General features: G+C 42.7%; 6 protein-coding genes across 14 annotated transcripts; 4 read left to right on the top strand and 2 right to left on the bottom strand.

The window, feature by feature from the left end:
- Window positions 1–63,571: 63,571 nt before the first annotated feature.
- UBE2Q2 (ubiquitin conjugating enzyme E2 Q2) lies at window positions 63,572–108,696 on the top strand. 4 transcript variants are annotated; one of them, XM_088172350.1, is made up of 14 exons: window positions 63,603–64,000; window positions 79,151–79,255; window positions 85,756–85,860; window positions 87,474–87,530; window positions 87,733–87,819; window positions 89,316–89,456; window positions 95,740–95,824; window positions 100,117–100,177; window positions 102,168–102,258; window positions 102,591–102,649; window positions 103,923–103,971; window positions 104,834–104,929; window positions 105,343–105,409; window positions 107,106–107,734. In XM_088172350.1, exons 1-14 carry the CDS (start codon window positions 63,815–63,817, stop codon window positions 107,135–107,137), a joined length of 1,221 nt encoding a protein of 406 aa, XP_088028476.1. In that variant the 5' UTR covers window positions 63,603–63,814; the 3' UTR covers window positions 107,138–107,734. The 4 variants fall into 4 exon arrangements, with proteins under 4 accessions (XP_014734677.1, XP_088028476.1, XP_088028477.1 ...); XM_014879191.2 differs by lacking the exon at window positions 87,733–87,819 and having other exon boundaries at window positions 63,572–64,000; window positions 107,106–108,696; XM_014879192.2 differs by lacking the exons at window positions 63,603–64,000; window positions 87,733–87,819 and adding an exon at window positions 64,524–64,562 and having other exon boundaries at window positions 107,106–108,696.
- Window positions 108,697–108,834: 138 nt separating this feature from the next.
- On the top strand, window positions 108,835–116,106 carry FBXO22 (F-box protein 22). The gene is made up of 7 exons (XM_014879144.2): window positions 108,835–108,978; window positions 109,068–109,200; window positions 109,979–110,066; window positions 110,476–110,571; window positions 111,447–111,611; window positions 111,942–112,107; window positions 113,163–116,106. The coding sequence occupies exons 1-7, from the start codon at window positions 108,875–108,877 to the stop codon at window positions 113,590–113,592; spliced, it is 1,182 nt and encodes a 393-aa protein (XP_014734630.2). The 5' UTR covers window positions 108,835–108,874; the 3' UTR covers window positions 113,593–116,106.
- A 5,678-nt stretch (window positions 116,107–121,784) lies between these two features.
- NRG4 (neuregulin 4) lies at window positions 121,785–142,862 on the bottom strand. Of its 3 annotated transcripts, none has more exons than XM_088172352.1 (8): window positions 142,617–142,862; window positions 141,194–141,267; window positions 138,713–138,886; window positions 137,678–137,732; window positions 133,643–133,736; window positions 125,901–126,050; window positions 122,115–122,194; window positions 121,785–122,018 (listed from the first exon to the last, which is right to left on the bottom strand). In XM_088172352.1, the coding sequence occupies exons 4-8, from the start codon at window positions 137,685–137,687 to the stop codon at window positions 122,002–122,004; spliced, it is 351 nt and encodes a 116-aa protein (XP_088028478.1). In that variant the 5' UTR covers window positions 137,688–137,732; window positions 138,713–138,886; window positions 141,194–141,267; window positions 142,617–142,862; the 3' UTR covers window positions 121,785–122,001. The 3 variants fall into 3 exon arrangements, with proteins under 3 accessions (XP_088028478.1, XP_088028479.1, XP_014734634.1); XM_088172353.1 differs by having other exon boundaries at window positions 141,194–141,286; window positions 142,617–142,815; XM_014879148.2 differs by lacking the exon at window positions 141,194–141,267 and having other exon boundaries at window positions 142,617–142,818.
- A 113-nt stretch (window positions 142,863–142,975) lies between these two features.
- On the top strand, window positions 142,976–224,724 carry TMEM266 (transmembrane protein 266). Of its 4 annotated transcripts, none has more exons than XM_088172347.1 (13): window positions 142,976–143,146; window positions 166,640–166,718; window positions 167,925–168,027; window positions 169,017–169,122; window positions 171,135–171,323; window positions 181,653–181,807; window positions 185,719–185,792; window positions 194,929–194,985; window positions 196,699–196,837; window positions 198,312–198,427; window positions 206,663–206,849; window positions 216,924–216,974; window positions 223,689–224,724. In XM_088172347.1, exons 4-13 carry the CDS (start codon window positions 169,109–169,111, stop codon window positions 224,279–224,281), a joined length of 1,575 nt encoding a protein of 524 aa, XP_088028473.1. In that variant the 5' UTR covers window positions 142,976–143,146; window positions 166,640–166,718; window positions 167,925–168,027; window positions 169,017–169,108; the 3' UTR covers window positions 224,282–224,724. The 4 variants fall into 4 exon arrangements, with proteins under 4 accessions (XP_088028473.1, XP_014734628.1, XP_014734627.1 ...); XM_014879142.2 differs by having other exon boundaries at window positions 143,026–143,146; window positions 166,640–166,821; XM_014879141.2 differs by lacking the exons at window positions 142,976–143,146; window positions 166,640–166,718; window positions 167,925–168,027 and adding an exon at window positions 166,780–166,821.
- A 167-nt stretch (window positions 224,725–224,891) lies between these two features.
- Window positions 224,892–253,928, bottom strand: ETFA (electron transfer flavoprotein subunit alpha). Its single transcript, XM_014879145.2, has 12 exons — window positions 253,831–253,928; window positions 247,914–248,063; window positions 246,116–246,197; window positions 245,932–246,014; window positions 244,373–244,472; window positions 243,059–243,169; window positions 241,850–241,951; window positions 240,997–241,065; window positions 239,915–239,997; window positions 229,103–229,168; window positions 225,799–225,879; window positions 224,892–224,989 (listed from the first exon to the last, which is right to left on the bottom strand). Exons 1-12 carry the CDS (start codon window positions 253,867–253,869, stop codon window positions 224,951–224,953), a joined length of 1,005 nt encoding a protein of 334 aa, XP_014734631.2. The 5' UTR covers window positions 253,870–253,928; the 3' UTR covers window positions 224,892–224,950.
- Window positions 253,929–263,114: 9,186 nt separating this feature from the next.
- ISL2 (ISL LIM homeobox 2) lies at window positions 263,115–266,407 on the top strand. The gene is made up of 6 exons (XM_014879161.2): window positions 263,115–263,172; window positions 264,180–264,369; window positions 264,543–264,802; window positions 264,913–265,196; window positions 265,296–265,466; window positions 265,598–266,407. The coding sequence occupies exons 1-6, from the start codon at window positions 263,115–263,117 to the stop codon at window positions 265,712–265,714; spliced, it is 1,080 nt and encodes a 359-aa protein (XP_014734647.1). The 3' UTR covers window positions 265,715–266,407.
- Window positions 266,408–267,508: the final 1,101 nt, after the last annotated feature.

Raw genomic sequence — 267,508 nt, 5'->3', positions numbered from 1 at the left:
CTGATAGGATTTTAAAAAGAAAGATAAGCAGTCTGTGGTGAAGTAGCAGTAGGGATAAAGACACTCCAGAGGAGCATTAGAGAAATTCTATGGAATTCATCTTTTAGAGCTGAAGGGTTTAGCAGACTGCAGAGTGTCCCGTGTTCTGGGACTTGCTGTGGGAGGATTTGTGTGGAAGGAAGGGGCAAGAAGATCTTGTGTCCCCTTTGCAAGCACTGTAGGACAGGCTGAAGTCCATGGATAGAAAAAAAACAAACGAACTTTGATCCCCTGTAGCTTCTAAGCTTTTCTATATATACATGTAATCGATTTTGTTTAGAGGTGCATTTATTGTATTTATGCCATTCAAATATCTCAGATGATAAAAAGTTCTGCGAACTGTGTAGTGAAATTGATGGTTGATAACTTCTGTGTACTCAAAAAATTTCTCAGCACATTGCTGCCTTGTTGTTAAACGTACCAACATTTGTGTGCTGGCTTTGCTGCAGATCTTAGTAAGTTGAGCCTGGTATCAGGGGTCATCTGTGCAAGTTCCTGCCTGTTATTTTCAGTCTTTTTTTCTGCTTCCATCACTTCCTTTTCTCTCTTATTCACTATCCATTAGCTAGAATTGATTTAAATTGAGACTGTTTAGTCTGGAGAAGAGACCTTAATGTGGCCTTTGAGTACTTAAAGGGGTTTATAAGAAAGATGAGAACATGTTTTAATAGAACACGGGGCGATGTTTTTAAACTAAGAGAAGCAGATTCAGCCTAGGTATAAGGAATTCATTTTTTACAATGGGGATGTTGAAACACTGGCATTGGTTGCCCAGAGAAGTGGTGGATGTAGAAATCCCATCCAAGGAGACAGAGTCAGATGGGACAAGGCTCTGAGCAGCTTGGTCTGGTTGAAGATGTCCCTGCTCATTGCAGGGTGGAGTTGGACTAGAAGACCTCTAAAGGTCCCTTCCAACTGAAATTATTCTGTGATTCTAAACAGTGTGGGACACGAAGGGGATTGTCAATGGCTTCAGTAAGACAAACAGAACAGAACGGTGGGAAAATCTACTTGACCTTAAAAAACCAGTGCACTCCCAGTGAGTACCTGTAAATAGACTCACTGCATGAAAATATAACAGAGTTTCTCTGTTTTTCTCATGTTTGATCAACAGCATGTAAAAAGAGACCTTAGAAAATTGTTCTCTTGCAACAGTCAAAAAACCTCGGAGGTGTATCCCAAGTCAAGTCCTTACCCTGAGCCTTTGTGTTTCTCACCTGTGCTTGTCATGTACCTTGTCAGAGGCTGGTACATCAGAGACCTGGCTACACTCCTGAGCCTGCTGGGCAAGACTGTCTCTCCTTGTGTACAGAGAATTGCTTTCACAGAGCTGAACCTTCAGTTAATAAGGGTGTGTTTGAGCAAAGTACCAGTGTGATGGGGGAGAAAGACTGCATCTGTTTCTCAGTTGTTACTTTCTGATATCTGACCCAAGGCAAATCTTCCAGCTGCCAGGTACCATCTTGGTGCCTGAGAGCTGAGTAGAAGTTCAGGGTGGAACAAAACAGGCTGGGATTTCTTCACCAAAGCAGTGAGCTCTCACAGAGCCAAAGGGTCACAGACCATGCACTGATTGCTCGGGTTATCCTGCTGAGCTGAGGTGGAAGGGAAGGATTCCCACAGCTGGTTTTCATGTCCCTTCCTTTGTCATCTTGCATTCATTCATTCATTCTGAGGAGCATTTACAAAGGCCACTCAAGGCCTTCCTTCATCACTCGTGGTCTGCAATTGTTCTCCCCACAGTGATGCTGCAGGATTCCATTTGTTCATTAAGCTGAGGTCCCGAAATGAAAAGCCTTTTTAGCAGACATTAGCATATGTGATATTGAGGATTTGCATGTTAATGCAGGGCAGGGAGCAGCCACTGATCTGGCTGGGCGTTGTTGCTGTGATGCTTTGCATGCCGCAGGGTATTAGAGCTCTTAGATGCATGAGGAATTCAAGATGTTCAAGTGTCCAGGGAAACTGGCAGTCCCTTCTGTGGATTTATCATGGTGATTTCCAGCTGCTGTTTGCATTAGGAAAGAACCAGTCAGAAATTCTGGAGCTTTCAAAGTGGAAGCAACCTAGGGTACAGCCAGCTTCCTTAGTGACACAAGTACAGGTACAGGGAGTTTGCTGCCAAATAAATGTTTCTGGGTGCCAGGGCAAAGTTATTTTTCAGTAGTTGTGATGCTGAAATGAAGTTTCAGAAAACTGGAACTGACTTAATGTTGCACTAGCAGATCGGCTGTCACTTTCTGACTGAAAATTGCTATAGAAAATGCCAACTAATGGCGATTTTTTTTCCTTGCCCCTTATAGGTGTGAAGTTAATGATACCTGCCAAAGTCCTGGCTCATGTCATCAGCAGCAAGGCTTATGTTGCTTCCTGTTGGGTTGAAAAATGGAACTTATTATAGGTAGTCTGCAAATACCCAGAGGGCTCTGCAGGTGAAATCCTGATTTTCCCTACTCACCACTACCTAGATGAGCTCGTCAGAACAGCTGTACTGGAGCTAACATTTTGCATTCCTGGAATTTATTTCTTTACAAGTTCACTTACAGTCTTGCTAGAGAAGTGGGATGCCTCAGAAATTCTGGTGCTAATGTTTTTGGGTTAAATTGTACTGCTGGGGCTTCATTTCACAGTGCTGTAGTGTAGCCTGACTTAAAATCTGCAAGGCAGAACAAAACCCTGGCACTGTAGTTCCAGTAACTGTCAGCTGGATGAGCTTAGCTACGTCCTCACAACTGCTAGCAGAAATTAGTGGGAAGGGCAAAGGTATGTGGAACATTTAGTCCACTGTAATCTAAAGCTTTGGAATTTAGTAAGCTTTTTTTGGATTAGTAGATGCTTTATACTGGAGGACTAGTTTTCATCCAGAGGCTTACTCTGCAGTGATGGACTGTGTGTATGTGGATAATCATGTCATAAAGTCTGTTTCCTACAGCATTTCTGTAGATGCATTTGCCTCCCAGATGGGTTCTAACCAATTTGTACAGGTATTTGTAATAAGCTGTCTTCAGGCAAGGCAGAACACCATCCAGCTTTTGCAAAGGGCAGTGCAAAACAGCTGTGGATGACACCAAATTATCAGGTAAATGACACTCTTTTGGGGTTTCAAAGGATGATACTGCATGTTATCCCATCAGAATCTGCTCCAAATCCCCAAAATGTTCCAGAGAATTGCCACTCATAGCACTGGGACGATTTTAATACCAGCAGTGACTCAGTAGCAATGGACTCTAGCTTTCATGCTTAAAATACAAATAATTATGGATAAATGAAAAGCCACCTTTCTGCTCTGGAATGTGCCTGTTGGCAGACAAAATCGCTCTTGGAGAAGCAGTGCTTTCCTTTTCTGGTTAATTTTGGAAGTTGTCACCATGTGCTCTGTGAGCTACAGGTGTGTTGGGTTTGTAGCATACTTAGGCAGTAATATTAAAGCCTCTAACACTCACTTACTGCCTTCAACACCTTGAACCTTCAAAGTGCACAGGTGTAAGGAGTCCAGACAGCTCTCTAAAGCAGTGCATAAGCACCAGCTGGAGGTGGTTATGCTATTTTGGAGCTGATATTCTTATTTTTATTCATCTTCTTCTGCTTCCTCCTACTTGCTTTGAGATTTATTGCATGAAAACCTATTGAGTGCCCAATATATGACTGGCAAACAGTCATGCATTCTTTGAAAACATTAGAAATTAAGCTGGAGCCTTTCTTGTAATGCCTGTATTTGGTATGAAGTTAATATAAAGGGCATATATTTAGATATGTGCACATCCTTGGCAATATCAGTGTGTCCTATATGCAGCATAAGCATTTGTGTGTGCTCTTACTTTCTGAAGTAAAAACTCTAAATGTAGATTCCAGGAGTAGGAAACAATTTCTTAAGTTTATCTATCTTGCTGCATTATTCTAACTAGGAAACTGTGCTTGTTTACCTGGCCAATCAGTGCAATTGCTGTGCAGTTTGCAGCTTTGGTGTAATGGCAGAGTTTATCAAATCTCTTGGTAAAGGTAAACACTTGCAAGTTTTTAGTATTCACAGTGTTTTCTAAATTCACTAGAATTGCCCCTTTTAATTCTTACCACTTTCTTTGTTATCAAAAAAAGCCTGAGAATCTGTTGCTAAGGATTTATTTCCAGCTTTTTTAGTATTTACACCTTTCTACTGAAATATGGGAAAAGCCCTATAGCAAAAAACTACAGCAAAAAACTATTTACCATGGGTGTCAAAAGTTATAATGCATATGACATTGCTGTGAAATAGAACAGCATTACCCCAAGAATAAGCAGCCTGTGCTAAGGCAAATGCACAGTCAACTATGCAGATTGAAATTTTAGTACCATTTACTGCTGTGTCTTCTGCAGTAATTGCTGAGCTATTGAGAAAAGCTCAACTGTCTACCCAAAGTAGATGCTATGAATAAATTAAACGTGATATTTTCAAGCTGTTGTGGAATTTAATGTTGCAGGGCCTGCAGATCTGCTTGGACTGCAGAGTGAGGTGAGTTTTATCCATGAGGTTGGCAAATTTTGTACTGGCCAGGCTTCCATTAGAAGGGTCACTTTTTTGGCAGTACAGTGATTTTCCTTCTCTATGCTGCAGGATGTTAATAGCAATAGATGAGTACATACCTGGTCATCGGGAAAAGCCAGCAGTGCTGTGGTGTAGAACACATTCACTGCAAAATTGTGAACTTTCACTTGAATTCTAACCACTGCTCTTCAGTGAGACAGACCTGCCCACTGCCACCTCCTTCCTTGCTTTCATGTTGGGCCCATGCCAGGGTAGTAATGGCTCTTTTGTGCACTGGGCTTTTAGGATGAGACATTGGCATTTGTGGATTAATCTCCTGTTACTGAGATCATTTTTGTGCCAGAAAAAAAACAACTCTCAGCTGTTTGTGGCCCAGTGCAAAGGTTTCTCTCTTGCACCCATGGTGGAGGGAATTGTAACTTCTGTATCTGCACATCCCTTCAAATGGAGAAGGAGAAAAGTGAAGGACAACTGTACTGTTTGAGCTTTTTTGTTTAGAACTGCTACATTTCAAAATGAGAAAATTGAAAAAGTGCACTAAAAGAGAGGGCTTTAGGATACAAGACTGAGAGCCAAAAGACATGGGCTTTGTTCTCAGCTTTACCATGAGTCTCTGGGGCTGTGTTTAGATAAGTACCATCCTTGCTCAGTGCTTCATTTTCTCCAGGTGTAAAGCAAAGATAAGGATTTTCAAAGAATTAACTAATGGTTGTGTAGGGCTTGGATGGCAAGGAGTGAAAAAGAATCATGAAAACACAGGGAAGCTGTGTAATACTGTGGCTTTCACACTTCTACTACCAAAGAGGCTTTTGCTTTCCTTAACAAGCAAATGAAATGGATACTGGACTTGTCTGTCATGAAGTGAATTTGGTCTCTCTAAACTGATTAATTAGACATGTTAAATGTAAAGAAATGTGGCCAGGACAGATTAGCAGGGAAAGTGGTTCTGTAAATATGGGAGGCCACTATGCATAAAATTTTCAATATGAGAGACTTCCCTCAAGGTCACTCAAATGTGTTTGGGTACAAGTCAGATTGTTCCTGCTGCTCTGCAGAGAAGGATGGAACTGAAAACACAGGTGGAAAAGGTCTCACAGATGGAGAGGCAGGTACAGCCTTAACTTTTGCCTAGAGAGAAGCTCCAAAAGGAATTCTTTAAATGTAGGGCTTTTGTACCTTCTCAGCTTGGGAAGCAGCAGGCACTGGGAGAATTGGAACCCAGAGGTCTGATAGAGGAAGATGGAGCTCTGTGTTGGATACAGGGGGTAATGGTGCCAGAGCTGAAATGGGAGTCCAGGCAGGATCGGGTTTAGTTCTGTCCACAGCCAGGTACAGGACAGGAGTGGGGAGTGGCTGCAGGGAGTGGCTGCAGGGAGTTGTAGGAATCTCTGCCTTGGGACGGTCGGGACAAACTCAGGTGCTCTCTTTATTCTGGTCTTAAAGTTTGCAGTTCATTTCGTAGGGCGTGGGTTTATATAAGGCCCTGCTGGGAACTGCAGCCACAGCTCAGAGCAGGAGGAGAGAGGGAGAGAGTGAGAGTAAAAGAAGAAGCTTAAGAGAGCTTAAGAAAGTAAGAACGAAGAGAGTAAGAGCATGAGAGAGCGATTTTCCCGTTTACAATACATTAAATCTTCTTCTATGTTGAATATTCTAATTTCCACTAACTAATCTAATACAAGATACAAATTCTTTAACATTTGCATGCAACCTATAGGAATCACTATATTACCATGCTTTACTGCTTTTCTTATGTCTAAATTTTATCTGGGACCCTTCCTGCCATGCCTAGGGAGGATGTCTGTTTGCTTCTTGGTATTTGCAGCATCTACCATTATCTAAATAAAGGGGCCTTCAGGCATTCAGTTGCTTTCAGCCACACAGTCGAAAATTGCTACCATTTCTATTTCGCTTATATTTTCCATATTCTTAAAGTCTTTTGCTAGGCACTCGTATTGATAAGGTTTTCCTAATTCATCCTTCCCCGCAGGGAGTGGCAGAGGGGAGTGGCTGCAGGGTGTGCTGCCAGTCACACGGATGGCGAGCACAGAGCTGGCCACAGAGAAGGCAGCCCTGGCAAGGGAGGCTTTGGTACCAATGCCGGGTCACCAAACGATCCACGGACAATCGGATGGATCTGCTGCTACCGGACCTAGAGTGTCCACTCGTGCTCTGCATTGGGGATTGCCAGGGCACTGATTCCTCGCCGTGGGACCGGCTGCAGCCCAGGCTGGCTGTGAAAGCAGCAGCTGCGCCTGTTCCTGGCCATTCTTGGAGACCCTCGCCGTGGTCTGGCCGTGCTGTCCCAAAGCGGTGACTCGCAGGAGCAGGAACGGCAGATGGCAACCAAGAGCTTGGCTGGTGCACGCAGCCCTAATGGAAGCACAATAAAGGGATATTATGCAGGATAATGAAGCAATTCCCAGGGCTTGGATGTGAAAATTCTGTATTTCTATCTCGAGTAACAAAAAATTTATAGTGTCATACGTCTGACAACTTGTTGGGTGGTTTTTTTTGTGATTCTTTCACTTGATTTAGTAAAAGATTCCATTAACTGCCTGCAAATTTTGCCATGAATAGAACTTGTGAACCTGTCACGTGGCCACTAGCGTTTCCTCTGCCCTTCCTTCAACGTTGGTATACTAAGAAAAATTAAAATAATAGAAAGCCATTTAGAAAAACACTAATTGCATATTCATTATTTTTCTAAGCTGAAAATAGAGCTCCTTAGTTTGCTAGATTATAACCCAATCTCTCAGTATTACACAGCAAAATACATTTAATGGAGAGACATGAGTATCTAAAGAGAGGCACTTCTATTTGGTGAGGTTTTGGGGTAATTTAGAGGAAGAATCCAAACTTGAATTTAGATTAAGTATGTGAAGCTTTTGAAGTTCCATCAATGTCCCAAATGAAAGGATTTTTCCTTTTGCCTTACTCATCTTACCCAAGCAGAATTTGTTATTTCCAAGTCAAAGGAAGCGGTTCCTCCTGTCCCTTCACATTTGACTTTTGTAAGTTCCTTTAATGCCTCTGGTTCTATCATCTGCACTATGTGGAAAGCAGTAATCTGTGCTGACATCATCTAACTGCCCTGAAGAAAAAATATGTTCCATATCACCAAGGAAAGGGAGAAATTAATCCATAATTTAGGGCAATAATGGGGTTTAATTCACAAAGTCTCATGGCATCTCACATACTGACAGATTCCACTATCATTAGTGACATCTTGGGATTCTGTTGTGTGAATTTAACCAGATATGACTGAAAGGAAATCGTTACGAGGGCCTCAGTTTTGTAACCACTTCTGGGGTTTATTATCCTTTGTGGCAGTTGTGCTTATGAGAACTCGGGAGAATTTCTTTTTCCAGGCAAGGAAACCCACACAAATTACAGCTATTTCAGGGAGTTGGTGGTGGTGAGGTGCTCATGCAGAATAAAAAGCTGGGTCCTCCTTCTCCCCACAGCAAACTCCTGTGACAGCCCAGATTGATGGATGGACATTTGCTGGTTATTTGTAGTTCTTAACCTGCCAGGGCTGTGCTGCTGGCCCTGCCTTTAGCACAGCAGCCTGCCAAGCAGGCAGCTGCAGTGCCCAAGGGGGACACATCTCCTCTCTATTTGCAGCCCTGCTGTCCCTGAGCCACCCTGAGCTCAGCGGGGCAGCTCTACCCAGCAGCATCTGGCACCTTACCTTGACCTTCCATGTGCACCTCGCTGCTGCTGTGGCTTTTCTCAGTGGGTGGAAAGCATTTTCTGTCACATACAAGGCAATGTATTGCCTCTGGTTTAAGGAGCTATGTTTCTGTTTGAAGAGATGAGGTATCTGATTGAGTAGTAAAACATTTGATTCTGCAGGTAATAGATCTGACTCACTGGGTCATTTATTTGTTTCCTAAGTAGTCATATAAAGTGATTAACAAAGCATCTGGCTTACTACATGTTCTGGTTTTCTTTTTTTTTCATCTTGTGTAATTAACTTATGTATGCCTGTGTGATTTCTCTCTAGCAGCCCACAAAATCTCTGTCAAATTTGGTTTGTGACATGTCTGTCCCAGTGTGTGGTCAAAAACAATAGTGGCCCTGTTGTCACATAAAACTCAACAGCAGTCACTCTGAATGTGGCCATGAGCTAAATATAAACATGGGATACATTTGCTTGTCAGTAAAGGTGGTGTATTTTTAGAATTCAACTGGAACCTTGCAATTTCTTACATGTTATTGAGAGGCTTCAGAGACGACTGTGTCTTCCATAGCCAAAAACCTATTTTGAGTTCTACCCAGTGCAATCTGTATTCCATCTGCTCCTTATTTATGGCAGTCTGAAGCATGCCAGCATGCAAGGGACAAAAGCCATCCTGTTTTGACTAGGCTAGAACCATGTCTGTGATATTCTTGCTACAGTCCCATTTGAGGCAGTGGGAGTAATTGATTTAGTGGGGCTGGCACAAAACCAGACAGATTAGGTCAGATCAACACTGAACTAATTTTGTGAGGGTTTTTCTTGCTGAAGATGTTTTAATAAATATTTTGTGTTGCCATCACCCCAGTCAAAATGCTCTGATTGTGGATAAGTTGTAAATATTGCAGGCACTGAACTGGAGATACCCTGAGGTGAAATGCTTCTAGTCTCTGATTGCCACTGATTTCCTTTCCCAGAGTTTTAAAAATACTCACACATTCCTCTTTTTTAATTTTATTGTTGTTGTTTAAATGGCTGCTTTCCACTGGGAGCAGGAAGAGGCTTGGTTGGAAGCATGTGCACTCATTTGAAATTCTGAGCTAGGTTGGGTATTTCTGCCTGCCCCTGCCTTGTGTCTGACAGGTGTGTCCTGACTTCTTATGATTTACATTTCTCTTTCCTGCCGAAATACCATTTTGTTGAGGCTTCAGTTAGTTCTATGGGCAATTAATTTTTGTAACAGCTGTCAGTGAGGAGTTACTTTTCACCTGAAGATAGCTGCTAAATGTGAGCACCTGAGAGAAAGGTGAGTCCTTTGTCACTGGAGCTGTGAGGTTTGTCCAAAGGAGGACACTCCTCCCAGCCCTCCCCCTGACCTGAGTTCCTTTATCCCTGCACTTTGAGAAGATGATGTCCCTGAGGCTGCTGGCATTGAAACACAGAGCTAAAGCAGCCTTTGAATTTGACACAAAGGGGTTGGAAATCAAGGTGTTGGAAAACAGCTTCTTCAGGGTTCAGTTACATTGCCTGAGAAAGGGGGACAAACTGCTCAGAGACCTTAAAATGCTTGATTTATTTATAAAGGCTAAATGTGTTGGGACAAAGAATTTTAAATTGCTGTTTGTTAAAGATTTATCATCATCCCTTAGTATATGGGAATGGCTAATGAAGAGGTCACAGGCCTTTCCTAGTGGCTTTAGCAACATCAAGGGAAGCTAACAGTGTATCATTCCAAGATTCAAAACTTTCTCTTTCAGGTGAATCCCTTGGGTTTTGCCTAATTCTCACAAGAAAAAGCTCTTTTTTAATGTGCAAAATTTGTGATCCACTTATAATCAAACTGTCTTGTGTTTCTCTGAGCCTAGTGGTTCTTTGTGGCTGTGGGCTACCAACACTGGGATCAGGGAGGCTGCAGAAAGTGAGTGATTGGCACGGGAGAGCAGAAATGTGTGGATTATGAAGATAGGAAGATCTGTGCTGGGAATGAAATTGGATTTTCAAGCAAGCAGAATTTCCCCACTGCTCTCAAAGCAGATCTGTAGGGGTTTGTTATCTGGAGCTGAGGAGGGAGAGAGGAAGGAGCTGTTCATTAGTGCACAAGGCTTTCAAGAGGTGGCTTTGGGAAACTCATGTTCTATGGAAAAGCTCTCTGCTTACAGAGGAATCAGAGGAATTATTCCAGACTTTCTGTGACCAGCTGGGTCTCTTGGTAAAACAGTTTCAGAGAAGGGTGGTCATGAGGGAGCACAGAATATTTGCATGTCATGTATTTTCCCCCCTCTCCATACATTCCTCTCTGTCAGCTGCTGTGTGGTGGGTAGGAGGAAATATCACATCCAAGTTCTGCCTCTGCCAGCTTGTGTTCAAAGGCCTCTCCTGCCTCATGTCTTCCTTTCCACTACCCCTGCCATGTCTGCGTGGGCTCCCTTGCTGGGGACACCTCCAAAGCTGCAGCAATAGAACTGATCTGAGCACACACACCATTAGTGGGAAGTGCTGCTTGCTTAAAAGCAAGAGCCGTGCTGTTCATATGCCAGTTACACTCTCCAAAGCACAGCTGTACTGGAAATGTCAGTGCAACCCCTTTGTCCTGGCCCCTGTATCGTGTTTGAGCAGAGGGTAGCATGGATGTGAGCCTGCAGGAAACTGCAGATCCCACAGGTCTTTTTCTTCCTTATGATTTGCCAAGCAATTATGGAGGTTTATGTTGGCTTCGATGCTTTTTTAAAAACATTGTCTTCAGGGTGTTTCATATTATCTTATTGTGTACACTTGGAAAATAGCTCCGTGAAAGCAGATTAGTATTTTATTAATATGATTTGTACAGACTGTTTTCAGGCAGATGCAATAAAAAGAGATGGAATCTCATAGAAGGTGGTACAGAGGATAAACGACTCCCAGCTGGAAAGGCTATGCCTGATATTTCACTTTGTATTGCAGCCTTCACAAAAGATAGCTTTGAACTAACTAGGAACCACACTCCAAAACTGGAGATACTCTGGAGTGAACCTGTGTAATGTGTGGTAAGTGCTGGAGAGCATGCAGTGCTTTTAAATCCATTTGAAGGGCTACTGTACCACCTGCTCATGGCTACACTGCCATCAGGAGCACTTTGAGAGACTTTGAGGGACCTAAAGCAGAAGCACAGAGGATTTGGAGTTTGTGCTTAGAGCCCTGCAATGGCACGAGTCAGTCAGGTGTGAGGGGACAGGTTCCACAGAGCTGCGGGCAGCCAGCCCGTCAAGGCAAGGACACTTGGAAGCGCTGACTGAATACCAGAATGCCTGGGGGGATGTCTGAGTGCACCCATGGGAGAATCCTTTGCCTGCTGTCTGTCAACTCTTCAAAGGATCTGATAACTTACACGCTGCTTTGCCTCAGGTCATGCAGAGAATTAAGGTTCTCGGCCTCCCTGAGAGCCGGTGGGTTTTCTATATAGAGTAAGCTAAGCATTTTATTTGGGATTAGTACCCAATTACATACAACGTTATACTGTGCCATAATTTCAGTGGATTCTACTGCCTAAAACCACCAAGAAACCCCAGAAATTCTGGTACCCAGCCTTATTCTCTTTAGTTGCTTGGGTCATTCAAGAATTGTTTGCAGTCATGTGTGGGTCAGACCCAGGAATTTCAGAACTGGCTGAAAATGGAGTCTGGTTTGCAAGGCTGTTTCTAACACAGGTCCCCTGATTAATCAAGATGAGCATATTGGGATTTTCTCTGCTGCTGGCTGCCTGTCTGCAGAGGTATTGAAGTGGTGGAAGCCTTGCTCTTCTGGTGAGCACAGCTTCAATCAGCTGTGAGTTCCAAAATGACCGGGGCCAACTGGGCAGGAATGTGATGGTGGGGATGGTAATAGAGACGGGGTCTGCAGCTTGATGCAAGTGTGAAGCCATTATTGATACACACAGCTGAGTTTATATACCTTTTCAGCTAGAGCTAAAGGTAGCACACCAATAATATTTGTGTAACTAGGGTAATTGTAACTAAGTAACCTTGCTTAATCAATCTTTGGTTCCAAGCAAACCAAGGTATGTAGAAGCATTAGTTTGCTTTGAAAGCCAATAACTGAGGTTATTTAGGGTTTTCAATGCATGTGCCCTTCCAATGGATGGGACAATTGAGGCAAATATTCGAGCTCCAATGTTCCAATCTTCCACATCGTCATCACAATTTTGGCTATAGGTGTGTGTGCTGTGCTTTGCTCATACTAAGTTGTGCAAAGCTGTTAAATTTTTTCATACAGAGTGAAACATGGACAGTCGGCCGAATTCGGGAAAATGAGTAACATCTGTTTGCCAAATCTGAAGGCTTTGGAGTCCTCTAGGGTTAACACCTCCTGCAAGGGAGGGAAATGAATGCCTTTGACAGTCTGGGCACACAACCACAATACTGGAGGCTTAGTGAGTGGTCAAATCAAAAGTGCTTGTGAGCTCAGCAGCATTTTGGTGAAAGAATGAATGGCTGAGTTTTGCCTGGGCAAAGCTGTCTGGTAATGCAGCCTGAACTGCTTGAACTGGTAAAGTAAATCTGCCTAGCAATTCCTTTCTGTAATAAAGCCAGGCAATGTGTGAGAACGAACATGCATCACACAACACGGTTGTTGTTTGGTATCTGACAGAAAAACAAGCTGTTTGTAACCATTGAAACAATTCTGCATTAGATACTTCTTTGAGAACAGCAGCTTCAGCTCTTTTGACAATTCCTGCAACATAAGCAGAGTCTGTTATAAAGTTGAAAGGGGTAGCAAATCGCTGAAAGGGCCTCACCACAGCTGCCAGTTCAGCAATCTGAGGAGAACCTGCACTAGTAGTAACATGTGAATTCCATTGGTTGAGGTCTGCATCCCACCAAAGCAATCCTGACTTGTGGGTGCAGCCAGACCGATCTGTAGACAGTTAAGGGCTGCAATGGGACCTTGCTCCTTTTGGGCTGTGTTAGGAGATTAAATAGTTGATTACTTTTGTCAGGCAAAAACCAAATAGCCCAGCTCCCAGTTGCTGAGCCCAGCCAGGTATGTATTCTTCTAGAGAGGGAGTGTGTGCCTTCTGGGGGAGGCATATAATGAGCTTCTCCTGTTTGGCATGTGAGTGTGCACATTAATTTGGGGTTTTTGTTTTTAATCTTGCAGCAATTAAAAAATCAAAGTAATCTACCATTTTAAAGGATGATGAACTGGCTAGTAATTTACTTAGTAAGTCATCTAATTAGCAGGAAGATGGTAGTGACCAAAATGTGAGATGATTCTTAATTATTTTTTTCTATATCTAGGAGTTTTGTCCTAGAAGCATAAAAATTCTTTAACTGAATGCAACAGATAATAGAGTTGGTTCAGATGGTTCCTTGGTCTTTCATTAAGAGCATTTGGAGTAAGCCTGAGCCTTGCTGGAATCACTGGGACAGGCAACCAGCAGTGAGGGAGGAGAGGCATGGAAAGAAATCTTGCTTTTGCCCAAGATGTAGGTTCTTGTGTGATGTTTCCTGCGGTTCCCCTCATGACTTTTCTTTCTGCATGGAGAGTTCAGCAGGTGGCTTGGCTCTGTGGCAGACTCTGCACACAGAGTTCTGTGCCTGGTTTGTCTAGGTTGGATCCATTCCTCATTCTTCTCCACAATTTCTGTGTGCTGGAACAAGTCCCTTAGCTTCTCTCTGCTTCCTCACTGGGATGTTGAGAGGATAAGTGACTTACAAGGCTGGAGGCTGTTAAATCCTAAGTTAACAGGGATCATATAGATGCATTACATAATGTCTTAATGTGAATTTTACCCATTCAGCTTGATTCATGTGCCAGCTTCACTTCACTAAAAATATTCAGTTGCTTTAGAATTGTTTCTAAAAATTGCTCTAGTGGTGTCTGCTTTAGGCTAGGTTTATGCAAACAACAGTTTTTAAGACCAAAAAGAGCTATTTGCAGCAGCTTGAATATCAAACCAATGGGGTAAAAATTAAGATGTTTTGTATTTGAGGAGAATAGAAATTCCAACTCCCAGTCCCACTGGGTTTATGGGCAGAAGGTTTTGTCATCCTTTTTTGAATCCGTTCTGTCAGGATGTGATTGTTTTTTAACAAAAAAAATCACAAATACAGGCAGAGGAATGGGGGGAAAAATGTCTGAATTCTGGACAGTATACCTTTCAATTATATTTTTGAATGCCTGCTTTGGTAAAGGCCAATTATTTTGCTCTATGAGATTGAGCTAAACTGACAGAAAAGAGAGATAATTAATTCTAGTAAGGCAAAAATACCCAGTAAGTTACAGCATACAGAGCATGAAAAGTGCATCTTTATGCACAGAAGCTCTTGAGCCTGAATCTTTGTGCAATCAACCTCTTAGTAGGTCAAGTAGCACCTTACTCTATTTGGGCCAGGATAATCCACTGGCCTCTACAGAAATTCGAAGTGACATTCACTGCATGTCCCCTGCAGACATTTATGAGTTCATTACCAGCATAATAAGGCAGCAGAGCTCACACTGAACATCATGACCTCTGAGTAATACCTAGATGCAAACATCTTGGCAAATAGTTATTGATTTCAGACTTAGGAAAAGAGGACATTTTAGACTCCACTCCTTTCCTCTATAGGCTTGTGTAGGTGGGTACAGCAGGGACAGATCCTGCTGAGACCTCCTCGGTCTGGCTGGGAGCATTCAGTGCCTGAAGCCCCAGGCTGCCTCCTTTGGAGGTAGAGCTTGGTAGGAAGTCTGGACAAGACCATCATTTTGCTTATCTGAGTCTCTGGAATGATGTTTTAAAGCCTCTCCTGTTGGGTTTGTCATCACACAGGGTCTTTATTTTAGGGTCTGAGAGAGGTGTATAATAAAAGAAACACTTTGGCTTTTTAGCAGCCAGTGAGGTTATCCCTGGGGAGTTTAGAGGAATACAAGATCTGCTGTGTACATAGGAGAGTGAGGTGTCTGGAGAAGTCACTTTGGTTTTACTTAGGCAGTTCTTGGCAAGCACTAGGTAAGCAGGAATTACAGCTGAAAGTGAGTCCAGCCAAGCTTCTAGGGAAGGGCTGGTTTGGTTTTTTCTTCAGTACTTTCCATGTTCTAACAGGACAAAGTCAGGGAAACCTTTCTGGGCTTGTACATGCTCCAAGCACCCCTCCTTGTTAGAGTCTTCTCTGTTTCTCCTGCCAGCTGGCACAGCCTTTTAAAGCCATCCATGCCACCCTTGGAGCAGAATTATCTCTTGTTATAGTCTCCCTGAGGTCAGTGAAAAGATGAGACTGAATTTCTGGAAATGGATTTTCTGTCCAATCTGTCTGTATTCATTTCTTCCTCTTGCCTTTGTCCATGAGCTCACTGAAAACCAGCGTGGTTATGTTGGGAGTATTCTGGGACACTGGATTTCTGCAGCAGGTGCCATGGAAGGCACTTAATGCTGGATAGATTGTTTTCTCTAGCCAGTGTGTACATTAAGTACTAGGCTAAATCCTTTTGGATTAGCTAAGTGAGAGGAAAAAAAGACTATTTCTAGAGGGAATTTTCCTTCCATGTCCCTGATTTTTGTGTATTTAAAACTTTGCTCTGAACTAGAATCAGTGTATTTGGCACACTTGATCTTTTCAATCTATTCCAATTATTAAGATTTGAAGTAGCATCCCAAAAAAGTGCTGATTCCTTCAGGATGCCACTGAGCAGCCAAGCCAGCACTTTGTCACAGCTCAGTTTGCCAGCATGCTAAATGCTATTTATATCTCAGGTGAGGCCTGGCTGGAGAAGAAATACAGCAGGCTGGAATCTGCAGGCAGACCTCACATGAGCCCTCACATATTGTGTGTCCTGTAATTGCAACAATGTCTTTGACACAAATGCTCAGACTTTCCCAAAAACAGCCTTCTGGAACGCTCATTCAGGGGTTTCTGCCTTTCCCCTTGGGAAAAAATCTTGTTCCTTTGCAAGAAGAGCTAAGGACACATCAAAGGTCCAAATGTGCACTGGGGCTTGAGGCCAGTCCTACCTTTGGAAAAAAAGAGTTTATTCTGAAATGTAGGTTTGGTGCCTGGCTAACAGAGAGTGAGGAGTGTCAGGCAAAGTCTCCTCTATTACCTTTTTCCACATCAGGAAAATACCAGGAGAACTACAACAATTGCTACACACTTCTTTTTTTAAACAGGAAGAAATCCTGCTGCTGAGTAATAAGATACAGGCTTGTGAGTTTACTTTGCTGAGAGTTTATTTAGCTCTCTTCTCTATTTCTCCTGCTTTTCTAGACAGTTCTGACATGGTTCAATGTGTACAACATCCTGCACTAGCTGCAGGATCAGGAGCCAGTCTGTCCTTTCAACTTCAGTGCAGCCGAGGCTGGAAGAGCATAAAAGCAACAAATTTACAGAGAGGAGGGAAGATCAGGCTCGTAGCACACCTGAGTGCCTGCTCTCAGCTGAGACACAGCTCACACTCATTTCACAGCTGCAGGGTGAGCACAGAAACAACAGCTCCTACACGAAGGAGCAGGGAAACATTAAATGTTAGGGCAAAAGCTGTTGTGTCCAGAGACATGGATTGAAATGTTCAGGGAATATCATCCATCTCTGGTCCTTGCTCTACACACTCCAATAGACACATATGTGCACGTGCACTCGCTGGGAGCCTTGATGCATGAATAAAAAGAACAAAAATCAATATGTTGCCCACATTAGGAAGATAATGATGGGTTATACCTCTGGTCCTGGGATCAGCTCTCTAGAGTGTAGTGAGCAGAGCTGTTTCTGATGCTTTAGAGCAGTAAAAGTTATTAATATTTCAATACATATGCCTTTTCTGTTCCACTTTTGCTGAAGGCCTGCTATGATAGATCATGCTATCCCAGAGACCAGTAAGAAAATAGACAGAGAGTGTCATATTGATGGGGTTTTTTTTTTGTTAATTCTGTTAACAATATAGTTGCTCTATACGTATTTGTACTGGTAAAATTTATTTTAAAAATCCAATTAGTGCTAGGAGAGCAATCACAAGTGAACCTCACAGGGTAAACTTGAAAATAGTTTTGAATTCTTTATGAATTGTAAAGAACAGAAAAGGCTTGTTTAAGTCATAAAGAAAGTGAAGTCTCCTCTCCATAAAGATGCAATAAAATGTGAGTAATAAAGCATTAATAATTCCTATTTCCTCATGGACTATCACCTTGAAATGGTTTCAGCAATTGCAGGGGTTGGAGGAAAAGGGCAAACTCTTTGAAGGATGAATGCCTTTAAAGAAAACTAAAGGCTCTTACAGGAGGAAATAACTGGTATAAAATCAAGAGAATTGGCTGCAAAGGTGCCCCTCGTGGTTTATAGGCACATGTAGGTGCTTGGTATGCTCAGAGTATCCTGGGATTGCCATCCATCAGCTCTTTGTTTCCCCTGGGGGCATGCACTGCTTCTACCCCAAAAGTACTTAGCTTTGCCTCCAGTGAACCTCCAGATGTTGAGCAGCTGCTGTTGGTAAAAACCTGCCTTGTTCTTCCCGGGGGGCTGTGTTTGAGGGCTGTGCCCACTGTAGCTCTGGGGCAGGGCTGGGTCATGGAGCATGACGTGAGTTTGTGTCCCTGTGTGAGTTGTCTGAAGCTGAAATTTGCATATATAATAGCTCTGGGCTTTCTTTTTGTATTGTAAGTGAGGTTGTGACCTGACCAAACCCAGGAAAGATTTCTTGAGACCATCAAGTCCTTTTTCACTTGATGTGAGAACAAATCCATTTTCTAGGCTATGAAGTTAATTCAGGGAATTAAGTCACTGTCTCTGCTTTGTCCTTTTCGATTACTTCATTTGAAAATCAGTGGCTATATTGAATAAACTCCTATTAAAGAGGTTTGGAATGTCTCCTTTCTAGTCCATCTCCAGGGAAAATTATTTGAGAAAAATAGAGAGAAGATGACTTGGCAACACTAATTCACCATTAGCTGCCAATTATATTTGTGGATGGTCAATATCATACCTGAAATAATGCAGGATGACTTAATTATCTGCTTCATGATGCTGGCCTGCTTCCCTTTCTGGTTAGCCCATCTAAGAGCATAAAACAAACAGAGAAGAGAGGAAGATATTAGCCAGCTCCTTTTGTGGTTTGGGGTTTTTTTAACACTGAATGCTTTACCTTAAGAAGTGGGACTTGATTTTGCCCTCGGGCCTGGTGCATGCAAACCACAGGCATTGCCTATCCAGAGACCTATAGACCCACGTGAGACAGGTGTGTTCTCCTTAGCCTGGTTTGGAGATGGTGCTTTTAGCAGTGATGGCAGAGGGTGCCAGTGAACCAAACTCATCACTGTTTATCCTCAGTACCTCACCTGAGCTGCTCCTGCCTGTGCAGGACTGCAAACAACCGAGCTTGACTGGAGAAAGCCATGGCATAGTAGTCAGTGTAAATATACAGGATTAAATAGCCATGGTATAGTAGTCAGTGTAAATATACAGGATTAAATTATCACTGTGACATGGCACTGGCCACAGTCCATTTTCAGGGCCAAGCCTCATGTCAGCTCGTTCTCAGGACTGCCATGCACTTGGCAGTGCAGTAAGTTGGAAGGGATGAAGCAGTTGTGACCCTTTGCACTGCCCCTCCCTGTGCCAGCAGCTCCATGGGCCACAAATCAGCAGCAGGCAGCCTGAAATATGAGTGGGAGTCAAAACTGAGCAGGATTTGCCTTGAAGTGCAAGACTGAGGAAGGTGCTGGTCTCTCTGGGGAATGTCAGTCCCCATGGGCAGGGCAGGCAGCAGGGAAAGAAAATGTCTCAAGAATGGCAGCTTGATCCACTGCCAATTGCATGTCATTTTAGATGGCAGGCCAGGGAGTTTCAGTAGGAAAATCAGAGGATATGGACTTCCATTGTGTATCTTAGTTAAGAATAAAAAAGGGTTTCTTTGTTTCTGTGGAAAAGAGTTGAGGATTTTCAGCTGGCTGTAGTTCAAGCACATTTAAGTCACAGAATCTTTTACAAAGGTAGTTACATGACTGCTCACCCTGGTATCTAGAGCTGTGCTTTATAGAGCTGATGCCCACAAGATTAAAATGAATGTTTTAGTGTTTTTAATTTTGCCCATAAATAGGAAAGAGCTGTCTTACTCAATTACTGCATTCATACTACAATGACTCTGTTAATTTTCCTTTTGGCAGATGTGAAAAGAGCAGACCACCCCTGTTTTTTACATGTGTAATAAGAGGCAGTGAGAAATGCACTAATGTTCCTTTTTGCATTACTAGTCTGAATATTGGCTGTTTACCCAGTAGCTCTTCGTGCAACTCCTTGTTTACTAGTCTGATTCAGCTGAAGTTTCTTTGTATGTACCATAAAGAGAATTACTTGAGACATGCAGAAGAGAGAATTTAAGTAATTTCAGGTAATTCAGCAGCTCTCTAATCCTGATAACTTTATCATTTCATGACTAGAGGATTTTAGCTTTTACTATTTTTTGTTTATACTGTATCTGTGTTGTAAAAAAAGTCATAGAAACAGTAGAGAAAATAAATAGGCATGCAAAAACTTAAAGCTTATTGAGCATAGAAAGATGTGTGTGATACATTTCCAGTGGTGAATTTTTACAGGAACAAATGCAAGTTTTCCAGGTACATTTTCCACGTATATATAGAAGACATTGGTTATAAGAAAAAAAAAGAAAAAAAAACAACAAAAAACCTAAACAGATTTTAATTCAGACATTGCATGTAAGGTGTTCAGTTTAACCCACAGGTGAGCAGCTGAAGGCAGATTATGCAGTGAGCCCTTCAGGACAGCCTGAGCAGAGTTAGGACACCAGCTGTAGAACTGGCTCAGGTTTGCAGCATGATTTTGGGAACACTGCCTCCACCCCATCAGCTTTCATTTCTCCTTTAACCTTGGCTATATCTTTTTTATTTAGGATGTAGATGCATGATGAGTCAGATTCCCTTTGATGAAGTGCTTTTGCTGTGCAGTCATGATCTCTGCTTCTGAAATAATATTTTATTAAATCTGCCTGGGTGAGAGGCCTCTCTCAGACTTCTAATTTAGGAGCCATTTGAGACAAGCAGATCCTTTTTTTTTTTTCCCCAGTGCCAATGATTTTTAATTGAAGCTGAATTTTCAATGCAATCAGAGAAATATTTCAATTTGCTTTGCAGTGCTGTCTCCTCCTTATGGTGTATTAATGCTGCTGAAGTAACTACTCTTCAAGCAGGTTCCCCAGCCAGGGGCTCTGAACACTCCTCTGCTGTGAGGACAAATACCAAGAACCCCTGAGCTTCAGGTACAGGGGGTGCTGCTGGTGGGGTTTGTTTTCCCCTGGGGAATTTAGGGTTACTGTTACCCAATGAGATCCTAAAGGGAAAGTGAAAAAGATGCCATTATCTGCCATGTGTTGTACTGGTTTGGTCAGGGGCTGTTGGAGGGGAAGTGAAGGGAGAAGCAAACAGAGGGTGCTCTCTCCATTCTTAAAACGAGGTCAGTCCTCATTAGGCAGCATTTTCATATGTCACATAACAGATAAACAGAGTGCAATACATCTCTGAATATAAATGGACTTGTGCTACTCCTGTGGATGTGAGAACCCACCCTGGACTGCACTCTTATTTTAGCACTGATGTGTGCCCAGCTCCTGCCAAATGCTCAACATTAACTTGTTGGAGAAGTTTATGACTTGTCTTCAATTTACTGTCTCAAGCACGCAATCCTGAGTAGGTTTTGCAACAAATATGTGCAAATTATGCTATGAGTGTTTCAAATGGCATTTCCATGCTTATAGCTCCTGGCTGCTAATCGACATGCAGAAATGCTCTAACATTTAGAAAGCTTTGGCCAGCTTCACCAGCAGGACTTGCTAAGAGCAAACTGCAACATTAAAACTTCATTTCACTGGGGCTGCAGGCCTTCATATGCCCATTCAGCTTTGGCATGACCCCTCCAGAGCTGCACCTGCTCCTGGGATGCAGATTTCTCATCGTGTGCTGGGTTTGTTCATGTAGTTCACTTGAGAGCAAACCCTGCAGTGATCTTGAGGAGTGAAATGTCAGCAAGGCTGAGATCTTTGTGCTTTTAAGCCAGTGGCAACAGAGCTAGCATCTAATGTGTTTGTCTTCCTTTGTATTTGTTTGTTTGGGGTTTTTTTTTAAACAATTAGTAAAAGTGAGGTTTGATTATGCTTGGGAGGCTTTGAATTTCATCTGCCAGCCCTTTTGGTCACATTTGGTCACTCAATAAAGAGAGAGCATGGTTTAAAAAAAACCTTCCCACTTAGAGGTTCAAGTATTTCTTTACTGTCAAAATACCAATTAAAAAACCTCAGACCCCAAATATATAGGCTTGATAAAACTTCCAGTTTCAAAACACCCTGCAGCTGTACATCAACTTCTCACAGCCCTATACAGAAAAGGCCACAAATAATTGAGTAGTAAATAAATCCGGATTGGCTACTGGCATTAAAATATTAGTCTGTAATTTACAACTTTCAGTGTGCAGTCAGTCCATAGTAATTTGAGACCATGAATTATAGTGCTGTGATTTGCTCCAGCTTTCCTTCTGGGGCCATGGTTGAGAGGCAACTGTGTACTAGCCTTAAGTTATTGTTCAGTCATTCATTCATTGCAATGTCCTACTGAAATATTTTATATTGTTGTATTTACCAAGGCACCATGTCTCAAAACAGCCACCCGAAAATAAGAAATTAAGAAGGGAAATATAGAAGGAGAAATGAATCTTCTCTCACTATCCCAAGGCTGAAAACATTTGAGCACTCGAAGGAGAGTTCTCTGCACAGCTGGTTGTTGCAGCAGCTCTTGGATGCCCTGGCTGAGAGCTGGACATGTCCGTGCTCACACATGTGCAAAGTGCTCTTCTCTCAGCTTTACCCTTAGAATCCTCAGCCTTTGGCTCACAGTTTGTGATGCTGCCTCAGGGCTCACCTCCCACCAGGTTCCGAGGCACAGGGAAGGCAGGAGGAGGCACAAAAGCCCAGGCAAGTCCCTACTGATGAAGTTGCTGCTGCCTTTGTTATTGCATTTATTTGTCAAGTGCCAGCAGATTTCTTGATGCTGTGCCAGAGGGAGGTGGATGTTTCCTGTTGTCTTGAGTTTAAAATCCAAGTGCCACCCCTGTGAGCAGCACAGCCTTTGTTGATGCTTTCAGCTGTTCTCTGCAGTCACAGCAATAACAGCAGAAACTATTGCAGCCTCTGATCCTTGCCATTGGTACATTGCAACACTGAGGAAAAGACAACTTACACGCATGATAGTAGTGTGCTTTTTTAACTTGGGGCTGATCTGAAAGCATTTTCCTGTGAGGTATTTGACATGGTGCATTTGAAAGAAGAGAGAGCAATGCTGGATTTGAGTAGAGGTGAGAGCTGGTACATGGAACATGGAAGAAGTGAATGATAAGAGGACAGCTTTGGAAGAAAGCTGGAGAGGAAAGGCTGGTTGGAGAAGAGGCTTGTTTTGCAGAAGAAAGAGAGTCATAATTAATATATGACCTATAGGCAGGCCCATGAAATAAAGGAAATAATGGAAAGTTAGAATTGTTAAAAGAGGGAGCTGAGCCTCTGCTGCTCCCTGTCTCCACAGCACGAGCTCTGCAGCAGCACTTCTCTTGCCTACAGTGTGTTCCTTTGGCTCTGGGCATTCCCAACAGCACTGTAAATAATGCATCAGGACTGCCCATCTTCATCACAGCAGACACACTGGAAAGATACTTGAGGAAACTGGAAACTTGCTTTTTTTTTCCTCTGGATCCTTCCAAATGTTTCTGAGACTCATGTGAATGTTTCTTCTCCTATGTGTACAAAGACATGAAGGTGTGGTGTCATATTCACCACTGCTTTTGAATATGGGGAATGGAGCTGATTATGTGTCAGCCTTCTTAGGAAAGGTCTCATCTGATTTTACTCACCAACTGCTGCTGTGTTGGGTCCTGTGCAGTTGTGTAAGGTGAAAACAGAGTAAGCAAAGGATGGCAATAAATCAATTGTAAAGACCTTTACTGGGCTTTCAAGAGCTTGGGAACAGATTTTCTGCAGTGTAATTCAGCCAAATTTTACACAATATGTTTGCAAATAATTTACTCCTTTGTGCTCCAGGACTTGGAAACCACATCCTAGGGTCCTGCTCCAGCACATATTGATCTACAGTTATTCCAGGCTGATATTGTATTGATATACAGTTATTGCATTTATACCTGCAGAAAGCTTCTCTGCATTAACTTCATTTAAAAAACCACAAACATTCAAACCAAAACAAAGGAACAAAAAACCCCTAATACTTTCCAAAAATTCAGAAAATGTAGAACTTTGTATTATCAGGTAGTATTCTTATTATTTTTCATAACAGCCTTCATTTGAATGCCTTCTGAATATGCTTTATTTGAGGACTACTATAAACCAAGGTGCAGAATCTGATGTTAATTATACATCTAGGGGAGAATCTGAAAAACTTAAGAATGTGGTCCTTGCCCTATGGCAGCTCAGGGTCTGTTCAGCTGTGGGTGTCAGAGGCTCTGGATGCAGTGTTCAGGGTAATCCTGGTTGTGCAGTGACCTCTAGAGCTGGAGCGATGACAGAGGCTGCTCTGAAGCTGCTGCTCTGACTGGCACCTGCAAGTGCAACCCACATGTCAAAAGCAATCTGCCTAACTGGTGCAGAGAAACCCAAGGGCCTCCAGAAAAAGTTAAACTTGTAACAACCTGTCCCCATTTTGTTATGAATGACAATCATTAGATAGCTTCCATGTGCCAGTGACATCAGTGCTGTAAAAATATCACGGAGACATTCTTAACAAAACCCAACAAAGGAAACCTAAAAATGTCCAGTGATGGCAAACTTCTGTATGTGCAACATAGAATTCCCAGCACAGTAATTGCCAGAAGTTTAGCTACAGGTTGCTTTACTTGAAATTATTTCTACTTATTGCTCAATTTTCTTTGTTATGACTTCTTTTATTTCCTATGCAAAGGTTCTAGCTCATGTCTTCTGGTGGGGATGAGTGCTGCTGATAAGCAGAGATTTTCCAAACAGAAAATCTCCCATTCTTAAGAACAAGCTCCTGTTTGTTCTGTTAATGTTCTGTTAACTGTGGAAAACACCCTGTTTTTATGTTAATTGTTGCTGTTGTTCTGTTCTGATCCCCACTCCCTGGAATTGTCTTGCCATTGTGCCCTTTCCCTCCCCACCGGTAACGCCTTTGCTGCTCCCAAAATGATGCCTAGCAAATGAGAAGACCGCAAGTACCTATGGGACACAAGTCAGTAATAAAAAAAACCCTAAAAACAACGAGCCAATAAAACATCGAAAACCAAAAATGGTACTCCCAAGTAAGAAAAGCAGTGAAGAAGATGAAATCGCCAACCAGGACCCTCCTGCCTTGTCACCATGACTTCAACAGCACCCGATCGACGTGACAGCCCTGGACTACGACCCAACCACTGCGTTTTGTGGGATTCTTAGAAGAATGGGAGGGTCAGCTCTGGGGGATTCTTGCTTCTGTGGCTCGTCCCTAGGGAGCAGTGGTAGTGCACGTAACCCATCGGGTTCCCATCTAGAGCTGATTTTTCAATAAAAGCATTGAGTAGGAGCTGGTCTCGTTGCCATTATTCATTTCACCAAGGGAGGTGGTTGTTGTTACATACACTCTGACATACTGTTAGGTTTAGAGGGTTTAAATCAGAGCCATGCTCCAAGGAGCACCCATTTGTAGTGTCCCACATGGGGACACCAACTAGTGAAGGAAGAGTATTCTCTCTCTGCAAGATGGGCAGGAAGTCTGGGGCAAATCCAGTTTTTAATCGAGCTGGTAAACTGCATTGGAGTTGGTAACCTCAGAATTGTCCTCTCTTTCAAACACTAAGTTTGGAATTCTCCAGAATTACAAAGTTGTTGTAAATTAAGCCAGGAAAGATTAACAAGATCCTCAAAGGTTTTAGCAGAATTTCCACTATATCCAAGTGAGGTGTAATTATGTTTGTGGAATAAGCTTCTCTATTCCAGGCTGACATAGTCACATAGTTCCTGGTTACTGTTAAAGGAGTGTTACAAGCAGTCTCTGCAGTCATGGTCTGACTTTCCTGTACCATTACTTCAAGCTATTCTGTCCTCTTGGCCCACACACAGACCCCTCTGTCAAAAGTGATGTTTGGCCACAAATATGCTTCTCCAAAGAGGTGTGTTGGCTAAAACTTAATTTTTGCTTCCTCCTTTCTGATTATGTGATCCATTTTGCATGGTGCTAGTGGCACTTTGGTGCTTTTCCATATTTCACCATACACAGAAATGCAGGCAAGCTTTCTGACAGTTCAGATGCAGCAGAAACTGGGATTGCAGCTGAGTGCAGGCAGTGTTCCCAGGGCAGCTTGGTGGCACGGGGACACAGCACAGCCATGGGGCAGGGCTCTGTGCTGGGGCTGCTGACACCTGGCTCAGACTGCTGTGCTTGGACACTTGTGCCTGTCACACATCAGCTCTGAGCAGCTGCTCCCAAACATCTTTTGGATCTCTTTGGAACAAAGCCTGCAAGTTCAGTAACAGGGAGACAAATGGCACTCAGAATGGCAATCCTGCTGTTGTGTGCTTCTCTCTGAATGAGCAAAAACCAATCGTGAGATGCTGCTAATTAGCACTAACAGAGGGACAAGGAGACTGCCCACCGTGGGACACTTACTCATCAAGTAAAAACGTGTTCCCTCATTTTGCAGATGAAGTGTCTGAGGTGTGTGACAGGGTGTGTGCTGTGGGGCTGGACACCCAGTGGGCACCACAGAATGCTGGGTGGGCTCTGCCAGAAGGCTCCAGACTGTGGGTGACTTCCCCAAGACACCCTGCAAGCTTTGTAACACACACACAGGTACACACGTGCTATGAAGTCAGCCCGGTTCTTGTCTTTCCAAAACCAGAATAATTACTGTTTTAACACAAACACTGTTTTTTTGCTTCCAACAAGATTTACTTAAAAACATGTTGCAAAGAACAAAAGAAGTAGCAAAATAGAAATCAGAGGTGTTATTTGACATGTATCAAATGTTATCTACTTCTGCAGGGCTCCAAGTGTGCTCAGCACCGCTCTCAATTTTTCATTCCCCAGAATGAAAACAGCGTATTTTTCACAGAGCAAATATAGCAAAAGTAAGCAAGAAGAGGGTCTGGTGAAGCAAATGCTTAATATAGTCAAGAGCTCAATTATGCATCAGTGGATTCAATTTGTAGAGTAGAGAGCATCAGTCTTGGGCAAAGTCAGTCTCCCACACAGAGCACTAAAGTACATGCTGACAGAATGAATTAAGTAGAGTGCTAGCCACAAGTCACTTCTTCCAAAAGGTAATTTGATTCGCTCCTACAGAAATTAGACTCCAGAAGTGGAATATTTACATCTCTTCCTTGAAATCACTTGGAACGTGCAGGAAAAAAACCCCCAAGCAAATATGTTTGTTACTGGGGGGCTTGTTTTGTGGTGAAAACTTTTCCTTGGATACAAGTGTATCTCCTCAGAAGTAACTGAGTGAGCAGACAACCCTGTACACTTGGTGTACAGAATCTAAGCATGCTGGGCCATGGCAGTGATAAATTTTTCCCCAGATGTGTTTTGATATAAGTGAGCAGTTTGTGTTCCATTGGGATGATGCAGGTGGTACATAGGACTAAAGAGCATCACAAGCCATCTTTATCTGCTTCTCTTCAGTACAGGGCCAAGAACATCTTATCTGTGAGAGTGATAGAGTTGGTCCTTGTGTTCTTGGTATTATGTGCACTGCTTTAATGCACAGCATCAAGCATCACAAATTATTAAAGAGCAGTCAGTTGTGTTTCTCTTTGCTTTTGTGTGACAAAAAAAGCTCTTGCATGACCATGGTCTGCCTACATGTGACCCTAGGAACCCAATACACCTTATCCTGTGTTGTTGCAGACAACCAAATTCTGGCTTTCAAGCATTCCTCTACTTGTGCATCTGGACTGGTTAGGTTTGTTCCCATTACTCCTGTTGGAAGGGGGATTATCTTCCAGAACTACCTGTCTGATTTGGAGATTTTTACTTTTTTACTGGAAAAACTTTTATAGAAGTAGAATACTAAAACTAGGAGACTTTTGCTTCAAATGCAGAGGACTAGAGAGGAGCAATCAAAGTGCATTAGCCCTTCAGTTTGACTGAGGCCTTGAAGTTCCCTCTCAGATCCTGGATAATGAAATACTGGTTTGCTGCCAAAAGAAGGGAAACTGCATTTCTCTCTGCTGTGTTCTGCTAGAAAAGCTTATCTCTGTTTCTATTAACTGCCACAGAGGTGAGCAGACACAGAGTGAGTTGTGGTGAAGGACTCTGTGTTCTGTGGCCTTTCACAAGCCTCCCCACCCATATATAAAAGGCTTGGAGATGGTTTGGATCTTCTCCAAAACACAGAGCCTCATTTTCTCCTTCCCCCAGCTTCCTTTACTAATGAGTTGGCAGCTCCAGCTGAGGTTGGTAGCTGTGTTGACATCAGACCTTGTTTTTCTGTGGCCTGGGCAATCTGCTTGGCACATGACTGAGGGTCAGGTTATTGCAGTGAGCTGTACAGTGTGTTTTGGAGATATTTTTCACTCAGTTGTTGGCAGGGCCCCAGGCTACTGCAGCTTACTCCATTGACTCTTTCACTTGCATTTCCAATTTTCTTTGCATGAAAGCTCAATCTATCACAGGCAGCCTTTGCACTGGCCATTAATTCTCACTGACTGCCTGATTGACTGGGCTCCCGTGCTCCATCACTCTGGAAGTTAATAGGTTTACTAGAAATGCAAGAAATAGCTCACATGGTGACTTAAAAAAAATACAAAAGGAAGGAAAGAGGTGATAGCCAATTTGTCAAGATTCATACAGTGAGTGAGTTCACCTCCTCTGACTTATCCAAAATTGCCTTTGACTGGTAGCAGCCTTAATGGACTGATTGTCATTTTGATTGACAGCACTACAGCAGAGTCTAATGAAGGTGCTATAAATTAAATGAAGCTGCAATGCCAATGGTGGCTCAGGGCTGTCAGCAGGTACATCCAAGCTGCAGAGCAGGAGTGGGCCCTGGCAGCAGCTCCTCCCTCTGTGCTGCCATGTGCCAGCCTGACCCACGGCACCCCGGGCTGAATGAACGCTGGGGTGTTCGTGTCCTTTCGGTCACAATGGCACTAAGGCCAAAGAGTAAAGCTGAAAGACAAAATTGCTCACAGCCTGAGAGGGATGTGGGTCTGCTGGGAAGTTCAAAGGGAGCAATTTGGGCAAGGAAAGCAGCATCTTGCTGTCTTCTGTTGGGAATAAACTGAGGAAGAATTGCCACTGCCTTCTTTTCCTCACCAAAACACTCAGCAGCTGAATTTTTGATGGAGAGGAGAGAAGATGGATTATTTCTTTCTCAGCCTTTACTGTCAAGTGAAGCATTCTCTCAAGTTAGCATTACTTTCCTTTCTGCACCTGCAGGACATGTTGCTATCACATTTTCATTTTATATCAGTAAGGCTGCTCTAATTCTTTCCTTCTGATTTTATGGAAACAGTTATGTGTGATCCCTGTGCTGTAATTTGTGCAATTCCAAAGGCAGCAGTATGTGTGAGATCTCCCTCAGCCACAGGAACAGAACTGTTTCTAGATCCAGCTATTCGTGTAACTCCGCATGCCAATCCCAGAGGGAGTGCAGGCTTCTGAAATTGTGTATCCTCACATGTAAGAAGAAAAGTGGTCATGAGGATGACAGGTGCAATTTGAATCTGTAGATAAGCAGAACTTTTAAGACTGATAGTGGTAGGGGATAATTTGGGAACTGAATAGATCATTCCTCTCAGAACAGCACTTTTAAACTTTCTGCATGCATAGGTTTTCATACCAGGAGCAAAGTCTGTAGGCAGAAAAAATACTGGTTTAAATTTTTACAAATACATTTGTGTGACAAATTGATAGTTGTGCAGTTCATAATTAGTCAAATTACAACCAGACTGCCTTTTATCAGCTTGGTTTCCTATGCAGGAATAAGCTTTTCTGATTTCATGCCGTGCATACACTCTTGGGACAGTTGCCTGTATATAAACAAGATAGCTAAAATGCCCCAGCTCCTGTGTGAGGAAAAGGCTCACACTCCATTTTGAGAGTTCTTCTTGTTTTAGTGGCAGTGCAGCCAGTCAGGCAGTTCTTGTGTAGATCCCCAGAGCCTTTCTTTTCCTCCTGGGTTTGTTATTTAAATGCACTGAGGTAAATACAAACAAACAACCTCATCTGCTGGAGTAGTAATAAGTCAGCAAACTGTCCTCTTTTACCATGCACAGCTCTCATAGGAACCCTATTCTTTTCATTTATGAATAGGCAGAAAAAATATGTCAGCTGAACAAAGTGAGAGAATCAAACACAGATGCTGAAACTGAGCTTCATTAATATTTTTGTTAGGCTAAAGAGGCTGCATGTAGAAGTTTATATAGTTTCAGGGCAAAATGAGGTTTATATGGTTTCCTTTTACACAGAGCAAAAGAGTAAGCTTTTAGTCTTGTTAAGTTAACAATAAAGAGGAAAGAAAAGCTGAATCTCCAGGGGGGCATATAATGTGTGCTGTCTGCAGATATGTGCATTGAGCTGAACAGCTTTCAGAGGTACAGTTCAAAGAAAAAAGGGCTACCACAGCTGTGCAGGTTGTGTGGGGTGATGCATTCCCTTTACACACTGATTTTTCACAACAGCATTTGAGGGGGGGCAAATTCAGGTGGGCAAACCTAACTTTGGAAGGAAAATAATGAGTGATCCTTCCAAAGTGAAGTAAGTCATACACTCAAAGCAATAGCTGCTAGTCCAAGGCAAGCATGGAAGTCACATGAGAGATTCAGAGACCGTCTGAAATTCACACCTGTCCTGTGGAGCAGACCACAGTGGGCAGTGTAGGTAGCACACTGTGCAGCCCCAGCTGTGTCTGCAGTGCAGCACAGACATCACAGCAGCTGGCACAGAGCAGAGCTGGTGATGCCAGAGCTTGGCACATCCACGTGCTCAGCTGCAGGAGCTGCTCTCTGGATACTCCCAAACAGCAGCTGCAACCTGAGCACTGCAATTGGCAGTCGGACAGCATTTTCTTCCACTGCTCCAAGTTTCATTTGTATTTAATTTATACTGTCTTTAAGGACTAATCTCATTGCCAAGGGAGTCTGTCTGAGGAGCCTTCTTCCAGAGACACATAAAGAAAACCCTCACAGAAAAGCAGGCATTTAACCAGTGTGTCTAACCACTGCACCAGTCTTGAATTGATAACATTTTGATTTCTGAACCATTTCTGCATCTAGAAAATGGATGGGGTTTTATTTGATGTTGTGGATTTTAACTTCCTTGGACTCTTACAATCCAGAAACCATTGGAGATTACTTTTTTTTTTTTCAGTAAGAGGAAGGAAGGAAGGAAGGGAGGGAGGGATAACTGTGTTTGCCTTCATTTCCTTATGGAGTGGGAAGCAGCTGCAGATCTGAGTACAGTGCTCTAACTTTGCTGCTGCTGATTGTATTATGTCTGGATATGCAAGTCTTGCAAATTTTGTATCTGCCGAGCTTCTGGCAATACTCTAATGACATTTTATGATTTTCTTTTTGCCTCATTGGCCTTGTGAAATAGATGTTAATAGTGTAAGAGGATTTTGAAAGGGTACATACTGCTTATTCAATATCTCCAAAGACTGGTAGAAAAACAATTCACTTTAGCAATGAAGGTTACTTCTACCAAGATAAATTTATTTGCTTTTAAAGCTGACAAAGTGATTCCTTGGTGTCTGATTTATGGTGATGACTTGTACTTTGAGCTGCTCTTTGTCTGTATACATGCATGGGGTTTTTTATAAGAATCTTGAAATTTTTCTGAAATGAGAGAAGAGTTATGTTGAGAAGGGAATTTGTGTGCTTTACGTCTTTGGGGGAAAAAATAACATGGGCAAATCTGCTTCCTGTCAAATACTGAGATTTTCCAAGAGCCCTCAAAAACTCTGCTCTCCTGAAAATAGAGCACCAGTGAAGAATTTCACATTTAGAAAATAGCACAGTAAAAGGAGTTTTCCAGCCGTGACACATGCTAATAATATCTTGTATGATTTTGAGCAATTCCTCATGAGGTCCTGAATCATGTTATAAAATCAGCCACTAGGAATAATAGTACTAGAGATCTAAAGAGTTTATGAGCCATCTAAAAATGTGTGTCCATTCTGTACCCAGTTTAACTGGGCCTCAGGGAGTTCTGGAAGGTTTTAGCTCAGTAGATGACAGGTCCTAGGAAGCTTTCCTAGCACATTTGGAGAAGAAACTATTGGAGACCAAAAAGCACTGAGGTCTCAGATGGGCCAGAAGTGGCTGGAATGGTTCCTGTTGGCTCAGCTAATGGAAATAGTTGTTCTCAGGCAGATTTTGCTCTTTCTGCCCCTGGTTTAAATCCAGAACTTCACTCAAATGGAAGGAGAGCAGGTGAGCAGAAAAGGAGGCCTCCTGGATTCCCCCTGTAGCAGATCCCTCTTTTCCTGCCAGAGCTGTGCAGCTCAGGGCACCGTGGCTGCCTGCAGGCTGCAGCTGTGCTGGGGACCTTCCCCAGCTGCTTGTCTGCACTGGGAGCTCTTCTTGTCCCCAGAGTCCTGAGTGCTGCACATCTGCTGCAGGGACTTCCCCCCACTGCATTCCTGCTCTTGGCTCACACCATGCAGGCCCTGGGGTGAGCTCAGTGGAATTGTGCTCAGCTCTGTCTCTGTGAGCAAGACCCAGACACTGCCCGTAGCTTCTTTTAGCTCAGCAAGCCTTGGGGAGCAGCTGCTCCTGGCAGAGGGGAAAGAGTCACAGAGCAGTTCTAGTCATTAAGAAATAAATAAACTGCTTCTCAAAAACTTCACAGTAGCAAGCAGCTGGATCCCCGACTCTTGGGAAATACAATTTCTGCTGTTCTTGTGTCACTGGGACAGGACAGGGAAGAATCTTATCACTTCACTTTACCTGTCATTGTTTCCATGTCCAGTACTTCTAAATCTGCCTTTTGTTCCCACAGTAGCTCAGATTAGCAGTGCTTTCCTTTAGGGAGCTTTTATATGCAAAAATAATTTTCTGGTTTGCTATTTTTGCTGCAGACATACTGTAAGCAGAAAATGATGGGGTTTGCATGCCTGGAGTGAGACTTAACTTAAAAATTTCATTCAATTACACAAAGAAAATCCCAAATTCCATTTTTGCCTGCCCAGCTAGGAAAGTGTTTTTGTTAATTCAAGTAATTATTACATCTTTTATTAGTCTATCAGTTTCATCTAATCTGGTCTTTCTTACTTTATTCCATAAACTCTATACTGGGTAGGAAAAGGGACATGGTTAAGTCTTGTGCTTGAGGGGAAATAATTTATATGTGCATGTTTTCCCTCCCACCTGATCCCCCACTTTTTCTTTATCTGAATTGCAGTGTGACTGATGATCTCACTTCTACCAAAGTCAAGAAAAATGCTGCTGTTGGCCTCCCTGTGCACACAGTGTAGGAATGGTCTGTGTAATCTCTTTCTCCCACAGAGAAGAAAGAGTTTTGTTCTGTTGTATCAAAATCTCCCTTTGGCCATGGTAAAAATGCACTAGCAGCATTTCTGGATGGGTGATGTGTGGCCACATCAGCTGAGTGTGTCCTGATAAAATTCTCCATGGCCCCAGTGACCCCTACAACTCTTTCCTCCTGGTTCCTCTTTCCCTCTCTTTCTCACTTCAAAGTGGGAGGTTTAAAGCACTTTAACTGTGCCTTCCATGCATTGAGAATAGGGTCAAGTTTTTTAAGGCCTGTTAGTGCAGGAGAAGGGAGTCCTGTGTGGGGGAGAGGAGTTTCCTGGGCCCCCTTTGGTGTGTGAGCTGAGCTGTGCTGGCAGTGAGGGAAGGGGCACTGCCAGCTCTGCCATACCAGGGAAAGGCTCTGCCTGCAGCTCAGGGAGTGATTCTTGTTCTCAGCTCTGACTGCCTGTGCAGTGCTCCCAGGCATGAGCTGAGGGCCATGTGGTGCCTAAAGTGAAGGCTTTGACTTGGACCAGGCTTCTGTGACACTTCCCTCCCAAGTTTCCATTCCTGACCATCCATTTGGTGTGCTCTGGGCTCTCCACTCTGCCATGCTGCAGTGTTTCCACTGACTTCACTGGAGCTCTTCATGACTGCTGTCACCTGAGGGGAGAGGGCTCAGTGGCACCAAAGTAGCTCAGTGGGGTCACCAGCTTTGCTCTGGGATTCTGAGAACAGGACAGCAAGAGCAGAACCCCTGCAGACTGTGAAAATGCTTCTCTGCCGCTTTGTGCAGCTGCCCTGGCAGCAGGCAGGCAGCCCTGCACTTGTGTCTCATATGCAGGCGTGGTCCTGAGGCCAGGCCTTGCTTCTCTCTGTTGCACAACCTCAGAAACATCCCGAGGCAGCTGCCATAACCTAAATGTCCTTAACTGGGAAATTACTTTGTCCCTGCATTGCTCCTCATCATATTCTGCAATTTCCTGTTCATTTCTGATCTGTGTTGCTGTCATCTTCTTTGTCTGATCTGTGTTGCTGTCACCTTCTCTACTTCTATTCCGAACAATCTGATAGAAGTTAAAGAAAGTGGTTTTTCATTCTTACATTTTTATGTAGCAGTTCCAGCTGGTGTGCAACCGAGCACTTGTGTATCAAAAATAGACAGGCAGGAATATGAACAATAAATAGCAATGCTCATTAATGCTATGTGTTTTTCTGCTGTGAGAATTCTCTGTCTCCTAATTATTTTTCTTTCTTCAAAGTCAATTAGTTTAATGTGGTAACAGGGGTTTATGATGGTGCTGCCAAACCATATGTGTCTCAGTCTCCATGGATTCCCAGCATGACTTTTTGTTATGCACTGGTGTGACAGATGTGTGACAGTGAAAACATTATTCAAACCTCTTCCACTTTTCTCTATCTTTGGGCCAGGATCAGTTTAAAAAAAATCATGGGCTAGCAATAACAGTACATTAACTTGTCCTTTCTTGGTCCTGCAAAGATTCCTGTGTGTTCTGATGTCCAGATGCTATTGAACATGTCTGGACTGAGCAGAGATAAGGAAAAACATGGGAGCAAATCCTGCAGGACCTTAACCTGAGCAGAACACAAGGACACAGCAGCTGTACAGCCCTGGGCAGTGTTCCTGAGTACAGGGTGCTTTATAGGAAATGATGACACACCCATGATGCTCCTCAGAGCTCCAAATCATCTGGAGGCATTTCTGTCGTGACAATTATTTTTCCTAATCTTCTTCCAGCCTGGGTTCTAATGATTGGGATCTAAGATTGAACATGAGCTTTTGAACAGACGTAGCACTTACTCTGCAGATTGCTAGACCTGTGATACTGATAGATGTTATTATTTTGGCTGAGCTGCACTGTCAGCACTTCCCATACCACAGATTTTTGTATTGTGACCAAGATGTGCAGTGCCAGCTGAAACTGTTGGCAGCTGAATGGGACACACTTGGGATTTTTGGCACTTGTTCATGATGATTTGGGGCTGGGTTTGAGCATTCCAGCTGTCCTTCTCAGTACAATATTCAGCTGGGACATGATTTGCAATTTTAAACTTTACATTCAACATTTTTTCTTTTTTTAAATGAAATAGTGACTACTCAGAAAGCTCAGAGCTGCTGTCTGAAGCTATCTGGGATGTCTGGAAAAGAGCACTGAATGTGGTGACTTGCAGGATTTGTGACAAGGACTGTGCTTGAGTAACCTTGTCAACCATGGAGGGCATTATTTACTTTTGCACACCTTCTTGGGTTATGTCTTGGCATATATATTGTATTCATATAGAAACTTCTCCCAGAAAGAGTTTGGAAGAGCAAACCTTAGTTCTGGAATAATCATTCAAGTTAAAATTTTGTTTTCTATTTATACACCTGCTGCAGATGTTTTATCTGAAAATACCCAGAGCATTTTCTTAGCAACATTCAGGATGCTGTCCTTTCAGACCTTTGCTGATGTTTTTTATCTTTATTGATAGTGCTGCATCTGGGCATAAGCCACATTTTATGGTTGGATGGAAGATTGCTATCTAGGCATTTATCATTTCACACAAATCTTCTCTCTCTGTAATCAGTGAAGTGAATGTAGCTTTTACAGGCACTGCTTTGTGTTAGCACCTCCACCCCTTTATAGCATTTCAAATAACAGCTGTCCCAGTTCTGCTCTATTTTGGGCCAGTGGAGGGTCCTGATACATTGATTGAAGGCTGGTCTGAGACCAGAAAAAGATATAAGAATTAGGTTTGTTCTGAGCTCTGTCCATCTCACCCTTCCTCAGCAGTGGCAGTATCTAGGCTTTAGAGTGGGTTTATCTTTGAAAAAAATAGAGAAACAGCTATAGAGTGTGTTTTGTCATATAATCATGTTAGAGGATCCTAGCAGTGAAGAGGAGAGTAGATTATTTCAGGGATTAGTCAGAGGGTGAATGTTACACTAATGGAAAACTAGGATGAATATTGGGGGGGGGAAATCTTGCTACTGCAGTCCAGTGGGACAGAGAGGAAATGGAAGGACTATTGATTGGCTTATTTTAAAATGGCTAAGAAATATATTACATCAACAACAATCTTTCTTTGGTTAAATCATTCAGACATTATTTGCCTACTCAGACTGAAGAAATATGTAAATACAGCATTTATTCCATCTGCATTAGGACCTGGCACAAATGGCCAGCCACTTTTGGGAAAGTACTGACATTGGAATGCACGCTTAGAACAAAACATCTGTTCAGAAGTTGTGCTGAAATTCAGGTGGCTCATGAGCAGTTGTAGATGTTGTCTTGCAGAGCATCCTTTGGCACCTTTGGGTGCTTTGCAGTGCCCAGCACCAGCTCTGCAGCATTTCTGTGCTGCCCTCCTGTCTGTGAGAACTGCAGTGCTGTGACTCAGGGAGTTCATGTCCAGCATGTGTTCACCTGACACAGATGAGATCTGCTGTGCTCAGCTGGCATCACCCACTGCACAGCAGACACTGAAATGGTAACACTTGGGCAGGCCCAGAACAGCCAGATGTAAAATCATGTGGCATTTAGTGCCTCTAATACAACATTCATTTAAATGACAGTCTTTAATTCTTTCTGTTCTTTGGAAAAGCTGTAGAAGCTGTATTAAAACTGTTCAATTTTCTTTGTGATTTCATCTTCAGAGGAAGCTTGTTATCATTTCATTCTGAAAGATCATCAGTGGGTCTCCACTGCATTGCACTACAGTTGTTTTTACATTGTAACCTTATATAATAATGGGATTGTAATGGCTTTGCTAATAGACATGCAAGATGCAAATTGTCTGTTTCTCAAATTTATAATATTTTTGGTAGAAGGAGCAGCATAATGGAGTCATCAAGAGGGTTTTGAAAAGTTCCTTCCCTGTTTTTCTCTGTCTGCGTGCTTGTATTTACAACATGAGATCACTGAGACAAGAATTAGGAAACGAGATTTAGTGTCACTTTACAAAAGCTGTGTATTTGATAGGTAGTGTAATTTGTGGAACAGTGGTCTCATCCTAAATGGAAATACAAATGGAATTATGAGCACTCTTGAACTTTCAAAATTGTACACTTAATGATGATGGAGATTCATTTTATTGTCTGTGCTTTGTGGCTGAAGCTGCAGGGTTGGAAGGCAGCATTAAAATTTGATGAAAGAGATTTTCCCATGGGGAAGGTCTGTTTCTGATACTGACCAATCATCCAGATTTGGCCCTAGATGGTTTTTTAGGGCAAGTACAAGGCTGATGGGTTGGAGGTAAGTAAAGAGAGTTATTAGAAAAAGAACAATGGCTAGAGACCACTAGGAATGACTTGTGCAAATGTGGTAGCATACAGGTTTTAGAATATCTGTGCTGGATGTTCCTGTACCTACAGTGTAGCTAAAGATTATGTTTTTCTGGCATATGTTGAGGCCAGTTGCTCCTGTCTAGTGTGAGATAGGTAATCCTCTAGTCTAGTTTATGCTTCCTCTAAATCATAATTTCTGTAAGGAGCTCTCACATATATCACATTTAATGTGATTAAAGAACCATATGACTTCAGTGCGTTAAAATCACATTAAGTGATTCTTTACCATGAATTTCATCAGAAATCCCTGTAGCCATTTCTGTGTGAAAGCTGTGCATTGGTTCTCCTTGGAAGTCCAGTGCTAATTGTAAAGTTTGGGACTTTTTCCCTCTCTTCTGCTTCTCCTTGTCAGTTTTGGCTCCCAGTGGCTGGGAATAGCAGCTGCCAATGCTCTCTGTCTTTGTACAGCTATTCAGGTGGAAAAGAAATTGTGCTTTCTTTAGTTCCAGGGTCATTTGACTTTCCCACAGTTACAAGGATTTCCAGGAGATTTGTTTCTTCCGCTTCTCCCTATGCCAAGGACTACAAAGGTGATATTTTTACCTTGGGTCTAATCTTTCTGTTTATTGTGTGCTTAAAACTTGCAAGAGAGTTGCTAAAATTTCCTTCTGTCTCCAGTGATACTGGTGCAATGCCTGAGGTGTGCTGAGGCCTGGCTAGTGAATATCCCAGACTTTGCTTGTTAAATGCACGTCCCTCAGTCTGGCAGCTCTTCAAGTCCCAGAGCCACTCTCTGGACACAGCTACAAAACTGTGGCTGCAGGTAGAAAGAAAAGCTGTAACACCATAATGAGTGAGGCTGAGCTTTTCAGTGTCTTTGTTTCTAGAGCTGCCAGAAAAGCTTGATCATTAAATGAACAAATTGTATTAAAAGGAGAGCTGGCTGGGAATGTTTTGATGGAAATTTTCTCATTGCAAAGTATTACAGCTGCACCTGACTAGAATTATTTGCTCAAAATCTGTCTGGAAATTTCTCAGTTACAAGACAGAAATGATGGTAAAAGCAAGCAATAATTAGAATTTAATTTTCAATCATGAAAAGTTCAGGCTCAAGATCTTTGTGTTTTAAGAGCAGATATTTAATCCTGCTCTCCCAGATTCCCAGTTTGAGCAACTACTTTTGCATGAGAAATGATGATTTGAGTGAGTGTAATAGATAAACTGCCTGCCTTGCTGTGGAGTGGTGCAGTTTATAATGGATTTATGCATTTCAGAACTGACTAAAAGGGAGAGATCTATCAGAAGAAATGTGTACAACATTCCAGGATCCATCAGAATCAAAGGATTCAGAATCTAAGGTCCAAGTTTCCCAGGTTTCACATGGCTTTTTCTTCAGAATTAGAATCAGTAGAATCCATTAGGACAAAATATCTTTACCTCCATGTGGCAATTACACATCAAATATATATGTAACATTCATGAGAAAAAGTGCCTAGTATTTAAGTTTCTGACTGGAAGAGTGACCATTAGGAAAATGTCTGTACCTGGGGATTGGAATAAGATTTTTTTCTTAAAAGAGTTAGTTTTTTCATTCTTTTGGTCATCATGAGATCCTCTTCCACTTATGGCAAACAAACATCCTTCTCAATCCTTTAGATAGATAGAGGCTTGAATAATACTTTAGCAAATATTTCTGAGGTGCATTTTATTAAAAACCCAAGCAAGCAAGCTAAGAAACAAAGCACAAAAAATCCAAACCACATCCACCCGTGCAGTGTGCCTTCCTGGCTGCATGCTGTCCTTATTTTAAACCTGGCTTATGAAAGAACAAATGCAGCTTGCTCAGCAAGAAGCCAAGAGAAGCTGTTTTACCTGTGACCTCTACTTCCACTTGTAGATGCAACAATTGAAATGACAATTGCTGCTAAATTGCAGTGACTCTGGCTATGCTGGGGTCTATAGGATATTTGTACTTGTGGCTTGACCTTTCCACAGAGGGCTGAACCTGAAAATCATTATCATCACAATCCATCCTGTATTAGCCTCCCAATAAACTTGAGAGGAAGTGTTTTGTCAGCTGCAGCACTCGATACTGAACCGTTTCACTGCTTGCAAATGTCAGCAGTTCCAGCTTATCTGTTACAATGCTTCACTGAATTCGAACTACTGTCATGAAATATGGAAATACTAATTTCTTCTCAATGTGAAGTAGACCATCTGTGAATTGTTCAACCTCTCACTCTTTAAAATGCTTGAATAGTGGCACAAATGAGTCATAAAAGTGTGTTGGTTCATGCACTCAGATTCTATAAAGTGTATTAGTATTCATGGTTTTCTTAACACTCCTGCACCCTAAAAATGGAGCTGCCTGAATTTCAGTCTAGCTGCCAGTCAAGCAAACACTCCCATGCTGATGTGATGATGAACTCAAGTAAGATATCAAAACTGGAATGATGTTTTAAAAAGTTTGCTGAGTTCACTTCATGCTCAGTGCCAGAGAAGCCGAGTGAGTGTCTGTGCATGAGATCCCTCGGAGACTGCAGATGCAGCCTGTTCCAGGGGCCTGCAGGAGGGCATGGACACAGAGAAGGGCTCACCTCGGGGGAAAGTTTCAGTGTGGGTACAGCCAAAGCTTCCTGTTCTAGTTCAGTTCTTTCCCACATTTGGGAATGGTGTGTCCTGGATGCCAAAGGAGTCCAATCCTACAGGCTCACCCCAAGGCTGGCTTCCATTTCTGTCCCATGGGTGGTGGTAGGACTGAGGTCTGGCAGCACAGAGCTCCTCAGGGACTTGGCAGCCTGTGTGAGGTTCTCTGCCCTGGGAATTGATCTGGGAAAGCTGCCCTGCCCATGGCTGCAGCACCAGCGTGCCCAGGGCAGCAGTGAGGGAGGATGCTGTGGCAGCTCAGACACTTCTGTGAGCTCTCCCAGCTGGCACAATGAACTGTGTGCTGATTTGTGGCAGTCCTGTGAGAGCAGGCAGGTGCATGTAAAGAGCTGTGAATAAGCACAGAGGTGAGGAGTATTGTCACTGCTGTTCCCTGAGGAAATGATGTGGAATGGAAGTGCAGCCTGAGTCGTGCTGGATTTGACATGCTGCTCACTCACCACATTGCAAATGCAGCTCAGTTTGAGCCATGTGGGGGGGGGTGTTTTCTTTTTGCATTCAAATCTTACATTTATCACAAGTATTTGATGCAATGAGATTCATTTCTTTCTTTCAATTACTTCAGTATTTTGCTCTTGCTCATTCTGTTTAATCTCCCCCCATCTTTTGTTGTGCAAAATATAAATACGTTACTATTTTCTACAGCATAGGGTCATAATTGAAATTTTTGCATGTGGAGCAAGGTGGTAGATTTTTGGATCTAAGACAATGAAGCTTTTCTTGTTCATGGTTTAAATAAAAAAAGCTGTACATGCCTCATTCCTGACATGTTCCAGGCCAGCTTGGATGGGTCTTGGAGCAGCCTGGCCTGGCCATGGCAGGATGTTGGATCTAGTGACCTATAAGGTCTCTTACAACCCAAACTATCCCCTGACTCTGTGAGTTTATACTCTGAATATTTAGAACTTAAAGTTGAATAAAATCATGAGAGATTTCACCTTGCTCAAGCTGGATTCCATTGGCTAGGTAGGTGTCATTCCCAGTTCACCCAGAGGAAAACAGAGCCACACAAGGTTTCATATACTCCAACTGCACACAGACTTTGTGTTCATTTAGCCTGAGAACCATTCAGGATTAATCTCTTACCATGTAAACTCAAAATAAAAATAAAAAGAACAGTTCTAAATAGCAGAGCTTCCTTTGCAAAGTCGCTGAGTGAAGAGCTGTCATGCCACATGAGGAGCATGGGCACTGCAGCTGATTGCTTCATACAGGGTATTTGCCAATCTGTCTCCTGTGTGATCATGAAGAATGCATTGACTCAAGAACAGCACATAAAGAAGTTGTGAGAAAGTCTGGGAGACAACTGAAAGTTCCTGTCACAATTGGTAGTGTGGAGAAATATTGCCAAAGATACCAGAAAAATAGTCTCTTTTCATGCTGTATTCCAGCAGATACAGAGCCACAACCCCAGAATTCTTTACAGTATTTGGATAGAGAATGGGCACACGTAGTAACTAACACTTGCTAGTGCTTCAGCTGGAGTTCATGGGCTCAGTCCAGGCAAACACCAATCCACTGAAGTGCATTGCTGTGTTTTGTTGCAGAAATGAGTTAAGGAAGAAGCTGTGGTTGTGAAATACTGAGTATTCCATGGGAGTAATCCATGAAAACTCTTCCAAAGTCATAATCTACAAATTGTGTATTCCCTGGTTTTCAGGCAGACTGAAGCACTTTGGCTTTGTCCAGAGCCCTGAAGAATAAATACCCTCACTGTCAGTGTGCTCTGCTCTGCCTGGGTAAGACCCAACCAATGAAGTTTTCAGTGAACTTGAGCAATTTGGAATTGCACCAGGAGAAGGAGCAGCAGCTTCTTTCCTTGTTCACATAAATCAATGCCAAGGTGCTCAAGCACAGAGCTGTCCCTTTGAAGCCCTGGGAGTGACACTGGATTTCCTATAGGATTCTACCTTAAAAAAAATCTTCCTGTTTCTTTCTCTCTTCCATAATTCATTTTCTATCTTCTTTTTAACTCATCAAGTCTTCTAAATTGCAAAAACTTCATTTTTGTTTCTCTCTCATCCCCTCTTGGCGTTTCCATTTGTTAAAGGTTTTTAAGAAGGGTTGTTTGAGTTGGTTTAGCAAAGATTAGTTTTATCAAAGATTTAGTAAACTTAAAGAAACAATCTTTCTATTGAGATTTCTATGCAGTCATATTTCTGTCAAAAATGGAGAGGGGAAACACTCTGAAATCTTGTATTTACAATTTTGCCTTAAGCAACTGTGGTTTGCAATGAAAACTCAAAACATTTCCCAGGAAACCTTGTTTGTGTTTGGCAAGCATGTAATAGACATTTTTCTCCAGATGTCTTTAATTTTGAATATTTCTAAATCCTTTCCAACTTGCACTGCTTTCTAAGTGGCCACTGCAAATATTCAGTGTACACCTTCCTTCCAGAAATGCTGGATGGGGGCACAAGAGGAGTTTTAGCTATTTCCTGAGGGGGGATGGTGGTGTCAGAGCACTCTTGCACTAGCAGTTACCCTGGGATCAATAGGGAGGATCAGAAAGGAGCTCCAGGTCTCCCTGGAAATGTGTGTTTAGTATTTACTCCAGATTAGTGCATTGCAAAACCTACCATTGAATGAGCTGGTGGTTTGGCCTTGTTGCCTGTCTGTTAGGCTATAACCAGAGGTCACCTCATGGCAAAAATGCACATTACAAGCCTCTTCATCCAGAGATGTCCTAGAAAAGCCTGCTTGTTTTAACTGCTGTTCTGACCCAGGTGAAGCAGAGTTCCAGAGACATTCTGTATTTCATCCTGCATTTTGGGGTAGGTCACTGCCAGATGAGGCAGCAATCATCACTGTCTCCTCTGGTGATGGGAACCTCATGTGCAAGGTCCACAACAGGGAAAAGAATATGAGGGTTATTGCAACAGGTGGATAAACTATGGAATTATTGCTGTAGGACTGCAGATGCCAAAGACTTCCATGAAAGAGTTTGTGGGAAAGACATTCACACTGTCTAGGCACCACTAAATACCTCAAAGCAGGAAGTCTCTGAGCTGCAGTCTGTAGAAGGGTATTTGGGGCTGGTACTTTCCCTCTTGCTTTCTTCCCTGAGCATCTAGCTTGGACACCAGGAGATCCAGAACAGTGGGGCCAGAGGGATATTTAGTCCCACTCTGTGTGGCTGGACCTTACATATTCTCAGCTAGAAGGTGAGAAATGAACTCGTTTGTAAATGTACCTAATTGACCTGCAAAGGCTGCACCTCATAAAAGGTCAGTGCCACACAGCACAAGCTCCCTGTACCTGCAGTGCCTCCTCTCTGGGACAACATCAGGCTGCAGTTTTGAGTGAGCACCAGATGAATTTTTAAAGTGAAAAAGAGCTGAACCATTGCCAGGAGGTTATAAGGCTGGTGAAGGAACATGAGGCCGGGGAGGAGGCTGCACTAAAAGAGCAGTAAGTGAGAGATTCTTCTGGACAAGATCTGTGCTCTGAGCTGTGTTAACTGCACTGAACTGGAATGTGTTCAATGATTGAGAGGAGATGGAGGCCATCTCCAAGCAGCACAGAGCCCCGGGGACTGGTTAATAATGAATACAATTCTGCTGCTGCTGCTGGAATGACTCATCCCTTGCTGGCTGTTTTAAACACCTGCTGCAGGGGTTGGAGGAGAACTGGGCCTTTTAAACCTGTATTGTAAGTTAAAAAACAGCTCTGAGCCCTGGCTGCTGCTGGGTCATTCCTTTATCCACCTGGGTATAAAAGATGCCAGCAGCAATCACTGATAGAGGGAGCCTGAACAACGAGGACAAATTGTCCTACTGTGTTGTTTGGCAATGGAGGCTCTTGACCCACAAGTTCTTGTTTTCCTTGGTGTTCCTTAAACCAGGGGAGCAGGAAGGTGGCAGCTGACACGAGGCTCTCCAGACCTGTCTTGGAGCTTCTGCACCGAGGGCTTCCCTGCACACCAAAGCCCAGCAGAGCTGTGGGACAGAGCCAAGGGAAAGCCCAGAGTCACTGACCCCAACACCAACTGCCAATGGCACCAGGAAAAACCTGGTACTGTGTCACATCACTTGTCCCTTTGACCAGGCCCACAACAGTCCAGTGTGAGATCTTCAGCTTCCTCAGCTCTGACATGGGGAAAACCAGGAGCCATTTCCAGCTGGTATTTCCACAGGTAATGGCACTGTCAAAGTTTGTGCCACTTCCACTGTGCAGGTTTAGGGGCAGCTCAGAACTTCTTAGCAGTGGCTATAAAACCAAATTTTATTGTAGTAACAGAATGGTGTTGCAGGATACCCAGACCAAAGAGCAGGTCACAGTGGTCCCTCTTTCATGCACCAGTGTCCTTGACTTGCCTGTTGCTGGGTGTCTGTCTTTGCTCACAAATGAGCAATATTGCAGAAAATGAGTGGAACTGACATTTTCTCTCAGATGTCTTTGGAGACCAGAAGAGGGTAGAAAAATGAAACCTGTCCCTCTGTGTGACATTTTCTCCCACAGGTATATCATGGAAATCCCACTGTAAATCATGGAAAATAGCTTAGCAGACTATACTTCAGCTTATTAGAAGTATGGGAAAACTAAGGCTGTATTTTGAAAACAATTTTACCTGTGTTTGGACTTCCAAAGACAGATATGAGCACACCCATTGATATACCTGGTTGTCACAGCTGTGTTTTCACCTGTGATTAATTTGATCCCCAGCTAATCACATATGCCTGAAAGCAGGATCTGACATATCACCTGAAATTCTTGAAAAGAGGTGGTAAGCAATGCCTGGTGGCATGCAGGGAGAACATAACTGTGCTGCTTCACATTGACTTGTAGGAGGGAAGTTTTCTTTCAAACAAAGGGATCAACCTCTATGTTAGAAACTTTCCATGTGAGAGTGCTCATTCAGGCATACAACCAGAAGTTGTTGTGGATTAACTGATCCTTTAGTGATGTGAGAGAAAAGTAAAGAATAATAATTCCTAATTCCTTAAAGTCCAAACCCAGTAACTGGCAGGTACAGCTGTAGCAGCTGATTCTTAATTGCTGAGATGCAGGAAATCCTCCTTTTGCTCATCAGACTACTCTAAACTTAGAGTACCTCCTCATCCTCCACTGGCTGTTTTACTGATGGAGAACCTGTCAGCTGAGAGTGAAAATTCAGAGTTTCAGAGTTTTTGATGTTGAGTCCAAGAATTCAATGAAACTATTGCCTTGGCCTGTCTTGGCCAGCCTGCTGCCCTTCTGTCTTCTCCAGCCCAGGGCCAGTCTTCTATTCAGGTCTAACTTCCTGTTCTGGGGACAGATTGGTACCTGCCCAGGGCTGGTACAAATCAGCTGCTTGTGTGAGATTTGGGACATATTTATATCTGTTTTGGGATCAGATTCTTGTTCATATTTTCTAGTAGTGGCCTCTGCAACCTATGAGAAATTCGAGATTTTTGTAGTGTTTTTTTTAAGTGCTGTTCTCTGTTGCCCTATTTTGCTTTTTTATCCAGGAACTGTTGTCTTCTTGCTAGTAGGAGTGCCACCACTTCACACCAATATCCTTCTTCTCTTATCACATCCAAGACTGTTCCATTTTTATAACCACCACTTATTACTATAAGTATTTTTCTCTGACATGCATCTGTTTAACCAAGGGAATCTTCCTGTTTAATCCTCCTTTCTTCTGCAAAAACATTTTCTTTTTTCCTTTTTAAGAAGTTGAAAACAAAAATCCTTTTAGGTCACTGAGAAACTTAGAACAGCCACCAGTATTTATTAGTTAGATCATTTCAGTGATTACACTGTCTGTTCTTTGTCAAACTGTGTGCATCACATGGGTTTTCTGCCTCTTACGTGAATTTAATGACTGCAATGTGCACACTCATTTGCTTTTAGACGTTCAGATGAGCAATTTTGTTTGTCATGAATTCTGCCCTTGACACATCCTTCTGACAGCACTTCTTGGGCCTCCCCAGCCTCATGCTGGGGACAGTCTCAGACAATAGCTCAGCTCTGCTTTTGTGCTCCCCATTGTGCTGCAGTTGTGACTACAAACCACACGTGTGATCTTGAAGGAGTTTTCTGTAAGGAGAAACCCTTGTTCTGCAGAGCTGCCAGTCCAAAGAGATGAGACAGATGGCAGGTGGAACGAAAGGGAGGCACCAGCAGGCTCTGTGACTCCGTGACCCCGTGTGGCAGTTGTGAGGTCGCAGTGCAGGGAGTGTGACAAGGCTGGGGCAGTGACCCAGCTGTCTGGGTCCCCATGGCTTTGGCACAGCTTCAGTCTCCAAAGTATCAGGGAGTGAGACCTTACAAAGAATCCAACAGCGCAGTGTGGCTGTAAATCAGAACGGTGCAACTGTTTATCAGCCCAGGAAAAATTATCAGGAATAACTGTATAATCTGTAGAGCCTTTATGTCTGAAATGGGATTGCAAGGGATTATTTATAGTGGCTTTTTTTATAGGGCAGTCATCATGGAGAAAGTGTGGAAATATCAGAAGTGATGCATCTACTTCTGTAAAGGATAAGATCATTCCCAGAGGGAGTGGTTTCTGGGAAGAGAGCTGTGAAGTTCCAGGAAGATGTCTGTGAAATGAAATAGCCTGGCTGGGGATCAGCCATGCTGCTCCTGCTAATTCACGGGGTCTCAGCAGGAATGTGCTTTGACCAAAGTAGGAATTACTCGACTCAACGTTCTCTTTATGTTTCCAGCTCTGTACCCAACTGTGCAGGGCAAGCACAGGAGTGAAGCCCAGGTGGGAAAGTCAAAATCCACAAAAAGATGGAACAGCTTCTTTTAGAAAGGGAAACTTGAGGAGCCTTCTGTTTTCATCAGCTTTCCCTTTGCCTGGTTTTTATACAAGCCTTGTAGTCTTGGGTGTGTGAGACTTTGTGTAATATCAAGAGTACACTTCACATACTGTGTTATTTCTATTCACCTTGGTTCCCATTCCTAGAGACATGCCTGGAGATCATCTGCTGAGAAGTTTAATTTACAAAATAACTTTTTTGCAATGCTGACAAAGACATAGCCATTACCTGGTAAGGAATTGTGAGTTAAACTACTAGGGTAGTTATTCTTTTGTTGTTAGCACGTTAGGGAAAATGGTAATATGGCAAGGAAATCTTACGAAAATTTGCCAGAGATATTGCTTTGGATATTGCAATACTGCTTTGGATAGTGTTTTTCTAGCAGTGTTTTGTTAGTGTGCCAATATACAATACCTATCTTAAATCTAGTTACAAGGCATTTTCTTACCATCCCACTGATTTGCTATGCTATAAACCAGATCTTATATCAAACTAAGCATTTGCAAACGGCTGCTTATCAGAGGCTGTGCTCAGGGCTGCTGGTACAAGGCAACCGAGGATTGAAGGTACCTGGATGCTGCAGCAAGAGGGGGTGCCTGGTGCAAGCTGCAAGGATGCACTCTTGTGGCAAAGAGGTGATGTACAGGGAATAGGTAGAGGTGATTTCAACTATTCCTAACTACCTATTCCTGTTTATTAGGAAATGAAGACTCGTACTGAAATAAGCTGAAGAGATTATCAGCTATAGTAGGGAATTTTCATTGCAGCATCAGTATTTTGGATCAGTTCTCATTATGTTTTCTCTGTTAGAGGGTGCATTTGTACTTCTGTTTCCTGAACTTCTTATGAGCAGGTGCTATTCAGCATGCCTGTGTGTCTGCTCTGCTGGGCACACATTCATAGCTGTCCCCCAGCCAGCTGTGTCCCTGAGGACACAGGGTGCCACCTGCACCCCACAAAGCCTGGCCCTGCTGCCTTTGCTCTGCAGACAACAAAAACAGCACAGCTGAGGCAGTGCAGGACTGCCTCTACTCCTGCCTCAAAACACTTCCAAGGTCAGGTGTGGAGAGTGCCAGGAGGGGATGGGATGGGATGGGATGGGATGGGATGGGATGGGATGGGATGGGATGGGATGGGATGGGATGGGATGGGATGGGATGGGATGGGATGGGATGGGATGGGATGGGATGGGATGGCTGGTGGCTGTGAAGGGTTGGTTTAACCACAGAGCAGCAACATTAGAACTACGGCAAGGGTTGTGTGTGTGCAAAACGCAGCCACTAAGACCTAGCCTAGAGGCACCACAGGCTGACTGAGGTGAACTGCTGAAACACTCTGAGCCTGTTTTAAAGGTGCCTGCTGATATGGATGGAGTTTTGAACTTCCCCAGAGAACCTACCTGGAGGTTATTTTCAGTCTCTCCTCTTGGACTTTGTTCCTTCTCTGTAGCTCACAGCTGATCATGTGCTTTTTTTCTCTGCCACTGGTTACCTAAGTGTTCAGAGAGGTTCTTTTTTAACTGTTTGCTAGTGTGTGACTGAAGAGTCTTTAGCATGAATCTTCCATGTCCATCTCTGTAATTTTCTACAACTAGATGTGTCTTACAACAGTTTCCCTGTGGAGGAAGCTGGGGATATTTGCAGACCGCTTATGTAAGGTAGTACTGACAAAACCCACTTGAAATGGAGTGTAATTATGTCACTGAGAGGGTGTTTTCCAAGTATTTCTTACCATGTTCTGCAAAAGAAACCAGTCAATCAGCAGCTAAATCATGAATGCAGAAGGTTAGTAGCAAACAAAAGTGAAGAGCATTGTAGCAGCCTGCCAAGCAGTTGGCTCCATCCTGAGTGTGACAGATGGATCCCTGGTACCAAAGTGAACACTGGATGTACAGAGGAAAACACAGCCTGTAACACTGCCTTACTTCTCATGTAATCTCTGGAGATGAGTGGCTCTGTCTGTTTTCCAAGAGACCCAAAGCTACCCTGGTGAAGTTCCCTAGTGCAGGACTTTGCAGGACCTGCCATGGCAGCACCATCCCCAAGTGTCAGACAGTTTAGGAACAGCCCAGTGCAAAGCAGGGAGCTCCCAGGGCTGCTGGGCTTGTTCCTGCAGGGAGCTGGGCACCTTCTCACCTGGGTGGCCCCTGAGTTCATGGGCAGCACTGGGTGAGAGTGCCAGGCCTGGGACTCACAGAGGCCATCTGGATCTTTGTGCATGGACAAAGGGTCCAGAGGGAGCACAAAGCCACTCAGCTGGGTGAGTAACTGAAGAAGTGATGTTGAAGATTCCAGTTTACCAGATAATGTGCATTATTCCTATAAAGTCCTTCTTATTTTGAGCATTTAAGATATTAGCATATACAAGATACTTACATAGGGTTGAGCAAGACAGATTTGAAGAGTTCCCAGTGTTCCTAGTTGAAAATGGGTTGGGAAAAGTGAAATTAATGGAAATTAAAAGGGTAAAGAAGTCATGGATAAATATTGAGCAGCACTGCTTCTCCAAACTGAGTTTTTCCCCTGTGAAAATGTGCAGTTTAATGAAATGGAATAGACTAGCTTTGGAACATCAAAGTGAGTATACCTTCCTTTTACACTAAATTGTAACCACTGTCAATGGACCTGCACTGAAAACTGTTCATCAAACCATCCTGTGCTGCACTCAGATGGTAACACACCATCACAGCTCTGTCTGGTTATCATACAGAATTAATTCCCTGGTTGACTTCAGTCTGAGCCAAAGCAAATACTGGCAAACAGGTGAAGGCTTTATGAACCTCAGAAAAATAGATTTCTAGGTGCTTTTTCAGAATACAAGGTATGTTGTAGATTCTCAGGAAGACTAAAATTGTCAGAAACATTTAATCCCATACTGGAAATACCATATGGTTTTCCCAAGATGTTGAATAGTATTAATGTGACTTAAATTAATAGGAACAGTTGTCTAGAAATAGAACTCTGCTTGAACTTAACAGTTCAGTTTAATTCAAGGAGTATTTTCTTAACTTGCACATCAGCTCGGTAGGAGAAGAAAGTGACCACGGCAAATGTAAGGAATTACCTTTGAATGTCCAGGGTTCTGATCTCCTCTGGATGGGCACTGACCCACAGTAGCTGCAGTGATATAAGAATGCTCCAGGTTTACCTGAGTGTCACTGACTTCTTGTGCAGAGGTACCTGCCAAAGAGTGGAGTGTCTGCACAGCCTTCTGAGATACAGCCATGATGTCTTCAGAATATTAAGAATTCTTTTCTCCCTTTCTGCCTCAAAAGATCTGCAGATGTTATTTCCTTTTTATATTCGAGTTCTGCAGATTTTCAGAAAATGTCAGATTTCCAGAGCAAACGGGATTTGGAGAGCAGAAATGTCCCTTTAATGAAGCGGCTCGATCGCTCTCCATGTCTGTGTCCCGTGGGATGGGTCTGGCCTTGCCCTGCTGCCGAGGGGGTGCGGGTTAGGGTTAAGGTTAGGTTGGGGTTAGGGATGTGCTTCCAAAAGTGTTCCTCTCTCGCCATCTCCTGGCCAGCTCTTCGGCACGGACTGCCCGTGCTGCTGCGCACGGAGAGTGATGCAGCATGATCGAAGTCCTTTGCTGGAGGCATCACCGTGCTCTGTCCCTCTCCATCCTGCAGCTTTCCCTGCCTTGTGAAGGACCACGCGTGCTTGATGTGGATGGCACCTGGCTCAGTAGGTGTGTGAAGAAAGCTGCTTGTATTAAACACCAGGTGTGCTCACAGCCATGACAGTCACAGAAAATACTGTGAGCTCCATCCCCCTATGGAAAGGAGCTCGACATGTCCTGGATGGTTTTTCTTAAAGCAACTCTTGTGTAAACCTTAACGAGGTAATTGCTCCATAATTGCTTCCACTGAGGGCCTTGGAGCTGCCTCAGCTCTCAGGCACAGCCTCTTGGATCAGATCGTGTCTAGAGGAGCAGCTTGAGCTGCTGGAACAGAAAAGCTCCAAGGGTGCCCCTCCTTGGAGAGGTGCAGATCTCACCTTTGGGGACTGAAGCCCACAACTGGCTAAGTCAACAGAAGTAAAACTAAAGATCTGTAAATAATAGAGCCAGTTATCAATTACTTGGGAGGGAAAAATAAAAAATTTCTGGCTTTCCTGCCTTATAACTACCTACTTTTTTCCAAGAAGAGCAATGTGTTACCCAATTTGTGCTTCTAAAAATGTAAGTACTAGGCAGAAGTTGATAACTGAATTCTTATGCTCATTTAACCCACATAGCCATATATAATTTAAACACTTGAGATTAAATTGTGCTTCTTCAGCTGATTTTGAAATTGCCAGAGACAATTGTGATAGGCTGATGACTTGTGCTCTTTTGTTATAGAAAGAGACTATATTTTCTACAGCTAACTAGGCATAAATGTGAAATGCATTTACTTTCTTCAAAAGGCCAGAGGAGTTCTTGGTCCTGCACATCCCCCTGCTGGCTGTTTTAAGTGGATTATAATCACATTTTCCCGGCTTTTTTTATTTTCCTCTTCAGTGTTGTGTGTGCAAAGCCCACACAAACAACAGGGAAAACTGACTGACAGCCTTGGGGAAACAGTGAAACTCTGCAAAATGCTGCCAGGCACACAGAGCAACACCAGGAAACAAGCAATTATTTTTAGTCACTGTATGCTATAACAGGAGCCTAAAGGATTCTAACAGATGTGGGATTTTTGAAACAAGATGGTATCCTCAGCACAGACGATGCTGGACTTCTTGATGAAAGGTTGAGTGTAAATGCTGCTTCTCACTTCACCATGACTGATGTGGTCCACTGGAAATTTCCAAGCATCAGGGGGTGATTTAGGCTCCAGAAGATCTTTCTTTGGAAGAGGCAGCTATCCTCAGCTCCCTTCCCTGGATGGGAGCTCTGAGGTGGAGTTCTACAACTGAAGCAATGTAGAATTCATTGCCTCTGGGCACACCACCCTTTCCAAGTGGGCCTCGTGCTTCTCAGGAGCCTTTATGAACAACCTCCAAAGGGATTTTAAACCAAACCAAATAACAAAACGTGATTCCAGGACCAGCAGGAATGTGGAGGGCTGAGGTGGCCACAGGCAGACCAGTCTGGAGAGCTCAGTGCTGCTCCCCTGCAGCTGTACCTGGCTGGAGGCATTGTCCTCTGGGCTGGGTGACCCTCCTTATCTGAGGAAGGCAGAGAGGAGACCTACAGCCTGAGCTGCAGCTCAGCAGCTTAAGACTTTTCTTATGCAGGTGCCATCCCGGTATGAATAAAACTTCAGGGACCCAGCTTCAGGTTATGTGTTCTCAGCTAAATCCCATCTGAGCTGTGTGAGCTGCAAAAATCAAATTAGAAATTCAGACAGATGGGAACCCCTCAAAACATGTATGCTGTTTTGTTTCCTAAAAGGATTTTGACAAGTTGTTTAAAGCTGTGCAGCCTACTACCTATCTCTGCCTGGTCTTTGAGACACAATTCAAAATAAACTCATTAAAGGTTTGTGTTTCAGCAGAGGAAATGCAGAGTTGCCTTTTTGCATCTCCATTGGCAACATCAGCAGCAGATAGCAACAAACAGCTGAAAAGCTCTGTTTAGGTCACTGCCTAGCCCCCATAATGAGCTGTATGCATGTGATGACTACTTTTATGTGTGAAAAAATACTTCTCTGTAGTTCCTGGAGTGCATGTGCAGCATCCAGCATTAATGCTTGGTGTGAGGCTGCCTGCAGTGAACCTTGAGAGGAGACTGGGCAGTTGCATTTCACACTGCAAAGTTCTCATGGAATGCTGCAGGCATCAGGAGGAAGTAATTGCTCCTGCATGGGTATATGCAGCTGCTAAAAACTATTGTCTCCCATGGGTGGCAAGTACATGAAGTAGGTGATTCAAAAAAGATATTTGTGGATGAGCAAGTCTGAAGTTCAAGTATTTACCTCGTAGCAGGTTAACAAAACTTCTAAAAGGCTTTGGCAGCTTTACTTGGGGTTTTTAATTGCAGCCAATAACAGAAGCTCCAAGCCCCTTAATAAATGTGTGCAGGCTTGTCTTCCCCACAGTCCTGCCCTTGAAGCAGGGCAGGGAGAGGCTGACCTGAGAGATTTGTTTCTTCTGGACCTGCAGTAAATTTAGGCATTTAGAGAGATTTTCTGTGGCTCCTGAGAATGCTTCTGATCTATCCCAAGGAGCAGGGCAGGAACCTGCTGGCTGTGCCTACAGCCACACCTTTACACGAGAATTGCCTTCTCAGCTGCCCTGGGAGCTGCACAGTGCAGCACAGAGGCTGGGGGCAGTGGCATCAATGAGGAACAGGAAGCCTGGAGCTCCAGTTCCCTTCAGTGCTGGCTGCAGCTTGCCATGGTGGTGAAATGGGCCCTCTTGGTCACGTTGCTGAGGCTGCTCTGGGAGGTGCTGAATTGGAGTCAGAGCTGCCTGTCTTGGCTCCTGTTCTGCCATCCCTCACCGTACGTCCTGCTCTGCCAGTGGAACGGCACACAAGGCACTCCCTAACCTAGTTCTGTCAGAATGATGCAGGTTAGCTTAGGTATTTTTTTTAATATGGGAAAAGTAGCCTCAAGGCCAGGTTCTCTTGCTCAACTTCCATTACAATAATAGCAGGCGACATTCGTATTATGCTCTGCTCGAGTGTGTGTGATCAGCTTGTGATTGGACTTAATGCCTCTGTAAATAAAAGAAACACAGAACAAAAAGCGTGATAGTCTCTCAGAAATCTGGCTGATTCCTGGAAGAGTTAACTCGTTTAGAAACCTTTTAGTGGGCCATATTGATTACATGGATGTGTTCAGAACAGCTGTGGATATTGCAGTAACAATGAACCGAAGCAGTTTATCAGCACATCAATTATTTTACTGGTATAAAAAGGAGCTTTAATTGGACTAATGATGATGGGCTCAATCTTATGTTGAAGCTATCTGGCTATCACAAAATTATCTCTCAATGAGCTCATCTGTTTTGCAAGGAAGAAGCTCATAATCTCATAGGATGGAAGATGTTCTGGCTATTTATAGTCACTGATTTTATTTGTAGGGAATATCATGACTTCACAAGTGCAGTGGCACTAATCTCCCTGGTAAAGCATTTATCCTAATTTAAAGGGAGCTGTTTGCTGCAAAGCCAGCCGTGTACTTAAAAGGGCCATTGAACAAATTTGCAACACTGGCAGTCATTTGCCTGTAAAAGCAGCAGGTGAATCAGTGTGTCCTGAATGCACAGCAGCAGCCCAGAGCCAGGCTGCTCTCTGTAAACGAGACAGTGAGACAGAGGAGAAAATATTCCTACCCAAAATGGCAGAACTGCCCAGATGAATTGGGCAGCAGCACACGAGAACGTGCTGCAGCCTCCTGGCTGCTGGGGGGCTGCAGGACTGGGTTAGGCACTCTCAGTTAAAGAGCAGGCTGCTGTTCTTACACCACGGACAGGCAGAGACTTTACTTTTTCTCAGGTATTTCCTATCCTGTTCCAAACTAGCTCCTCTGGGCTAGCTTTTAGCACTAAGTCATATGGAATTACTTTTGGCACCTGCTCCCAAGGGATGAAAATACCTTTCTGGTTATGTTTGCAGAGATCACTGAGGACCATGGAGATAGCTGGAGTGTATGTTCAAGAGATCAAACATGTTCCCTACTGAGCCAAACGGAGAATAAGTTAATCAGAATGCAGGGGAGAAGTGGAGTTCCTGCAGAGTTCAGGGCTGAGAGGAGCAGCGAGCCAGCAGAGATCACTGCTGGGGTGGAGGAAGGAGACTGTGGGGCTGTGACCTGCTGGACCAGGGTTTGGTTAACAATTCACAGCTCGAGCCTTCAACAGGACGTGGAGCCAGCCCCAGGACAGGTTGGGGGGCAGGAAACCACGTCAGGGCAGTGAGGGCTCTGAAGGGAGGGAGTTGGGTGCACAGCACCTGCTGCTTCCTACCAGGCACTTCATTTCCTGCATCACTGCTGCAGGAGCCCTCAGCTACCTGCAAGCTCCTGGGCTGCAGCTGTGCCTGAAACAACAGTGCAGCCCCAAGCCTGAATTTATTTCTTCTCCTTGAAATCTATGGGAATAGAGTGCACTTCACTTTCTTTCTGCCTGGTCTGCTGAGGCCTGCCCTTCCTGGTCATGGGCTCAGTGACCCCACAAAGATGAGCAGATTTGTACACGAGGTACGTACAGGATAAACTAGGACAACATCAGAGGAAAAGGCCAGATGTGTGTTCCTTTAAATCATAATCCTTCATGTAATATCACACTTAGTTGTCATAGAAACCATGGCATCACTAAGACTTGCAGCTCTTGATCCTGCAAAACAGTTAAGCATGTGCTTTTAATATAAAGTATGTGCTTAAATTCTAACTGTTTCTGTGGCACTGCTTGTATGCATAGAACAAAGCCTACACTTTATGTTTTTGCTGTGTGAGAGTGATGTGGCCCAGTAAAACCTCCTGGTTTCTTAATTAAGCCCAAACAGTATGCATGGTTCACAATCAGAAAAATTACTAGCACGGGAATGGTCTAAAGAGAGTTCAGAATGTTTTAAGAAGATATGATGGCAATTAAATGCTTGATTAGACCACATCACTGTCTCTGCTTCTGCAGCCTGGAAAAACATTAGAATAATGCTTTTCACATATTCTTCCAGTACTTAGGACACTGGAGAACTCTTAATTCTATTGATTGTATAAGGAGAATATTTTTTTCAATTAGTCTAGAACATATAGAAGTTCATAATCATAATTTCTAACAGAAACATTCATGCTCCCGAATTAAATAACCTATTTATTGCTGCTGTTCATGAGGAATTTTGTACTTTAAAAAAAAACCTCGGTTTCTGATTTAAACGTTTAACACTTTCTGTCTTAATTTTAAGGCACATTTCAGTATTCAAAGTGCTGAGGAAAGTATGAAAGTATCCCTTGTGTCTCCAAGAAAAGTTTGAAATTCTGGGGGGTTTAAAATATCTTTTACCTGAGTCTTTGAGCAGGTGTCCATGTTGAATATTCAATTCTGTTGCAAATGCTTTTAAAAGATGACACATGATATTTCACTCATTTACATTAACTACAGTATTTTCTCCCAGATCATGCTAAAAATGAAATGCTCAGGGCACCTTCTCAGTGACCAAATGTTCCCCTGCACACAGGGGAGACATTCCAGGCTTGCTGGACTCAGTGGGCAGGTTTCCACTGGAGCTCAGTGAGTTCTTTATCAGAATTGGGTGGTTTAGTTTATGTATGCCTGGTTTATAATTCATATTTGGTCTCATGATAGGTGTGGGGTAATGCTTTGACCAATTTCAGCAGTTGATAGCTGGGCCTACCCACATCTGTTACAGATGTTCTGTATAAAGTTATGCATTTGCATTTGTGCCAAGGAAACCTGTTCTGTAGGACTTCAGTAGGTCAAGGTGGTAGCAGCTCCTCAGTAAATTCGGTGCATTTGTAAAGCTTTCTGTCAGCAGAGAACAAGCAGCAATATCCCAAAGGCATCAGCTTCTGTGGAAATTAAAGCAGAAGGTCAACAAAGGTGGCTGAGTCACAGCTCTCTTCCAATTCAGGGGATGTTTGTGGACAAATCTTCCTGCTATTTACTGAGCTCCACCAGCTGGTAAGTGACTGCGTGTTTCTAAAAGCCTTTCTTGTAAAACGTTTAAAATTTTGTGAATGGAAAAAGGGTTTCAAAATGTTTCTGACTAATCTCCTTGCCTGGAGAAGAAGGTATCAGTATTTGTACAACTGCAAAGATAAATTGATGAGTGTGCTGTTGATTTTGCTGATTTCAGAGTACCTGGACAAAAAGAATCTCCTCCGTAAAAACATCTTATGAAATAGCATGATTCACACAAAAAGTGAGTAAGAATTTATGGTCAGCCATATTCTCCAGCAGACACACAAAGGAAAAGTTCCCCAGATTAGTTTTTAATAATACTGTATAAATGTAATTAATTTAAGCTGGGAACAAGGTAGGGAAAGGGGACAGTAAGCTACTTCTCTCTTTTATACTTACACGGCTTAAGAGCCGTTTTTACACAGCTCCTCTGAGTCTAAGAACTCGCAGTGCTCCCGAGTGCTCCCTGAAGTCCATCGGAGGTGACGGACAAATCGCGACTGACCGTCCTGAATGCACGAAATGCATTTCAGGGCACAGAGGAGCGCCACTGCCCTCTGTCATGGCTCTCTGGCTTTTATGGCCGCGGCTGTCGGCGTTGCGGGGGCTCTTTTCCGCTGCCGAGCCCGGGAAATGCCCGAGAAATGCCCGAGAAATGCCCAGCAGTGCCCGGGAAATGCCCAGCAGTGCCCGGGAAATGCCCAGCGGGGACCGGGAAATGCCCAGCAGGGACCGGGAAATGCCGAGCAGTGCCCGGGAAATGCCCAGCAGGGACCGGGAAATGCCCAGCAGGGACTGGGAAATGCCCAGCAGTGCCAGGGAAATGCCCGGGAAATGCCCAGCAGTGCCCGGGAAATGCCCAGCAGGGACCGGGAAATGCCCAGCGGGGACCGGGAAATGCCCAGCAGTGCCCGGGAAATGCCGAGCAGTGCCCGGGAAATGCCCAGCGGGGACCGGGAAATGCCCAGCAGGGACCGGGAAATGCCCAGCGGGGACCGGGAAATGCCCAGCAGTGCCCGGGAAATGCCCAGCAGGGACCGGGAAATGCCCAGCGGGGACCGGCGGGACCGGGGAGCGGGGACCGGGCCCGCCAGGGGGCGCCGTGCGAGCGCAGCGAGCTGCTGAGGGGAGCGCCCGGGACAGAGGAACGTGGGGACATGGGGACAGAGAGACATCGGGACGTGGGGACATGGGGACAGAGAGACACCGGGACGTGGGGACATGGGGACATGGAGCAGCTCCCTGGGCACTCCTGGCACACCGGGCCACACCGGGCAGTTCCGTGGGCACTCCCTGGGCACACGCGGGACCCGCGGCAGGGGCAGCTGGCAGGGCAGTCCCGAAACCCCAGCCCTGCCCCGCACTCCGCCTCCCCACTGTAAAACCACGGCCTTTCCCCTTGGCCTTCCCTGTCCTGCTCACCTTGGGCCACCCTTGGCCCACTTTGGTGGCCGCTCTTGGCTGCTCTTCTGCCCTATGGCATTGCTTCCTCCAGGAAACAATCCTTCACGGCTCTCTTATGGCAGAGTGGCAGGAAGTTTTGGGCCAACATTCAGGTTGTTTTCCTGGCTTAATTTTATTTTTCTTGCTTCTTCTCTGTATCAGTACTAAATAATTATTTTCACAAGGCTCTGAGCCTGCAGGTTTGGGGAGCCAGGACACAAATGCAGGCCTGTGCTACAGCTCGCTGTACTGTTGGTTACATGACACAGCCGTGCAGAAATGAAGGGAGGCGATGATAAAGTCGTTTAGCTCCTTCCCTCCAAGCCTGTTCCTCTCTCCCTGTCCCTGTGGGAAGACAGTGTATCCCTATTTGCCTATTCCCTAGTTAAAACTGTTCATATGAGACTGGTTCTTCAAGCCAGATAAATCTCAGCCGGATAGGAGACAAGTTAAGACTCTTGTCTAGAAAAAAAATCACCTTGGTGAGTACATTGCCATGCTACATTCTTGCAGGTGTCACACAGATGTTGTTCTGAGGTTGCTCAGTTGTGCCTGGAGCTAAAGTGAGTGCAAGCCAGGGCTAGGATTGGGGTGTGTAAAGGAGCATCCTAATGGACATTGGCTGCATCAGAGAACAGCTCTGTTAAGTCTCACATCAGAAATCTGTCCTCCAAGTCCCACACTCTGCTGTGATTTTTGATAATTTTCTGCCAAGATCACAGCTGCAGTGTTCTCGGTAAAGAACACAATAGAATGTACCAAGCAGGGTAGATTCTGAAACCAGCGACAGCAGCTGCTCTGCCTCCCCTAGCCAAAGCAGGTGGTGACTGTGGGTGGGAATATGGAGAATCCTGTGGAAAGTAAGAAGTGTGGAGGCATGGAAGGAACTGGGAAGGGGGAGGGTGGAGTGTTACAGAATGAGCCCAAGTGAGATCCAGTGTGATGGTGATATAAAAATGTAATTTATAGGAGAGCAGGAATCACTAGGTTTGTGGCTTTATAGATCCAGGATTGATTTTTAAAATTGATTTTTCTGCACCTCTTGGAATTATTTTCTTGTCCTCATTGCTATTCAAAATGTCTCTCTATGTCATCTGATAATTTCATCAATTACAGTCTCTTCTAAATCACAGTCAAAGTCTTGATCTGAACTCTAACACAGCACTACCATGATCCATTTTAAACACATTAAGTACCTTTTCCTGATCAGTAATTTGCTATTTTTATTCCTTATTCACAATTCTTAAGCCAGTTCTCAAATTATGTGGGTGCTGTTATGTCAAAAGAGATGTGAAGTAGTTATATTCAGAATTCTGTGATTCAGTCTTCCAAATGTTTGTTTAAAGCCAACTATGTTGGTTCTGTTACTTTCCTTTTTACTCACTGATGTTGTAAGTCTATAGGAAGTTCCCTTCCTTATAAACTCCAGGGTACATGTAACTACTTGAGTCTGTTATCCTTCATGTGTTTCAGCAGCTTTTTGTGCTTAGAATTTGTTTGTAGCAGGAAAAGAGACATATTTACAGAAAGTAATTGCTATGATCGTTCTTTTTCTGAGGTTTGTTCTCACATTTGATTCTGAGACTGCTGTTTTCTGTGACTTTTTCTGTCGTACTGAGGAAAGATGACTTCAAATCAGCTTTTAAATGGAAAAAAATCTTGTATTTTCTGTCCTTCTTTCACCAATATCTACGTGGGTTAGTTTTCCAGATGTACTTCACTACCTTTTTTTACAGTGTTTTTACTCAATTTTGTACATTTGATATTTAAAATGTAACAGATGCAGATTATGTAAAAAATCTCATACTGGGGCTTGGTAGAGGTTGACCTGTGGCTTGTGGACACTTGTGGTTTCCCAGTCTGCAAAAGATTGAAAACCACTGGTTTAGCTCCCCAGACTGACTTCCTCACATATCAGGTGAGGCTGTACCCTGGGCCTGGTTTGGTGAATGCCTCAGATATGGCTGCATGGCTCCTTATTGCTTTCAGGGATGTGTTTTTTATCTGTTTTCAGGAATCTGTGTGAGCCATTAGGGAGAGAACTAGATGTGATCCCTCACTGTATGCACAAGGAGTTTGTTTTTGATGTGTTTGTACAGTGGATTTTAATCCCCATCTGCAGCATTGCAAGACTGTGATTAGCATGGCTTGGCTTTCCTGGGGCACCTTTCTCCTAATAAATTAACTCCCACAACTTTCATATAGAACAAAAGCATATCATTGACCTTGCTTTGCAGACACCATCCAGCTTCTTACAGTTCAGAAATTCATTGTTCAACCAGAGATATAAGTACAGCCAGAACTACAAATCCACAAACAGTAATGACATCTCCACCAACAGGTTATTGCTGTTTCCTCACAGGGTTGCAAACATTCCTCAGTGGATGAGCCAAAGCACTCCAAAGAAGGGACCCAAGTGATTTAACTGCTGACAGCCACAAGGATGGACTTGGAAGAATTGGAGTTGAAAGCTACTCTGCCCATCCTGGGTAAAATCATGCAACTTTTTTTTTTTTTTATGTTAAATTCATGGCCATGGTATTTGAGTGCCTGCAGACATCTTGACACGTATTACTGAACATCTGGGCAACAGTATCCCTGTCTGCCCCAAACTGCTCTAGGACAGATTGGTTTTGTAATGCCATTCCTTAACTGTTAAAGCCTTTAAAAGTGAATTTGGTGTCTGAGGGACTAATCAATCCCTCACCCACAGCATATGATGCTTCTTGAAACCAGCCATTTCATCAGCTTTCATGCACTGATGTATGTTTTTTTCTCCATTTGAAGGTGACTGCATTATTGAAGCAATGACACTGGTGCTTGTGAGCCCAGAGTGATGTGAAAGCCTGGCTTTGGCAAGCAGGACAGCTTGACTTGGTAGAACAGGATCCTCTTGACTCTTTCTGCCTTTGTCTAAGGTTTCAGGTAGGGTCCCTCTCTTGTCCTTCTCTTTATGGGTGTCAGGTATTATTTGTCTTTTCTAGTCTCTAGTTCTGCTGCTATCTGTGAAAAAGTTCAAGAGTATACCTGGAGATCAGCAATTATCAAACTGCATCATCCACCAGTAAAATCAATTTACACCTACTCCCATCTCATTAACTTTATCCTTTACTTTCTCAGTCTGCTGAGGTTCAGGGTTACAAAAGATCTGGGCCTTCCCTATTTCTGAAATGGCAGTTCCTCTTATTGCCTGATATTTCTTTTGGGAAAGTGACATTAGAATTAAACAGAAAGACCCTTTCTCAGTGCTAGGCTGTAAATGAGAGAAGTGAGGTCAAAAACCAAAACTATAAACTACTCAGAGAAACAAATCAATCCTCTGCTAGGCACGGTCCACTGAGTGTACAGGAGCTTCATTCAGGGGTAAAAGTGGAAATACAGCAGACCTGGAAAAGGCATTCACAGGAAGAAAAGGACTAATACAAACTGAAATTCATCTGTGCTCTGGAATATCCTTTCTTTAAGCCCCAGACAACTATTACTTTCATCAAAGCCCACTCATCCTATATTTTACTTCATTTCCTTCTTCATGGCTCATCCTGAGCTCATCTTTCCTTCAGCTCCCTTTGCCCCTTGCTGCTGGCCTTCTGTGCCAGGGACATCCTATCTGATCTGTTGGAAACAGGGCTGGCAGTAAATGCTAAGGGGAAAGACAACTTTGGTCTAAACTGTTTGTCTCCTTGTTCTACCCAAGAATGCAATGAGGAATCTGCTGGGGTTTTTTCTGAGAGTTTTGGTTGAAGACTCTTAAAAATTTTCCCATATTTAAATGAAAAGGAGGAAAAATAAATAAAGATGGTTATGAAGGTATGTTATCTTCAAAACAGGGATTTGGCCAAAGTTCAGCCCCTGAGAGAGGTAATCTAGCTGTATGATAGAGAGAGGTAATCATGATGTTGAAGATGTGCATGCAAGTTAGAAAAAAATGGTGCTTACAGGCAATACAGATCAAGGAACTTAAGAGCAACTGTAACTACTGGAATCTGATAGAGTGCTCCTGAGGGGCTGTACCAAGATTCATCACCTTTATTAACACAAGATGTCAGGTCCTGCCCTGTGTACAGTCACTTTGGTCTTTGGGAAACTCTGGGCTTTCCTGAATCATCTTATGACCAACCTGAGATTCATGTCAATGTCCCATGGCAAAATCTGAAGAAAGAAACAGGAATGAGTCAGACATGTCAAACAGCTCTCTACACCTCTGAATTCCAGAAAAGGAGACAGCCCCAATGTGTTCTCAAGGTCTTATCACAGAAACTAATTCACAGCTTGTACAATGCCTACTAAATACTGAGAAGGGCAGGAGAATTCAGAGGAGTGGTGGCTGTGCAGCTGCATGTTACTTCCTGAAGTCTGCAACAAAAAGGCAGACTGAAGGAGCTGGGGCAAGTTCTAGACAGGATTTGCAGAACACACTTGGCCAGTTAAACAATTTGTTTGGCCTGCCAGGAGACCTGACTGTGGTGTTTGGATGAGTGGGTGCCTGAGAGAACTCCCCGTGTCTTCCACCAGCTAGTGCAGGTGAGATGTCCTCCCAGCCAGCACATCCACACACCTCAGCTGTGCAGCTGCCAAGAAAAGTGAGGTGTCACAGTCAGGGGAGAGTCAGAGCAGAGGGAAGGTAGATGAGAAGACAAGGAGGATGGAAGAGCAGAGGTAGTGACAGAGGCGGCTCTGGTAAGGTATGACAGAAGGTGCAGTTTGAACTTGCTAAGCCTACTCACCCAACTGCTGCAGCAAGGTGTTCCAGCCAAAATCCTACGGTACCAGGGAAACTGGGCTGAGTCACCAAATTCACTCCTCTGCTGTTTCATGCATCACACCATGCAACACCTGACAAAGTCTGCTTTGTTTGGTTTTGTCTCTGGGGTTCCTGTGGGGAGGCTCTGCCAGGTCCTTCCTTTTTAATAGGTACAGTCATTTTCTGCTGCTTATTTATAGCTAGTTTGCCCTTATACTTAAATCATCCCTTATCTCTCCAAGTTCTTTGCCCTGCCTGTTGATGTATTGACACACAACAGTTACATCCACTCTGGCTTCACAGCCTAAGCAGTAGTTCAGCCTGTCTAGGAGAGCTGAGTTGCACACACTGTATAATCAGAGTCTTTCACATGACAGCTAAAAATCCTGTGGACTTTCTGGTACCTTTCATTCAGAATATTTAATCAGTGTCAGTCCCTCCTGAGTCCTTTTGTAGCAAAGCATGTTCTTTGCAGCTCCCTTTGCTGGAAGGATAGGAACCTCAAGCCCACAAATCAGTAAGACTTCCATATGCTTGGAGCTGGGCATGTGTGCAACTGTTTTTCTGGATCAAGATTAGAGTTCTCACCACCTGACAAGATTCAGCTTGTGGTTTGTGAAGTGCTGCCAGTTTGTCTGGAATTAAAGATTTATATAAAATATCAATTAAACAAAAAAGGCTATTCCCTGTTCCAGGTTTATGTGTGTATTGCATTAATTAATAACATAGCTTGTATCACACTTCATGTCATGTGAGAGTTGCTCTATGTTCCCAAAGAACTGACAACTATCTATATGCAAAACCAAGATGGGAAGGCGCAAATAAAGGTGCAGAGATGGTATTTCCAGTGTCAGGAAGGGGCAAGCACCTCTTGATCTCTGAATGTAGTGAGTATTCACTTCACCACCGATGCTCTCGTGTATCATAATGCTTTTTCTGGGGATAAAATGTTGTACAAACAATTACAGGGGAGCTTAAATGGAGTGGTAACAAATTTTCTTGTCTTCTGTATTGCTGATTTCCAGCCTGCAGTGACTGACACCAAATTTTATGTGTAGGGATCCGCCAGAAATGTCAGGACAGGAATTCCTGGCTTAAGTCAACTGACCCCCCGAGGAGTACTAAAGGTCTGACAGGATTCTGAGATGACAAGTGCAAATCCAAAGCTGCAGGTTTTTCTCAGCAGAACAGAAGCGCGGTGAGGAAGCAACACCGCGTGTCCTTCCGCAGGGCTGAGCGGTGGGAGAGGAGGAGCAGCACGGGTGAGCGGCTCAGCAGCGGGAGCGGAGGGCTGCGATCCGGGCTGCGGGAGGCAGAGCCCGGCCAGGGGCAGCAGGTGCCGCGGGTCAGCCCGGCCGTGCCCGGAGGAGGAGCGGGGCGCGGGCCGGCCCCGGTGCGCGCGTCCCGGGCGCGGGGCCGGGCTAGCGGGAGGAGGGCAGGGCGAGGGCGGGGCGGTTGGCGCGGCTGGCCCGGCCCGCCGGGGAGGAAGGGAAAGGGAAGGGGAGCGGGCTGCGCTGTTGCCCTTTTAAGCGAGCGGGCGGGCGCAGGAGGCCGGTACAAAGGGAGCTCCGCCGTGCCCCGCCGGCTGGGGCTGCCCCGGCCCCGCCATCTTCCGCCCCGCAGGCGCGGCCGGGGCCAGGGTCGGAGGGAGGCGGCGGCAGCGCAGGCCCGGGCCCGGAGATGAGGCCAGGATGTCGGTGTCAGGGCTCAAGGCCGAGCTGAAGTTCCTCGAGTCCATCTTCGACAAGGACCACGAGCGCTTCCGCATCGTCTCCTGGAAGCTGGACGAGCTCCACTGCCAGTTCGTGCTCCTGCCGCCGCCGCCGGGCTCCAGCCCGCAGCCGCCGCCGCCGCTCACCATCCACTGCAACATCACGGTGCGGGGCCGGGCAGGGCCGGGCACGGCCCGCCCTCGCCATTGTCCGCGGGGCGCGGGGAGGGGGCGCAGCCCCGCGGGGTGACTCAGCACGGGGGGCCGCTCCCCCGGGGCTCCGGCCGCGCTCCCCGCTGCCGCCGTAACTAAAGTTACGGGGGGCGGGCGGCGCGGCCTCCGCTCTGCGCTCCCGGGGCTCCTCCCGGCGTCTCCTCCGGGGGACCCGGGCACGGGGGAAGGACGCGGGCCGGGGCCACCGCCGCTTCGGGGCCGGGAGCCGCGAGCCGGAACAAAGGACGGCCGGCCCCGGGGGAGCAGAGAGGCCCCGGGGGAACGGAGGGGCCGTGCCGGCCCGCGGGGCTGGCGGGACAGCGGCGGTGTGAGCGCAGCCCGGAGCGGGCCGGCGCTTTACCGAGTGCGCCACACGGCCGCGGCCTGGGGCGGGCCCGGCCTCCCCCGAGGGGCCGCGGCCACGCGGAACTTGACCGTGCCGGAGGGTAACGCTGAGCCCTGCTCTGCTGCCCGAGGGCCCTTTCATCCCAATGGTGCCTTTAAACTTGTCACGGGTACGAGCAGCCGTGTCCCAACTGGGGTCTGTTGCCTGCCGAGGGCTTCGAAGGTTCGCCTTTCTGTGGGATTGTCCCCCTTAAATTCGTTTGGCTTAATATTTTTTTAAATGTGTGGAAGAGAAGCCGAATAAAACGTTCAGTGTTGTGTGACACGGTCACAATCCTCTGGTTCTTTAAAAGTTTAGGGCCTAAACTTGCAGGAGGATCTGAATATATTGGTATCTGTGACTCATGTACAGGAAAGTGCTGGAGGTTCATTTACGTTGGGTTGGTTGCAGTTATAAGTGAATTTAAACGCCTTATCAAGATTCAACTGAACAGTGACGTATATAAAAACTTCAGGTGAAAATAGCAAGTTTGTGTTTAAGGAAGATAAATTCTACTGCTTTTTTTGTCTTTGTATGAAAGTTTCAAACACCATGGTGGTTGAAACATTCATGTAAGGGTGAATATTTTACTACTGAAATATTAAAATGTGTATGTAAACCAGGCAAGTCTAATAATAATGATGACCAGATTCTCACTTGCCTTAAAGTAACTTCATTAAGTTAACGATGGATTGTTAAGTGGATCTTTCAGTTTTCATGGTTAACTGTTAGGAGAAGTCACTTCTGTGGTCATGGGACAGGTCTGTGTTTTACTGGATACTGGTAAGGTAAAAGATTCTGGGGTTTTTTGGTAAAATAAACAAGATGCGTTGGTGTTCTTGTTTCCATGACCCATCAGATGATGGATTGTGTGACTTCCTATAAATATTTTTTATTCTGTAGAGAGTGTTCCATTGCAGAGAAATTTGGTGTTTTGTTTCCACACAACATGATTTATTTCATAAATGTCTCTCTAAACAATAACATGAAAGGTCTGATGATCGTGCACCCTTAGCTGCCAGTTGAATTTTCATGGGTTATTTCTTCTTTGTCAAGTCACAGCTAACAGGTAAGCCTGCAGTAAGACCTGAAGTTGTGCCCAGGATTTGTGCTGTGGTGTTTATCTACTTCTGAGACTGCTTTCATTGTAACTACTTTTGATAGTCATTCTTATTGGGAAGCTTGCTCTCCATCAGCTGTAGGCCTTTGGTTGAGGTGTGTCTGAGCAAGCAAGAAACCACGTAGGTCACTGTTGTCGTGTTTGTGTTAATGAGGAAACAGTGTCTGCAATCTGCTGTTACAGTCACTTGCCCCAAAGGTCAGGAGATCTTTCACATGCCATTACACTTGTGGCGTATGAACTTGCAGAAAGAACAGGAAAAGTGCTGTTTGAAACCTCAGAGCTGAGACTTCTGCTTTGATGAAAGGCTGTGCCTGAGTTTCTTGAAAGTTCTGTTTACAGTTGTGTGTGAGCAGCTTGGTGCTTTCCAATGTTGACTAATTTTTTTTCTCTTTGAGGCAGGTGGTATTTTCCCCATCTGTTAAAAATAAATGTGATAGGGCAACCTGAGATACAGAGATATAGCTCCCTTGAAACAAATAGGCAGCAGATGATAGAGCCAAGAAGAGAAAGCTCATCTCTGGGCTTCTGTCCTAGTTCTTTGACACACATTTTAGAACTATTAAGTGTCACAAAAGTGATTTTTTTATTTTTTTTTTCCCTGCCTCTTCCCATTGAATGGAGTCTCTCGGCCCTGTAACTCCTGATTTCCTCTAGGTATTTTGGAGGTTTTTGTGGGTACTGTAAACTAGAAGACCCTAAGTCTTGTTTACTGTGCTTCAGTGGCTCTGCAGGTATTGGGGAACTAGAACTTCAAATAGTAGTAGTAGCATGCAAAGACCAATAAGCTATAAAGTTGTTGATAAATATGGTTTTTGGGGGAGACTCTGCATCAGAAGCTGCTTAGTGTTCTGGATTTGCAGAGCAAATATGAAATTTTAACTATTTGCTTCTTCTAGCCAGTTTAACCCCTAGGATACTGATGCAGCCAGGGTATTTCTCAGCAAAAGCATACAGTGGGTTGTGTCTGAATGTTTGAGAATCCTATTGAGGAGGAAGAGTAAGCACAGAGCTCACTCACCACTTCTTTTCTTGTGGTTCTGTTAGCATACCTTAATATCTGATGTAAAATGACAGCTGTCTAGCAGCATGTAGAGATACTGAGGTTAGGGGATGGAGAAATATCTGCTAGGGAAGGATGCTTTCAGTAGCTAAAAAGAGATCTGATAACTAATTTGGCTCTGATATTCCCAACAAATCTTTTTTTCTCTCCAGCCTAGAGGGAAGAGAGAGGTGAGGGAGCATATGTGCTTAGGAACTGTATGGATATCCACGAGTTTTCTAGACTAAAATTCACGGTTTGAGAAGTCTGCCACTGGCATTTCTGACTGAGATTATTTGCTGATTGTCTCTGCTCTATAAATTTGTAGAACTATCAAAGTTCAGTGTTGGCTGTAGAATCTCAGGGATACTGTATCTGTGACACTGAACACTGCTTGAAATTAAAGCAAGACACATTTTTACTTGACAGCTCTTCTGTTTATAGAGTGGCAGCCAAACTTTGTCCAAGTCTGTCCTTCACTATTTCTGGTAGTGACCTGTATTAGGGCTTACATGGTTAATCAGATTGTTTTAAAAGAGGCACTTCAGGGTGGAGTCACCCCTGTCAGAAACATTGCTGCTTATTCCTGAGAACTGTCTAATTATTGAACTTGTTCAGGCTGTGTACCTTCACATTCCCATTTTGTTATGCCAACAGCAGTGTCTCCATTTGGAGTTTTATTTCTGCTTTTTCTCAGGTTTCCTTTTTAGTTAACAGCACTATTCCAGTTGATCAAGTTCAATAAACCTTGTCCTGTTCCTCATGTGTTTTGAAATAGTATCAAGCTTATGGACTTACTTGGAGGAGTGTGTTTATTGAGCATGACTTTAGGCAAGTGTCCTTCAATACAATCTCTGGCTTCAGTTTGGTACCTTGTCAGACTTAGGTTGTAGTATTGCAAAGGGTGTGTTAGAATTATTCTGCACTGAAGTCTTTTCCTTGTTATTTCAAGGAAAAGGACTAGTCTGGATTGTTGTAAAACATTATGTATTTTCTATGTCATCTCTTCAAAGAGAAACTGGATATTAATATCTCTCCACTCATACACTAAATTCCTGTTGAAGTTCTGTATCCTCAAGTGACCCTTGCAGGTAGAGTGGGGGTTTGTGCCAATTCTGAGTGAGAGCAGGTTTGCCCTAAACAAGTACAGGGCTGTGATGTGCAGTGATATCCTTCATACTTCAGTAATTCAGTCCAGGTGATGTGGCTGACTCAGTAAACTCCTGCTTCTCTGTTGGAAAGAAGCAGCTTCTGCTTCTGCTGAAAAATGCCCTGCTGCTAAATTGGAGTTAGAAGCTGCTATGAAAGACTTGAAAAGGTTGCTGCCTGCAGATAACTGCAATTGATGGGAGAAGACTTTATTTTCCCTTAAAACCAGAATGGATGAAAAGATATTAGCTGTGAAGCTTTTGACAAGCTGGGTATATACAGAGAGTGAGTGTATTTGAACCTGGGACAGTTCTTCAAAGGCATAGGATTTTCATATTGAACTTGCCCCTCACTAATGCTTAGGCAGCTGGTAACCTTTTAAAAGATTATTTATTTGTACAGAGAACTAACTACACAATGAATGAGGCATTCTATTCCAACCATGGATTTTTATTTTGTTTTAATGCATCATTAGACATTCTGTAGTGAGGTTGAGACCTTTGTCTTGCAGCATATGGATGCCAGGACTGTATGAAAGCATACACAGCTTTATCTTGAGAATATGTACTTTTTAGCTAGGATTAGATAGACTTGATTTTTAAAAAAGGCACTCATGCAAACTTAACATGATCAGGTTTAGTATTGTTTTATTTAGCAAACCAAAATTAAGCTAACAAAAAAAATTACTAAAAGAGTAGTGAGGATTTTGATTTCTCTTATATCAAAATTGTAATTGGAAAAAGAATATCACAAAAAGGAGTAGGCAGGATCTTTTGTGTCTGGAAGACAAGACCTTTATTTTACCACAGTCTGGTTGTGTGATGTGTGAAAGGCTGTAGCCAGTACTTCAGGACTTTAAAGATGGTTCTGTCCTCCCTACAAGCTATGAAGTGCTCATAAAATATCCCAGAAAGCCACAGTGGTGGACTTCAAATAGAAATGCTGGCATATGTTGAGGTCTCAATGTACAGTAAATTGTGCTCATTTCCAGTGGCTTGCTTGTGTGAGTTGATGATACAGTAACCTCAGAACTGGGATTGTTGTGGTCCTTGAAAGAGCTCTCTGTGCACTTTGATAATTCAAGAAGATTTGTAGAAAGAATTACATTCTTTTTACTTAACAGCCTTCCTCCTGTGAGCTGTTCAGGAGGTTTTGTGTATTGATGCTTTGTTGATATCCTCAGCATGTTTTGAAAACTGCACTTGGTAAGAAGGAGGTGTGATGGTGTGCTGAGCACTCTGAAATAGTGTAGTAGTGCTGCTTCTTGCAGACCAGCAGAGGCTGTGTGCCTCGGGAGGCAGCTGAAATTGAATTTGCTGCATTAGGGAGCTGGCTGGCATGTGAAAATTCTTAGTGACTTCTTGTTGATCTGGACTATTTCCCAGTCTGGTTTAGCTGCACGAGCAGTTGTCCTGGCACAGCACTGAATGGGAGCTGCTGGGTCCAGACAGAGCTGCAGGCAGGGTGGCACTGCTGGGTGGCACTGGGCACTGACCTCTCTGGCCACAGTGCCTGGGGTGGCCTCTGGGCCTCCGCCCTGCCTGGTTGTTACACTGACAGCTGCTCCACACTTAACTGCCAGGAGTTTGTTTACTTGAAAAATCTGACTCCTTCCTGGAGACTGCAAGATGCAGAAATGGGGACAGTTCTCTAAATAGTATTATTAGGCAAGAAAAAGGAGGTGAAATTTCTTGATAGGAACAAATGTTTATAGAAGTTGATTAACAGAAATGGCTACTATTTTAGTTATGCCTCAGTGTAGACTACTGTTCAATACTGTCAGGTTGTTTGCCTTTTTGAGGTTTTGAAAGGTTGTAAATGCCTGAGTTCCTGGCTGGAGTATTAGGGTTTTTTTTTTCCTCTAAATGGTAATATTCCCTTTTTAAGAGGCATGACAGTTGATGATTTAGTATGTGTTCTACTGTGTTTCTTCAGCTACAAGCTATGTAGGAGAAGCAAAAATGACCCTTCACCAGCTCCTGGGAGACAACTGGAAAATTGAATGACTGATTATATTAAGAAGATGCTGTTTAGCATTTATATCTTCAGTCAGTCTGCCTGTATGTTGTACACTTGAAGCTAATATGATCACAATAGTTCTCAGTTGATCTCTGGTGGAATCAAGCATACCAGTTATTGCATGTCTTACTGATGTCTTGCATCCAGCTGTAATCTCTAAGCGTGGTATGAAAATAATGACCTTACATGTGGGGATTTTTTCCTTTATCCCTCGCTTACAAGACATCTTGGTGTACTAAGTGCTGTAGAGCAGCTAATACATGATTTCTGAAGATTTATTATGAACTGTATTCTCCTTTCTCTCAGACCTCGTAATCTTTTGCCCCCTTGGAGCAGAAGAATTCAATGCAGTTGGAGATTTTGCAGTGTATTCAGGAAGGCAGGAACATAAGCTCTGTTAGAACTTGTATAGTGGCATTAGAAAAAAATCAAAGCGTTCCTGAGCAGTGGTATTCAAGATACCACAGGCTTCCTTGAATTTTTGAAGTAGGAAATAACTGTGGTAAGAGTTGTGGTATTTAACTTATTAATGGTAAACACTGGTTAAACTCCATGGTACTGAAATTTTGCATGTGGGGGACAAAGTTCCGTCCAAATGGCTCCAATCTGAAGGACTGTGGCTGAGCAGCATCGGGGCACCTGTGTACATGTTACTGAGAGGGGAGAGCTGGGAGCCTGCTGAGTGGTGCCTGGAATTCTCTCAGGTGTAAGGAGCAGCAGGACCTCTCTCAGCCATGGGTGAGAATGAAAAATCCTTCTACCTGCAGGTGTGTCTAGAGTACAGCAAGTCTGCAAAGGGGGAAGGTGGAAAAGAGGGAGATTCCTCTTGGAGAGGGGAAAGGACACAGAAGGGGATGCTGAGTGATTTGAAGACACTTGAAAGATGTAAATTCCTGAAGTTAGAGGAAGGAGGAGAAACCTGGATCTTTTGGGTGACAGCAGAGGTGATATCAGGCTTTGCATACTGTGGAGTAACTGTGTGAGAGAGAAAGGTGAGAGCAGGTCTGCAAGGAGGCTTTCTGGAGTTAAGTTGATGAGAGAGGGATATGTCATAACTTAGTTAAAACCAGTTCTGTTCTAGCCATACTAGAAGCCATTTCTTGTTACTCTGGCTTTGTGACACTCATGTTAATGATAACTGGCCTGTATAGTTGCAGAAATAGGTAATTAATAAATCTTGATTATTAGGAGTTGATAATTTGTTTCAAGTAAGCAGACTTCCTGCAGGAATTTGGACACATCAGATTCTGTACTGGTAGTAAAAAGAGTATTGCAGAATCAGATTTGCAAAATACCTTTCTCCTGAGCCCACGTGTGTAGCTGCTCTCAATAAAGCACTGCCATTAGTGCATGTGTAAGGTGTGCATTAAAGAGACCCTGCAGTGTCTGAGGGCTCCCAAAAACCATCCTGACACTTGGCCAGCTGAGGGTACAAGCACACAGTGGGTTTTGTGTGTGATCCTGCTGCTCTGAGGTGCTGTAATGAAAACCTGGACATAGTCTCAGGTCTACAGCCATGTCTCCAATAAACAAGTCAGTCTGTAGCAGTGCAGTGTGCTTTGCTCAGTTTGGGGTGTGGAGGATGTTGAACTTTATTTGTTGCTGTTAACATTGGCACAGCAATATTCCTTAGCTCCATTAGGTTGGCTCTCCACCACAGTGCACATTTTCAGAGGCTACACAGCTGACTTGCTATGCTGTTAATGCAGTCCCATAGTGTTGAGTTGTGTTTTAGCAGCAGTTCAGTAACACGTAGTGGATTTTTACTTTGGGTCTGGACAAAAGTGTTGAGTGTTTGTTTTCGTTTTTTTTTTTCTTTGAATTTCCTGGAGTGGAGAGATTACATGCTACATTATGATGATGTGGAGAGTAAAATGCTGCTTCACAGTGAAGAACAGTAATTGTTTTATTGGAAGACTGCATTTTTTTCTTTTATGCTCCAAATTCATGTTTTAATTCTGTGTTGTTTTGTTCCACAAGTAGCCTCCTGCCTTTTGCTTGGTATGGAGAGAGAATGAGGTGGTGGCAGCTGATAAGGGAGTCTGATAAACCTGTTTTTCCCAGGGTTATGTGCAATTTCATGTATGGGAATTGGCAGTTGGGACATCTTACATAGATTAGGTAATTTGAAGAACAACTGGCCATAAAAACTTGACCAGGAGAAATATTAGAATTATAATGCCACATTTGCATTTGTGTTTGTGACCATTTGAAGTGATGTTCTGTGCCTTTGCTGCTTTGGTTGTAGATGTTTTGGCTTCTTATCAGGTAGTGATGTTTTGAGCAGTGAGACATGTGTGTGCCTGGACAGAGATATGGAAGCAAAACACTAAAATATCTTGGATTATTCCACAAACTTTGAAGTCATTGACCTCTTATATGTTCCAATACAAGTTGCTGAAATTTTCAGATTTTTTTTTTCTCAAAATGTTATTTTCTGTGTTGAGTGTATAAAAATTTTTAATTCTTTCTAGAGAATTCTATGGCCTTGGGTTGAACTAATGAATTAGTGCAGGTGAAGGTACAGATTACGAACTGCTTGGATTTTGGAATGATTTGTACACAAGCGAATTGCCATTGAAATACTGGCCCTGTTGATACTTCCTTAGTTCTGTGGTGGCTGTCAGTGAAGATTGGCACTCGGAGATGCTGCTGAATAATCTGTATATTACAAGAAGCGTTCCATGGTGTAAGCTTTCTGCTGATGTGGAGCCGTGCTGTGGTCCCTGTGCACTCTGCAGGAGGCAGCTGGAGAAGGTTCGGTGTCAGAGCACCACACTGTGCCTGTGACACCTGAGGTGACAGCAGGGCAGGGGCTGTGCTCTCACAAGGGCCTCGTGAAGACAGAAGGGATCTCCAGAACCATTCTGTGTTCTCACAACAAACATTTCCTCCTGAGTACTTTGTGGTAGCCTTCTGCAATTGGTAGGACTTGTTTGTACAGAGAACTGTGTTTTTGTTTGTGGTTGCAGAGTGAATTTTACTGGCATCTATAGAGTTGTGATTTGTTGTGGTCTTTCTGCACATACCTTTGACCCTCCCTTCTCTAGCATGGCTGTGTTTAATGACATGAACAATTCTAAAACAAGGTATTCTGCTACACTTGCCTCCTTCCCTGGAGTGTGTGGGAGAGGCCAGCTGTGACCCTGTTACTGTGTTGATTTATTGTGCTCCTGAAGGTATTGGCCTCTGCAGCACTGAGTGTATTAGCAGAGCTGCCACAGAACACGATTAGGGGATTCTTTCACCTTCCTCCCATAAAGGTGCAAGGTGATTAAGCTCTTACAATCCTAGGGATCCTACCAAAGGATGATACTTCACCTGGGATTGTCACGTATAGGCTGTAGCTGTCAATACAGCCATGAAATTTGAGAGTAGAGTTGCAGTAATGTTGTGTGTTGTGGAGAGATGTGTATTTCAGACAGCTGAGCTCCGTGCCTCACCAAGGCAGGACTTTTGTTACAAATGTTCTCACTGAACTGAGCCTGGCAGGCTTCAGGGAGGGTGGAAGGCAAGGAAAGCTACACAGACTTGCCTTTGGGCACATTAGTAGAGTGTTATATACCATTTTAAAATTCAAGAGGAAAAGCAAGTTAAAGCAAGTTCCTCTTGTTTGGTAGTGATGCTTAAAATTCACTTTGCTTCCTTGCTACCACAAATACTACATTTCATTTTAAACTATCACAAACACTTTTCTTATCTTTTAGAGCTCTGGATCACTGGCATGTTAGATTCTTTAAGAAATGACAAATTTTTCATACCTAAAAGTGCAAATGTTAGAGTATTGTAATGTTCAATAACTTGATCTATAGAATACAGCAAATGGTGGGGTCTGTTTGAAAATAAAATTTTCAGGGGGTTAACTGCAGGTTTCTGGGAAATAGTTTGATTTGGAGTACTTTCAATGAAAGTGATCCTTCATGCTTTCTTTTTTCTTAATTATTCTAAAGGATTGGTTGAGAGGGCAGATGACAATCTGCTGGCTTTTAAAGATTCTTAAGCCTGGATTTCACTGGCACTTGAGCTGCTAGTGGTGGAAAATGCTTACTGCTTCTTAAGCTGCCTTTGGAAAATTTGGCCTCTAATAGTGGGAAACAATCTGTCAGTTGTGTAATCACAACTAATGCTGTTTTAAGTAGCTGTAAGTACTAGTGTTTTATGGTCACCAAGCTAAACTTTAGCTTTAAGAATATCTTCCTAAATCCTGATATTTTTGTTAATATTAACTCTGTGGGATTTTTCCTCTAAAGGCAATTTGATACAGGTGGAAAAATAAGTGGTGAATGATTGACTAACAATTGCAAATAATGTGTACTGAAGTGTAGCTAATTGTTGTTTATTCTTCAGCATTTATTGAATGTTCATGTAGAATATGTCTATGACCCTTAATAAAGATCTGATTCTGCTGTCTAATTAAATGGACAGAGTTGGAAAGCCCTCTGTGATTTGAAATCAATTATTTGGCATGTGTTTATAGCTGCAAATATATTCACCTTGAGCAGATTGCATTAGGCCTCTGAGATGTCTTGTTCCATTAGGATTTACTTCATTACCAAGATTTGGGTGAGCAAGAATGTCTCTTTCCAGCCTTCTCAGAGCTTCTAAGCTGGTTAAAAGACCTGTGAGTTTGGTGATCTGCTTTTTGTAAGTAAAGGGGGCGAAGAAAAATTTGAGGAGTGAGAAAATGAATATTAGGACTGTTAGGAAAATTAGCTAAGTTCTGATTGTATCTGGTATAAAAAGAATAGAATTAGGTTCTGTCTATGATGGGATTTTGTGAAAACTAACAAACAGAAAAGAAATAAAACTGGTTGAAATTTGTTCAGACAGTATGCTAAGGATTTTTAAGAGAAACCACCCCCACACTTTTTCCATCTAGTATGATCAGGAAATTAGAGAAAATTAAGAACTGTCACCACGTCATTGTGATTCTAAATCATAATGCAGTAGCCATGTGTTTAAATGTGTTCTCCTACCATTTAGCTGTGATAAAATGGCTCAGTTGTGTACAAGGAGAGATGATTGCTCTTCTGCCTTGTAGCAAACTGCAGGTACAGGTTGTTCTAATGTTAAGAATGAGGGCAAGATGTGTTATTTTGATTTAGCAACATCACAGTTCTAACACCATTGTAGTAATTTAGAAACGTCTCGTTTAAAAGTCTCTTACTAATATCAGAATTGTGTCAGTGTAGCTTTAGAAAGCAGGATAAAGATTATATAACATTGCAAGGAAATGGCCTTATTGTTAAGGATGAGAAAGCTTAGATAGGATATACTTAGATGACAGATCCTGCCCAGGAAAAGCTGTCTTAACGTGTGTGTTCCTGGAATCTTCTGTCACATTTTGCTGCCTTTTTTTTTTTTTTTTCCCCTTTGGTTAGCAAAATATTTCAATGCAAGTAGAGCTCTTACAGAGGATGTAATGGAATGACTGAGCAGTGAGATCCCGTGTGTATTCTTCTAACACGGTGGTTTTCCTAAATGATTTTGATCAGTTTGGAAATTGTTCCCATGACAGGAGTGCAGGGCTTTATTCCCTTTGTATTTTGTGTGTTTATTAGCAGGCTAAATTCTTTTGCTGCATTCTGTGACAGAAGCATTTGCATTGACAAAGCTCCCAGTCTGTCCTGTGCTGATACAAAGAGTCCCTAGAAGTGATGATGCTGTGAATTGTGATTGTATCTGTGCTGCTGTAAACATGCTGCCTGTGATGTCAGCGCTGGCCCCACGGCCTCCTCTGGGCAGGAGTGCTGCCTTTGCTGGTGGAGAGCAGCAGAAAAGCAGCAGTTACATAAAACCTCTCCATTACTGAGTGTGGTGAGAGCTGTGCAGCTGAGAGACATCACAGGGACAAAATCACTGCATGGCAGCTCTCTGCTGAAAGCCTCACAGTCATGGGGCTTTTCAGCCACTGACAATTAATAGTAAAATAACTGCTATTTTGGGACTCCTCTCATTAAACGTTGTCTTTGAGAAGCCTGTGTTCCCTACATGACACAACAGCTCAAATCCACCTCTTATCTCTATAGCATGCAGATACAGAAAAACTGCCTTAATTCTCCCAACAGAATTAGCTCATGTGAAGTTCAGTTGTTTGACCTTACAAGCCACAAGCTTAGCTTTAAGTTGCCTGCTGTGGTTATTACAAACCCATGAGCCTTTTTATATCTCAGGTTAGGAACGTTTGAAGTTCATGTGTGAATTCTGTATTTCAAAATATAGTGACTCACATCCGCGTGGAAATCAGCTGTTCCAAAAATATGGATTACTTACAGATCTAAAGGAACTTAATGCCATTTATGTTTTTAAATTAAATGAATGTAATTATTGGTGAGTGTGAAGAATTGAGAAATGTCACAACAAAATGGAAGTTTGATTGAATTTGTATTTTACTATTAAGCATCTGCTGTGATAAAGTTGGAATGTGCAATAAAACAGTCATATTCCAAAAATCTAAAACTTGAAGTATTGTCTGATATAGCTGAGTAAATATGCTTGCAGTGTTAAAGAAGAGCCTTTCTGAGAAGTGCATTTTTCCCATTCATGTTTCAAAAGCTAGATCAGACTAAAAATCTGAATAGTTAATAGTTTTTAGGACATAATCATTCATGTGTGCTATACTCTAATAATCCAGGCAGTGTTGAGTCCTTGCAGGTTTTCTCACCTACAGGAGGGAGCACAAAATGGAATGAGTGTAAACCACGAGTAAGGACTGTCACTCAGAGCAGGAGGCAGCAGCACGTTCAAGTAGCCACTGCAGTGTATTTAAACTCACAGTGGGATTGCTTGGTCACAGCTCTGCACTGTCAGTGCTGTCCCTGGCTGGTGACAGACATGCTGCAGGTATTTTGGAGGAGATCATTATATAGGCCCCCAGACTGCAATAGATACTGGTTGCAGTAAGGAATGTCCTACCGTGGTGTTGTTCCTTAAATTCTTCAGGTGGGGAAAGGAGAAACAAAATTGTCAGAGAAAAGGAATATAGACAGGGAAGAGTTGAGTTCTACTCTCCAAGCAGTCTTCAGATTCCAGATACAATTTAGAAGAGAGGACTAGCAGGTGTTTGTCTTCTATAAATCTTTGCAATTAATAGACTTATATAGGTCTGGACTAACAATACTTTAAAAATGCTTGATTTTAAAAAAAGCCAAAAATACCTGTTAGCAGAATGGTGCATGTGTGCACAGAACAAATGTGACTGTATCTGGAGAATATTTTTATTCTATTGAGTTAGAGGATTTTAAGAAACAGATGGCTTGGTGAATCCTGGAACAGATTTTGCTTGCTCTTTGTAGTTCTTGATGGGAATGTTGGTATAACCTAAAGTCATGGTAGTAATGTTTGCCCTTTCTCTTAACTTCATGAGCTGGGCTGAGAAGTTTGGCTCTCAAGCACAGCTGGGTCAAACCAGTGTTCAGGCAGTGGGGCCACAGAGATTGCCTCGTGCTGCTGCCCTGCACGTCCAGGTCTGTGTACAGTGGGAGAGGCTTGAGCTGAGAGGGTTGCACCAGTGTAGAAGACTTCACAAGTAGGTTGCATGTTATTAAGAATGAGATGTTATCAGTACAAAACCTGAAATACCTTTAATGAAGTTCAGCTCCTAAAAATAACAGTTTAGAAACCCAGTAGCAACAGGAAATTCAGCTTTGTTTCTCCCACAGAGATAGTGGTTAATGTGGTAAGTGAAACTGAGGAGAATTACACTCAGGTTCTGTGTTGTGTGAAGGAAGGGGATTAAACCACATCTGTAAGCCTGCCTTAGCCATAAATCTTGGCAAGCTGAGCACTGGACTCTCTTGATAGATATTTGAGTTACTGGGCCTTAGTTAATGAAGAATAGATATTCCAAGGTCTCTGCTTTGTGGGGCAGCAGCACGAGGCAATCTCTGCTAACTGTGACCCCACTGCCTGAACACTGGTTTGACCCAGCTGTGCTTGAGAGCCAAACTTCTCAGCCCAGCTCATGAAGTTAAAGGCAGTAGGGTAAACACTGTGACCATGGCTTTAGGTTACACCAACATTCCCATCAAGAAATATGAAGAGCCAGCAAAGTATAGTGTAGTGTGTATAGTGTGCTTTTGAAGTGAAGATGGAAGATGTGAACAGTTTGTCTTTTCATAAAGATACTGGGAATATCATGTATTCCTTTGAGGAGTTTTTAGCTGTGATTTAGAAAAAAATTATACATAAACTTGAGAGGATTGAACTTGTTAAAAATAAGTTTATGCAAAGGCTTCAGTTTGCAGATGGGAATTTTAGACCTCTGTATCCAGCACTTCTCTGGAGTATGGTGTCAGTCTGCTTGGCCAAAGCAGATGTCCTTTAGGCTTATGTTTTTGTTTATGGGGTTCAGCACTTCAGATAGAAGGTCACTTAGGAAATATACTTTATTCAAAGCCAGTTCTGACATGCTTGTATTTTTCTCCAGTTTTCAAACCTTGCCTGTTAACTGTTGAAGAATGAAGTATAATTTATTGTCTCTGGAATGAGAAAGATGAATTTTTCTTCCCCCTTTTCAACTGCAGTGAGGAAAGTGAATTAAAATTCCCTCATTATTTTGTAAGACCTGGGGATACAAAGATAATATCTGGGTGATAAAGCCGAGGTTCAGCAATTTGTCCTCAGCTACTAAAATTTAATTGAAAGGATAAGAAGTGGAGAATGCCTTAAATAGCTAAACCAAAACAAGTAAAATCCACAGGAATCAAGGATATAAAGGCACACTAACTGTCGAGTTGGAAGCTTCGTGGTATCTTCCATCCTCACCATGTTACCAAACCTGTGAGAGGAGAAAACTGGAATTGGAGAAGAGATTTTGGCACAGTGATGTGCCAGTGAAACTGTCCTGCAGGGCAGGACACTGGAGCTGCACTGCTTTCATCTGTGGGTTGGTGCTGGAAGAGTTTCAGTAATCCTGTTTGAGGAGGAAATCTAAACACTCCAGGTTTTATTGCTTTTACATCTTTTCTTTGCAGGAAGCTGTGTTTGTATGAAAAATCAGCATCACTTTTATTCTTTGACATGTACTACTTGTGATTCCATTTTTTGCTGATTATCACCCATATGGCATTTTTAAATTTCTCCCTCCTGCTCCACCTACCCCCAAGGTTTTAAACATTTCAGCACTGTCTCTTATGTATATCCATCATCTGAGAAAGACAAAAATAGGTTGAAATACTAGAAGAACCAGTTGGCTGGATTTCTTTCATTTTCCTTTGCATTGCCTAAAAATGTGGTGTTAAAAACTTCTGTGTTACCTGACATAGAGTAAGATAAAAGGTGATATTAATATTGTGTTCTGAAATTTTGGGGGTAAACGATTTTTAAAAGCTTTGTGGGTTTTTTTGTTTATTTTTTGGGTTTTGTTTTGTTTGTGTTTTTTAAACAGGAATCTTACCCCTCTTCATCACCAATATGGTTTGTAGAATCAGATGACCCAAACCTGACTTCAGTCTTAGAGCGTTTAGAAGATATTAAGAAGAGCAATACTCTGGTGAGTGAAGTATTTTGGTTATTTTGGGCATTTACTTGGGCTTGTGTGTTTACTTGGCTTTGTCATGTTAACAAGTAGGTCAACTAGTTCAGTTTTAGGGTTATTTGGAGGATTTTATAAACACAACATTCTCTTCCAGAAAAACTTATAAGCCAAAAGATTTGAGGCAAGAAGGAAAAGAGAACTTCTTTTAGAGAGTAAGCACTGAAGTGAAGTTACAGCCCCAGTAATTACAGTGAGAAGTTTTCTGAAAATAATTTAACAGTGAAGTGGATGAAAATGTTAAAACTGCTGAATAAAACAACTGTTGTAGCGTTTTGCTTGCACAGAAATCAATTGCAGAGGTAAAACTTTGTACTCTTGAGAATGTATATTCTCCAGAACATGACTATAATACCAAGAATTCTTGGTTTCTTGAATTCTTTCAGAGGAAATTTGACCTGAATGCTTCTAGTTCATCAGAATGCTCCCTAGGTACTGATACATTTAAGCAGTGTTGTGACTTTGGACAATTGCTACTTCAGGGAAATCTTTGTATACAGATTCTGCTGGTTATTTTGTATTTCAGAAAACTCTCGAGTCTTCAGTCTTACTTAAATACCCTTTTCATGTAGCAATGGGAGCTCAGGGGAAAGACACATGAATGTAAAAAGTTAACTTCCCCTTCTGTGTAGGAAACTGTCCTTGAACAGTGCTTGGAAATAAATTTCAGTACAAATGCAGTTTGTGCCACAAAAAGGAGTATTGCAGCATACTGACAAACTCAGGTGATCTTTATTAATAGATAATATGAACATTTTGTGTTTATTTCTGTGGGCATGAATATGATGCACACAAAACAAATCAATCTGCAGAATATTGCTTATTACATGGGTTATGTGCTTTTAGCATTTGTCTGGTTTGGGAAAAATTGAGAATGTTCTTTCTTAGGAAAACCTACTACTTATGTTTACTGGGATAATGTTCATCTAGGATACCCAGCCTTAAAGCAGAATGTAGAAGTGTCTTTTTCTGAAGATAGTTTAGGATGCATTTGACTTCTAGCAGAAATAATTAGGAAGCTAATAAAAGTGAGAGTCTTTGTGGGCCTTGTCATAATTAAAAACAATTGTAGAGGAACATTAGTGTTTTCCTGCATTTTTTTGGATCTGATTGCACAAGATGTACATCTCTGTATTGTTTACTTCAACCTAAAATTTAGATTGAGCTACATTCAGAAAAGTCTTAGTCCTTAATCTTTAGGGTTTTCTGCCTAGAAAGACACAGAAAGGGGCAGTAACAGAAAATCTGGCCAAATGAGCTTTTTGCTTAAAGACACTTTCCAGAAGATTGTGCAGCTTGAAGCTGGTGTGGCTGACATCAGAACTTAAAGGTTCTGATTGATGTTTCCTGTGTGCAGCTGCCTGCAAGAGGCTGAAGGCTTTGTTGTAAACATGCATGGGACTTGCTGTGCTGAATTGCATATGCACACAGGCTGCTTGTGTAGCTGGTAAGAAAACAGCTCCTGCTATCAAGATTGTACTTGCCCATGTAAAAGCTGCTGGGTTGATGTAATAGACACCTGTGATGGCCCGTTGGTTTCTCAGGAATCCACCCTGCACTGGGCTATGCCAAGGTGAAGGTACATGGGAGTGGTTGAGGAGACAAATACTTGCACTGCAAAATATGACTTCTTTTTTTGCTCCAAAGACTTTTTATTTCTTGTGTTTTGTTTTTTTCCCTGAAATTCTTCCCCATGGAACTCCCTCCCTTTCAGTGGCATGGAGCAGCTTGCTCAGACTTTTTGCAGCAGAGTAGGAGGGGATGGGGGACTACATGTAAAAATCCTAAGGCTTCTAATTTATCACAGACTTATAAAAATTCACTGTGTTTAATTTAGAATAATCCAGAATGTTTCAAACTAGATTTCATTTAATTTACTGCAGGTAAAGGATCATTAGTGCCATGTTGCTCTAAACTCAAAGTTACTGGAGCAGGGCATTGGACTCTTCCAGGAGCTCAGCTATGCTAAAGCAGTGCTAGCACATATACCCTGGTTTAGCCTTTGCTATTCCACTGCCCTTTCTACCTGCTTTGTGACATGGGACAGGTGTCACCTGTTGGCAAACTGAAGAACATGCTCTTCAGGCATAAATGTTTGACACGTGGAAGCCTTGCCATTTGACATGGTAAAAACGAAAGCTGGTTTATGATGTTGAAATCATACATGTGTTTCCTGGAATATCTTCAGTGGGTCTGAAACTGTGTTACTTACCTTGCACCAGCATGCTGCTTTTGCTATGAAAATTTGTTGAAACACTAAAAGTGTTGAAAGATTATTAAGAATTTGATCAACATGGATATCATCAGGTCTGGACAGCTCAGCTGCTTGGTTGTCAATGTTGGACAAGTTTCAGTCAGCAGATGAAGAGGCTGCAGACTTCTTCCAGCCCCTAGTGTCTCCTGAATTTCCTTCTGAAAATCAGCCTCACTTTAGACTTCCTAAGTATGAAACTGCAATCTGCCTTCTAGTGGCTGTGCTATGTAAGAGAGAAATCTTACTGCAATTCCCTTGTTCTGTTTAATGTGATGGAAGTTACATGATGCAAGTCTGAAGCCTCAAACCTTATTTCATGAGATGTTAAGTATTACTCTAGACTATTTGAAGGCTTGCTTTTTAAATTGAATGGAGAAATGGGCTTAAATTCAGAGAGGCAGCTTTAATTCTCACACTCTAGACCTTTAAGTTGCATGGAAGATGTCAAGAGTAAGTACACAATTCCTGGCATAAGTATGTTTACAGCTTGGATAAGCTCATGTCTTGAAGTGCACTGCTTCTGTGTTAATATTTTAGATTATGTTGTCTCTTGCAAGCTCCCAGTGTGGCAGCAGCTATTTCTGTACTGGGAGTCAAAATGCAGGAATCAGCTTTGCTGTACTCTGAAACTGCCTGAGGCTGCTGAGTGTGGGGGAGGCCAGGGGAGGTGCTGTCACTGCTACCTGATAGCCAAGTAGTGGCCACACTCCAAGTGACAATTATTGCTTCCCTCTGTTTCCATTTGTACCCTTCTTCAGCACTTTCTCAGTGGTAGGCTAAGATGTATTGATGCATTTATTTTTATATAGATATTGTGGGTGTAGGTAGAGACACATAGAATAATTAAGTCTCTCTATGCTTAAACTGTACTTCTTAAATTCATTTTTCTTGGTAATCAGGAAACAGGGTGTTTCATAGTGAACCCAGCAGGATATTAATATCATCAAAGGTATCCTAAAATTGTGAATGCTTTCAAACTGCATTAGGAAGGTCTCTTCACACATAAAAAAGGCCTCCTAGTGTAGGCTGGGTTTCAGAAAAAATTGTTCTAAACTGTTACTGGATGTGCAGGACATTAAGATAGGAAACAAAATTCCAAGAGATATTTGTGTTCTAAACCAGCATTATGGTGTCCAGAAGAACCACCAGCTCCTCAGAACTCCTGAAGCATTAAAAATTGTAGAGAATGTATATTCTACTGATGTCATTTTTGTTATTTTTCTATTAATTATAATTGTTATAACAAATTTATAAGTGTACTGTATTTGGTCACTTGAGGGTTTCCTTTCTGCAGGCTATTCACATTGCTCCTTTACCCTGTGGGTTCTGGTTGCTGTTTACTTTGTGCTTTAGGCAGTTTGTATTCCAGGGAAACTACTGGTGTCCTGATAGCTCACTTTTCTTCAGTAGCCTCCAAGTGTGTGTGTTAAGCATTCATTTTACATTAGTCAAGCCTGTGAAGTTACCCTGGAAATACATTTAAATTGTTGATACATGACAGAAATCAGCTCTCCCTCTTGATAGTCTGTTCATGTACATACCAACACATACCAAACCCTGCCAGGCCCTGCTTAGAGCACAGGGCTGGATCAGGTGTCTTCCAGACGTGCCTTTCAGCTCAAATTATCCTGTGATTTTTCATACAGATGAGCAGAGGACAAGGGATAACAGTGGTGGTGATCCATGGCAGAAAGATCAATGGTATTAATTTAACTCCTGTGGAGGAAAAATGCAGCAATAAGGAAGAAGGGTGGAAGGGTTGTACAGACAGGATCAGCTTCTTGCTCTGCCACCACCTTTGCAAATTGTAGACACGGATTTCAAGCAAAGCAGCTGATCTAGAAGAATGAGCTGCAGTGTGAGTTGCATGAAGCTGACCCTGCAATGTAGAATCCTGCCAGGGAAGGGGATCCCTGCTCTCAGCAGGTCTCTGCCTCCCCCTTCATGCAGAGATGGTGATCGTGTGCTGGAGCACATAGGAGCTGATCTGCCACCAAGCTGATAAGCTGCCACATCGTGTGCTAGGGCACAGGGTGGTGCCAGTGGAAGTGAGAAGGTGCAAAGCTGCTGGAGGCCCCTGCCAGGCACAGCTGTGACTCGGCCCAGCCTGTGCCAGCCCCTCCTTGTCTCCAGGGTGTCCCTGCTCCTTACTTGTGCTGCTGTGCTCGGGAGTGAGGGAAGCTCACAGTGTGTTAGGTCCTGGCTGTAGAAATCCCTTCTGAGTTTCAGCTCAGCTGACAGGACCTGTTGTGGGGAGGAGGGGGAGTGGAGGAAGCAGGGCAGGAAGCAGTTCTTAACTCTCCAGCCCTTATTGTCTCTCTGTCAAGGCACATCCAGTACTGTGTTCATCTGCTTTTCCAAGGCCAGTGCCAACTGACCAGCCCAGTGCCTATGGTGCAGTCTTCCTTCACTGCTTAGATTTATTTTTGTATGATTCACAGAAGATGTAAACAAATTATTGACCTTGTGAGAAAAATTATAGCTCCTGGAATTGTATGGTTTATGCTTCAGCTCTCCATAGGGCAATGTTTGTGCAGAGGTTTCTCAACAAAATGTGTAGCAGTGCAACTTTAAGCATTTTGTACAAACAGAAAATAATAGTTCTAGGACTTGTGATTCTATCTGGCAACTAACTTTTTGATTGATGAACCTGATTCCTGTCTGCTAAAAGATTTCTTGATGTTCTGGATACCCAGGAAGCTTCAAACGAGTGTAGAGTCTTAAAGCTGATGAGAAATGGGACTGTTACAGAAGGGATTTTGCCAAAACCTTTCATGTCTCCTGTATATACTCCTAAGAAAGACTGTGCTTGTGCCCCAGTCCTTTTGGTGATACCTGCTTTGTTTTTGAGTTAGGCTGATAATCTGCTTTATTTTGGGGTTGGGTTGACTATCATAAATGATGCAGGAACAAGAGACATGGTGTGATAGTGTTGTAATGCAGGCTGGTATTCCAGTTCATGGCCCCAGATGGATAAATAACATTCCTATGAAACACAGGGTGGAATTCTGCTGTAGAAGGGAAAAGCACTGAAGCTTTCAGATAGGCAAATGCTGCCCTTATGCTATCACTGCTAGTGATTTGAGCTTGGAAATGAGCTCTTAACCCTGGAGAGACTGAATTTTTCCCTTCCAGTGGAGTACGGTGAGAGCATTTAAACTGGCCAGAGCAAGGCTTTAGACATTTATTTTGGAGTGTGTGTGCAGAAATGACTGTCTTGCACACTGCCCTCAAAAGTGACAAGACAAATCTCCTTGGTATCCAGAAGAAAAATCCGTAAATGGATGAATAATTTCTGCAAGCTTCATCTAGGGTATTATTTTGCAAATAATGAGGTGTTAACCTTTTTACAAATGAGTTTTGCAGTCCTTTTTTTGTGTTCCTGACATAGCTGTGCAAAGGCAGGAAAGTTAGGAAATGCAGCAGTATAGTCTTTTGTGTCTTGGCCTTAACTAGGAATCTGAAGCTGCCTAGAGAAAGTGAACAGCTGTAGAAATCAACTGAATTAGTGTGGTGATCAAAGAGCAAACTAGATGTTTGCTGCAGCAGTACATTTTTTTCTGGCTTGCATTAGTGAGTGTGAGGTGTTACATAGTTTGCAGTTAACAGAAGCTGCAGGTTGGAAACACAAGTCAGATAGTGACAGACTGTGTCTCACCCTGACACAAGATACAGCAAGCAGAGTGCCTGTGCTCCAGCTCAGAGCCTGCCTGGCTCCTGGGACTTGGACAGGGTTTGTCCTGCTCCTACTGCCTCACTGTGTGCCCTGTAAAGGAATTCCAGTTATGGAAAATCAGACTGTTCCTCCTTGGTTCTTTGAAGGTCTGGTTATTTAAGCTGGGTAATGGGAATGGCCCACTTTGTCTCCTGGAATGTGACCATTTGCTTATTCCATAGTGATGTGTGGCTCAGACACCCATGTTTGCAATAGATGCTGCTGTCAGGGTACACTGTTTTTCTGCTCATGGCTTTCTTCTTAGACACGGGAAGATGAATGGGAGTCATGGTTAACTTGCCACGTCCTTGAGTTTCTATTGTGGGGACTTCACTACAAAGATTGCAGAGGAAATTTATTCCAGCCTGAGCAGATTTAAATGCTGCACACTGGCTTTAAGTTTAGTATCAATGTGTGAAGAAAATTCAAAATACATTTCTCTGTGCTTTGATTTACATAAACACAACCATCTTTTCTTGTTTTTTGTAGCTTCTTCAGCAGCTGAAGCGATTAATATGTGACCTCTGCAGATTATATAATCTTCCTCAGCATCCAGATGTTGAAATGTTAGATCAGCCATTGCCAGCTGGACAGGTAAATTAAAAAGCTGTGGACACCTTCTTATGCCAGCACAGGAGTTGTTTTTTTTAATACCAAGAAATAAGATAATGGGAATGATTAAACCTTGTGTAAACCAGAGCTGAGATATGAAGCACTGCTGTGTTATGTCTTCAATCTGGATTTTGTTTGCAAAATCCATTTAATAATGGTGTGATAATATTACACAATTCCCTTTGAAGTTTCTGTATCACTGAAAGGTGTGTATGTGATAGCAGTGCTGTCAAGTTTAATTCCCTCCTAAACACTGTTTGAGCCAATCTCTGAGCACTTGGAGTGCTTCCCAAACTTACTTTTTCTGGAATATTTGGCTCTTTGTTGAAGAATATCTGTTTCACAGTGTGTGCTTGGATGAACTACTGTTGATGTTTTCCTTCTTCAATCCCTTGCAGAGACGTGGGATATCAAGGCCATATGCTACTTAGTGTAGGGAGTGCACTTGAAAAATTAAGAATTGTGAAGGCCTTTGAGGTGTTCTTATTAACCAAAATGTTTTGTATTGTGCTGAAAACAGAATTGGTAACTGACAGTAACTGTTCTTTTTTGTGTTTTTAATAAGATTACAGGATGTTCTTTTGCTTGCACACATTAAGATGACATGATAGCTAAAATACTCCTGTAGAGTAACAGATGGCTTTCCTGTGGTGACAGTACTACAGTAATAACAAATAACTTGCTTAATTTTTGGTCATGTACCAAATTGTAATTCCATAGGTCTTTTCTCTGAGCTACCCACTCAGCAGTGCAGCTGTAAGGCAATGGGCTGTGCAACTTTGTGGAGGGTCTCACATGTTGTGAAACTCAAAAACAAACTCATGGAGGGTTTCTTAACCAGAAATGTCAGACAGTTTCAAGTTAAATAAGAAGGGCCTTAGTGACTCTGACCAAAGATTCATCTGGTCCCATGTATTGTCTAGAGCAGTGTCATTCTTCCTTTGCCAGAGGAAGAGTAAGCTGAAGACAAGCACATCAGAATGCTCCTGAGTATTTCTGCAGCTCAGACTTCCTGAGCTTGGAGTGGCATCCTGAAAGAGAAAGGCATAAAAATGAACTCTATGTATAGTTTTGGTATTTCCTCAAGTAGTCAAATAGCAGTGGCTACATGACAATAGTGGTGGCTGCATGAAAGTTCTAGGTAGTGAGAAAAAGAATCCATTAAGTTCTAGAGGTCTAAAGTTGGTTGAGCTTTTTCTTTCTAGGGTATAGATGTAGATGGATTCTTGTCAGAATCATGATCTGATTTAATGGTTATGGGGCTGTTGATTTAACCCAATTGATGTGTTTGTTGCATTTGTCACTGTCTCAGAATAAAATGTTCCTTATCTGAAACTCAAGTTTATGCTTATAACTTCATTGGAATTAATTGAGACATTTTATTTATTTTTGCTTCATGCAAAAATCTCTTTGCTGTCATACTCCAGGAAAGCATCTTTTTGCATCTTACCCTCATCTGCAAAGGACTGAAGTTTAACATGTAACTTTTGCATTTACTGTATTTGCTATATACTCTCTTTGAGAGTAGACTTGCTGATTTTGAAAGCAAAAAGCATATGCAGAATTTATGCAGAACCCTCATTGCTGTATTGCAGAATGGAACAACAGAAGAAGTTACATCAGAGGAGGAGGAAGAAGAAGATATGGGTGAAGTATGTCTGTATATGAGGTTGTTGTCTTATCTAGTAGAATTTTGGCATTTTGCTCTGCAATGTCTGGCTAATAATTAAACCAAACTGTAAAATGTAACCTCCCTGGAGCTCAACAGAAAAGATAATTAAAATTTGGATGTTTACCTGAATGTCAGCTTTCCCTTCAACCAGAAAACTAGTGAAATTTTCTTCTTAAACCTAGATCTCAGCTGTGAGGTACTTGGATACAGAGAATTGGACATCTGTTTGTGCTTTAGTCAAACAATACATAACATTGTGTGCCAAATCAGTAAGTTTTTGCATTGTTAACTCCTATTTCAAGCAGCATGTGAACTGGCTCTGATACAGTTGGAAGTGCCTCCCAAATTGAAGCAGACTGGCTAAGATTAAATCAGTTTGCTGACTCATTAAATGGGTGAACTAGTATTTGAGTGTAATAAATTGAAGGAAATGGAAGGACATTGAAACAGACACACTAAACTTTTATGTTCATGTCTGGCAACATGGTGCTCTCTTAAATGAGCTTTTTAGTTGTAAGAATCACCCTTTTTCCTTGCTTCTGCTACACATTAGAATCACTCCAAGATGCTTGCTTTCTACACCACCACAGATTGCCTTTTTATAGTAGAACTGTTCTGACTACTTCAGATTTAGATTTTTAATGAAGAATAAACAACTCTCTCTGAATAAATGATCTTCCTATAGGAAGGATCTAAATGTTACCAAGTTGTTAAATTAATTTGAAGCAGCCTTTCTTGCACCATGTTTAACCTGATCCAGACTGTTTGCTGGAGCTGGTGTTTCTGTAAAGGTGGTGTCTCAAGGCTCTGATTGCTTGCAGACTGCTAGAGTAGCCTTTTGCATTCTCTTTGGGTTACTTTGTACAAAAAAGAAATGGTCTGCCATTGCTTATGAGCTGTCAGGGGGCTGTGCATGGCAGTGATATCTGCAGCCTGTAATCCAGTCCCAGTTCTAAATGGAGAAGCAGTTCACAATTCCTCAGCTCTGTCATTGGAGAAACATGAGCATTTTGAAGAACACCCAGTCTAAAGTCTGTTACAGGTGAAGGAAGCAGCGTTGTCAAATGCACCAGGTGTTTGTGACATAGGACATCCCTGAGCCTGAGCTTTCCTGCCATGTGAGATGAGCCTGTCTCAGGATACAGAGTGCAGGGGTTTAGTGCCTTGGTACAGAATGTGGAACTGAAGTGTTGGCTCGTGTGAGCAGAATGCCTGACCACAGAATTTTGTCTTGTGTCCTGATTCCAAAATTACTGCATCTAATCTTCAGCTGAAATGTTAACCTTGAATAAAGTACACAGTTTTCTAATATTTAACTTTCTTGAAGGGTTGCTGTAGCCCTGCCAGATATGTTAATCACTGCTTGCAAGAAGTGTGGTATAGCTAGGATTCTAATTGCAAGAGTCTGCTTTTGAAAACATCTTGGAGCCACCCTAACTTGGGGTACTTTTGGATTCTCTAGTCTGGTTTGCTGCCTACTTCAGTGGGCTAATTCTTTACAATCCTGTCTTCCTGCAGAGGTTGTGCTTGTTTCTGTGACCAGAAACACACTGAATTTGGGCTGCAGTTGTATTATGAAGGCTCCCTGTACTTCAGTGGATATGTTGGCTGGGGGTGAAGTTAGAACAAAACAGAAATGACATCCAACAATCACAAATCCATAGTGCTGTGTAGTATGTGGCTGTATCCCACATGCCCTTGGAGAGGGTTTCATTGAATGAAGAGCTCAGTACAGTTACTTACAATTAACCTCTCTCTCCTGTAGGACATTGAAGATCTGGATCACTATGATATGAAGGAGGAGGAACCAGTTGATGGGAAGAAATCTGAGGATGAAGGCATTGAAAAAGAGAACCTTGCAATCTTAGAAAAAATCAGAAAAAATCAAAGGCAAGATCACTTAAATGTGAGTTAATGATTCCATGCTTCTTCTTTGCAATACTTCTGACTTTAAAATAGAGATGGTTTTCAGCAAAGAAAGCCCATTACCATGCACCTAGACATAAATTAACCTGTAGATGACTGTTTAACTGCTCATCTCCAGAGGTGTCCATGTGGTTGTCCCTCTGTTTCTTGCTTGGTGTCTGTTACCAATATTACTTCTTGCAGAATCAGCAGAATGCATCTAGGCTGTGAGTGTGACTTTGTTGCCAAACCCTTATTAAAGTAAAAATACTAAAGTCATAATTAAAATTGCCTGTACTAAAAGTCATGGGTGACTTAAAATACTTGGTAAACCTGTGCTTTAAACCCATTTTATGCATGAGTTTATTTTTCAGTCATAGCTGTGCTACTTGGAAATTACTGACAGGTGGTGGATTGTTGGCACTTTTTTTATTGCCATGTGTAAAGTAAGGGGCCTTCAGAGCTCTGAAGCTTTGTCAGTTTTAAGTGATCTTGCCAGCAGGCAGTTGTAGAAAAAGTGCTTGTTCTCCAGAGGCTTAGGAGCATTCTGTCCCAAGTGCCAGGTTCCAGAGGGGCTTCTCCTTCTCAAAGGTGCATGTAGGAGGCTGTGGTGATGTCATACAGCCTTAATTTCATTTACCCTGACTCCCAAAGAAATCAAAAGCTTTTGTTTCATAGAGGCTTAAAATGTGTAAAAAATTTTAATACTTCTGTTCATGATCTGTATAATCCAAAGGGTTTTTAAATTTTGACACCCAAACCTGATTGGCATTGCAGGGTTTAAAAGCAGGTAGATGTCAGGTCCCAAACTGCTTTGGCTGTATAGCCTAGTCAGGTTTGGCTTGGCTAACCATAAGCACAAGTGTCACTTACTGGTTTTGTCTAAACTTGAATGTTCACAGTTTGAGAAGATACCTAGTGAGGTTTTGTGTGTTTGTGTGTAACTCAACTCCTAATAGTAAAGAGTCTTTAATTGTTAAGGAAAATATATCCTCTTGCAGCCTGAAAGGCACGGCCTGCTTTACAATCATCTAAATTTTGGTAGACAAGAAAAAAGGTTTTTGTAGTGTCAGCATTCTGCCTTGGTGCAGAAAGCCTCCTAAAACTGCAGATTTCCTTTTGCTATCTGTTCTTTTCCCATTTGACAAATACTGCCTTTCCTTTTGCTTTTTCCCTCCACATTTAGTGGAGCTGAAATGAACACTGTTGGTTTTCTGTTTGACAACAGCAGATTCAACTTACATAATAGCTATTTCTCATGCCAAGACACTCTCGTTGATGCTGGTGCATAAACAAGGTCAGCTGAGTAGAGGGAACAGGGTATTCAACTGCTGCTGAGGAACTGTGGTATTTTTGTGGGTCACCAGAAATAGCTGTGCTGCTGAAATAATTTCTCCAAGGACTTGTCAGAGTTTACTCTCAGGTGCTGGAGAACCAAAAGCTATAGCTGTGCTACTGACCCAGGAAAGAGCTAACCCAGTAGCACTTTATTGGTCCTCCTTGCTGCCAAAACAGGGGGTTCTGATAGAATGTGTTAACCATGCTCTAGGACAGCAGAAGTTTGCTGAGTATCCTAACACAAAGCAAAATTTAAATCTGTACAGCCCTCACAACTGGGTTTCTTAGAGGGCAGGATGAGTTTCACAAACCCAAATGCAGTGCCTAAACCTAGTGTGGTTTTTCACAGGAGCCCTGCAGCCTTTTGGGATGCTCTGGTTCCTCAGCAGAGGCCAGTAAAACAAAGCCATGCCATTTACATGCTGCTTGTTGGAAAAGGGAATGTGCAGCATAATATAGGGCTTTGACTGGTGCCCAGGGCAGCCAGAAGACTTTGCAGTTCCTTTCCATGTTCTTTGGCCCAAGTCCATGGGCTGTCCTCTCTGCACTTGGCTGCAGTACAGACTGGAGTTACAGATCAGGCTCATGGCAAAGCAGTGCATGCACCCCATTCTCATTTACTCCTGATAGGTTAAAGACATTTTTCTGCTTCTCAAGGTGTTGCCATAGGAATGTTTAGGGTTTATGTGTGTTGTACAAGTTAAGAGTGTGTATTTACTAACTTTGTAAATGAGTTCTTTCCTTGGCAGTATCCTTAATCCCATTCTTCTTGCTGGCATCAGGAAATAAATTTGGCTCATGGTACAGTATGTAACTTGGAGCAAGAATTAATCCTCCTCTTAACATTGTAATAACTTTAAAGAGCCACTTGGTTACCTGGAGTTAAAAAAGGTCTTTGAACTGGAATCATTAACTTCAAATATTTAACAACTTGCTGCTGCTTGCTTTTCAGAGGTCTCTCCCCACAGTCATTTTAGAGATTAATGCCTTTCTTATTTAGATAATGCTATTAGCTTTTCCTATTTCATACTGAGGAGTTTAAGCACTTCCCTTTAGAAGTCTCCAATGTCTCTACTTTCATCTTCAGATTGTATGAAATCTAAGGTGTCATTTCTATTTTTAGTCTAATCCTTGAAGGAAGTATGAACCTACTTTAACTTCCAGGAATGAATGTGCTCCTGTACAAATATGGAGAAAGTTCAGTGACGATGAACTTGTGTTCTTTAGCTCTTTTTGGGTCATTTTAGATTTCAGTTTATTATCTTGGAGAAGTTCTCATGTGTTGTTTCAGCAGGTAATTTTTGGTCTTGTGGCTAAATCTCCTGAAATGTACTGAGTGAAGAGGTTTCCTGTAGTGTTCTGATGTGTTCACAGTGTTTTTCTGATCAAACCAAAAACAAGCAATCAGATCTTTGGATATAAAACTGCAGTGACCTGCACCTCCTACCCCCTATAACTTGGTGAGGAGAGCAGGCTGTGGGTGCATTTTGAGGGTTGGAAGCGGGGGGGAAAAAAGCCCTGGTGTCTCTGTGGCCTTAGTACAGCAGGGCAATGGCAAGTGCTGGTCCAACTGCACCATGAGTTTCATGTTTCCAGCTGTGGCTCGTCCTTGGGGGAAGAGTTTGAGAACAGGACAGTAGTGATGCATCTCTGAATATTTTTCATGTCCAACAGTTTTGGCTGTGAGAATTCCTGCATCAGGTATTTCTGTTATTTGCAGCTCTCAGCAACTGGCATGTTGTCAGCATAGATGCTTGCCTCTTGTAGCAGGGATTTCTCCAGCTTACCTGCTCATTGTTCTGGAGAGCCACAAAATATGCTGGTACAGGACAGGATGATTGAGATTTTTGTGCCTATTTGATTACTTATTAGGAAAAGTCACTTTGGTCTGGTCTGGCATCTCATTTAGCTACTTAGATGAAATGGCTTTGCCTTGCTGCTCTTGGCATCAGCCCCACGTGACAGATACCTGTCAGATCCCATGACTGACCACTTACGTCTGAGGCAGTTGCAACTATAAATTTTACTGTCACCATTTGAGAAATGGGAACTTTATCTCCCTTGGAGTATCAAGTCCCACTTTTCCAGAAGGATACTGTTATTTATATCTGAGTTCAGTCTTTGAAATGATAACTTGCATGTAGTGAGTTATGGAAAAAGTTTTTAATTTTAGTATCACTGTAGTCAAAACTGACCTCAGTGCTCTGTATCGTGCAGTGGTGGGATGCAAGTCGTGCTCTCCTCTCAACTGCACTTTACAGTAGCTCCAAAACCCTGAAGTGACACCAGAATGGAGACGTGCTTCAGAGCAGTGCTGTTTGGCATTAGGCTTACCATCAGGTTTAGCTGTTACCTTCCTCTGCAGGTTCCTCCAAGGGTAGTTCAGAGCACATCAAATAAGCTCCTGTGCTAAACTGCTTAAGTTAAGCTTGCTATCCTCTTTCTCCTGATTGTAGGTTACTGGTTTACAGGCCATCCATTCTTTAGAGTAGCAAGTGTAACTATATTTAATGCTCCTATATAAGGAGTGAGCAGCACAACCAGAAACTCCTAGAGGGAAAGCAAAGGGTGAAAAACACTGTTATGGACAAAGTGTGCTGAGGCTTGCTTACACAATACAGCTGACCTCTTCAATACCACCTCATTTATCAGCAGTTTTAATGGCAGTCAGGGGGAAGTGGGTGTGTTAAGCTTTGAGTTTTAAATGTTTCCAGTACAGGAGATACTTAAATTTTCATTTGCCAAGATGAAGTTCCAACATCATGTATAGAAATTCAGTAGTTCAATTGGATGGAAGTGGAGATGCAGAGAATGGAGAGAGGTAGTTTTCCCACACTATGTCTTTGACCATCTAACTTGCTCTTAAATTGCCTATATTTATAGGTTGGCAATCTGTGAAAAGTGTAAGAAAATTCCTTCTCTCAGTAAGAAATACAGTGGAAGGGGCAAGGATCTGCTCAGAAGAAAACCAAAGTCTTGACACTGGTCTATGAAATCTTTCCTCCAGGCACAACATACTGATGAGTCTCAATCTTAATGCTCACAAAGCACAGCAATCTGTACCAAGAATGGTGGTGACCACTGCTGTGTTAACTGGTTAAGTGTGATGCTGCCCTTTTTCAGCTAATCTGTAAATAGCAGGTGTTAATAGTAGTAATATGCAGATATTGCATATAAACAACCTCTTTCCATAAGATTTCATGTACTTGGTGTTCAAGAAATCCTTTCTTTGTCTGATAATGCTCTATAGAGAGGCACGTAGTAAACTGAGAAATTCTTTATGTAGCTTTTGTTTGATCAGATGGAAGGAGTTGTCTGTTATTTGCATGTTTAATTACATGGTTCATCTTTCATACTGGTTTGTTAAGAAAAACTAGTGGAATTTCAGAAATCTGCATAATTAAATCCAAAAGCATATGCAAATGAATGGCCTTAAAAGAAAAGTCTACAGATTCTAGTGTGGAGCTAAGTGTATTATTTGATACTACTGGACAGAGAAGACAGAGGACTATGTGGAGCCTTTACCATCAAGTAACTGTAATTTTTATTGAGAAGTAATTCAGTCCTGCAGTTAAGACCTTGCAGAATATAAAACATCACAGTGGACTTGATGCAAACAGGGAGGATGTTTCAGGTATTAGGCAATGGTCACAGCTGCTTCATATTCTTCCAGAAATACTTTTCTGACACTTCTGTCCAAAAAGGATGTGTTTGTAGGTGTTCCATATTGTCTGGAAGGAAACTGAAGAAATAAGTATCTTTGAATTTTTAGGAGGAGTGAAAAAGCAGCCTCATTAGCTTACTCATTCAGTACGTGATAGAGACAGGCTGAATTATTCTAGATGGGTCTTTTTTGTTTGGTAGTGGGTGGTTTATTTTTTTGTCATGCTTTCTCCCCCAGCCATGCTTATGAGCTCCATATGTTAGCCTGCATTTCAGTGGCAGTGACTGAAGAGCAGGAGCAGAAGGGAACTGCAGAGGTCCAATGGAATAATCTACCCTTGGGAAACACACTGGGTGAAAGCCCAAGGGTCACAGGGTCAGGGTTTGGGGTGCTAACTACCTTAGCTCATTTGGAATCCTTGTTCCTATTCTGTATTTTAAATCTTATAGTGCTAACTTTTATCTCTCTATTTTTCAAAACTCTTGAACCTAAAGTGGTATTTTGGGTGGGATATATAAGCAGAGTAATCACATAACATATAAGAAAATTATGTGGTTCAAGTTTTCTCTCACTTTGAGGTGCTGAGCAGTACAGAACTGAGCTCTAAAAGGACAGAAGAGATTTTGTCCTGGTTGCATAAATCACAAGAACTATGACAAGTCACAAGAAATATTTTCTATGTTAAGGTTTACTTACCTTTGTCTTCCTCTGTGTAGATGTTGATTTTTTTTTTTTTTCACTCAGTTGCAGTAAATATTGCTTTTGTTCCACATTTTCTAAATTCACTGGTTGGTCTTATTCCTCTGGAAGCTGCTGTTCTAGAGTGGATACTTCCCAACTCCTGTACCTTTTTCAATGACCAAATAAAAATATGCCTCTGAGAAAGCAATAAAACCTTAGGTGTAGAAGCTCATTCTTAGGATTAGGATTACTCTTTTTCCTAGTGTGTAAAAACAGAAAGTAAAATGAAATATTTCACTCTGAGGTTTACTGTGCATCCATCTTGGAAATTAAAGTGACAAAGTTTTAGATCCTTTACAGAAAAATACCCGTTGTACCTTGATTAAAAGTTTGTATCACCTATAGCATTTAGTAGTTTATATTAATGTGCTTCTTTAGAGTGAGGGCCTTGCTTCTTTGGAGTGGACTTTGCTCACTAGAATATTTAATTTTTCAGAAATTAATGTATTGTTAATACCTTCTAGTTAGTGTAACTTTGTAATGTAAAGCTGTTTGTAAATATTGCTTTTCACTTACTTGGAGTCTTTTTTGTTTGTTTCAGGGTGCAGTCTCTGGGTCAGTTCAGGCTTCAGATCGACTTATGAAAGAACTCAGGGATATATATAGATCACAGAGTTATAAAACAGGTAAAATGCCTCAGATTTCCCTTTTTAAAATATGCTTTAAATGAATTCTCTTGGGAAATACTTTCTGCTAACTTTTCTGTGTTTTATTGCCCCATGTTTGTTATATATGTGCGTGTTTGTGTGTGCACTTATGTAAAAATACATAGATTCATTTTATATACTCCTTTTACATAAAGTAGTTTATTTGTGGAGAAAAGTCAGAACATATATTGCTTGGAATAATGATGTGAATTACAGTGGAAAACAAGCTTGTATATTAAATTAGTTTGAATAATGACCAGTGATTACCTTTAGGTAGTGGATGGCTGTTTCATTTATTCCTTATAGGAGCTGTAGTTAAACTAGCTCAGCAAAGGATTCAGCATATTGAATTGTCTGAGTGTTACCATATGAGAAATAGAAGTTACATAGATTTTGGGCAAGTTGTGTTCCTCTAGGTCTGCCAAATAGACAGCTCCATCACTGCAGCCAGTGTGGGAGCAGGAGCAATGCCTCATTAGAGAGTCAGTATAAACTGAAATACTCTTTCACTTTTTGAGCTTTTGTCCATATGTATCTCTAGTGGACTTAAATCTCACTTGGCAATGCCATTTTAATTGTGTGTAAAAGAACAGAGGTGGAGAGACAATAGGTTCCTGTTTTGATTTCTCATGTTTAACTTTGAGATCAACTGTTTCATCCATGGAAGTGTTGGGGACAGTTATAAAATGTCTGGGGTATAAATTTGATGGGGTGACCTAGTGTTGATCTAATGCAGCCTCCTCCTTTTAGCTCTGCTGCACCTGAGTGCTGCCAGTGTGCCCCAAGCACATCTCTCTGGGAAGGAGTGGGCTAGTGGCTCTAGGGAGGGGCTAGAACAGGTCTGTGTGAAATCATGGGGAATGCTTTCCTGCCCAGTTTTGACCTTCAGGGTTTGTTTTGGTGATTTGAGCTAAGCTGGCTGGAGCACAGCAGCCTGTAAGGAGTGCTGTGGGGTGCTCAGTTGTGTGGTGGGACCCCTGGGCAGTTGTGGTTTGAGGGGAGGTGTAGGATCTCTAGTAATGCCATTTTTGGCTTTAAATAAACATACCTTAACAAGCTGCAAAAGACTGATCTTGATGTAGGAAAGCCTACTCTAAATTATGAGCAAGAGCAAATCTTGCTAAACTTTACAGAAAGTTGAGGTTCTAAGGGGTGAGTGCAGTAACTTAGAGCTTATGACTTAGGAAATTTGTAAAAATACTGCAAGTGGGTGCCTCGTGTTGATCTCTAAAACATGGTCATGAAGTGGTGTCAAGTGGAAGTTGACACTACGAGGATGATGGCAATTCTGCTTTGAAACACCATCCTACTGACACATTTATTGCATTTTTGCCAGTAAATTGATGCTGTTTGTTATAAAACTTACCTAGATTCATTCCTTATGGTTTCATTTATTCTTTGACCTTGAGTGAATTTCTGTTCCCAGTTCTTTTCCTTCTCACAGAACTCCTGCTTCCATAGCCTAGTTCTGCCTTTTGTTAGGTAACTGGCACCATGTGCACAGGCTGTGGCAGCTAATTGGTTTTTTAATGTCATTTTTGTTCAGAGTATTTGCCCCATGGTCCATTTTACCCTAAATTTAATTTCTTCCTACTGATGCACAAGGGGAACCATTGTGAAACTCCCACGTTCTGGTAATTGTTGCAAGGTAATTTAATGCTGTTATCATTTCTTTGTACAAGTCAGGCTAAGGCTGAGTTTTAGTTGGGTAAGGATGACTTGATTTAGTTTGCATGAGGTTATGTGTTTTTAGGACTGACAGTAGATTGCAAGCTTGCTCTCAATAGCAAAGTTGCTTATCTACCTGGGAAATCTAGGAGAAGAATTGCCCTTAAAGAAACAGAAAATAATTTTCTTACAAGCTGACAGAAGCAAAAAATATTCCAGCAAATTAAGATATTCTGTTATGAATTAGGCAGTTTCATTAACCTGTTCAGATAATGGGAGCCACAAGTCCTGCAAAGCAAGATTCTCTCATTTCCACGTATCAGACTGAGATTCACAAATGACTTTATGTAATTTTAGGGGATTGGGAAAGGAGGGCAAGAAGCAAAGAATTTGGGGATATTAAATGAAATCTTTCTGTTCATATCTTTAGCATCTGTTTTATTCATATATAATTCATATAGAGTTCAATTCTCTGCTTTTATCCAAAGACTGTATGGGATTTACTTTTTGATATAGTAATGTTGCCCTAAGTAAGATGTTGCCTCTGTTTTGAAAGGAAGTGTTTTTCCTTCTACATTTAAATTTCTTTTTTTTTTTTGCTTGCTTTGTGGTTCTGTGGGTTTCTCTTTACTTGATCACCTTTCAGTAATAAAAGCCCCATCTTGTGTTTAAACAAGAGGAACCTACCTTGATTCATTTCCTAAATTAAGGACTTCTCAAAAACTGCTATTTATAAGTTAAATGCTTTTTGACATGGAGCCCCCCTGGTGTTGGTGCTGAGGAGACCCAGATGCTCTGTGGCTGACTGAAAGGCTGCTGCAGTTTTGCTGTGGTGGGAAGGCTCAGTCCTGAGCTGAGCCTGTCTCTGAAGAGCCCTCCTGCAGCTCCTGGCTCGGGGGAGCTGGCAAAGTGTGTGAGCCTTGGAGCTGGAGGACAGGAACTGTGGGTAAGGACAGGAGGCCCAGGATGGTGGAAGGAGGAGGGCAGGAGTGGGGCTGGAGGCTGAGTGAGTGAACAAAGGGATGGAAGTTCTCTTGTGATCTTCTATTGTTTAGCAGTGTCAGGAGCCTTGCTGTAACTTATTGCCTTGTCTGTAACGAGTATTCTTTGCTCCCATCTGGGTGCAGGTGGAAGAAAATATTCTGGATACAAAAATGGAATAGATTTGTCATTAATGGGAGTTGACAATGAGCAGAGTTCTGAATGTCAGCTCTTGTTGTTACATCAGAGCAGTACAAATTGAAATTCTTCCAGTTTGTGACTAACACTAAGGTCAGTTCAGAAAATAGTGTCCTTGGATCTGGGGAATTGGAAAAAAGCCTTGATAGCTCCTTTGGTTGATCCTCAAACAGAGATGTCATGTCTCTGAAGTAGCTGCTGATTAAAAGGGACATGGATAGCACAGTGAGTATGTGTTCAGGCCTATATTGTTATTCTGGACATGGTAAAATTAGAAATTGTGCTCTTGGCTGCAGTATCCACTTGTTAGTGGCACTCAGGAGAAACAAACATAGGTGCTTTAACTTCTGTGCCAGCTTTGAAATGCTTTAGAAATAAAGGTGTCTGGACAACTTGAAATGTCATCTGTACTCTAAGTACTAATGCTAATAAGTTTCAACTGCAAGTTTATTTTTCTGCTAGAATAATAAAACTCAGAAATTAATACCCCCCATTCCTTGGGGAGAATGTGGTGAGTGCAATCTGGTGGTTGTATTGCCTTCAGAAATCCTTGGCAGGTTCCTGATTTGCATATGGCTTCCAACTAATTATGTCAGCAACAAAGATGCTGCTAAATATTAGGCCAGGCAATGAGTTTAATAATAGTGGGTTAGTCTATATGCATGAATATTCTGTGAAAGAAGAAGTTTAACTTTTGTACATGACTGATACCATGCTCTAAATCTTGTCTGATGGTTAAAGATTTATTGCTTTTTCCAGAGCTGCTTGTGAATTTATGCAGAGAGGAAGTTTAGAATATACAAGAAAATGGCAGATCATTTCCATGCTTCCCTGGGAGTGAAATGCACAACTGTTGTTTAACATGCTTCAAACAAACAGGCTGAAAGTCACCAGCTGGCTCCCACAGGTCATTCCATTCTTCAGATGCATCTTCCTGGCTTCCTCAGTCAGCTGTTGGGAATGTGCTTCATCCACTGCAGTGTCTCCTTTTTTTGGGGGTTTCTGCTGCCTATACTCTGTGTGCTGTCCTGGTGTGCCTGTACTGATGAGCACCTGTGAAACCATGCTGCACACTCACACTGTGTTGTAAAGTGTCTTAAAAACATATTAGTAGTGTAATGGATGTAAAATATAGTGAGCAATGAGCAAGCTGGATTTGTAGTGGAAGGTTTGAGGGTGAAATGGTTAAGTACCAGAAAAAAATTGATTAATGTGGATTTTTTTAACAGAAGTGAAAACACTTTTTCTTTCTAGTTGCTCAGAAGTGCATCTGCTACTGGAGCAAGGACATGCCTCAGCATCAGTATCCTACCCATTGCTTATACCTGCTGACAGTATTCATATTTAAAAGCAAAGATTGTTTTTTGCTAAGTTTTCTATCTACAGTTTTAGTGCATAATTAATTCCATTTACTGTTTCTACAGGGATATATTCAGTGGAACTGGTGAATGACAGCTTGTATGAGTGGCATGTTAAGCTTCTCAAGTAAGTTAATAAACTTTTTACATGTTCTGAACAGCCTGTTTTATTATTGCTGGAGAGATTCTTGATGAATGAGCATATAAGATAGTGTGTTACAATAGTAGTAGCAGTAATGGTAATTGTAGCCACTAAATAGTGGCTGTAATTCTGATACATAGGAGATGTGTAGAGATGGAACTGCAGTAATTGGGCTGGCAAAAAGACAGACCTGCTTTTCACTGCCAATTGTGTATTGCATGAACTGATATTACTGTTCAATTCTAAAACTGCTCCAAAATACGCAGCCTTAAATGATGAAAATTTTTTTCAAGAGTTTTTGCATGATTTTTAAAAATGTTTTTAATGACAGGAAAATCCAGCTTCTAGTTTCATTTAAGATGTAGAAAAGAACAGAACTGAGTGTCACTAGTTGTTTATTTCTACAGTTAAACAGACACACAGGACTGAAACTTTTAGCTATCATGTAAATGTGAGTTATATAATGATATGTACCCTGTCTTCTGTCATCACCTAGTACACAAAGTGAAAAGCAGTACATAACTCACCTTGTTACACCCATAGCCCAATAACTTCAATCCTAGAGGTGTTAGTGTGAAGTGACTCCTGGTAAGAGGATCATCTGCTGCCATCCCTATACAGCACCTAAGGAAAGGAATAGCCTCCCCAAACTGTGCTGCAACATCTGGAATGGAGGCAAGAGCTTCCATGGCCTCAGCTGTGTCCTGGGGATGAGGGGAAGGACTGAGGCTCTTTCAGCACAGTAGTTGACCTGCCTGTAGGAATTGTTGCCTTATCCTAGGGCTGAGACTTGTGCAAACTGGGTCACCAGCTGCTGAAATAGTTTTGTTTCCTTCTTAGTGTAATCATGGGCACGTGAAGGTTTTGAGGCTGAAAATGGCAGGAATGACACATGAGAGAAATCTGTGTCACATTATTGGAGGCCTTCCTATGGAGCACTTCTGAAACCAAGTGCTCAAACCGTGTGCAGTGATTTGAAATCTCTGTTCAAATGCTGTGAACAGGTCTCATTTTCTGCCTTCAGAAAAGGGGAAGTGGAGTGCATGCAGAAAATGCCTTCCAGAATGTCGAAAAGAAGAAGTGTTAATGTTTGTTTATTGCAGCAAAAAGTGTCTGGAAACAAATGCAGTATGTGCAGAGTAGCTGAGGGTAGATGTCAGAGGAAAGAGCCTGTGTGAGGAAGGACCAGTGTTGTTACTAGAACAAGTCCTTTTGAACTGGCCCAGCAAAAGCCATGGCTTGAAATGAGAGGTTCCTAAGCACTGGAAAACTTATTTCTGAAATAATTTCACACTGGTAGGATGGGGACAAAGCAATTCTGAAATGAGATCTAATAACTTTGTAGTATCAGCTGTAGCAGAGGATTAGATTTAATGGTCTTTCAGTCCCTTTAACGTTTGGCTTGCTGCAGGTGTTTTTGACTAGTCTCTTCTATTTAAAAGCTGATGAGGTGTCAGAGTTTGGTGGGATTAACCCAGTAGTGTCTGAATTAATGGCCAGGCTGCTCACCACCAGCATTTTGGAACAAACAGTTGTTGAAATTCTGCTGAGCTGAAGCTGCTGGCTTTAGTACTTCTGCTGATGCAAATTACTTTCAACAGCTGATGCAGAACTACAATTACATATTCCATAAAGGATTCACTATGTGCTGAAAACTAGATGACTAGTCTTCCTGTTTTTCTCCCCTCTTATTTGAACACAACTGAACTGAAGAGAATTAAAATTGCTCTTTTCAAATAAGCAGCTTATTTTGTGCTGTGTTTAAGCAACACTTGATAGCATTGGGAATGTAGTAGGTTGTAGCACGTTCTCATGCTGATCTTGTGGCAAAGTTTTTACTTGGAAAAAGGGCAAGAATTTCCTACAGTTCACCTTAAACTACAAGTACATAAAGGAAGTCTTTAAGAGGAATTACTGTTTACAGGTAGTAAAAATATTAACTTCATCCATGATCTCTCCCCTGCTGCTTTTATAGGGTTGATCCTGATAGCCCACTGCATAGTGATCTTCAGGTCTTAAAAGAAAAGGAAGGTGTAGAATACATTTTACTCAACTTCTCTTTTAAGGTAAGCATCTGTGGGATGAAAAGCTGCAGTTAAATTTGGGGCTAACTATAGAAAGTGACTGAAATGACCCTCAGCTGTTACTTGAGTAATAATGGATCTGTAGCATTAAAAAAAGGGAAGAAAAAAAGAAAACTAACTTTTAAGTTCGACACTGAAGCTTCCCAGAAAAATGCTTTTTAGCCAGTACTATGGAAAGTGAATTTTTACAGAACTGAAAAATTGTAGTACTTCAAATCTGATTTGACAAATAAGACTATTTAAATACTTTCTGGTTGAGAAGCAATGTCACAGCATTTTCCTTAGCCTGTTTTTTTTTTTATTATTCTTTACAGGATAACTTCCCTTTTGATCCTCCCTTTGTGCGAGTGGTGTCTCCTGTGCTCACGGGAGGGTAGGTTTGAGTTGCCCTGCAGAAATTGTGCTTTGTGGTAAAAATGCTCCAAGTTGAAAAGCTCTGTGCCTGCCATAATGTGTAAGAAGTGACCTCTGTGGGGGTGAACATTGCTGTTCCTTCTCCTGTTGTAGAGTGCCCTGGGTTGGTGCTTTGAACAGGACTTGAGCCCTGTGTTGCCTTCAGTTTGCTGTAAGGTCTGAACTGTCTCTCCTTGCTGGTGACACTGCTGTAAAGTTTTTTATTTAAAAATTCCTCAAATGCTGATCCAAAACCACTTAATTTAATTGAAAAGATGCTCCAAATATAATCTAAAGCGTGTTAAAGTGCTGTCTGTGGCACTTGTGTATATCCATGGAGAGATGATTAAATTCACCTTTGGAAGGATTTTCTGCATCTCCTGGTCTCAGGAAATGATACCTGCATTTGAAAATGCAGTCTGTGATAGCTGGTGCTGATTCTGATTGGATTTGAATTGCCATGTATTCTTCCTGAATTCAGTAAGTGGTTAGTGCAGTTAAATAGGGTTCATGAGAGGTGCTGCTTTCTCAAAACTAAACAACAGACCCAAACACCAGAAAATTCATTGGATTCTAATTTCACTGTGGTCAGACTTCTTTTTAGAATGAAAAAGGATGGCTTTTTAGTGGTCATTTCCCTCTGAATGTTATATGGATGTATGAGGTGTAAATGTCTGGATCATGGAAGAGAATACATTTTGGCAATGGTGAAGTCTCTTCCCTTGGTCCAGGTTTTGTCATGCTCAGGTGTTCTGCTGAGTCCCCATCAGCACAATGGATAAAGGGTTTTTGAAGTTTAAAAAAACTACTTACAGGAAAAGAGCAAGAAAAGATTTGGTTATCTCATATTATTTATAAATGCACCTACATAGTTCGAAATGGTGTTAAACTTCTTTACAGAATTGAACTTTGTTGGTTTCTTTTAGCTACAAATCAGTACTATGCATATGTAGAGTAGCCATAAAAAATTAACTTTCCTTTTTCCATGGTCTCTGCAGTTGTGCAGACCAGCTCAGTCAGTGGTTTCAATTAAGTCTAGTTAGCAAACAGCCTTTTTTTTGTCTCACAGTGCTAATTTTCTTGGCCTAAGTATAACATAACTAACTAGTTAGTTTATTACTGGTTAAAGGGCATTTCAGCTTTATGAACAAAGAATTGAACCAAGCTGGCAAGAGCTTAAAGTGCTGTGAACACTTGCCTCTTTTTACTAACTGCTGATGTCAAGTATATTTTCTTTCACATTTTTTTTCTAGGTATGTTCTAGGTGGAGGTGCATTATGCATGGAACTTCTTACTAAACAGGTGACTATGAGCTCTGTTATCTGGGTAATAAAACATGCCTGAAAATAATGAAAATAGGTGCTTCCCTTGTTGAAGAATCCCTGTGTGGAATAAGTTACACACTCTAAAAGAAACATGGTGGAATTAAACCTCAATCCCACAAGATTTGCCTTGCTGATCTTGTTTGAGATCTTTTCTGCCTTGGATGGCTTACAAGAGAAGTGAGGAAGAGGCAGGAAGTGCAAGCATGTCAGCTTGGAGCTCTCAGAATTTCTGTGAGGAAGGCAGTGTGAAGAGCGAGTTCTGGGGAGCAACACATGTTGGTTTTTTTTTCTAGAAGCCTCTTCAACTGCATCAAGTCAGATCTGGAAAATTATTACAGTCATAGATGATTCGTGTAGACAGAGTGATTTATTTTTCTCCTTAAAATAAGTAAATGAATGAAGTAACTTACTTGCAGGCTCTGGCAGAAACTCTTGTGAGCTCTGGGAAGGCAAAGCAATGCCAGAGATGAGCAGAATTCTTCCAACGTCCTGAATTGACTTCATTAGAGATCAGTCTTTTCTGCTTCTTGGAAAACAGAGTTGTAATTTCTGTTGTGACAGAATTGCTGAAAATGTGTCAATGCTGTAAGGATGGAGCTTTTTTGTTTCTGTCTTTAGAAATGTGATTCAGCCTTTTCACTCTTCTCACAAGTTTAGTACTAGGACTGTATATAATTTTACAGATTTTCTGTGGAAAATAAAAGTTAACTGAAAAGAAGTAGTTAAAACTGGAATGCAGAAAAGAAAAGAATCCCAAAGTACACGTTCCAAAATAGATTTGCAAGGTGAGCACAAGAAGCAAGTACCTGTTGTATGTTAATATTCCTTTCCTCCTCCAGGGCTGGAGCAGTGCCTACTCAATAGAATCAGTCATCATGCAGATCAATGCCACTTTAGTCAAAGGAAAAGCCAGAGTACAGTTTGGAGCCAATAAGGTAAATGTGCTGTGTTTATCAAATACACAATTCACTGGTGGGCTTGCATTTCTTTGCTGACTCACACAGATGATGTTTAATGACAGAATTGCTATTGCAATTGTCTGGTGTCTGTATGAGGATTTTATTGGCAATTAAAAATTGTTTATGTAATTACAAGCATATGAGGTAGATAAAGCCTTGGTATGGGCAGGGTAGGCTTTTGCTGTCCTTGTATGGACAAGGGAGGGGGAAGGAGGATCAGAATTGGAAAGATTTGGAATTTGTGGCTCGGAGAAAGGAATCTTGAAAGCCAGGAATGTTCTAACATTGTGCATGGACTTTAAGCCCACTGTAGAATTTCCTTGTTAGAACTGTTTTTGAGTCTTGCATGTCTAGATGAAGGTTTTGATGTTAGTTTTTTCTCTTTTCAGAATCAATATAATCTAGCAAGAGCACAGCAGTCCTATAAGTCACTAGTACAAATACATGAGAAAAATGGTATGTATATTTTTGCCACCCTGGGAATTGGTGTTTGGCCACAGAGAAACGTCAAGTGACAAAGTGTCTTACTTTGGCTTGGGAAGACCATAAATGTTTTTTCCTTCTTTTCTTTTTGCAGTAGATAAACAGTAGTGCTCAAATAATTTGACTGCAATCATTGCAACTTTTCCAGCTTTCTTGAATGTTGTGTGTGTGTTCCTGCTGCTTCTTGAAAGGCAGCTCCGTTTTATATTCAGCCAGTTGATCTAGGAACTTCATTGTTACTGTAGCTTTAAGGACTCTTAATATTGGTGAAGTATCTGCTGGAAGTTCATTCCTTTCCATGAAAGATTTTATTTTAATGTGTTAAGAACCTAGTGGAAATAATCATTAAGGAAGAGAGAAAGTGGGGGGGAAAAGACCTGAGATTGAAAAATACAAAAAGTCAAGTGAGGTGTGTTAGCTGGGAAATTGTACAATAGAACAGGGAGACACCTGTTTCAGTTTGAGCTTTTTTGCTCTATTTAAAGTCTCTCTGCTGCATAAAACACATGTGTAAGTGCTTCTGGTATAATTGAATTTACTGTGGCAGTATGAGAAGCCTGAGGCCATAAAAGGTTTAAGTAGCATACGTGTCACATAAAGGTAGTCAGCAGAATTGGTACCTTGGTCTCGTGATGAGGGAGTCAGTGATGTTCTGTGCTCTGGGCTGGACACAGTGTCCCCCAGCAATCCAGGTTGTTGTGAATGTGTTTGTGTGACTGCAGTGAGCACCTCAGCTTCCCTGCTACTAACATAGCACATAACACCTGTACTCTGGGGAGGAAGATCAAAGATAATGACTTCAACATGCTCTCCAATTTTACAGTATTTTGATCTTGCTGTTAACTGAGCCTTTTGCTCTTTTAGTTTGCTACAGAAGCCAGCCTAGCTGTTTACTTGTTTGTGCTACAAGTGATCAGTCCTGCCTCAGGAGCTGTATACAAAGCATTCACAGCACTCAGTGCTGCTGTGAAAGGTGTCTTGAGCTTAGAGCTGCTATGTGCTCTCTGGGACAGCACAGATAGGCCCTGTAGTCACTGTACACACGTTAGAGGAAATGTTACAGGAGGGGCTGGGAGAATTAAGATTGGAGCTCTGGAAGTCTCTGGAAAAAGCAGTGCACATTTGATCAGCTATGATTCAGCTGCTAAACATGCCACATTGTCAGGAGACCAGTTATTCAACTGACATTTCTGAGCTTATTCCTACAGTAAGATTTGCAGAAGTAGGATAAACCATTCAGTTGCTTGTGCATGCCTGGCTCTGCAGTGCACAATGGGATTTATACAAGTGTCCCAGTGCAGTCTGTTTGTATGTCTGTGTTTTAAGTAGCTTGAAGACTTGGGAGTTTTACCTCTCTTCTATTAAGTTTGGTTAGAGCAATGTTCCTCCTTCAGCAGCTTCCTCTTGTTAGCGTTCATCTTGTCCAGCTCAGGATAGCTGCTGCCACAGAAATCGTGTGTGCACACCCAAACACCGGGTCTGAGCCTGGAATGTGCCACAAGGATTGTCTCCAGTGCTGCCTGCTCGCATTTAGGGCACTGGGTCTTGCTGAGCTGGCCTGCTTTGAGGGAAGGACTGAGCCAGGGTAGGCTTCCCTCTCCCACAGGTGAAGAGTAGGATGGTCTGGATGCAGCAACATTGGTGCCTAATGTGTCTCTGTTCTCCACAGGCTGGTACACTCCTCCAAAAGAAGATGGCTAATGCTGAGGACTGTTGTACACCTGGACCAATGTCAACAAAACAAGCTCTTTATGTTTTCCAACACACAGACTCAAGCTATGAGTGCCCCTATAACAGCTGTACTGAGGACTTTAGCTATTAGATAAGTTAGTGGATAATCTGTCAACTGACACGTACAGTATAAGTTACAGCCTTCCCATTCCGCTCTTCTTAGGCATCTGGACTGAGCAGTTTGGGCCTTTACCATATTTGTTCTTATGGATTAAGCAGATTTGGGCCACGCCCTCCCTTCTCCCTTTTTTTTATTTGAAAGCATAAGCTCTCCCTGCAGCAGGCTATCAACTTACTAAAGATCATACAATAGGAGTGAGTTGTTCACACACTTCTGTGTATTTCTTACTTTTTGCAAAATGCAGACTGCAGAGACTTGCATTGTATTGTTTCATTTAAAGCCAAGAAGTTTAATACGTTGTTTAATACTGTTTTAGGAAACGTCAGGTCTTGCAAATCACAGTAGTTTTTCTGGTCTAAAATGACAACGTTTGTAGTATTTTCCAAATTAATGATATAGGAAAACCACATGTATGTTAAGTCATTAAACATTTTTTCATGGCTGTATGAGAATATGAACTGTTTATTGGAAAAGATGCTCTTTGTTTAGATTATCTTAATTTTTTGTTTGGTTTTTTTCTTTTCGATTTTCTGTTTTTATGCAGAGCAAGGCTGTGCCAATAAAACCTTGTAACTAGTCACTTCCACTGGGGCATCAGAACTTGCTGGGCTGTTCCTGCTACTTGTTGGCTCAACCTCCTTAACAAGAAGAGCCACAGTATGAAGCTTGAAGTTATTTAAAATACTAAAAACCTTTTTAGGTGTTCCATTTTATTAACGGGTTGTTGCAATCATTTCTAAACTAATGAACTTATAAAGTGATTGGCACAAATTGAGATGCAAGTCCTTGAATGAAAAATTTTTATATAAAAGCTACAATAAAGTACAAAAACACGTCATCCAATTCAGAGGTATAAGAAATGCTGCCATAGTCATGACGGTGGTTTTGTTATTGAAAGACTAATGGGAACTGTTCTTTCTTTATTAGGAGATGAATCTGGGTCTGTGTACTCACACAATTTCATTGCCTTACCGGAATCTACTCTATTTTGGTTGTAGTACTTAGTCCTTAGGCCCGCGCACCCCTCGGGGCCGAGCGAAGGCTGTGTTCCGTGGATTAAGCACTTTCAGAAGTGCAGAAGCATGTTTTTATGGTTTTTATTTTAGTTGACTATCGAACTTGTGCTCTTTTCTCTATCAGGCGCCCGCGGGTCCTTGTGCATTTGCTTCTAGATCCAGTTTTTAGCTCGAAGGAAACGAGGGGCGAGGCTTGGCACCGCTCCCGGTGCCCGCTGTCGTTGCCCGGTGCGCCGGGCGAGCGCTGGGCACGGCGGGGCTGCGGCGGCCCCGGCCTCCGCCCTGCGGCGCATGCTTCGGTTTGGGTTCCGTTTCTTCTGGCAGAGTTCCTTGGCAATGTACAGTAATTTGTAAACTTGCATCAAGTTTATGAATAAAAAGCATTTTACGAAGCGCTGTGTCCGTGCTGGGGCGCGGGGCGCGAAGGAAGGGGGGAGGTGAGAGCGGGCGGGTCCTCCGCACCGCTAGGCGGCGCCAGTGTGGCGGCTTTTGCCCGCAGGCGTTGACCGGAAGTTGCCTCAGGCGCGGCGGCGCGCGGGTGACGCAGCGCGCCGGGGAGGCGGCGGGGCCATGGAATCCGCGGCTAAGGGCGGCTACGTCCTCGCCAACCTCGCCGAGGTGGTGGAGCGCGTCCTCGGCTTCCTGCCCACCAAAGCGCTGCTGCGCGCCGCCTGGTAAGGGTCGGCGCCGTGGGCTGGGCGGCGGCCGGCTCCGGTTGGCGGGGGCGGTGCGGCCGACGCGGTGTGTCCGTGTTGTGTTGCAGCGTGTGCCGGCTATGGCGGGAGTGTGCCCGGCGGACGCTGCGGACGCGGCAGCGAATCGCGTGGGTGTCGGCGCTGGAGCCGGGCCCCGCCGAGAACCACGCGCTGGTGCGCGCGCTGGCCCGCGAGCTCGAGGTGAGGGGGCGCGAGGGGCGGCCTGAGGGGCGCGAGCTCGAGCTGAGGGGCGCCTGAGGGACGCGAGCTCGGCGCCTTAATTTAAACACTGAACGCGCTCCTTCCACCCGCCCGGCGAAAGGGACGTGGTCGGAGACGTAGGTGGTTCTGACAGTTCGAGTGTTGCGTGTTAATACACTGATCAAAACGGCCAGGATTTGCAGTTCAGGGCGCATCTGTTCATCGCGGCAATCTTGTTAAGAGGTAAACTCTCATAGGCTGGGAGACACTGAATGAACACTGCAGGGCTTCTCTGTCTGGTAGGATCTCTTTCCAGTATTAACCTGCTGCTGGGTCTTCCCTACACAAAGATTCATGTCAAAGTCTTAAGCAGTAGACAGGCCTCAGCAGATCGGTGTTAAAATAACTGGGACAAGGAGGGCCGGAAGCTCCTCTGCACTGTTTCTGAGCATCAGGACAGATGAACAGCAGAAGCCGACAACCACGAATGCAAGGCGTTTAGGTAGTGCTAAAAGAAGGAGCAGAATCATGAGGCCAGTCTGCAGAGCTGTTCTTGCTTGTGTGAGGTTTGGGTTAGCTTCTTGCCTGTGCTGCCAGTTCACTAGCTAAATCTGGGCACTTCTGAGGCTAATGAGAGGCTGCTGTTGGCTCACAGGAGCCTGGTGAGGGGAAAGGGGACCAGCGGGGGCTGGTGGTGGAGCAGTTTCTCCTCGGCTTCTGCCCCCAGTTTCACTCCGCTCCATCCCTCTCGTGTACTCCTCTGCCTGTGTCTTTGCAGAAGGTGCATGTGCTGCCCCAGACCGTGCTCTACATTGCCGACGCAGAGACGTTCAGCGGGCACGAGGAGTGTCACGAGCAAAAGAAAGGTAAAGCCTGGACCTAACTCACTCTCACTTCAAGATACGCCGGGATGTAAGTAGAGCAGAGTCAGCTGAAAGGGAATTAGTTCTCTGAGTTCTGGTTTCAGTGGAAAGGGAATGTTTTGCAGAAATCATGACCGCCGTAGTATTGCATTTGTGGTACGAAGCAGCTCACAGATCTGTGTTAACGTGCATAGATTTTCCCTTTTCCTTTTCCTCCTGCGGAGGACGCTGAGTGTGTTTGCCTGCCGGCAGCCCTGTGTTCTCAGGGAGCAGCACAGACCGGCGTGCTGTTATCAGGGCGGCCACTGATGGGCAGCATTGGTTAAACAGGACGGGGCTGGCTCTGGGATTTGCTCAGAACAGGCTTTTACTGTTGTGTGATGGTGATCTTGGTCTCTTCTTATTTTAACAGCCAGAAAAAGAAACAGTAAAGAAACAGCACTTGCACTTGAAAAGTTGTTGCCAAAGCGATGCCAGGTTCTTGGACTGGTCACCCCAGGGATTGTAGGTAGGAGCAAAATGTGTGGATTTTTGAGAGGTCAGCTTGAAGGTGTCGTCTCCCACCCTGTTCGGCACTGGCTTCAGTTTTAAGGAGTTCACAATGTCGCTGCTAAGTGACATGGAGCTTACTTCATGTATTGCAGTTATAATTAAAAGGGTTGGTTTAATGGGGTAGGCAGTTTCCTCTGGCACCTTAATGTACTTATTAAATGTTGCTTGGATTTAGGTATACATTTCAGTCATATTGTGACTAACTGCGCAGGGCATCCTGGAATATACTTGTTTGTAAAGGTCTAGCAGGAGGCCTATGCAGTAACTGGAAAATTCACAGCCTCCCATGGCAGACTTTTTCTCATGCTTCACTCTTATCATTAGAAAGTTGGTTTTTTACAGTTTCTCACCTAAAATTCACTTCCCACATCATAAGTAAGGTATTTGATTGTTGTCATTGCCATATTTTAATAATACACTCTCAATTTTTGTGTCAGTTTGCTTTATACTGTCATCACATGCTTATAGGACACCTTAAAAACTTGAATATGTCTGTGTGCCTGCAGAAGCTGGCAGGAAGGCTTGTATTGCACTGTTCTTGTTTTCCTGGTGTTTTATATTCGGTGTGCCTGGGGGGATATCTGTAAATATATCCATGTCTCTGTGTCGAAGCTGATTTCAGCGTGATTGATAGCCAGCAGGACTTACAGATTTCATCCTTCCAAAACGTTAACAAAAAGTCACACCAGTTTTCAATTAGATAAGTTGTTACAGAAATAAATTGTCGTGTTTTTTATCAGCTGAGCTGTTCGACCTCTTTCTGCCCATGTTACAGTGTAAATGAAAGTGTTAGAATCTCTGAACACAAGATGCTTGGTTTTGTCTCTGTAGTTACCCCGATGGGTTCAAGCAGCAATCAGCCTCAAGAAATTGAAGAGGGCGAAGCTGGATTTGCTCTGTTGTTTCCCAAAATTGATGGGGTGAAAATTCATACCTTCCATTTTTCTAAAGACGTGAAGAACAGGGTCTTTGATGAAAGTAAATTTGCTGAAGCAGGTATGTCATTTTTCTCTCCTGTACGTGGTCTTTTGTGAGGTGCTGCTCTCTGAGGTGCCAGTCTGGAGTTCTGTGTAGAACCAGCAACTTCTATTCTGGCTCCAAGAGCCTCTGTGGGGCTCCAGCTGGTGACTGCATCTCTGCTCCTCCCAATCTCTGCAGTACTAATAAGGATAAGTTATCTGAGGATCACTTTCCAGTCACCTCTGTTACATTTCAAACGAAGCTGCTCGGAGAGAGGTGTGATGTATTATTTGAGGAGAAACTATGGTTGGATTTCGGTGTTCTGGTTTTAAAAATAAGGAGATCAGTGTTGGCTTTTGTTTGTAGGTCTGAAGAATAACCCAGATCTCCGTGTTGTTCTTCTGTTTGGCTACAACTCCTGGAAGACTGGAGCTACTCGATTTCTTCATCAAATAGTCAATCCATTGAATGAGAAAAGTATCATCCTGGCTGGGGGACAAGTGGAGAGCTTTACATCACTGACGTCTGAGAAGTAGGTATTTTTTTCAAGGTAAACGATGAAGAAACTGGAAAAAATGAGAGAAACATTGCAGATCCATAGCCTTCTAGTTACATTGAAAATCCCCTTTACAGTAGTAAAACAATTTCTTAAAGGGAAAAGTGTCCCAATTGCTACCCTATGATATAGCCAGAAAATCTGCAAGCTTTGTATGGCTGTGATACAATTTGGATTCTGGAAACCCAGCTTGGAGAAACCAACTGGAAAGAAGATTTCCAGCTTCAGATACCTTTGTGTGTTTATTGCAGTCAGGATTTCTTCTCTGGAGTGCAGGTAAATGAGTACCCGTTGTGATGGAGCCCAGGATGTGGCCATGTGTTTGTGTACCTGCCCCGGTTTGGCTCGGGGCACAGAGCAGCAGCTGCACACATGGCAGGGCTGTGCCCCAGGAGCTCACCTGAGCCACCCTGGCTGCTGAAGGATGTGGCACTCCATCCTGTGGAGCACAGTGCAGCTGTGCCTGTGGGCTTCTTGTGCCATGGCAGGTCTGGAGTCCACACTAATATCAAAGTTTTTCTTGCATCTGATTTTGTCAGCTGCACCATTGTCCCAAATAACAGAGCTGACCTTAAATAAAGTCACTGCAGATAAAGGTTAAGTACGTAACTACTTAACCCCGTGTGTCCAGGCCAACCAGTTTAAAGCAACGTGAATCCAAAGACCTTTACTGACTGCTGCCCTGCTTCAATGTATAAATCCGCAGTGCCTTTGCTTGTCTTAAGTTTAACTGGCGGTTTCATTGGAATTGCAGAGCTATGACACACACAGGCTGCTGAATTTGGTGTGAATGAAATAAGTTTATGCTTTATACCTAGTAATGAATGTGGAAGTTTTTCCTGGTGAAAGGTTGCTGCACAAAAGCATTGCTGAAATATGAAGTCTTTCGTTTGCTTTCTAACTCCGGATGGTATCAGAATCAGTGCAGTGTTGGCTGCTTTGAACCCAGTGTGCTGCAGCAGCAGCAGTGCAGTCAGGTGAGGAGTGGTGCCCCCAAGACATTGTCTAACTTGGTGCCTGTTGCCTTTCAGTAGCCACGCCCAGCCTGGCGATGCCTGCGGTGTGGTTGGGTTGGCTTTCAGCGGTGCCCAGATCCAGAGCGCCACTGTCCTGTTAGACCAGGACGTGGCCGATGAGAGGACAGCGGAAGCGGCCATGCAGCGTCTCAAAGCAGCAAACATCCCCGAGCACAACACCATTGGCTTCATGTTTGCCTGTGTTGGCAGAGGATATCGGCATTACAAAACCAAAAGGAATATGGAAGCTGATGCATTTAGGAAGTTTTTTCCAAATGTCCCCCTCTTTGGCTTTTTTGGACATGGGGAAATAGGATGTGATCGAATAGTTACCGGGAATTTCGTATTAAGAGAATGTAATGACATAAAGGATGACCTGCTCCATGGTTATACTACTGTTATGACTCTTATACACCTTGGTTCAACTAAAGCAAGCCAAGCATAAGTAAGGTTTAATGCTTCAGTGAGCTGTTTGTTTCATTCCAGAGAGCTAAGAAGTCTGGAAGAGTGGACATCTTGCAGTCAAAGCCCCTTCCAAAACGTAAACATCATTTTGGTAATATTATCGAGTCTTGTAGTTGCAATAGAGTTTACTATAATATCTGTGAGAAAACCTTGCATTTTGTGTAATCCCCTGTATACATCAGAATTGCAGGAAATTATATTTGATGGAGTTCTGCAACTGAAGAAAGCCTCTTTCTTCCGTAATGAAATGTTTTCTACAAATCACAGAATATGCTGAATTGGAAGGGACCCATCAGGATCATTGAGTCCAACTCTTGGCCCTGAACAGGACACCCCAAGAATTTCACCAAGTGCCTGAGAGTGTTGTCCAAACTCTTCTTGAGCTCAGGCAGGGCTTGGTGCTCTGATTACTTTCCTGGGGAGCCTGTTCCAGTGCCCAGCCACTCTGGGTGAAAAACTTTCTCCTGATACCCAACCTAAACCTCCCTGACTCAGCTCCTTGCCATTCCCTTGAGTTCTGTCGCTGGTCGTGAGAGTGAAGAGATGTTGAAGACCACTGTGAGGTCTCCCCTCAGTCTCTTCTGCAGGCTGAGCAAACCAATTGTCCTCAGCCACTCCTCATAAGGCTTCCCCTCCAGATCCTTCCTCACGGCATTCCTCTGGGATCCCCTCTAAACTTCATGTCTTTTTTATGTTGAGGTGCCCAAAACTGCCCCCAGGGCTGGAGACTGCCCCAGTGCAGAGCAGAGCAGGACAATCCCCTCCCTGGCCCATTTAGTGTCAATGGCAAACCCAAACCCAAATGTAGAAAGAGAGAGTACTTTGATGTGCTCTATGTATGTAAAGCACTCTAGGAAAACTACAGATGCATTAAATCTACCATTTCCTGGATTTTATCTCTAGAGAGATGCAGAACTTTCCCAGAGTCCTATTTGCAAAACTGAACAGTTTTCCTAGATAAAATCAATGAAAATCTTTAGAGAAAAGTAAAGAAGTACTTGTTAAATAAAGATAGAAGTATGTGAAAATACCTTGCCTTCTATTCTTAGAGAAAAAGCTCTGATTTAAAGATGTTGTCCAGCTAAGAGTACAGCTGGGCTCAGCACCTTGAACTGAATTTCAGTTGCTTAACTATGTGGTTCAGAATATAGTAGTGGTTGCCTCTTCTCCTGTAGTGTGACTACAATCTTTTAAGTCCAGAATGCTCAGAAATAAGTCTATCCATCTTTAAGTTTCTTTAGGAAGTTTTTGCTCTTTAATTTGGAACTGTGGGACACACAAGATCTGGGTTTATTATATTTATATAGAGACTTTAAGTAAGACTTGTGCTTCTGTTTTTCCTATGCTTTTACATCAGTCACCTGTTTTGATTGCTGCAGCTGGCATGCAGTATCAAGTAAGTAAATTCAGCATAGTCTCAGTATAGCTGATAATATATTTGCTGCTTTTTAAATTCTTTCCTCCCTTTTATTTTCACTTAGTAATAGAATGACAATAAAACAAGAATAATTTTGCACCATATCACCAGATTTCTAAATGCAAATTCGGGCAGCTGGCCCATTTTCAGTGTAGTAAAAAGAAAATACTTACCTGTACGTTGTACAAGAAAGGAACATTTTTTGCTTTAAATGTACCAAGGAAAACTTCAGTTAGCAACTTTATGCCCATGTCTAGTTAAAACTTTTCCTGAACGTGGCCTAACGAGCTTTAATAGGGGTGTATCTGTCCTGAGCATTAACTGTTGGTGTCAGTGTGCTGAGTGCAGACAGCACTTCCTCATGGCTGTATTGATGAGGGGTTTTTTTAATTAGAAGGTAGGATGAGCTGTGAGTTGGACAACGTTCAGTTATTTCATTTAGAAGGCAAGGTATCTGGAAGTGGAGTATTGGTTGAATTTTCAGAGAAGCCCCTTGGTGCGAGGTGGCTGTGTGTTATTTTAGCATAACCAGAATGTCCCATTTGGCCCTTGGTGTCTGCAATAACCATTTGGAGCAGGACAGAAAGGAGATGTTTTGTTTCTGTAATGCAGACAGGATTCCTGGTGCTGTCAGCCATGCTGAGCAGCCTAGGAAGGTTAGCAGGTTGCTGTGTTCGAGCAGTTAAGAGTGATCAACCACGTGTCCTCAGTAGCAGTGCAGAGTCGGCCTGAAGGTCACAGGAGCTGATGGTGAGCTCAGACGATGGCACAGTTAAACCAGAACTGCCAGGGTGGTCTGCAGGGCACGGGCAGCAGGTCCTGGAGCTGAGGAACCTTCAGAGGTAAACACGGTACAGAACGGGGGGTGGAGGGGTGGGAGATCTGCATCAGAATCCAGGAATCCTTGTCTCCAGTGTCAAGTGTGGGGATGGGCCCAAAATACCCTAGAACCGTGCACATGGCTGGAACCACAACACTGTCTGTCCCAGGCACATCATGCCTGCCATGTGACAGGGAAGTGGTGTAAGTGATGAAATTGTAACATCTGTGATTAAAGTGTTTTGCTATTCAAGTTCATTTTGCCTCCATACTGTTATTTGCTCTTCAACCACAACTCCTTAGAGAACCCCAGATATATTTGATTACAAGGTGCATGTACCAAAAGGCAGAGATAATTGATAGAGACTTTTGCAGTGCCAACATTTATACTTCTGTCATTCAAAAGAAACAGCACAAGGTTTTAAAGTGGATAGAGTTACTTAAATGAGTATTCAGCAATTGAGGCAAATGTGAATAGCAGGACTGCTCTAAAGATAAGGTTTATCTGCAATTGTTACAGTGCTGACAGTAACGGGTTTCCAACAAGAGAGCAGAGTCCCTAAGTGACCACAACTGGATTTTGGTTTTGTTATGAAAAAAGTAAAACTTGCAAAGTCACAAGACCTTCAGGGAGGAGTGATAGTTTTGCTGACAAAAGGTAAAAACACTGTTTTTTCCAATGTTTTGAATATGAATGTTTTGCTGTACATTTGTTCTTGATGTATCATTCAATTAATTGATCTGTAGGTTTCAAAAAAAAATAATAAGCAAGCATGTGATGTATAACCTTGTACTCCCACCACCAAAGTAGCAATTACCAAACATAAAGCTATTACTGCAACTTCTATTTTAACGTTGCTATCCAAAGATCTCCTCATAGGATGTTTCTGTAACATGCAGTTGTAATAAAACGAGAAAAAATTGGTAAAGAGGAGCAAAACTTTTAAGAACAAATAGTTACATAGGATTCTGAATTTCTAGTTAAAATTTTACCTCAAAACTCACTCAGTGTCATTACACCCTCCTAGCTTCTATTTTTCCTTCTAAAAATGAAGAACTTTTTTCTACTAGAAGTAACTGTGTAGTTGTGGGGGTTCTTAGCTTTCATATCAGAAAATGGAATTAAGTTTTCTGGTGATCAGCCCCGTGAGAGAAAAGCAAAAAGCATTTGTCATTCAGATACCTGCTTCTGTTTTACTCAACAGAATGATACAGAAAAATAACATTTGAGGTATAGAAGTTTGCATAGTTAGGAGTTACAAAGATATTAAATGTACAGTTAAATGGTCTTTTATAGGATCTCTTACAGTCTCTGAGCACTCTGCAAACATTAAGAAAGTAATTATTTGCTCCAGTGTCAGATTATTTTTCATGATTACAAGGCGGAGAAGATTTTTTTTTTTACTTTATGAATCTGTGGTGGCTCTCTAAAATCCATTTAATCTTAATAGAGCAGTTCCATGTTCTGCACACAAAACGCAGGTTACACAGTTGTTTGAGTCGAGTTATCTGCAGTTGTTCCTGCTCTAAGCCCATTTCTCAGCTCCAGGAGAGGCTGTTTCAGCAGGACTCCACATGAGCCTTGAAGGGATTTTGAACTGCGTGCTCTGGGGTGTGCAGCAAGGTAAAGCAAGCTCACTTCTGCTGCTGGTGTGCATTGCACCTGTACTACTTGTTTAGGTCAAACAAATACAAGTTTAAACAATGGAAGCCTTTTTAATTGATTATTTCATGCCTACCAGCACTTCAGGACAGTGTGGGGTGTTATTCTAAAGAGAACATAGAGCTACAGTGAGAAACTGGAAACTCAGAGGAAATGCCTCTAACAGGTTTGGATGATTTGGAAGTGATATCACCTGGATACTTATATAATTATCAGCAGAGAAACAGCTAATTAGATTTTTTTCTCTGAAGTACTTTGATAATTTCGGTGAAAAAAAATTTATTCCCAAATCATTGGGATTTGTGCTTCTAAATGTTTTTAAAATACAGTGTATAAATTGGCATCATTACATTTCACAGATGTGTCTTCCCTGAGATTAGCAGGTAGCATAAAATTCTCGAAATAAATGTTTCAGAGATTCACATCACTGAGTCAGTGGTAGGTCATGTCACCTTTCCATGATAAATTTTCACAGCTCTGAGAGCTAAAAACAGCTTTCTTTGAAATAAACTCAGCTGAGTTGTCAATATGGCAACAATGATGGCAAACAATAATCCTTTCAAAGAGGAACTCTCCTAGAATCTTCAGACCTGCTGAAAATGACTGAATGACAGGGCAGCAAATTCTGTGATGGAGAATGTACAACATAGATTCAAGTGACCCAGCCCTCTTAAAAATCGCTACCAGTGGAAGCTCACCCAGATTTTTACAGCCCATTGTTTGCCTGCACAAAAGCTGCAGATGAAATATCATTACTTGCATTGAGAGGATAATTTGAAAACAGTCACTTTTAATGTGTCCTGAAAAAAAAGAGTTTTCAAATGCCACAGAAACTGACATAGAGGTGCATTGAAAAGTGTTAAAAATTGGTTGTAGCTTTAATTTGGGGGATGAAACCATCAGTATCTTCTTGTTATTTCAGGTTCTGCAGCTGTAGGTTCTGTTCACATGCCCTTACCTAGCTCTAGAAATGGTTCCTGCTGAAAGGTTTAGTGAAGTGTCAGTGTCAAAGATGGAACTGAACAGGAGCCTGACTATTGGTATTTCACAGGGTTTGTATTGCCTCCTCTGCTGTCACGAAATGATCCCTTGCCTTACATACAGATTATGTTGAACAGGCTACAGGAGAGCAAGAACAGACTTGGATGAGCATAAGCAGATAACTTACACAGAATAATGACCATTTCTGCTGTGAGAAGTTCTATCCAGCATTTCTTGGCTTTCTATTTTCAAATAACTGAGTTACACAATCAGAGCCTCTCTACAGCTCTTCAAAAATTCATGGCCAGAAGGAAAATGTTTTATTTTAGTGCAGTGAATTTTGAAGGAGTTGCACAACACTGAGGTTATCTTTAAAATGGGGAGTGCTACCAAATGGACTTCTGTTGGTTTTTCTGCTTAATATTTAACATTATAAATCAAAAGACTATGCAGCACAGAGAAATCCTCATTTTCTTTGAAAAACCATTTGACTTTCTTCTTTAACTGTAACTTTCACCATACTTTGCTCCAGTGTTTGTTTGGACTGCTAATGAAAAACAATTCTATATTGAGTAACATATAAGCCACCTCACACTCACAGGTCTATAAAGAGATTTCCTGTTAATGGCTGTCAGTTCTGCAAGTGATCAAAAGGTTTTTGCAATACACTGTGAAGAGACTTTTACCACAAGGTTCTGGCAGGATAACATGATCCCCAGGTATAAAAGAATTTTTGCCATAACACTCTAATAGATTGTTGTGTGATCATAGTAATGGAGTTTCCTAGTAAATTAGTCTTTTCCAGCTTCTTCCCTACTACATAACCTTTCAGCTGGTGGAGAGGTAATTTTAAAGACATGAGATCTTCAGTTTCATGAAAATGGGAGTCAAACAGGAGAGAGCCCTTACTATTCACACGTTTATAAATTTGTAATAATTTTTAAGACTCCAGTGACTCCAACTGCAAGATCTGATCCACTGGAACTGGAGTTTCCTTAACTTAATTCTCACAGGACTACGTCATTAATTTTGTAAGCAATCATTGCTAAAGAGTGTTGCACTATTTTATTATATATACTGTTGGCTACCCTGTACTTTCTGTGGCATTTGACCATTTTAAATGAATTTGTAGCCTGATGCCATTTTGATTTGAACATCATAGTCACAAAGTTTGTTTACTGAAATAATTTTAGCAGCTGAAATGTTCTCAGATGCAATGGATTTGAGGCAGTCTGAATTGCCAGTAGCATTTCCTTCACAGACAACAATGTTGCATAAATCCGCTTGTTTGCATTTAAACACGGGGTCAGTTTGTTCAGCCCCACTTTTTGTACAGATTGTTTCCCAAATAATGCAAACAAGCTCAGGAAAAATGAGTAATTATTCTATGTCTGTCTAGAAAGCTGAGAGGATTCAAAGAGCTTATACAGAATAACTTCAGTCCACTTATTTCTTACATTTTCTATCAGTATCTCCTTTCTAAATTGCCACTGAAGATGACCACAAGCCTTTTCCTTCTTCAGTGGAGACAGTATACCCAACTGTAAGCCTGAGTGTCTCATGATCAATACCACAGCAGTGATGTACCAGCTGTCATCTCTGATTCATTTTCACTGAGCCTGTGCAAAGTACTTCAGGTAACGCTGATTCTGATGTAGCTGTCAGTACTGCTACACATCTCCTGAACTCTGCACAGCAGTGGCCTGTCCCTATATGATGAAAAATGACTTTTATCTTTCCTAGCCTTTAAAACAATATTATCAGCTTCCTTCAGCTAAAGATTTGAAGTCCAGAAAATAACATGTAAGATTGGATAATAGGGGGAGAAAGTGATCTTCTAGTGCTTTATATAAGTTAGTCTTGGTGCCCTCAGATTGTCCTTTCACATGCTGAGCACTAACTTGAACTCTGACCTCTCTGACAGGAGTTTTCAGAAGGTAATGAATTATTCTGGTTTGTGTTCTAGTAGCCATTGTGATGTGATTTCTCTTTGACTTCTCACCTTACCCACTGTACCCAGGTGCCTTTTCTTGCTCATCCCACTGTGCTGCTGTCTACATTGATACAAAGTACACACTGCTCTTTCTGACACCACAGCATGTTGCAGACATCCTAGAAATAGGAGCTTATTCAGCATTTTCTCTGCACCTATGGTTTTATAGATCTTCAGATTGTTTCTTTCAGAGATAAGAAATCTCTGTTCTGAATTTTCTCTCCTTTCAATTAATGAATTTTCTAGCTAATATTCCCTGCAATACAACCTTATAAATCCCATACAATGACCTGCTAATCCCTAATGACCTGCTTGGTAATGTGCCATTATGGAAACAAATTTGGCTTTTTTGCTGGTTTCAGCCTCCAGTGCTAGAAATAAGTTGAAAAGAAAACTGTTCAGTTCACATTTTCCATGCCTCTGACTAACCAGACGTTCTCTTTGTGTTGTGAAGGCAAAAAAAAGACATGAACCATGGCAGGTGGCCTCTCTGTCTGAGTAAGAGAATCCTGTAAGGGACCAAAGTGTGGTATATAATATATTAGTGTGATCAACAGATGCTTGCATGAATAAAAGAAATAAATCTTTGGAGAGGGCAGCATTTTTTCAGCCAGGACACCTCTCTGGATAATATTTTGTGTCAGAAATTGACCTGATGAACTAAATTCCTGATTTCTTCTGAAAACTGGAACATTCAAGGTAAGGTTTGAATTTCCCTCAGTAGGGAGATTTTCAGAAGAAATCCAGACAAAATTAAAAACCATCAAGGAAGATGTCTTATTTAGTATTAGGAATGTACACCAAACTCTGCCTAAAAGTTTTTTTTAACCATTATAACTATTTTCTTAATATTTCCCTTTAATTTGTGTAAAATCATGTGCCAGGCAGTTGGGCAATAAACTACCAATGGTAGCTCATGCTTATGATATGTTACAATTTAAAAACAAAACAGAACATAAGCATTAGCTGGGAGAAAGGTTGGGGTTTTTCCCCTACATCTGTAAGGGTATCTGAAAAAAGCCAAATTCTAGACATGTATCACAAATATAAATTTTGAAACTATTGAATCAAGACAGGCTTCAGCCCCTCTGGGGAAATCCTGTGAAAAATGAAAAACCCCTATCAAAAATTCATAGTATCACCTCACTCTAAAATCCTGTGATATCTTATATTCTCTGTGCAGTGAAAATAAATACTGTATTTTATTTATTTCCCATGTAGTAAAACCCAAAATTATCTCATGCATCTACCTGTGCATTACTGAAAACCATAAATAATCTCACAGAATTCAAACATAAATTATAATGAATTCTGTATAATTGATACAGCTTTAAAAGTACACAGAAACTCCATTAGGTGCAACTGTTCAAGCTTTAGATGTAGTCTTCTCCAACATGTCAGCCTCCTGTTTCAGGCAACTTTCTTCCCTCATCTTGCTCACCATGTCACCCTCTATAGCTTCTATTCTAGGGTTGCTCTGCATGTTGTTTCCCCACCATTCTTCGGCTCTAATGCTTTAGGCTGTCGTTATTTCTGAAAAATAAACAAAACACATGACTTTAATTAACAAAAACTTCCTCCCCCACACCCCTTGTGGAGTCCGGTCATTTAATTTTAAACTCTACTCACTGTTGCAGCCATTGCTACTTGTAGTTTCAACTAGGTTGGCACCACACTCTGAAGAACTTGTCCTTGGAATGGAAACTTTCCTGACCATAAAAAACAAAAAGGAGACAACAGAGAGAAATAGACACAGAGTGAAAAACGTTATCAGGGAAGAGACAAATTAATGGAATGATTTTTCAATTGAAAAAAGCAACATGGATCTTCTCCAATTACTTTCTAATTAATACTCATTGGTTTTGAGAAGAGTGTCTTTGAGTAGAAGAACAGAGATCAGAGGGCAGCACAGCATTTGGAACTACATGGCTTCTTTCCTCAAGGTAATGTTCCTGTTTGTCTGATTTCATAGGTCTTTATTTAAACAATTAGTAAATAGCACAGAATTACTACCAATTCTCTTAGTGTTTGGAAATGATGTGAAATTTTCCACATTTTGTTGAGGAGAAGCAAATCTTGTATATGGAGCTGATCATTTGCTGTCTAGTTCCCTTTCTTTTAATAGTCATCAGACATCTGCTCTCTTGAGAAGAGTCATGAGCTGTTCTCTGTTCTGTCCAGTTTGTGTCCTGTGGTGATGTAACTCCTCCACAAAGTCTGTTGTCTTGGACAACGTAAATGGCTTTATTCCTAGATCCTGTTGTTTTGGCTGGCTGAGTTCCTGTTCATCAATATTACACTTACCTTACAGGTAATTTGGCATTTCAGCATACACTTACAATGAAATATAGAAATTAATTGCAGATCTCTTTTGGTTTTCCCTAGGGTTTGCTCTGTTCCTCTGAACTATGTGTGTGGCATTTAGGCTTCTCTATTCCTTTTAAAGAGAAACTGGCTCATGTGGCTTCTCTTCTCATCAGCTACCTTTCTTACTCTTCTTCCAGTAACCCTGGTACAATATGTTTCTGGAGGAAGAAGACCAGATGGACCTGGTCTCATAGGTGAATTGCTGGAAGCAGAAGATGCCATTTGTTCCTCAGTAGCAGTGTAATAGCACAGACCGTTGTACACTTCCCTATGTTTTGCCCACGCCAGAAGGAGAGGCTTTATCAGCACAGTTTGTTGGAGAGGGTGGGGGGTTGTTTCAAGATGGAGAGCAGCTAGATCTGCATTTGCCCTGCCTCCATGTGCTCTGCAGATTGGAAAAAATAAATCAGCAGCTGATAAAAATGTGATGACTCAGCTAAATGTAAAAGGAGAAGTATTTCCCACTGTTCATCCAGAGCTCTCATGTGCAGCCCTGCTCTTTTATGGATTACTTTCACTGTTAGTTATGATTTAGTTTTATAAGCAGAGCAATGAAACCTCTGCCCTTGTATGTTGAATGGATTTGTTTCTAGGGAGCATGGAATGCACTTGCACGTGCTTTGTCCTCAAATCTACCCAAATAGCCTGAGAGAAAAAAAACTTGGAAAGGAAGGGAGGTACGGTGATAAAGACAAGAAAATAGAGCACTGACTTCTATATTCCAAGTGGTTTCTTGTATAATTTTAGGAATTCGGTTTCTTTGTCCTGAACTTCAATTAGTATCTCCTCTTCTGCACCCCTCCAGATTACATTACTGTTTATACTAAAACCCCACTAGAACTCTCTGCTGAAAGAGCTATGGAAATGTTCACTAACACAGTTCAGGGAAAAGGCTTTCTGCTCTCTGATTGTGGATCAAATGTTTTTGTTTATAAAGTGGAATATTGAAAACTTTAGCAGAGTATATCTCTTTAACATTTTAAAATTAATGTATCCTGTCAGGAGGCCAGGTCAAAGATGATGCATACTCTCAGCTAACCCTTACAAGCCCTAGTTCCACCCTCTTCTAAGATATAGGTGATAGATGAAGTTTGAGAAAAAAGTCTCAAAAATCTCTTAGCAATAATCCTCATTCACTCAGCTGAAAAGAGGGGAGTAGATTAAAGTATCCACTTGAGACTCCTCATGTGTTGGTCGCTCCAGCCAAGAGATAAGGACTTACAGATGTAAAGTGTTTCAATTATAGATGAGTTCTCTAGCAGATGATCATCCTACATCAGCCTCTGAAGTGTAAAGGTAAGACAAGACAATTTTAGCCAATTAGGTTCTTTTATCTGAACTGAAGAAGTTGATCATGGTTTTGTGAGATTTCCCAAGTTAGTCTGGTGTGTAAGATAGGGTTCAAGGGCAACTATGTTATAAGTGAGATGTTGCCCTTTTTATTTTGCTAATAAAAGGCACTACTACTTGTTCTGCCAGTTAGGTAAAGCTTGAGTAAAGAGAAGTTGATGTTCTAACTGTCTAATAAAAGAATTTTCACAGTCCTGTCATTGATGTCACTCTAAGCTTCTGTACTCGGACCATAAAACTCAATAGATTGTCTCCAGCTTCCCCTGATTTTACTGCAGGTGAGAGAAAAAGGGTCTTTTAACACATTATTCTCTGAAGACATTTTTTCCTTTTCTCAGAGACAATTTTACTTCTAAAGAAATGCTTTCTGTATCTCTATGAGACTTGAATGAATTGTTCTTAAGTTAGTTTAAGCTGTTTTTTGTTCTAATAAGTTTATAGTAATTGGCAAATATCTTTTAACAAACAGCCGCTGTGGCATTCCATGGCTAAGCAAGATTAATTTAATTAAAATTGCTACTGTGGGGGGGTATCCTTTACAACAAGGGGTTTTTTATACCAACTATTTTATCAAATGCTCTCTATCTCTTCTAAATACATTCAGCTGTGGGAGAAGCTGGCATTCAGTGGGTTTCCATGACAGCAGCTGAGGTAAAACTAGACCAGCTATTCCAAAGGTCGCTCATTGAAAGGCACAGATCAAAAAGGTTGATTTGGCAATGTGACCATGGGAGCACAAAGAACAGAATTGCAAGAACCTTTGGTTATCATAACCAAGGAGAAATGCAGTATAGGAGGAAAGAGAAGAGGCTGCAAGTCTGTGATGGTAAAGAATTACAGCTGCCTTACAGAGGCATAGAGATGCATAAACACATATTGATGGTATATAGCAAAATGAGTTCTTACAAAAAGTGCTGAAGTCTAAAAATAAAGAGGGGACATAGGAAGTTGACTTGCATTGCAGTTGAAGGTGGTAAGTTTGTTTGGGTTTGGTATAAGTGTAGTGATACATGTACAGCATCAAACAGTTGCCTCAATCCCAGAAACGGCTTTTGTGTTTTCATTCCAAGTCCTGAAATGTCTGAAATGCTACTAAAGCCAACCCTGCAGCACCAGCTGTCTAGCACTGGTGTCTGCCTTCTATGCAAACACGGATCACCCTTGGTACAAATTAGTTAGCTCTCTCAGTTGTCCTAAATGCTAGTAAACATCTACCTGGAAGTAATCTTCAGTTTCATTCTTTACCTAGTTTTCCTTTCTGGACCAGGGGTGGTAGAGGAATTGGGAGCTAATGGCACCAGCTGCTTTGGTTGCCAATTCAGTAGGAACAGTTTCTGATCTCTAAGCACATTGTTAATTTGCTTCTACTTCTCAGTCTTTGGAACACAAGGTAGACTAATGTTTTAAAATATTAGCCCTAACTCTAGATAGACTGTAAAATTTCACATAGGTGTTTAGTATGTGTATTTTTTACAAAGCAACTCTAAGTAAGAGCTTAGAAATGACACTGAGAAAACTTCAAGCCAGGAAGCAAATATTACAAGCAACAAGTTGAGACATCCACATTCATTATGCTGAATAACCATACAACCTTATGGATAATTCATTACATACTTTTACATTCAAATAATTAGTACATGATTACCAGAAGAAATTTCTACTTGATTGAATAGCTTCAGCCTTATGAATCACTTTTACCTGCAAAGGAAGTAGAATGCTCCAATTACAAGAACTCCTAGAAGAAGAAGGGAAGCCAAGAAAACTGCAAACAGGTCACCTTTTGTTTGGGATTTGATGCTGGGCAGCAAAACTTCCTCACAACGAGCTCCTGTGTAACTCTCAATACACCTGGGAAACCAAGTTGTATTTGGATTAGATGGTAGCTTGTCATCTACAATGAAAAACTCAAAGGCTTCTTCTGGGTAGAGAACTTATTCTGACACGATTCAAAGGTTGTATTTCTTCACAGCAAGTTTTCTTACAGACTCATATGTCTGGAACAAAGGGAATTAGGCACGTTGAACATCAAGTTTACATTCTGATCCACACTGCTTTTATATGTTAGGTTTAATATACTCATCACTGACTGATTTAATTAATTAAGCCTACTTCTTTAGTGTTAGCTGTGTCATCCCACTGGTTCTCACACTAGTCATGCTTTCTTTTCCCTGTTTCAGGTAACTTTCTGGCTTCCTTTGTTGAAGATAGTACTGTCAGCTAAAGAGATCAAGGAAATGGGAATTCATTGAGACAAAGTACAGCTTAAACTGCAAAAGTCGTTTATGCAGTGTAGTAATTCATGCCAGAACATGTTACATGCTTGGTGAATAACCCCCTCTTGGAGAGACCTAGGTAGAAGTGTTCTCTACTATGCTTATTTTATGTGTTGAGCTTCTGAAAACTTCTGAAGAAAGGATTAACATGAATATGGTATTTTACCATGGTAAAATGGGATGATATTTTATTTAAAATAAATAAAATTAATGGCTTAGTAATTCATATTCAATCAAAAATAGGTAGGTTGAAGCTAAACTAATCTTCATTTGTTATGTATTTTGCACTTACTCTGCTAAGTGTTCTTAAGGAATTGATTTCATTATAGAAAATGGAAAGCACTTCTTTCAATATCTACATTCTGCATGTATTTTTTTATATATGTAAATTTGCTTCTCTCTATTTGTATTACTAAAGATCTTGCTCCTTCTTGCTATTTCTGGCACTGAAGTCATAATAATCTGTGACATAAGCAATTTCAGGCTCCAGCTGAGAAAAATGGGCTAAACTCTGCAACATACTTGAAGTTCTCAACTGCCATTGGCAGCTGCAAGGTATAATTTCCGATGAGGGATAAGAAGGTGGAGAGGGGAGGAACTGCCAAAAAAGAATGTTTAGCATATCTAACTAATACCAAAGGATCTCTGTGAGTTTTCTGACATGGTGCCTGATGTGACTCCCACTACACTTTGTGTAGGTTATGGACCAGTATTTCAGAACTGCTGGCCTAAACCATTGCACAAACAGTTACTAACCTTTTATTTTAATTCTTTGTCTTTGGAAATATAATGGAAGATTTAGACACTAAAAAAAGACATCTAATTATCATCATATATTAAAGCTATGCAACTGATCAAACAGACACCATTTACTAAGGACAATCTGAGGCTTTTCAAAGTCATGATGTTTCACTGCTGGGAGAAGCAAGGGTAGGCAGACTGCTCTGATTGCTTGAGATAATGTTCCAGATATTTATTCTAAGTGTAGTGGCTTTTCAGTAGCCTATTTCTGAAATACTGTAGAATACTTTAAGAATAGAAGTGTAGTTTGAGTGGGGCATTGTTCTCTAGCAACTAAAAGAGAAATGCTTTGGAGAGCTGAATAGAGTAACAGGGAAAGAAAATGGGATAAGAAATTCATAGGAGTATTCTTGAATAGCAATGAAAACTGGAGAATAATGCAAGGCTAAAATGATACAGGAAGAAAAAAAATAGGTTTTGGCATCAAATTAAGGCTCATGGAAAAGTTCTAAAGAATGAGTGTAAAGGGAGTCAGTAGCCTAAAGAGGAGAATGAAGCAGGAAGAAGACAAGACAGTCACAGCTGCAGAGAGCTGCACAGAGGATCAGGTAAAGGGTGAGGGTTACTGAACTGTTGTGATCCAGGAGAGTGAGTTGGTGTAAACAGTGCATGGAAGATGTATTCATGTTCTGCAAAGACTGTAGGAAAAGAATTGGGAATGTGTTGACAGCACAGCAAAGGGGCACTGAGATTGTAGCACTTCCTACAAAACAGAAAACAGAACCAGATGCTTAAGGTAGTCACAAGTCTTAAAGAAGGAAAAGAGCTCGAAGGCCTAAGATGGTAAAGGGAAAGCTATAGTGATATGAATCCAAGGCTACAGCAAAGAGAAAAAACCTATACTAAAAAAGCACATGCCAAACTTAAAATATCCTGGATGCTGAACCTATTAATTCTGCATGGTTGTAACAAAAACAAGTTGTAGAAACATGACTAGCTAGTTTGATAGTATCTGTTTAACTATGAGCAATGCATTAGGGATTACAAAACTACCATCCACTTTCTCGAGGCTGGCCTGTTGACACACTGGCTGAAAGTGATTGCATGCTATCTAGAAAATGCTGTCATATAACCTAAAAATGATGTACGTTTTCATAGAAACAGGAAAATTAAGATATCTCTAGGTTACATTTAAATAATAAAATTATTTAGCTAATGCGACCAAGCTGTGCTAAAGTTAGGGCATGTTAGAAAATCCAGATGTTTAAATATTGGTTTGAACAAGATTTTTGTGAAGTCACCTTCCCTAATGTACAAATTGGTAAAGGCCTATGTTAAAGATGGAAGCAACTGATGCTTTAAAACACCCAGGAAAGGTTTCTTCTGCAAGTCCTTTGCTAAAATAGGTGAGAAAGAAACTAAGCAGACTTCAGTAATTAGCAGTGGGATTCTCTTAGACCTGCTTATCTTGCTGCACTAGCAGAGCTTCAGTCATTTCAGTGGGGTTACACGTGCAGTGGCAGCAAGTAAGACAGAGACACAGTCACTAACAAGCACGTGGGCTGTGAACACGAGGCAGAACCACGGTGTCTGTGTAGCGTCTCCTGGAGGCACTCGGTGTTACTGTACACAGCCCTAAAGGCCAGGAGCAGCTCCTTTATCTTGTTTATAATGGATGCCTAAAAGCCCAGCACAAGTCAAGTCAGCTGCTGACACGGCAGGCACTGGTGCACCTGCACGTGAATGGGTTGGGGCAGAGCCCAGAGGAGCCTGGAGCAGGCTGTAGTAAGGAGGAGTTGTACTCACTGAGTTAGTGCTCACTGGCCAGGTGTTGCTGGTGCACACCACCTGCACACTGTTAACCTGCTGCCTTTAAACGGCCCTGCTATGCAGCATTCCAGAGCTGATTTTTAGAATGGAGAAAAGGTCTTTCCCCCTCTTAGAAAATGGAATTTCAAATTCAGACTTGAAAGACAGCAGCCTTCACTGTTTGAGGAAATTCTGTGAGGAAATCCTCCCATTTTCAGCTGGCATCCAGATTTCTGCTCTCCTAGATGACTGCACACACGTGTACAACACCCACACTTCTTGTCAGATGAGATGAGCTAGCCTTAACTCTTGTACACAAATGTCCTACAAGGAGCTCCAGACAAAACACCAGCATATGGAAAGAAATCCATAGAACCTTTCAGCACAGGGTGTTAATCACATCAGCATCAATGCAAGGTGGAAGAAAAACCATTGGATAAGATGTCAGGAGATGACCAGCAGGTCTGCAATTACATTGATCCCTTACAATCTGATTAGTAACTAAAACATAATGGCCTTGCAGTAACACGGGCATTACTGCTGTCTCCTTTCAGATGCTGCTTGTTGGACACTGCAAATGATCCTATGGCACTGGGATTAATAAGAAGGTAAAGTTTCTGTCTTTGCCAGACTGTAAGGTGGGCATAATAAGGAAGTATCTGACAGACTGTAAAAGTAGGAAGTAGAATTTGAGTCAAATATGCACGCAGATTCTCACTTCTTTGCATTATACTATCAGGGTGTTGACTTTAGTTTTCATTTAGCCTTCCTTTAGTCAGGAAAATCTTGGGTACTTCCTGGTATAAAAACTACTTGCATGTAAATACAAAGCTCTGAGCAGAAAAAGACAAGAAATTATCTGCTTGTCAATGCAATTCAGATTATATGGCTGATAACTTCAAGATCAACAATCTTCAGTCTGTACCAGACTCCTAAAAGTTGTTCTAATCCATACAGTCTAAGAACATCTAGTAATATGAAAAAAGAATTTAGAACCAAAGTGAATAAACTATGGCAAAAGGGCACCTAAGCAACTTTTTTAAAAGTTTTGCATTTAGAGAAGCTTCAAAACTGTTACTCTCTATACACAGAGAGTAAAATGAAATGCTCCTTCTGGAGAGAAATTGAAAGAATGGGTTATTCTCCCCTCCCTTAGCTATGTGTGTGTATGGCAAGTTTTCCATATCTGGCAATTACATTAATTTAGATTGCTAGTAGTTTTCAAACACATAAGATAGTGTTGTGCTTTATATTTTATGTCCCATTAAAAATAAATCTTAATTATCGACTCTTTTTAGCTATACTTTTGGTGTGTATTCTAACTTTTATTACTACCTTTCAAGCCAAAAGCAGAATTAAAAATACTAATTGGACAGTTTGTTTTTTAGAAGAGTCTGAGGTACATGAAAGTGTATTTTTGAAGGCAGAGAAAGAAGAAAAGCCCAGATGAGTGGGAGGCCCTTCCCTGGCAACTTGCAGAGTGCATATTCTGGAAGCTGAGAGCACAGCAAGTGTGACTTGTGGGGATGTCTGGAACCGGGAATGAAGGGCCCATGGCAGAGAGCCAGGCAAGGAGAGACTACACAGACAGTGGTAGAAGGAATTTGCACAGGATTTACTGGATTACCATAGGACAGGTGGAGGAGACATTCCATTAGGATGGAAGAAAAGGAAGGGAAAAAGGAAGAGATAACCTTGAAAGATACCCAGGAATTTCAGAGAGGAGATTTGCAAGGTCTGCCTGTGTCTCTTGCAGTACTTAGCCATCCCCAGAGTAGGATCCCTGTCCCAAAATGAGAGCATTCACTGTTCATTTCTGTGTGTACTGCCCTCTGAAGCACAGCTCTGTGTGTGTTGTCTTATACCATCTGTATTTTGCTTGAAATGCAGAAAAATGCTCTCAGAAATCTGCCAAGTGTAAGAAAAAAATGGGAGTATCAGAGCTTCCCCTCAGAAACCAAAATCTTTACTTAATTCTGCAGTGCATTAATTACTGATTATGGGCCAGCTGTGCATCAGGTGCTGAGACAAACAGCTTTCAGCCTTGTGTTTTATGATACACCTGAGGCAGCTGCTTTTCCATCCTTCTCTGTTCTGCTGCCTGTTTATTTACTTCATTTGAGTGTTCCTGGGCTTGAGGCTCATGTGGTTCATGGTGACAGGTGTGCCTTTTGCTGCTGAGAACATTAACTCATTGTTAGGAAAGCAGTGAGGGAAGATGGCAGCTGAGCAACCTCGTGTTTTAACACACATCAGCTGTATTTAAAATCTGCTACTGTTGCACATGGAGGGGATCAGCTAACGTTCTGTTGGTATTAAATCTCTGCCTTGTAGATATCCAATCCTGAATTATAAAAATAACTGAAATTCCAAAGGTAAACAGCAGCTCTTCATTTTTAGCATGCTACAAAACACGTATTTCTAAAGAATGGTGCATTTTTCTCAGTCACGTGGTGACACTGCTTCCAGTGATGTTTCATAGGGGAATCTGGACAAACTCTGCTGAGCACAACACATTCGTGTAACTAAGTACCATGTCAAAGCAAATGTGTTTTAAGTATTTTTACAGTTTGCTTGTCTGTTCTTTCTCCATCTCCTCCTTTTAATTAACAATCATTCAGCCCTTGATTCTAAAAGTGATTGGAGTTTTCTTTCAGTAGGAGATGATCATTTGAGAACACTGGGGAGCTTTGGGTGGGATTTGGCAGAAACCCTCATCAAAGGAACTGCGCAACTGTGTGATGATGCCAGTCATGAAGTTCCAAAGCACCAAATATTTTCTGAATTCTGCTGAATAGTGATGCATTTTTTTCTGTTGTTTCTATTCACATCACTGCTGATTACTAAGATATCTGTGTGTAAACAAAACCTTTCTCATCTATAATTAGCCTTCTCTGACTGATTAAGGAACATGCTTAGAATGAGGATGTGCTTAAATAGAATGCTGCTATTTAAACCCATCTAACTTCATAATCAACCACTAGATACAGAAAAAAATAGTTGATAATTTGAATGCAATAAGATTGCCTGAGTAAAACAAAAATGCTCTTAAGATGTTACTTTTCTGCTTCAGCAGATTATAAAACCCTATAGTACCTGAATTGAAAATTACTTCACCTGGAACTGTTAAAATGGAAATTATCTATGCTGACTAGTTTGTGCTCCTAAAGAACGAATTTTTTTGAGTATTTGTTACTTCATATTTGTAGTTATGGCACTGAATACATCTTCCTTGTTACACAGTCCAGCAGTAGTTGAGAGGGTGCTTTGAAATTGTTAAACTGCTGCTCTTTAGTTTAACCATTCCTTTTTCATTTATGTACAATAATACAGGACTCCTTCTAGAAAAAAACCCCATGTATTTAAAAAAGTTTTACTTCTTGTTAGTGTAGTATTCATTTTATACTGCATAAACTTGCAAGGTTTAGCAGATAGAATAAATCATCATACAGCACTTCAGAGCTTTAATCTCACTTCTGGATCTGATTCATTGTGACACTGAACAATGACAGTGACATGCTGAGTATATTTTTCAATGAGCATTTACCATAAAATTGCCTCTTTTCTCACTGTCTAACTAAATGAGTTTATGTGCTTAAGTATTTAGATTGAACTGTCCCAAACAAAAGAAAGTAATATTTTAATTAGGCATCTGGCAAAAGATGCTTCTTTTTTCAACTGTTTTATCCAGTTATCATTAGTTATAGCTCAAGACAGAAGAGGGAACAGAAGTTGCCATGGAAGAAAAAAGGTAATATCTTTAATTGTCTGTAATATTTGTCTGAATGCCTATTTTTTTGTTAAGCAAACCCATTCAATCAACCATAATTTATTCTGATGGATGATAACTCAGAATCAGTAAATGCAGGACCCTGAAAAGTGACAGTTTTATTTAGCATCTTATGTCTTGGTAAATCAGAGAATAAGATAGGGCAGTATTTATGCAGGAAATGTATCCACATGCAAAACCAGGAAGTGCTTCTGTCCCAGTTTGCCACATGGGCTTCAAAAGGAACAATGGTTCTGTTATGGATGGTGTAAGAAGTATCTGTGTTTGCTGCCTCGATGTTTCTGTATCAAGTAATCTTTGGCTGTCACTACAAAGATGCTCTTTGAGTATTTCAGCAAGATTCAAAGAACAAGTAAGTCTTGAATTACATTCCTTTTTCCTCCTTAAAAGATTATATTACTTTTTGTGTCTGCATTTTGTTCAGGTTAGGCCATTTTATGTTACAAAAATTTTTGCAATGTAATTAATTTGTAACAAAAACTGTACTTTGTCTTTCTGAATGCCTTTCCTACAGTATATATTCCATGAGGTAAAGGGTATTTTGTTCTTTCTGTGCTGTAATGAGGAAATGTGGCTCTAAATATAGATATAATCCTGAATGCATATGTAATTGAAAACTATTCCAACTGTTAAGCAAGTATACACCAAGTATATACATTTATTTTTCTCATATTGCCATGTCTCTGTAAGCTAGGTAAGTAATAGGTAATTGGCATTTTCTTTTAGATAATATTTTAGTCATGATTCCTTAAAGAAGGCAAATGGAGAAACAGTCTTTAGACAGCTACTGTCCAATACTTAAACACAGAAACTTTAGTTTCACTGACCTGCAGAATGGACTGGATACAGTAGGAATCATATAACAAATCCCTCCATTTAGACAAAAAGATCCATAACTGGTGCCACAGAGTTCTTCATGATCTTAAAAATAAGAGCAAAATAAACACTCAGAAAAATAGAGACTTCAAACCCAAAAAACACGAAATAAACTACCACACAAATGAAACCAGCCTAACGAGCAACAAAGGTATAGGTCTTGCCTTCCAGGCCAGCAACACAGAGCACTGCTGTGCAGAACAGTTTCATGTAACAATATGCAGGAAAAATCACCAATTTATCACCATATCAGATGTGAAACACTGAAATTACATGAATAAATTAAACTTTCTCTTGCAGTGAGAGGAACCTTTGAATTCTCCATTACTTCCTTTGCCTTTCATCACCACTCACCCTAGTGAGGACAGTGATTCACATGATGACCTATGTGAAGTTTGCTTTGTCCTGTTCCAGTGGCACGAGCTATCTTTAGCTTAACCAGCTCCTGCCATGGAGTCAGTCAGTCCAGATGCACCCAGAGTAGTCCCAGGTAAGGGCCAGCACGTTCTGAGGCTGCTCTGAAGCTGAGTTGTGGCACACTGGGGCACCAGCAGCTTTCCCCACCCCGATTCTCAGCGTCCACACCAGGGCACAGCCTGCAAGCACTCACTTAGATACAGCATTGCTGGCTACTGTGTCATTTCACAGATCTCAAAAAGGCTTTTTCCTAACTCAGATGAATTCTTAATGTGCTAAACATAATTAGACATTCTAATAACACCCCCAATACAGGACACTAATGTTGGCACTTGTAGCAGCACTTGTCCATTTTGTGCTTAAAAAGCATATCTAACTGTACCACTTCACTCCTCCTGAAAGCAGTCTAAATTTGGAAGTTGGACTGGATATATTTATGACACATTTAATGCATCAGTAACTCATTTCATATATATGCATCTAATATTTTTATATATTTCTTCCATCTTATGAAACCACAGTATCTCTATCAAAACAAAAATAGAGCAGTCTTCTGACATCACAGGGGTGATAGTCATGTGTTACTTCACACTTTAGGTGTTCTTGCTGTTTTTTCTCCCAGAAGTTCTGAAAACAAGAATTCTGCTGTGTCACTATTTATGTACAGAAGACATGTTCTATACATAACATAGAGTTAAGAGGAATCAAGATTTTAGTTTTCTTATATGTCCTTCAAGAAAAAGGGTCAGGGTTCTCCTTTATTCCTGCAGAAAAAAACAAAAATAGGAAGCATGGCCATAAGACATTCTACCCTACAGAGACCTCCTACAGCTTCTTATCTAAAGTAAGCCAGGCTTTTCTAAGAGTGGCAGAAATGCTCAGCTACTTCTGCTTCTGTGCAACAAAACCATTGTGCAACCTGCTATGCTCTAGGCCAGCTCTAGCAATTCCACTCTCCCTTTTTTCCCTACATTCTTCCCTTTCTAGTGAATCTAGACTACAGCAAAGTGATGTAAGAGTGTAAGTAGAATCCTTACATTATTTTAAGATGAAGATAGTTATACCCCAGGGCCCAAGAGGAATTCAGTTTCATGTTCCTGTTACCAAAGTGCCAGCATCCAAATGGTAACTGGACCTTCTTACCTGTGTGCAGATAAATTAGGAAGCTGGAGGAGGGGAGAAGAAAGGCTGGAAAGATTGTTCATGTTTGACCTTGTTGCACAGAAATGTGTGTTCTGTCCTACCTTGTTAGAAATTAAATGGCAACTTATCTTAACTCTGAAGCTTTCTGTGCTTGTCTGCTGACAATTCATTTACTGCAAGTTCACAATTAAAAGACCTCTTAAATTATTTTGTATAGGTAACTGTACAATCGCAATAGGAATAAAATGGGAACGGGAGGAAACAAGGAGGTTTTTAAACAAGAACTACAACTTAGTTGGTTTTAGTCTATTCAGGTGTAACAGTGGACCTCCTGTGAGTGTAATTCAGTGGAAGGCTACATCCTTCCTTAAATGAAGAGAGGTCCCTGAACACATCAACAGTGTATCAGAATATCTATACAATTTTAAGAATCAAGTGAGAAAAACAAAACTCTCAACTTTGATCTGCTCTCAACTCTGTTAAGTGTCTGAGGGAGGTAACTGTTGAAATTCTCCCACATGGAAAGGTAAGATGATAGAAGGTAGGCCCTGCAGAAAAATCTTTTTAAACAGCTCATGGAAAGGTTTCAAAGAAATTCTCATGAGAATTAATGAGAATTTGTTATCCTCCTTAAAATCCTGCCTTATTGGTTCCATTTCTTCATCTTTATGCAGAACTAGACCTGTCTCACACTGGCAGAGAATGAAGCATGCTGAATGCCTCGAGTCATTCAGGCCTTGGAACATTTGGGAGAATGAACACTGTTAAGGTGTGATCTTTGTATCAAGGACCAGCTCTGCAGCCTAACAAGACATTTCTGTTCTGGCAAAATACCTCAGGCACTTTCTCTTAGGTCTATTAGAGAAAAGTGAGAGAGGTGGAGAGAGAGAACAAAAAGTGCCTAGGAAGCCTTTGAAACCTTTTTGATTGTAATTACAGACAATTTTTCTATAGGCTATTTCTTCCTAGAGACAGACTTTTCTTCCAATACTAAGAGAAAAATGGTAACCTTAATTTTAGCAGTAATGAGAAACTTGAAGAAACGTCTATGTCCACCTTGATCAGGTATCCCTTTTTCCATCCAGTTGTGCTTTTCATTAATTCTGTTTTGTGTATTAATACTTTGGTACTGATTAGTAAAACTGTCTGAGTAACACAGTATAACGTAGATGTTAGAATTATGAAAGACAATAAAAGAAAATTCAGGAAGCTTTAACACTAGGAAAAAATATTACTAACAAATTGTAATTTGCTACAATACAAAAATAGGTATTCTTGTACTCCACACCTGTGGTATTGAACTGCAGTAACTTGCTGCAAATTTCAAAGTTACAGTTCTGTATTTGTAGACAGGGTAGTGTGAAAGCACCAGTTTATCCCTTTAAATGTATAGTCAATGATGCAAAAGAGTATACTGGAGAATCAGAAGGGGTTCAATACAAGCCAAAACCCAATTACATTAGCATTGGTGAATGTGTTATGATTTTTCATGAGGTAAGTCAATACATTATATTAATCTAAAAATGCAAATTGTGTGCTTTGAAAGTCAAATGTATACTACAGTCAGACTCCATAATCAAGACAGAAAAGTTTAACAAGTCAAGAGATGATGGGCAATTAAAAAAATACAAAAGATTTAGCTTGGAAATTAATAGAACTCTATCAATGTATGTTGTACATAACATTCCCCCTCTATCTGAGAGATTAAAGAGAAGCAGGACACAGAAGTTACTTTTTTAAAAAGTTGGATTTTGCTGGAAGAAGTGAAGAGAAATAAAACGAGGTTGTTCTTTCTAATGCTAGACTGAATACTTGAAACTGACTGAGGTAATAGCAGCCTCTAAATACATTTAATTATTCTTTTGAGGACATGCAGGTGTCCTGGTTTTAGCTGGGATAGAGTTAATTTCTTCCTAGTAGCTGGTAGAGCGCTGTGTCCCTAAACTGTCTGGTGTGTTTGCATTTAAACTTTGTAACCTGACTGTCCTGGTTATTAAAAAAACCAAACAAATGCAGACTCAACACCATCTTAACCCCAAAGAGCCAAGCCAGCCTTGATAATCCACATGTGGACTCAGCTGTCTTGCCTAGTCCAGAGGCTAAAATACTAGACTGCTAACTCAAAAAAGGAAGAGAGAGGAGTGGGAAATGTTGACAGAAGATAAAAGGGGGCTGATTCATGCTTCCTCACTTGTAAGCAACTTTGGACTGCACACTAATCAATCACAAACTGAAATATTAGGATTGATCAAAGCAAACGTCTCCTTACAGAATTTGTACCACTGGCTGGTAAACTCTAGTGAGGGATGGCATCTTTGCAGAACAGCTGTGACAATCAGTTGTGGCAGCTATCAAAATCCATGCAATTTTAATGAGTTCTAATGATATAGGTGTATGTATCCAAGTAAAGACTTGGAAGAAATTACCTGTTCGCATATTATTCCGACAGCAATTTTTGTTCTTGGTCAGAGGCAACAGCACCTAAAGACAAACATGTAAATTAAGCATGTAATTTTTTAACCTGGTGTCTTTTTACCCTGAAGAAATAGCTATTGGGATGCAACTTTCAGTGCTTCTCCTAAGCCATGTGTTGCACTCTGACAGTAATGCACTGTTATATGTAAGTTCTGTTAATTCACAGTTAATGGCAAACATTCAAATCTGCTGTCAAGTTCAGTGAATCCCTGAAGGCAGAGTAAAACTAAATTCAGACTAAAGCATGTTTAAACAATGAATACTTTTTTAAAACTGCCATGCTTATTCAGAATTGTAATACCCGATGCACTTAGGCAGTCTGATTGATTCTAGCTAGCTAATTAGATTGACACTTGCACCTTGAAAGACAGAGCACACAACTGAACCATTCCTCAGACTGCTAAGTAGTCAGGCAAGATCCTGGTGGTAGAATTCTTCCATTCCACCAACAGGAAATTTCCAGTTTGTCATTTCGCAGAGCAAATATGTGTTTCACTTGAGTGTTCCTCATGTCTGGATGTCAGGTGAAATTAGTAATGCAAGCTGTGAATTTATCAGAACTTGTACAATAATTTTTAAAATCTACAACAGAAACCCTCTGCCTGGACAGAAATGAATGTTCACGTGACATTGCTAAAAGAAACTTATTCTGTAGGCATGCCAACTCTATAACCATGTACCCTAGCTAACTTCTGTTTTCTTGTTAGGTATAGTCAAGGTTTACTGTACCAAATAGGTTACTGAACAAGTCTAACATAATAGATCATTTTTTCATGTTTGCTCTTTCTTTCTTCACAGTGTATGCAAAGTAAATATTTAAGCAAACTGTCCTGTATTGGAAGAAATAAATTTTTCCCCATTAAATGATCAAATAAAATAAATTACCAGCTTTATGAGAAATAATTGCCTATACTGCAGCTTTAACTAACAGAAAGCTGACTTTCTATAGAGGCCCATTTCAAAATGTGTAATGCATTTTTACTTACTTTATAAGTAGATGGTTCTCGTTTTCATGGGACCTCAGGTGGCTTCTTTAGCTTTTTAAATGTCCTGTCCATACAAGAAAATCTGAAATGGCAGTTCCCTGTGATACTGGGCTGTAACAGCAAGGTCCCCACCCAAAGGCGTCCTCTTGAGCTGGCTCACAGCTACACTTTTCTCTGTGTACAGAACCAAGAACAATTAACATAGCATGTGGCACAAAAAAACAAATGAACAGAGTCACTTCAGAACTAGAATCCTGGTTTTGAAAGAAATAAATCATCCTGGACATTAATTTTTCTAGCAGTCAAGATCTGGATTCTATATGTACTGTTAAAAAAGTTTCAAATTTTCATATAGTGCAGTGTGAGTGAGGTTATAACAAAGACAAACGTGTACAGGGGCCAGGTACAGAATAGGGTAACACCTCATCATGCTCACAGGATCACTTGCATATTTTTCTAGGGTTTCCAGTACTAGAGTTTATTGCTGAATTCAAAATACTCACATAATGCAGTACATATAAAGTGTATCATACATTTATTTTACACTGGCATCAAAAATTTGATTTAAATTTGTCTTTTATTGGAGCAAATAGTCTTTGTTCATTTAGTTTCCCTTTTCACAGAAAGCTCCACAATATTGTATAATATCCAATAGCTGTCATAAAATATAAACAGGATATATAACCTAAATTTCAGACTAGCCCTTGTACTAGATTTAATTAGGATATTAATCCTTGAATTGACAAAATAGCTTGAGTTTTGCTACTGCTGAAAAGAGATCTCTCACCTCCTTTCCTTCATCTTACTGTCAGTATGTACCTCGGTATCTCTGGTGCTGCTCCTAGTCTAAGTTTAACTTTTTCAGGAGATGCTTAAATCCAATGGTGTGGCAGAAAATCCCTTAGGGGAAGCTGACAGATTTCTGCTGCATCAGTGTGTTAAATGGATGTGCTATGCAACTCATCAGCTCTTGGGACTAGGACTAATTGTTCCATGTATGACAAATTGTTTATTAGCTGAATGCAGAGAGCAAGACAGCTTGAGGAAGGCTGTGGGACTACTAATTATTTCTTTTCAAACTTCGTTGCCTGTGTATTCAAGAAACTAGAGAGTGGCAAAGAGAGGGTGTGAAAATACTTCCTCACCAATGTGAAAGCATAGCTTTATTTTTTAAATTCTGATAATAAGTATCACAATATGGGTCTAAAGATCGTTTTTGAAAGTGGTGTTGCTGCTGGCATTCACAGTTTAGGCTTTTTAGTTTTTAAGACTGAAAAATACATCATTTGGTAATCATGTATTTAGATGTTTTTCTCTAAGGTGCTGCACTCTGAACAGAAGTTCAAGGATGTATCAGTGTTTTAAAAATAATTAACTGGACTCTCTCATTAGAGAATAAGATGATATATTTAAAGAAAATGAAGTACTACAGCAGAAATTGTTGCTAAACTTAATTCTAACTGGCTTACGTCTGTGTGTGCACTGAGTTCATACCAGAAACACAAAGATCCTCTGTGCACCTTCCTTGCACTTTCCAAACTGAGTCTTCCTCTAGATGCAGATGTAGCCTATGCTCACAGAAACTAAAAATCCAGTCATAGGAATGCTCAAATGTTTATCTTCCATGTTTGTGAAAGGTTACTTTGTATCTGCAGTTAAGAGTATTTTAATCTGAAATTTAAAATATAGCCTGTTTTGCTCTGTGCCAGCTTGTTGAAAAATATTCTTATCATTCTACACCTTTTCTTCATCTTTGTCATCTAAACTGATATTAATAATAGAAATGCATTGTTTGAAATGCTTATACTTTAAAGCTAGGTCACCTGTGTTCACTGAGATATATTGGAACAAGTCTTGAACTCCTTAGATTTGTCTTTAAATGAACCTGTGTGCTTTACTCCCCATCGATTTAAATCAGAATCTGTATTGCCTCTTGGTTTTGTGTACTTTTAGTGGTTAGCTGGCCTAAACATCTACAGAACCTGTGAGTCTTAATGAGCACAGGCAGACAAAAAGCAAGCACTGAATAATGATTTGGGTTTTGGTTTATGGATCTTTGCTATTCAAACATTCTTAAAATTAATCTCTGTATAAACTCTCCCCCAAATTAAAGAAGATCGTTTCAGTCACATGGCTATTTCAAATATACATTGTTTGTACATTTAGATTAAGTTGCACCTTACAGCTATCTTTGAGAATGGGATTTTACTGCATTATGTATTCTTTCTAAAAATCAAAAAAGGTAAAATCTCATTCTGCCCCAATATTGAGCTCAAATATTTGTGTCATGAAAACAATGAAGGGAAAAAAAATTTAAAAATTCCTTAGTATGCTGATTAAATATAAATTTCCTTCTGAGATGTCCTTGATATCTGTCAAGCAGTCAGTCTACACCTCGTACTTTCTCCAAGAGCCAGGAACTGTCCTGAAGTCTTGTTAAAAGGAGTCTGTTTTTTCTCACCTAGGTATAACTTCTCATACCTTCAGTGTCTGAAGCTCCTAACTGATCTGAGCTCAGAAAATCATCAGGCATCAGAAAAAATCCATTGATCTGCCTGGAACAAATGAGGATCTCTATAAGGAAGAATTCCAGGTGAGATCTTATAACAAATCTGTATAAGAACAATGTTTTACTCAAATTTACACGCTGGAAGCCTATTTAAAGATAGGATAGCCACAATATCAGGAAATTCTGACACAAGACAGGAAGCTAAGGCAGATGACAAATAGCTCACAAATCTCAACATGCTTTGCTTGACAGGGTAATTTTTTTGAAAACAGTTCTTTAAAATTCTTTCCATTGCAGCTTTCTGAAATGACAACAAATGACTGAGTCCTCTTATCTTAGAAATCCCGACAGCAAAAATTAAGGTTTACATTTTCATTTTTATCCACTAAAGTATGTCTAGGATTAATTATATACTAAAATGGGGCAAAACTCTTGTCATGATGTTGAAATTGAAATTTGAGACACTACAGTGAATTTCAGGAAAAACTTTCCATTGTCAAAATTTCCTAAGCAGCTTGCAACCAACTGCAAATTTCCATCTGAAGCCCCAGTTCTATTGTATGAGATATTCATACAGACGTTGGCAAAGCTACAAAGTTGAGGCTTCTGTCCAATGTAACTACTGCAGTCATACTACAAATTTGGGATTTTGGGATAGAGATTCCAGTCTCAAGCCTCTGTGTGCTTATGTGAGGGGAACTATTAAACCTTACAATACCTTTGCATTAAAAAAGTCACTATCACTCTTGGAAAACAAACCCCACCACTATTCTATTATTCTGTGCTTACTGATTTCTTCTGTGGCACTTTTGCTTCCAAGTTTCATCCCTACCTCTTGTAAGAAATCAACTGAAATGAATGCAACATGAAGTTTTTCTCTGCATGGTTAATTTTTATTCATACCTCAGTGGCAGATGTAGTGTCCCTCATAAAGCTAGCTTTTAAATGTCAATAATCTCAGATCCAGTAATCAGAACTCAAAACACCGATATTACAGGCTAACATACAAGGAGACAGTTTAGCACATGGTGACATAATAAAATAGACCATTGCCACTTAAATAATATTGCGTTACTAAAAATGTACGTCGTAAGAGTTTAGATACTTACTTTACGTGGCAGTCATCAGAAATCGAGTGTAACTAGTCTTCCTAATAACGAATTAGACTTTTTAAGATTCATCCAGCACTAATAGCTGGTTGCTGCTAACAGCAGCTGCTCCAAAGCATTGGGGAGATAACTGTCAAAACCTGAATTTCAGTCTCTCTATTATTTTGTCAATTTAAAGCACGTTCTTAACCCTGGAGTGTTTTACTTCCTCTTTTTTTCTTTTTTTTCTTTTTTGTGCATTTAATTTTGTATTGAGTTAATTTGTTCCACTTAAACCACGGCTTACCACAGCAAACGGGTATTCTTAACTCTGCTGGTGTAATCTTTCTCAGACATGCACAGGACAATCTGCTGAATCAACGTAATCCCTAATCCGCATGGTGTAATCCTGCAGCTGCTCGCTCGGGCGCCGTTATGTAATCCCGGCCTCCAGGGAAGGGAGCAGAGCGGGGTGAGCGCAGCGCTCGGTGCCTTCGTGCCGCAGCGGCGGGGGCTGGGGGCCGGCCGGGCTCGGGGGTCGCGGCGCTGCCCGGCGGGGCGGGGGCGGGGCCGGGGGCGCCGCTCGGCTCCCGGCCCGTAGTACTACAGCGCGCGCCGCCCGCCGCCGCCATTGGCCCGGCCGCGCCCGCGTGACGCGCGGCGGACGCGCGCGCGCCCCCTCCGCTCCCGCGGAGCGCCCCGCGCGCCGGCCCCGCGTTTCCAAGGCGACCCGGCAGGGACGGCGGGAGGCGCGCGCGGGATCGCGCGCGGGCGGTCCCCAGGTGCCGCTGGTCCCGCGCGGGGCGCTGGCGGCGCGGGTGCCGCGGGCAGCAGCAGGTACGTGCGGGGAGCCCCGGGGACAGAGGGACGTGAGGGGAGCCCCGGTCTGTGCCGAGCCCCGGCGCGGGCAGCGGGACCGTGCCGTGCCCGAGCCGCGGGACTTACACCGTGCTCCGGCGCGGGCAGCGGGTCTGTGCCGTGCCCCATCGCGGCCGTTCGCGGCTCGGGGACTCCGGTCCCTCCGCCGCCCCCGGGGTCGGGCAGGGCGGCCCGGCGGGCTCCCGGCGCCGCGGTGGCGGGGGCCGCGCTGCCGGGGGAGAGCCCCTCGGTGCCGGACAAAGTTTGGCGGCGGGCGCCGCCTCCCGCCAACTTGCCGGCGGTGGGGCCGGGGTCTGAGGGCGCCGTGCCGCGGGCCGGCCTGCGGCGGGGCCCGAGCCCCCTCCCGCGGGGTCAGCCGAGCCGCGGCCCGGCCGGGGGCGGTGTGAGGCTCGCGCCCGCCGGTGTTGCGGGGCCGCGGCCGCGCTGCCGCAGCCGGAGCGGCGTGACCCCGCAGGGGAGGGGGCTGAGGGGGCTCCCCGCGCCGAGGGGCGCCTCACGCATCGCGGTGCCCCGGCAGCGCTCGGCGGCGCGGCCCGCGCGCCTCCGGACGGGCCCGGCCGGACAACTTCTGATGTGCGGATCCTGAATACCAACAGCCCCGGTAAAGCCTGAGCGTGAAAGTTGCTTTTATTGTCTGTGTGTGCAAACCCACCCAACGGCGGTGCCTCAGCAGTGTCTTCACGCAAGAGTACTCTGTATCTGTAAGGTGCTGCATCGCTTCTTGGAAACTCCCTGTCCTGCAGCAGCATCATTGCTTGCCCCAACGGGAAAAGGAGTAGTAGTTTCTTTTCTGGAGCCGAAATCCCTTTAGAGTCCTCCTTACTAGGGAGTTTTCGGTTTGCGTTCCATAAAATGTAATAAACTTAATAGGCCTTTTTTGTTAGATTTGTAGAGATGAAATCTAAATTGTGAGGATTGATGAGCTATAACGGGACGCCGTGTCATAAGAACTTTTCTTTAAAATAGTACATGAACATGCATGCTTTCTGAGCTGGTTAGTATAGTAAAGTTAGGAAAAGGTTCTGCTAAGTGTGTCCAGAATTTTTGGTTCTTACACGCAGGTTTAAGAGCAAACTGATCTGCAAGCTCTGTTAGAACATGCACCTGACACCAGTTGTAACAGCTGCAGAAGATTGTATGTGTAAAAGGAGTAATGTTGTAGGGGTATTTACAGCTGTGAATGCAATCAGCAGAGAAGGCTCATTTGTCTGAATGCAGGGCACCTGTCACAGGCACACAGTCAGAAACTGCTGCTTTGCTCTGTGACTCTTAGGAATCCTGCTATTTTTGCAACACTTATTACTGGAATTTGCCCAAAGAGGGGTAAGTAACCTGTGTACTTTTAATGTGCTCTAATAACATTACTAACCAAGTGTGGATTAGATGAAACAATACTGATAATCATTTCTTGATAGCTCCTGTGAAGATGCTGTAGGTTCCTGCAGGACACTTGTAAAAGGGTTATTGCTACCACTGTCACGTTAGGTGGGGGTTATAAATTAGACTGTACAATAGTAGCACATAGGTGCTTTGTGATGAGATAGTGCAATTAGCATTGTGCACCAAGTATCTTGTATGGGAAAATGCGTGTCTTGATGTTGTGAACAATGCCTGTCTTGTGAGGCAGAATACTCTGTGCAGAGAAGGGGAGGAATACTTCTTATTTCCAGAGGATGCAGAATAAGAAGCAAGTGTGTGCTGCTTCAAACGTGCCATGGTTCCTAAATGCTGGGCAGAGTGTGCCTACAGTCAGTGCAGGGGTGGTGTGAGCGAGGAGCCCATTCCTGAAGCAATGCATGTGCGTACTCATCTTACTCATTCCTCTGTGTTTCTGAACTAAGTGGAGTTTCTACAGCTTTATCCTGATTCAACGTATCGCAGAATTGTTTAGCACAGATGCTGTTTTCACCTGAAGGGTGAAAAGAGGTGGAAGTTGCACACAAAGTTAGATGTTGTTAGTGGGTAGTAATTATGCTAAAGACAGCAGTGGACAACAAGGACACGAAGCAAGAGTACGCATCAATTATGTCAGGCACAAGAACTGGAGTAGTAGGTGAGATAAAGATCTGAACTCGTGCTGATTTGTGAAAAGGCCAGTAAGAAAATTAAGATGTGAGCTACGTATGCTTGCAGTGTGAGTACCAGTGCAAGGCTGCTACTCAGCTAAAGTATTTTCAGATCGTGACTGACAGCATAAATGCAGAACACAACACACAGTGTAGCTGTCTTCCCCTCTCTCACTGTGCCTGTTCCCAGAGGTTAGTTGGTATAAGCGTGATTACAGTTCTGAAGGTGCCCTGTGCTTGCAGCTCACTGCACTTTGCCTCTCCTGGCCCCCAGTACTGGTGTGCTGTTACAGCGACTTGGGTTCAGTGGTGGCTGCCCCAAACCTGGCTACCTGGCAGCTTGCTGTTGTCTCTGATGGTCTCTACACTGCGGAGTCTGACGCTGCAGTAATATTGCATCACAGATCACTTTTAGCACGGAGGGACAGAACTAGCAACATCTCCAGCATGATGAAGCGCATGGTTTCAGTGTTACTACACGTGATTAGGTCCAGATTAGGAGGAGAAACTGCACTGCCCTGCGAGATCCTGACATGACTAAAATTTACCCGTATCATCAGTATTTGTTTAAATTAGTTGTATTACCTGGCAATAGCACAAGAATTAATTGAATTGTGTTATGCAGGACAAAACTGCATCTTTTATTAGAGCAACAAATGTTATAGTAGTGCTCAGCTAAACTGCTTCCTGGGCAATGGGATAACTAACAGAAAAAATACCTTATCCCTATGAGCACTGCAGAATCAATATTGACATAGGAGACTGGAGTCCTTTTTGCCGCATGTGTTAACATCAGAAGTGTCCAATAAGTGCCGTTTGGAGAATCTACGTTGCTAGTTGGTGTATGAGAGGAGGACTGAGGTTTGATTTCTGCTTTTCTTCTCCTTCCTGGTTCTAGAGTGATACTGTGTGCTGCTGCAAGGTATTTGCCATACTCTTGCTAGGCACAGTAATATGAGGGGTAAGTCTGGAATCAGTGGTGTTGGAAAACAGGGAGTTTTGGATTTTTTGACTTGGAAAAAATTTCTGAGCTTTTGGGAGTATTTTTGTAGTGTAAGTGGACATGAGCATACTTGGTGAAATGCCATTTTCAAGAGAAGAAGAGTAAAAAAGTAATAAGAAGTTGGCTTCTTATTGCTCTGGGGTAGAACTTTTGCTGTTGTTCATTCTTTGGCTCTAGAAGTTTCTGTCCAAGGTGAATTGAAACCTTTTTTCCTCCAAATTCTTAGCAGGTGTGTTGTGGGCAGCAGCAGGGTTATGTCAGTCTTTGTCGTATTTCAGCCCACCCATTTGCTGGGCTTAAGATTTAGTGTGACAAGTTGATGTATTAGGGTTTAATTCTTAATTTAGTTATAAGGTCCCAGTGAAGCCTGTTTCCTCCATATAATCGTTGAAATCACTGGGTTTGCATGATTAGAGTGAAGTTGGGCCTTCTTGTAAATTCGAGTAGCAGTGGAGATCTTCTAATGATACTTATTAATAATGCTCATCAACTAAGCATTATAAAACGCAACATCGGCTTATTTCTTGCTTTATTCTTCTGTCCCATTTGCATTTTATCTATTTTGTCTAGAGTTCAGTGTTGCTTTGATGTGTTTCAACTAAAATTTCTTTGGGGCAATTTTTGTATCTTTTCTTGCATCTGTAAAGCACCGTGTGTGCCTATAGCATTACACACAAATGAAACTGCCTTTGAAAATGTATGTTCAAATCCACGGGTTGCAGAGTTAGACCTGTAAGTCGGCAAATACCCGACTGAGGGTGCAGATACAGGTCTGTGTTACAAGTCACTCTGCTCACTGAATGAGGCAACGATTTGCAGGAAGAGTAGTAATAATGTGTGATCTTAATAGTTGAGAGGAGGATTAATGCAAATGGAGCTAAAGTCATAGGCTGTTTTAAATGTGGTGCTTCTGAATTTTCAAAACCTTTACTTTCAGCCCAAATAACCTTTTTGCAGATTAGCTTCTAACATGCAACCTCTTGGTATTGGGAAGCTTAGCCTTTTGGGTTTTTTTTTTTTTTTGTAGAATTACACTACATGGAGGTATAAACTTCTCTTGTTGACTTTAAAAAAATCCCTAAATGGGATTTGAGCCTTCAGTGGTGATTTCTAATTCAGGTAATTGCCTTACTTGGCAAGGTTACTGGATGAATAGGGGAAGGACCTTTGGTTCTGTGCTTTGTGTAGGGGAACAACAGGTGAAGTCTGACCTGTTTCATCTTCCTTTCTGCTCTGTGTCCTGTGCTGTTTAACCTCAGCAGCCTTTCAGTACTCACAGCACACTTGTCTCTGTTCTGTCTGAGGTGCCAGGTGCCCAGCCCTTGTGTACGGGGAGTTTGTATCCATTTGCATTGGCTTTTGAGATGCCACCGAGTACTTGATTAAAAAAAGCAGGCAGGCAGAGGAAAACAGTTCAGTTTAACTTGAATGGATTGCCATGAGACAAAGAGCATCTCTGCTCTTCCAGAGAACTTCAAAGGCTGCCTGCAGACGAGGCAAGTGTCAGAGCTTTTCAAAAAAGTTGTGAAAGTCTTTGTAGTGGAAAGTGTTATGTGTCTCATATTTAAGTGTGCCTACCAGGTTTTTCCATTAATAGAAAATGAAAATTCGTGCATAAAAATAGCAAAATACAAGTTTTATTGAAGTTAGTGATACTTTTACTGTTGAATTATTTTATAATTTTTCCTTCAATGCTTTTGTTCAAGTTTATCAAAGAATTTCTTCCATAAAAGCAGCCATTTGGACTACCAGTCCATTTAGCTGATGGTACAAATGTAAAGAAAGCTCTTCTTTAAGTGAACTAAAGAGCTTCTGTCTGTAATAATTAAAGTTAGCAAACATACAGGATGTAAACATGAGGCATGTGGTGTGTCTCAGCAAGCAGTGCATAATTTTTCTCTGTATATAATAGCTGCCTGCATTTTACAACTCACATATAGTAAATAATTGCATTTTTATCTAGAATGATAAAAGTAGACAGCTTTGAAAGCAACTTTTTAACAGGAAAGTGAGATATGGATCAAAGTTCAGGTGTTAATTGCACAAGTGTATTTAAAAAAAGCCAATCTGAAAGATTTTTCTTGCACATATTTGTTTTTCTTCTGTTACCAGCTGCCACCTCCAGAAATCTGAATGCCTGAATGCTCTCTTTTTTTTTTTTTTTTTTTTTCTATTCAGTCTTAGGAAGGACTTCCAGAGCAGGAGCAGTAATGTAATTAAATAGATATGTTTAACTTGGAAAGGTGTTATTTTTAGGACTAGCTCAAAAGGGCAGGTACTCCTTGGAGACATTATAATACGGCCAGATTGTCTCCTCCAACTAAAGAGCAGTACAAGACATGGGCAGCACCAAGGTTTACTTAGAAGTTTTTGACACGTGTTATCTCTGGGCAAAAAAAAGAATTGAGAGGAGGCAGCAGAGTGGGCACAAGAGCCTCTGGGCTCTTGGTACTCGGTTAAAAAGAGTACAGCTTGCCGTGGAGGGAAGTCCTTGTTCCATCCCTTTCTCAGGGCTCTGCTCTGCCCCGTGCTGGTGCCCTGGCTGCTGTCAGGATCGCGCCCCTGCTGGCTGGAGCGCTCCGGCCCTCCCTGCTCCCTGTGCTGGGGCAGCTGCTCCTCTGGGCTGCCCTCATCTCTGCTCCCCTCCGGTTCCATCCTGGCCTACAAGGAGCAGGGAAGCTGCTGCATGCTCCTGGTAGGAAAGGGTGTGTATGTGAATTAATGGGCACACTGCAGAGAGATTTTTCTCCCTACTCTCTGTTCTTTTTTTGTGGTTCACATTTGCTCACTTTTCCACCTCTGAGCAAAGGGGAGCATATGGCAGTGTGCTGTCCATCTGGTTGCCACTTACTGTGAAATCATTATGCAGGCAGATTTGGCCCCATCTTGAATTTCTTAGGTAGGTAAAACTGTTACTAGAATGACAGCTGAAGTGTTTATACTGAGCTGTAAATGTGAATTAAGTGCAGAATGAATACAAAGGGTTCTTTCTGAATATTTTCAATCTTTTACGTTAAAAAAAAACCCCAACTTGTGCTATGCTAGTATTTAAAGCAAATAAGGCTGAGATCCTCATTGTGTAGACTCTTCAAGTACGGATAAAAGACAAGTCCTGTCCCAGAGGATTTGCAGTCTAAATACATTTTAATAAGAATATAGTGAATGGTGAGAGGTGCTTAGGAACCCCTTAGTTACAGAGATAATACTGTATGTATGTCAGGAAAAATTCTGTTGACATTTTTGTATCCTGGCACAAGCTTGTCGCGTTTTCTCTTGAAATGCATAGCAGATGTTAATTCAGGTCCTGTGCATTTTGGGTATACCCAGGTATTTCTTATTTACCTGCATATCAAGGATCAGTAAGACAAATGTCACTGTCTTTGGCACCATGAGCACGTGTACGTTTTTGTTAGCACATTTCATATTGCAAACATCAAAAGAGTAATAACCTGGCTTTCCCCTAGTTATCTAAAGGAGTACCACTGAAAAAAACAATTAGGTGATGTTTATGCTGTAATATCCTGATACGTTATCTGCAGACAAGAGTACCTGCTAAAGTAGTTTTTAAATTCACTTTATGTTATACTTAGGAGGGTTAACTTTTGTACATTTTCTGTTGTGTAAATCAAGATCTTATTTTTCATGTAGCTGCATGGACAAGTCTATATTTTTCAAAATTGAAACAGTGGCTGTGCAAGTAGAAAATAAGTCAGAAGAAAGTAATTTATCTGAAACAATCTTCCTTGCTGTTTAGATCAGGGATCCTCACTTTTGATTGTTACATGCATATTTATTATAAACTATTTCTGCAGTGATTCCACTGTGATATGTGATATCAAAGTGCTTGTGGACTGGGAAGAAGAGTTTTGTCTTTGTGGAGGAGAGTGGCTAGAGTTTGTTCACTGCATTCTTTAAAGTTTTAATTTTGTTTTGAACAGAAGTGCAGTCAAGTTCTTAAATATTGTAAGTATTGAGATTTTTTACCTTTTTTCCTGCAAGAACCTATTTAAAGGACTATAGATAGCTTTCTGAAAAAGTTCTGTACTGCAGCATGCGATGAGAAAAGTTCATTTTAAATTTTTAAAAGAAAATCCTGAGTTTGAGATTTGCTCCAAAGGAACTGTTTTTGAACAGGTATTCTCTGCATTAGTATGTCTTCCAAGTGTTTTAAAATGGGAATTCAACCCTCAGTAGACAGCAGTGAAATTAGGCTGGCAGTGGGAATTCTGAGTAGATGTGGGGAGGAGGAAATATTTCATGGCTTCTGTTAGAGGCTGGTGAGAGCTGTGGTGATCATCTCATGAGATAGAGGTAACTGGTAAGGCAGTTTCTCTCTAGTTCTAGAAGTCAGAATAGTCACCATTAGTGATTCCTGAGACTGACATTTGAAAAATATTATATTTAGTTAAAGATTCTAAAGGTTTTTAGTGGAATGATACTGGCCGTCTTCTTGCATCTATTACTCTGCTGTAGAAAAAGAAATAACTGCTGTACAGGTAAAAAGCCATGGTTCTGGCTAAGGAAGAGACTATAACAGTTGTCTTGAAGTGCTGCTTTTAGGCTGGTACCCAGGCTTCATACCCTGCCAGAAGGCAGGAGTTTTGATGTGTAAATGAAGGTATTCTTTGAAATGCTGGGAAGGCCTGGCGTGCCAGGCAAAGGATTCCCTGAGGAGCCCAAGGAATAGGAACTCAGGGACTGTTACAACCCTTTGAATCTCGAGCTGTGGACTGTCCAGTTGTAAGGGTGACGTTTGGTTTATTTTTTAATTACACTCTCTTTTGATTAAAAATGCTCATCAGCACCTCCCCTGTCAGCTTTTCTGAAATTTGGGAGTGATGGGCAGAAACTTGGTGTTTTTTCCAATCTGAGTGCACCCTTTCATTCTGAAGCATAGATAGGCTTATTACTTTGGAAGAACTTCTTTCAGTATAAGATGATTTCCCGTTTTTGGGGGACAGGGAGTGCAGTCCGAGTAGCTGGTAGCCTGCAGAGGCCCGAGTCTGAAAGCACTGGCTACAGTGAACTAGCAAACTAAGACTAATTGGTTATTTGTTGGAAGCGTTTGGAAATGCACAGTGCCCATGTGACTGGCAGCAGCTGGGATGTGCCTGATGTTTGCTGGGTTAAATGAAGAAGTGTATCTCTATGAGAAGGGTTCCAGAGCCCCAGCTAAGAACATTTAACTGGTGCTTTCACGGGCTGCCTTGATGGAGAGATTTCATGGACTGAGTGAACACGGCAAGTCAGAGAGCTTTCTTCTGCTTCATGCCTCCAAATTAGGATTAAGGTACATGGGACAAATTGACTGGCAAATATAGGTTTGCACAGTTCATTTTGTCAAGAGAGGGAGGACTTTATGCCCTAGTGCCTGTGTATTTCACAAGCTTTGAAAGTCACTTTGTGTTGATGGCTGTGTGGGGCAAGAGCTTTTTCTCCTGATGATGTCTAATGAAATTAAATACTTATCTTGGTTATAATGCTGTCATAATGCCAAGTGTTCTTTCCTGGAATGAAGGTAGAAAAAAGGGAAGGCCAGTGTTCAAAATACTAAGTTATAAAACAGAGGATTCAGTATTGGAAGAAAAACTAATAGCAGTGGTACTTTCCTTCCCTAGATGGACACCTGACCTTGGGGCTTTTGGTTGTGTTTAAATAGTTTAGCAAAACACTTCAGTCTGAAGAAGGCTGTTTTTCTCTTAGTTTCACTGAATATATAAAGCATACTGCATGAACAACATTTGGCAGAAGAGGAGCAAAATGTATCTGAAACCTTTAATTATATACTGTAGGCAGCACTGTCTAGGTCAGAAGACACCATATTATCAAATAACATATTACAGGCATTCAGAACTTGCACACTAGCTTGATTATTCAGTGAATAATTGGTCTTTGTTAAGCAGATAATGGCACTGTTTGCATTCAGAGCCAAGGTTTGAAGTATATGACATAGAATATTTGTATTTTAAATCGTCTGTTATCCAGCTGATGTAAGAACTAAATAGAACAGAGTTCAGTAAAAGCTTTTAGAATGGTAGACTGCCTGTTCTGCTGTGCATGTCTCACTGACTGTATCATACCTGCAGTTCTGAAGACGTTGAAGAGAATTTTTTTGTTTATTGAATTTAACTTGGTATGGGTGTTTGCAGCAGTGCTTGGGACCATATAGACTGTTTAAACATAGACTGTATTAAAACCCAAACCAAACAGAAAATGCCCTGAAGAATAAAACAGTTTGGAAGCTTTCTGAACTGCTGGTGGGCAGAAAGGGAAGAAAATAAATAGTGAAGGAGAACAAGAGTATGACAGGCAAATAGGATTTATGAGAGGAATGCCATGTCTTTCTGTGTCACACATCACACCTTATTTTGCTTATCTTGAGGAGAGAAAGTATTTCTGCCTTATGAATATTTACTTAGGCTTTTTAATCCTTAAAGATCCCAAGGTGGAATATGAAATTATTGACTGCAGTGTCAATAGCTGATAATTTTTACAAGTATGTCAGAATATGAGCTCAAGTAGGTGTGCAGGTTCCTTGGGCACTCATTTATGTAAGCTGATGCTTGGGGGTGACTGTCAGCTTGGTAGAATCTACAGTACTCTGTTTTGTGCAGGCTGGGGAGCAGGTGATGACGAACAGACTTTTTTTCTCTGGGTTTTATCTTACTTTCTTTTTCCCAAGAGGGAATTTAAAAGCAATAAGGTGATAAAATTATTGCCTTAAAGGACAACAAAAGTGATCAAACCCACTAAAGTAATGGTTTCTTGTATCAAGTGCAGCATAGTCAGCTAATCAAAACACATGTTCTCTATCTGTGACTGTTTAGCCTGCAGAAGATCAGCCTGCCTTGCAGTGGAGAAGTTGTATTTTCTGTGTGAGCTGAATGCCCATTTGAGCTGTGATCAGCACTCTGCCTTCCCTAAGGAAATGGCAGTGATTGTAGCATTTATCATACATAAAGGAATCTGTCTTGCTCTATATATCTGCCAAAAGACATGTGAAAAATAGAGACCCAGGCAGCAGCATCCATGATCTCAGTAACCCTTCAGACAACAAGACTGATGGTGAACTAAGGAAATCACTTCTCTCCTTCTCACCCAAGCCCCATATTTAGCCACAGCAATAGTTTTGAGTTGGGTTGATTTAGAAGCCTGTGTGTAAAGGAGTCTGCTAGCAGAATATTGGCTGAAAGGTTTGTGTAGTGCATGAAGCTGTTGACCTGTGCTGCAGAGACATGGACCTCCAGGTGAAAACAAATTCTTGTTCACACCAGAAATTGAGTACCTGGCTAGAGTGCTGTGGCTTACATTAAAAATGGTTACTTGAAAATTAAATGACAGAGTGGGCAGCAGTTGGAATTTTGGTGTTGAAGGAGAAATTGTAGTGCATACAATTGCTTTAATAAAAACAGGGAGTTTGTTTGGGCTATTTAGGATTGAAAAAAGCACAGAATGTAATGCATGTTCTGCTGTCATCAAGCAGCCCTGTGGCTGAATCAGAGACATAAAACCAAGGGCAAAAGTTCTATTCAGGGAAGGAAAGATGGAGCAGACTTAAGTTGCAGAGCACTTTTTTTCACGGAAAAGCACTGAATATTAGAATTTTGCTTTAGTGCTCTGCTCTGTAACATGTAGCAAAAATGATGGATTGGTGATTCTTCTGACTTGGCAAAATGAGGGCTGCTCCCTGGAAAATGCAGCAAAAGAGCCTCAGAGGCTGCTCTGGGTATGCTCAGAGATTTGTGTGCCTTTGCAAGGAAAGGAGAAACAAAGGACTAGCAAGCCAAGATCAAAATAAAAAATGATATATAAAAGGTGCCATACATGACCTGTTTTTCAATTCTCTGCTAAGGGCAATGAAGCTGCATGGTATGTAATTTCTAACGATTTTCCTTGTATCAAGCTAAACATTCCCTTCATTTTCCCCTCTAAGGACTGAACTATAAGCATTCTTGTGATTCGAGCAAGGGCAGATCTAAATGTAGCAGCAGCTCCTGGACCCACATGGCCACCGAGCTGCTTCCCTTCTTGCCTATCATGATGTGTGCTGTCAAAGGTGTTGGAGTTGCTAATTGCTAATTTAACTTCCAGATGAAAGGCTGGATGACAGCATTTGTATGTTCATAGCTAGAGTTTGTGTCTCTCCCTTGCAAGGAGTATGGCAGTGTTTTCAAGCTTAGATTTTTGTCGATTTTGATAGTTTTGTGTGTGTTTCTGTGTGTGGATAAGTGTGTGTTTAAATTAGTTTTCATCTTTTCTCCGAGATACAGTTTTGCATTTTTATAATAATTTATAACTGATTGTTATAAGTTATACAGCTGAAGTGTTGGAGGAAATCAGTCAGGCATGGGTTTTTAATGAAATAAGATCTAGTAACACTATTTAATATTACAGTTTATTTGCCTAGAAAATCCTACTAAGTTTTTTCCTTAAATAAGCAGGTAAGTTCTCTTTCCCTTCCCCAGTTTTCACAAATTTCAGCACGGTGTCTGGTGATGAAGTGAGTAGGTGGGGTTAGGAAAAGTGTTTCAAGCAGGTGGACTTGTTGTCATTATCTATAATGTGTGTATGTACATGTGGATCCTGTAATTTTTCTGCCTTCTGGGCTCTCATTAAGTTCATCCTGCTGCAAAGCTTTGAGTTTGATTTGTACTTTCCACCAAGTTGTCTCTGGGATAGCCTCTCATCCCATTGATTTGCTGTGATATTTTTATGCTAATAGTAGCAAAAGGAGATGTTTAAGGAGAAATATTTTAAGAATTTCAAATGTGCTTTTAATCTTCTGGACACAGACTGGTACAGCAAAGGGGAGAAAAGTCAGCATAATGTGACCAGCCATCTCTGTAAGTTGTCGATGGAGCAGAGTTTGAGAACATCTGGACTGTGAAATGCACCTCTTGAACTTTCATTGATTGGTTCCTTGGGCTGCCAGCCAGGAAGTGTATTTTTAGATACTTGCAGCAAATCTTATTGCATGTGAGAGAATGCCAGATCCATAGTTTGTCAGCTGCTGTTTTTCAGTAAGTAGGGAAAATGGATTTGGGTTTAAGTTAAATAGTTAATTTGGTGCTGCATTGCAGGCACAGTTTGTACAGCTGTACCTGAGTTGGCTTTGAGCTGGGCAGCCTGGCAACTAGTCCCAAAGCCCAGCAGGAGCTGTGGTAATCCTGAGTGCTAATCCAGAGAGGAAAGCCATTGGCCTGGACACAGTAAAGCAATCTTTTCTTTCACTTAGCCATGGCCTCTGAAAGCAGAGATGGGAAAAATGTGTATGTGTGTTTAGTTTTTTATGGCTTGCCATATATTTTGTACCAGAACAAAAGGAGGCATGTTAATTTAATTTAATAACTCCTTATGAGTGAAATGTGCTGCATGCTGCAGTTTCGTAGCACACTAGAGTACAGCTGTCCCTTGGGACATTTGAAACAGGGCACGTTCTTGTTAAAAGCAGGAGGAAATAGTTCTGCCCTGCTCTGCAGCAGTGGGCAGGGCAGTGGTGAAATGTGTGTGAAGTGTGGGGCTGCGTGAACTCATCCAGTCTCACTGGCTGCTTTGGTCCCATCACATTCCCAAAGGATTCTGCTCTTGGCTGAGGGTGAACTGTGGTTTGGCCTACCTATATTTTTAGCCTGTGGGTGCTGCCTGATGCCACTTCTGAGTGACATTATTCTCTGGAACTCGTCACACTTGCTTTGGACACCTCTCTGTTTGGTGCTCAGTAGAAGAGCGTTTCCAATATTACTGGCTCTTGAAATTACTTAATGGAATATCTTGTCAAAACCTTGTTCATCTTTGATTCAAGACAGAAATTTTCCTATCCTGAAGCATTCCCTGTTTCTCATGCTGTCTGTCCTGCAGTTTCTCCTGAAAGCTCCTCTGTTCAGCACTAGTGTGGTATGTCTATTAAACCGACCTGTGTTGATAAGGTATTTAATCTATGCTTGTTCAAAACTCTGTAATCTTATTACTGCAAACAATGCCTCAAATTAGAGTAAGTACTTTGGAGCAGGGTTTATATCACTTTGAAAACCACCTTCTAAATCACCTAATGTGTCTCCAAGTAGCATGTGAATAACTAATGTATGGGCCAGCTTTCTGTGTTCATTTCTAGGACCTTAAAATCATAGGATTCTGATTGTCCTTTTGGTGTCTGTCCCATGTTGGCTGCAGTGCACTCCTGTGTCAGCTCTGAGAGCAGATGCTTGGCACCATCTGAAGGCTTTCTGCCCCCCACGTTTCAAGTGGTGTGAGCTCTACAGTTCACAGCCTGTCAATGTCAGCACTGTGTTTTAAAAGAGTGTGTTGAGAGCGAGGAGAATTACACAAGAGAATGTTTTACTAAAGACCAGTGTTTGGGAGCTATGAAGATGAGAAATGAAGGCTCACAAGATATTGCCCCTTTAAATCCTGTATTGGTCTTTGCAGCAGATTGTCTCATTTCTAGTGCTTGTTTTTACAGTGACAAGTGCAGTAAATCTCTCACCTGATGCCAGTATCATCTTAATTCCTTGCAGATATTCTTGGGTTATTGGAAAATTTGTATTGATTTTGATTTTTCTGTTTCTGAATCAAATAAGATTTCAAAAACAATTTTTTATATATCTTTTCATATGTATCTAAAAAAACCTCAGCGACCTACACTTAAAATATTGGAGGCTTTTCTTTCTATTGGAAAGTGGCAGGATTTTTACCAACAGAATGCTGCACCAAAAGTCAGAAACTTGAATACTAATCCAGATTTTAGCATCTGTTTCCTATGTGGTCTTGGGCTTTGTGTTTAGTTAAGGAGTATATATTCAGTAACTTATTTAAATTCTGTTGAAGGTGCTAAGGAATCTTTGGCTGAGTTTGATAGATTGTTTAGCAGATAATGGTTGGGTTGGAGGAGTTAGTACAATGGTGATACACAGAATATTTCTGAAAATTTTCAGAGCTGTTTTGCCAGCTCTTAATGATTTTAATCCAGAAACTAATACAGATGTAGCTTCTTTGCTCTCATCTGTTTTGAACGTGTTTTTCTGAGTTTCCCTTCTCCTAAAAATGTTTAATGACTAGACTAGTAGTTTGTTTTTATGTTTAATAAAGATGAATTGATAGAAGTCTGTGTTTGCAACTGTAACAGACAGTTCTGTTACAAGCAGGTGACTGGTACGTGTTATAGGTTGAAGAGCAAAAATGTGTTTTATTTGTACCTTGACATTTGTTTACTGTTCTGGGGCTTGCATTGCAGTATGGATCCCTTGCATAACCTTTGCTTGAAAATCATCCTTTTATCTGCTCAGTGTATTAGACAGAACTTCTTTATTGGATATAGGTCATGGGACTTGAAGTACTAAATAAGATACTGCTGAAATAGAGCTGAGGAGGGTGGCAGGGTGACTGCTACGCTGGGTCACACGGTGGCCAAAGCTTTTCTGCCTGTGTGGTGTCACAGAATACTGAAGGATAGAGGGGACAAAGGTTTTTTTGTGGGACGGAGTGGTTGGGGTTTTCTGTTTTCTTTATGATATTTTGAAGAAAGTAGTTATTAAACAAAGCTCTTTAAAAGATGTGTTTTATATGTTCCCTGTGCTGAGCTCTAGGGTAGCCGAGTTTGTTGCATAAGCTTCCATTGTACATTTCTCCAGCAGGCACTGTCATGTGTGATAGAAGTGTTCGTAGAAAATTATTGTATCTCCTTTAATAGATGTTTTTTATAGTTATTTAATACACTGGCAGAAGCCATTGAGGTCTGATTTGAAGTTAGTGCCAGGCATTTAAATGAGAATAACTTTTCTCCATCCTCTCCCTAACTGCATATGAGCTACTGTGGCTGTATATTGAAAGAGCAGCTTAGGAATTAACATGCATGGCTTTTAATTGAAAATACATTAGAGGTTTGTATATGCTATTTATTTCTTCCCATTTTGCTGTGATTTGATAGGTATTGGGTAGAACAGTTACTGCAGAGTTTACTTGTGGAATTGCTGGAGAAGCCGAGGCAGGTCCCTCTCTGTGCCATCCCTGCCCTGCACTTTCTGCCTGTTGTCAGTGACAGCAGGAGCTTGCAGGGGCACAGCTCTGCGATTTTTGGGGCCACTTCAGGAACACCAGCTCCCAGGCAAGGATCCATTTGCTGCTAAACTCATCAGTTTGATTTCCCTCATTGTGTCTTATCACTACTGCTCCTTTACATTTATTACCAAAACTTCTCTGAGGTGGGGAAGTTGTTTTGTTTTGTTTTGTTTATTTGTTGGGGATTTTTTCCTCTCTCCTCATTCTTTTCCTCCTCCATGAAGGAAAAACTGGGGTCCAGGAAGCCATGGTCTAGTCCTATGAAGGCACCTGAAGTGGCATTCAGGCAGCAAAGTCCAAACAGCTGAAGCAGTATCAGAGCATTACCACTTCTGTTTGAACCATGGTGCATATTTTATGTGCCTCTAAGATATTACTGCTCAGTGCCTCTCACTTGCTCATGTTCTTCTGGGGCTGTAGTTGTACCACGTGTCTTTAGGGCTGTGGTTCAAAGTGCATTGCAGAAGCCTGAGGGAATAGTGAGGTAAATTTTATATCTGAGTCCCAGAGTACCATCCTCATTTGCTTCATGACATGCATTTCTTAGTATGTTAGCAGTAGCACCAAATTAGTGTGCTACAGGAAAAGCTGGTTCTAGGCTCACAGTTTTGAATCACAAAAAGATTAATTTCCTAGTGAAGAGTGAACTTTGTGAGCCTTTAGCAGTTGGCAAGTTGAGTTTATCTTGATGCTAACGCTATCAGTGAAAGAGCACAAGCTGACAGTTCTCCCCTCTAAATCAAAGGGAGTTCATGGGTGGGTGTTCCTGCATCTTCTTTGAAATTTATTCAGTAGCTTGTGATGCTCTGCATTTCCTCATGTGACAAGAATATCAGTCCTCTCTGTTCTTGCAGAGTTTAAAAGAGATGAGGGCTGGGCAGGGATGGTGATGGGTAGCTATTCTTGAGAGGGGGGGAAAAAGATAAATTGTACATTTTTACTTTCCGTGTATGATTTATTTTATTACCAGTAGCTGAATGCATTTTAATATGTATTTATATGAATAAGCAAATAGCATTCTGAAGGAATTCTGCATGCCTGTGCAGATCAAATGCTTTTTAACAGTTTCAGAAAGTACTTGTCTTGCATACTTCATTGATCCTTTTTACATTCCATACAAACTAACTAAGGAATCAATTACTTCTAGTAAGAAAGAGCCCTCACTTCCTATCCCTTTTCCAGGTCCAGTGGGAAGAACTTTTGCCTTATCTGTTCAATTTGCAGTGGACAGACCGGGCAGACTCCAAACATCTGCTGGCCGTGTGTGTGTGTCCCCTGTGATGTGCCCAGCCTCGGTTAGAGGTGAGGGGAGGGCACTGTGCTGCAGGTGGGGATCTGCTCCAGATGCTGCCCAGGACTGTCTGGGCTGGGCCTGCTTATTCACAGCTTGGACCAAATCCCTCACCATCGGTACCTTGTGGCAGAAACCTGGGCTGTAATTTGCAGTAAGTGCACTCCATCACCTGCTGAGGGAACCAGAGTGACCTGGTTAAATGCTAAATGCACCAGGCATACATGAAATAATGGCTGTCAGTACTCTGCATGCCATAATAAAGGAGTTAAATCTTGCCTTTTAGGCTCCCTATGATCAGGAAAGACTCTGCCAGCCAAAAGCAGTGTAGCTCTTGTGTCCCCATGCCTCTGTGAGATAACTTGCCTCTGAAGTACAGGACAGATGTGAATTCAAGAATTTTAGTGTGTTTTTGCTAAGTGGAGTTTATCCTATGTACATCACCAGGATTAAATGCTGCAACTATTGGTAAATTTGCATTCAGAATAGCTGGGCTGTTTGTTTCCAAAAGCTGAATTATAAAGCATAACACTGTCCAAGAGAAGAGCAATAAATTTCACATCAGTGGGCTAATTGTTATACACTTGCTTTTAAGATACACAGTAAAGCCATAAATTCATATAAATTTATTGCATTTTGTCTGGAAGGCTGCCCATAATACTTTCCAGGAATGACAAAACATAGATATTTCTCACAAATATATCTGTGATTTAGTTAGTTCTTAGAATGAAATCTTTGGTTCCAGATGCTTGTTTTGATTTGTCAAATAACTGGATTTAGTACCAGTCTAGTTAGGTTTGTTTTGATTCTGTACTGGTGATTATATGTGAGACAAAATTGGTCTAAAAAACTTCTCACTCTCCTTCCTAGCTAGAAACATAATATTTATGGCCCTCACAGAGTTGTAATTGGCATGATGCATTGAAATCCTCAGCTTCAAGGGATGCCGACAATTTCTTAGGAGATTTTCTCTGTACTTTCTCCCATTCTTATTGTAATGTTGTGAATCTTTTGTATTTTGGTTGACATTACATTTTCTAGGAAACTAGAGGATACTTCTAAAATTTCTAAAGGCCTTTCATTCCAGAATCCATTAGGCCCAGGATCTGAAGAAAATTAAAATGAATAGCTTGTGGAAGAGTGTTAAGGTTGAAGGCTAATGGCTGAACCACAATCTCAAAGTTACATTACTCTGAGTGTATGATGAGAAACTCAAGTGAGAGTTAAGCTCCAAGTAAGATGGGCAGCACAGCACATATGGTAGATGAAAATTAAAATGTAGTGAGTTTTGCCTGTTTTTCTGACAGACTTTCACGTGACTTTCGTACTTTCACTAAGAGATTTGACTAAGAGATTGCCAAGTGTTCCTCCCCTGAATTGACACATGCCTTGTACTCAGGATGTCTCAAGGATTTGTGTTACTCTGCTGCTGTTGTTAAAAGCCTGAGTGAAGTTTTCAAGTTAAATTTGCTATTGGGTTCAAATGGACTTCTTACCTCAAAAGCCATTAATAAGCTGCAAAAAATAGGTTTGTGTGTGATAAACTCGAATCTAATCAGAGATGACCTGACAGGTATCTAAATAGACCTGAAAACATTAATTCTAGCATGTTCTACAGGATACATATATTTTCTTCACTATTCTAAAGAGCAGCTGGACTGATGTTGCTTAGCTTGGAAAAAGATGTGGCTGCAGGTTTCTGGTTTGGCTTTTCACTGCACTTCCAGGAAGTAAAAACAACCTTTAAGAGTTAACTCTTGACAGACGAAAGCAAACCAAACTTCTTTGAAACTAAATTGGTACTTGATTTGCTTCCAGTAGTAATGATTTAGTTTAATACAACTTGACTAGGTTAGTGTCATTCCCAAATGTTTAAATTCAGACATGCCATTGTTTTTAGCCAAGGAAATATAAACCCGACTTTTCAAATGTAATATTTTAATATATAGTCCAAGGGAGATTTGGGGAGGGGTCCGTATGTGTTTCTTTGTTTGAGGGGGTTTGTTTCTCTGTTTCTTTTGAGAAGTGGAATTTGTGACACAAAAAATAATGGTTTGTGGGGGGAGTGCCTTTGTTATGAAATTTGTCCAAACAATCATCTGACTACATGCTGACTGAGCCCAGAGTCATTTAGTTTCCCAGACCAGAAAAAGTCAGATGTTTTCAGTCCAGTGGAGCTGTTGATGCTGTCAGCATGAGCAGTGGCACATTCCAAAAGCAGACTAATGCTGAGCTTCCACCAGTGAGCCCAGGAGCAGAATCCTGAGCCTGCCCTCCCTCTTTGGATCCCTGTGTCCTGCTGTACAGAGGGATCACCTCTTTCCCCGGGAGCCCTGTCCAGCCAAGGTGCCCCAGCAGCAGCTGTGAGCAGAGCAGGAGATGCTCGGCCATGCAGGGAAGGGCTGTGAGCTCCAGCCCTGTGCCCAGTCCTGCTGGGAACAGCCTGCTTGGAGCTCGCCCTTCCTGAGGAGGCCCAGCCTGGGAAGACCAGACAAATCTGTAAAGGGACCTTTTAGCTATGTGATTGTTCTGTTTGTTCTTTGGACTCAAGAACCCTGTGGTGTGGGGTTTTTTCCTACCACATGCAGGAACTTTAGATAACTGTAGGAGTCACCAATTTATTACAGCTAAATGAGAGTGGTTTGTAAAATGGAAAGGGAAATGGCATGCTTGGAATTACTCCAGAGAAAGAGATCAAATGAATAATCTTCTGGCTGAATGAATGTCTGTTGTTTATTGAGGAGCTAAGAGCAAACTTGCTATTTGGATAGCCTTTAGAGATGGACAGGTTTGCACATCTTTGAGATCCATATTGCTCCCAGTATTTGCCATAGTATTAAACTTCCTCAAGCAGAAGGCCCTGGGTGCAGAGAATACCTTTTCTTTACCCTGTGGCATCTTCTGAATTAGCAACACTGTGGATTGCTGCAGTACCTGCCAGACCTGTGCATTTTCTGGAAAATGTTGGGAGTGTGTGAGAAGCATGAATTCCAGCAGTGCCAGTGTGCACTGTGTAGCTTGAACTGAATGAGAGCGCAGAGGAGCTGGGGGCAAGTCTTGTATTGGTGGAAGCCTATTGATGCTGGAGTATTTGCAGGTCACAGAACCTGTCTGGAGACCTGCTACACAACCCCTGCCCTCCTCCCCAGCTTCCATGTGAACAGAGAGCACAAGGAAAAGGAGCATGAGTGGAGTGTTTTCATGACCTTCCCAAGCAGAGCAGCTCGTTTCTTTTGTCTGCAAGCTCTGTGCTGCACACCTGCAAGCTCCTTGGAAGAGGCTGGGCTTGACTGGGCTCTCCTGATTCTGGCTTGGATTAATCCTGCTCTAAAGGCTTGGTTCCAGCTACTGCTACTTGTTCTGTAGTCCAGATCTGCAGTACTGAAATGTTCAGGATTCAACTAATGATCACATTGCATTTGTGAAGAGATTATTGTAATTGTGCACAAGATAATTTTTCTCTTTTGGCCCATCTAGACTTCTCTCTAGAAAGTGTTAGTTACACTTAGGAATAATGAGGGTCTTTAGTTACATGATTACATGCTGTTTTTTTTTTTTTCCTTGAACAGCGTTGTGCTTAATTTCAGCATACAGGATGATTCCACAAGGGGATAGAATTATGACTGCATGAGCAAGTGCAAATCTGGCATTTCCTAATTTGTGAATGCCTGACTTTTTTTTTTTTTCCCTAATCTAAATACCTTTCCTGTGATGGAGGAGTTTTTTCCCTTTTTTTTAATTGGTGTATTTAAAAACTTTGCTGTCAATCCCTCCATGAAAAAGATGCAAAATCCAATGTCCCTTCTTCCTTGAAATAAAAAGCTCCTTCTTTTGTGCCTCTTTTCTTTTGGACACTGCATAGGAATGTTAAAGATTAAGGAAGTTAATTTGCTTTTTGTTTTCTGTGTGGCATCTCTGAATTCATAATTTTTTTACTAATCTAATACTTTATCATATTCTTGTCTTACACAAGGCATTAGGGAGCGTCAGTTTAATCAAAAGAAATTTTTTTAATATCATAACCTGTGATTTTACCTGTTGGGGAAAAAAGAAAAGCCAATTTTGTTTAACCCAAAGTAAAGCAAGGAAGTGCTGGAACCATGCCTGCAAATTTGTCAGTTTTTCCCCTTCAGAAGTACAAGTTGCTGGATTCCTGAAAGGAACAGTTTTGGCATACATGACCAACAAAATTCTCAAAGTGCAGATGATTGGAGCTAGTGAAAATTCTCAGGACAAAAGCAGTTGTGATCCCAGGGTACTTGGGAATTTCAGTTCTTGAAGAAATGCAACTTGCAGTAGTAGTAGCAATGAGTGATCACGTCAGGTTCGTGGTGATCCTCAGGATGATATCCATGGTGTTCACCAAAAAAATTTGGTTTGGCTAATTCACAAGAGCTAAATGTATAAATCACTCCTGCAGTTTGGCTTTGAAAGCTTCTGGGGTAATGTCTGTTCAGGTGTTTCCCCTACTCTTATTACTCTTATTTCAGATTATTCCTTTTCTTCCTGTTTTTCTGAGCAGCTCCCTGACCTGCTTAGGATTGCCCAGCTGGCACATGAGTAGCCACCATTTGCATTTATGCTTTGAAGTGTACACTGCTTTCAATTTATAGACTGAAATAAGAATGTCACTTGTTTGCACAAAGAAGCAAAATTCTCTTTCTTAATGCAGACTAGATTCAGAGTAAAATGCTCCAGTGTGACCCAGAAAGAGAAAAGCCCCCACAGCAGCCCTCCTCCTCTGCACCCGTTCCCCATTCTCTCCAGTGATCTCATGCTGCTGTTTGCTCCACTTGGTTATTGCCAATGGCCAGGGCTCTGCACATTGTCCTGCAATATTTCTGATCATGTCTTTCTGCTCTGTGTGCTTGGTTTCTTTGGCTCTGCACAACGCCTTGCCCTGCACTCTCACTTTTGCTGACACAACTATTTTTGGAGCTGTACTATGACCTGCATCAGGGAAGCCATCCTGCTTTTTTTTTTTTTTAGTGGATGGGGTGTGGGCAGAGGAAGGAGCTGGAGCTGGTAAGAACACAGAACTCCACGTTTCAGCCACAGCAGTGTCTCCTTAAGTGGGGCTTGTGGCATTTCCTTTGAGTGCAAACTCGGAGCCTGTCCAAGGGTCTTTAGCTGCTATTGGGGGACTTATTAGAAGAACGTACCAGAATTTGGTTTTGTAGCTACCTTGCAAGGACACAAACTTGGATACTTCAGTTAGCATCTGAGTTTTGCACAGGAGCTTACAGATTCATGGTAATATGCCTCAGAACACGAGCAAGTGCAGCAAACAGCTCTGAATCATGTTGTCTTGGCTTCAGCTCAGCTTAATAGGCTACAAGTTAGTAGGGACTTGGGTGCAAAAGGCTTAAATTAAATCATCTTCCTACTCCCCACCCCCAATTAGGCCCACTGCATTGTGACACATATTTTGTAAGACTGCTTAAATTAATGCTAAAAGCCATGCTTTTCATGCACCAGTGGAGTATAGATTTTTTTTTTTAAGTTTGATATTGGAGTTTTGTTTTTTGTTTTAGGTTAGAATATGTACACTATGTGCTGTGCTGTGCTTTAGCATACCTTTTCCAAACTGTTTTCTATGCTTTTTGTTGTTTCAGCTGGATTTTATCTGCTATTAGGAAGCTGTGGCCAAGGTGTGGTGACTGACAATAGAAGGTTGCTGTAAACATTAACAAATTGCCCAGGGCAGGCTGTGTGCTGGGCAAGGCCAGCAGCAGGAACCTTTGCTCAAGTGCAGCGCATGACGCAGTGCGTGCACAGCCCAGAGCTGTGAGCGGGTCCAGGGAAAAGCACAACCCTCAACCCCAGGGCAGCTGCAGCAGCCTTGGGGAGCACTGGCATGGGTGGTGAGGGTGCAGAGAACAGCAGAGCTGAAGGGCGAGGCAAGCACGGCACTTCTAAGTATTTGGAAGATCTCTCCTCAGAAAGAGCTCAGTGGTTGGGGTGCAGCTTCCTTCAGTGCTGAAGAGGGGTGGGGAGCTGATCAGCCTGGCTGAGGTTGGAGCTGTGATCCCACACGTTTTAAGCTGCGCTCCCAGCTGCAAACTTAGATGCTTCCCATCAGATTGCACTGTCCTCTTGATACGTACAAGATGTCAGTCATTTAGTGCAGTGAGTATTTCTGGGTGTTACACTGCTTGGAAGCTTGCACTAGCAACTAGTGGGACAATTCTTCCCTTTCTGTCCTGTCTTCCTTCTAAACTGTTTCTGTTCAACTTTGGAAACTGCTCCTGCTACATAAAGCCATCTCCCCTGGACAACACCACGGAACAAACAGAACTGCTGAATTCTCAGGGGTTGGGCATTGCCTATGCTCACGTGGCAGTTCAGCAAGTGCTGTGTGCTGCCTACTCTCAGTTCTGCAAAGTGGGGAGAAAAGCCCAAAACCCTGGACCTGTTAGTAATTCATTAGATGAGACTATGAGAGATGAGACAATTTTGTCTACTGAACACTGAGTGTGTTAGGTGGAGAAAGGGTTCCATGGAAAAATTTTCACTCAGGTGATGGATGGCCCAAAAGTTGCCCTCTGCCCTATCTTTGTTGGCAGGGAGAAGAGTAACATCATTCCTCTTTGCCTACAGGCAAATCGTATAGGAATGCAAGCAAGAGAGAAGTTGAAAAGAATAAAATTGCTCTGCTGATCCCTGCTGCCTTTAAATACCACTCAGTTGCACAGAAATTTCATGCGGAAGTTGCAAGTGGTTTATGTTGCTATAAAATGTGATTTTTTTAAAGGAAGTAAAAACAGATAGATAAGGTGGAGGGGATAGTAAAAAAATACGTTTTTGCAGAATACCAGTATATGTTAAGATATTTCTGTTGCTTGCATAAAGCATGGAAAGAAGCATGAATCACAGTAATCCATTTCGGAGATAGACACATATACACAACCTATTACATCTTTTCTGCCCTCTTACTCCACTTCCTGACTCTACTTGTCTCTTCAGTTCGTTAGATCAGCTCACACATTAGTCATTTTTACCCGCGGTTACTCACGTTTTGCCCCTTTTTGTTCCAGGAGGGCTGCACTGAGTCCTTCGGAGAGCTGAGTCCCCGCCTCTGGTTTCGGGTGTCCCGGCGCTGCTCGTCCCAGCCCGGTGAGCTCCTTGTGGCATGGTAGCGATCCCTGTGGTGCCAGCTGGACTCTGCTCCCTGCACAGGAGCTGCTGCCGTGCTGCCAGCGGCTCCTTCGGGCCCAGGGTGAGCAAACTTCACCTGTAGAGCTGCCAGCTCCAGCAGGAGCGAGCTGGCCTGGCTTAGTGCTGCTGCCGCTGCTCACATCCAGTTCAGAGCCCTGGCTGAGCTGTAAAACACACTTCTGTGTGATTGCAAATGTACTTCCAGCTCTGGGAAAGCAAGAGACGGCTCTGGAGGGACAAATATTTAATGTTTGTGTCCTGGCACGTTCCCTAGAATCTTAGGATTAATCTAAAAAATAAGATTCCTTAAAATCTAGATGCCTTTTTGTCACTGCATTGTTTTCTAAGTCCCCTTTGGGAGTGAGGTTGGGGTTGCCAGCCCTGTGCTGTCTCCCAATAAATGGTGAGGTTTTACTAGGTTAAGAAGCTTCCATGTGTGCATTTGCCTGTCTGTCCTCTAAGACCAGTTTCCATCAGCCTTATTCCCATTTCCTAAATCAGCTGTATCCCCGTGTACTTTTTATTCTCCAGGCCTGCAAATGCAGTTAGAGCAGGATTCTCAGTTTTCTCAGTCTCACCAGACAGGTGCACAGTACCTCATGCCATTTTCTCATGCTGAGTGCTTAGCACAACTGATTTGGGTAAAATTTTTCATTCAGAATTGTTTGGGGTTGTTTCGTGTTGTAAAAATGTCAACTGAAAATGAGATGTTAGGGAGCTAACATTGTAAAACAAGTCTGAGGCTTATCTTTTAGATTTGTTGTGCTGGTAGGTGCAACAATTGCTATCAAGAAAGCTCTTTCTGATTGAAATATTCATAATTTTAGGCAAATGTTTTAGTATTTTGCTGCCTTAGGGATATAGTGAATAAAATAATTAAAGGCATACAAAGGCCAGGGGATAGACTCCCATTGAGACTTGAATGGACATCAAATCAAGTTTCTGCTGTATTAGCAAAGCTTTATCTGAAAAGCATTTGCTTCTTACTCTGTCTTTAGAAGTATTACCAGATTATAAATAAATAGAAGGTGTGTGTCTTTCTAAAGTATGTGTAGTCTTTTGTTTTAAAGTTGTCCTCTTCATATGAAATTAAATTGCTTTTGACTTACTTACCTACCTGAAGAGGTTGATCACAGTGTAGAACTTTTTTTCTTGCATACCCAGGCACATTATCTGGAAAATGTGAAAATGCATTGGCTACATTTTGCGTTTTTGTAAAATTACAAAACATGAAATAAAGCCTTGGAAAAATGGCTCTACAAAAGATGTAAGTTCAATTTTATGTTTTTATATGAAGTGATTGTTAAGGATCTTAATGTAGCTGCATTTGTATGTCTCCACTGTAAATACTTGACTAACAATTCAGCCTGTAAGTGACTCTAGGGTAAAGTTTAGTAAAGAGCATTTTTTGTGATCATTGGTGCTCTTGTAAGTAATTCTAATTTGCTGATGTTTATTTCCGATGTTTAATCAAAACAAGAGTCTGTTTTTATGTTACTTTTAAAAATTTTGTAGCATCTAATCTTCACAATAGCTTCACAAGGTGTCTCATGATTTTTAAGAGCTTTTGTTTTTTGTGTAGTATTCCTCATTTTTCCTGCTTCCAAAGCCTACTGTGTATCAGTGGGTTTCATTCTCATGTGCTTGTCTTCCTTTGCTCTGCTGGGCATGTATTGCTCCAGGTACAGGACAAGTGGAGGCTTTGCCTTATCCAAATGTGTTACTGGCTTTTGTTGATCAAAATACTGTCCTGATAAGAGCCCATCTAGAATGTTTGACAACATGATTTAATTTTTGAAGAGACTCCCTAAGATAGCAAAGGGAGTCAGGAACAGTTCAAACTGCAAAATGGAGAAGAAACCCCCAAACTTCACTGACAACATTAATGCTTATGCCTAGAAAGTATAAAAATGGTAAAAAATTGTTTTCCAATAGAATTTATGCTCTTGAAGCCATGAGCTTTCTCTGAAAATCTCTTTCCCCTTCTGACCTTGGTTATTTTCTCAACAATTGAGTGGTTTCAAAGGAGACCTGTGTTCTTACAGAATTATATATGTATCTGTGTGTAAAAGTAAATACACTGTAACTTTACAGCTTCCATAATATGGAAGAATTAACCTGGAATAAAACCACTTTGATACAGAATCACGGGGGGGGTGGGAATTGGACACATTTGCAGCATGACAGCAGAAGTCAGTGTAGCCCTTTGGATTTCTTTCAGCTGTGTTTTTGATAATCTTGTTTTGCTTCTCACAGAGCCCTAATCTTGCAAGGCTAGAACTTTAATGCAGAGCAGCTGGAAGTAGTTAAATATTGGAGCCACTGCTGATTTGGTTGCATCCTCCAACATGACCAATCCTCAGTAAGTACCGTGTGACACAAATTACTTCAAATGAAAAGGAGCAGGCTGCTACCTGGAGAAGAATGATGTAATTTCAGGAAGGTTTTGTATTTGTCTGAAGAGTGTGAATTAGCAGAAAATACATGAATGAATGATGCTGTAAGCATGTTTGATACCTTACTAACAGCAGTGGCTGAAAGCTAGTCTGTTATGTTATTTTCAGATCTGTTTATCTTTCTTTTTCCCTGCCACCAAAGCTGTCTGCCATCACCAATCTGTTTGGTTTTTTTTTTTTTCAATCCAGTCAGACTTTATCTGTCATCTAGTGTGTCTAAGAATACAGAAACTCAATACTATTGGGAGAGTTAAGGTTGCACCAACCCATTTCCTTTTTGTTTTGTAATACTTAAAATTGGATCATTGTATGCTCTTTCATGCAAAACTGAACCAGCTTGGATTTATAAAGGTAAATGTCCACAGGATGGCAATAAAGGTGAAAATCAAAGAAAATTCTTGCTAAAATTAGCTTTCACCTCTGGGCTTCTGATTTTAGGTTGTTTACAGAAGAATACAGTTCTGTTGGAAATTAAAGAATCTCATTACTTTTCATTATTAACTACACATGAATAAAATAAAAGCTTTTAGGTTGTTCAAATAGTACTTCCTTTTTCTGCCACAGTATGACACAGCTGCAGCCTTTCCCTGCCAAATACTCTACATATAACAGCATTTTACTTTCTTGGGTAATTCTGGCAGCAGTTAGCTCCTTTTAATTCAAGAATAATGTCTTCCATCTGAAAGAATTAGTCTAACAGTGAGACTCTGACCAATGGAAACTTTTAACATAGAATTTTATTTCTTTCATCTGTATACAAGATATACCAGTTAAGTGGTCTTCTAAAGAAGTCTTGTTATTTTTGGGGAAAATAAAGGAGCTGCTAATCAGGTTGTTTGAATTGCTGGAAGATTTTAATGAGCTTCTTTAAAATAAAATCAACAGTGCAATTTTTGCAGTCAAATAACACAGGGTGCTAAGATCTTTTAAACTATATCTCTATAAAAAAAGAGAGTATCTTCACACCTGCTGTAAACCTGTGACAGTAGCCTGAGATTTCTTCCAAAGTTACCTGGCTCCCCTGGAAGAAAGCTGGAGAAGTCTGTGCTCTCACATCCTTGGAATCAGACAGGGCAAGCAGCTTAGCTGGGTGCTGCAAAGATCAGCTGTGTCCTACAGGCATCGTGTGCATGCACTAATGCTGACAGATAGATCCCTAGAGAAGCAGAACCTTGTTCTAAATGTGGGAGACATGCACATGGTCAGAGTGTTTTTACCTGTGTGGGGTTTCCATTAGTGATAGTGGGCTGCTGTAAGAATACACAATCACATTCAGAAGCTGTACATAAGGCTAGTTAAGATAATCTTTATGGAGGAGACCATAATTCTTCTGAACCACTGTTCCCCTTCAGAACTGTTTTGAAATAACTTGTAACAGAATGATCCTTTTTAGGTGAATGTAACAAAGCTGCCATCTGTCAAAGCTATTTGAATCAGCATTCAAATCTACAGTGGAAGAGAGGTCTAACTGCACCTAGTATTAACAATTGATTTGTATATAACAGTGGAAAAGCCTAGCTGTTCATTGCTCACCAATCTAACTCAGAAAGCCATGAGTCTTTAGTTGGCATAGTTACATGCCTTCTTTTTGTTTTGCATAAATATTTTCCTTTTGGGCTCATGCATTTTTTCTCTGTTTGTTTCTAACACAGCCATTTATATTTAGTGCTTCTGAAGCAGATTCAGCAGAGTGAAATGTTCTCTTTTGTGAGGTTTCTGTTGATCACAGTGAGATGTGACTAAAGTTTGGAGAGATTTGATCTGCCTCTTTAATGACAGCACCTCCTTAATGACCTTGCAGAGGCCTTTTAAGTTGCTGGCTCTTTAGGATTCTCTGAAGTTCTTGTCTCTAACTTCCTTTTACTTGCTTGCTCATTTATATTTCTTCTGTGTATATGTGTGTTTGTTATGTTTTCAGGCCTGCAATTGAAGGTGGTGTTTCAGAAGTTGAGATAATTTCCCAACAAGTGGAAGAAGAGACCAAAAGCATTGCTCCTGTGCAGCTTGTTAATTTTGCTTATCGAGATCTGCCTTTAGCTGCACTTGATCTGTCTGTGGCTGGGTCCCAGCTTTTGTCAAATTTGGATGAGGAGTACCAAAGAGAAGGGTAAGTACAAGGGGCAGATTTTTGTCATGTAATTTTAGGTTACAGGAATTTCATGGCCTCTAAAACAGGAAACCTTAAGCTGGAGAAGTGCAGCCAGTTGTCCTTAAACTCTGTGCAAAATCATTGTCACAGGATGGAAGAGACCTTTTCTCATATCACTGATCTGGGCTGGTTTAGGGCTGTTTATCGTTTTAAGTGGTTCAAAGCTACTGTTTGACCACAGTCTGGAAGCTTTATCTCAGGAAAAAACAGATGAAATACCTGGCCAAGGTAATCAGACAAGCAGAATGCTCTGGTGAAGGCTCCTTAAGAAAGGTGTTTTAGGATGACCAGAGTTGGCTGATGTGATTCTTGTACAGAACTGTGCATGTCCTGACTGAGAGATAATATCTGCTACTGCTGATTCCAGGACAGATACGTACTTGTCACCCAGGAATTTGAATTGTGTCGTTGGCTAATGTGAGAATGTTGTCTTTGGTAATGTACACAGTATATACATACTGCTCCTGTTTTCACAGAATGGTGGTTCCAGCTTTATTGCAATAAAAGGTTGTAATCAGTTCATAGCATCTGCCCAAACATAGCCCAATGTCAGATTATGTAGCCCTGTTGTCCTACAGGACATTAGAAGTCATCCTTATGCCTGGTTCAGGCTTGAAGTGGCTGTAGGTGGACTGCTGCACTAAATTCTTTATGAAAGATTTGGGTCAACTGGAGAGAATCCAGAGGAAGGCAGTGAGAATGATTAGAGGCTCAGAAAACCTCCCGTGGAGCACTGATTGAAATAACTGTGTTTCACATGAGCAAGAGACTTTGAGGGGAGCTTCTAAGAGACTTCAGTGAGGAAGGGAACAGCCTGTTATTGATCTCCATAATGTTTAGGACAAGAAGTGAAAAGCTTGAATTGCAGCAGAGAGCAGTGAGGGCAGCAAAGTGCTGGGATGGACTGCTGGTGTGTGCAGGAAGGAGAGTAGAGGTACAATTGTTGGATGTGTTCAGGAAGATGCATTTGTCAGGAATGAGAGCACTGTTTAACATCCCTCAGACAGAGATGGGCTGAGTGCTGGTGCCTGCCCTCCCTGGGTGTCCCACTGAGCACAGAGCTGCTGCCCTGTCACTGAGGTCCAGGGAGAGCACTGCCCAGTCAGCCATGTAGAATGCTCGCTGCTGAAGAGTTTCAAAGGCTTTCTACAAGCCTCCATTTCCTAACAACTCACTGTGCTTTAACCTGTGCTCTGTAATCAGCAGAGACCTGCTTGATCTCAGCTCAGCAGGTATTCTGGGTGGTACTCAGGAAGCAAGACGTGGGGAAGGCTCTTGCCTTTAATTTCTTTCCAAATTGGACTTTATGAGACTTCTCCAAAAAGTTGTTACTCCAAACAAGGGGAAATACATTTCAAGTAGGTTATATAAGTACGGTGCAACCTTAACATAAAATACCCTGCATAGCAAATGAGGCACTTGAAAATTAATTTGAGTATGCAGGTGTAACCCTCAGGCTATTTTGGTGCTGAGTCAATACCAGTTTAGTTCAAATATGCATTTTTATAGATTTTTATGATCTGAAACTCAGTTCTTCACTGTGCCAAAGGGCACAGGTCTCTCACTGTAACCATTTGAGCAGCTTTACAATCTTAAGCATGGAAACTTGTCATTCTTTTCCTCAGTAGAGATTTTTCCCTTCACTCACACTTCTTTTGTAGCTTTGTCAGTCTGAATAAGTAAAATTATTTATTTTAATAATAATAATAAAATAAGTAGGTGCCCTCCACACCTCCCAGCTGTAGAGTACATTCTCTGAAGAAAGTTTAGAGCTTAAGTTTTGGACATCCCAGTGCATTTTGGCTGTGTTCAGCTGCCTTGTGGGAATGGTGGCTTCTTCCTTTCAGAAGCATCCATGACAGCTGATGGCCTGAGCAATTTAGGAGCAGAGCTGAGCTTCAGAAGCCCAGCAGCAAAGTACAACACTATCCCTGTGCCACCTCCTGGCTTGGTTGGGATATGTCTGGTTTTCTGAACATGGTGTCACTTCTTTCCCATGGCCTTGTAAATTGGGACTGGCTTCAATCTGAGTGAGGAGGGGGTAGTGTGGGTCAGATCAGTGTGATACAGGAACTGGCAGCCACATCTCCCTTTTGTGCAAAGAGGAGGATGTGGGGAGGGCAGCAGAGGAGGTGGCAGAAAATGGCAAAAATCCCTGTAGTTTCTGCCAGCATCCATCTTTGTGCCTGAGGCTCTGTCTGGTACCCCAGTGCAGAGTGAGGGTGGAGATAGCAGCAGACACTGCTAATGGCAGAGAGTATAAGAGTCCTTTCCCTGGGAGTCTGCCTTTTGTTGCAGACTCCATGTGTTACCTTCTGCATTCCCAGAGAGTGTCAGGGGAGGTGCCAGCCTGCATGGACCTGCATGTATTCTGTGTGGCTGTGGTGTTCTAGATCTGCAAGCAGGAGTTGTTCTAACTGCAAGGCTCTGGCATGTGCCTGTGCTTGGACAAGGCTGGTGTTTGGTACAAGCTGCATCTCTCCACAGTCCTGGTAGATGACATAATTGTCCACAGTCAGAAGTTCCTGGTTGCTCTGAGCATTCACCAATAAGTCTCCATTTCCTTGCATGGGGAAGCAAGAGAGACATCAGACTAGATATGAACAAGAGGGCAGGAAAGGAGCCTTCTGATTTAGTGGTTTAGTTGTGTGCACCCCAAGGTTCATTCAAGGTTTTCCTCTACCTTTTCTTCTATAAGGCTACAAAGTGTCCAGGGTCCTAGCACAAATTTGACCTGGTTGCTACCTAGGGGAGCTTTTTGTTTCATCTGAGGGGATGTTTCTTTTAATAAAGCTGATAGTAATAGGCAATCAGGCATAGGTGGGTCATAACCTCATTGTGTGCCTGGAACCTCTCAGATGGCATCACACTAGCTACCCCTCGCACAAGAAAAGAAAGAAATGAGAAGGAAAAGGAAAAAGAAATAAAGTTATAGTCTGTCTTTAACTTGTTACACAGACTATATATGTAAGCTGACATTCCTGTGGCTTTAATAGTGGAATAAAAGTCTTTGTGCAGTTTGATAGGTCTTTGCCTTTTCATAGCAAATTCTCAGGGCAGTGGGTTCCTGTCTGTTGATGTTGTTGAAGGAATTTTGTGGACAGTTTGAGCTGGTTTTGTCAGACATTTAGATGACAATGCTGATCCCTGTGCTAAGCAGCCAAAAAACGACTGCAGTTTAGAGACACATTAAACCTGCCCCTGATGTACACCTGTAAGTAGTGAAAGGGTAATCAGGCAAGAAAAATCTTTCTGCTCTACCTGAAACCCCCAAACAAAACACAAAACGTGTTGTCCTGAATTTACTGGAGAGGCTGTGGCTGCATGGAAAGAGTATGCCAGCATTTCTTTAAGGAGGATAATCACCCAGAAAGGTGAGATGGTTTTTAAATGCTAACATTGCTTTAAATGCCACTCTTAGTGTCTTTTTTTTCCTATCAAGTATTCTGTTTTTCAAAAAATAGTTTCTCTTTTCTGCTTTTTTTTTGCTTCAAGTCCAATAGAAGTGATGGAGAATAGCAGAAAAACTGACAACATGCAGAAAGTAATACATGGATAAGGAAAAGTTCTCCTTCCTAGATTTTCTGTAAGTTCCAGTTAACAGGTATCACTCACAATATATTATAAAAAATGGACAGATAGTTGCACTACAAAGCATGTTTTATTGTGTGAATATGCAGATAGACAATGAGCCTCTCTTGATAAAGATCTATGTTTATTGGGGTTGAGAAACAAGGGGGGAGAGATGTACACCAACTTCTCAATTATTTGTTGCATTTGTTTTAAATTGCAGCTCTTGTGTTTTAATGTTAAACATTTGAAACATGAAGGTGTTTTCAAGTACTGTGTTTTGCATCAAAAGCTGTAAAGTTTGTGAGTTCACACAGTTAATGGGACTCATTTGCCATGAGCTGTAAATAGTCATTCTGTTGTAATTTAATTATTTATGATCATCTGTTCATAGCCTTAGATTTGTTTGGTCACAGCTAGAAAGTGCATTAAACAGTGGAAATATTAGATAAAAGAAAACCATAAGGATAGAGAAAGGAAGGGAATTGAAAACTGAGCAGAGATTTACAGAGATGCAGAAATTAACACAGTGAAGAGTTGTGAGCTGTCATTTTGAACTGGTTGCAAGACTTTGCTGGTGAATATATTCACTCATCCTGGGAAAAAAAGATGTCTGTTCATTCAGTCTTCTGTAACTGTACCAAGTAGGTGCCATTATTTTGCTTTTCAAATTCATCTTTCAGATATTACTTCAATTTTTTGAGGTATTTTACTTGTGCTTTCTACAAATCTTAAAAGTGCTTTATCTAAAAGAACTTGACTAGATCAAGTTCTCACATTTCTCTAGTTTTCTGCTTTTCTTGTCTTTATCTGGTGATAATATGTAATAATATAATGATAATAATATAATTCTGAAAAGTTCTGTGTACCTCTGCAGATCTTGGATCTGGAATAATGGTGAATAATGAGGTCCAAGCCCAAGATGAAGTGCAAAGATTTTGGAGGGTACAGCTATTTCCTGTAGTGAGCAAGCTCCTATTTACGAAAGTGAGTTGTAATTTAGTTTTAGCTGCCAGTCATAGTCTGAATCCAGAAAGATGGTGCAAAATCCTAACATGAGGATGCAGTGAATGAGGCTGTAGTGCTGATCTGTTCTTTGTGCAGTACTTCATCACTGCTGCTCTCAGTGCTGTGGTCCAAAACAGAGCTGCAGTGCAGCAGAAAAGGAGCATTCAGCTCAACAGAACCTCTGAGGTGCCCAGCTCTTCAGGAGAGAAAATAGGAAATTTTGGGCTATATTACAAATGTGTTCAGTGATTTAGAAATTTCTGTTTCTGTGCACTTGGTAAATGTTGTTTTCCAGAGTAGCTCATTACTCTGCTTATCCCAGTACCTCAGTGCTTGGAGTGTGTCCCCCCCATGTCTTTTATCAATTGGTAGAGAGAGCAGTACTGTAAGTAAGACAAAGAATTCATTTTCTAGCTCAGTGATTTTAAGAGTTTTTCGGTTTGGAGATATTTCTGTATTTTTCCAACAGAACTTGCTTTTCCCAGGTAGTTTTTGAGCATAGAAATGTAGCATTTGTAGCCCACAGATCACTGTTTCCAAAGCTCCTTATTAGAGACTGGGAATGACATGAGTCTAATTTGTCTGGCTTGACACTGAAATTGTCTAAATTGGGGAAGATATGGCTTGAGGCAAAAATTGAAATATGGATAAGCCATAGGACATAGGGGAAATGTGGAAAAGAGGAATATTTGTCAGGAAGACAGGTCTGTAAAAAAACATCAGCTAAATGCTGAGCAGCAGTGTAAAAGCAAATCAGATTTTAGGATTGCTTAGGAAAAAGAGCAGAGAATAAAAAAGGCTGTTGTTGTGCCTCTCTGTATATCCAAGCTTTGCCCACGTCTTGAACATGAGTGCAGTTCTGATGTCTGCCAGAAAGGATATGGTAGATATAAAAGAACTGGAAAAGAATCAAAGAAAAACAGTGATCAAAGATGTGATATGTCTTCCATTGGAGATTGCTATGTAAACTGGGACTGCAGTCTGGAAAAGAGAAGATTGACTGAGATTTGATTGATATTACAAAGTCTGTGACATAGACAGGTTAAAATAGATTTGACACCCACACAGCCCCCTCCCAATACAGTCTCTAAGGTACATTAATAGATTAAGGCCCAGTTCCAGAGAAACTAAAAGAGTTTGCTCTTGGCACAAAGGGCAGTAGATGCCTGAAGCTACTTTCTGAAGGATGTGTGGCTTAGAGTAGCTCATCCCCACAAGGAGAGGTCGAACAAGTCTGTAGACGAGAAATTCATTGAAGGTTACTAAGTACAACCTGAGAAAACACATGTGTCTCAGGAAGTGACCAAATGGAAAAGAGCTGGATGCTGTGAGAATGTTAAGGGGAAGGATTTGTGTCTGCTGTGTTCTTAATCATCCTGAGACATCTGCTCATGGCCACTGTTGGAGACAGGATGCCAAGCCTTTGTTCAGTATGTTCCAGTATGGCTGCTCTCATGTTTCCTAAAGGCAGTTTTTGAGACTGATGCACTAAAGATTTTAGCATGAAAAGGAGAAGCCTAACGAGCGGTTTTCTAGTGAGCAGAGTGAAAGGCCAGGTAATCACAGGACGTCTGTGAGCAAATGGTGTGATATACACCTCTAAAGAAAGCACAAATGATCTTAGAAGGTTTCAAGTCATTCAAGTAGAGCTGGGAAGCATTCATGTAATTAATTAAGCTTATTCTAAAATTTTATCTACTGCTTCACTTGTCTGTATTCATGTGCAGAGGAGGCTGCTAGGATAGTTACAGAAATTGAGGGTCTGTTCTACAAAAAGCATGGGCTTTAATTGAATTACACACGTGGCTGCCAGTACTGTTTATAATGCATCATGGACAAAATGCTAACAAGGGAAAAGACCTAATCAAGCTGAAGAATAATACTGGCACAAGAACGAGTGTGTATGAACTGGCCGTGGGTGAGTCTGGGGAGAAAAACGGGGGAATCTCTTTTGCCATTGGAGCAGCAGAGTTTTGCAGAAGTCTGCCAAGAAGTGCCATGGGCTTTGAAATAGGACAAGTTTTAGGGGGAAAAAAAGATAAGAGCATTGTCAATAGATCAAGTTCTGTAGTTAAATCAAACCTGTAGAAGTCCAGAAAAGAGGTGCAGAGCTCTGTGTGTTCCTTGGAGTTGGCTGCTCCAGGCCTGCAGCTGCTCCCTGCAGCCTGCTGAGAGGCTCTGCTGTCTGTGTTGGCTCAGCCAGATTTTATATTGTTATTTAGCCTGTCACTTCCTGACCATGGCCTTTCTGCTCCTTCAGATAGCAATTTGGATCCCATCCATCCTTCTGTTTTCTCATCAGAACCATCTTGTGAGGTGCAAACACTCGCTGTTTAGCCAAAAGAAAGGAAAAAAAAAAGACAGGGTAAGGTATAATGCAGATTTTGGGGTATTTGTTTACAAGACGAGAAAATAGAAACAGTGACAGCTGTTAACAGCTTGAAAAAACTGTTTGTAGTGGTTCCTTACCAGATAAATATGTTCAACCTTTCCCAGTTTTGCCTTATGTTCTTTTTTTTCCAAGCTGTTTATTAGTAAGATGAACAGGATGATGACAGATTGGTTTTGTACAAAGCCATGTGTGAAAGTATCTTTAAAAAAAATTACCCCTGGTAAAATTCCACTAAATACATTTTAATGTCTTAGAACAAAACTTTACAGCTCAGTGTCACCAACAATTGAAAATTTCCCGTGCTAGTACATTTATTTACTTCATTCAGGTATTTCAAGAAAGGTGAATGATACTTCTGTTTTAGAGACAAAGTAGCTGAAATACCTGAGAAATCTGTTTGAAGTCATGCAGGAAAGTTTTCCAAAGTCACACTTGTCAGTGAATTCAAGGAAACACAGTCAGGACACCAATAGAAACAGAATATGGGACTTTTTTACTAGTTTGTGGGTTTTTGGTGATTTGGTTTTTTTGTTTGTTTTGGGTTTTTTTGTCTCCAGGGAAGTTATTTACTTGTCTGTGGTTAGTATGAAATCTCTTCATAAATTTATGAGCTGTGTAAGTTATATTTTGGTTTGTTGGGTTTTTTGAAAATTCTGTGTAGCTGAATTTCTAATCTGAGCTTAAAATTTTAAATGTAGCTTTGCAGTGTCACAGGTGAAATGGCCAGAATTTGGAAGGTAAGTTCAAATGCACAGTAATCCTGGTAGGGATTTGTTTTTCTCCAAAACCAGATTTCTCATTTCAATAGCAGAGCCCTTGCACATCAGAAGGGAGAGAGAGAGAGGGACACTGCCCTGCTCAAACAAATTCCAGGGGTGAGATCTGTGTGTGTTAGGAGTCAGGATGGTTTCTAACATGCAGACAAGGGGTGTGCAGGTGCTGATCTCTCTCCATCCACAGATGGTAACAAACTCACCTTGGTGCAGCAAGGTAGGGTACAGAGCTGAAGGTGCTTCTCCAGTGCTTAAATTTCAAATCCTTTTGTGTCTTTAAATCAATGGATATATTTTATGAGTGTGGTAGAGGTGGAAATGTGCACCTGAGCTGCACTTGACCTCTTAAGCTGATTGCTTTTTCAGTTGTAAAGTGGTAGTTTCATTCAGAAGCTTTTTAGAATTGGTGTTATTAATATTGAGTAATAATACTGAACAGACAGAATAATGCCACGTTATTTAGGACTCGATACATAATTAACAGCTTGAGTAATAATTATCATGGTTATATGTATGGTATGCCAAGTATTACAGCTGGTTTATTCTTACTGGTACATTTGGTATATTTGAAAATCTTGACTATGCAGAGCTTTTAGAGGCAGGTACTTGGGCCCTCTACTGATGATTTTGTGCATAGGAAAAGCTGCCCTGCAATATTAAAATACTGGCATAATGGGTCCTTTTGGAAAGGGAAGAGAAATGTAAGCAGAGACTAGAACTAAAGTCTGTCCTGTTTAAACAGAGCCATCCCCTGTCATTGTTTTTAGAAACATCAAAAAACCCGCAAAATCATAGTTGCATGAAAAATAAGTTACCCTTTTGAGATGATGTAAAATAAAATCCATTAAAAGATCAAGTTGGCAAAAAGGCCCTATCTCAATGCCTTTTTTTTGCCTTGTATTTTAACACAAGCTATTTGAAATCTCATGCATTCTGTATTCATGCTGGAGCCATAACAAAGTTTAACCTAAGGGCAAGTTGCTGATAGTAACACTTGTCAAATCTTCTCTGAAGCTTTGAGAGTCAATTGAGGAGGTCTTTTACAGTCAGGCAATCAGGCAATCTGAGTACAAGTGGTGTTGATATGCTTAATTCTGAGAAGCTGCTCAGAAGTGTCGAGTCTCTGAGCACTGCTTGGCATTGCTTTCTCCCTCATTTGTGAGTATGTCAGAACATTTTGTGAAGTTTTTCCAAGTGTTTGATTATAGTGTGAGTTTGTGAGTCTAGAGCTGTTTATAAGGAATTGATCAGTATTACCATATCCTCTTGTACACCACTGCTTTCTGTGTAGTGATATTTTAGTCAGGCAGTGGGGTTACTGCACCATGCTTGCAGCTTTTTAAACCCTGGTTAATAAATCATGTCAGCTTTTCATTTCCTAATGTGTATTTACAGTGCTTTGAAAATCTGAAGTGTCAGGCAGCCATCTCATCTGAACTTTCTGAGGTGAGCCAGTACAGGAGCCTTGCAGAACACTGATGAGAGATGATGTGATACTGCATCAAAGTGATACTGAGAGGGAGGAGTTAGGAGATGAACAGTATCAGGATGGGCTTTAAGCTTCTGAAGTCCATACTACTGTTATTCCTATAACCAATACTTCTAAAAGAAAAAAAATACATTTTTAGCAACCCTCTTGTAAAAGTGTATCTGCATTAGCACAACACTAGTGTAACATTTACTGCTTCATCAGCTTCCCTCCAGAGTTCTTGTCCTCAGAACTCAGCCTCCTCACAGCTTCCTGCATCCTACCTAAACCTTCTTTTTCCTCTGAAAAAGGGTGACCTCATCCAAACCAGGTTTGGGAGTGGTCCCCTGGTGCATGCTGTCCCCCAAACTTTGGCAAGGTAATTTTTGGCCTGATCCATAAACAGATTGATGAGAGTTGGACAAATAGCCAAGGAGAGAGCCTTGGCCAGAGGCTTGACACTTTGCCAGGCTGCCTACCTTTGCTACTATAAAGTGTAGCTGTGGAGTCACTGAGCTGCTGCTTTGGTGTTCTCCAGATTCCTGTTGTTCTTTTCCATGATGTCATGGACTGATTGTTGCAATCTAAATTTGGCAGCCCTTGTCAGATCTGTCTCATAGTAGAGCAGGTATAAAGGTGCATGACCAGAAAATTCAGTAGCAGAGAAATTCTTTTGAAAAAGTCATTAGCTTCTGAATAGCAGAGTCCTGCTGTGCCTTGGTACTCACTGGTAAATGAATGCAGCATGTATGTCGAGATAGAGCACATGAGAACCTGTGAGGCAGGAGGAAAGCAGAAAAGTGTGTGTGGTAATTAGGACTGCATGACTCTGCACTGAAGGCACTTGGACACCAGCACACTCCAGAGCTGGGAGATCCCGGGCTGAAGGTTTTTCTTACATTTCTCTTGGTAAAGAAACCAGTGAATGTGAACTTTGCAAAGTCTTTGTGCATTATTGCTGAGTGTCTCCATAACAGCAGAACTTACCAATTTGAGTTCACTGCTCTTTAGCTCTTTTCCTTTTTCACTTCTTCTTCTTTTCTTTTCTTGTTTTTCCCTTAATTTTATTTCCTTAGATCTAACTGGCTAAAACCGTGCTGTGGGAGACGAGCAGCTGTGTGGCAGGTATTTTTGCTCAGTGCAAGTCTCAACAGTTTCCTGGTAGCCTGTGTAGTATTGGTGGTGATTCTTCTGACTCTGGAACTCCTAATAGATATAAAGCTTCTCCAGTGTGAGTAGGAGGATTTTTTTTTTCTTTTCTTTTTTTTAATTTTTTTTTTTATGAAATAAAGGCTTAACTTGCTGGGAGGTTTTTGAAGGGGGAGGATGTTTGGGATGTTTTTTCCCTACCATTTAAATTATTACTAGGCTAGGTAAGAAATGTGTTCTTGTGGAACCCTGGTATAGTGAAGTCAGTGTCCTCTTCATTATTCTGACCAAAGCTAGGTCAAATAACAAATTCAGTACAGGACAGATTTTCAAAGGATACAAGCAGAGTGTACACGTAGAGATTTGCATGTGTTGTCATTAATACTTGAAAAGCTCTGTCCTTTACAGACATGTTACATATGCACAGGAGAAAAATCTGTGCATCATTAATCTCTGATACCCATCACATGTGGATAGACAAAAGTGATGAACATACAAAATAAATAGGGTACTTGATGTTAACCTCCTATTAGTTTACTTCTGCTCGAGTGGATAGGAATTGAAATTATAGCCTTGTAGCCTGTAATGCACTGAAATGAGACAGATTTCATTCTACTTTCCTAACACACTGTGAGTCAAATAACAGCTTAAATGGAGTTTTGCTTTATCTGAATTCACTCTACACAGGTTCCACAATGGAAATTTTTATGCTGCTGTTTTGCTTCTTAATTCACATTTTTTTCCCTACTCTTCTTTTCCTCCATTCCACCCCTTTTTTTCCTTTTTTGCTTTTTTTCCTTTTACAATACAAAGTTGACATGACCACAGACACCACCTACACTTTCCCCTAAGCTGAATGTTGAGGAGCAGCTTCTAGTATCTCCATGCAATCTCAGATGTGTTGAAATGGCAGCTGGGGTTCAGACAATCCCATAAATGCAAGAGTTCATTGCACAGGAGAGTGTCTGGTGTCTCCTGTGGCAACTTTAAACTGATCAAACCAAATTTTTATTCTGTTGAAGTCCTTTTACTGTTTCAATTTGTCAGTTGATTGTAGTGGAGTAAAGATTCAGGTGTTGCAGTTGTATTAAGATGACTTTAAAGGACTTCACTGATAATTGCAGCCACTTCTTAAATTCTGTAAGATAAATAAATGACTATGTGTCATTCTGTGCTGTTGCTCCCCATTTCCACCCATCTGTCCATCCTGCACACACTGCCAGGGCATGGCTGCTCTGTTACAGCTGCTACTTTCTCTGCTCTCTGGTCACTCACCATTGTTGGATGAGGAAGCCCAGGATTTGGACAAGTCTGCAACTTTCAAAAAAGTCAGGAATGCTAATTGTGGGTATAAGGCCTTAATGAGGAAGAAGCTTTCAACAATATTTATTGAGGTGTCACATCTTTCTGTTTATGTAGAGAATTTTCACTTCCTGTAGAGACAAAGGGTTTTAAAGGCTGCTGGTTTCTCTGAGTTTTGACAGTTTTAGTTACTCTCCTCTAGAAGCAGCCATTTTCTCACCATTATTTTCTGAAGATCTTCTAAGGAAACCTTTACTTTAGGAATCATTGCTCCCCTGTGTGTCTGGTGCATGTGCCACTGCTGAAAGCTCTGCAGCTTTCACCTTGTGCACGACCTGCAGGTGTTGGGTGCAGCCAGGTGACTTCACTGTTCACAGGTGGCCTCTGCTGGATGCATTTGCTCAGGACCCATTCCACTTGTGTTACTGATTTACATTTTAACTAATGAATCTTGCCCTGAGGCTTTTTGCCGTGGCCAAGTTTGAATACCTTCTGCCTTATTTTAAATCAGATAGAGGCTGTCTCAGTGAGGATGATCTAAATTTTCCTCTTGTGTCTTGTAAGGGATGTGTGTCACTTATATTGAGGTTTTGAAAAGCCTGTAACTATGTTTATCAAAAATGTAATTACAGTCTTAAAGGGTTTCTTATTCTTTATAAAACTGAGCAGTGTATTGGGATACCTTACAGCACGTCACTGCCAGTTCTGTCCATAGTAACAATTATGCATAATAAAAATACATAACAATTATACATAACAATGCTCATGTGTGCTGTAGACTGTAATAACTTAGGAAACCTTCCTTTATTAAAAGAAAACCAAATCAACCAACCCAGAAAAAAAAAGCCACAACAAAAGAAACCTGGTGTTTTCTTTTCCTGTGACATTTTTAGAGTATAGTTTTTCTCTCCTGCTTTCAATGTAGTCTTTGGGTTGTATGGTGCACTTCTCCCATGGACAAAGCTGTTGGTTTCATAGGTGGACACCACATTTATAAACTGTAGGGTACACATGTGAAACGGTCAGAGACCTTTTAGGGTATTTTAGCACAAAGCATATTCATACCAGGATAAGAAACCCAGAAAGCAAGTGACATACAATAGGTCTTTTGTTTTAGGTCTCTGTTCTGTAATGAGGTTTTAAAAGTCTGTCTTCAAAGCTCCTCACCAGCAATAACAAAATAACTTCTCAATACCTTATGATGTTCTGCAAAAGCAGAAATAGATGCGTATTAACTCACTTGCACCTCATTTAAAAAAAAAAAATTAAAAAGTCATGGTAGGTTCCAGTACCTCAGAAATACAGACCATGTGGTCTATCCATTCCTCATCTTCAGCAGTTTTGGGGAAAAGGAACTCAGGAAATGCTGGTTGTACTGCCCTTGTTGAGCTGCAGCAGGTGCGTGTGTGGAAGCAGCAGCTGGAGCCGAGCAGCCGGAGCTGGGCTGGCAGTGGTGCCCTGGCTGTGCCCGTCAGGGCTGAACCAACACCCCCCCCGCAGTGTGGGTCTGCCAGGGCATCGGGACAACAGCGAGAGCTCTGCAGCGCTCGCTCCGGGCTCGGCGGGAGGAGTTCCAGCCCCAATTCCTGGCTGCTCTGTCTCTCCTTGTCGCTGGGGGGCAGCGGCAGCCCTGTGTGTGCAGCCGAACGGTTTCCCGTTCCTCGGGCTGCCCCGTGAACAAAGTGCCTTAGGAAACTTCATTAGCTTCTCTTCGGCCGATTTGTTTCACCTTTAAGTTCCTGTACTGCAGCGCAGCAAATGCTCTCATCAAGCCCCAAAAGAGCTGCAGCAGTGGGAGTTCAGTGACAGGGCATGCTCAGTTTTATTTGTATCCTGATTTCTTCCTACGTCCTTCTCTTCTCCTTCCCATATTAATCGATTCTGATTTTAAAATAAAATTCTTCATTCAGTGTGTGCTCTGTATGTTCTTGGGATGTAGTTAAGTCTGCCACAGCCCTGCACTCCATGCACTCAGCCACTGCCTGCCTGCCACAGTCATTGTCTGACACTGCAAGCCTGCACAGACTGCTCTGCTCTGGCTGCTGTGGAGATGGTAGACTCACACATTCCCTGCAGGAAGGAGAGAATGTTTGCTCTTCATTCCCTTAGCCCAACCTACTGGGAGTAGGAATCGCTAGCACCTCAGTTAGTGGACCCTACCAACTTTCTGTGTTTTTCTGTCAGCGTGAAATGTATTTTGAAGCCCATTTTGAGCACTAGTTTTTAAGTACCTGTTCCAGACAAATGCTAATCATCTGAGCTGAATTGTCAAAGACTCAACACAAGGAATAATGTGGGGATAGCAGAGCATTCTGTTTCCTGGCTGAGTCCTAGATCTGGATTTTTAGGTGCACAGGAGTTAGCCACACATCTCGTACTAAAGCAGCGCGTGGGGTGAGAACATGAGGCAGTGGCAGAGCATCAAAGACCTGAGCTGTGTCTGCCATTGCTTAGCAGCAGCAGGATCTGTTCAGGCTCCAGTGAAGAGCTCTTAGCGAGGTGAATGAGGGTGAGCAGCTGGCAGGGCTGGAGTTCCATGTTCATTGCATCCCATCCTCTTTCTGGTACTTCCATTGCAAAATCTAAGAAATCAAGCTTTACTATATGTAGCTTGTGGCAGTACTAATTATGCTAAACCTAAGTTGCACTCTACTACTATAATGACCCTTCCTTGTATTATGTTAATTGCAGTTTCAAGTGCTTCCCAGTTTGCAGGAGTAATTCACTGGATCAGCCTAGTCATCCTCTCTGTTTTCTTTTCAGAGGTATGTATAACTAAAGTATTTCTCCACATACAGAACTGCAAAGTTTTTTTATGTTGTCACTGGAATTAGCAAGAGTTTTACAGCAGTTTGAAAGTAAATAATGTAGTCCAGTGTATCTTAAGGAAAAACAGGCAAACGTTTACTATTGCTGCTTCTACTTAGCAAACTAAAAAAATGTTATTTAGATTAGCACTGTATGTCAGTTGCTTAGAATTGGTAAGGAAACATGGAAGGGAAGATACTGCCTTACAAATTATAATTGGAAAGCTGCAGAAATAAATCATCATCTCTGAATCTACAGGCACTGGCCAGGACAGTTTGATCCATTTGTTATCAGTGTCATTGGGTATAAAGTATAGGCTTAAGATGAAGATATGTTCTTCAAGAATAAAAATACATGGGAGTTTTGTACAAAAATATCTGTTCTGAGAATGGAGTTATCTCCTCTCACAACTTATTAAGGGGGTTTATATATTCTAGGTTGCTGCATATAGATATAGCCAGAGAATGAAACAAATGGTGAATTTCTTTGCCAAAATGTGTATGAATGTACGTACTGGAAAAGGCTCTAGTCATGATGTAACAAATGACCAAAGTGGGAAAATCTGCCTTTCTGAGCTTTCAGCTTTGTTCCAGAAAGAAGCCATTGGTATTGAGATATTTAGACTGCTCCTGAAATGGAGCAAATGCTTCCAAAAGCATTGCAAAATGCTTTTTTATGCTATTTTTCAGGTTGTAATGTGTTACTTGTCACAAAAACAAGTTTTATGTTTGTTAAGTTGGAAAACAGCTTGGACTTTAATATTTTAAAATATTTTTTCTGGTTCCATAGGAGAAAACATAATCCAGAGAGGTTTGTTAATGACTTCATTCTGTAGGAAATTTAGATCGTTACAAGGCAAAGGTTACAAAAAACCAATTATGGAAAAACAAAGCAGAGATATCTACAAATGATTTATTGAATCACTTGTATTGAATTCATACTCATCATATGTGATTGGTAATTTCCATGGTGCTCCTAGTGAAATACACGTATCATTTTGTATTTCTCAGCAGGGTTTTTAGGTGGTGTTGTTCAGTGGGTGCTTTCTGAAAGGATTGTGTGATGGCAGGCAGGGATCTCACACTGCTCTGCATCCCAGCCTTCTGCTGCACTGACACAAACAGGTCCCATTACTGGCCCCATCCTCTGACAGTGGTGCTGGGCTGTAGGTGTGAGATGACTGAAAAGTACTCCCTAAGCAATTAAATGAATTTGCAGTCTTTCCTTTGTGAATTGCACGTCCTAATTCCCGAAGACTCAGGTTTGCTAGATAGTGTCCATTCCCTTTAAAGAAATCTTTTCCCTCCAGAATCTTTCCTCAGTGGGGATTAGCAGCCTGGAGCTCCCTGTAATCCTGAGCTTGCCAACAGGATCAGCCTGTAGCTGCTGCTACAGCATGGCTGCAGCACCACACTCACCTGACCCCTTCCCTTTCTGGAGCTGCTTTCACCAAAAGCCTCTCCTGTGCTGCTCAGTTGCCTGCTGCTGGGCTGCAGCCTGCACTTGTGTTTTCATTCCCTTGCCCCACCAGACTGTGCTCACAGCTTGTGCCTTGCCCCTGTGTCTCTCCCTGAGTGCCCAGCTGCTGTTGGGCTGTTTGTGGCACTGCAGACACATCCTCGAGGCCAGGGCTCAGCTGGCTTAAGGAAGGAATTGGTCCTTTCAGTTCAGGATGAACTGGTTCAGAAGTATTTTTCAGGAAAAGAGTAACAAGTGTTTTACAGAGCCAAAACAGGTTCCTTGACTCACCATCCCCATTTTGGAGCTGTGTTGGCTTTTCTCTCTTTATTGGGTATTTGGAGCTACTTTGTCTACTTGCTGTTCTCATTTATTATAAACTTACCACTCACTTCATTATCTACTTTTGTCTTCTGAAGTAGCTTCCTTCACCTGTTTGATTATGGTTTGAATTTAGATCAAAGAAAAATGAGGCCACAAGACAACTATGTGAGGTGCACAGACCAGGGTAGGCTTTTGGATATGGATTCATCTGGCAGCTCAGAGACAGAGGTGGCTCCACAGAGTAGCTGGATGTGCTTCAGAGACTACCAGTCTGGGAAAGAGTTCAGGTGTACCTTTCTGCTGGATCTGCTGGGGTTGGCTTTATGCCAGATTGAGTTCATGTTGAATTGGGTCTTAAGAGAGGAAAAACAGAGGGTATAGTTTTCTGTCATCCAAATAATTTTTTTTCACAAGAGGTTACAAAATACTGCAAAAATTGCAAATGGCTTTTTTTTTAATCCATCTTAATTTTATTTACTCCTTTGGTCCCTTCAGGGGATTTTTTTTTCCCTCTGATTCCCATACCATGAATCAGCTTTGGGATCATTTGTTGAGAAGATGATGTGTTACAGTGAAATTCTGCAGTCTGTGGCTGGTCATGCCAGGATGATATTCCAGAGATGAGCAGGTTTAATTAGGTTAGCTGGAGATAACAGTCAACTGCTGAGGATTGATGAATCCTTCAGTCATTGTGTTTTGACTCAAAACAAGGATTCGAGGTTTCTGGTGTTCAAAAAAAGCTGTTTCTATAGCAAGTACTCTGTTCTAAGTTTGGATGTTTACTGTTTATTCTGTAGTTTGGTTCCCATTAGTTGTAAATACGGGTACACAGTTCTTCAGAAAGGCCTCAGCTCAAAGAACAGAGTTATACAAGACTTGATAAGACCCATAAAACTTGTAGCACAAAATCTGAATGTTTTAGAAGAATACGACTGATTAAAGGTGGTGCTCTCAAAGCATTGCAGGTAATTGCAGTGGAGTTGGAGTTAAACAAGCACTGGCTTTCTGCTTGGTTAAAATGAGGGGGCTAAACATGCCAGCAGCTGGCAAATGCCACCAGGACAGCTGCCAGCAGAGCCTGAGTAGCTGCTCTCACAGCATCTTCCTTCTTTCCCTAGGCTTGTCTTACAGCCACAAGCCTTAAAGGCACTTTGCTCATTTTATACTCTCTGTCACTGTCTGTGACTTTCCAGCATTAAAATATTCATATTCAAGTGAAGTGCACATCAGCTTTTGTTTGCTTTTTTCCAAGTATTTGAACAGGATTTACTAGTGTGATGATTGTGTATGTTTGTCTCTGTTTACATACCTCACTATGATTTGTCTGTGGACCAAATGTTACCCAGACGTTCAGACAGAAGAGAAGAGAGAGGCACTGGGGACAAATCCCAGTATCAACAGCAAGGCAAGGCCGGGGTTGCACCCTCTCAAGAGGGCAAATTCAGCCTTGGTGTTAGTTGGCTGAGAAAAGGAAGATGGGGAATGTCACAGAGTTTTGGTAAGTGGATTGAAGTCTGCTCTTAACAGTCCGTGGTTCTGTGGCTGTTGTTCAGTTCTGCTTTTCACTAGGACTGATGAGACTGTGCAAGAATGGAGTTCCTTGCTAGTGGCTGTTTGCATTGCTCTGTGTGTGCTTCAGCCAGCCCAGCACGCAGGCATTCTGCTCAAGGGAAGCACGTGAGGCTTTCCCTGGGAGGAACCAAGTCTTGTGTGCTCAAAGTCAGGCAAGCACCAAATCACAGCTTTTCTCCAGCATCTGTGTCCACAGAATGAGCTCTCAAATTGAGTAGAGCAAGTCTGGGCTCCCAGCTGAGAAACAATCTGTTGCATGAGCTATGGCTCACAGGAGGAAAAACTAAGACTTTCCTCATCCTGTATGTTTAAAGGAAGTGTTCACAGTAACCTGCCACTTTTCTTCTTGTTAATAGCAACCCTTGAAAGGAATTAAACCTCCAAAGGGAGACTCTGCTGTTAAGGTTCTGTTAAAAAAGAAAAACATCCTAAATGGCAAAACTAAGTAAAAATGTCTTTCCCGTAACAAGTTCATGATTTATGTTAGAGAAACTCAGTTACGTTATTTTTGTTATATTATTTGTGAGCTTCAAAGAGCTGAGTGCAAAGATAATAATCTTCTGTTAATCTTCTGTAAGCTGTGGGTTTTCTCTTCTGTGTGTTTACTTTTATTCCGTGTACACACAGCTTTTCTCATGATGCATAGATGCACTTCATTGCTGTATGTTTTGTTTTTTAAATGGGTTGAGTAGTGGGGTCTAGGAGCAAAGATGCAGATTTTTTTATATTAATATGATTCATAAAGGTAAATTTAGGCTTCTTTTTTTGCTAGTGTATATAAAATAAATTTTAATATACTAGTAAATTTCTTTACTAAGCAATTTTCTGAATTCACAAAGAAGTAGTTACCATGGAAAATGGTTCTGTAAAGTTCTGGGAATCTAGATGGACATCTGCCTGAAATGCCAGTCTGCCCATTTCATTTCTAATAGTATACCTGACTTACAATGTGGTCTGACAGTGCTTCAGCTGTGCTTTCAGCTCTTGATAGTGGCAGTGCAGCACCTCCTACACCACATGTGCCAGAAGTGTTAGTGCTTGTGTGACCATGCCAGAGGCAGCTTGTGATGCAGGGCTGCCCAAGCCCAGTTCCCTGGCCACTCTGCATGTCTGGTAGTCTCTGGTGAGCCATTCCCATGCCTGAAAAGCTCTTTCAAATCTATACAGAGTTGTCAGTTGCTATCTCTTTGGTTTTCCCCATATGCTAAGAATTAAGATTGTGAGAGTATTGGGAGAACATAAGAAGAAGTGCAGAGTCTGTGCAAAGGTGCATTTGGGTGTGTGATGTCCTGGTAGTGTTAGTGAGAGAACACAGTGGGTTTGTGTCTGTTCATGGCACCAGGCTTGGGCAGGGAATGATTTCTGTGGCACCACATGCAGTGCAGGACATGGGGTGGGTTGTACTGGGTAGTTTCAGAGCCTTGGTTGAAGAGAAGGTGTGTGAGGAGGGTGCCTGTGCCCTGGGAACAGGAGGATGTGTTGGTTGAAGCATGCCAGCACATTCCTCTGGGCTCTGGTGGCCTGGGGACAGCGTGCTAGGACAGCTCATGCAGGATACATGCCATACAGGCACGCCAGGAGATGGCAAAAGAGGATTCTTCTAAGGACTGGATTAGCTGAGGCCTCTGTGGGTGACCCCAATGACAGGGGTTATAAATTACAGATTGGGTACAAGGTGTTCTGGGGAAGCTTTCAATAAATATTTGGTCTTACGAGATATATCCAAAAGGCAAAAGTTTGATCTACAGAGTTTCTGGAGCCTCTGTAAGAGACAGATTAGTTCTGTGGCAGTGGAAGGAAGGGAGGGCTTTTCTAAGGATGTCCTTTCCAGCCTCCTCCATCCTGTCAATCTCCTTAACAATCCCTACCCCATCATGAAGTGCAGGGTTTCTCTCCTTTGCCTTGTGCTGCTGGGCCACCTCCCCTCCTGTGCTGCTCCTGGTGATTCCTTCACACTATGGAGGGATTTGACACAGTGACTAAGTGTAAATTGTATATTAACTGTGCAAGCAAAAAAGTACTTAAAATTACCTGATATAACTAATGTGCAGTCAGCTGGCAAATGCAGATGGTGGGAATTCACACAGCTGGCTCAGCAGAGGACTTGGCCAAGTTTTCCTACAAAATTAGAGAGAGAGCCTGCAGCATCACACAGTTCATCATAAACTTCACTGCAGGCAGTTAATGTTGTGCAAACAATTGTGTGTCACCAGGAAGCTTTGTCAATTTTTGAATTTGGATTTCTGTCTGAAAAGTGGTTTAAAATTTTTCCTGGGTTTACTTCAGCTTAAAGAAGTTAACAGAACTGTTCAGTCATTTGCCTTTGATTAGTGCACTGGACAGGCTTTTATGTAATAAATTAGCTTTTAGCAGAAGAAAAATATTTCTGATATAATTAAAAAATATATGTGTTAAGGGCTTTCTAACGAAAAGATTTCCAGACTCAAAAATATTAAAGCTTTCTTTAAAGTACAAAAAAACAAACTGGCAGTACTTTCCTTTAACAGGATGTTTTTTTTCAAATGTGTATTCAAAAATGCAGAATGCCTGTGGTGTAATGTAAAACTATATGTGTGCATTTGCTACATGCCTGCACATCAGTAGGAAACAGCAAAAAAACCTGCTATTCCAGTTTTTCCCTTTTTCTTGTAGATTCTTGTACTTAAAAATGGTAGAGTTGTGGCTAACACTGGTTTTGTCTGTGATGAATGTTTTGCAGTTGCAATTCTCTTTTAATTCATACACATTTTTCAGTTTGTTCCTTGAACAGTAGGTAGGAAGTTTCCTGGATTGTTAATTTCTGTCTCTGTGTTTTTTCAGATTCTGTGACAGGTCCTCATTTATAAAGTTCTGTACAGAGACAGTATACAGTCAAATGCAATATATATTTATTTGTTTGAAACATAGTTTGGATTGATTGGAAGAAATACTAAAATGTTACATATAAGAAATCCAATGCTTTCATTTGCAATCAAAGTATTTATTATACTGAGCAATCAAGGAGGTGCCCAGTACAGCCCAAATGTCTTTGATTGCAGCTGTCGTGGGTGAGAGCTGTGGCAGCAGCAGTGGATGTTCTGTGCCATGGACACACAGAGGCACAGCGGGCACAGCCAGGGCAGGTTTGGAGCTGTACTGGCCCAGGGCCCCTCAGTGGCCAGGCTGGGGCTCTCCTGGGTCACCAAGGACAGACAGCCTTGCCTGGCTCTTGGCAATTCAGTGCTGATGGGGTTTTTTAAGAGTGACAGTGCTGGTGCACAGCTTGAAGAGCTTCCCTAGAGAATAAATGTTTTGTAAGCTTACCCCCAGTTGTGCCCAGCTGGTTCTGTAGGGTGACCTCTGGGATGGGAGGAGCTGGCTTGTCCCACCCTTGCACTCACCTTCCTGCAGTGTCTGCTGGAGCTGAGAGCCAAGGTGCTGATCATCTGGCCACGTTTTACTGGACACCAGCACCCAATCCTGCATTAAGTTTCTGCCAACTAAGACTTCCAGTCACGGCTGACTTGTGCTGATTCACAGCAGCAGAATGGCAATGAAAACATTGGTGTTAGCTTCCAGCCCTTGGAACTGCTCCCACCCATGAACATGGCAGTAGCACAGTCTGATTTAAACACTGCAGTCGGGAATTGAAAAGGCAGGAAGGAAAACCTTTTTTACATTCCCTCACCAATCCATGTTAAATCATATTTAGAGTTGTGAGGCAGTGTTTCAGTTTCCTTTGTGCAGATATGCCATTTCAATGAAAATACCTTTGTGCACACCTGTCCAAAGGAAGGAAGACTTTCACCCTCAGTTTCTGTAAAGGTGTTAAGTGCTCAGGCATCCTATATTAGTTGCTTACTGACCTGGCACTGCCCAAGCATTGCAGAGCATGGGCTGTGCTCTCAGCAGGGTGGCTGTAGGAAACGTGGTGCCCTGAGCTTTCTAGGAGGCTCTGCTTGTCCTCATGTTTCCCCACAGCTGCTGCTGTGGAACGTGTGTGGACCCCAGGTAACTGATCCAGCTGAGCTGACAGGCTCACAGGTAACTTGTACTTGAGCATTTTGTGCAGCTCCTCGGTGGGCAGTGAGGGAGATGCTGGCAGAGGAGCTGGGATGCTTTTGCCTGGCAGAATTGAGCTCAGAAGCTGAGCTGAGACTGCAGGAGTGCCTTGGCTGGTCGACAGCATGTGTACTTAATCTACTTACACCTTGTGCCTGTGTCACATCACATTGTGCTGGCCAGTTTGGGGTCATTAAGGGACTTGAGCATCTGCTCTTGTGCATCTCTTCCTCCACATAATCAATAAACCTTGGGGATATAGGTTGTTATGATGAGAGCCTTACTCCCAATCTGCATTTGTAAAGTGTTTTGGAAGTACAGTGTTTTTAGGAGTGCAGACCAGCAGCATTGGCAGATCTTGCTGTCTGTGTAGAGCATCATCATTTTTTGTAGAGGAAAGGGGATGCTGCCTTTTGTCTTCTGGCTCATGCCTCACTTTCTTAGCCAGCCTTGGCCTGTGCCTTTGCATCCCCCATTTCTCAGAGGTGTTGGTGTTTCACTTTCCTGCTCCATGGTGCTGTGGGGCTGGGCTCTGGAAGCACCCCCTGCCCCCCAGCAGTGTGTCCCTGGGCAGAGCAGGGCTGGGGGCAATGAGCCAGGTTTGCAGTGCCAGGAGAACAGAGCACAGTCATCCCAGGCCTGGGGCCATTGTGGGGGTTGGCAAAACCACACACAGAAACACTAGTGAGCCTTTCAGTGTTGTTCTGCAGTTAGGTACTGCTGGTGTGCTTGGCATAAATTCAGACTTGCTTGGGATTTCATATTTGTGTTTGTAGTGAAGAGGAAATACATGTATTCATCAGAGCCACCTTTTTCTGCACAATTCTGGGCATGGTCACCCCTCATATGTAGGCCTGCTGAGCACTAAGTCATTATGCTGCTCTTGAATGGAGAAAGTGGCATTTTGGTGGTCTTTGTAAGGCTCCCAGCTGCAGGTAGGTTCATCATGTCTGTCAAAATCTGACCTTGATGTTGCTGATGGCAGGAAACATTCCTACCAATTTGATGTGAGTTCAATATCAATTGCAAGTTGACTGGTGGATTTTTTTATTTTATTGTGTCTTCTGAATGCGAATTTAAAATTAGGAAAGGTGCCATTGGATTTTTTTATTGGGAATTCACCATTGGTTCATTCTGTGTTCTTTCTTTATTCCTGTTTTTTAGCTGTTGAAGTTACTTATTGCTGTTTTGCTTCATAGAGAAGGATCACAGAGATATTTTTCTTCCTTATCCCATGGCTTTCTGGGATCTTATAATAAAGCAATGCTTTTGACTCCAGTGAAGAGCATCTGCTCCTCAGGCTGATGAAATGTCAGTACCTTTAGGCATCAGGACAGGACAGGGACTCTTCTCTTAGAGAATCAGTAAGCACTGGCATATCAAAGATGGCCAGAAAAGAGAGTTTTCCCCCGTTCTGACTGAGGGGGCCCCATGGTGAGTCCTATATAGGCTTGGGTCAGGAGGGTGGGGAGGGTTGGTAATCTAAATCACACAAATCTGAAAGAAAAATTCTAGGAAGATGGAAAGACTGATGAGCATTTTAACTTGCTATTTCTAGGACCTGATGATTATTTCGAAGAAATGTATAATGCTTAAATAAGATAAAAAATTATTCCCTGAATAGGTAAAGGAGTAAATGTTTATCTAAGACTGCAATAACATTCATAATCTTTTTTCCCCCCTAATCTATTTTACTAGACTGTTTTGAGGATTGTGGTCCTTGGCATATGGGATTACATTGAAAACAAAATAGAGGTAAGCTCTCTCTTGGTACCATTCTCCAGGCAGCCCCAGTAAGCCCATGAAGAACTGCTTTGGATGGCTCTGTTATTAGCCTGGTGCAATACAATATCTTTTAAGGCAGATAAACACACACACTCTTCTCATTATGTGCATTATCCATAGCTGAGTGGTGCAGTCCCTTTGTCCATGAGAGACTCAGAAGATTGCAATATTTGAAAATATTTTATGAAGGGAGGGATTTTGACCTTCTTGCTCTATGTGTGCCTTCTGCTGTTAGAGCTGTGCTGGTCTAACTGATGGTACTGCTACCCTGAGATGTGAAAATTGTCACCTGAGTTTTATATCCCCATTGCCATAATTGAGTTGGAATTAGTTGAAAAATTGCATGTATTTTCCTGGTAGTAAATACTAGTTTGTCAAACCCCCATTTTTATAATGAAATTGTTTTGATAAACACTGTAATTAGTACCTCGAATGAAAAATTAGGTAGAATGTGTATACTCTTGTAGAGAAAGAAAAGGAAATTCATGTGTTGTAAATAATACATAATCCCAATCTGAGCAGAAATCTGGAGACTGGGAAAATTAAAAGCTCTTTCTTGAAATTGCCTCATCAACCACTACTGTGCAGGAAGAGCCAGAACACAATCTGGGTGTTCTTGGAGCTTAAGCAATCTAGAGACTTGCATGTTTTTGTAATGAAGTTGTAAACATTTTAACCTGTTTTGCTAAAAAATTGAAATGAAACTTAAATAGTTGATTCAGGGTTTCTTATTATTAAGGCTAAATGCAGCAGTTTCTGATAATTCATTTTGGTAATTTGGAATAGTGATATTTTTTACTGCCTATTGGGTGGCTGCAGTAAGAAATATTTCTTTTCAATACACTGAATTGTTATACACAGTTCTGCATAAGTAGTTGTTATAAAAATCCATGCCCTGGACATGTTCATCAGTGGGCCTTGGCAGCAGGGAGGGTCTCACAGCAATGAGAATGTGGTGCTCTGTTCTGCCCTGCTAGGCCAGTGTGGGACAGGCACAGCCCTGCTGCCACTCTGCTCTGGAACACATTTACTGCCTCATTTCTGTCTAATGCTTTGCACAATTGCTTTTTCTGATCTAATCCCAATGCAGCCAATGTCACATAAATCATTCTGAACGGTCCCAATTGTCAAACTCCTTGCAAGCCTTGCTGCCCCATAAAAGTGAGAGCAGGCAGTCTTTGTGTCATTCCCACACGTGGTGTGGAGCCACTTCATGGCCAGGAGCCATCAAGTCTCTTGGCTCCATCTTTTTCTACTTGTCTTCTTGATCTCTTCATTTAGACAGTAAGATCTATGGACAGGGACTGCATCTTTTTTTTTAGCTGACATTATGCCAAGTAACAGGTAATAAATACCAGTGATGATAAAACTCTTTGGCTGTAATAACATTTAGACTATCACTTCTCCTTGGGGAAATTTGGCCAGTATTTCCAAATACCTTTCTCTCCCCCTGCCTTTCCACCATAGTTTATCTCTCCTCACCTCATAAAAAGCACTGAGGAATTCTGTTGTGCTACCTAAAAAGGATGCAGCCTTTCTGTGGCTTGGCCACCTCTCATATCCCTTTCAGAAGGTACCATAATTGCATTTCTTTTGAGCAAAGAGGGAGTCCTTCGAGATGTCAGAGAGGAACAGCAGGGATATGATTTTAAGGAAAGGTTTAAAAAGCTGATTTCTCTCTAGGTGTTTGATGGTGCTATCATCATCTTGTCCTTGGCACCAATGGTGGCCTCAACAGTGGCCAATGGCCCCAGCAGCCCCTGGGATGCCATCAGCCTTATCATCACACTGAGGATATGGAGAGTGAAGAGGATCATTGATGGTGAGTGGGGACTCACTTTGGGACTCCAAGCATTACCTGGCAGGCTGGGAAAAAGAGGTTTTAAAAACACAGAAGGATTGGTTGCTGCCACTTGTTCCTGTCATTGTCATTTCTCTTACATTTTGCTAGCACTGAACAGAAGAGTTGTGACTCCCACGGAGGAGAGGAGGTCTGGAGATCATGGCTGTATCTCCTGCTTCCTGGGAGCCTTTATAATTCATTGGTTTGTTTTCTTGTTAGGCACCTTCCCATCCCCTATCCTGTAAAGGAAATGCTCTGACCTGCTTCATGTCTCTTGCCACCAGATATCATTCCTGATTCTGCAAAATAATTGATTCCAGTCTGCTTTGCTGATATTTGCTGCACCCTCCCCATAACCATACAGCCAGCTCTGTCTTGGGAGTTTCTTTTCTAAGGTTTTGTCAGTAAATAAGTTTTATGTCAGATTCCAGGAGGATTTTCTTGCCCTGGGGATTCCCAGCTGGAGATGCTCTCTGCAGTGCTGTACATCCTGGAAATGAAGTGCATATTGGTGGTGTTTTGCACAGACCTCTGTGGGGATGTACCAGGGGAGGTGAAAAGGCCTCAGCAAGTCAAGGTAGCAGAGAGCAGAATCTGTGGAAGCAAGGACTGGAAGCAAGGACTTCAGTGTAGGTTACTGTGTGCTCAGCAGCTTCAGGGAAAGAAATGAAAGAATGGTCATTTTGTTCATGTGTGAAAAATCAGAGTTAAGTTGTTATTTTGGGTTTAAATGCCCAGAAAACTCTGTATGTAGAGTTTAGGAGAGGTCATAGTCCTCTGATTAAAGTATAAAAGAAAATTTCAGGATTTTGTGTAGCTTCAGAAAACCTTAATTGCAGTATGTATTGACCAGCTTTTCTGATCAGTCTGAGTTTGCCATAGTGAAGACAGGAGCAGAATTTCTGGAGCCATTGAGAAAATATTGAAAATTGGGCTGTAGCTTGAACAGCCATAGAAGATAAATGCCCTTTTTGTTTCTTCAAAATATCTTTCTTAGTCTGTTCTGTCCATTAAGGACTCATTTCTTACCACAAAGTCTAGGAATTAAATGCTTAGGGCTCTGCAATAGTTCTTTTCCTGAGGGAGCTGTGCTGTTCAGGTTTAGGGGGAATGGGACTGACTCTAAAGAGAAAATCCTCCTACCTAGAAATTCAGGAAATCCGTGGTAAACACTGGGGAAGAGCTGTACTAGGCTGGAATCTGGGGAGAGCAGGCAGCGTGCATTTCAGTCCAGCCAGGCAGATGGAGGTCTGAGCAAACAATATCTAGCCCTGCATTTCCTATGTCAGAAATCCTTCCCTGAAAAAAGTACTCTAGGGCTGCTTCTATTAGAAATACTCCAGTTCTCCAGATGCAAGGGAAGGGGTGATGTTCTTTGGCCTGTAAAGGTTTTCTTTCTGATAAAAAACCAAATCACAGCTGGGTTGCTTTAAGTGTTATTTGTGTTTTCCAGCATACGTCCTTCCAGTGAAAGTGGAGATGGAGATGATGATTCAGCAATATGAGAAGGCAAAAGTTATTCAAGATGAGCAGCTGGAAAGACTAACCCAGATCTGCCAAGAACAAGGGGTAAAGTTCAGTTCTGTCTTTATTTACGCATATCTTGTCAAGGCAAATCAAACAGTTCATGTACTTCATGCAAGCTGAGCTTTGAGAAGTACCACTGGGACTTGTGCTCTGGGGTGACAGGTCTCAGTGCTAAGGAAGCATTAGCTGCAGCCAGGATATTGTCAGCATGGTATTTGTCAAACAGCTGCCTCTGCTGCTGGGCTTGTGTTTTCTGAGGTGAGGAAAACAAATATGAGCAACAGAAAAGAAATGGTTCCAGTATGTCATTTATTGAATGAGTACAGCTAGCTTGACATAATACTAACATACAAAGCCATTGTTGGAGGCTGCAGCTAGTATTCCTAGTGCAGTTAAAAACAAATGAATTTCCCTGCTTTAAATGCAAAAGGCAGCTTCCCTGTAGGTCAGTCAGAGACTCTTGGCAAGCTCAAAACGTTGCAGTAGAAGCTTCTAGTTCCTGGAAGCAAGTCAAGATTTAAGACTCTTCCCAGGCCCCCAAATGTTCAGTGATTCAGTCTAGAGGTAAGGGAAGGTGAAGTTTGAAATATCTCAAATGAATATATTTTACATGAAAAAGGTGTAAAACCATTTCTGGGGCAATGAGCCAGGAGTTTTTGCCATTTGTCTTATGCAAATGAGTTCTTGACTAACTTGCTTTACAGTAGAAAGCAGGGATGGATGTTGAGGCTCGGGATAAGTGAGTGTTGAGGTGACCATCGGACCACAACAGGATGATCCCCAGGTGATTTACTTCTTGTTTCAGTGAAAGGGGAGCTATGAGATATAGTCCAAATAAATCCTGGAGATTTCTAGCTTCGACTACCTCTCCTGGCTTGTGGCAGGTACTTTTGAAATACAAAACCATCAATATTTAGGTCCCCAAGTGGATTTTTAGGTTTAGGTCCAGGTGTCCTGGATCTCAGCCTGGGGTGCTGTGATGAACTGCTGCTGGTGGTGACTTGCCTTGTCTGTGTGATGCAAGAGGAAGGGCTGTAGACACTGTGTCATTTCATAACACTGGTTTTGAGTCACTCACATTAACCATAACAAAGTTTTAAGTCTTGGCTTCTGCCAAAAATTAGTAAGTGCCAACTATGTAAGTGTGATTGGTGGGTAAAACTGCAGTCCTCTTCAAAACCCCTTTGCACAATGGTACTTAGTGATTGGGGTTCTGTCAAGGAATGGCCAGGGGTTCTGTCAAGGAATGGCCAGGTGAGTGGTACACACCCCATTTTACAAGGGAGGGGTTATCCCTTCACCAAACCCATCAAGCACTCAGTGAGTTCTTGAGTCCCAGTGCAGTATTTTGTCTGTCAGACCATACTAAAGGTCTTGACAATCATAAATTGTAAAACATTTGTTTTTAGGAACTTTGCTATACAGCCAGATAACATTCTCAATCTCTGAGCAATTGTTGGTGTTACTGTTTCGTGGTCTGAGTAAAGGTGGGCTCATTATCCCAGGTGGGGTTTAGGAGCAGCTCTTGCTGCTCTTCATTCTGAGCCAGGTACTCCTGAATGTGTGACCAGAGTAGCCCTAAATCCGAGCTCTGATGGTTACAACCACCTGTACATCAAAGAAAGAAATACTGCACTGGGAGAGGAGTAAATCTGAGAAAACAGAACAGGTTCTCTTGCAGCTTTCAAGTGTCACCTGCTATGGAAAAATACAGTCTATAGAAAGATGACAGCATGCTAATCCCACTTACTGGCCTGACTTGCTGCCAAACAGCTGTCTCAGCTGTATAATATCAGGTAAATGTACTAATTTGCTGCAGTTAGCAGCATAAGACATTGACACAAGTACTGCATCCTTTATTTGTAAATTATTAGCTTCATAATTCAGTCAAGAACAAGTTGTCAGCATTATAATATTCACATTAACATTGTGTACAGCATCTGATGGGAAAAATGGCTTCTAATGGTATTTAATGTCTAAAATTCTGCCAGGTTTTTGCTTTTTCATTTGATCATCTTTCCTGAGCTTTCTAAAGGATTGCTTGTTCGTGGTGTCTGTTTGTGAGGGAAGGTTTGCCTGCCCTGCTGGCTGTGCCCAGAGCAGAGCAGCAGCCAGGAGTGTTCCAGGCTGCCCTGTCCGTGGTGCCAGCTGTGCCAGGGCAGGTGGGTGTGGGGCAAGTCAAGTCACCGTGGTTCCCTACAGCCCAGCAGTGGAGGCAGGCACTGATTCACCCTGTGCTGCACCTTTGTGACCACACTGGGTATTTGCATTTATTCCATAGTTAGAGATGGGGCTGAGAACGTTCCTGTTGGAAAGGTTTCCTTCCTTTTCTGAGATGGCGTGCTTGGTTTCTTTCTACTTTGCTGCTGCTCAGGCAATTTGGGTTAGAATTCTCAGGGTCTGGCATATTCTGCAGATTAAATAATCTTGAAAGTTTCAAGCAAAGTAATAGTTATTTCATTAGAGGAATTGGGAAAAACAGTCAGCCTGTTTTGCTTGGGATTTAAAACAAAAAACTGGTGGCCGATTTTCTGAGATGTCCCATGCTGATTTGAAGCCGGTGCCTAATGCTAGGCAGACAAAACCAGAATTTCTGTTTTAAAAATTAAAAGCAGGAAAGATACAACCTCCCTTTATCTTTTTGAATTCTCTTTCTTTTGTCAGTTGTGGAGTTTTTTGACCGGTGATGGGGTACAATAGCTATAAAGTACATTTCCATTCCTGACTGACATTGGAGAAACATGGAAACTCTTTCCACATGTTGCTTTTTAGTTAGCTGTACCTCTGAAAACCAGAATGTATTTATAAATTATACTTGCACAGACCACCACTGTGTTCTCTGTAGTACCCCAGTGAAACTTTTTGAATAGTTTGCTCTTTATTTATTCTCCATTGGCAAAAAAAAGAGGTTGTTAAACAGGATTGGAGCATGAGGGATTTCTAAAAATAGGTAAAAGTCTCACTGCAGTCACTATCAAAAATATGCAGAGTATATTGCTGATAGTTTTGTTTTATCAGACTAACTTAAATTGCAAAAAAACAAAGTTCTAAAGTTTCATTAGCTACAAATTCCAATCAGGGAAGATTGTTTTTTTCCTCTGGAATCACCTGTAAAGGAATTTCCATTTGTGATAGTAGATATACTTACCTGATCTTTTCTGCTTAGCTTCCATAAGAGCAATTGAGCTCAACACAGCCCAGCCAAGAGTGTGCTGCTCAGCCTTATCACACCAGAGCTCCTTTCCTGTCAGTTCCTATAGAACTGGGGATTTCATCACTCTGAGCACTGCACAAACTATGGAAGCTTAATTTCTTTTTTTATCTTGGAATATAATTTGTACAACAGCTGCCAGTTTAATGACAGGGCTATTTAGCTGGTAAAATTACCTATCGGAGAAATAACGTATGCTATCCTCTTGCAATAATTTTAATTTATTTCTAACTACCAGTCATTTTCTTGGTGGATGGAAGGCAGCCAAGGTCATCCTGTGTTTTATTCTACCCGTAAATCATTAGTTTGCAACTGTCTCCCGATTTTTATTGTTACCAACAATGGCTAAACTAATGGAAATAAACATTGGATTGTATCCCAGTGGCAGATGAGTTTTAGGGCAGGGCATTCTGTACAGACAGCACTAATAGAATTGAGCAAAGTTATTGCTCGTGCATTAGACACAAGTAAGCTTCTGGCTAAAATGTTCATTGATCTCTCTGAAGCCATGTCAATCCTACTCTGTTGTTAGACCGTTAAAGGGGAGTACTCCATGATTCACTGCTAAGTCCCTTTTTGAGTCTTACATGTGTATTATAAAATATCAGCTAGGATGGGTGGCCCACTTAATAAAACCAGGCATGTAAAAGGAGATGTTATCTGGGGCTCAGGGTAGGTCTGTCAATTTACCTGCTTAGAAATAATCACCTAAGGCATTATTTGAGTGAGGAAGTGCACAGGAGTGCCCCATAATTCTTTCTGGTTTGTTTCCTGACAAAATACTGCCAAGTTTGTGCTGCAAGAGGACATGTAACAGATTTTGAAAATGGTAAGTTTAAATTTCCCATTGGTGAACTTTACCTTCATGCCAGACAATCTTAGTTACTAATTTTTTTAAAAATGTTCCGTGTCTCCCATTTTCTTGGCAATAAGTGTATTTTCACTTCAGCCACATGTATTACACCTTTGTTGCTGTCTCAGCTCCATCGTGGTGGGGTGAGCCCAGACAGTTTCAGAGGTGCACAGTGACAGTGCACCAGCATGGAATGTGCAGACGTCCTGTGAAATACCAGAACAAACATTTTCATTGTGACAATGGGCAAGCACTGGAGCAGCTTGCCAGGGAGGTGGTGCTGTGTACACACAGCCTGGAGATAGTCACAATTTGAGAGGACAGGCTTTCAGCAACCTCAGCTGAATGGAGCTGGTTTTAAATGAGGGTTTGACTGGATGGCCCTCCCAGTTCCATTTCAGTTTAGATTATGCTGGGATTCTATGAAGTTTTCAAAAATATATTTTCCATTACAAAGTATTTTGAAACTTACTGGTAAATTCCCACCAGAAGCTACCAAAGCATGTGTGATTAAGGAACATGAATGGCATGGGTGTCCTGATAAATAGAGGCAATAGCAGCTTCAAGTGGACCAGTGCTCTGTAATTACCATGAGTCAGAAGATGTTTTACCTTTGTCTCCTGGGTCACAAGTTACCTTGCACACAAGAGCAGTTTTTTGCTCACTGTCTTTCTGAGAGATTTGCAAAGTTCTTCCAGAGCTGATACCTGTAAGTTAATTTAAACAAATCAAAGCATGTGTTTTAGTTTCTGTGCCTTTTTTTAGTCCTCTGATGGTATGTGCAATATGCTCCTGCCCTGTTGGCTGAGGGAAGGATGATGTACCTGGAAATACAAATCATGGTTTCCCCAGTCCAGCTCTGCTGGTCCAGGTGTACACTCAGACCACTACATCAGCTCCTACTGCAAATAGGAATTTCACCTGTTAGCTTGGCCCAGAATTTTAACTTGACAAGATTGTTATATTTTATACCTCCTAGTGATTTATTTTAGCTGCTCTGGGCTGCTGAATGCAGTCAGAGCAATCTCATTAGCTCTTGTACACATTGGAATTGCCTGAGGTCAGCATGCAATATAATCTTCAGTAGATAGAAGCACCTACAACCTAAGAGCCTCTCGTCCCATTTTGCCTGTAAGGAACACGCCCTAAGGGTTAGATCCTAGGGTTAGGTTAGACTAACCTGTATTTTAGGGGCTTGCTTTGAGTGGCTGACTCTGTATTCCAGCATCTGCAGGATCCTGGGATAACTGTTAGGAAACAATTCCTCTGTTAGGAACCAATCTCCTCTGTAGGTCCGTGCCATTTATGAACAAAAATTCTGGTTCTTGTCTGTGACAGGGGCCATCAGTACCTGGGTTCAGTGTCTGTGTCAGGGTGACACCAGTGCCCAGGTCCAGCGTCTGTGACCGTGTCTCCCGTGCCCGCTGTGCCCGGTGCCCACTGTGCCCCCGTGTCCGGTGTGTCCCCGTGCCCGGTGTGTCCCCGTGCCCGGTGTGTCCCCGTGCCCGGTGTGTCCCCGTGCCCGGTGTGTCCCCGTGCCCGGTGTGTCCCCGTGCCCGCTGTGCCCGGTGCCCACTGTGCCCCCGTGTCCGGTGTGTCCCTGTGCCCGGTGTCTCCCCGTGTCCGGTGTGTCCCTGTGCCCGGTGTGTCCCCGTGTCCGGTGTGTCCCCGTGTCCGGTGTGTCCCCGTGTCCGGTGTGTCCCCGTGCCCGGTGTCCCCGTGCCCGGTGTGTCCCCGTGCCCGGTGTGTCCCCGTGCCCGGTGTCCCAGTGCCCGGTGTGTCCCCGTGCCCGGTGTGCCAGGTGCCCACTGTGTCCCTGTGCCCGGTGTATCCCGGTGCCCGCTGTGACCCGCGGTTGGTGTCGCGGCTGCAGTTCCCGCTGTGCTCGGCAGGTGGCAGCAGAGCGGCGCTGCGGGCGCGCTGTGTCCCCGTTGCGGACGGGCCCGGGCTCTGACCGGCACCGATCACGGGCTCTGCCCGCGGCCTCTGCCAGCCCGGGCCTTTGGGCACTGCCAGGAACCTGTGCCCTTTGAAATGCTCTGTGTGTCCCCAGCAACTGGGAGTGCGCAGCGGCAGCCTGGGCCCTCCCCCGTTCCTACTCTGGCCTGCTGCTCCTTCACACCTGTACAACGCCGTGATGCGTTCAGGCTTCTGATGGTTACAGTGCTCAGCAGATTCTTTGTAAATGCTACAGCTCCTTAATTTGGGTCTGATGCAGACATAGTTATTGAGCTGACTTTTAGCTAGCTCTATCTGTGTTAAAAAAATACCTGCCAAATTTTTTGTCTTGCATTTTAATAACAGTTTTTTCTTTTTCTGACACATGTGAATGTTTTTGAAGGGTGAAATGTAGAAAAACAGAAATTATGTTTGAGCTAGACAATATAAAAAAATCTCCAAATTTATTTTTTGCCTACCATGTTTGAGTGCATTTCTTCCATTAAACTGAGGGAGTGTCTGTAAGGGTAGCTTTCTTCTTTTAAAGGTGGAATATAAGGTATTCCTTGTGATTCCTTGTGTTTTCCAAGTCAAGAATGAAATCTGAAATTCCCTGTGTTCATACTGGCACAAGCACCTTGAGCCCCAGGATACATCAGGCTGGCTGGGAACAGAATTAGCAGTGCCAGTTCTTGCTAGCAATAGGTTAACACAATAACAACCTGCAGGAGTCTGCCATGGAGGCCTCATTGCAGGAAATCAGGGAGCAGGGCAGTATTTTGACATTTACTGATTCCACCTGACTCCTGACTGCCACTGCCAGAAGACCTTAGATTAAAAGCAGTGAGCACTTGCAGCCAGCTGTCTGCAGCTGCCAGGCTGTGCACTCAATTGCAGATGGAGGAAAAGCTCTGTTAGAGCCCTGGATTAGCTGCTCTGAATGGGATCTGGAAAACTTGAACTGCCCTTTGGCTTTCTAGATTTGAGTCTTGCAATTGGCCTTCCAGGTACTGTGGTTCCTTCCCAGATGTTCTGGAAAGCAGATGGTCTCCAGGTGTGGCAAACTGGAATCCCTTTTTCTTTCCTAAATCTGTGGCAATTCTGTCTGGTTTCCCCTCCCCGGTGTTTGCACCTCATCTGACTGCAGCAGAAGGAGCAGGGGGTGGTGAAAGGTTCCAAAATCTGCCAGGGAAACAGATCTGGGTCACACCTGAGGGGTGAGAGGCACAGCCAGGTGCACTGCAGGGCTGTTCCACTCGAGATTTCCAGCGTGGAGGTGCCCATTCTGTGTGTGCTGTGAGTGTGGGGTGGCAGCTGCCATGTCCTGCTCTGCCCTGTCTCTACAGGACCTCAACCAGGGGAGGCCCAGCAGTGCCACATTTAAATGTTTGCCTGTGACTCACTTCATTTATGTGTCCCTCTCAAACTCTGGAATTAGACATGACTTAGTCACTGCTGTACTACTGATTTTAGAGTTACTCTTTTAAAGAGGAACTCTTCCTTGCAGCCCCATAGAGTTTTCTCCTGCTTATATTAAGAGTTTGAAGGGTCTCTGCAGCCTCTCCAAAAGAACTGTTTTCCTTCTTGCATTATGGAAGATGCCTGGCCATCAAAAACAAGAGAAATGTGCTGTATCCCTCAGTCACATTGTACCTAGTACTTTTTGTCAGGTGTCTGCTTTATAACACCAGTCATGATCAAATCCCCTCGTGGCTGCAGAAATTCTTTGCCATGTTTGAGAGGAATGGCCAGAAAAGTGGAAACCTTCCCCAAGATTTTCTGCACACTGCTGAGTACAGAAGATTTCAAGTCAGAAGAGGATTGTAGTATCCTCCCCTTATCTAGTTAGTGAGGGAGTGCTGCTCAGGGAACCTCCCCTCCACTGGAAGTCTCATTACAAAGTCTAGTTAGGGATATTTGTCATGAACCTGACTCCCTAAATGCCTGTTAAAAGTGATCGCTTTCCGTAAAGGTTACGTGAGGTTGGGCAGTAACACTTGTTAAAAGTGTCCAAAATTTTACCTTCAGGACACAGCTGTGCAAAATAGAAGACTAGAATGAGGCAGTCATTGTCCTTAGATTATGTGAGCAGTGGTCTAGCTCACACAGGCTCTGGGGGAGCACCACCAGATTGGACTCATGTCCTGGCTCAAGCACACTATTTGTTTTACCAGACTGTTTAGTGATAAAACGAGTCACAGGTCCCCAGATGTAGCATAAAAACTTCTGGCTGTGCTCACATGACATCAGTTTGTGGTGTTGTTTTCTCCTCTAGTTTGAAATCAGGCAGCTGAGGGCCCACCTTGCTCAGCAGGATTTGGATCTGGCTGCAGAGAGAGAGGCTGCACTGCAGGTCCCTCACGTGCTCAACAAACAGAGCAGCAAGAGGTACAAGGTGGTGGCCACCGAAGACTCGGACGACGAAGCCACCGAGAGCATCACTGAGCTGCGCCCTGCACGAGGTGAGTGCTGCTGTGCACAGCTGCTCCCTGCACAGCAGGGCCCCATGAGCACCTCCACTCTGCAGGGATTGATGCTCCCTGCACAGCAGGGCCCCATGAGCACCTCCACTCTGCAGGGATTGATGCTCCCTGCACAGCAGGGCCCCATGAGCACCTCCACTCTGCAGGGATTGATGCTTCCCTGCAGGCTGCAGAGAGGCTGCATCTGCTCTCAAGTGGTAGGAGCTGTGGTGTTTGGGAGCAGGTTCTAAACAGAGCCAAAGAAATGACAGGGGAAGAAAATGGTCATGATGTACCTTCCCAGTTTCCCCATGATGAGATCCATCAAACTCTAGAGAAGCAGCAGCCAAATGAAAGTTGGCCAAAGGATAATCACTCAGAGGTGAAAGCAGGGAAATTGGGAAGAACATTGAAAAACAGATTTGGTCTTTGGCCACTTGCATTTCTGTGGTTTGGAGAGGACTCCTGCATCAGCTGTGGGGCTTGCCTTGTCTGGAGACTGCTCTCACCAGTTGCCTAAAGCTGCCAGTGCTGGGCAGGGCAGCCCTGGTGCCAGGAGTGGAGGGAAGTGCAGTGTGGGCATCCTGCTTGCACATCTGAGTGCCACGTGGCCAGGAGCACTCTGCTCCCTCAGGGTGTCTGCTGGGCAGCTCTGTGCTTCAGGGGGATAACAACACATTTACTTGGATCAGATTTTATTATCTAAGTGCTAGACATGCATTTTTTTCTGGGAAAGACAAAGCTCCTTTCCTGTGATCCATCAGCCCTTCCATGGAGTGCAGAATGTCTCTTGGTTTAATATTCCAGAGGAGACAACACTTTCTGCCTTAGTGGTATGTTAGTCTTCCATGGGCATCTTAGCTTAATTATTGTGAATCTGTTGGAATTAGAAGTTTGCACAGTATCTTTATGTTGGTCAAATCCTTAGAATTCAAGGTACAGATACTTTAAAAGCTATTAGACATTTTCAAATTATAATCCTTTCCTTTCTCTGCAGAGTAGTGAAAGAAATTGTTTTGGTTTTTTCTCTTTGTAATATCTAAGCACTAACTACAGTAAAGGCATTAATTATTCCTGATATGAAATTGTATTTAAAAGCAGACAGTTGAGCAGACTGACCCCTAAAATGCATTTCCCTCTTTTTTATAATATTTCAGAGGTTTCCCCAGTGGATATATTATAATTTATGCATGTGTTCCTTGCGGGTTACATTTGGAACTGAAGAGTGTTGCACACATTGTAAGGAGACTTGCTGAAATTTTAGTGCTGTGGAGGTTGATCTAAAAATTCTTCTGTCCAAGGTATTCATTCCAACATCCAGGTTAACAGAATTACTCATTATTCATGTCTTCCTGTAAAATGCTGCCCACACTTGCAACAAAGTAGACACCCAGCCTTCAGGATTGATTTCTGCACTTGGGTTACATGATTAGAGAGATTTGTGCTTTTCACTGAAAAAAAGACATTCAGCAAATAAGAAAACATGGATTGCTTCACTTATTGGGTAAGATGCAGCTATGTTATATTTAAACATTTATACTGAGTATGCAGGTTAAGTTTCCAATTCCTGGAGATGATCTAAAGGACCAGAGGAAATGTTTCTTGCACTGTGTTATAATTGCATACAAGGTCTTTGAGTGCTTGTTGTCAGAACCTGAATTAGGGTGGATGTATTTGAACAGGTATTTTCTGCGGAATGAGGCAGAAGCTGGACAGGAGAAATTCCCTGTGTGTCACAGCAAGGGCCAGCAGTGTGTGGCAGTCTGGTCTGTCATCACATGGGGCTGCCAGCACAGGGCCCAGCTCTGGCTGCAGGAGACACCACCCACCAGCAGTGCTGCTCAGTGAGCTCAGCCCAGGGCCCGGGCTCAAGGCACAGGATTTCACCTGGCATTTCCCAAAGTATTTTGCAGTGCTGGCTTATGGATTGCTTCTGTGTAACTTGGATATCTGAGCTGACAGCTGGAGAAGGCAGTTACCTCTGGGCAGGAAGGATCCTCACCAGCCTTGCCTCATTCTTCTCCCTCTCCACCTCGACTGGGGTTTTCTTTTCCAGCTCTCCAGCACTGACTTTCCCTTTGCCATGCTGGCAGTATCTGCTCGTTCTGCACCCCCTGAGCAGTGCAGTGTCAGCCAGAGCTGCCTGTGCTGTGCCAGCTGGAAGCAGGCATGGCTGGAGGTGCCTCCCTGTCCTCTGTGTGGGAAGGACACGTGCAGTTGGTGTGGGATCTGCCAGCTCCCCACCTGCTGAGGCATGTGCAGTACTCAGGGGTTGGCTCTGCAGAGCACAGGCAGACAAGACAATTCCTGTGCCTGCTGCCTCTCCTGCAGTCACACTGGCCGTGCTGCCTTCAGGGCTTCCCACACCACTTGCTCTGCCAGGAACTTCAGCCCCAGTGTTTTAACACCTGACCTATGGGTCAAGGGTTATATTTTGCAAGTTACTCTGTGTGTCAGACCACGTTAGGGATTGCTTTGTGCTTTCTCTGAGCTGTGTTTTAAAGATCCAGGGTGAGGGCTGTAGCTGATCATTCTGAGTGCCACTTGGCACTTGTGAGCTCTGGAACAAACCTGCCATGGCCTATTGCACTGCTGGGGAGAGCAGAAATGAGGGACCAGGTCACCTCCACTGTCCAGAGCAAAGCAGCAGTTCAGAGCCACGATTCAGCTGTTTGGCAGAACAGGCTCTGATGTGCTGTTCTTTATGTTCTGGCAGAACATTAGCCCTACATAGAACACCTGAGGCTGGGGGATGGAATGGAATGTGTGTGTTTTTGCCAAATGAAACTTTGTCAGCCTTCAAAAAATCACTGTCTTCAGAGAGCTCTGAATTCTGCCAAACCAGCAAGCTTGAGTTGGCTAGAGAACATACTGCATGAGAAAATGGGATATTCCATCTCAGGCTAATCTTATTTCCCCCATCTATAGTGAACAATGGAAACATTCAGTGCAGAATTCTTCACCATGAACGGCTGATGGAATAAGAAAGCATTGAGACTTTTTATTCATTTCCCTACCTGGAAGTTTTATGGGACAGTGCATAAGTTAAAGCTCCTCAGGGGCAGCTGTAGCTTGTACTCTGGTATTTACACAGGATTTTGTGTAACCATTTAGTACAGCATTCAGTAAAGTAAGTCAGGTAACCCCAGTATCACATGGTACGTGCAGCACCTCAGGGAATTTGTGTAGGGGCACACAGTGACCTGCACCAGGAGAGCTGTGTGTGTGCTAGCTGATTTGGGAGTTTTCAATTGCATCTTTTCACCCAGATTTTCCTTCAGCAGATCTTCTGCTCTTTGTATTTAAAGTGCCTTAATTGCAGGTATGAGACTGGGAGAAGCAAGAGCTCTGGTCAGATGGACAGTGGGCTCTGAGAGAGTCCCATAACTCCCCAGCTAACATTTCATGCCTCCTCCTGAAGGCCAGTCCTGTGCTAATTCTGGGAACAATGAGCTGATTGCTGCCTCACACTTCTGTCTCCCCAGAGCAGTTCACCAGGAGACCTCCTGACACACTAGGAATAATTCCATGGAAAATATATGGATATATGGCATTTCCTAATTAATATGGTAAAGAAGCAGGAATTTTTTCACCTTTAATTTGCTTTAAATCGAGGTTTTATTTCTCTTGCCAAGAATTTTATCTCCAGAGCAGACAAATGTGAAGGCTGAAGCTGTTTTCAGCCTGCAAGTCAAAAGGGTACCAGTATCAAAAGCAGGAAACAAATAGACCCCAGAGAAGGGCAGGGTTGGAGGAGCTGCAGACCCAGGCAGAGCTCTGACATTTGCTACACTCTGAGAGCACTTCAGCTCTGTTTGTGAAGAGCTTGGGCTGAAAGCTGCTGCCTGTGAGTGCATGGCAGCATGGCTAATGATGTTCAGGACCATTGTGGTCAGCCCTTCTGTGAGAGCAGGGAAATACCCTGAGTGCTCCTTTCTTCTTCCCAGACATGGTTACCATTTCACATAATGGCAAATACCATCCTATCTATTAATCTCTAAATTATAAAGGAAGTTCTAAATTATAAAGGACTTCTTGCCTTGTACAGTGTGTAACTGGTCATGGTGAGAATAACAGCTAATGTTTTCTTGTTCTGCACAAATCATTTTTAGTGTTTGGTATACAAAGTTCCAGGCTTCAGGGAATGCCAGGTTCACAGTGCCCCCTCTAGCCATTAATACTTCCTTCCAAAATTTATTATTCTTTAATCTCTCCCATAACATATGAGTTAGAGTCCCCAGTGGAAATTCCTCATTTTCCTACATATATCATTTCAGTTTTTGAAGTTCTACAGTACTGCCATATTGTAAGATTAATATACCACCCTTCTGTTCCTTTGAGCAAGAACCGGAACTTCACATCGCCAAAAACCCTTTTTTTAACTGTTCTGAGTCAAATTTCCATTTTTATGGGGTTAGCAGTAAGTCTTTTGCTTTGGGGGACTGCTGCAATTTATGATCATGCTTTAAAGAAATGTAAATCTTGCCCTCCCCATAGGTACTCACTGTTTTGTAAGTGAAGAAAATAGAATACTGGGAGGGGAGCATGAAAAATTCTGGAGCTTCAGAGGGCTTCCCTAAAGATTATTCATAAGCTGCCTGAGAAGGCAAAGCAGGGCACTGGGAAGGATTTTTCAGTTGTTCCTTGCAAGGCAGTCTGAGCTGGTTGGATGCTTTTAAACTCTAAGCCAGTTCCTTTGGTGATCATCTGTTAGTGCTCTAAGAGAACCCTGTTAGTACAAAACAATAGATAAAAAAGTAGTTTATGGCTATTTTCAAATGCTGAAATGTATCTACTTTGAAGTCTGCTCCTGGAAATGGAGTATCTAAGTGCACACCACTTCAGCTTGGCTTCTCTCTAGGTGCCTCTTGCAGGCTTTGTGGTTCTCTGTGCACTGACCAGCCAGGCAGGAGTCAAAGGAATTAAACCTTAAGCAACACTTAGAGAAATGTGTGTGCAGTTAGTGGAGTCAGGCTCTTGTATTTCATAGTCACCAAATGGGTGGGGTAGAAAGGGCTCCCTCCCAGAAGGGGTGAGCCTACAGTCACAGCTGTGAGGGTGAAGTTGTCTCTCATCATTAATGTGAGGAGGTGTGAAGACATTGCTGACAGGTAAAGGAACACAGAACTGGGATGTTTTCCACTGTCCAAGCATGCAGCCCTTTCATAAGGATCCCTTTCATGAGCAGATGGTGCTCCCTGTGACAGCAGGGATGTGTTCTGCCCTCTGCCACCCTTGCAGCAGCTTGGCTTCTAAGTATTACAAGTCTTTTCCTGATTCTCAGATTACACTTATTTGTTGCCAGTTTATAACAGTTTGTTCTTGAATCCTTTTGCTTAGTTTTTTCTTGTCTTGATGATTGTTTTGGTGGCAGCCAAATTCTTCCTTAGCTTTGTATTTTAGACCCAGCAAATGTTGCTGTTTGACAGAGACAGACCCAGGTTCCTCTGAGTCTGCTTGGAGCTGAGTGTACTGAGCCAGCTCAGATGTGGAGCTGCTGATCCATGCTGAGGGAACAAGGTTGGGAAGAGCACTGAGAGTCCCCCAGGCCATCCTGTGCCACAGCCACCCTGGCACAGAGCTGTGCTGCATCCCAGGCTGCTCCAGTCAGCTCACAGTGCTCCTGCTGCACCATCTGAGGCCCAAAGCCCCCCATTCATTGTCAGGATTCTGGGTTTCTGTCCCAGCAGCATCTGCTGATAATGGAGCCTGTTGCACATCCCAGATTTCCTTCTGCACAATGACTTTGGCCACAGGTTGATTTCTGACTTAGAACCAGGCTGAAGCTGTTGCTGTTTTCTGTGCAAGCTGACTTTACAGTTGCTCTCAAGATGGAACATCCGTGTGCCCAGGCATCCATCCAGCCTCTGCAGGGACTGGATGTGTGTGAATGGAGCAGTGGTGTGACTACTGCAGCTTGCACTAATGTGGCAATCTGTCTTCAGACCAGAAGAAGGGAAGTCTCCTGGAAAGTGCCAGCTGGCTGCTCCTGGTTCCTGTTGAAACAGATGAAAGATCTGCCTCTTTAGAAACCTCCTAGTAAAGATTGTTTTCTGGAAGGAAGTTGGGCTAAGACATTACTCTGAGGACTCACTTCCTCAGTGGGAGGCTGCAGAGCAGAAAAAATAACCTTCCAGTTCACAAAATTCAGCTTGGAGAAACAGAAGGCAGTACAACCAATGGCAATTAAAAAGTGAAATAAAATAATCCAATAATGAAGTATTTCAAAATAAAATCCCCCTTTTAAGGCCTTTTCTTGTATGCAGGGTAATTGCAGATCATTCACTGAAGGCATTGATGAAACAATTAAAGATCATTGTTGAGGCATTATAGAACTGAAAGAAATCTGCCTTGGGTGGAATGTCATTTATGTTTCACCAAATTTATTAGGTTTTTATGGGGCCAAGAGAGAGAGATTGCAATGTTTTCTCTTGGGTCAGATGAGATTATATGGCAGTGTACTCTAAGTAGTTTATTACTCCCTGAGCCATTGCAGTGTGTGTTTGGAGTCCTGCAGGAAAAGAACAAGCAGATAACTTGGAAACCTTCATCAGACAAAATCCAGTGGTTGTCAGACAGGCCTGACTGAGAACCACACGTTTTTTTAATAAGTGGGATTTGGGCAGCAGCAGAGATGGGGCTGCAGTGCAGTGAGCAGCCTTGCAGGGGTTGGTGGAGTGCAGGGAGGCTTTGTGTGAGCAGCTCCCACTCCCACATTCCCTCTGTGGGCTGGGAGTCAGCCCCACTGGCCTTTTGTGGTCTCTGCTGCCTCACCCCTTGGAGCTGGCAGCCCACACTGCTTGAGCAAACTGTGCTCATGGAGCACAGGGAGCAGCAGCCTGTTCTACTCCTTTCCCTTTCCCTTCCCTTTCCTTTCCTTCCCCTGCTCAGCAGAACTCTCAGCTGAATCCTCTCGCTGCCTCCATGCAGGGAAGATTGGACCTTGTTCACCACAGGTGTTCGTTCACATGGGGAAGAGCTGCCTCACTCTTCTTTCTCACATCACACCTTTGGGGTCTTCATCACTAAATCTCCTGTCATCCACATTTCCTTGGGGTCATTATTAAGGGTGGGGGTGGCACAGAGGGACACGGCTTAGTGGCAGTGTTAGGTTCACTGGTAGACTCCATCTTAAAGGCCTTTTCCAAAAGAAAAGTTTCTGTGATTCCTGTTGGTGCATGTAGCAAGAGGATCCCAGTCACCATCCATAGACATTTTCATGGGAATTAAGAGGGAAACACTTTTCCTTTCTGCTTAGTGCCAGTTTTTTAGCTTACTGTAAACACCATTTGGGCATCTTCATGCAAAGTCTGTCTTCTGGAAAAAGAAGTGCAGGTAACATTTCTGTGTATTGGAGGAGATATGGATCTATTGCTAGGAAAGGAGAAAAATTAAATCTGGACCCTGAAAATTCCAAGGTGGCAGAAATAAAATTAAAAAAAAAATTTAAAGCTCATGGAAATTGTGAAGAATGAAGTATTTACTCCCTTTCTGAAGCTGAAAGTGGAATAGACTGCCAGCAGAAAACACTGTGTAGAATGTAAATAATACAAGTGCTCTGGTCCTTGTGTAAAGCTGCTCTTCCTGCATGCCACCAGCTGATCCTGATCCCATAGGACCCCCGGTCCAAGCAGGGACTCATCTCAGACTCCCCACGAGCACTTCACAGTGCTTGTGTTCCATGGTGCTGAGCACAGCTGGGGCTCTTGGGGACATCTGACATGCACTGATAGGTGCTTTCACTTGGGTATTTGTTGATTATTTTGAACTCCTTTTTCAGTAATGTAGACTATAATGGGAGGTAACTGGAATTGTTTTATAACCTTCAATGCCCAAAGCAGCTGAGATTCCCATATGACTCAGACGAGTTTGTTAATTGTCAGTTTGCTTTAATGTAATGATTCAGAAACTTAATCTGTTGTTGAAATATTTATTCTGCTGCTGTTATTCCATTACTCTTTATTGGTTTTTATTCATAAGAAACTATTCAAGGTTGAATATATATGTTTTATATTTCCATGCACATAGGGATATATTTATACATATATATTTAATTTATAGCTAAACAGATAGCAGAGGTGAGCAATGACATTAATAAGGCCATCACAGAATAACATTAAAGTGGGCAGCTGGGAGCTCCCCCAGTGTGTGCCCGTGGTCACACACAGGTCCAGGCCAGGCTGGAATTCTCCTCCCAGAGGGACAGGGACAGTGCATTTCTGGAGTTCCTGTCCAGGTGTTTGGCAGTGACCACTGCTGCCCTGCAGAGCAGCTTCTCTGCTAACCTGGTTTGGACACAGTGCTGTGTTTGGGAGCAGTGCCCTGGTACCTGGTGTCAGCTGGCACACAGGTGGGCAGGGCAGTCCTAAGGAAGCCTTGACTTGAGCATTAAAACACGAAAAGCAGGTGAGTAACTTTTCCAAGTGTTCCTGTCTTTGATGCAAAGTGTCTGGCATTTGGAGAGACTGTACTGGGAGCACCCAAGGCCCCCGTTGGTGGCTTTTGTCAGTGACAGGGAGGGTGACCCTCGTCCAGCCTAAGTGCTGTGCTGTTTTCCTCATTTGTCTGCCCAGAATTGGACTCCAAGATGCCCTACCAGAAGCAGAGCTACACAGGCATCCTCTGAACCACAGCCTGTGTCTGTAGGGCTGGCAGGCCTGGTGGCACTGAGACTATCAATTATGCATGACTGAAATGAAGTGTGTTTTAGGAGGAGATAGCTGGAAAGCCTTGCAATGTACTCCTAATCCAGCAGCATCGCCTTGAGCTACTCTGAGGCCTCTTTTTTAAACTCAGGCATTAGCACAAAGCACACCTCTGACTGCAGGCATTTAAAGATCAACAAGGGCCGAAAAAGCTTTTAAGATCCAGTGAAACCAGGAAAACAACCACGTTGCCTTTCAGTGTCAGGTTAGATTGCCTTCTTATGAGTGCAGCTATTTCAGGTACAGAGTGCTTGGTGGTTTGGGTCTTGTTGTGTGAGGAAAGTGTTCCCCAGAAAACATCTGTTTCTTTCACCTGCAAACCGCAATGTGCTGTGATGAGGCAGGACTGCAGCCACAGAGACCCAGGGGGACGAAGGAAATCTGGCTCAAAGGGATGAGCATGGGTTTCTGAAACATGGTATCAAAAAGAGCACTTAAAAGGAGAGAATGCTTTTTAGAGCACAGATACACCACAAATTGGGCAGGTCAGCTTGCTTGGAAGCCTGACATTCTTGGAGCCTGCCAGTACTGCATCTTAGCAGCAGTGTTTGCCTGCTGCTCAGAACAAGAGAAGTTTATGGCTTTTTCCACAGTGGTAAAATGTTCTTCTTTTCTGTAAGATCACAGTAAATCCCTCTGTCATCTGCAGCATCTGAAATCTGTACATGCAGTAGAGCTGCTGCTTTCCCTTCTGTGGTCACCTCTTCATTTTTAACTTGCTGTTGAAGTTCAGGTGTAGCTCTCGTGCACACACTACAAGTTTACTACTACACTCTTGATTAGTTTTCTCTTTATAGTAGGTTTTAAGCCAACAAATAGTGTAATGCTAACATTACACTAAATGCTAGGTATTTATATGCATGTGTTACATACACCAAAATCACTCTTCATTCATTCAAAATGGAAAAGACATTATCTTAGAAGGTAGGGAATTACACATTAAAATCATATTGTGCTTCCCTTTCTCCTGTGGGGAAGGAGGTGACTTAGGATGTCAGTGTGCAGCAGCAATGGGTCTGTGCTGGTGTCCTTAGTTCAGCCTGTCAGGATCAATGCCAGGTTTATCTGTGTGCCCTGGGTGGGAGGGCCCTGCTGGCCAGACCCTGTCAGCCTCTGGAAAGATCACAGAGCACCTTTCCTTTGGAGCCCAAAGTGCCTCAGTCCCCGGCTGCTGCCACAAAGGATAATCCAGTCCCTGTGCTGGCTGCAGCCACAGCGTGAATGGGTGTGATGCACTCAGGCCTTGTGGCCTAAAAATCCAGAGCAGGTGGCTCTGGGCATGCAGGGAGAGGAAAGCCTTCCACAGGCTGGGATTCATCCATTTCATGAAATAAATGGTCGTCTAAGGGCTGCCTTTCTGTTCTTTCAGAGGATGACATGAACAATTACATCAGTCGCTACTACAACGAGCCCAGCAGTGGTGAGTGTTGCTTGAAAACACAAACGTGAGAGGTAATTTTGCATTGCATTGTGTGCTGTAAAGCAGCTGAGACTGAGCAGTGGTGTAGGCCTGTCCTGGAAATGAAATCCACCACAGAGTCTTCTGCTGTGGTCCAGGGAAGTGTGTGCCAGTAGTCACTCTGAAAGTTGAAGGGCCCCAAGTTTGCTCTTGCTGATGGCACTCAGGATAGTTTGGAGATCTGCGAGGGGTTGATTCCCTGTGGCTGGGCTGTCCAGCTCACAGAACAGTTCAAATGGATCTGAGAATGAACAGTAGGGACAAAATAAATGAAGAGAAAAGAAGTGGGGAGACAGCTTAGCCCAGCACCATGCTGGGAACCTTTCAGAAAGGTTAAACTGAATGGTGGGAAACCTCAGGAGCTAGGCCCTGACCCGAGGGCAGCCTTCAAATGGATGCTCCTGGCAGGCATCCTGCTGGCACGGGGGGTTCCTGTGTGTGCTGGGGGCTCTGCACAGCCCTGCTGGGCACCACTGGGGGCTCTGCACAGCCCTGCCCTCTGGCTGCCAGCACAGTGGGGCCAGGGGAATGTAATGTGTTGCAAATGTATATCCCCACATATACATCCCTATATATATACACACACACAGGGTTATAGGAAAAAACCCAGTGTGTGTGTGCCTGCATATACATGTACATAGAATATACACAGGTATGTGGATGTATATAATCATGTATATATGCATTTATGTGTGTATATGTAACAGTATTATGTATTGCATACTTAATCCCCATATATAGTATGCATACATAGTGAAATATAGGTATATATAGAAATATTTATATAAGGATGTGTCTAGTATATATATAACATATGTATATATGTGTATGTATATAAATCTGTAGTGTATTCCATATATCCCATATATACACACAAACCCAGATACACATACATAAAGATGTAAGTAAACATACATGTGTTTGTACATGCATGTATAGAGTGTATCATATATGTCTAACATACATACATCCCCATATAGGTATTATGTGAGCAGATTTATACATATATAAAGGTTTTTGTGTATATGAAGATATATCTGTACAAATGTAAAGACATGTGAAAGGCTGTGTCTCTGTGCAGTGAGATATTTTATTAGAATGCATATATTAAATATATAAAATGTGTAAAGGAGTGTGAGAGATGGTCAGAATATATGTGTGTATATTATAGAAATACATGTGTATATATTACAGGAATGAAAATACATATCTCTGTATAATGTATCTCTTTAATCCTGTATATACATCCACACACATGGAAATAGATTACTGTGTAGTTGAAGCTATGTAAACACTAAACAGAAGAGAGTGTGAGTGCCTGGCTGTAAACCCAGCTGGCAAGCAGTGGGATGCAGGCAGGCCGGAGAGGCTCCTGGATGCTCCCGGCGTTCAGCAGGGCCAAGGGGAAGGTCCCGGCCCTGTGTCCGGGCACTGCCCAGCACGGGCCCCGCCTGCGGACCGGGGCATCGAGAGCAGCCCCGAGGAACGGAGCTGGAGCTCGCCTGCCGCGCTCGGGTGAGCTCCCCCTGCAGAGCCCGACAGGAGCTGGAGCACGATCGGCAGCAGCAGCAGCAGGAGGAGGACGTGGAGCTGCTGAGGAGGCTCCGGAGCTGCCCTTGCCCAGGCTGGGAGCGCTGAGGGGCGAGGCCCTGGCACCGCCGTTTGTGCCCCTGCATCGCTGGCAGTGCCCAAGGCCAGGCTGGCAGGGCTGGGCACCCCGCACGGTGGAAGTGTCCCTGCCATGGCAGAGGTGGCACTGGAGACCATGACCCTAGGAGCACATGGATATTGTATCGTGTATGTACAGTGTGTCACCTCTGTACGTGGGGACATGGACACGCCTGCTCTGGAGGCCTTGGTGTGTCTGCTCACAGGCCAGGGTGTGTGCATATGAACACAGCTAATGTGTGTTCCTTATACTGAAACATCTGCAAAGGCATTTGTACATGTTATCTACGGATCTGTATTTTATATGCATTACAAAATCCAGCTGTAATTATTATGTATCCATAGCCATATCCATACCTGGAGAGCCATACACTTAGACAGGACTATGTGTGTATGTACAGTCTGCACAAAGATCCTTCAAGTGTGGCATTTATGTGTGTGTATATATATATATGTCTATCCAATATATATGGGGATACATATTTACAGATATGTGTGAGAGAAACTGTATATTCGTATCTTTTCTGTTTCTTAGATAACATAAATTAAGGAGGTGTGAATGGCTGTATAGATATATTTTTAACATGTATCATATGTATGACATAGAACACAGATCGATCTCTTTGTGTATCATGTATAGGTATTACATTATAAATTATATCCCTACACATACAGAGGGAAAAAAAGTGTGTCTATAGATTTTCTTTTAAAACATAATTATATATATTTTAGAAGTGAGTATAAGATTGTCTGCATATACATCTCTTTATAATCATGCATGTTATTGTGTGTATTTTACAGATAAAATATATACTTGTCTTTCTATAATTATATAAATACATAGAATTTTATATATAGGCTTATCCTTTATCTATGTGTATAAATGAGGCTGTTTATGCATATATATGCAGACAGATACAAAGGTAAAGATCTGTGTACTACATTGGTATTTTATAGCTGTATAAATACATGTAAAGATACATATCTAGATACAGGGAGAGATATATATGGGTATGTGAGAGTCTGTTTAAATACATATATGGTTTATATATTTGAAAGGACATGAATGTATATATAGACACATGTATTATATAAACATGTCTACATATGTAGATAAATTTTGAAGGGGAAATGTAGATCTATGCATAGAGACATTCCCTCTGTAAATTTGGATGTCTATATATAAAGCTATGTATATGGGTATATAAAATCTGTATATACAGATTTTATATTTTTGTGTGAGACAGAAAGCCTATGTATCCATAGACACATGAATTATATAGAGAGCTATTTAAAAAACGTACACATATGCACATAGAGATACAAAATATTGGTTTTATTGGTGTCTATCCCTCTACATCCATCCATCCCCAGGCTCTACAGGACTCTCTATATATATATGTATGAATCTTTACATTGGTTTAGGGTATGTAAAAAGGGAAAGGTGTGAGGGACCACGTGCATATACAAATATACATAATGTGTGTGTTCACATATAACAGTGATGTATTTAATATGTATATCCCTGTATATATACATTCCACATGTCTACAAAGGTACTCATATATGTGTGTGTGTGAGAGCATTAGAGATATATACATTATATCCATTATATCCTATATATGGGGCAGATACACACATATCTCCCATCTCTGTGGATAAATGTGTGTATAGAACTGGGGGATACCCTGTATATACCTATGTATTTGTGAGTATGTGTGTGCAGAGACAGAGAGATATATATACACTGGTACATGGTACTGTAAACAGTATATGGTCCTGTTTACAGATGTATATCCCCATAATATACATCAAGAGACATTAAAAGGGGGGGTAATATAATTGTGTATGTATAATATGTATTATTGGTGTTTTTTATAATGTATTATATATGTATATCCTTCTATCTGCAGTCCCTATGTACACACACACTTATTTATGTATGTATACATATGTATTTATATGTATGTCTATATATGTGTGTGGGGGTGTTCTATTTAAGGAGAGCAGACTGTATTTAAAGGGAGTATTGTGTGCTCCATGGATCAAAAGTCCATATGCTGTATTTCACAGGGGACTCTTCACCCATGCACACATTGCCTGTATGCCACCAGAATGGTGGTGTTTGTGTGTGTGTATACAGTGAGCAAGTATATACAGGCATATCCTATTCACTTACAGGTGTGTGTATATATACACAGGTCCCTTGAGATTAACGCCCTTTATACCGACAGCAGTAAAGATATATCCAAGTTCTCAAGTAAAGGTACAATGGATTTTTTTATATATGTACACGCCTTTCATAAATAAATATACACACATAGAGAGGCAGGATCTTTTTTATTTAGTAATAAATCATTATATATATTTAATTAAATAAATCTAAAATGGGCTGTGTTTTATAGTGTATATATCTGTGTGTAAAATATTCCATATGGAGTTCATGTATGTACATATTGCCCATATCTGTATGGAGAAATCTAAAGATTATGTGTATATAAAAGGGAGAGGGGGAAAGTGCATTTCTGTAGTGATGTGTTCTATGGAATGTGTAGGTGTACAGCACTGTGTAAATCTCTCTCTGTACCCCCAGAATCCTGTGATGTTCTCTCCCAAGGTGTATGTGTATACACACACCTCACTGCTGTGGGTAATACTCCTTATATACAACATGTGCAAGTACAGCTGCAATGTATATCCTGCTATACACTGTCCCTGTCTGTACATGGGGACAAGTCAGTGCATTTCCACACAAAGGGAACGCTGTGCAGGTGCAAGTGACAATTGCATGGAATTAAAGAGGGCACTACACAGTGCATCTATAAAATGCTGCATATTCATAGGTGTGATGTGTTATTATGGGGACCAGACACTGCAGTGTGTGTGCATGTATATGTAATCTATCATATGGACACACACACTCCTTAGCTGTGTGGAGAAATCTATGCAGGTATAGATTCTATAGGTTTAAACTGGGGCAGGTGCATATTGTATTACACACATGCATATCCTTGTGTAGATGTCCCCATAATAAACTTTGCTATCTCTAAAAGGTATATGTATATAATTTTAAATATATAAAGGTTAAGGGTGTCATGTCTAGCTATCGTGTTATACAGGTATTATATCTTGTATTATTCGTTATATGTGGTTTTATATATATATATGTGTGTCTGTGCATATATGTGTATATATATATGCATATGTGTGTAATTGTATACACTCTATTTAAAGAGTAACAATTATGTTTTCCAAGAGGGAGAGCAACAATGTCCTATAGATAGTTGATATATATGTTTTTCTGTATCTGTGCACACATGTATACACAGATATGTATGTAGAAAATTTATGTATCTATGTATAGGTATATCTATATATAGGTCTAATGTATTACCTTTGGGGCTTGTATATATATGCACAGATACAGCTCTTCCCTATATCTATATGCTTAAAGCTATATATAAAGATTAGGTACATATAAAATCAGGTGGGTGAGAGACTGTGGAGATACACTTATGTATTATATATATGTATGTGTATGTGTGTGTGTGTGTGTGTGTGTGTCTGCACATGCATAGAGAAAGGTCTGTGGTATTATATATTGATATATTTCTCTATAGATCCTCAGAATCTACTTGGAAAGCTGTAAAAAGGTACATGTAAATGTGTGTATGTATATTTGCATAGATATATATACATAAATAGAGAAGGGGGAGGGGGGTGTTGATGTTTAGGTCAGATGTATTCTGTATATCCCTATAACTTACGTTTCCCAGCCATACACACACACTGAGAAATCTCAAATCTCAATGTATTGCTATATAAAGGTAAGTGTATTCGTGTGTGAGAGCACAGGTGTGTTCTATTTATAGAGAATTATTCTATATATTTAAAGGAGAAGCATGGATTAATAGTCTGTCTATGATGTCTGTATGTGCAGTGTATCATATATGGATCTCCATATAATCTAAAGGTGTGTTTATAAATAGCTATGTAAATACAAAGTTCATGGATAGGTATCTTCTCTTACAGAGGTATCTAGCCAATAAATACACATACACAGAGAAATATGTATCCATTTCTACAGAAAGGTAGAGGGTTGTATATATTTCATTTAATGGTAGATAAACTTCTTTCAGGGGGGCACTGTATCTGGTGTGTGTAACAAGTCTGTCTACAATGTGTTCTCTATGGGGCTCATACAGACATAATTCCTCATCTCTATAGGATCATGTGTATATAAAGTGGGGTGGGGTGAGGGGGCAGCTATCCACCTGTGTACTGTATGTAATAAATGCGTGTGCTCATGTATGTATATACAGGTATGTGGCATTGGCTGTAGCTGTGTATCCCTGCCTGTACATCCCCCGTGTATAGAGCAGGCCATACATCAAAGGCATGTGTGCATAATTTAAAGAGTGTCTCGAGAGAGTGGGGTTGTTAATGTGTAGGTATAAATGTGTGTGTGGCTGTGTCTGTATATCCCTGAGTACACACACACATACAGAAAAACCAGTACAATTTGGGGGGGGTTGCATATTGCTACTGTTGTAGCAGTAGCGAATTCCAGGTGTTTTAAGGGAGGGACGATGGCCTGGCCCTGTACACATGCAGGCACAGTGGGTGAGGGATGCAGGCCCTTATGCACATATGCACACCCCTTTAGCTCTGTGACTAAACCTCTAGGTGGTGGTGTTTGGGAGTGACTGTATAAACACACATATAGGGGAATACAGTGTGTGTTATACCTGTGTCTCCTGTACAGCTGCTGCCCCTATAACCACACAGTGAGAGCCGGGGATGGAGGACAGGGCTGTGTTACTGTGTACATATATATATATATATATATATATATATAATATGGATTAAAGGGGACCTGTGCACTACAATGGCTTTGTGTACCTCGCTGTAGGTACAGGGTGTGTGACAGGAACTCCTCTAGCTCCCTGTAGCCCTGCAGCCCCTCCCGGGCGGGCTCTGAGCTGCCTCTGTGCTCTGTCCCTGCAGACAGCGGAGTCCCCGAGGCCGCCATCTGCGTGGTGACCACGGCCGCCATCGACGTGCACCGGCCCAACATCTCCTCGGAGTTGTTCACGGTGGAGGTGCCGCTGCGCCTGGGCAGCACCGGGACCTCTGCCAGCCTCACGTCGGGCAGCGCCTCGCGCTCCACCGTCAGCTCGGGCACGCGGGGCTGCAGCGAGAGCAGCCAGACGCTGGGCTCGTCCCCGGACTGCAGCACGGCCTGCGAGGAGCCGGCCCAGGCGGGTGCGGGCCCGCGGGCCGAGCTGGGGCCCGGCCGGCCGTGCGTGCCGCACAACGTGGTGCAGGAGCTGCTCTCGTCCCTGTCCGAAGAGGCCTGCTTGGCGCAGAAGGGGCTGGATCCTGTCAACCTGAAGCTGCCCAGCCCGGCCGGCTCGGTGGGGGCCAGCCCCGACCTGGGTCACCGGCTCAGTGTCTACAACCGCAGGAACCAGGAGAGTCTTGATGTCTTCCAGCTCAAGCCACTCCTCGACTGCCCCCAGGGTGCCCCAACGATTGAGGAGAAGTATGGGGCGCTGGGGCCCCCAGAGCCACGGCTGGGCAGGGTTCCTGAGGCATAGGGCCAGCCTGGGGGAACGGGGACTCCTGTGGGGACGCGCTCACCACGCTGGCCCGCGAGGCTGCCACAGGCAAGGTGGCGGTGCCGGACAACCTGTGGCATCTCCTGCAACGGCCACCAGCACAGAGGCCAGCATCGCCTCTGCTCACCAGTGTCTGTGGCACGTGACCTACCTGCCCTGGCACCAGCTCTGGGCCAGCTGGGACCTGTGGTGGCTATGTGGGACCAAGGGACCTTCCAGCAGTCAGGCCAGTATGGACCCACAGTGCCTGGAGGGACATGTGGACTGTGCCGAGAACTTCCACCAGTTCAGGGCCAGCACAGAGCTGCTGGACAGCTTGGGCCCAGCCTGGCTCCCCAGTCGGACCCCCCAGCCTGACGTGCCCAGGGCTGAGCATGGCTGGGAGGGGTGTGGAGATGGGAATAAAGACTGACAAACAAACACTGACAGCTTCCTGCCTTGTATCACTCTTGCCTTCTTCTCTTACCTGCCTTCCCAGTCTTGCTTTCTTCCACCCCACCACTCCATGTGCCATACAACAGACCACCAAAAAAACCCCAACAAAAACAAAAACCTACTATCCCGAGATCACAGTGACCAACCCCACCTCTTTCCAGCAAAATCCTTTATTTGTCCTTACTCCACAGCACCGGGTCCCATCACCAGCACTCACTTCTTCTTCAGGAGCTTCGTCATCTCTGGCACCGCCTGCAAACACCAGTGCCAGGGTAGTGCACGTTCCCCTCTGACCCCCAGCAACTCGCCCTGTGCAGTTCCCAGCCCTGCAATTACACTGCCCACCCTCCCACCCAGCACAGCACTCCAGGGGCCGTGGGTCACCCCAGCTCACAGCACTCCCCACTTCTCTCCTGCTGAATAAAGCCTCTTAATTATTTAAGAGAGCTACATTTCCATTAGGTGGAAATAATGCATTCGTACAAAATTTATTAAGGAAATTGTCTACATGGTGTTTCTTCAGAATGTGCCTGTGTCTCTGGCTTACAAAGAGGCCCGTGCTCACCACGGAGCCAGCGGGCATTATTTCAGCAATGGCATTAAGTGCTGGCAGAGTTTCTGCCCGTGCCTCCACAGAGCCACGACACTCACACGTGTGGCAGTGACACACAGGCACTGGGACAGGGCTGCAGAGGGAACTGCAGGCTCCTCCTGGGCATCAGTCAGTGAGGCAGCAAGCCCAGGCAGAAGTAATCCTGCCAACTCTGTACTTCCAAACTTTATGAGGCTTAAGGACACACACAAGCACCTGCGTGTGGTTATTTCCAAAACGGTTCAACCTCAGGAAAGCAGAATTGAGGCAAGGTGGCTGTGACACCACCCCAACACAATCTACTTGCAGGGATTCCATTTTAAGCATGCAGCTCATGACATCAGAAAGCAAATTTTTAAACAACAACCCAAACACCCTCACACAGACATTGTTAACAGTCATTAGATTATATTATGTAAGCTCCTGTCAGCCCTCCCAAAGTTATCCTGCACATCAAATTTAGCCTCACCTGAAATAAGTCTGCTACCAGTCCGTAGTCTGCCACTTGGAAAATTGGAGCTTCTGGATCCTTGTTAATAGCAACAATGGTCTGCAAGCAAAGTTAAAGCACCATATGAGTCTGGATATTAATCATCCTCTGGGGCTGTATTACAGGGCCAGGTCTTAGCCAGGAAATGAGCTATATTCTCTCCAAGCCCCCAGAAGCAGAAGATTTATCTGGGCAGTTAATATTTTTCCATCTCAAAAACAAACACCACCACATACACCACAATCCGCCTGAAAAAGAACCCAAAACCCTCCCTTCCCTGCTCACCATACACATCTCTGCTGTCCTTCCCTGTTGAAAAGCCTAGAAAAAAATGAGTGCAAAGGATCACCTGCACATTCTAAGCTGCACCACTGCAGAACTAACCTGGAGGCAGCAGTTACAACAAGCACAATAAAGCCCTGCCCAGAAGCCCCTGTACTTAAAATGGGACATAAGATTTAGTTTGTCCCACAGTAGAAAAAAGCACAACAAATCCCAACACAGTGATCCAGAAAACGTCTTGGTTTAAACTCTGCCATACACTGAACCATCCTTAGCTGCCTGTGACAACTTCCAGCAACGTAAGCATGGGTGGGTATCCTCATCAAAATCTGCAATAGGATGAGGAGCACTCCATAGAGGAAGGGAAAAGAATCCTCAGGCAAGCCCAAGAGCTCACAGAAGGAGACTTGCACCAGGAAGGGGCCCAGAGCACAGCACCAGGCAGTGCCAGTGGGAGCAGGGGCTGGGGGCAGCTCTGACCCAACAGGCAACTGAGGCACTTACAGGGAGCCACACTCCATGGGTCTGCTTTACTCCCTCCACTCAAAGTCCAACAAAAGTAATGGCTAAGGAGGGGCCTAGTGGCAGTAACTCAAAAAGTTTACAAGTCCTGTGGTTTTAGGCCCCCCAAAGTGTTATTTCTTGGCAGGCCATTTGTCCCCTGAGAGTCTCTGTAAAGGACTCAGGCAAGCAGGCAGTCCCCAGAGCACTGCCCCTGCCCTGTGGCCACCTCAAAGCCAAGGATGTGCAGGTGCTGCAGCAATGCTGCCCTTGCAATGTTCTCCCCAGAGCTTTATTGGTTTTACTTCAGTTATCCCTGTTTGCAAATGCAAGCCTCCCCTGACAAGCTGCAGTGCAGGAAGCAAATCCAGGCTGTGATCCCTGAGGGTAGTGGCCTAATAAAGATTTTCTCTGGCCCTCCTGAGGCCCTGCCATTCCTTGCAGAGCCATCCACAGGGCTGATGCTCAGGCACGGCCAAGGCCAGCAGGCAGTGACACCACAGGGGCTGCCAGCTCTGTCCTTAGCACAAAAATAATGAACAAATTACTTGCAAAACTGTCTGAAGCTTTGGTTTGATAGCCCAGTCCTTCCTCTGCCTCCTTCAGCTGAAGTAACTTCAGTAAGATTTGGTTCTCTACCTCACTGCTAACTCAGGTAAGCAGCAAAAGCATCACCTTGCTCACAACAGAACTTAGTGAGTTAAACTTCTGACTAAGAAAAGATAGGAGAACTGTCATGAGGGAATTAGAAATAAGGAAAGAAAGCAACAACGATTCTCCAGGTCTCCTCAAAAGCTGCATTTTCTACCTTGCTGTAAAAGAACAAATAAATTATACATTTCACTTGGTAGAAAGCATCTGACTGCTTTGGAAAACATATCCTGAAGTGTGCAAGTTCACAATGCCAGATAATTCAGAGTGCTGAGGGAGGACAGGGGACACTCCAGAGAGCTCCCATGGCTGCAGAATTCTTTGTTTGGGAAAATTGGATCTTTTTCCATAACTACCTCACCTAAATGCTTTAGCTAAAGGAAGGCAGAACACATTCCAAATACCACTAACTAAATCTGAATTTTACAATAGACATATTAGCTTACACTAAAAAACTGAGAGATGGGAGAAAAGGAAGGGTTAAATAAGCATCTCATACTGACAAATTTCATCTGTCCTTATTTCTTATAGCAGAGTATCTCAAAATATCAAACATGCCTTTGGAAAAGCCATAAAAGCATAGGTTTTGCTGTTACAGTACAGGGTAGTATCAGTGCTCAGTAATAAAGGCAATATGCTACAGTATCATTTCTGTAACAAAGGAAATTCTGGCACTTCAAGGTTCCCAGTGCTGCTGGCAGCCTTAACTGAGAGAAGGCAGCAGATGAACACACAAAGGGTCACCCCAAGTCTCGTGCAGCTCCCAGTATCCAGTTCTCAGCCAGTGGCTGCTGCTCATCCCACCTGCCCAAGGGCACAGCTGCAGACTGAACTCCAAACAAAGCCACTGGTGCCACTGTGGCCCAGCAGTGCCAGAGGAGCCCAGGTGCCTGTGGCAGCAGTGCTGGACTCTCCCTCTGCTGCACTGCAAGCAGGGGACACTGTGGCAGTGCTGTTCCACCAAAGCCCTTGGGAATACACTGCCACAATGCCAACGTCTCAACAGAGACCTTCACCCCTGCCCATCACACACCCTTGACATTTTGAATTTTCAATGTTTTTTCTCCCAGAGATCATCCTACCACATAGGCTGGCTTGTGAGCAGGACAATACCAGTCACAGACTCGTTGGTCTGTCACTGGTTAAACACAAGAAACTACTGCAAAGCTTTGCAACCCTTTCCCTCAGCTTTAAAAACTACTCAAAGTTGTGGCTTGGTTAAGTTCACTCCCTGAAAATAGGAAAAAACCCCATATTCTTTTTAAAATATTACTGTAGGAGGCAGGACCTCCAGTTTTTGATGTCTGGCATTCGATAGTATCAATCAGCAGGTAACTGCTCCTCTTTTCAAACACTGCACTGTGGGCCAAACTGGCAATTCCCATTTTGGATTATTTGCTTTGGCAACTAATGAGTTAAACCTTTTAAAGTTTTACTGCCATTTTATAGCAGGTTTCCATTTGAATGGCTAAATGCAAGAATGTCAGAGACATCTTTTACTTTATGGAATAGTAAGTTCATAATTCAAATTGCACATTGTTATGCATGAATTAATATGTCAGAGTCTGGAATAAAGGCAAATGGAACTATTGTATGGAATTCAGGCATATGTGCTTTGGGTTGGGTTTTTTTTAAACAAAGTCAATTAAGCTGCTTCCACTGATCAGTTTGGCTTGTAGTGCAAAGGTTTTTCTTTGTGTGAGAGGTTTTGCCACATTATCTTTTTTTTGTCAAAGTGTTTTAAAGCAGCAGGAAACACAGAAAGCATCTAAAACATTGATGCAAAATCAAGGAAGTCAACTCATTTCCTTCCTCGAGAATCTCTTCTAGTACATCCACCTTCACATACCTTGCTGTCTTTCATTCCAGCCAAGTGTTGGATTGCTCCAGATATTCCCACAGCAATATAAAGTTCCTAGGAAAAAACAAGAGAGACACATTTTTGGTCCCCACACCACAGACTCAGTAAGCTCTCACAAACTTTAATCCAAATCAATTACATGCAGTAGTTTGTACATCACAGTAGTTTTCAATACTAAAGGCAACTGATGATTGGTTCCCTTCCCACCCGGGGATGCAATGTGACTGCAGGAGAATCCCAAAGGAGCATCTAGCAAAGACAGATTAGGGGAAAAAATAAACCAAGTCTGCATAAAAACACATACAGTGCTGCTCAGCTGAAGGCCAGGACAATCCATGTTATCCATGACCCTGGAGATTCCCAAATGCTAAGGAAGAAAACCTTGGTGGAAAATGCAGTTGCCTAAAGAGCAAACCAAGGGTTTTGCTGGAAGCCCCTCAGAGCCTTTACCTACAACAATGCACAAAGCTGAAATTCAGGTGTTAGCCTTTGAAAGGCTCCCTAGAGAGCAGGATAAACCTTTGAGGCAGCCAAGGGGGCTGGTGCACTGCACAGCTGCAGTTTGTGTTCCTCAGCCCATGTTCCATGTCCACATGGCCTGAACCCTCCTTCCCCACAGAGTGCAGAGGGTGGCCCAGCTACAGCAGCTCTGCACTTTGGGGCTCCCAGTTTCACACCTCCATGAGTCTTACAGTCAAAAGAGATGAAAATGTATAGGTAAATAGATCTGTATCAGCTGTTTCATTCACAGCTGAAAACTCTTACTTCTCCTTGGGCTGAAGCCATCTATTCTATTAGCTCTACAAAACCAAGGGCATTTCAGCTCCCTGACAGTTTTTCCAATACCACAAGTCCAAGTAAGCAGTCAGAGCTGTACTCTTTAGCTAACTAATTTTACAGAAGAAAATTAAAGTTCACCAACTCATACTACACATGTGCTTAGAAAAGACACAGCCTCAAATACTGACATAATTTCTCTTTTAAAAACACCAGGAATATTCCTCATCTAAGAAAATATAAATCTAATATAACTCAAAAAATAATATGGGGGGCCAGGGAGGGTAAGAGGGTTAAAAACAATCTTACCACTGTGCAGCTGAAACTGCACTTAAGTGGCTTTGAGCATGGCAGAGCCAAGCCCAGCTGTGGGACATGCACAGAGCTACAGAGGAGAGTGGCAAACAAAGGTGTTCCAACAGACCCCCGGGGGCTTCTGCCATACAGAAGGCCTCAGAGTCATTACACCAATTAAAGGGAAAAAAGGAAGATTGCTTTCTGATGTTTCTACAGCTACAGACTCTGCTCACTATATTGTTTTTTAAAGAGGAATAGATAAATGAAATTTATGACTTTTTCTGTATTTTTGTACAAAAACTCTCTCCTGTAAAAGGGGAAATAAAGCAGAAACAAAGTATTTCCTATCAAAAAGGCTTCCTTTGAAATTGAAACATGGAATCTGGTCCGTGTACTTCCACAAAACCACACAGCCGGTGAACACACTCCAACTCCTTGGCCTCAGCAGGCTTTTACCAAGAGGATTACTATTGGAGGTCAGTCTGTTTTAACCACAGCTGCAATGTAACATAATATGTCTACATTAGAACTCATGGTAAGAATGCAATATTTTAATTATACCAAATAAAAGACCAGATGTTACAGGAGAAATTATTCTAAAGTCATGCTGTCTTTAATACAAGCTCTTTTTAAAGACACATTACTGTAATTTGATTTTTTTTAGAGCAATTCATTAAGTGCCAGTCATCCAGACAACCAGATACTCTTATCAGCCTGCTTAACATTGTGAAGTTCAATCTTTGGAAAGAATCCAGCTAACCAGGAGCCAGATGCCTATGAATATATTCTATTAAAATATCTTGGAAAGACAAGGATGTTTCATTAAAAGGACATTTGTAAATCACCAGGCTTGTTTAAAAGCCTTTATTATGCATCTAGGCCATGGCCTTCTAGGTTATGTGCTTTTGGCTCCCTGGTTCAGACAACTGGTCCTCTGACCCTGACAGGAGATCACCTCAGCAATGTTTTCATATAGAGAACACACAGGACAGCAGGGTTCTTATCAACACTTCTGTGCTGTAGAAGGGACAGGGCTGCTTAAATCTTAGTTTTAATCTATTCTGCAGTTCAGTAGCAGGGACTCAAAGGACCCACAATGTCTAAATGATAAAGCTTCAGGGCTGTTCACTGCTGTCCTGAAAAGAATTCAACTGGTTATCCAGAGAGGACATGAAGCATTGAGAAATTCAAATCCTTATTTCTTTTCAGAGTAATAACCTGGTTTTGATATTTTCCCTGTAATCACTAACTTCTATCAGGCCTATTGCTGAGTCCTGTCATTGCTGTGTCACAGTTCAAAGTCCCAGGTCAGGACTGTAGCCCCAGGCCTTGTGAAGCAGGGGAGGGAGGGAAGCAGAAAGGAGCTGGGTACCCCAGGGCAGAGTCCCTGCCAGAGTGTACTGGGCCGTGGCAGCACAGAGCAGCAAACTCTGCAAGGAGTCTGGGTCCTTCAGAGCTCATCTGGGCAGGACACCCACACGGGGCACAGAGCAGATGAATGTGAATCCACACCTCTCAGGGGCCACACATGGCTTTACACCAAGTCCCAGCTTTTGGAGCCCTGGAAGTTGCTCTGCTGTCAGGCAGATGATCCACAGCCCCCAATTACAGGAACTTACAGCAAAGTCCAGGGCATGGAGTAGCATTTGTCAACTCCCTGCTGGGCACAGGCAAATTTTCACTGAGGGGCTGCTGCCAGCACGGTGCCACATGAGAATGGGCAACAGAACAGCACACACACATTCCACACCAAGGGGCTCACAGCACTGGCAACAAATGAACTGCCAAAAGCAACTCTAGTCAAGGAAGTTAAAGTTTTGGTGGTATATGGACATGACAGGTTAGAAAATTGTCTTGGCTCTCAGGAACTTCATTTCACACAGGAAATACTGTGCAAGCCATGGCACAAATATTTTTATGCAGTCGCTGGCAGACATCAGCACAGGGAAAGGAGACCAGGGAAGAGCAGCATGGAGGGAACACATGGCACAGCACACTGAGTGCACCGAAGAGCCAGGACTGTGCCAAGCACAGCACAAGGAGGCACTGGGAGGCAGTGCCAGTCCAGATGTGCTGCTGCTGGAAGGGCTCGGTACCTCAGTGGTGGCACATGTGAAGGGGGCAGCAGCACCCACAAGGCTTCTCACCAGGGCTACAGCAGCAGCCAAGGGCACTCTGCAGAGGCAGTGACTGGCACAGAGGCCAAGAGGCTTTCATTGTCCTGCCACACAACGTCCTGCACAACTCTGACAGGACCCTGACAGACACCTCCAAATTCATAAGCACAGATTTGCATCACAACCAACCTAAAAAAACCCCACAACTCTAAATCCCAAATTTATCCTATTCAAAGTCAAGATTCCAAATCAAAAATCCACCTTCTCAGTTGCTAGTTCAAGTATTCATCTAGACTTATATTTTTCCAACAGAAACGACCATGGTATGCCTTAGAGTCATTACATGCTAATCATTTAAATGAAAAAAAATCCACCTTAGCCATCCCTAAACTCTATTTCTGCTTCAGACATACCCAACTTATAAACTGGCAGACCTCACATGCACCAATCTGCACCTCTGGCTCCCAAACCCATACAGCCAGTTCCATGCTGTTTGGATAAATGCACAGGAGTGCTGTATGTGGATGATTGCAATAACCAATATACCAATGCAGTTATTTTCCTTTGCATACAGACTCTTGCAATTATTTATAGAATAATTTGTGGCATAAGATATTACTTTGTTTATACCTATGAGAATATTTAAATATGCCTTGGGGCAGTTAAGGGATGTTTGCTTAAGAGAACTCCAAGAACAGTTTTTATCTCAGCTCCCAGAGCCTCTGGATGGTGCTGGGACAGAGCACATGGCAGCCACAGGTGCCCCACAAGCTGAGGTAGCTGCTTTGCAAGCATGTTGTCAGCTGCTATTGATTTTTATGACAATTCTTGAATTATGCTGAAAACCTCCAATGCACATCAATTTATCATCCTACCAATGGCATGCTTTTAAACAGGCCAGTTTAATAAACCCCTCTGGCATACACACTATTTTTAAAGGCAGCTCAGATATTTTATTTTCTTTGCAAGAATGAAAGGACAATGAAATTAGAAAGAAATCTTTGTGATCAAAATTGCTTTGTACTAGAGATTCCTTCCAATTACAAGCTATTAAGCCAATAAAATATTTTCTGGCTTGACAGTAGTTCATGTCTATTACACTGTATATCACACACTTCTCCAGTATGTACAGCTTTGATGCAGCTGAACTCACTCCATTCAAGAAGCACACATCACTGAACTAGAGCCCAACTACAGTTTCTTTTTCACTTTAAGAACCTTTGATCAGCCAAGCTGTGTAATTACTCTTAAGCGTGGTTAGGGTGTCTGCTGGAGTGCAGGGCCATACAGCAATTTTTTTTCCCCTCTCTCCAGGGAAAAGCACATCAATTGCTTTCAGCTAAATGCACTCACATATGAATATTTTAGTACAATTTAATGTTTCTGCACCAACCCCAAAGGAGCAGAGCATCAATTTGTGAACATAGTTTTCTTGGAGTTAAAAGCTACACTGGATAATGCAGGATGAAAGAGGTTGTCAATCCTTAGCTTTTTAGCAAGTCAGAGAAAGACAGTCTGTAAATTCAGTCCCAGCTGCATACAAACAGCTCTCTAAAGTTTGCCACCATAAAGCTACTTTTCAACAATAGTGAATTATCAGAGGAGATATTCCAAAACCAATTTCCCAAGCACAGTTGGTTTTCCCAATGCTATTCCCATCTGCTACCTACCTAACAGCCCCAACCATTTATAGCATGCAAAGTGCACCTGCTGGTCTGTTAATAACACCCACAAACCTGATGTACAAATAACACATTCCTACAAAGCACTCAGCTGAACAGAACAGAAATTATGTACCTTGCTTTTGAAGAGAGAAACTTTGCTATCTCAATATTCCCTTGTATGTGCAACCAATGAGGAAGTCACTAAGACCTTATCATTGATAAGCAAAGAGTAGAATTTTTTTTAAGAAAGTACAATCCAGACAAGAGGAGTGGCATTTCTCATGATGCCAGGGGAACTAATTAGTTTGTTCTGTTGTTAGTAACTTTAGGTAAGGGCCAGAGAACAAAAAAAGAAAAATACTAGAATAAAATATGCCTTGTTTCACTTTCCTTATGCTTCCTCACAAGAAGGGAAACAGCAGATAAACTAATCTGAACAAGCAAAGGATCTCTAAGAAAGCCATGGGAAGTAACACTCAAGGACAGTTAACATCCACTTATTACAAAGAAATACAAAATCCAGGAATTATGTCACTGATGTGACACTGTGCCTCTCCCTTCCTGCTACTCCCAAAGCAAGATGACAATTCCTAAGTGCTGAAAAGCCACTCACTGCAGTGAAAGGGATGCCCAGTAAAATACTGGGGCACAGAGAGGCTCAGAAAGGATCCCATCCTCTTGCAGAAGAGGGGGAGCAACAGCAATTCCACCGTTCTTGCACAGCTTTGGTGCCTTTCAGGTGAACCAACGTCTCACTCCTCAGGGTCTCAACTGAAGCCTCACCTCGAACAAGCCTCTTTTCCCTCACTGTTACTGTCAATTCCTAACAGTTGGAAATCTGCCTCCCTTGCAAGTTCTTCAATCTATTACAGCCACAGACATGCTCTAGCATAAACTGAGGCAGTGAAGCCAAGCAGTTTCCTCCTGGCCACCAAATCTGACCTACACTGAATTCCCCTCTGCCTTGCCTACCCAGGGTTTCCCAGCACATGCACCTGTCTTCTGTGCACTCATATCCCATCTACAGCTCAATCATTTATTCCAGTGTCAATTATTGCTACATCACATGTTTCCTAACTTGTGCCTTCCTGAATTTTCCACCTCAGTTTCTTGTCGTCTATTAGTTTTGTACCAAATGTTGAGAGTAACAAGGCAGCAGTAACTGAACACCTTAAAATAAAAAATAAAACTAAAAAAAAGAAAGTAGTTTTGCCAGCTGGGCAATCCTGCAGCAAAAACTAAGGCAGTTCTAGAGTTAGACCCTGAAAGAGCACGAATTTTAGAAGAGTGAACGTTTAAAGTCTGAAGAGAATAAACTAAAAGGACACCTTTCAGGCAGCAGCTGATCCTTCACAAGGTCAGAGGGTAACAGTATACACACATGCTTGCCAAAAAAAGCATCTCTCAGTGTCACTGAGGTTCTGGCTGTTCTGGGGACAAGCAGCTGAGTGTGAGATAATCCCAGTACAAGCCCACCTTCCCTCAAAAGCCAAGGGAAGGATATAATTAATTAGAATGGGCTGCAAGGGAGCACCTGGGAAGCCATGGGAACAGTTTGGGCATTGAGAAAGCTGCCTGTGGCACTGCAGTGCAGGACTCCCCAGCTGGATGGTGGCTGCTGCTCCAGGGGAAGTGTCCAGGCCCCACACTGTGCCCAGAGCCCTGGGAATGCACTTTTCACAGCCCAGCTGCCTCAATGGCCCTGCACCCCATCAGTGACCAGCAGTGACCTCCTTCCTGGCAGCCTGCACTGCAGAGGTCACAGCTCTGCAGCAACACAACCCAGGGAAGGTTTAGAGCAGTTGCTTTCCTTTTCTCACAAGTCAGAGTTTATTTTCTGGTTGAGTATCAGACAAACTGCACGAGTTCCTGAGAAAGCTTACACTGTGCTCTGCATGTTAGAAATGTTGCTAATTATGCCTTAGGTAAGGAAAGCTCATATTGAGCTGATAAATGAAGCATTCATGTTCCATTTACAAAAGTTTTAAATAACGGAAGAAAATATTTTCTACTTTCTTTGTTTTCCACACCTGTTTGTTCTTGTTTCTTTCTTTGTTTGTGAACATGAGAGAACTGGGAAGATTTTTTACTCTGGAAACTAACACCCCTGACTATTTGAAATTTCTTACCTAAAAATAGCAGTTACTCTGGGGTAATAGTGGTAGGCTTGATTTCTGTAGGGAATTCAGTATTTTCTAACTGGATATATTTAAGTTATATTTAGTAGTAGGCACTCATAGGAAGGATATTTTTATCCAAAACCAGCTAATTTGAACATTCTTACAAGGGCTTTTTCCTTCAACAGAAACTACATACAGTACTTAACCTGAGAATCACATTTCATTTTTCTGCAGAACACCTGCATATAAGAAATAGTGGGGGAAACTGGCTTCTAATTGTAAAAATATGCTAAAATGGTTGTCACTGATTAAAGACACTGAATATTAAATTGCTTTTTTTAATTAGGAAGAAAACATTTTATATTTTAATATATCCACTTATGTCTAAAAATTTCCTTCCTTCCATCTCAAATAATACAAATCAGCCTTCTTTTTCATAAGACAGAATGTTCGAATAGGAGTTGCAACCACCTGAAATCAAGAGGTTAAAAAAAAGGTACTAATAGAAAAATAATACACTGACTATTTTAACAACTGGACTAAAACTGTACAGAAGAAAAATTGTCAAAGCTCCAGTCAAAACCCAGCAATATGCATAAACAACAACATGAACAAATCCTTGAGGCTGAACAGTCCAGGGCTGTTTTGGAAGGGCAGATGTACTGCACAGAACCAGGGCTCAAACAGAGCCAAGGTGAAATCTGTGCTCTTTGATTAACTGCATCTTTCCATCACTTCAGTCAAATGAACTCCAGCTCACTGAGTGGCATCGTGTTTGTGTTTAACACCTCAGCATTCTGGAACACTGCTGTGCCTCTCAGGTTCTTCTTGGGCTCTGTCATGCACTGGCTGGGCTGCACTCTTAAAAACTGAAGCCAGTCACAGAATTATGAAGGACCAGTGTCCAAAACTACCCAAATGCTCAGCTGAAGGCACAGGGGTAGAAATGAGCAGCCCTTTCAGATCTTATTACCCAGCAGTCACACAGAAAAAGCAGCAGAAGCACCTCCCCTCTTCCTGAGCTTGTAACTAACCCTTGTCCCTCTGTAGTCTCAAACTGACCCAATTCCAGAGTCCTGGAAAACAATGCATTCCAATCCTCCACTGAGACTGGCCAAGGGATATTAATAGAAATGTAAGAGCACACACTAAGATACTTTCCCATCAGAAGCCAACAGCTGCACAGGAGAACAAGCGTGGCTCAGACTCCGAGTTTCTTCTATCTCAGACTCTTCCCCTGCTTAAAACCCACACACCCAGAAGGCACACAGCATGTCAACTCACAACTGAACACAAAACTCAGGCCTCAGCTACTCTGCCTGGTCACTGTTCAAACCTGCTTTGCAATTCTCCAGACAGAACATCATAAGCTCTCCCTGAACTCACACTGAGCATGTCTCATACAGGGAAAAAGCAGCATCTTCTGAGAACTGCTAAAATAGCCAGTGTCATCTTGACCTGACCAAAAAAGCTCAGTTCTTCTTCAAGTCAACTCTATTTTCCACTGCAGAGATTAATTTTCTAGCTGAAGTACCAAAAAGACAGCGAAGTAGAATTAGGAATGTTAAATTAAGAATTTGCAGCTTTCAACTGCTTCATATTTAAGATGCCTATCCAGCACACTGAAAAATTAAAATCTCTAGTCAGCAACTCTGTGGGCTTAGTATCAATTCAACTTGCACTCTCATTGCAATTAACATTTAATATTTTCTATATTTCTAAAGCACTGAATGCTATCCTTGCATGTATTTTAAGATCCAGACTAAATATCTGAAATTTGAAAGAAGAGGCATATAATTTCCAGTACTCTGCATAACTCACTATTTAATAAACACTTGCTAAGAAGTGAGGTGAGAGAAAAATGCATCAGCCTGCAGACAAATGGAGAACCATGCAACTGTGCCAGTTCAGATCATTTATGACACCAGAGTTTAACATTCATTCCTCAGTCCTGACTAAAGGCTTTTTAACAATCCTCCAGAAGAGGACAATGACAACACTGATGTGATCCTATGATGTGGCTTTATGTTCTTATGACTCTCACATGTTGCTATGGGCCCTCTGTGGCAAAATACAGCATTGTATCATCATCCAATACCAGCCTTTTTTGTTTCAACATAATTGTTTATGTGCCCTTGACTCTGGAAAGAATGTTCATTGTTGAGCCTTAACGCACAAACCAGAGCTGAGCTGTCTTCAAATTAATATTCTCCACCTCATTAATGGATAATTGGGTAGTGAAGAACTAAGGATGGTTAGTCTCATCTCATGCCCTTTCAAAATACACACTTAAGTGACACTTAGCTTATAGCCTGGTAAGCACAGAGTTGGGGTTGCTTTATAACCACAGAACCTCCCAGTTTCCTTACACAGCAGGGGTTAATATCACTGCTATCAAGATTTTGGAATGACCTTAGTCTTATGAAGAGGTTTGCTTCTCAGAAGGAGTGTTTTGTAGCAGTTGGTTACCATACAGATTTCCAGGTTTAAACACTAGCACACCTAGAAATAGCTCCACTCAGCCCCACAGTTATCATCAGATGGCTTCTGATGAGGCCTTCCAAAAAAGTGGCAGACATTTCTATCCACAACCCAAGACAGAAGAAATCAGAAGCACAAAACATCTTGTTCAAGAAAATCCAGCAGAGCTGACAACAGAATCCTAAGTTCCTATCTTTGACATCCAAGTATTACTCTATCCTGCTGATGTATTACCAGAAAAATAATGGTCATAGTTTGAATTTCTTAAATTTGCAGCAATGGCAAAGGCAAAACATTTCAGGATCCTATCAAGGCTTTGAACATGCACAGCTTTTTAGTATTATTTAAATTATTACAATTTGATGAATGCAGCAACTGAAATATGAGTTTCTCAACTAAGTTTCAGCTCACTCTTCCCTTCTGGTCTCATTAAGCCATTAACAAGTAAAAAGTTGTTCCTTGGTTCTGCTGCCATGCACAAAGAGCTGCTCGCTGAGAGGTGAAAGCTTTACTCCACGGTGGAGCTCAGTGTGCCCCTGAGAGATCACCACATCTCAGCAGGGGCTCTGCCCCACGCTGAGGTGAGCTACACTTGTACCTTCCTATTTACAAACACCCGAACGTGCTTCATCTGGCTACAGCTTTCCTTGTGTGTCCTCGGGTCACAGAGAGCAACGAAAGAAGTCTCACACTTCTGCACCACAGGAGGCCCCACACAGACACAGAAATCAGCTCCCTGTGATACTGGGATGCAGAAACAGCAGAAAAAGATGCAGCATGTTATTGCCCAATATTAAACCATTCAGAGTCTTGGTATTCCACTCTACAGCAGCCCAATCTGTAGACTACTCTTCTCTTACATTTCTTGCACTTTCATTTCTTACAAAAATTTTGCTTTGACCGTACTGCAATAATCCAGAAACAGTTACTAAAAGCTTTTTAAAAATCATCACCTGAAGAAAACCCAGAACACACAATTGCAAGAGATCAAGCCACAGACTGATATAATTTTGAGTTTATGTCAGTAATGATATCTTGTAGCATGTCAATGCCAGCTGCTAGGAAGCTGAAAAAGGATCAGGTATATATGAAAAACTGCAGCATGCAAACCCCCCACAAAGCTGTGTCAAAACACATCCCATTGACCCAAAGAAGAGAATTTTGTGCCAGCTTGCTTCTGTCATTTTATACACACACTGTCAAGTGACAGTATCACAGTGGGCACACTGATGTTCCTGGCAGGCCCAGAATTAAGACTCAGCTCATCTCTAAGTGCTTGCTCTGAAGGAAAATGCATGCTAGAAACCATCCCAGCTCTATGATGAGAAGTATTTCCATACTTACTGGTGCTACTATTTTGCCTGTCTGTCCAACTTGCATGTCATTAGGAACAAAGCCAGCATCAACAGCTGCACGGGAAGCTCCAACTAGTTGAAAGAAAATATTTTCAATGTTTTCTTTTAAAATATTTGCAAGCCAAATTTATATCACCATAAAAGCCCACGTATTTTACTGAAGAGTCCCACACTCTAAGGGCATGTATTTAAAAACTTCCCTCTTAAAAGCTCTTATGGTAATCCCTCTCTATACCACTAGCTAAAAACTTCCAAATACTAAGTGCTAATGCACTTCATAAGCAACAGGAAATCCCTACTCCCAGCACCAAAGGGCCATATATTTAAAACCAAGGATTTCATTCTGGCATATTTCCACGATTTTTTCTTGTTGCATTGTCAAAAGAAGATTTTCCCATAAATGCCTTCCCAAAATGGTCTTTTAATTCTGAATGGAACATATGTGCCATCTTGTATTGCTATGAATCTCAAAAGTCAGGCATGGTAAAGAAAAATATCAAAGTAAACTCAAAAATGCCATACGGGCATTTAGTTAGAAAAAACACCAATTTAAAAAAACTAAGCCAATCATGTAAAACTATAAATGTAAATGGTAAAATTAATGGAATTAAAACGTTAAAGCAAACAGTTTCTCCTTCTTTCCCAACCTTTATACAAAATACTTTGCTGAAACGTTGTATATGGTTGATCTCCTGTTAGTACAAAAGCACAGCAAAAGCACAGAGCCACTCCAACTAGGACAATGTGAATGGGGATTCTGTAAAGAAGCAGTAGAAAAGGATGTATGCAGAAAGTATCAGCTCTTCAAAATGAGCTATGAAAACTTCACTTTTTGTTTGCAAGCTTCTGTTCTGGAGATTTGAGAAGCACAAGGAATAGTACAGGTTAATATTCTGCTTCATACACAGGCATTTAAGTATAGTTGACAGAACTTTATCTATTACTAAACTAAGAGCATTTTAACCATTTGACAGAGACATGAAAATAAAAGACTTGAGATGAATCCCAGCTTTAATATGACCTGTTCAAATATAATAAACAGGGTTAAAAAATGGAGGAAAACAAGTTTACCTGCAGCATGCAATTGATCCGCAAGGTCATACAACAACTTAAAATTTTCACCACTCTTCAAGCCCCTCCCTTAAAAATTAAGAAAAAGAAGATCAAGAAAAAAGAACATGTGTTTTAAGATTTTTTTTCTGCCTGTGTAAACTTTCTGTATGAGTATTAGCATTTGCAAAGACTCAAAGATGTTTGCACAGGGTATTTTTGGATACATTACTAACCAGTATTTAATATTTGGAGATTTAGCTTTTGTCTTTGCCATTAATATTTCATATGTATAAACCAATACCACTCTGTCTTGTTTACTTCCTGCACATAGTACCATCAAGGTCATTCTCCAAAACCAGGGAAACAGCATTTTTTAACTAATTTGTGCTCCCTCTGCTGGCTTCAGGAACAAAACACTGTAGTGGGATTAGTAAGAAATCATTTTAGCTGTAGCCATAAAATCACAGTCTATCACTTGATTCCTAAGGAGCAGAATACAATCAATACAAGTTTAAAAATCATTAAGGTCATTACATAGTAATGGTCAGACTGACCGAAATGATCAGCAGTAATTTTAAACATTATAAATTTCCATTTAAAAAACACTTCATATTGCTAAAATTTTACAGAGGCTCACCAAATATGACAGTGTTCTTACAAAGCCTCCCAGCATATGCAAAAGTCATATTTTACCTCTTCACAAAATATCCACGTTGGGTGCTTCCCCAGTGGCCCCGTGGAATATTTCAGAATTACATCATAATTTCTTTTTTAAAATGTATCACACAGCAGCGTTGTGCTACAGATAGGATTTACCAAAAGGCACCACTAGTTCAGTGCAACATCAGAGATTTTAGGGTGCCCCACTCACCCCCTGACACAACCACTTTGGCACTGGTGAGCTCCGGCCGGTCGCTCTTCGTCAGCTTCTGCTCGATCCATTCCGAGATGCCGACGGGTGGTGGAGGGGTCACTGTGTGCACCAGATGAACCAAATACCCATGAGGAAAATGAGAAAGCATCTGTTTTCAAGCTGAAATCTGAGCTTAAGCTGAATTCAAAGTTCATTCTATAACCAATTCTGCCACAAGCTTTTGCTGGGTCTCGGCAGTTGCTCCTGCTCTAAGTAACAAGGCTCGTTCACCAGCTGTGTTTAGGGCACTAAAAGGAATTCTGCTGTACCAGTGTTACACACTGACACCAAGCCAGCAGAACAAGTGTGAGCAGACAAGTCAATCAGGCAATGCACCAACAGTGCAATACACTGACTCCAGTAAGGTGTGACTTCTACCATCCACAGACGTTAGGAAATACAGGATGGGTCATAGGAACTAAGCCACAAAACAAAAGGCCCACAGTGAAAAACAGCAGAGCTCACCAAACGTGGAACAGGTTGGTTGTGAAGTAGTTGTGAAGTCTGCACCTATGGAGACACTCTCAAAGCCTGACTGGACACAGTCCTGGGCAACCTGCTCCATGGAGCTGGACTAGATAATCTCTAGAGATCCTTTCCAACCTCACCTACTTTGTCATTCTGAGACTGGATTTCTCAATTAACAGAGCTACACTGCCTTCATTAGATTGTAAATTAAACTGATACAGCTAAAACTGATCTAAAACAACAACTGGGTGTTCTCAAATCTATTTAAACTGCCACAAATCTAGCTTGATGTAATGACCTATCTCAGTTGCAATATGATTAAACCAAAACTGCAGAAAGCCAAACACTTCTACTTTTGCTCAGTCTTGTTTTGAAAACCAATCTGGTTATTCGGACAGCTGGAAATTGTCTGTCCTTAGTTTCAAGACTGCAGTGGCAGAAGTTTAGGCAGAGAGTGGAACAAGCACGGATTTCAGCAGATAATCTCAGTTTCTGGCCAAAGAAAGGAAGTAACTGTGCAGATAATCCATATCTTCTCTTACCAGACACCACTAAAAAGTGCAAGCCCCTGTAATTAAAAGTATAAAGCTAACATGACAATCAGTTTGCTTTGACAAATACTTCTTCAAAACACCACCATGCAGTGAGCAAAACTAGCTCTAGCAAATAAAACAACAGCATCCCAGAACAAATACTCACACTTTTCTACACTGGCACTACCACCACTCACTGGTGCAGCCTCAAATGAAGTTCCCCGTACAGTAAACACTTTGACTGCTTCATCACACTGCACAGTGCAAATAATATTTCCTAAAAAAAGTCACATTAAAAATTTGAAGATTATCAGACATACTGTGCTTTAAACAAAAAACAAAACCAAATCAAAACCACGTTAGAAGTTGTACTAGAATATGCAACATCCACTAAGGTACTTCCCAAAATTGCAGTTTTAGATGACTACAATTTAGCACTTAATAAATAGAGGTTACAAATACTTCAATTTACATTTTACCCCCATGTTTCTAAAATATGAATACAAATCCTCTATTTTTAAAGGATACAAAGCATTCAAATCATCTCTTATGAATGGGCTTTTAAATTTCAGAAAGGATAAAGAAACAACTTGGAAAATTATATTCTTACACATAAAGAATGTCTATAATTCAAAGTAGATCTTTTATCCTGTTGCATGAATTCATCAGAACTGAAGACAATGAGGCCTCCCTCAAGTATCTGTGGGACTGTGTTTCCCTCTATAATATAATATAATATAACATACAATACTTCACACTGGAGGCTACAGAGAATGCTAAAAGAAAAAATGCTGCAACTTTTTTCTAAACAAACTATTCATAAACAAAGTCATCTTGAAACTGTGATTTAATGGGAAGCAACTTAAAGTGCAGCACAAAACCACATTCTGGTACTGTAACTCAAAATGTAATACCCTGCTGGTACATGTGTTACAATCTTTACAGTAAAATTAAAAAACACAAGCCAATGAGCTCATATCTGAAATAAAACACAGTGTCAGCCAAGCATTAGAGAAATAAGACTGAAAAAATAATTACAAATTAAGTTAATATTATAAATAATTCGTTCAATGTCTTCATAATTAGAAAAAATAACCCTGTGGTATCTTAAATCAGAACTAATGCTAGTCCTATTAAATAAAGCTGGACAATTAGCCTGATGTCTCACTCCTTCCAAAATCTGATCAGAAGGGCATTAACAAAAACAGTGCAAGGAAAGGATGTGACCAAATTCTGTTCCTTAAGGTGACACACCTGGGTTTGACATGCTGCTACCAAAGCCTTTGGAATTACTTGTTTTCTCACACAGGGAGCATCATGTTCATCCCCGAGGTTAATTTTATATGAATCACAGCAATTGAGATTGTAAAGTGATAATTCCTATCATACTCCAAGGTTTTGACAATAGGATCATGTAGAAGAAGTAGCAGTACTGGATTCTTCATTGGACAAACACCACACAGCTTTTGTGATTACCCACCTGCATAGATAGTTCTCACAAAAGTATCTGGGGATTTAATTTCAATAATGTCAGAAACAGGGGCAACATCAAGTTTGCCAGCCACTCTGGGAATAAGATTCTAGAAATCAGAGATGAAAAGTTAGCAGAGTAAATGCTAAGTAAAATGTACATGGTCAGTAAAAGAACACTGCTGACCCGATTTTAGCTTCATCTAACGCTGTCTCTAAGACATACAGAACTAAGATTTTTGAAGGGCCACTCATGTAACTTCATAAAACCCCATTACTGTAATAACATTAGACATTTTATGAGACTTACTGTAAGTAAACCCTTAATTCAATATCTTAAATTACGAGACTTATTTGCTTCAAATGTTCTAAAACTGAATATAGATGCCATTTACTCAGAAAATTGACAGTTATGGATTGCTGAGCTCTTGGCACTTCAAGAAAAAAAAAAGGTGCTTTTGGAAGTTAGATGCCAGAAATGATAGGAAAAAACCCTCTGCATTCTTCCCTCCAAAGCAAAAAAAAAAAAATATATATATATTAAAGTATATATTCTCTTGCTCCAAAATTTACTCTGGAAAATTACTTAGCACCTTTAGGAGCAGAAAGAAGGATAAAAAGAGCAGCAGAAATGATGAAGAAATCAAAGATGATTGTTTGCTTTTTGTCTGCCTCTTAATCTGGTATGAGAAAAAAGGGCCCAGTTCTGAAATCTTTACTCACATGAAGCACTCAAAAATGGCAATATAAGGTTTAAAGCAAAAGCCATTAACTCATACTATGACACTGCAGTTCCAAAAAAAAAAAAATTAAAAAACTAAGGCTTAAACTACATAAAGATTTCTCTTAGCAGAAATCCAAGCATATGGATTGACATTGATTGGAAGTGAAAACAGTCAGATGGAAGCCGATGTCATTACTCGTCCTACATCGGCAAGATTTCTGAAGGATCCTTTTTCTCTCATTTAGCTGCACCACAATGTTGCCCAGATTCTTAGTACTGAGGCTCTCCGTGTACTTATAAACACATTCCTTAAAAAAAAAACATTTTGAAAAATTGTATTTTCATTAAAAACCACCCTGGCTGTGACTTAGATCCCTGTTGTTTATCGATATTTACAGACATTTCAATGTACATCACTTATACCACAGATGCAAATCCCATTCCAAAAAAAAGTTTGCTTCCAATAGGTCTGCACACTTTCATTTCAACATGAAAATAACAGATTTCTCCTCTCGATTTGCTGTGCTTTTCCTTACAATTTTCATGCTTTCAGATCACGTAATCTTGTTTGCCTTCTCGTACATTTTGCCTTGTGTCCATAGGAATGGCTGGTTACCACAGAGTATTTTTTTCTATACTATTTTTTTCACATCATCTCATAAAAGAACTCAAAAATGAATCATGAAATCTAACTAATGACCTCTTCAGCAAACTACTGTAAAATAGTTTGCAAATGCAAAACTGTCCATGGCTGATCTCTCTCAGGCCTTTGATTCACACTCTTACATATAGCAGTGTCTGTCTCTTTTCTACAAGAACTTTTTGATGCTCTTTGATCTACTTACCTTCCCAAAGGCAGATGCTCCAGCACAAATGTGGGTATAATTAAATTTTTTATGAGTTTCCACAATCAAGGGAGTCAGCTCCTCTGAGAATAAAAATATATTGCTCAGAATTTAGAACCATCTTCTTTTCGACCACAAATACACAAATAGATTTCTTTTGTCAATAGGTAGGAACAACTCTCACCTGCTAGAAATCCCTTGTACACATCATGCTGAGCCACGAGAACTTTTGCAACACCCTGTACTTTGCTGAGTTCTGATGCTACCTGTGATTACAAGTGAATTATTAGTTTGTGTTTTAACAGGCAAACACGTAACAAAGGAGTCCCCACTGCAAACAGCTCACAGTCTATAGATTAGTAAAATCAGAACCAAAAGTACATGAATTTCCAAATCAGAACAAACCTGGAATAAAATGCATATCTTCTGAGCCACAGCCTCACGGGATAATGAGAATGAATTTGAATAAGAGAACTACAGAGCAAATCAAACTGAGGAAAACTTGCCTCCTGCATGCAGGGCTCCACACTGATCCCTGCATTTTTCACAGCAGCCAACAACAACCACACTTGAGGATTATTGCTCAGTGTTCCAGTACAATCACCAAGAAACCAATCCTACATACTTTTAGACCAGTCAGCATCTGCCATATGAACAAATACAAATGTACGACGCTGGTATGATTTTTGTCCAAATTCTAGGAGCAACCCTTTGTTTGCATCTGACTTTTTGCCCACTGAAGCAATGTGTATTTTCAATTTATATTTATGCATTTTTTTCGTTTGAATTGGCACAAGTGAAGTTTAAATGATAAAAGGGTTACTCCAGATCAGAGAGAAGAGGAGTGACAGCGAGGTCTGGAGACCACATGCATCGTCCGAGAACCAGCGGAGTTTTACTCAGCTTGACGAGTATCAGTTTACCCTCAAAAATTAACAAAAGGAAATAAAGAAAAAAATCCCTAATAGCTGCTGCAGAATATCTGTTTGAGTCACTGGCTCTTAAATAAAAATCTCTAAACTTTCATTTTTTATACAATACTTTTCCCCACCCTTACAGACTCCATATATTTAGCATTAAAACAAACAAAACATTCACAATCATTTTTCTCCTATGCAAGTGCACAGAATAAGGAAAATTAAAAACACACGACAGGGAATTCTTTCTTTTTTTCTTTTTCATTTTCTTGATTTAGATAACTATTTGCTTCATCTCCAGCTCAAACACTTGAATAGCTACTGAGGTTTCTCCACCTATTTGTGAATAAGCTGCTCTAAGTATGCCTTCTTCATGAGATACTACATGTTGCTTTCAAAATAACAGTTCATACACACTATGTAAATATTAGGCATAGTTTTTTGTACTTCTACTGTTCAAACAATACCAAGTCATGCTGGAATAAAAGTGCCATTAGTGTAGTAACTACACTGTCTCTAGAATTGGCACATAGAAATTACACTAAAAATACACAGCTAACATACAAGGAACTTTTTACATACATGAGCTGTGGGATAAAGTCAAGGAGCACTAATTTCAGAATTTCAGGTTGCAAACACTCTCCACACAATTAGTGATTGGTTAGTAAAAGCAACTTGCTCAAAAGCCCAATTTATCACCGTTGTTTCACTTCTGCTGGTTTCCATTTAAACAAGCACATTTAAACAAGCACTGCAATATTTGTCACTTAAACTTTACAGAGATGTATCTTGTTTTAAAAGTTAAGTGTCCTTCAGCCCTATAAAAATTTGCTTGCTCAAGCATGTAAGAACTGTTATTGATACCATCCCCTGCGAAATGAAATCTATATTCCCATTTTCTCTTTAGAAGAGAAGCAGTTCCAAGTGCAGGACTTTCCTGGCAGATTAGCAACTCCTGGCACGGTTTCTCCTCACTTCAGATTATTTTTCGGGCTGCCCAAGACGCTGCCAAGTATTGTTTCACTGCATTCTTTATTCCATTGGTATGAAAATAGCATTTCCTACCTTGTCACAGCTGGTACCGGCCACCAAACAAGAGACGTCCCCTCCCAGGCGCTTTGCCGCAGTGATGGCATTGAGGGTGATGGGCGTGACAGACTCATTGTTGTGTTCTGCCACCACCAAGGTGCTCTGAGACCTCCGCAGCACCGACGCCTGCAAGGAAGGGACACACAGCGGTTGGAAACTTAGCACTGAAGTCAAAACTGCTCCTCTGAGCATCCAAGGCTTCCCAGAAATAATCGTAAAACGCTGTTGTCAAACAAAACAGGCTCATTCTAGATAATTTTTATAAAGTAAAGAGAATACATAGAGTGATACAAAAAAATAAACCCGCTTGACTTCAGCTTGTCTGTAACATACTGTGCCTAAATTGAAACTCCACAGGAAAATACTGAACTAAATTAAGAAAAACATTTTAACACATTACATTCAAACTCAGTTGATCAACTTAAGCAAGGACCTTAAAGAGTGAGGATTAGACAAGCAAGAGTAAGACACAAGGAAATCAACAGTTGCAAATAAATATTTACTTGGTTTTCTAGGGTGGTTCTCTGGCAGTGTTTTATTATAAGTTTTAAACAAAATCTAGCTACAGAACACACTTTTATATTTAAATACATATAGAGGCAAAACTTTATGCAGAGGCATAAACTTTATGCAGCAGGGGCTCACAGCCTGCAAACACACTAGGAGAAATCTTTATAGGCATCAGGTCCACTTTCCCCTCTTTTCCTTTAAAACATCTGAGCACTTAGTCTACCACCACAATTGAATGGTCCTTAAATAACAATTTTGACCAATTCACCACCCATACACAAACTTGAACTTCTAAAATAAAAATGAAAGAAACAAAAATGAAAGCAACAAAAAAAAAAAAAAAAACAGATGAAAAGGCAAAAAGCTGTCATAAAACTAAACCAAAATAGTCTAAATTCTGAGACCTTCCTCTCTAATATTCAGGTATATATGTGAGAAGTGTCATTCCTCTAATACTAGAGTAGGAAAAACATTTTGGATGGGAACAGGAATATCGTCCCTCAAGTGTTTGTTTACCCTACATAACAACTGAATACTCAAGTTACGATCAGTGTAGGGTGGAACACATGGAAAACCAAGTAAATTCATTAATATAACCAAGGACAAAAACTAACATAACACTGAAGATGCACAGCCAAACACTACTTTTTTAAACTTGCATTCCAACCCCATTTCCCCTCATGCTAAATATGCACTTGTCTACAGCTTCAAATAAAAAAAGCTTCAGAAAATATGAGAGGCTCAAATTTGCATCTGGACTTCAACCCCACAAAGTCTACCAATGTACTGAATTTCAAACACAGAAATCAAATCCCAAGGACTTCCCTGAAGCTAATCACAGTGCACAAAGAAAAAATACAAAGATAAGTTTTTGCAGAATCTGGATCATAATTTGTCCTTTTGATTAAAACAGTAAGGATTCTTGTAGAAGTGCCCTGCATTTAACCTCTCATGCTTAAGGTTACTTGCTGTGATTAAATATTCTAAGCTCCTTTGAAACCTATTGCCAGTAACAAAATATTTACTGCCACTATAGATCAGATGCTGTATTTTTGATTATGTTTCATACATCATTTGCAATAAAAGTTAAGAAATTTTAGTCACCATTTGAAGAAAAAATCCATGCCTTTGTGGCAAAAAGCCCATTCTCCAATGATTTACAGTTGTGTCATGGGTAAAGTGGACCATACTCCTGGAAAATCCTCAAGTTTTCAAATTTCCAAAGGGAGACACATGCATTTTAAACATACACTCATTTCTGCCTATATTATAATTTTTTCCTTAAATAAGCACTGCACCACCACCATCATTCTGTCAAACCATTCTTAAATAAACTGAGAAATAATTGTTTTTTAGCCAAAACGAATATGAGCAATAGAAGTTGCTTGAGCAGACTGGCTATTACAGCATTATTATTATTATTACTATTATTTCTAAACCAATATTTCTAAACCAATAATTCTACATTTTATATTTTTGGGAATATACATAATATGCACACCAACAAGTCACTTCATGGATGACATTTCTAAACATAAAGACAAGACCAGATTCAAAATAAATTTAAAGTCACATTATATATTATGGGTAAAAATCTAGATGACAAACAAGATTTCTAAGCGAGTCTGAATTTTATATACTGAGACACATTAAATAATTTTCTCAATAAACAAAACTAAACCAAATTTGTTAAAATAAAGAATCTGCAGTAAAACCAGAGGGTAATTCATCAGTCATATGGTCCTGAAAACTAAGAATCTGCAATGAGTCAATGAGAGGACAGGTAGTTATTTTGATGAAGTTACTGTCCAGCTGCACGTGTGGGAGAAGAGCCCATTACTTCACTGCCATCATTCCTGCACTTGGGCAGGATGTCTACTTTGAAGCCTAAATAAAATAGGAAGGTAGAGAATAAACCTAACCAGCTGGCAGCAGGGAAAGAAAGCACAAGAAATAAGACACATAGATCAATCAAACTATTGAAAACAATGCCTTAAGAAGGAGCAGCACTCAGTACTTGTGCCATGGAAGGTTCCTGGTGAAAAACAAGCTTTGGAAAATCAGGCTACCCACAGAAATCACCTGTAGATAAGTATCCCATCAACTTGGGCAACTGAGGAGCTTCTGCAGCATGACAACAGGTAATGACATGCCAGCAACAGGGAGGTAGAACTGGGAAGTTTATTTTCCTCAGGTTTAGGTACAAATCACAGCTAGACACCTTTGTTTCCTCTACAGCAGAAACATCTGCACTTCCTCTCTGGTGGAAACTCTGGACATTGACTCAGTTTATACCAAACTAATATTTGCTAATGAAAACCACCCAGATTTTCCAACTTCCCCTTCCCTCCCCAGTATTTACTGTAGAGCAAACTTGGCCTCTGACTTCCAGATGTCTAAAAGTTGCTAAGATTAACTCTGATGTGCAGTATTAATCAATTAAGCCACTTGCAAATAGCCACGGATTCACTGAACTGATGGTCTCAAGTTACCCCAAAGCACCGTTTTGCTCCCCACTGAGAAACCCATCAATATTTTCCAACCAGAGCACAAAAAAAGTAAGTAAAACATCTGGATTTCTGGGCTTGAGACAAAATACGGATATTGGTCACTGCTATGTCACAACACAACATCAGCAATCTGGGCACATCCAGCACACGTGCACGGGTAAAGCCAACACCACACACATCCAAGGCCCCTGCTGCATTTGCACAGGTGATCTGCTCTCCCCACAAAGCCACTGCAAACTGAGCATCTGTTGGTCTTTCAGCACACAGACAGGCAACCTGAGCAGCACACATGCCCAGCACCTCTTCAATACAGATTTGCTGCTTGTATGCTAAAAAACATTTGTATCAAGAGCTGGAAAAACCCAGAGAGAAGTGTTGTAAATCTCTGCTTGCTGCTGGGTGGGATTGGTGTGCAGCATCTGTAGCCCCTGCTGGCAACAGTGGTGGCTAACTGCCTGCAGCCTGCTCCAAGGACACTCATTAATAACACCAGAATTAGGAAATCAGATCTAACCAAAACATGTGGCAGGCACAGCAACACAAGATGGGTCAGCCAAGAAGTTGTTCCAAGAAATGCAAGAGATGCAGCAGGTGAATATTACATAGCCCCATGCTCCAAATATGCATCAATAAGAAACAAAGTTCTAGAAACTTCACCTGGGAAAATGACGTTTGTCTCCCTTCAGAAGAGCCACTGGAAGTTACAGGAACAAAACCAAAACAGATATTCACAAGGCACAGCACCAAACAACTGGACCTACAAAAGTATCTCTAGAGATGATTTTCTTAGCTGTAAAAGCAAACTGGCCAGAAGCTAAAACCTGAAAACTGCTTATTAGGAATTCTGGATCTCATGAAGAACCGTTAACACTGGACAAAGAAGGTTCCCAAGAAGGAACCCCAGGAACTAGAAACTGAGCTATTACTAAAGATAAGGGCTACATTTTTAAACAACAAAACAATGCCTAATTCTAGTAAGACACAGTTATGTAGCTATAAAACTTTAAATAAATTTGGTAAACTCAGGGAGAGAAGGAAACTCTAGCTATAAAGCATATATTTCTAGAACCTCTCTAAAGACCCAGTTACAAAAGAGGTCTAAGAGACAGTTCTGTAACTGGAGGAAACACTGATTAGAAAAACAACATTAAAGATACCTGAATTAAAAAGGAGCTGTAACTGCAGCAAAGAGCAGCAATTTTAAAAAAATCTGCAAAAAGGATTTTGCAATCATAATAAAGACTTAACATTACAAAGGGATTGCAGCAGCAAGAACAAGATGTAATACACAATAAACGTCTCCAAATACACCCCTTGCAAACCATTAATAAAAATCAACAAAGCTATTTTGAAATAAAGACAACATTGAGTATATTTCAACACGGCAGACTCCCTAAATTTCTTATTCCCACCTCTGCACCAACTTTTTGTGCACTTGCAGTCTCATTCCTCCTCAGTACTCCCATCTTTAAGTTATACAAACTCCAACTTTCCTTCCTGCTCATATTTGACAGGTTTCTCTCATCTTTTTCTCTAGACTCCACTCACTCTTGAAGTATATCAGTACGGCTAAACTTTGCACTTTTCAAAACGTGAACCAGACTGTTTCACTTCTGTCACAGACTACATTGTTACACACATGCTGAAGCGGCACACAATGTTTTACTGGCTTCATTTTATAAAGTTACTAATTTAGATGTGTATGGCTGAAAACTAAGGAGCTGAACTCACATGTGCAGGCCATGAAACTGAATTGTGCAGCGAGCAAGTGAGTAAAGTACTATTTACATAGCAGTACCATATGATTCAGACATCAAGACCTTTGCTCTACAAAGCCTGCAGCCTAACAACAACTGAGACGTGCCCATGACTATAACAGTTAGAATCTTCTGCTTAATTCAATCACATCTGACCTAGTCTACCTTTACTCATCTTTTAAGAGATTTTTATCACCTGAAACTATTTCATATGTTCATAACTAATATTTTAGAGCTGTACTGAACTGTAATACCTGTAAAGGTCTTAGAGAGCTCAAAAAGAAACTTTGAGATTTAAAGTTGTTTACGAGGGTTATTTATACACTATTCTAGTGGAGAGGGTATCTCCTGGTGCATAGTAAGAGACTGAGCAGATATTCGGGGACACCTCATGAATCATCTACTCCAATTAACCTTGAGTTCACCTAGACCTTGGAAACACAGCCACAATGACACAACGAGCAGCAAATGGCCTCCAAAAGCCCAGCACTCCTCCCAGCGGAGCAATATGAAGGGCAAACTGCAGAAGCAACAGGTGTTCATTATTAGCTACATCCACAGGTTGTGATAATTAAGGCAATCACATTTCTGCTCAGGTGTGACTGAGAAACGCTGGATTAACCTGCAATAGCTCAGAAAGCCTCTCCTTGACTCACAAATATTTTTCTAGTGCTCTTAAGAGTTTACAGAAACAAACTTGAGAAGTCTTTTCCACCTGTTACTCAGTTTGTCCTGCTCAAAGGTGGATGCGAGCGAGCACTCTCAGAAGTTCAGGACTTTCCTGATGCCTACGTTTGCTTTCCACACGGGACAACAATCCTCAACTCCTGCCTGCCGTGACCGCTGGAAAGGGCTTCTGGAACACCCTGTGTCCACTCGGAAACTTTATTTTTAACGGGCAGAGCGGGAGAGGAGTCCAGCGGAGAAGTCCGACCCCGGCGACGCGGGGCGCTCGCCTCTCAGACACCCCCTCGACCACCGCTGCTGGGCGGGAGGAGCTCGGCCCGCGGCCCGCCCCGCGCCCCCTTCGCCCCGCTGGGCAGGGCCCGCACGGCCGGGGCGGCGGGAAGGCCCCGGTCGGTGCCTGAGGGCTCGCCGCGCCCGCCCCGCACTCACCGCCCGCCGCAGCCGCTGCGCCGCCACCGCCCGCAACATGGTTCCGCCGGCCCGCAGCGCGCCGCTCTCGCGAGACTCCGCCAGCCCCGCCCCGCCGCCCCATTGGACCGACCGCCCGGCCAATGCGCGCCAGCGGCGGCGAGGCCGGACGGCAGCGGGGAGCGCCCAGCGGCAGCGATTGCGGCCCGCGGAGCTCGCACGGCCGGCTGTCCTGCCCGTTTCGCCCGAATTTGTCTTTCCCCGCTCCGCTGGGCTCTGGTCTTCTCCCTCCGCCCGGCTGTGTCCTTCCCGCCCTGCCGGGTTGTCCGCCCTACTCCGCCCGGCTGTACCCCTCTGTCTGCCCGGCTGTCTCTCCGAGCCGCCCGCTGACATCCGCACTGCCAGCTGCGTTCCCCAGCACCACTGGCTGTCTCCCCCTGCACAGCCGGCTGTGTTCCCCAGCACGGCTCGCTGTCCCCCTGCACGGCCCGCTGTGTCCCCAGCACGGCCCGCTGTCGCCCCGCACAGCCGGCTGTGTCCCCCGCCCCGGCTGCTGTATCCGCCCGCCCCGTACGGTCCGGGCGGTACCGCTGGACAAGAGCGAAGTTGCCGCTGCCGTAGGGGGGCCCGTCCAGCTCTCGCGGAGCACCTGGAGGGGAGCGGATCCCCTCCAGCCCAAACTGACCTGGTACCAGCGCCAGCCTCCTCCGGCCGCCTCTGCGCGGTTCCCCTGCACTGCTTCCGCAAAGGGTTAAAGCCTTTAAAGAGAAGAAAACAGCAGAAAGCATAGTTATGCCTTCAAACGCCGGTGCTCCTTGCCAGATCCTATCCTAAGCCAATGAAATGTGCCTTGCAAAGAAAGAAGGGAAAAGTCATAATTTACGGCTGTGGAGCCAACAGCAGCCTGGGAGACTACGGCCCCCGCCTGTGGCTGCCCATGAGCTGCCAGATCCCCCCGGCCACGCTCCCCACACCACGAGGCACAGCAAGAGCAGAAGAGATAATGTAGGGACGGAGCACGAGGTACACTGGAAAGGCCAAATGTCGCACCCTACCAGTTGTTCAAACCACACCTAAACCTCAAAGACCAGCCAGATACCACCAGCCCTGGATGGCATCCTCCCACCACGACAGATTTCTGGCTGCCTCATCCACACCCCTGTGCTTGGCCCCAAGCAACATTAGGCAATAGCTCATTTGCTCTGAATAATTTATAGATCTATTTTATTATTATTCTGATTTCCCAGAACCAAGGCAAGTCATCTTGTACCTGCCCCTCACATGGCACAAGGATACCCTAGGGACCAGACTGAGACTTGCTGTTTTTCCATACCTTCAGATTTTTTTCTGGATGGCAAGGAGAGGGATTTAAAAATCAATGAAGTAAAATGTTTCAGGCCAAATTCACTGCTAAACTGTGTGCTGTGGCTCCCTGAAAACCTGATGTCCTGGAGAAGCTGGCAGGAGCTGCCACACTGGAGCAACTGGTCCTGCCAGCCCAGAAGCCTCAAGCACAAATGGATTTGGGACGGCACAGAATGGAATTGCCATCCCAGAAATCACAAGATAGTGAGCCACGAATGCAGTTTCTTCCTTTCCATCCTGAAGTGGTTCAGAGTGTAAAAAAAACCCCAAACATTCCCCACCCCGCCCCCAGCAATTATGGCCATTGGATTGTTCCTCCAGGAATCAGCGGTGATCTTCAGCATGTCAGTGATTCGTTCTGCATTGCTAAGTCACTCCATAAGAAAGCAAAAGGCAGATTGATCAAAAAGGCTCTTCGACTTTGCCACAGTCTTGGCACAGGATAACCTCTCAAATTTATTCTGCCACATGATTTTCACATCAGATGCCAAAAAGTGCTGCTTTACAGCAAAAGCTAACCAGGTCCAGCAACTCAAGCATCTAAATGGACAATTTACTTTGTCTCAAGTCTCAAATGTCTCTAGAATAGAAGAAAAGCAGCTGTCCTGCATATTACAGCTTCCTGGCCCCAGAGCACTACCTTAACTCCTCAAGCCCCAAAGGAGGGCTGCGAAGGGAAGAGCCAAAGGAGGTGGCAAACCTCCTTCAGGGCCTGTGCCTGATTATACAGATTAAAGTAGCTCCAGGGCTGCTCTGACTTCTGCCTGGTCTGGCTCCACCCTTCAGTACCCAAAAACGGGAAGAAAACAAAACGAGTGTTTGGAGCTGCCTGTGCATCGCCTGGTCTGTGCAAATTACCAAGTGAAAAAAAAAATTGTTTATATGAAGATGAGGGGGGAAATGGTTTTGCACAAGGCACAGTACCCTGAGAGGGGTTTAAAAAGAGGATTAATATTTGATGTGGTTCTTTATCACCAGTTTGAATGACGGTTCAGGTGCAGTGTAACTCTCCAGAGATGTGGAGATTTACACAGTATAGAAATCTCTACCTGCACCCTAGGTAATCCAACAAAATAATAGCAAAGGCAAAATAAGAACATCCTAGGCATCCTTAATTTGCCCATTATGTCTTTTTAATTGGGGTGTTTTACTCATTAAAAGCGTGGCATGTAATTTCATAATCCTATTTTAGGCTCCAAAACTAAGCTTCCAACATGCACATCTCATGCAGATGAAATCTTTACAAGAAACGTACAACTAAAAACCCCAAACCGCAAGAATAAACAGAGATCTCATTCAAGTTGGGGCTCTGCTACCTCACACTAAAACAAAAGTGAGCAACTATCAAAATTAACTAATTGCATCATAGCCAAGAATAAATGGATCGTCCCGCTGTGTGTCTGGTTTCATAGCACACACATTGTATTTTCATGAGCAGAGTGACATCGCTGCTCTTTAGGTCACATTTTAAGGTGTAGCATCACCAATTCAGAGACATGACAGGCTTTTTATTATATTTTCTGTTTATAATTTTGATTCAAATCCTCAGCAACACTTCAGATGCACAAATCCTTATTGAAACTGGCTTGATGCGGATTACAGCCTGAAGCACAAAGGAAGTCTTTATCACTTATGGCCAGTGTTTTAGGAGCTTATAACTGTAATCAGGTAGGAATTATATCAGCATGATCCATACAAGCTGAACCATGGCAAAAAGCTTTTGTCTATTTGACCTTCCCATGACAATAATAAAAATGGAAAACGTGCAACAAACAGGTGCCACTGAAGGTAGAATCACTGTCCACTGCAGGCAGAAGTTACTACTTTGTATTTTGAAAGAAAAATTAGTCATTAATTAGTGGAAGCAGATCCTTGTATGTTGCATTGTTATCCAGGATTATTTCATTAGGATCTGCTGACCCAATTTCTGCATTGGAAAGAGAATAACATTTTTTCACACTATTGGGATTGAGGAAAAGAAAAAATAATAACATAGATTATTCAAACTTTTAAAAATACGGTTGCAATCAAGGACAGGTACCTGTACTGGTATCTCTACAGAAGCCACATGAAACGAGGACCATTACAAATATGTAATGATGTCTTCCCTAGAATCGGATTTTGGTTTCCTTAAAATACATAATTCCTAATTAAAACATATGGAATCCAGCTAATACAGCCTCATGACTAAGGGATTTAGTGAAGAGCAGGAATTTTTTTTTATTACTGCTATGATGGTCCCCTCTGTCACAGGTCATCCTTAGCTTACTCCTCCTGCAATCACCCTGGGGATAGCTGACTCAGATAAATTGAAAGAGCTTCATTTGGGAAGCTTCCCCAACACATGAAAGGATTCGCCTCCTAATCTGTCAAAATCCAATAACGTTAAAGCAACTGCAACCTGCTGACAGCTCAGCAGGACCCCCAAACCCATGGGCAGGACCCACAGCCCAGCACAGGTTGGGACTAAAGCCCACCTTGCAAGCATCAAAAGGAGAGGTTTCTGCTGCTGAAATATTTTGTGCCCAGGTGGTGTGAGCTCACAGGGTCTGAGAGGTTCAGCCACCCCAGGAGGCTGCCAGTCCCCAAGCACTCACCCCTTGCCCACAGCCACGAGCTCACACAAGGAGGGATGCATGTCCCCAGAGTCCTGCTCTCTGCCCCTCATCTTCACTGGCACAAAGACTCACCTCCACATGTCTGACACTGGAGTCCTTTATAATGGACCACCCCAGGTGTGCTTGGTGCTCTGCTCAGAGCACTTACAGCCACTCACCTGCATGGCTCAGAGCAGCGGCTGCTCTTTCATGAGGCCTTACTGAAGCCTTTGGAGGGGGACAATGCCACAAGCCCTGCTTACAAAGTGAGGGACAGAGTAAAGATCTCCCCCAAAGCCACCCCATAGCAGGGACAACCCTTCTAATACTGAGCCTACAAAACCACCACAGGCAGGTATTTTCTCTTTTTTATAAACTGCTCTCTCTTGCTAATAATTTCCATGTGCCAGTCAAGTAACAAGAGAACCTGGGAGTAACATCACACTTGCTGCATATTCCTAAAAACATCACCTGAGGAGTTCAAGAAACCCTTTCTACCAAGCCCAGGGCAAAATGGAACCCTTGTAACCTCCTAAAAGCAAAGGCTAAGGTTACCTTGGAAGGCAACTTGTCCTGCCCAGGAGTGATGGTGGTTTGTGGAGGACAAGGAAAACAGTGCTGGTGAGAAGAGCTCTGCTGCCCTCCCAGTGCAGACACCTGGGTGTGGTTTTGTGACCTGCCAATCCTCCTGCACGCAGCTCTCCTTGTCCTTAATGGCAGATGTGTGTCAAATTCTCTGGCAGGTTGAACCAGCATTATTTTTTAAAGGGATAGCTGTGCTTTTTTTGCCCATTACACTGCTGGAAAGGAATCCAGATGCCACTCACACCAGCCTGAGCCATTCCTGCAGCAGCAGGGACAGTCACTCCAGGGGAGCAGCTCTTTCCATGCCTCTAAGGACTTTTCAAGGAAAGTTGATTTTCCCTTTTTTCTTTCTGTTTCAGCTCAGTCAATAGCACTTTTGTGTAAGCACAGCAGCTGAAGTAGGCCTTGTTTTCAGTGTTTTGGGACCTGTTTGATTTTTTATATTTTTATTGCAGAGCCCACAAGGGAGGACAACCTTCTGGTGAAGTTACCTGCCACTTACAGCACCTGGTGACAAAGGCTAATGTACCTCCTGCTTGCCCTGTCACAATCTCTAAGATGAAGTCTACAAAGTCTGCAATTTACCCATTGCCTTTAATCCTGCAGATAATGGCATAACGAGATCCAGTGTCTGGGGGTTGAACCTAAACTCTATACTTAGATGTCCATTCCAGTGAAAGTAGTTTACAAGCAGGGTTCAAGAGCAAGGCAGCCTCTCCTGCACTGGCAGGAGACATCAAGACCAGATCTCTGGGAGAGATGACTGAGGTCAACCATAAATTAACAGGCTCATTGTGAGGGGAAAAAATAATAATTCTGTGTCCAATTGCATGGTCTGGTATGAAGGAGACCAGAGGAGATGGGCCAGTAAGTCTTTTCTGCACTCATGAACTTTCTGAGCCCTTCTTATCCGGAGGGGGAAAATGGCAAGGGCTCCCTTTGCCATGTTACCATGGCTGATTCTTAATCACTAGCAGGGCTGGCAGTAGCTGTTGTGCAACACCACTTTCCCCAGCGCAGGGCCCTGTTCCCCTGCAATGCTCCCAACCCCTGCTGGTCTCAGAAGAATTGAGCCCAAAGCTCCACATAGCAATTCAAATGCATCACCAGACATTAGGCCACCGGGTTAACCACTGTTTAATTTCGTCACATTTGTTTGTGAGTTATGTACGTGCCTTTCTTTTGTCAACATCTCCTTTTAGAAAGGATATTGATTTTGTTTTCAAAGGCTCTCGAAAATAAAATGAATGACTACATTCTAAGGAAGAGTCATTTTCTCAACAGCTGTAAATAATTTATTGTTCGCAACCCACCCAGATCAAAAGATACTTCATCAACTGATGTGGCAAAATCTGGTGCAAGCTGCATTTCTATTATCTCAGATCCAATTAACCATTTGGAGCAGACTAAAACATAACTAGATCAATCCAGAATCAGATTAATATCCAATCCATAATCACATTAATCACAATCTGTCCATAATTAGCCATCAGATAATCCCATTGGACAGGAGGTGACATGCAGTATCCCATTATCTCATTAATTATCTATTTTCAGTATCAGACATTGTGCCCAAACACAAGGAAATGTTTTTTAGAGGAAAAATGGATGGGGAATTCTCATTTTGCTACATCTGCCCCACTGAAGCTCCCAGTGTCTCAGTGTTGGAGTTTTACAACATTTCTTTGTTTTGCCATATTCTGCTAGGACCAAGAGAGTTTTTTTGAGAGACGTCATCTTTTTAATAAAATATGACTGTCTTAGGAAGATGGATAAATACATTTGTTTCATGTGAACAAATTTGTGAAGGAAAGAAAATGCTTCATCAAAGGTTTTAATGGTAACATGATAACAATAGCTTTGCAATGCTAAATCTTATTGCAGATGGTTCCTGTCCTTTTTTGTAATGTAAGTGAAATTGCGTTCCATCTGTTTTAATTTTATAATGGACTTAATCCATGGCTGGCTCTGAAAGAATCAGCGTTTACTGCCTTTGCAATCTGCTGCAAACACAAAAAAAAGTTACCATTTCCCCCTTCTAGAGGGAACTTGTATTTGTATTTGGGAGCAAACCCCAGAGTTGCTCTGTAGAGAGCAGAAGTACCCTTAGCCAGCCTCATCCCGTGGCCAGGCAGCCCCTGCCAGCTCTCGCACCAAACCCAACCCGAACTGCTGCAATAGAGATTGGAATCTCTGGACCCTGGGTGGAGGAGAGCAAGGAGTAATCAGTGTGGCATGAGAGATTGCATTTGGCTTTGACTAGAAAATGCTTCCAGCAGTTCCAAGTTACCTGAAGGCAGTATTCCAGAGGTGCTCCCTGGACTGAATTATTCTGTGATTTTATGATGTGCTTTCCCTTACCATCCCGCAGATGAACCAACAATTAACCTGTTTGTAAAGCATGTGGTATTGAGCTAGTTCAGTGCCAGGCATTACCTGTAGTCATTTCAAAGCTCTTTGTATGTCACACAGAGGAGGTACAGGGCTTTCAACATTTCCCTGGCAAATAATTTTTTGGGCTTTCCTACTAAACTGCCTGTGCAGCACTGCCTACCCTATTCCTACCTGCCTGGTTGTGAAGTGAGTCCAGTCCAACCATACCTGCCTGGTGTGAGCACATTGCTCTGTTTGGGTACAGGTGTGACTGCAGCACAGCTTTGCATAGGTTTGGCAAAGTTTGTTTGGCTCAGCTGTATCTTAACTACTTCCTAAACTGGTGGGAGGTTTGGGAGAGCAGAAAGGATCCTGCCCTTGAGTGGGAAAAGGGTGATGCAACACAGAGCATCCCTGCCAAGCTGCTGTATTCTTAGACATGTCTCATTCTCCTATCACTCTGACATTTTTGCATTTTATTGTTAACACATGCAGATACTGACTCACCCAGGACTCCAAATTCTGGCTCAGGCTGAAATCACCCTTCTGTACCCTCTTTTCTGCCAGGTGCCTGGGCGTGGACCTGTGCTGCCCCACAGTGCTGCAGAGGTTCCCATCACCCATCCCTCAGGGTCACTTCAGTTTGAAGAACCAACCAAACTCTGCCAATTGTCTTCATACCTCTCACCCACCACCCAGCTCTGCCACCGGCAAGCGAGCCATGCTAGCTGCAGGCAGCAGTCAGACCGCAACCCCCAGCAGGCGCCACACAGGCAGGGAGCTCACCCTGCCCTGAGGATGTCACTGCTGCACCGCGCCTCTGCACCTTCGCACATGCAGGGGCAGGCAGGGATACCGAAATCCCTTGGTGACATGCGTCCCTGCTGAAGCGGGTGCTTCAAATGCCATCCATCCTTCTTTCCCCCGCAGCTATTGTACGAATGTAAAAGCTTGCTTTCAACATTTGGGGTCCTCAAAGGGGTAGCAGGAGATGTGGTCAGGCTAGGAGAGCAGGTCAAATAGTGAAGCACTTTATCCAAAGGGTTCTCTCCCCCCTCCCCGGCTTCTGGGGTTTCATACCTGCAGGGTGCCTGACTCGCACAAAAGACAAGTGCTTCAGCTGGAAAACCCATCCCGCCCCTCTCCTCTGAGAAAAATGAGCGCAGCCTGCCCTTCCTGAGCCAACATCTAAAGTCACCGTGCCATTCCCAAGCCATACAGGTTGGCAAATGCCTGTCAAATTCCATGTGTAAAATTAAAAAGGCAACTGCATGGAGGAGAAGGACCAAAGCCCCAAGACAGCGGCAGTCTCAATTCCAGCATATATAAGCTTCCCTGGACCTTATGAGGTACTCGTGCTGCTATGCTGCAAAGTCTTGGGGAATTTAACACTGAGTCAAAGGCCACTAAAGTGCTTTCCCTATTTTTCTGCTAATGCACGGGAAGCCCATAGAGACTGGGGGAAAGAGGGAAGAAAAAAGAACAGAAGGATAAAAAAGCAAAAGGAGAGGTTCAGCTGCGGAAACAGGTGCATGAAAATGCGGTAAAATACTATTTTTCTCCGCTAATTTCAACTCGTCGCGGGGCTGCTGCCCAGGACGGCCGCCCCGACGCTGCGGTCGTTCTGTTGGGGTCCGTTGGGGCGGCTCTCCCGCACACGAGCCTCGGCAGGGAACTGCTCCGCGGGTGCGCAGCGTCGAGCCGGTGTCCGCCGCGCAGCCCCCTCCCGTGTGCCGCAGAGATGCTCGCTGCGCAGCGCCGGGACTGTCCCGCCGCGCCCGCCCGCGGGCACCTGCCAGCGGCGCGCCGAAACGCGGGGAAAAGAACAACGAAATAAAACGCAAAAGAGACGAGAAAGAGAAGGAAGGGGGAAATAAATAGAGAAAATAATAGGCGAACTAAAACTCCAGAAGAATGACAGGGAAAAGAGAGGAGGAAAACCGGCTACAATGAATCTCCCTCTCCTCGGGCTGCCGACGCCGCCGTTCCCTGTGCGCACAGGGCCGAGGCGCACGGCGGCGGGCGGGCCGGAGGGTCCCGCGGCCGCGAGGAGCGCAGGGCGCGGAGGAGCCGGTCCCGAGGGGCACGGGGCCGCGCGCCCCGTCAGTGCCGGCGTCGTGCGACTCCGGGCCGGGTCCCGCGGGGCGTGCGCCCCTCTCCGCGCCCATTGTTCGGCAGCGCCAATCCGCGGGCTCTCCCCGCGGCCGCCAATCGCCTCCGGGGGCCGCGCGGTGAGGTCAGCGCCGCTGCGCGCTGACATCACGGCGCGGCCCGGCGGGGCGGGCCCGGGGGGGCGGGCGCGGCCCCCGCCCCGCGCCGCGCGGGTAGTGGTGGAGCGGCGGCTCCGCATCCCGCATCGCTGCCGGTGCGCAGGGGGCCGCCCGTATGGTGGACATCCTCCTCCCGCGGCCGCTCCCGGGCGCCATGGGGGAGCCCTCCAAGAGTAAGTGCGCGCAGCGCAGCGGAACGCGGGGCCGGGGCGGGCGGGCGTGCGCGGGACCCTGCGGGTCGAGCTCCGCGCCGCCTCTGCCGTCGGGTGCACGGGCGGACCGCGGGCGCGCTGACAGCGCCGGGAAGGGCTGCGGCCCCACGGCGGGCGCGGGCGGCTGCGGGTTCGGCCCGTGGCAACTCCGGTGCTGCTATTCCCGTTCGTGCCCAGCGCTTCCCGGCCCCGCTGGCCCCATTCCTTACCGAATGCATGTCCTTTCTGCTGTCCCTGCCGCTGAGCTCATTTCTTTCGGCTGTTTCCATTTCTTTGCTTCCCTCTGCTCTTCCTTTCTTTCTTTCTTTGCCCATGTTACCGTTTTTCTTTCTTTATCTCTTTTGTGTTTCAGTTTGTCTTTTTAAAAATTTCTCTTTCGTTTGTTTGTTTGTTTTTAAATTTCATTTTCTTTCTGTTCTTGTTTTATTTCTCTTTCTATCTCTTTCATTCCATGTCTCTCACTGTTTCCATTTCTCCATGTCCCCATTTTAACAGTCTGGGGTTTGGATGCTTTTATATCTCTTTTCGTCATCCTGTTTTAATTTCATTTTCCTTCTTTCTTTTCTTCCTTCTTTCTTTGTTTCTTTCCTTATTTCTTTCAAGTTTTCCTCAGCCGTTGTTTTATTGTTTTTATGTTTCTGCTTTTATTTTCCCTTTCTGAAATTCTACTTTTAAGTCTCTGTCTTTCTGCATTTATTTGCCTTGATCAAGTTTCTTTTTTTCCTTTCTTTTTATTTTCCTTTTTTTTTTCCCCTGGTCGTATTAATTTGTCTCCTTTAGTGTTTCCATCCTTTCTGTGCTTGTGTCGGTCTTTATTTCTCTTTCTTCCTATTTTGGAAAAAAACCCAAAACAAATCAGAGTAAGAAAAAAGGATGAAGTGTACAAAAGAAAAAGTGCCTTTCCCTAATTGCTGGCCTCTGCTCTGGCTCATTGCTGGCTCTGACCGTACCCCGCTCGCTCCCGGCAGGGCGGCCGGGGCTGGCCCTGTGCGCGGGCTGCGGGGGCCGCATCCAGGACCCCTTCCTGCTGCGGGTGTCGCCGGACCTGGAGTGGCACGTCGCCTGCCTCAAGTGCGCCGAGTGCGGGCAGCCCCTGGACGAGACCTGCACATGCTTCCTGCGCGACGGCAAGGCCTACTGCAAACGGGATTACAGCAGGTGACCCCGAATGCGCCAACGCTCGTTAGAAAAAAAAAATAACCCAGCCCCGAAAAAGCACAAAAACCCCTTAAGCCCCCCGAATTTCCCCCAACGAAAACCCGACTCTCGGCCGCTGCCCGCCCCCGCGGCACCGCCTGGAGCCGCCCTGACGGCTCGTCGCGTCCCCGCAGGCTCTTCGGCATCAAGTGCGCCCAGTGCCGGGCGGCGTTCAGCAGCAGCGACCTGGTGATGCGCGCCCGCGACCACGTCTATCACCTGGAGTGCTTCCGCTGCGCCGCCTGCGGCCGCCAGCTCCTGCCCGGAGACCAGTTCTGCCTGCGGGAGCGCGACCTGCTCTGCCGCGCCGACCACGGGCCGGTCCCCGACGGCGCCGCCGCCCGCGGAGCGCGCAGCCCCGCGCTGCCGCCGGCCGCCGCCGCGCACCTCGCAGGTACCGGCTCCGCGGCGGGGCGGGCGGCGGGGCGGGGAGGGTGTCGGGGGTGCTGCGGCGGGCGAGCGGGCGGCGGCGCTGACGGTGCGCGCCCTCCCCGCCCGTCGCAGAGCCGGTGCCCGGGCGGCCGCCCGCCCCGCGGCCGCCGGCGCACAAGGCGGCCGAGAAGACCACCCGCGTGCGGACGGTGCTGAACGAGAAGCAGCTGCACACGCTGCGGACCTGCTACGCCGCCAACCCGCGCCCCGACGCCCTGATGAAGGAGCAGCTCGTGGAAATGACGGGGCTCAGTCCCCGCGTCATCCGCGTCTGGTTCCAGAACAAGCGCTGCAAGGACAAGAAAAAGTCCATCCTCATGAAGCAGCTCCAGCAGCAGCAGCACAGCGACAAGACGGTGAGTGCCCGCCCTCCCCGCCGGCTAGGGAGGTGTGGGTGGGGGGCTCGGGCCCGCGGGCTCGGGCCGCAGTCTCGCTGAATCCCCGTGTGCCCGCAGAGCCTGCAGGGCCTCACCGGGACGCCGCTGGTGGCCGGCAGCCCCATCCGCCACGAGAGCGCCGTGCAGGGCAGCGCCGTGGAGGTCCAGACCTACCAGCCGCCCTGGAAGGCGCTCAGCGAGTTCGCCCTGCAGAGCGACCTGGAGCAGCCCGCCGCCTTCCAGCAGCTGGTGAGCCGAGCCGGGCCGTCCGTCGGGCCGCAGGGGACGGGCAGATCCCAGCCCGCCGGGCCCGGGCGCTGCGGGAGGGGGACGGGGCAGGGGGCGACCGCGCCGGGCCCTCACCACCGCTGCTCCCCCAGGTCTCCTTCTCCGAGTCCGGCTCCTTGGGCACATCCTCCGGCAGCGACGTGACCTCGCTGTCGTCCCAGCTCCCCGACACCCCCAACAGCATGGTACCCAGCCCGGCCGAGACGTGAAGCGGCCGTTCTGCCCCGCCGCGGGACCTCCGCATGCCTGCGCTCCCTGCATGAGACACCCGGCCCCGGGCCGCTCCCAGAGCGCCGGACAAACGCCTTTGTTTTTTAATTATTCTTATTTAAAAACAAACAAAAAAAATGTTACTGACGGCCAAAAAAGCACCGGGATCCTCGCTGCCTTCACTAGACCGGAGAGAGAGCCCCCGCCCTGGTTATTTCGTGGTTTTGTTTTTTTTCCCTGCGGATTTCGATGTTTCTTTTCCCCAAAAGAAACAGGCGGATTTCCCTGCCGAAGCCCGGCACGGTGACAGGCTGCCTCGCCCGCCGCTTGCCCTGGGGACGGTTTTTCTTCCCTTTTTGAAAGGGGAAAACAAATAATAATTAAAAAAAACAAACTACAAAAGGGGGGAGAGACTCCTTCGGCGTGCGGCCGCGGAGACGGCCTGGACCTCCCTCCGCGGAGCCGCGCCGTCCAGCCTCATCTCACACCGATGCCTCTCCCGGGCCGCGGTGCCCGGCCCCGCACGATCGCTGGAAAAACGGGACACGGAAACGAGACTTTTTAACGGGAAAACCAGTACTAATAATGTTAAGTTATCAATGGACGAAGGACGGATTGTTTGCGCCTTTAACGATCAAAAGTAAGTTATTGTTATTTATTGTCAGAGTCAGCGGTTGAATAGTGGGATTAAATATTTTGGACTTAATAAAAAAAAAAAAAAGAAAACAAAAAATGGATTGAAACGAAAAAAACCAAAACGAACTGAAAAAAGTTGCGGAAGGGCGGCGAAGGGGCACGGCAGGCGCGGAGCGGCGCGGCCATACGGATGGGGAGCGGAACAGAGCGGGTCGGGACGGGCACAGCACCGGCTTCTCCCGCACGGCCCCGCCGCACCGCGCTAATCGGCTTTCAGAACCGGGGCCGCTTATTTATAGCCGGGGAGGCGGAGCGCAGGTTTCCCTTTCGGAGTAGCCCCCAGGCTCGCCCGGCCGTGCCCGCACCTGCCGCGGTGCGAGGCCGCCTCGGCTCCTCCGGGGGGGCCGCGGGGCTGGGCGGAGAGGGGCTCCCCGGGGCGGCGAGGCGAGGCGAGGCGAGGCGAGCCCTACCCTCCCGCGTATCCATCCCCCCAGGCAGACCCAGGCGGCGACTCCTTCCTTATCTGCCTCTGGCATCACCGGGGCCGCTCCAGCTCCCGCGCCCTCCCCCTTACCGCGCGGGACTGCTCAGCACCAGCTCCCCGCGGCACCGCAGGCCCGGCCAAGCTCAAGGCTCGGCGAGCCGCGCCCCCGTCCCCATCCCCGGGCACCCGGGGAGCTGGGGGAGAGCCGGGCCCTGCTGGAGCCCTCCGGGCTGCAAGGGATGGGCAGCGCGGCGCAGGGGTGGCTCCACCAGCTCGACACGCGGAGCGAGTGTGCAAGGACCGGGTTCCCAGAGGGAGCTGCCGTCGGGGCGCACGGAGCGGCCCGGGCTGCGGGGCCGCCTCATCCCGGGGCTCCTCTGCACCGCCGTGACGGGCAATCTCCCGGCTGGGGACAGGTGGGGATGGGGATCTTGCCGCCCTCCCAGCCCCGTCGCGGGGCCCCGCGGTTACCTGACTTCGTCCGGGTCGGGCTGGAGCTCCGCGCATTCTCCCGGGGCTGGAGTGGAGCGAGGCGCGCGGCCTCGCCTCAGGACCGCCGCCGCCGCCTCAGGCCCGACCGGGCCGGGCCGGGCCGGGCGGCGCGGGGGCCGCGGCCTGGGGCCGCCAAGAAGGGACAGTTCCGGTGCCGGTCGCGGTGCCGGTCCCTGCTCCC

Source organism: Sturnus vulgaris, chromosome 13 (assembly GCF_052056855.1).
Source record: "Sturnus vulgaris isolate bStuVul1 chromosome 13, bStuVul1.hap1, whole genome shotgun sequence".
Lineage (NCBI taxonomy): Eukaryota > Metazoa > Chordata > Aves > Passeriformes > Sturnidae > Sturnus > Sturnus vulgaris.
Note: the sequence above shows the minus strand (reverse complement) of the source record. Positions and strands in the feature narration are given on the sequence as shown.

Excerpts from the sequence above, each read along its gene's own strand:
- UBE2Q2 (XM_088172350.1), top strand. The coding sequence starts at position 63,815 with ATGTCGGTGTCAGGGCTCAAGGCCGAGCTGAAGTTCCTCGAGTCCATC. Across the intron at positions 104,930-105,342 it reads TACAGTTTGGAGCCAATAAG|AATCAATATAATCTAGCAAG; the intron begins GTAAATGTGCTG and ends TTCTCTTTTCAG. Across the intron at positions 105,410-107,105 it reads ACAAATACATGAGAAAAATG|GCTGGTACACTCCTCCAAAA; the intron begins GTATGTATATTT and ends TGTTCTCCACAG.
- FBXO22 (XM_014879144.2), top strand. The coding sequence starts at position 108,875 with ATGGAATCCGCGGCTAAGGGCGGCTACGTCCTCGCCAACCTCGCCGAG. Across the intron at positions 108,979-109,067 it reads GCGCTGCTGCGCGCCGCCTG|CGTGTGCCGGCTATGGCGGG; the intron begins GTAAGGGTCGGC and ends GTTGTGTTGCAG. Across the intron at positions 109,201-109,978 it reads CGCTGGCCCGCGAGCTCGAG|AAGGTGCATGTGCTGCCCCA; the intron begins GTGAGGGGGCGC and ends GTGTCTTTGCAG.
- ETFA (XM_014879145.2), bottom strand. The coding sequence starts at position 253,869 with ATGTTGCGGGCGGTGGCGGCGCAGCGGCTGCGGCGGGCG. Across the intron at positions 241,952-243,058 it reads TAGTGCCAGTGTAGAAAAGT|TGACCCCTCCACCACCCGTC; the intron begins GTGAGTATTTGT and ends TGGTGCACACAG. Across the intron at positions 225,880-229,102 it reads CTGGAATGAAAGACAGCAAG|ACCATTGTTGCTATTAACAA; the intron begins GTATGTGAAGGT and ends CTTTGCTTGCAG.
- ISL2 (XM_014879161.2), top strand. The coding sequence starts at position 263,115 with ATGGTGGACATCCTCCTCCCGCGGCCGCTCCCGGGCGCCATGGGGGAG. Across the intron at positions 264,370-264,542 it reads TGCAAACGGGATTACAGCAG|GCTCTTCGGCATCAAGTGCG; the intron begins GTGACCCCGAAT and ends GCGTCCCCGCAG. Across the intron at positions 265,197-265,295 it reads AGCAGCACAGCGACAAGACG|AGCCTGCAGGGCCTCACCGG; the intron begins GTGAGTGCCCGC and ends GTGTGCCCGCAG.
- NRG4 (XM_088172352.1), bottom strand. Across the intron at positions 126,051-133,642 it reads GTATCCAGTCCATTCTGCAG|GTGTATTGAGAGTTACACAG; the intron begins GTCAGTGAAACT and ends TTGGTTTCCCAG. Across the intron at positions 122,195-125,900 it reads GCATTCTACTTCCTTTGCAG|GAAAGTTTCCATTCCAAGGA; the intron begins GTAAAAGTGATT and ends TTTTATGGTCAG.
- TMEM266 (XM_088172347.1), top strand. Across the intron at positions 185,793-194,928 it reads TCTCTGTTTTCTTTTCAGAG|ACTGTTTTGAGGATTGTGGT; the intron begins GTATGTATAACT and ends CTATTTTACTAG. Across the intron at positions 206,850-216,923 it reads TGAGCTGCGCCCTGCACGAG|AGGATGACATGAACAATTAC; the intron begins GTGAGTGCTGCT and ends CTGTTCTTTCAG.